This window comes from Aulonocara stuartgranti (genome assembly GCF_965226115.1).
Source record: "Aulonocara stuartgranti genome assembly, chromosome: 12".
Lineage (NCBI taxonomy): Eukaryota > Metazoa > Chordata > Actinopteri > Cichliformes > Cichlidae > Aulonocara > Aulonocara stuartgranti.
This window is the reverse complement of record NC_138948.1, coordinates 12,727,311-12,971,103: the sequence shown is the minus strand read 5'-3', so window position 1 is coordinate 12,971,103 and position 243,793 is coordinate 12,727,311. Positions and strand designations below refer to the sequence as shown.

Sequence of the window (243,793 nt, the reverse complement as noted above, 5' to 3'; positions counted from 1 at the left end):
AATCCACAATGAGCAATAACCCTCAGAGCAGCAGCACCAACACATGTCAGCTGATCACAGCCTGTACACAAAGAATATCTACTTTCACTCAAAAATATGAATTAATGTGACATTTTTCTATTTTATTTGTTTCCTCCCATATTGCACTACAAGACCCATCTGCCACATTAAACCCTGACTGTATTCAGTTTTCTGTTCAGGTGTGGAGGTAAAGTGACTTTACTTTTTCACTTTTATTTAGAAACTATATTTTGTGCTTACTTGTGTCATCTGTGTCTAATGTTTAAGTGCATTTGATCATCTGAAACATTTAAGTGTGACAAACACTTAAATGGAAATCAGTTTGTCACACCTCTGAATGCAAAACATAGTTTTTTTGGCCTTGTTGTAAATTTCTCAGCTGTAACTGTTACTGACTCTGAAGTGGAAATCAAGCAAAACAGTGCTTGACAGCAACCTTCTAAAAAAGGTTGCATAGCTGACACAGACTGGTCCCAGTACAGCAATTTCCAAGTTAAAAGGTGGTAAAAGTTGCACAACCTAAATGCGTGAAGACACTTTTGCGCGGCGTATAACTGTATACCTTAAGCCGTGGAAGCAGTGTGTAAGTTTAAAAAAAAGTGTGTGTGACAGGCAGTAAAGGGGAGAGGAAGTGGCATAAAAACAACTGTTAACAAGTGAAGAGTGAAAAAACAAATAAAAGCAACTGAAAGTGCAAAGTTTAAAAGGAAATAATGAGTTTAATGAAGAACTATCAGACCTGCTTTTCAAACTATCGCATGGATGTATCATTGAAGTCCAACCTCAGAGGTGAGTGTAAAGTTCAGGTGTTTAACTGTTTTCATATTTGTCTCAGAGTTGAATGTGTCCACTGGTTTCCAACTCTGCTGTAGATTAAAAAAAATATCTGCACTTCTTGATCCACGCAATTTGAGCTGGGATCATGATACAGCTTTTCTAATGGCTCGAGCTGACAACGTGCCCTTAAATCGCATCAACCCCAGAATGCCTCAGATATGTTACAAAAAGGCTACGGGGGCAGGGTGACATGTCTCAAGGTTGCGGATTACACGAAGAAAGCAGCCCGATCTACATTATTACTAATTTATTTCACATTAGATATCCCTCAGCCCATTTCAGAGCTTGTTGGAAGCCAGAAGGAGTTGAGCTGTGAATCCAAAAGTAACTCAAAGTTTTAATAATTCAGTTCTCACAGATCTTGTGACAGGAAAGAACCTCTTCACTCGAATGCTCGTCATCTCTTAAATAAACAAAACAGTCAAAATAAACGTACCTTATTAAAGAGCTGTCCTTATTTGATAAGCTGTTGTTTTTGCTTCATGTTCTTTACTGGCTCTGAGTTATTGTATTTGCACAGTGGTTGCAGCTTTAGACATTCATGATGTCTTAATAGACAAAGTGATAGATAATGTGCACTGGAAATAAGTAGCTGCAAGGGTTTTAGGAATCACTCAGACTCTAAAGATGCATCAGGAGAAATGCTGTTCCCTGTCATTCGTAGGTGGAATTGCCTATATACTACAGTTGTGTACATTGCCTGTAAATGCTCTCAGTGTGTTATAGCCTTAGGAGAAATTATATTACTTGTCAGTTTTTGCAGGTGTTTCACATTTTGCAGCATCATGCCTTAACACGCCTCAAGAAACACATCAATTCAGAAACGTGTTCGGATATTTTCGTGCCTCAGCGGTAACAAAATCACTTGCACAGTGCATCTGTTCAGTAAACCTGACGGCAGCCAATCAAATTGCTTGAGAAAGACATCACTTGTTCATGGTTGGAGGAGAATAGAACTTCTTTATCTTGCACTAATAAAACCTGAAACTTCTTTAACCCTGTCATATTACTGTTTGACCTTTTAACTAACCAAATATGCCCCAAATAAAGAGTTTTATTGAGTTATATTTGGTTGTAGTGTCATGCATACAGTGCACTTCATTCTGATGTGTTCAGTATTTTACCATAAATGTGGAACATCAGCTGTTAAACAGTCATAATTGTGATGATTTTGTGCTTTTGGGTGTCTGAGAATAAGTTGAGAAAATACTTTAAAACTAAAACCACAGTCTGAATATTTGCAGTAAAATGAGAACTCATTTTAAAAGGTGAATAAATACATCAATCAATCATTAATTCATCAATCTTACACTGGCTTTCCTGAGCCGGCTGAGAGATGCAGCCACAGTAAAGACAAAGTACACTCTCTCAGTACTATAATAAAAACAAATAACTAGTCTTTATCAGGTCTTAAAATACTGGCTCACACTTCTTTACAACTTTGCTTCAGTTCATTTTGGTTTGTGGGCATTTATTTAAGCACAGCTCCCACCACAGCATTTCAATCAGGCTGAGGTTTGGACTTTGACTCAAAAACTGGAATACTTTGATTCTATTGTAGATTTGCTTGTTTGCTCTCTTTTTTCATTGCACTGTCCTGTCACGTGAACAGAGGCTTGTAGACTCCCTCTTAAGTTTTTTGCAGTTTCTCTGAGCATTTCACTGTCTGACCTTGAGGTTAATTTGCTGGGACATCCATTCCTGAGAAGGTTGGCAACTGTCTTGAACGTTTTCCACTTACGAACAATCTTTCTCGCTGTAGAATGATAGATTTCAAATTGTTTGGAAATGGACTTATAACCTTTCCCAGATTGATGGGCAGCAACAATTCCTCCTTGGCATTGTGTTAACACACACCTAAATGCTTCAGACCAGCAAACTGCCCAAATGTCTGCTTTGATAAAGGTGGCCACACTTGGTGATGATCATTTAATAATGAGCACCTGGCTGCTACTTACCCTCTTAATTCCCTTGCTTAGTTTTCCACACACTGCTTCTGCATTTTTGGCTTAGTTTTGTTAAATAAATAATGACACGGTGTAATATGCCATGTGGTGCTGTTCATCAGAGGTTATATTTAACCCTTTAAGACCTACCATAGAACCAAGTCTGCCAGAGCTTATAGTATATTTTTACATGCTGTGGAGCCATTTTTTGGAGCATTTCAAGTTGCTATACATCAATACAACCATTATAGCCCAAATTTTAATAATATGTATGCATTAAGTGCATAGTAATTACATAAATTGCAAAAAAGTGCAATAAACTACAAAAAAAATTGAAAATCGTTTTTGATTTTTTAACATATATTTCTAGTTAGAGAAATTTAAGAGGCTTATCCCTCAAAACTGTAAATACAAAAAAGTTGCACAAACTAGTTTCCCACCAAAGGAAATTTATTTTAAGTGTCTTCATAGTTTTATTTTTGAGATACACCAATTTTCATATACTGCAGGAAAAACGAAAAAATATATTATAGTGCAAATTTGCAAAATAACAGCATATGCATCAAAATAAACTATTTCCAGCAGTGCAATATGAGTCCTCAGCATCCCAGAAACGACACAGAAAGTCATAAAGTCAAACATAACTTTAAACACAAGTATAGGCTCATAAGGCCACGATGGTTAAAAACTACATTTCCGCAAAATGACGTCACTTCCGGTTTCGGTAAGGTCATGCGGTCATGTGATAGTTCACGATGGAGTAGGAAGTGTTACGAACAGCTGATCGGATCGGCAAAGCGTGTTTCTGGAATATTATATTTTTGTTGCTGCTTTTTAATGCAGTTTTTGCAAAGCTATATGTGGAAGAAAACTGTGACCTAGGACAAGCTGATGGCATAAGATGTAAGTACAACTCCTCTGGTTTCATATGCAAAAAAATTTATTGCGCTAGCTTACGTGGTTGCAGTGCTACCGGGATTTAAAAATAGTTACGCAAAATGGAGCGTGTCCGCTCCGACCGGCTTTAAAGGGTTAACTAATTTTAAAACCTGACAAGGACCAGATTATTTTTATTATGTTTTGATAAGTGGGTGTACTTTCCTTTTACCTTGAATATATAATCACTCAGTTTCTAGGCTTGCCCCGGGGCCTCCTGCCAGCTGCATATGCAGGAAACCCTTCAAGGGGAGCTGGATGCCACCATAGCTGTCTCCTATCAGCGTGAAGGAACATTAGCTCTATTCTGACTTCTCTGCTGACGTCTGTGCTCCTCACCTTAGCTTCAAGTCTGAACCCAGCCACAATCTCACTCTCTCCTATTAAGTTGAGGATTGGAAGTTGGGTTGGAAATACTTCAGCGTCCCACTCAGCGGTCTCTTCACCACAACGGTCTGCTTTACACACGCTCCATCAATCCACACATCCATATCTCACACGCTACCTTCCCATTATAGAAGACGATCAGGATCTGGAGCTACTTAAACTCCTTCTCTCGAGGCAACAGCTCTTTCCAAATCAACAGGGACAAATCAGCCATTTTCATCAGAGAACTGTGGCCTCAGATTCAGAGTTACAGGCACTAATTCCAGTCACTTCATACTCAGCTGAAAAGTGCTCCAGTCCATCTTAAAGGTCACATTTTGATAAAACCAACCAAAAAACAAGAACCTGAGTTTGCACTCTCTAAAATAAATATATATTCCTTGAGATTCTGTCTATGGTAATCACAAGAATGATGGCAGACAGGGGGCAACCCTCTCAGAGTCCAACACCCACTGAAAATATATTTGACTACCTGCCAAGGACACAGAATGGCAAAAACAGTTCTGGAAATGTGGGAGGTATAGAGGTAGGTCAAGCTGGTCCTTTTATAACTCCACTTTCTACTGGAAAGAACATTTTAAACGTTTTAACAACCAAGCACACATAAGAGACAATGACATGCAAAAACAAACTGCTCTTGACACGACACAGATTTATTATGACTACCTCTCTCCCCGCCATTGTTCACTTTCTATTAGCTGCTCATGGCGTGCGTGTCCATTGTGAAGGGTTGCTCGTCATAAAAGACTGGTGCTATCTGTGCAACTTAATACTACTGTTGTGACTCTCAGCCGTTGTTCATCTCTTACAAAAGACACTCATGATCTTGTCTCCTTTGTTGTTGGAAAGTAGCAGTTGTCAAGCAGGCCCGAGACAAGCGTAGCTGTAGAGACAGGGATTAGACATGTGAACTTACTGTACACACACACAAGCTCATTGTCCACTGTTTAGACATAACGCCTTTATAAAATATAATAATTATACAGACAAATGCAAACATCTATGCTGAACCAAAAAAGTTACATCTATTTTACTTCATGTACAAATTGAGCTAGACAACATGTTTTTGGCATAATTGGACAAATAATCCATAAGAACCTTTCCTATGAATTAATTTTTTCTGTTAACTGGACTCTTGTACTTCCTCTTGGTCCTCTTTTTAGATTTGAGAAGATCTTGCCTGTGATAGAAGACTCTGACCAATCACAAGGCTAGATCAAGTGAACAGTGAAAAAGTCTGCATATGAAAAAAGATGCAGTTAAGCAAATAAATTGTATCTGGTTACTAGAGCTTCAAATACAAGGTGAACCAAAAAGTTTGCACTGATTTCCTTTTAGAGCTTATAAAGTGTGTGCATATGCTAATCTGATGGGAAGGGCTACAAAAACAGAGGGGAGAGACACATGATGACAGCCTATTCTGAATTTCTGCCTGTAGATTTCCTAGTTAAAAGTCAGTTAAAAAAGTAAAAGCTACCAAAGGTAATTGGATGAGTTATTGAATGCAGAGCACCTAATCTTGAATGCAGTGCATGTATAAGCTAGTTTCTAATGTAACAGTTATTCTGTACCTACAAGTCTTTGTTATTTCTGGCTCTGCATTTCTTTATTTCTACTTTTTGGTTTGCAAGACCTTACTCCATTTACATCTTTAGATATTAGCTTTTGGTCACAGCAGCTTTAAATCAGTACCCTTCAATGAAATTGCCTCAGTTTGCCCAGATCAAGTACATTCATGTGGCACTTTCACATTCCAATGTCAAAAGTTTCAACTTTTCACATGTAAATGTGCAGTGAGGACTGCTCGCCAACTGCTGAGTCTGAAATTGAGAAAGCATCCAATTTTATACAGACGTGTTCTACTGACTAGGAAGCACCATGAGTAGAGTTTTCTCATTTGTAACAATTTGCCTCAAACTAAACTGGCGACATCCAATGACGAACCCTGCACAACCTGCAAGCCACCATTTCAATGAGCTTGGAATGAATTTCACAGGGAGATTTTTTTTTGCAATGACCAGGCACTTTAAAGAGTATGGGTAGGTTGTGTTACTGCTTCTTTTTGTATTTGCTCAGTCTGGGTTTTTCTTGGTGTAACAGCTTGCGTAAACATTGTTGCAACTTACTTTTAAAAAGCTTCCCTATCTGCAACACATAAACCTGTTTTTTTCTACTTTACGTAGAAGGCATGACTGAGTAAAAACGAAGAGGAAAATTGAGTCAGTGTTGTGGGTAGTGGCGCACTACTGAGTTCAATTGTTTGTTGGCTTTTCTGTATCCTAGAAGGGAACTATCAGTGTCTGTCATCTGTGGCTCAGCGCTGTCAGCCCTACAGGACCACAGCCACATATGGAGGTAAGCCCATTTGAGACTTATTAAAGCTAGACAAGTACAGCATCCCCCGACTAGCTGCTTCGTAAAAAAAGTGTGTTCCTCTCTGCGTGGTGTCCAGCCTGACTTAGTTTGCCTCATAACACACACCAGAGCAAGTAAACTGCTTTGACAAGTACACGCAGAGACCCAACTCACCAGACATTAATACACAGGCATAGACACATACTCCTCCTATTCCTCTCATTGGGACTGTGTGTGCTGTATCTTGCTGGATCTCAGTGTGAGTCTCAGTGTGTGAGTGTCTTTTTTCCTCATCTTTTTTTTTTTTTTTCTTTCCAGGCATCCATCTCTGCATCTCGGCCTTGCCATCTGTTCTCCATGCTGTGGAACATGGCGCTCCCTCTGGCTGCAGGCGTTTTCACATGGTGGCAAAAATTGTCAATTGTGGAGTTTTTAAAAAAAGGGAAAAAAAGCTGAGGACAGAAATTGTTTAGGATGTGGTCTAAAATGCCGCAATTCAGACGTGTGTAAGGAGTGTGTGTAAACATGTCTAGTTTTGATCTTGTTTGAAAGGTGTGGATTATTTATATATACGTCTTTGCATATTACTTTGGAAGAAATAGCAGTTTTATCTTTCCTTTTTTTTGCACTATATTTAAATAGTTTAACAGTTGCTACACTAATTGGCAATTACTGGACCTACTGCAAGCAGGGTTCCCATAGTAAAGTTTTTCCATTTTAAAAGCTGGAAGTGGCAGTAATTTTGTTTGGTTGAGTGCGTATTTTTGTTTTTATCATCTGTCTACCTGCTGATTATCCTATTAACAGAGCTTGCCACCTGCTAAAGTTGGACATAATCAGCAGTAGAACCACATGAAAAGTTGCCTTCTGACTGAAGGAGAACTTTTTGAAATGCAAATATAGTTTGAGATTTTTTTTTTTAAACATTTCCAAAGCAAAGACAGGCATGAGAAGTTTCTCCTAACGTCATATTTACGACTCAATTTCTCCACCACTAATCTGGCTTTAGAGCAGCAGCTTGGGGTTAAGAAAAGCAGCTTTCTCCCCAACATCTTTCTGCCAGGAGGAACCAGAGGGGTTCCTCAGCCAGGTGGCATTTATTATCACTCTAGTGTGTTTTGCACACGACTCATGAGATGTCTCAAATGACATATCCAAGAAGCATCCTGATCCGAACCCCAAGCCATCTTAACTGGATCCTTTGAGCTCCTCACCCTCTGGCAAAGGAAAATTCCAGGCATCCAGCAAAGAAAGCTGATGTTTTTCATTTTTGAGTGTTTCTACTGATCTAAAGCCACAGCTTACTAACACCAACACAGCAATACACCACGAATCGCCGGCTGATGTTATCCTGACTCATTAACAAGACTTCTGATGTATTTGCAATAACAACCTGCTCCAAAAACAATCCCAAATAATTTGTCTTCAGAGAGCCACAGACAGAGAAACTAAGTCACAGATGGCTGGAAAGCAGCCTTACTAAATAAATGTTGGAGATCAATGTCTGAGGGCAACACATCAATATCACCAGCAAGAAGCATGAATGCTTTCTTGAAGTTAAAACGCCATCTCTTAGTAAACAAAAGAAGAATCATGACAAGGTACAATCTGTTTCTTGTATGCTCATAAATTGAACTTGTAATTAAGGCCTCAGTCACACAAGGCAAGGGGCTGGTTGTCCTGGCAACCTCTGGTTGCTAGGGAAAAATGTATATTCCCCAACTGGTTGGTGAGTGGTCGCTGTCAGCCCCCGAATGAAATTGGTCACAAAGAGGCCACAGCACCCAAAGCTTCCTTGTCATGGCTTTGGTCATTAACAGACTGGTGCAGCTGCCCATAGCTTGTATAGAAGATGTCACGATGTTTGCAAATACTTGCCAACTACTAGCTGGGCAGAAGGCAATGCTAAACAGTGTGTTGCAGTTTTCACAGTTTTGTGACTGCTCGGTTAGTAGTAAGTGTTTGTGGGCGAGTTGGTGCCTTCCATGGAAGTTTGGGCGACTATGGCAATCTGCTGGTGATTAAAGTTATTACAAGGAGGTCTCCTTTGCCACCAAATCCACCTTGTGACTGCCCGGAATCATTTTCCAATTATTTGAAGAATATACAGGCCACCCTCCCAGCCAGTGATTGGGGTCTCTGAATAGTCTCCAGGCCTGCATCACTGGGGCTTTTACAATCAATCTCACCCTAACTTCAATCTCTAGCAACCACTTGCCAGTCTGTCAGGGAGTACACATTTTTCCCTACCGGTGGTTGCTAGATGTTGACCTACTGTTCCCTCTCTGGTGCCTAACGGACTTAAAATTTCAAAAGCCATGTGACAAACACTACATAGGTAAACAAGTTTGAACATATACACAAATAGGAACTAACACCATATACACGCCACTGACTCTACACTTTACAAATGAAATTCTTCATTTTGCCAGACAAAAAAACCCCCCCAGTCTAACAGATCGAATCACCAGAGAATGCAGAGAAGAGCTATTGGATAGATCTAATAAAGTAAATGGGTTCACTAAAGCTCCAGGGGAAAACAACACCTGGGAATTAGGGAACTTCTCAAGCTTTAGTTCAGTGTGGACGCGAGGAAATTATGCACATACAAGCATACACAAAAGGGCAGACGCACAAACAAGGACACAGTCATACACCCATGTTCTCACAGACACACAATTGTGCACACAGTCTCATACACACAATCACGCTGGAGGTCTGCTGTGCCTCCCAGAACTCCCATCTGTTGAACCAGCAGTCCAGGTTGGTCTTAATGAGAAATAATGAGCCTTCACTAAATAACAACAGCTTGGATGGATTTCACCTCCACTTCAGATTTTATTAGAATGCCATGGAGAGTAGTTCATTCTTCAAGCTACACAATGTATTTGTTGTAGTTCAAAAGACATTTTGACATTTAATTTCCTTTTTTTTTTTTTTTTCTGAGAGTACAAAGGAAACTTGAAGCTAAATGACTGTTGGCACATTTTCATCATCTACATCTTGTTATAAGGAATGTATAAGGAAAGCAAGCATTAATTTACTAGAGGGTGGAGAAAACATTATTAAACAAACTTGTTCAAGTACAACTCATACTGATGAATTTGGGGTAATTTCCCGCTATAAAATCCAGGCTCTGAGTAATGAGTGCAAAAAGGAGTTCAAAAGGGAACTCATTTCTTCAAACTTGACATATTTCTCAAATAAATCAGAGCACAAAATTTAATTGCTAGGCCTCTAACAGCTGCATGGCTGTCAGCAAAAACACCATTAACATATAGTTCGTGTGCTTGAGTGTGTCTGTGTGTGTGTGGCTGTACAAAGTCCAAAAGGCATCATGTCAGGGAATCCAGCTGTCCTTGGACGATTTCGAGCTGAAAGAAAGAGGGGAAATGATGAGTTTTTGGAGCGAATGTGTGCACAAAAGAATGACACAAAGAAGGAGAGGAAGTCTGAAAGAGATATTTAAAAAGATCGAAGTATGAAGGAGTGCAAAATGCAACATGGATACTTGGCACAAAAACACGAAGATGATGTGGCATGAAAGTGGCACGGACACACACACGAAACATAATGAAACAAACCTTGTTGTACAAATCAAGCAGTTGCTGGTGGTTAAACTCCACGAAGACATTTTCCTGAACCTGGAGAGACATAGAGAGAAACGAGGTTAGAGACAAGCAGAGAGGCATGACATTTATGGGAGGAAACAATCGAAAAAGTAAGAAAACTTCAGAAATATACAAAAGCAGCAGCGATGAGGAGAAGCAGCGGCGATGAAAGCACATAGGTAAGAGGCATGACGCAGATTTCTCGAGCTGGCTTCTTGCGCTTTCTATAAAAGCCTTCATCAATTATTACTGGTCTCTGACCAGTATGCACCATCTTTTAAGTCTTATCCATCAGTTGTTTAAAAATACACAGAAGAAAAAAAGCTGTCCACCATCTTGCACAGGGAAAACCCATCACTGTCTCCATTCTGTTGGCTTACTTTAAAACCGTGTCACCAACCGTAGTACAAAACTACACACGACTCAATAATACAGGACACTGCTTCTTCTACACTGTCAAGCATATAAACCATCATCCGCTTTCTATATTAGAATTAAATAAAGCAAATACTCTTTTTTCAGTTTATTCTTTAACAATGTTTTTTTTTCCCATTTCATAAAACAAAAAATATCAAGTAATATAGATTTGAAACACCATGAATGCAATCATGTGATAGTTTAATGAAATTAGTCCTGTTCAAGAAACATTTGCATATGCATGGTGTGACTTTTAGAGCTAAAAACATTTCGATTCATTTGACTACATTTTTGCTTTTACCAGCAGACAGGTGTAGTGTAATGTCACAAACAGCGGGTCACCCAGGGGAAGCTCATACAGCACACTGACGTGAGGTTAGCACACTGCAGACATTCAAGAAAGAAATGTGTGATTTGAGTAATGGGGAGCCTGTGCCACAGTAGATCTTTATGTCTAACAATGCCTCTGGCTCCTGTTATAGACTCAGGAGTGAAGTCATGTTAATGATGGATCACGAAAGTTAGAGGAGCTTTTGTTTTTTTATACATTAAATGATGCATTTTTCATCTGTGAAGCTGGAATATGAAACTAAGATACATGAACAGTCCAAGTTTGCCTTTAGTTTCATAAAGTTTACTACTTTATGTGCTAATTCTTAGGTTAACACTGGAGCCTTTTTTCTCTGCAGACTCTGTAGAAAACTATACAGAACCAAGGGCAACCATCACTGAACTACCATCATCATCATCGTCATCATTATCCCATCAGAAACTCAGACTCAACGATAATCCACCTATGTGAGCGGGCGTAATGGGGAGACACTTTATCAACACCCATCACAGAGAAAATGAGAACAGCAGTTTTGTAGCCAACTAAAGTGCATTTATTGATGTTACCCTAAATGTACCAAACTCTGATCCAAGAAGGATAGCAGACAGGAGGGAAAAGACAGAATGAACGAGATAGACATGAAGGGGAAAAAAAGGAATTAAATAAGTTCATGCTGAAAGGCAGTAAAACTAAATGTGGGTTTTCTGATTGTACACTCCCATCTAAAGCTCCACTCCCAGCAGTTCGGTGCTTGGAGACTAAACGGAGCTTGGGGGCTTGAAGCTAACTGGCTGGCTGGTTGGGTGGGTGGAGGGAGGCCATGTGTCATGGTAAATTAATGACAGAGATATTAATTAGAAGCTACATTAAAAGTCCATAAAAGAGAGAACAGAGGGCTGTTATCTCTTGTCAAAGCTCCCACTCGACAGCAGCTTCACAACACAAGGAAAATGTAGGACAGCCTTGAATTTAGCTACAGCTGAGGGAGCGCTGCAAGGACAGCCCAGCAGGTACTGAAACAACTAAATAAAGTGTTGTTACTGAGCGAGATAAAATGAAAAGAAGATGCACATCAAAGAAGATCTACGAGGTGATAAATCATTTCTCAGAGGAAAGACAGTTGCCGTTAGGAAATGATTTGATTTGAAGGAAAAAATTGTGCATGCAGTGAAATTAGTTGAATGATGAACACGTTTTGCTTCCAGTAGCATTAATCAGCCTCAATTCACGCAACTCCCTCCCATTGATCTCCACTGTGGCAAACACTATTATAATGAGCAGACTCCTGTGCTGCATAATAACTTATCTCGGTTAACAGTCTTTAAGTGTGCTCGGGTCACAGCAGCACCAGGAGACTTGGTGGAAAAGCAGAAATAAACACTTGTCAGCTGGCTGAGCTGCCTATTGTTTTCTGACAGAGGTAAGACAAGGAACAGCCAAAATGACGGTTGTATGTGTGTGACTGTGATCAAAACTAACCTATGAGAAGAAAAAGCGTACAACAAACCGCAGTAACGCTCGGTGTCTTCATGTGAGACTGACACTGTGTTCTGATAAGATTTTCAAAAGACTGCTGTGTGTGTGTGTGTGTGTGTGTGTGTGTGTGTGTGTGTGTGTGTGTGTGTGTGTGTGTTTTATCTTGGAAAACGCATTCCTAAATGTGTATGTGTATGTGAGTGTGTGTTTGGCCCATCAAATTGTTCCTCAGGGTTGAGATTTTGCCAGGCAGTAACCCAACAAGGCTCTGACAGATCTGGGCTAACACTAATGGGGATAGGATGCATCATCCTTGTCATCACAGCCCTGTACAGCCCTAAAGTAGGCGCACGCACGCACACAGATATACATAAACGTTTCATCTGTCGTAGTGCTAAAAAACAGAAAACAGGATAAACCCATTAACATAATCACAGAATCACTTGCATCTGGTGTTCCATATGCACTACATGTTAAACCGTATATAGGCTAGACACTGAGGGAAACCCAAAGCACGAGGGAGAATGAACAAGCAAAGGCGTAAATTAGCAAATAAATGACCTATAAAGTCATAAAATAAATCAACAAAACTCCTTGAAATATATCCTTGAAATGTAGGACAAACTTTTCTTCTCTCAGTGCTAAAAGCTCTCAACAATGTCACTTGTACAATTCTCAAGATGAGTCAACAAAGTCACAGAGGATAAAGACTCTTTGGGGATTACAGCATAACTCACCATGAGGACACCCTGTTAATTCTTTAGTCTCTGGACACTTGAAGCAAAATTACAACATGCACATGATTTCCACAGCTCTGGCCTTCAGTGCTATCAGTAATAACAATGTTATGTCAGTTTCTCCAATCTGGATGTGTTGTTCGATAGCAGAGAAACAAAGACAGTGAGATATTAAATGGATGCACATTATAGGAAATGTTATTTAGAAGGGAAAAAAAGGTACCATTAACGAGGAAACTGACTGTAATGTCAATGTAACATCATTATGTAATAAATGGTTACTGATATTCTGGCTGTGTTCACTTGAACTTTTACTTTTAAATCGTGGTAGACAACCTGTCTAATTGGCAGCTTTAAAAACTGGACCCCAAACATCCACCAGATTCACCAACTTTTTTATTGCACAAAAATTGGGTTAAAATTCTGTTGTGATTATTATTATTTTCGTTATTCCATTTTTTATATATGCCTTTCATCCCCAGGACTGCCTTAATTCTTACAGGTACTGGAAACATTCCTCAGAGATTTTAGTCCATATGGACATGATAGCATCACACAGTTGCTGCAGATTTGTCAGCTTCACATCTATGATGCAAATCTCTCATTCCATCACATCTCACAGGCGCTCTTCTGACATCTGATGACTATGGGGGCTATTTGAATACAGCAAACTCACTGTCATGTACACGAAACCAGTTTAAAATGATTTTGAAGCTTTGTGACATGACACGTTATCCTGCTGGCAGCAGCCATCAGAAAATGGGTACACTGTGGTCATGAAGGGACATGATCAGAAACAGCAGTCAGGTAGGCTGTGGTGTTTAAACGATGCTCGGTTGGTACTAAAGGGCCCAAAGTGTGCCGAGGAAATATCCCCTACATCATTACACTAACACCTGGCCAAACTGCAGGTACAGAGCAGGATGGATGCATGCTTTGGTTGTTGCTGTTTTTGGCAGATTCTGACCCTACCCCAGCAGAAATAAAGGCTCATAAGACCACACACTGTTTTTCCAACCTTCTACTGGTCAGTTTTGGCGAGCCTAGGTGAACTGTATAACAATTTCCATTTCTTAGCTGACAACAATGGCACCCTTGAAGCAAACGAGCTCTAGTTGCTGCTATAGCCCATTTGCTTCAAGGTTCAACTGTTGTATTCAGAGATGCTCTTTCCCCTACTTTGTTTTGCAACAAGTGGTTATCTGAGTTATATCAGCTCGAAGAAGTATAGCCATTTTTCTCTGTTCCTCTTCGGCAATACAACTCTTTCTCTGAGAGATCTGCCACTCACTGAAAATTTTCTCTTTTACCGTTTTCCCCTTCTGATGCTGGATTAGATATAAGCTATTTGTATTAAGGATAAACTGTGGCTGTTGCTCAGGAGGCAGAGCAGGTCATCTACTAATCGGAAGGTCGGTGTTTCGTTCCCTGGCTGCTCCAGTCTGCATGCTAAATATCCTTGGGCATGATACTGTGAATGTGTGCAAATGTTAGACAGAAAGCACTTAAGCACAAAAAGGGCTTATATGAATGCATGAATGGGGTATGTTGTATAAAGAGCTTTGAGTCCTCGAGTAGAAATATATAAGAACCAGTTGCACAAGTGTACCTAATGAAGTGGCTGGTGAGTGTATATAGTTTTCAGAGATGGATTTCTATGAACTTGCCACATACATTTGTTGCACCCAGGTGAGGAAACCTAGTAGCTCCAGTCATCCCCTGACTTTGTATCCAGAGCTGCAAACACCAAATCTTTAAATCTTTCACAAATACACTGAAATATTTCAAAATTAGATGTTGGAATTCATCTCTTTTTCCACCAGCATGACATTTGTGATTCATAGTGCAGGTCTGGATGAACCTTAGATAAACTTCTTAGGGTGACCCGACTTTACTGGTCCATTGACTTTCCATCGAGTGTCACAATCAGGTCAAATAAATATCGGCATATTTGTATGACAGGTGTGTTTTCTTTATGACCTCAGAGAGTCACGAGTGTGAATCTTGTCTTGTTCTCGTACAACCTGTTTACTCTTGGCCTTCTGAGTTTTTTGGGGGTTTTTTTGGCTTGTCATATTTTATTTTACAGATCTTAGTATTTCTGATCTGAGACATTACTCCGAGGAACACAACAAAATTTGACCATGACCTAAAACCTAAACCCAAACTGAAGCATTTTAAACAAGAATTTCCCCTTTAAATAAATATGAAATGGAAAAACACTACTCCTCCTGAAGCTCAGAGGGGCAATCATCTACTGTCATCTAGACGAACAACGGGTAACTGCAGCACTGACGTTGAGAACAGAGCAATTTCGTGTTATTCAGCTTAAAGAGGTTTGTTGTATTCTTGAGTGTGTTCCAATTGATAAAGAAAACGACACTTTCAACAAATGGTGCTTTTATCTCATCAAGTTGTTACTGTGGCCAGTTCTAACAATTTTAAAGAGACTGTGGTGGCTTTTAATTCACACGAGTTCATTGGAATGGGGCTAGGAGGACGCAAAAACGCACTCTTCATAAATTATTTGCTCCAGTACAATAAAGTAAAGCTTGGATTTGAAACACTTGTCAAAGGAGTGATTTTTTTCTTTCCTGAGTGCTACACAAAAACTGGATTTCTTACTTCTGACAAATATAAAACAAAGAAGGGCATGATGGGAATAAGGAACGGGAGAGTGAGTACAACATGAAAAGAAAAATAGAATGACAAAAAAAGAGAGGATGGGAGAAATGAGCAGCATACTGAAAGAGTAGAGGACAAAGTGAAGAGTCTCAAAGACAGAACAGTATCTTAAAGGGCAAAAGAATTGTGATTATCTAAGAGAAGGTTCTTTGTGACAAACAAAAAAACCCTCTTCTATTACTTAAATCCAGAAATTTGCAAACCAGATATAAAAACACAGCTGTGGATAATTTCACGGAGAGCGATAGAGACTCAAAGCGGGTCTGCTGGGTGAAGCAATCTTAAAATATGCATGGCAGGGTCGATACCAGACAGACACGATGTGAAGCAAATCAGACTCAAGTGTTGAATACAAGTGACAATCAATCTTCTGCAGAATAGTTAAATGATATGTGTGGCCGTGTGAAGGGGCATCACAGTGGTGCCGCGGTGAACACTGTCACCTCACAGCAAAACAATTTTCGTGTTTGATTGAGAGCCTTTCTGCGTGGAGTCTGCGTGCCGTCCCTGTGCCCGTACAGATTAATTGACCATAACCTCGAGTGTGAGTGAGAAGGGTTTGTACTCTCGCATTTTTGGAAGATTGTTTGCAAATTTAAAGTTAGGTTCTCAGAACAGCAGTTTTTTTGTGTTTGTGTGTCTATTTTCAAGGCACATTCTGTGAAGTTCAGGGTTGACAGCACTCACAGTCCTCTGTGCAAAAACATGCTCACTGTACAGCTTTGTTTTGCTGCTGCGCTCACGACAGTTTCAGCTGAAAATAGTTGTGAAATACGACTGCGCTCGTCTGTATCGCTTCTCAAGAAGTGGCGGCATTTACAATACAAACACTGTCCTGTCATGTCTGAGGTGAAACTAATCCTAACTGTGACTAACCTAATTATTTTGATCCAGTGCCTGTGAACACAGACCCTTAAATTTTTCTGCAAGATGAATTCACGAGTTATTTTTTTAATTCTGGTGCAGCGATCATCACGTGATTACTTTCTGTAACTTCTCAGCCTGCCTCTGTCTCTGTGTGTGTAGAAGCAACCAGCTGTGCCATAGACATGACACTATCTGGGAAAAAGCATTTCCCCAGATAAGCGTTTTCCCTCTGGGGCACCCAGATACCCATGTGGAAGGTTTTTAACATGAAACTTGGCATATCTTCCAGAAATGATGTCACATTCATGAGAGGTCTTAATTAGCAGAAAGAAAAACATGAAGGTTGTGAAAAATTAAAAGAAAAGACTCATCCTCTTGGTATTTACACAAACTGTAAAGAGTAATAAAATATTTTTAGGCCTTGATATGTCCCACATGTTTATGGCAACTGACATAAATGATTTAAGAAGTTTTGAAGCCACTGATTCTGACAGATTTTGAGAGCATTAAAGTTGAAATATTTAGCACGAAAAAATGTTTTGCAGTTCATCTCAACCAAAACAAATGTGATGCAAAAGTTTTAATGAAAAACTTTGAATAAAAGTGTTATTAACCTGCCTTTCTGGTTCCTTTAATACGACACAAGAAAGAAAGAGTTGCTCTAATTTCACCAGCTGAAGAGCTCTGCAGTAAGAGGATACGGTACAATCTCTATGACTTTGCTGCATTACAAGTTTTCTGTGACTATGAGCTCTTTCAAAGTTTGTTCAATCGGCAGACTCTGTTGACTTTTCCAGACAAAGAAATCTCTATTCTGAAAGACAAATAGATAGATAGAAAGGGAGATGGATTATGCAGGAGGTTAAGCTGTTGGATTTTCCAGGCCCTATTCTCACCACACACACACACACACACACACACACACACACACACTTGTAATTAGTGACCATCTTTTGATGGGAATACACCAGCTGTGACACCAGCTCTTGGACCTCAACTGCTGTGGAAAATATTATATTTTAATATACATAAAATGATTTTAAAATTTTTTAAAAAACTACAGCGGCCTTGAGAGGTCAAACACATTGCAGCGTAAGAAAACACCTGCAAATAGAACAATGTTGGAAAAACCTTGCAATACACAGCGGAAATTAGGGAAGGTAATGATGCTACAGACACTCTGTAAATGGCAGAAACTGAAATATGTGAAAGATTACACTGAGACACACTTAAAAGAAGTGGAGGATTCATCGGTACTGTGAGGGGGAAAATATGCACGTTAATGTGTGTTCTTATTGCTTTATTCAGATAATACTGTAGTTACAGGCAGCTGCTCCAGCTCAGTGTTGACTCCTCTAAATCACTTCTTTTTTTCTGTTAATTTGCTGGTCTTTTCTTCAGTTTCAGTGTGTTTGACCTAAGGTAAGATGACCATGGGATTGTTGCCTGTCCCACAAGGCTGTGAAAAAAAATGTAGGTACTCAATAAAACGAATTGATATTAAAAATTACTATTGGATTAGGTATGCATTGGTAACAGCAATAGTCCCGTCTTCACCTCCTCCAGTTAAACGACTTATAACCAGCATGTTTGCAGACTGGCAGGCACTCGCAGTGGAAGTAGTTCATACCAAGTTAAGCCCCAGTCACCCAGGTTTAGATAGTGACCTAGTAGCAACCCGAAATCCTTGCGATGTCCGGTAATTGCTAAATGACCAAAATAAAAATTTTCATTTGCTAGCTTATTTTCCATTTGCGGTTGGTGTGTTGGAATACACATTTTTCCCTAGCGACCATTGGTTGCCAACCCGTCACTAGGCCTGAGTGCTCGGGGCTTTACTCAGTACTCATATCTCAGACCAGATCCATCTTCAGACTTTAACTTCATTTGAAACCACAGCTGTAAAATTTGGGCTTTGCATAACTGGCGCTGTTATTGTGTTGACAAACTATCTGGACAGACCGACATAAAAACATCTGCCAAAGTGCTCAAAACCCTCTTTGTCCTTCTTTGCCCCTCCAGGGCCAGACTTTGTCGAGATGACACACAGACACACAAGGTGAAAACAATACAAGCTGTGCTTTGGCGGGTGGTTACAAATACACCCTTCCCTTTCCTGGTTGCTATACGGTATTTTAAAATACACATATGTTCTTTGTTTCAGCTTGGCTTCACTGAACATACAGAGCATTAACAAAAAAAACAAAAAGGAGCAACAATGGAATGAGCGTTGGTTTATCTTATTCTTGTGGCTCCAAGTTGTCTTTATGCTTGACTGCCGTCCTATCTCTCTGTAGCCAGTTTACAGTAAGTCCTCTGTACACCCCTGTTTGTCAGTTAGCCTAAAGTGCACGCATCACTGCAAACCTGTCTGCTTCTCTGTGTTCGTGCAAGCCAAATTTCACAAGCTCTACCTGGCGTCTCTGTTTCTTTCTGTCATCTTGCTGAAGGGTGATCAGCAGGAGTTACTGAAAGAGGATACGCTCGTCTTTCACTGTGCATGCAGATAGGTGATAAAACTGTGGCATAAAGACTGAGTGGCGTTTAGGAGAAAACAGCAATTACATCAAATACGCTGGAATCTCATCATTGTTGATGTACTTAATAAAGTTGCATACTAAAACTTCCTTTAATATCCAAATTAACAATCAAAACACATCTGTTGCATCACAGCAAAAAAACAAAGTCAAAATCAAGTGTGAGCCTAGTTTATTTATATATAAGAGTGCTTTTGGTTTGTTTGGTGGCGCATGTGTTTCCATGTAAATGGTTGTAAAGGCGCAAAGCTGTCTGTCACTAACAACTCAAATACTGGCAGGTGTGCTGACAAAACAGTCTTTAAACCTCTCAAACATTTTTGTTGTTTGCAGCACAGCCACAGGTGTGCTACATCCTGTTTCATGCCACGAGTGCTTCTGTCAATGTGTCTATCTCATCAACACTTCTGAAATTTGCCTAGATTGCAGCCACCTGATTCACCTTGTTGGATGAAGAACTCGGGTGGGAAAATCAGAGACAGGTCAAAGTTGCAGCTGAGGAGAAAAACTAATTTGTTTAAGCATTATACTGTGCTGGGGAGCTTTAAACTCATTATGGCACACCAATCAAACAAAATGTAATGTATCATAAATCTAACATGTGCTGTAACTACATTTTCGGAACAAGCACAGGGTGCCATAATAAGACAATTACAAAATGGTGACTACTGACCCTTAAAACTTCCAAAATGTCATGATCTATTAGAGCCAGCATTTCTCAAATTAAGGCATGTTGCTGGGTATTCCCTCAGCCAGTTAGTGGACAGGCACAATACATGGTATTAGTATTCAGAAGGTTTTATGGGGTAAAGCATGATTTGCAAGTAAATTGTCACTACTGATTACAAGACGTAATTAATACAAAGATGTTTCTACTCAAGAACTCCACCCAGTGAACTGAAAACTGCCCACAGGTTACAGATTATAGAATTATCCTATCCTAGCATCCAACATTTGCACTATTTTTGCGTTAACAAAAGTGCTACCTACATAGAACTTCAATAAAGTATGACATCCTATCTCTGCAAAACCACAAGACAATTACCTGCTTTTTTGTTTTGCTATTACTTGCAAAAAGGGCGACAAGGTTAAAGATTGTTTCATCTCCCTGAGCCGTCAGTGTCTGACATTTTTGTCCTCACATACACCACCATTAGGCAAAGATCAGAGTAGTTCAGTGCTCTTCAGTGCTGTGATCTAACTTTCGTTTTAGATATCTGATTGCCAGAAAAGTGAGTCGAAAACACTGAAATACTGGTATTATTTTAACTTTTTTATTTTATATTGTAGTAGTAAAATGCACAAATAATAATAGAAATGTGAAAAGCACATTTTCAGTAACATTAAATCTTTCTTTTAAAAACATACAGTGTAACAGTACACAATAGCTCTTATGTTCAGAAATGTAAAAAAACAGAAATCACCAGCTCAATAATTAACCATGTTTAATCTTCCCATGACCCATTGAGACCATAGCCATTGAGAAAAAGCAGTCTATAGGAGCCACATATGCTCTGTGCATAAATGCTGAAAGAGGGGCAACCATTAACTGGTATCCACTCTACAACACTGCCCTGTAGCCATCACACAGTGACAGACATGGAACCTCAAAACGTCAGCCATTCACCAAAAGCCCGTTGAGTGCAACAAATAAGAGCTGTCAAAGCCAAACACTAGAAACTGTCAATCACCTCTGGTATTTATAACAGAAACGGGCACGAGCAGATATGCGCGTACACGTGCACTCCCCACACAAATACACAGAGAAGAAAAGTTATTTTCCAAAGCTCTGTGAGACTTATGACATACAATAGATGACATGATGGAAAACCCATCCTGCAAACGGTAAGTCAGGGGCCTTCTGAAAACATGTAATGGGGCCAACACGTCACTCAGACTTTCTAATTTCTTTGATTTGGAAAAAAAAAGAAGAAAAAAAAAAGCATCGAGCAATAAACTGGCCCACTGACTTTATCCCTCTTAATATTTTCTTCCTTTTCCAACTGTCCTTTTGATAAAACCCTCATTTTCTCTAAACTCTGAAAACCACGGGGAGTAACTAAAAGCATAGAAGAGTGGAGTGCACGTCAGGGGAGACAGTGGGAACTTTGACGTCAATAAAAAGATAAATAAAGAAGGCAACACAATAAACAAACTGTAGCTCTTGTTTTGGTATGAAGACAAGAGGAAGCAGCAGGTTCTAAGCCCAGCGGGTAGGATTCCTGAAAGCACACCAGGACACACACATCTCTAACTAGCCCCCACGACAACAAACAAAACATAACACATATATTATAGGCTCGTGGGGACATATATACACAAGCATGCATGGGTACAAAAGCTCACCCACCCAATAACACAAACAATAACCATATACATATTTAGGAGGAAGTAACTTAGAAGAGTTGCTTTTATGTTAAAATGCTATAAAAAGCACCGTTTGTTTGCATGTACACTAACACATCAATTACCCTCTGGATGTTATATTAGGCCATTTATTATTTAAAAGCGGTTGCTGCAATGATACAAATAAATAATTAATATTTTCCGTGTTGGTCTGGGTGAATATGTCAGTGGCCATTAATTTCTGATGAAGGACACCTGCTAAGTGGTTAAACTGGACATGAAAAGCAGTCACTCTGGGGCCAAAACTTGAAAGCAAATGACAATCACCTCTGTAGGCAACCTCTTTCAAGTAAGCATCTACTTCAAGTCTTTCTTTTTTATCAAAACTGCTTGTTTAAGCACAAAGACTGTGGTGTTTTAGTAACATGGGAAAAAAATCATCTGCTTTCATGTGATGCCTCATTTTCATCTCTTCTGTCTATCCCCTTACAAATGCACACTCTGTTCTCCATCTATCCATTTTCTTTCGCTTATCAAGGTTTCTGAGAGGCTGGATCTATCCCAGCTGTCATGGGGTGGGGTGCAGCCTGGACTGGTCACCAAAGAGACAGACAACCATTCATGCTCGCATTCACATTTACGGTCCATTTAGAATCACCAGAGATTATTAGGAGAGCATGTAAACTGCACACAGAGTTGGAGCTGGTAGATTTGAACCCAGGACCCCTCTTACTGGGCCATGACAATCCTAACTGCCACACCACTGTTCCACTAATGCGCATATCTTTATACTCAGTCTGCTATGTTGGTTATTATTGTGATTGTTTCTTTTAAACTACTTCAAGTATACAAGAATTGGGATGCAACTAATAAAACAATAAAACTGTGAAATGTGCAGTTAATACACCGAGAGTCCTTCTAGCACATAGAAATGAAGCATCTCCCCTATGAAAAACTGCACTGCCGACACTCTGAATGTGAAACTACAGGAGTTTAAAACTGCTGTGCACTCCAACAAGTCAGATAAAAAGTACAGTGTTACCAACCTACTCTTCTAGTAACCATAGTTTAACTAGATTTAATGTCAAGACTAGAAACAAGGTGTTTAAAGCCAGACAAGTGTGTTACATTATAAGTGGTGAAGAGACCAACCTCCACCCCTCAAACCTCCCTGCATCTCTTTCTATCAGTGCATCCCTCTGCCTGGTTACAAAAATGTTGTTTGACATCCAACTGTTTTTTTGGCTCTGCCTGACAGGATGGGCAAGTGAGCAAACCATCTTTCATCCTCCACAGAGATGGAGTCAGCCTGGTGCACAGTCAACAAACTAAGAATCATAAAAACTAGACTAACGCCCACAAGGAAAACCCAAGAGGCTTTTCTGTTTGAAAAGTCTAATGATCTGCTCAAATCTGATACAATCTTTAAGAAATATCACGTCACGTACACATAATGTCTCTTGATATAAAAAACATGACAGGCTTAGACTAAATATTGTCTCCTCCACCCCTAAACCTATGAAATATCCTTATTATTTAACACCTTAGGCATTTACCCAAACCCCAACATTCAAAGCAATGCTTCGGGTCAGCCCCCTGACACAGGCCCAGAGAGCTATCAGATAATGTCAAGACATTAATGTGAGGGCAGCCTGCAGGCTCACTGGCCCCCATCACTGTGGGTGAGATGAGCACAGAGTCGTGGCTTGTCATATTCCAATGTGCCAACAAGCAGTACCCACCATGGCCAGCTGACAGCTGACTAACAACCTGCTTCATAGGTCACTCAGTTTTCCAGTTTTTAGTCTTACTCAATGCAAGATTATGTTAATTTTGTAAATTATGGTTCCTGTTATTGTCAGAAAGGAGGATGAAGCAACTTTAGGGTTGGTCGACCTGCAGATTGACAAGTTGCTACCACGCGGGCATGCAGTGTCCCTCAGTTTCTTAGTCACCTCTACCACTTACTCGTCATGACTAGTTTCAAAAGCGCTCAGCTAAATGCTTTAAAAAGTTATCTGAATAACAAATGGGTGATGTCACAATTGCCAGGACCTGCCAACACATTTGCATGTTCTAAATATTTACTTAATGTATTTTAACTAGGAATATATTTAATTTAACTACCTAAAATGTACTTTTAGCTGTTATTGTCAGCTAAGTAGTTCTGACGCAGGTTATTATTGTTCCAAATAACTGGCAGCCAAGTTGGTATCAGCTGAGCTTTGAACATCTCCTGTGGTAAACCCAGTTAGAAAGCGTCGCACACACAAATCACAAGTTTGCAGACTCACAGAGATACATCACTGCTAGTACGTGACCTCCTTCCTGTCACACATGCCATGTGGTTTCACAATCACTGCCCTCAGATTGCAGTAGCATGAGGTGAGGTTTTGCTCCGTCTCCTTCTTCCTGTTGAGGTAATTTCTGCCTCCCTGTCCCGCTTTCATCTTTCCCCCATCTCTCACTGGCAAGAAACACTACCCTTTCTTGATGTATGCTTTTTTCTTTATCTCTGTAACTTCGCCTCATCTCCTGTCTTGCCTTGCATTAAGTGACGTCTTGTTATAAACAGCCCATCAGTGAGCTGTCCATCCGTAACCCGCACGTGGACTGACATTTATTAGGAGTCAGCTTTGCCTGCAGTCTCCCTGCCTCGTTCTGCATCCCCACATGAATACAGAGAACCAATTAGAGAAAGAACAGGGCATATGTAACGTCTACATGCTCAGAGAGGTTAAGCCACATACACAAACAGATATCTAAACAGAGACAGCAGACAGATGGAGGAATGGACAGAGAAGAAGAGGAGAAGGGGACAGAGAGCAGATGAAAGAAGATGGGAGTAGATGAGAAAGAAAAGGGTGCAGGGGAGGATTTGAATGAACCTCAATAAATAGAGAAATAGAAATACTACCTACGGTGCTAAATGGCTGCTGCAACAAAGGCAGAGAACGGAAACACACTAGCTAAATAAACACACAGCACCTTTATTCAAGAGATTAAAAACACTGGGAGACTGCAGACAAGTAAATTGTGCAGCAAACTCTCATTCAGCAATGATGAGTTTTGACATTTACCATGAGCAGCAGGAAGCAGCTCCTGGGGCTATACAAATAATGTCCTCAGTGGTGGACTGAATAGAACGAGGGATATTTTGCCTATTGGTTTAGTCCCACATGGATGAGGTCACCTATGTCCTGCCTGTCCAGTTTCGGTGTTTGTGCTTGTTCCTTATTTGTTTGTGTGTGTGTGTGTACAGTCCACCACATCCTGTGTTGTGGCTAGAGACAATGGGACATGACTAGGTTTCCACATCCGCCTCTTGAACCTTCGCATGCTATGCAGCAAAACACAGCGCAACACAAACACAAACACAAGTGACTTATTGATGATGAGCTCCATGTGACGGATTAATTTAGGCATGAATCACACTCGGACGAGGCAGGGAGACACAGAATGAAATAAACTCCAGTTAGGTATGACATCTGGAACAAACATTGTTCTGTCTGCCTTAACCTTACATGAACAGGTCTTCACTTTGAAAAAGTTCCTTCTGAGCCTAAAAGATCAGAAATGCAACACAGAAAGTTTATTGCAGGCACAAGTTGAGAGACTGTTTGCATTCCTTACAGCCATCACATTATCTCCCCCTGAACAAGCAAAGACTTTTCTATTACACATACATTTTCTTCCACATGTGCAACTTTGATCACGTACCTTGCAGAAGTCTAATGCCTTCAGAGTAAATCTCCCACTTTGAAAAGGAATCTGTGATCAGCTTTTTTACCTAAATTATGAGGTTTAAGAATGTAAAATTTTAATCTAGGTTTCCAGTGACAGCCTTTGAAAATATATGGTCATTGAACTTTAAATTAAAATCCCTACATACGCCGTTTACTCGCCAGCGTTTTTCCTTAATACTCCTCTTCTCGGGATGGTATAAGCAAAAGTGCTGACTGATACGTTGTGTTTTCATCATAATCGAGCTACGAAAACACATCACAAAAGACTGCCTGAAATGCAGTGAACTGGAAAAGATATTTTAGTTACCCGTCTCATACAGCGTGCAGGATCATTTAATTTCTTTGCGTTGGGATAGACTGTTTAATGTCTGAGGTTTCTGTAAGCACTATTAAAGCAGAGACACACACAGGAACAATATACCTAATATGGATACTTCTATTTTATTACCAACTATTATCACCACGTTGAAAAATATTATCCCTAATCACAGATTTTTCTCACATCATGCAGGCTGTTATTAGTTTATGTTCACAGCATAGTACCGCACAATTTCATTCTGACTGGAGGATTAATTAGCATGATGATTGAAAACGTGGAGTGTGTGCAGGACAATGCAATGCTTTTCACTCCGCACGTAGTAAACTTTATTAACAGGCAGAGTGGGTATAAACATGTGGAAAATAAATGGTTTATGTACTAATAAGTGCAAGCACACCGGTAAAGGTTTTATTTAGATTCTTAATAGTAAACCTAAATGTCTAAAAACTAAAGAGCGTGAATTACTGCGTAAACAGTAGTAGGTATGTAGGTAAACAATAAATAAACAGTGGAAGCCACTTGATCAGTGAATTCTCTGCTAAAGGCAGTGCCAATCCTAACGCTGTATCTCAAAAGTTTAACGAAAGTGATGCCAACACACACAAAAATTGATTTAGACTTCTGTGGGAAATCTACATCTTCACTCACGTAGTAACCGGACACTTCTTATATGCCTACACTGCAACCTACTACACCATGCAAGTTGTAATGGTATGTGTCGACCCAATGTGTAGTTACATTTCTCTGGAGGTGCACATCAGGTTACGTAGAAGGTTGTTGTGTAGGGTTAAAATGGGCTTCTGGTTATGGCGTAAGTTTTTATGACTTGTTTTGGCTCATTGCACTGACCAGAGGAAAACAGGCAGAATTTACATGGATGCTGAGATAATAGTCTAACCACACAGTCAGTGTAATGCCTGAGGAAAGAGTGTACAGAGGGACACAAAGACAAACAGAAAGAGACAGACAGGCAGCAACAGTGGAGCTGGGTCTGAGAGAGAACAGTGCAGCGCCTGCCAGAGGTCATTTGTCAGGCCATTAGGTTCACCAGTTAATGCAATAAAGGAATAATAACAAATTCCCCTGTAATGTCCAACACAGAGACTGGCTGTTAGTGTGGAGTCCTTTTTCACCCACCACTTCACATCCTACACACATATGAATACATGTACACACACACACACACACACACAAGCACTGTCTTTTCTTTCTGGGTTTCTTTCTTTCTTGCACACATACACACAGAGCTGACAGTCTCTAGGTGGGCAAGGGTGGGATTTTCACACGCCTCACTCCCCAGAGCACATTCAGTACAGTACAGAGCGTGGCAGCAGGACATACACACAAAGGCTGGGATTGTCGGCACCCCATAAGCCACTCACTGAACTAGAATGACAGAAACACACTGAAGCAAGGATGCACACACATACACAGGCTCCTTGGGGGCATGCCTGAACACACACACACACACACACACACACACACACACACACACACACACACACACTTTTCAGAAGTCAGCAGAGCAAAGGCTTTGCCTTTTGGGGCCCCACGACAAGAATGAAGACATCGCCATACAGATTCATTATTTCATCCAAAAAAAAAAAAAGCTAATTATGCAGCGATGCAATCACTCAACAACATTAAACTCACACACTCACTCTTTGGCGAGCTTTGGACTCAGGCATGTTGTTTACAAGCTCAACAAACACAATTTCAAAGAGAACCAATACTCTATATGCAAATAATACCCTTATCAACCTGCAGTCAAGCCTTTAATGCATTTTGACAAAAGTTCAGCTGTTCCACTTTGATGGCCCTCCTGCAGAGTCATACATTTTTTAGGCATTTTTAGCAGTTAATTCATAAATAATGACCAAGGCCACAAAGGACTCTGGAACCTAACTGAAATAAACATCCAAATCTCACTTACTGTTCGCTGAATAAAATATTCTGCTCTCCTTATTTTATCAAGCATGGCAATATGAAAAGCTCCCTGTATCTCTGTCAAACATGGATGGTTTCTTTCAGGACTGGCTGTTGACATGCTGTGCTGAAAGATTAATAGAGAATGGATAAACAGTAGAGAGTGGCATATGCACTAAGAGTGCTAATTGTTAAATTTCCTTTCAAAGTGTGGTTTGTGCAGTTTGTTACAGACAACACTTCAGTTTTGTTTTTTTTACATTTTAAGTACATTCTTATTCTTTTCTTACTTCTTTACTTCATCCCTCAGTAGTTTAGTGTCTTCCCATTAAAGGCATTATTTAACTTTTGATGCTTTTTCTAGAAGCAAAGTGACACACTTAAAACAGCATGCCAAAATATGCTAAAAACAACAAAACTGAAATAACAAAAGTATAGATTAGCTGTCTAATAACTGACATTATCACTTCTCCAAGAAAATAAATAGAAAGATTCTTTCCGCTGCTCCCCTCCTCACAAGGCGTTCGCATACTTGATCTGGCAGATTTTATGCCGAATGCCCTTCCTGACATAACCCCCCAAAGGATTTGTGTCTCCTCCCTGTCTCGAACTGGAGACCTTCCACTTCACAGCCAAATGTGTAAACCGCTAACTATGGACTATGGGCCACTGCAAGAAGGAAAATAAGTCACCCTTGAAAGATCAAATTGAAATGCCTACAGTAATTGATCTACTTCACATGCAATGACTCCACAGGAACACAATTAAGAGGTAATAATCAGCATCCAAGCAGATTATGAGCATCTGAACTTTTAGCCTTTGTCGACCTCGATGAATACTTAAAAAGACACTGTAATTATTAATTACTGTAATGTTAACAAGTCACTTGGGGAATCAAACCCTGGACCTTTGAATCCTCCGAGAAAATTACTCACTCGTATCTCTGGGAGACGTTATTTTTCTCACTACCTACAAGTTGAGGCAACAGTATCAGATGTCCAAAACTATTTACAGTTAAAAATGCTAACAAATGTCAAATGAGTGAAAAAAACACATCTTTCTGCTTGTTTTGAATGGACTGTCAAATACTTTGGTGAGGTTTGATAAAAAATAAATAAAAATGCTGTGCATACGGTACTAATTACAGTGAGGAGGGATTCTGCCAGTGTGTTACAAACCCCAAGAAGCACCAGACTGACCCGTTGGCTTAAGACCCAGGAGATTTAGTACTTTAAGATATTTACGGATATAAACTGCAACTGCTAAGTCAGCTAATGTATCTTATTAGCTAGTCTAACCTGAAAGGATTATTAAAACTCTAAAGAAAAGAAAAAGCAGTTTAAAAAGGAACCAAACAGATGTTATGTCTAATAACTGTGTTGCTAAAGTGGTTCATCAATATAGGCTGCGTTACATTTATATTTATGAAGTGAGAAATGAACTCCCTATTGTATCTCTCACTCAGCTGAGTCGTAAGACCTGCACCTATGCAGCTCTGCATATTTTAGAGCAGATGACCAACAGAGCAAAGATGCAGATGATCCCTGAGTTTTCAAAGTCAAGTCAAAGTCAACTTTATTGTCAATTCTGCCACATGTACAGGACATACAGAGAATAGAAACTACGTTACTCTCAATCCCTAGATAAAATAGCAAATGAACATTTAAATATAAGAGTGATTAAAAAATGCAGGTAAAATAATTAAAAAGTAAAAATTTAAATAAATACAATACAATTTTACATATAACAAGAAAGCTATACAATATACAATATAATGGGTAAATGACATTGGGTGTAAACCAGGCAGAGTAGTGCAAATAGGCAAATTTGTGGGCTGAGTAGCAGCTAGAACCAGGATCTGACACTGCATTTGCATCATATGTGTGCATTGGACATGTGCACAAAACATGATATTAGTATGTGACTTTAAGTAGAATGAAAGGCACAGGTGACCCAAAATCAAAAATTTCAGACTTTTCCTCTGGCCTGTAGTACTAATCCTTCTACCTTGTTTTACCGAGGGTTGCTTATATTTTGAAATACAGGCTGTAGCTCTACCTTCTTCACTGTAGCTAGCCCAACACTAATACTGATTTCTCTGCTCTGCACTGATGACATAACATTCACTTAATTAAAGAAGCAAAATGTCAGTTTGGGCCAGAATGTTAAGAGTTCAAATAGTTGTGTTGATAAAACTCTAACAGATAAAACGAAATTAATCATTTTAAACACCAAAGCTTCCATCTAACACTGGATCTGATGAGAAATCTTATCATGGAAGATAATCCCTATGTCTTCCAGATAACTGTGTCATGACTTCACTGGAAGGCAAAATATCCCCGAATTCACTTAACGTTTCATTAAATGAGCCAAAGCCATAGCCTGCAGGTACAAAAATGCAATGTGGATTTTAAAGCAAGATAAATACAAGCTGACAGATACGTTTGTCTGCTTGTGATGAGACGAAGGGTTTCTAGTGACTTTCATAAATGGGTGAATGTCAAGCCATGATGTTTTGGAATAAATCTGGTTCACATCTTGCAGGGGCGTGCACTCGTGGTGCTTCAGAGGCAGCATCTGTGCTGATCAGTGGCCTCTTTGAGGCTAAATGACAATGACTGGGACTACCGCATCACTTCCACATCCTTTATGCATGTCTGTCACTGCTTAGCAGCTTCAACTTTAATCAAAAACACAAAAACATGCTCGGCCACAAAAAACTTCTGTGGGGTTAAAAGCAATGCAGTAATTTTTGTGGTGCCAGTGACTCTTGTGAACTTCCATGACAAATGTTCCGATTTCTCTCCTCCTTCCGTGAACTCTGTTTCTCCAACTTCACTCAAGTGAGGTGCAGCCAAATTATTATTCATCCACATGGGAATCTCTCTCTTCTTGCTCAAGGGAAATATGACAGTTCCTCAATCCCTCTATCCTACTCCTACTCCTCCCTCCCGACTGTGGTCACTGTTGTATAGAAACAGAGCCTGGTTCTGATCATTCTTCTAGCACGTCTGCAATGCGTCATCTGCCATATGCTGCGGTTGCTGGGTTCTCCATGGCTTCACAGGCTCTAAGCCTAAACCAATATACAAGGAATAAGTGCTTGTGTTATTGATTGGCTGCATTTTCACTGCCTAATGTTAATATGCATCCCCACTGCCTAAAGATTAAACCAGAAATCAATAATTCAAGCTTTCAGTGATGAGAGTTTTTCCTTAAAAAACACCACGATGTTATTTTAGACTGGCTGTGGTGGGTTTTTTCATTCATTCATTTATTAATTTACTTTTTTTGCTTGGTCATTTTCTCTGCCTAATAACTGTCCTTATACCAAGCCTCATGTGTCAGCCAGGTTCGATTATGCTTCCAGGCAGCATCGCCCAAAGCTGAGCCAACGGCAGCAAAAAGGAAACAATACACACCATAGCATCTACAAAACAGCTTTTAAATTTTTAATAACTGAATCTGGGGCACTTTCTTCATTTTTTAGAAGACACTGAAATACTTATTGAGGTTTCATATCAAAAACATCCCATCCATTTTATATATAGTACATTTATTTCTATGCTTTCTGTTGTACTGAGTACATTTTAATTCTGTGCCTGACACACTATACTTTGATATATCAGTAATTCCCCCTTTGAAGCCCAGCGTCTGATGCATGACTGATAACTGCTCACAATAAAAGAAAATACATGCAGAAGGCTTTATTAGACTCTAATTAAACCTCTCCATATGTGGTGCGGGAAGAAGCAGTGAAAGCCATTAAGTTTTTTCTACATCAAACCAGTCCCCCAACCACCTAAGCTTGACAATCTTAATGTGACAAACCAGAGCAGTTCGTGACTATTTCATTGATGTATGAACTTGAAAATTTGTAACAAAAGCCTCCAGAGAGTCTTTAAATCCAAGTGCACCCTTAAAAACTCATCTGAGACAAGGCTCAGGCACCTTTTCATCATCGCAAGAGGAATCCTGAGGTTTCAACCCTGTAGTAAATTTCTGTACTGTGAGATGCACAAAGCAAGAAAAAAATACATTTAGCTCCCACCTACAAACCTCCAACTTGTATTTCACGCTCTTTAAATTCGCCCCTTGTTGTATCTTCCAAAAAACAAGCGCTGTTTAAGCTACTACCAACGTATTTTACTCATTCACTCTGTTGTTCTGCTGTGGAGCTTATGAGTATGGGATTCACAGAAAGAAAGCTGCACTTTGAGAGGAATTTGGTCAAGATGAGAAAGTCAGCTTAATGCCAGCTTAACATAAGTGGAAGCTTGTGTTTAGGCACTATGTTGTGTCTGCAAAAATCTTCTCTGTACCTGACCTCATTTTAAATATTTTCTCAACAAAGTAAATCATGAAATGACAAACTGGAGCATTAAAAGATAGAAGATACTAGGGAAAAAGAGACAAAGAGAGCATGGAAGAGGACGTGGAAATAATCCAAGAGCTGGGACAGCAAACTGATGGAAGAGGACAAAGAGAGAAGCCCAAAGATGAGCAATTTCATTTTGATTGTAAGAGAAAAAAAAGTTAATCCATTTCATAGTCACCCACCACACCACCCATCATATGTGGTCTGTGGGAGTGGCAAGGGCTGGGCTGGCCTAGATACATGCAAAATGAATAAAGCTATATTATCCTTTGATACAAGTCTTTGAAACACGTTCAGCTTCGAGCAGCATCTGTTCCCACTTTTAATCTGGTTAGGGTATTTCTCTAAATACAGCCAAGTATTATCGTCATCAGCAGGCGTTACGGATAGGGGGATGTGACATGATCAATGGAGTGCACTAATTTAGTGGAAAATAATGTCAATAATCCTTGTTAATTCAATTTCTCAGTGTACATTTTTAACTCTGTCAGCGACTGTGAGATCCGTATAGGAGCACCGGAGGAAAAACAAAACCCATATAAACACAATAATGTTGATGAATAATAAAACAGCTAATTTGGGTGTAAATCTGAGAGAAAATAGGTTTGCTATTTGGCTCATACTGTGCTCTATATCTCCAACAATCTCCCCTATGTGGCCTATTTAGCCCAACTAACATCCAGCATCTGAAAAGGACCAGACCTCAAAGTGTGTGAAGCCTCTCCCCGTGCTCGTCATTACCATGTTTGTTTATCTACTGCTCACTCCCTCAAAGGAACACCCAGCCTTGTTAAGGAGGGAGAAGAAAGCTTTAAAAGTGGAAATAAGGCATACATTTGAGTCCGATCCCAGGACGATGCGCAGCGCCGAGCTATTTCCATAATGGTAGCTTAACGGGAGCTAGCCGGCTGAGCGAGGGGCACGTCGCCCTCATTAAGGCACTCGCTCAGGAACAGATTAGCGCTTCATTAACATACAGAGAGAAGCGGGGGAAATTACCACTCTCCATTTCACAGTCTGAAAGGCAGGCAAAGACCAGTTAGAGATAAGTGGTAGGGAAAAGATGGACTCAATTCAGGGGATGATAAAAATCGGTGTACGGTATAAAATTTCCTATTAAAGCATCCTGAATGTCTCTGACCATAAATGTGCATGACAGAGTTTCCTGTTTCTGTCCCCATATTTCTTTCGCTCCTTGTCAATCTCTCTTTTACTCTCTCTTTTTAACAACTTTGGCACTCTTACTGCCCCATTGCTTTTAAAAAGATACCTTCATGGCCATCATTATACATTAGTTTGAAGAGAATGCGAGTAGTTGCCATAGGCTGTATTGCTATATCCTAATACCCTAAGTTTCTGCACAATCAGATGCATCAACAAAGCCAGACTTCCCTCTTCCTAATTAGCCTGATGCTAAACGGGAGGAAGACGAGGCAGGACAGTGTGTTGAATAATGAACCAGCATCTGAGAAGCCAACCTGCCGTTATAGCAAGTCACACTGAACATTATGAATCTTAAATTTTACTTGTAATGAGCTCCTTTAACTATCTCAAATCAACAATGTACATATGAAGGTCGTTTGATGTTCATTTAAGTTGGAAAAAGAATACCGTTGTATCGTGGTGGGTCCCTTCTGTCAAAAGTCGAAGCTCAGGGAGCACGTTTGGCAGAAAAAGATTAATTAGCCCTTTGTGAAGAATTTTAAAAGAAACCAGAGTGGTAAAAAAAAGCCTTTTAGAAAAAATATGATTAGGCTTTCTCCAGCCAATTCTCCAAATGCATATGGACAATGTTCACAACAATTTCCTATTAACCTGCCCTTCACCTTCACAGTCTCATGTCCGATCTTTACAATGATAAATTCCGCTAAAATGTAATTACTGGTTACATTTAATGCGCCTAATTAGTGAAACTACCTGTCAGAAGACGGCAGAAATAGAAATGACCCTTTTGTTAAAAACTAAAACTTAGCTTAAAGAAGTGTCTAATTAGGGAAGCTACCTGCAACAGGACATTTTCACAAAAAGGGAGAATGAACTTTTCTCACCTCTAACTTCATGAAGCGACTTTTACACGTTTCTGCCCTCATGTTAGTGACCCTCACAAAATTCCATATTTTAACCTTTCTAGGATGTTTAATTAGGGAGAGGTCTGTCTTGGCGCTCTGGCCAATTAACATAAGGAAGATGTGAGCATATCCTGGATCCTCTCTGTATATAGGATAAGTATACAGCTATGCTAACTGATCCAAATGCAAACTGTAACAAAAATATTTTGAGCCCTGCTTGGCTCTAATTAGCCTCTGGAATCTAACAAAGACAACTTAGTGCTGAAGTTAACTTACCTATTTTATTCCTTGTCCCCCCCCCGCTGGTATTAAATAATTTACAGTAATTTCCAACCTACTTAGAGAATTTTCCCCTTTGTCAATCTGTTCGCTATTGATAGCTTTCTTTCACTTTAACTCTCAACTGGACTCTTGGAGGGAAGCTTGGAAGGGTTATTATTATCTACACAGTCTGAGCTGACTTTGGCCAGACGGACTCTGACTGAACAATGTGCTCCAAGTTAATAATCTGTGCTTCATTCTATATAGAAAAGAATATATATCAAAGCTCTGTGAACTACACCTCACTGAAGCCATATATTAAACTTTCAGGAGTTGTTTTAAAATCTCTGGTGTCAAAAATTATTTTTTCCATACACATTTTTATTTAACCTAAGCCAGAAGGTGAAGCATGAGATAAAAGCAAAAAAAAAAAAAAAAGTAGTCTGGTGTGACACCACACTATGTCGTATTCTCCAAAATTCAAAGCCTTAACCCATCAAATTTCAAAATAATCAACAACACAGATGATTTTTGCCTTCAGGTTTCCTTTTGTTTTTGCAGCTTATGGTGAATTAAATGACCAGTAAAAAGCTAATCTACTACTACAACATCCCTTTAAGTTAGAGCTGGGCGATAGAACGATAACGATATGTATCGCGATATACCTTTTACTCGATAGAGAAATTAAGCTATCGCGATAGACCTCGCCGCTCTTGTCCTCTTAAAAAAAAAAAAAAAAAAAAGGTCAGCCAATCCAAATTAAGTAGCGCAGAGCCGAACCAATCACAGCCGCAGCGTCACATCGCGTGACTTGTTACGTACAGCACAAGTGCCAAGCCGCACGTGTGTTTGTTTGGGAAGCAGCCAGCGGGTAATGGAGCCAGCGCATAATGGAGGAAATGAGTGTGCCGACTAGAAAAATCAACCGAGCGTGACCGAAGGTTACAGAAGAGAAAACAGATGATGGTTCCAATGCCGGAGAGATTGTCGAACGGAAGAGCCAAAGAAGTTCCGTAGTGTGAAGGTATTTCGGCTATTTCAAGTCTGACAAAAAACAGTAGCGTGCACTGTAAATTGTGCCGAAAGCAAGTCTGGAAATACAATAAACTGGTGCATGCGTCACACTGTGCGCCACGTTATTGTTTCGGTGAAATGAATTTCTACAATACTGTTACTGTTAATTCTACTCTCTGCAGTGTTTAAATGCTTACATATACACACAGTTACTGTCCCTCCACACATACGACTCGGTTCTGCTTCTATGCCCCAGCTTTGTTTACTTTTTCCCACCGAGGCTTCTAGACTTCTGATTGGCCAACATTTCTGCACGGTTAGGAATCTAGCGCCACCTGCTGCTTTGGCATGTTCATAGCAGCGTTTTCCTTCATTGCTGCCTTTATGTGTGGACGGGATTATTTTTTAAAACGAAAACGGAAAATCTCCGTTTTCAAAAATACCCGTGTACGTGTGGACGTAGCCTCAGTCTCTGACTGGAAGCGCTAATTCGTCATTCGGCTTTTGTCAGACTAAAGTAACTGTTAAAAGTGTTTGAAAAGCTCAGCTATACAACAAGGAGAGATTGAGAATTTCCTTTTAGTTCTCAGTTTATTTGATATTGACAAAAGTTAGTCAGTTTTGTCTGTTCTTCTGTAAAACAAACTAAGATTTATTTTTAGAATTAATATTTTATTTCTAAGTGGAATTGACAATTTAGTCTGTTTCGTTTGTTCTATTTTGAAACTTAAACGCTTTAGCGGCTGCCTTTTGTGTAGTTTGCAATATTTGCCTTTATCTATCTGAAAAAGTCTCATGTTCCTTAAGTACATCTACCCTGTCGAACTTATTATGGGAAATAAATATTTAAATAAAAACAAGCTGTTGATTATTTCACATTTTACTTGTGAGCAACGGCACATTTAAATCTTACAAATATAGTTATTTGGCTTATATCGTGATAGATATCGTTATCGCCTGAAATGAAAAAAACATATCGTGATATGAAAAAATCTCATATCGCCCAGCTCTACTTTAAGTTAAAAAATAAAATGTAAGAGCTACCATTCAAATTAACCCCAGCACAACATGACCATGAATCGGATAAGTGAATAAGAAAATAGGTGGGTTGGCAGTAATATGTTTTTAACAATACTGGATATCGATTTTGATTTCGGCTTTAAAAGCTGTCCACAGTCTTGCAGTTTGGTACTTGAAATGATTTCTCGAACACGTAGGAATATTTGCAAAGGTTGTCTGAGTAGTAAGATTTCTGTGCTGCTCTGTAGCTCACATAAAAACAGAGACCTGTTGGACACCAAAACAATATAATTAACATGGAGTTAGTGGTGTAAGATACACTGGACTTTAACTACAGCCTACAGATTGTGATAACTTGCAGTGCAATAATTAAAATTCACATTTTAACCTTCTCAACTCTCACAAAATTAAATGAATTAACTTCAGCTCTCATGCAGTAGTGTTCTCCTCTCCCCGAGGAGTATGTCAGTAAGACTACAGTTGGAATTAAATGATAAATGAACCATACAGGCAGCACCACTGCTGACAGTGAGAACACTGATTTACAACATAATGAGCTCAACCTGTGCAATACGGTTCATTCAAAGTGAGACAATTGCGTCTTGCAGTATATTTTATGTTTCTCAGAGAGCAGCCACAATAGTTTATGGTAAAAGCAAGAAATCGAGTTGACTTATAACCCTTGCTGTGTAATATTAAATAAATATGGGCATTTTGGGAGGTAAGTTCTTTTCAGAAGTTTTTTTCAATACCTCTCAAAGTATAAATAGTCATAACTACTTTTCTATATGGATGCGTATCGTTTAGGTTTTATCCGATACCAGTACCAAACCGCTACTTTTGAAACGGTGCCGGTGCTTAAACGGTGCTCAAACCAGTGCTTAAAGAATGAAGAACACAAACTTTGTCCAAAAACCTCTCATGTTTAGCTGTTTTTTTGTAAAAGGATAACAATGTTAGCCTTTTCTGCAGCTATAGGGGATTTATGGTATCACTCTTGGCTGGAAGCAGTGCTTAATCAATGGAAAAAAAAAACAAAAAAAAACACCAACTTTGTCCAAAAACCTCTCATGTTTAGCTGTTTTCCACTTTTTCTTTGGTCATTTTAGCTTTTTTGGCCAGGGTGGAGGGAGTACCTGCCATCAAACAAGAAGACAGCCGCATGTAACTACCACGGTGTTTGCTAGTTCACCTTACATGCATTAATTTAATAAGTGGTTAGCCAACTCAACGTAAATTACACACGAACAACATTAAGCTACTGTTCCAGAGAAGAACGGCTGCTGCTGCCATCATCACCCGTCATTATTTCTGCTACACTGGCAGGGCTAGGGGCCAGGACTCTCCTCTTCGGGTTCTTGGGGGATGTTGCTAACTCCGGGTCCGATAACAGGCACCACACCCGCAGTAGATGTGCTCAGTGTGACCTCTTGCAGCAAGCTATTAAATACGGTGCTTTTCTCGGCTTTTAAAAAAACGCTATGCGTCGCCAGGTGTTTCATCAGATTTGAGGAGTTACCTCCTTTGCACAGTATCAGCTTAAAGCACTTGTTGCAGGCTGCTAAGTTTGCATCTTTTGCTGAAATAAACCGAAATGCACCGAAATAAAGCACCGAAATGTGCGCTGCTTTTTGGTCTGGTTACTACCGTTTAAGTCAGAACCGGTGCCATCCGGATACTGGTACCCATCCCTACTTTTCTATTTGTTATACAAATGAGATAAAATGTAATAATTAGACAGCCTTAAAGGTGTCTGCTGGCAGTTTTGTTTTAGTTTTTCACTGAGCCAGGATAGCTGTTTTAAACTGCTTCCTACACCAAGCTAAGCTGAGCTAAAATAAACCAAGATAAGATAAGCTGAGTTGCTTTGAGCTCTTGCTTCACATTTAACACATACAGCAAGACGCTATTTCAAAGTTTGGATTTAATCGTCAACTCAAACCAGCTTTTACTCCCATATTATCCTGATTTTATCAGAATTCTCATAAACTTGAGTAGAAATCACATTAAACATCAACTCGATAGACAAAACATTCTCAACACAGGAGCCAGTAAGATAGCAGAGGTGTCCACATTTTCAATCGTATCACATGATCTTCCTTAGCAGATGGAGGTTACACGGTTATGATGCAAGGAAACAAGTTCAATCTCACCTCCAATCTTAAAAAAGGCATCTGCTGAGCATTTACCAACAGTTAATGTTTCCAGTGCTGTAGGTGAACTCATTTTAACTTCAATATTTCATACTGGATGTCATATAGTGATATACAGTGGCAAAACAGTTAAATTATAATAATTATTCATTATTCTATTAAAAAAAAACTATTTGTATCCACTGCATCATACTGAATTATAAGTTTGGTCACGTGCAAGAAAATAATTTTTATGATTTCATTTTAATGGAGAAAGACAGAATATCCAGCTCCTGTGGACTGGCCATGTGCCCATGTGGCACAAAGATTACAATCAACTAATGCACAAGGCTGGAATATCCATCAGCAATAAGCTTGGTGAGAAGGTGACAACGCCTGGTGCGATTATTTGGGAACTTAAATAAATATAAAATGACCGTCAGTCTCACTCGGTCTGGAGCTCTGAACAAGAACCTCCTTCTTTCACCCAGAACATAACAATGACCCAAAACATACCGCCAAGACAACAAAGGCAGAGCTAAAAGAAGAAGCTTATTGAGATCACAGAGTGGCCCAGCCAGTCTCCAGACTTGAATCCTATAGAAAATCTGTGGAGGGAGCTGAAAGCAGCTGCCAAGAAATCAAAAAGATTTAAAAAGTTTCAGTCAAGAGTCATCTTTTGCTTAGAGGTCAAATAGTAGCATGCAAATCAATTTTGCAATCAAGTCTTTCTCCATTAAAATGAAACTACCATAAAACTTAGACACTGTTTATTTCTTTGAATGTGAGCAAACTTGCAAATTCAGCATGGAATCAAACAATTATATTCCCCCCAGTTTACCTAATCAGTATTTTACTAGTTATTTAAATATTGTTGTGAAAAAGATCCCAACCTCCTCACCTAGTCTAAATAGAAGAGTAAACATTCATTCATTCATTATTCAGATTAACTGAATAATTTCACATGCAAAGGGAACATATGTCACAATTTCAGCATGCTTTAAAATGATGCATTCCTGAAATAAAATTCAACCCCATAAAATAACATCACAGACTCAGCTCATCCCAATGCAGTAGCCTAGTTTCTGTTTCTCTCTTTCAACATCTCACAGAGGGGGGAAGAAAGATATGAAAGCTTTGATTGTACTTTATCCTTGAAGTATGAAAAAGTAAACGCACAGAGAGAGAGAACGGGGGAAAAAAAGGTGGGAAAGGAGCTTCAGGTGCCATCCAGATTCCACCGCTATCTTTTAGTCTTTCATGACCAAATCAAAACATATCTAGTGTCTCGTCTTTATTGTCAATCCCTTTAATGTCTTTTCCCCTGCTTCAGCTCCTCCATCCATCCATCAACCCATGTTTTTCTAACCTTAAAGCACACAAAGGCTCATGCACAGACAAATAAACACTAAATAGTATCCCATCCATCTCACACTAACAGCCATAACCACACACTTATTACGCAGAAACAACACATGCCCGTGCGCTTACACATGCACGCCTGCATATGCCACCCATTCGGAGAGACACACACCTCAACCACCTTTAACCATTCCTGTCTCCACACTCAAGTCGTGATGGCTGCTTCCAAGATGTGGGAGACAGTAGACGCGTAGCCTCTGCTGAGCCTCCTGAAATGCAAGAGTTGTTTTTCAGCCAGGCTTTCACGATCTCAGGTCAAATATGCTTGCTGCTGAAGGCATTTCATCATCTCGCAAATTTTAGAAAGGTCTATGAAAGGTTTTCCGATGTTTCGAGTCCAGGTTGCGTGCTGTCTCTTTCAAAAATGGATGACTTCTGTCAACTTAAGTGCCTTGCTGGAAATGCAATTCCAAGCTGAACCATTTACCTGCGTGGGTGTGTTCAGGTGCTATCCAACTTTAAAAGTCTTTGTGGTGTCAGTGTTAATAAGAAACTTTATTCCATGCTGCAGGTACAAAATATGAACTCAACCCTTAGACTAATGTGACAGCCATCCAATTTGAGATAGTCCAGATAACTTTGTAGGTTTAAAAACTGTAAAAGCAAGAGTGAAACATGCCTTCAGATAGAATTAACTAAATATTAAACCAATGGTGACAAAGATGAAGTGTTAAAATGTGGGGTGTATGTTGGGGTAACTGTCTCCCTCTGAGGGTTTCTCCCATCTCTGCTGTGACTAAAAGGATTGCAGAGACTTTTTTTTTTTTTGACGTAATAGCAGAGAGAGGAAACAGCCTTCTTGGAAGCAACTGCCAAAATGATTTTTCCATCCTTGCCACCCCCTTTGCCACCTTCCTCCTCCTCCTCATCTCCTTTCTCCTCCTCCTCCTCCTCACTAACCTATCTCTTCATACTGCTCTTCACACCAATGTGTCTTTTTTAGAGCCTTCAGAGGCTGGGTGTCTTATCGAGGTTTCCCAGGTCTACGGGCAAAGCTGAGGAGAAGCTACTGTCAACTCCTCTCTCTGCTATCAGCCCCGTGGCAGTCACAATGACACTGACATGCATACTCAAGCAAGCACATTACCACACGCACACAAATGCACGCACGCACACACACACACAAGGGAATTTATCAATCCCAAACAAAAGTCTGCTTTAGACTGGAGTCATTTTCCCAGAGGGCTGCAGCAGAAAGAAAAATTGTGCTTAATGGACATTATTGTAAAAGTGCTTTATGAAATCTGTCAAAAGGCTACCAGACCAGTAAATAGAGCAGGGTGAAGCTTACAAGAAGCCGACACCTTATTCAAATAAGATGCTGAACACATCTAAATCCTATCCAGTCGGTGAAAAGCAATGCATAAAAAGCACATTCTTGCCAAAATGATTTCAAGAAACAAAGAACAGTTGCCTCAAAATGATGTAATTGACTATGTTTCTCAGTGTTAATAAGACAAAACAAAAAGATCCTTTACCAACTGTTTTAACTCCATATATCAGCTGTTTGTTTACTTCGTTGCTGTCATTTCACGGCTAACTGTCATGTTTGTCTCTCTTAAAAACAAAGAACAGTCAATGAAGAATCTAGACTGTGTTTATTATTATAACGTGGTTAACTACAAATTTGTGATGAGTCATGTCATAGACAAAAAAAGTACGCTGTGAAATCTTCCTGTTCCTCAAATTTACATAAGATCTCTGATAACAAAAAAAAAAACAGAGAATGGAGAGCCATTCCAAGAATGAGGCAACATGAAAAGACATGCAGACACTTTAGTTCTTGGTCCATTGTTCTCTCACCCTTTGCCAGCGTGTTTATCAGATGAGCAATGTGAACCACTCCCACTGGCTTAATTGGTGACCCATGTATCTCATACAGTAAACAAACACTCTGAAATAACTTATTACGCCCTGTGCCATGTTATTAATGTGTGTGTGTGCGCGCGCGCGCGCGTGTGTGTGTTAAAGGGAGGCTGAGTTGGAAGGAGAAAAGGTGGGTGTGCTGTAGCATGACAGAGAAAAACATTCTCACAAATTAAAATTACTACACTAAAATGGGCTTCGCTTAGCAGAAGGCAGCCAAAGAAATTAACAAGCATGTCAGAAAATTCAGCCAGGATCATCTATCTACATCATCAGAGGTTCCTAACTGAGAGAGTTTGTCATTAATATTGCTTAACATAAAGAGACTTTTAATATATGCATATATTTATATATAAAATGAGTAATATCATAAGAGACACCACAAGCCTCCACACTTTAAGTCTTTAAGTAATGTTAGATATGTTACATGCTCCTTGGGGAAATTTGTCTTCTTCATTTGACCCATCCAATCTAATTAGAGGCAGCAGGCACTCACAGTGCAGCACCCAGTGGCCAGCTCCAGCTCCTTGGTCAAGGGCAACAGCAGGAGTATTCCCAATATCTAACACGGTGTGAGAGAAAAATGGCACACACAGTGAAAGCGAATGCAGAGAGGACAAGTAAAGTTTTTCCTCTCTCTTCTGTTCTGTCTTTATTTAACCTACTTCTCTATATCTAGGAGAAAATTGAAAACAATATCAACTTCATGCAAAGCGAGTTTAATATTGCCTTGGAGAGTTGGGGCATGTGACATTTAGCTCTGGCAACCTTTGCTTTCTGTGGCTTTACTCTCAAAGCTGCAGGCAAAGTTAAATCCCAGCAGTTTTGTTTACACGGCGTCCAGTTTTCCTGACATGCACAACAGGATGTGTGTGTGTGGGGGGGGGGGGATCACTTGCAGGATGCATTTAATCAATAACAACCGCTGCAAGTTGTTTGTGTAAAAAGATGTGCAACACCAACATGTGTATGTTACATGTCCAAGAAAGGTTGCCCGTTTTGCTGTTGTACAGAAACTTAAATATATATATGAAGGGGCCAAAGTCTGTGAAACGTAGAGGAAGAAGACGCCTACATAAACAAGTGGGTTCTGACACTTGTACTAGACTTAGAACAATGAGGATTACTTCTCAACACCCACCAACACTGGCATGTTCTGGCCTATCTGACAAGCTGTCATCTTCTACATTGTTCACTCTGTGCAATTGCACAGTGACAAATGGTATGAACAAAACTGTGTAGGAGAATAGCACAGATTTAAGAGAAAAAAATGTCAAACTACAGTACATAATCTCTGCTACTGGCAATCATTTAAACAGCTAAGCTAGAGCCATGTGCACTGAATCTACCTACACATCAAATATCGAGCTGAACGCCACATCTGCACTGTCAGATATCTTCAATGGTAATCCTTCGCCATTCATATCAACTGTACAATGCTAATGCTAATACTGAAAAACAGTGCCAACAGCTACTGCCCTTCTTTAAACAATAAGTTGGCTGTCTTTCATGCGACAGTGTCAGTTTTATTTGGCTCTCAACAACACATTATACAAACTGAAAATTAATGCAACCTTCAAGCTGTTGAACCATCACCAAGTCACAGCTGGGAGCCACTTGGAAGGCTTTTATAGTTGCTTTAAAACGGGGGATATATTCAGAGCACTAGGGGGAATTACAGCTGAGTGTGTGTGTGTGTGTGTGTGTGTGTGTGTGTGTGTATGCATTACTCATTTAGTGGGGACATAAATCCGTTTATATAGTCACAGTTGAAGGGCTTTCCTTTTTTCTTTTTAAATAAACAAGAAATATGACAATTAAATTAATTAAATAAAATTTTATTTTGTCCAGTCTAATGATGGCCTCCTTCACTTTCATTGACATTTCTTTGGAGAATTCAGTTCAACGCTTGGATCCAACTTCAGATCTTCTATCTGCTTAACTTGTCATGAAATAATGAGGGAACATGCTTCACCTGGACCTCATGACTGCTTAATTGTCCAATTAACTTTTCAGCCCTTGAAACTGTGGGACTGTGTATAAAAATCACTCATTCCTCAACAGTTAATTCAATACTTACATTAAACCCTTCAAGTTAAATGCACTCCAATCACATCTTGATGGTCTAGAGACAAAATCACCAAATATTACCAAAACTTTGTGCTGTCCAAATACTTTAGGACCTCACTGCACCTGTACCTTGTTTGTGTGATGAAAAGCATGTGTGCTAGAAATGTTACAGCTGCAATAAAGAGGTGAAACTGGAGCCTTCTGATGTGTGACCTGTGGCTTTTTTTGCATTCAAAATGTTGACTTGCTTTGAGCCCAATACCTTCCCTGTGTTTTCTTGGTATGGATGTGTGTGTATTTTCTTCTACGTTGCTTATCTGTACCTAAAGCATAAAGTTTAGGGTACGCATCCCGATGAATGTGTCCTCGCAAACACAAAGAAACCAACAAGTGCGGAGTGTGTGCACTGCACATCTGTTTGCACATAATGTTTGAACATGAGAGAGCGTGTGAGTCTATGCATGTGTGTGCACCATCATTAGAGGAAGGTCAGTGTGACACCCTGTATGCTTTATAAATAATGTAAAACAGCACAGGAATTAGACTTTGTAATTATAACTCTTCACAGCACTATGGCTGCTCTTTGCATGTATACATGTGTGCATTATGAGCATCTGTGTCTTTGTGTGTGTGTTTGTCTAATCTCTAATTAGCTCCAAGAGAATACACTGCCTACTAAAGTGTTGCATTACTTATTGCTGGGGATGAGGGAAGTGGTGGAGGGCTAAAAATGCCTCGGTTCATTATCATTTGTCTCGTGTAGTTTATGTGGCTGTTTTAAAGAAATTCACAAAAGGAATACGTGAGAGAAAGAAAATGGGGAGAAAAGAAAGACAACATTTAGAAATATGCAAGCTCACAGGCTTATACTCTATTTGTATGAATGAGCATGAGTGAATGGCTCATGTTTATAAAGTGAGCCTGGCAGTGAGTGTATGTGAGTGTTGCACTTGTAATCATATTCATCCCTGTCAGGTCAGCCACAGTTTACACTGCCACTTTCAATCTAGCGGCTGTGACTTCGCTTTAAACAGCACACACATGGTATTTGGCTGCTATTCTAATGACATTTAACGCTGACCGATAGGGACTGCATGTCACTCTAATTAGAAGCGTTCCCCTGTATGGCTAACTGTTAGACTAACATCGACTCCTCCCTGCAAATTTGGGGATGAATTATTGAAAAGGGCAAAGCTGAGCACCTTGATGAGGATGGCACATTTGGCTGGCTGAACGGTCAAACTGACACAGCTCAGAGAAAGAGAATAAAGGCCATCACTATCACACTAGTTCAGAGTGCAGCTTTGTGTGGAACCTGGACCTTATCATAGAAACTACTGGCAATCCATCCCAAAGATGACCTAAAAGCCAGAAGTTACCAAAGTTCAAATTAACATCAAATTTTGAACAGCTGCCTTCGTGGTCGTATTTATCAGAAACCAGCATTATGGCTCAGCCACACTAGAGTAAAAACAGGATGGCAACTCCCTCGTGATTAGGAATAACTGGTGTTTGCACAGTAATTACAATTAATTTATGTCCACATTCAGCAACAGACTGCTGGCATTTGGGGTGAACAAGTGGTTGTCCAGAGGTTGACTCACAAGACAACTGCATGGCTCACCTGGTCGGACTAAATCTGTCTTCAAACAGTCGCAGTTTGAGAACTGACTGTAATCACCTTCAGACAGACTGACGAAGATTTGCAAATAATCACAGTCTAGTTTATAAATGCAGACACTGTCCTAAACATTCAGTCAGTGTGTGCACCACAATTCATTTATGACGCATCTCTTTTCAATAACGGACTTTGCTGAACTGGTTGTCAACTGGTTGTATGAGTTTCTGGCTGAAGTTACTGCGAAGTCCCGTTTAATGAGAATTTCTATGCATACAGATGCAATACATTTGCAATTTCCACAAAGTTACCGTAATCGCTGTATGATCAGAAACAGTTCTCATATAACTGCCAACTTGACTGGATAGCGGACATATTACTAGTCATATTATTGTTTTATCGTAGTCTTGATAATTGGTCACAGTAACTTTGGTCATGCCACAGTTTCCAACCTCTGTTTTCCCTACTGTGACTAGGGCAGAGCAATTTGGCCAAAAATATTTATCACGATATATATTTGAAAATTTGCAAATACTTTACAACTCCACAACTTTATTAGTGCAAAAAAACCCATCAATATATTTTCACTTAAACAAGCAGCTGTTTTTTATGTGCATTAAAGCTATATAAAAATTTAACAGTGCAAATGCAAATTCCTTGCTGACAGTTTAACCAAAAGGCATTTCCAGTGGAAATTGGCCGACAGGTCCTCATCATAACCATGTATAATATCCACAAAACTTAAAAAGAGGTTATACACACACACACAATACCGTAATATTATGTTGAAGCACAGTACATATCACTCCGCGAGGCTCCTGACTACAGTAGCCGTAATGCTGCGACAATCCATCAAGCGGAGGGGCTTCGTAGCTTAGCAAAGTCGTACTAAAACATTTTTTGACAGATTTTCAAGCGCCGTGTACGACATAAAATGGGTTCGAGGTCAGTAAGCACGACCAGAATTCATACATAAGACACACGGGATTATACGATTTTTCAGAAAATCAAAGGATTGATTTTAAGTGTGCCTTATTTTCTGAAAAACATGGTAATAACGACGGCCCGCTTGCATGCTCTACCAAAAATAGTGCTTTGGTGTGTATCTGACGGATGAAAGCCAAACCAGTTCCACACCACTGAAGTTCATTTTTTCAAACCAGTTCTGGTTCATCTATTTCATTCAACGATCCGCTTTCGCCCTTCTCATTCTCCGTTGCCGCCATGCTTTTTCCGCCATGTGCGAATGAAAACAAAGGCACTGCGCATGCGCGTTTTACCCATATTCTATCGCGATATTTCACTTTCTTATCATTGCCCAACATTATACTGGTATTACCGTGAACGGTATGATATGGCCCAGTCCTAACTGTGACTGTAGCATTAGGTATTAAAATGTTTTGAATGCAAAGGGTGTAGCTTCAGTGCACCTAGCAGCAAGAGCTTAATGGCCCTCATTTACTAATATGTGTGTAGAAATCTTCTTATCCTGTGGAAATAACAAGTGTGTACACAAAATTACCGCCGAATTTATGAAAGGTGCACACTTGTGTATTTGGTTCTTACCACTATTTGCACATTAATAAATCAGAACCAATAGCTTTGTCTATTTTCCATACAATCTGTGTACCATCTAGATATTGCCACGACCTAATTCCTCTAAACTTGTTTGCTTCCTGGTGAAGCAAAGGCAATGTTGTGAGACAAAAATCTACACCCCGCAGGAAAGAAAGCTTGAGTGTGTGTGTGTGAGAGAGAAAGAGTGTTGAGTGTTGTGTGTGTATGTGACTTTGTCACAAAATGTACTTAAAATTGAGGGTGGCACTCCACAAAAATGCACCCCCCCCCCAGGAGCCAGAGGCAGACAGAGATGGATGCAGGAGAACTGGGCCATCCACAAACCCCAAGAGTACCGAAGACCTAAGGCCACACATCTCGGTGATATCTGTGCTCCCATCCTAGTAAGAGAAGGAGCCACGGCCAAGGGGTGGAAGTCCCAGAGGACCAGAGTCGACTGGTGCGAGCAGAGATCAGGCTCCCAGGGCTCCAGGTGCCCAAGAACCGCCCAGAACCCGGTAGAGCAGTTTATTAGTCAGTGTAAATGTTTTTTTGAGGACACTGTAAAAAGAACCAATACATGTGCAAGTACCAGCCTGTTTTTATAAAACCATAATATGTAAGTGAACTGCAATAAGCGATATGGTGTGTTTTTGCTGGATGTCACTTGAATTCTTAAAGGCTGCAGAAAAAAGATCAGACTACCTCAAAGTGTCCGGTGAGGTGTTGATAATCAATTGTACATTCAGACATAATCGAATAAATGTACTTCTTTGTTTTCAGTAGCAGACGCAGGGAAACAAAACAAATTCATTGATATGCCTTCAGCTACCGTGGGGACATTTACTTAAATGACTAAACTGAGATGACTGAAGATTGAAATCTAATTTGTTGCTTTGCTACATTCCAAAAGCTTTCTTACCGATCGCTTTGATGGCTGAATCCAAATTTTGCTACAGAGCAACCCAAATAACTAAAAGATTCAGTGCAGCTGTAGATCCTGAATATGTGTATAAACCTCTTTCATGTGTGAGCGTGAGAGAAATAAAGAGTGTGTTAGCCGTTCCCAAGTGATGATTGACGCCGCTGATGACAGAACGGTGGCATCGGATTCTTTTCCGTCTTGCTCCCAAGGCTCCTGACCCACCTAATTGGTTTTCATTGTTTAAAAGACCAAACCATGAAAGGCACCACTGTCAATGTGACGGCTTTCACTTTCAGATTAGGCTCTCTCTATTATTTATAACTGACAAGAAACTTTCTGATATACTCTCTCAAATATACAGACAACAATCCCAACTTGTCTACATACAGACCACATTTTGGTGATCACATATGCGCACTTATGCTTTCTCTGCGAGCGTGCGCGCACACAGAGTGTAAGTACGTTCAGAGACAGCCAGCACACCCTGACACAGCAAAGAGAATATATGACCAAAGGGACTTTTTCAGTGTGTCTGTGTGTGATTGTTTGTGGATGTGGTATGTTTGAGAGAGGAAAATGAAGATGGACAGTGTGTGTTTGCATATGTATGTATTTCAGAAGGAGACAGACTGATTTTGTGAGTGTGTGTATGTGTGTCTGTGTGTGTTCAAAGCCTTCATATTTTGCCTCTGTACAGACTCTGCAGAACTGCTTGACAGTGCAGAACTACCGACACTTATACAAGTTCTGTGAGAGTTTTTGCTCCAGACAATACAGAAAAGGCTCATTCTAATGATCAAAGCACTAGAATAACCCAAGGAAATGTCACTACATAATCCTGGACATTAAAAATAACCTCATAAATTCTTGTTTAACTTTGCTGAGCACAAAAATAAACACCACGCACAATGGACTCGGAGGCTTAAATGTTAAATTCCAATCAGAGAAATATTTGACATAAAATAAATGTCTCTTCCCTCAAAATGACTTTCCCATCGCCACAAATAGGCTAAACTTCAACAACTCCTCTGACAGCTACACAAACATCCTCCCGTTCAGCCTGTTCCACATCAGCACGTTAGCTAACGGCTGAAAAAATAGTCAAAACCACCACAAACAACATTTTCCTTCCTGCTATGCATCTAATCTGCACCTATCTCCACATCAGGGATACAAATTTAGCACAGATTGAGTCGTACTTTGACAGGAGGCTAGATGCTGTGAAGCTATCTTTCTAGGTTGGTGGAACCCCAGTATGCAGTCTGATAACATCAGATACATCTCAAACCAGGAGAAGGTCCGACTCCACCTACTTCCACCTACACATGTTCAAGGTATTCACTACACAAACACATACACACACCTCTTTTATCCCAAGCTCTGTTCCCTCTTTAAGATGCCAATCAAACATTGATAAGCACTTGCTTTTAGACTTACAGTGACAGCATCCTTCTCTACCTGCCTGTCTATTGTCCTTTCTTCTTTACACAGTTCTGACAATATGAGTTTTGTCAATATTGCATAGCAGCCTCTCTTTCATTCTCCCTCTTTTTTCCTACTGTGATAGTGATCCTAGCGATAAAGCTTGCCTCTATTATTAGCAGAGTAATAGAGGGCTGTGGTTGTGAGGATCTGACAAGGAGATGATAACAGAAGTGCTTACTCCTCTGTTCTCCCCGTTCTCCTCCTATATCATTTAGAAAATAGTTGCAGTGCCGCAGCAGATCATGGCTGGCTAATGGCCTTAGAACATAACTGCTGCCACAGTAAGACACACTTACCATTTCTCAATTTGTACAGACATTAAAAAGAACATCATTAAATGTAAGAATGTATCTGTTATTTCACTACTCAAACATGCTCCAATAAATATTTGTGACCAGGCACAAGGACCAGAAGCCAAATTAAGAGGTGTAATTAAGAAAGAGTGAGACTTGAGCTGTGCAGGCCTAGGGCTGCTTTCAGGATTGAGCTTCCTATTACGAACTCGCAGCTGCTTTGTCTGAATGTGCATACCTCCTGGTTTTGGCAGCTCTCAACCAAAACATGCATCTTTTTCTTTTGAAATTGCCAGTGGGTGCATTTCCAGACATACTTATCTTCTGTTGCAAATTATTTTCTTTGGAGAAGCTCCAGATCTGATACCTGGCGACATCAAGGAGTTAAAATTAGGTCTACAACATTAGGCTTTAGGGGAGTGTGCTCATTCAGTCCCGAAATACAGATCACATTTTGTCTGCCCAGCAATGTAACATCCATGGAATAAAATAAAGACCCTAGTTGAAGAAGGAAACCACTTTATTTGTAGTTGGGTCTAATTTCAATAACAATATGCAAATGTAGACAAGTAAAATACTGAAATCTGAGAAAACAAAGCCAACACCGCATCACAGTAAAAGAGGGAAGGAAACAAAAGCAGTCATTGTTAGAACAGCAAAAGTAACCATCACCAGTCAAAGTTATGGTCACTTTTAACAAACAGACTGGGTAAAACTGTTATAAATGAGTTCATCTTAGTGTATCTGAGGGTTTCTTTACAACTTGTAACATGTCACGCCTTTTGCTGTCAAGTATTTTCAATTTTATTGCTCTTATTTTATTCACTAACCTTTAGTGTAATTAATTTGTATATTTTAATCAATTTTTTGTCTTTTTTCATTAATTTAACAAAGGGTTTCTTTGAAGCTTTTTCTTAACTGCTCATTTTTTTAACACTGTGTGTAATTACCAGTTTGTTCAATCGTCTGTGAAGTACTCTGAAATACACTATCCTTCATAAAAGATCTTATACAGCACAAAGCCTGATTGATGTTCACTTAGTCCGTACAATGCTGTTATTACCAGCATGAATTTTTTGTCCAACAACAACAGAAGACAACACAACATAATGTAGTAGTGTGGCAGTGAAGAAAACGAATGAACAGACATGAATTAAGATTTCAGCAGACACGACGTAAAATGGACCACATCCCAGTTTGAAAATATGTGTGAAAAAGTCCTGTTAAGAACGTGTGTGAAGTTTCTCTATCTGTTAAGCTCAGAAAAAGAACTATAAACCACGAGCTTATTTCCACAGGCTAATGATTATTACACTGCAAGTATTCCTGAGCCTGTTCTGAGAGAAAGGTCAATAAGAGGTGCTTTTTGTATGAGTTTGGCTCTGACAGCATCACTGAAGACAACCAAGACCTGCATAGATTTCTAGGGGGTATTTATTTGAGCGCTGTGGGTGACTATGGAAAGCGTTCAGAATAAAAAAGGAATAGTTCTCCAAGAGACCACCTGCTGTGTGTCTCTACACTATGAGTTTTCTGCTATGCATCTGTTACTTACATACACACAATTTAGGCTCGGTTTGAACACATTCACCTCAAATGGTGTGCTTCTCTGTGTGTTTGTGTGTCTGCATCGAGTCTAGCGCTCTCAAGTGTGTGTTCCACCAAGTCTAAGAAGGTGACATATCGGCGGAGCTTCCTGTATCTATAATTCATAGTGCAGCCTCTAAACAAAGAACTGAGTGCTCGACTCCCATCAGATATGCTACAGGGGAACTGACACGGTTGCAAAAGCTGCAAACAAAATATAGCTGGATAGCTAGGACCTGGAGCTAATAAGAGGTATTACAGACTGTGATAACAGAAAAGAGTACACAGACTGACAAGCAGGCTGACAGCCACATGTGGAATAAGGAATACTATTTTCTTTCTGTCTCTTTTTCTCGCTGCCTTGATGGATTTTCTCTGACCCACATTATCAGGAAACAGACAGGCAGACGTGTAAACAAGTTCAAATATGACTCAGTGTGCTGTCTACACTGAAACAAAGGCTCTTTCAACGCACTGCAATATTTCCTTTGTTGTGATAGACACCTGTAATCACCCCGTGCTCACAATGAGGACAATCATGCAATATTTAGAAACTCAAACTCCAATCATTCTCCGAGGGAAGATGCAACATTTATACCTGTTGTGTGCTGAGGTTTGTCTTCATGCTACACAGGTAGAGGTTTGTCGCATTAGTCAAGCAAACCACTCAACCCTGCCGAAGGAAACATTGTGCACCTTTTTCTTTAAAACACGGGGTGGGGCGGGCACAGATCATTTCAAATAAGAGAACAGCCAGAGTGCAAATATTGAACATAGCACAAAAGTGAATAACTGTAGAGCTGAGAAGATGAAAAGCTTATTTGTGTGAGAAAAATTAATAATCTGCAATTCTTTTTAAATCAACTGAAATGTTTAAGTAATCTTTCATCTGTTTTATATAATTAGCCAGTGAATACATGTGGATTTTACAGAGTTAATATAGATGTTCCCTCTGACCACACTGACAGAGGTATATGCAAACACTTCTAGTCTCAAAATGTGTTCATGGTGTTCTGCTTGTTGGTACTCGCAGTTGCGTGGAAAATGAACAGAGAGTTTAAGAATTTATCTTCTGCCTGCTGTTTGTAGCTGTGCATGTTTGTGAGTTTGGACATGTCTTCAACAAAAAACATGAACCCTTAAATTTATTATTTGCAGAAGTTCAGACAGACCGAAGTTAATCTTAAACAAAGACAATCAACAAATTAATATTCTGTGTTTAAATCTATAAACCTATTTCAAGTTCCGACATTTGCCTTTCCTAGAAAACAAAATTTATTGGTGCAAATAATGAACACTCTAGTCACACACTCTCTGAACACTAAGATGCAATGATGGCAGCATATAGCACCAACCTCACATCTGTTCCTGTGAGTCTGTGTCCTCTTAATTAAATAGCTCCATATTGTTAATAGCAGGTGACAAATGTGATTCTCTCAAACACAAATTGTCATGGGCTTCTGATAACAATGAGATGCTTGCTGCAATTATCGCACAGATGAAGGAGCCAGGCAGAAGGGAATATGTTCATTAAGACGGTACAAGGAAAAATAACCTGTTAGAAGAAGACAAAAAGAGGTGGAAAAAGAAGGATAGGTGATTGCAAAGTTGGTAAGATACATTTAGATTGGTGTAGACGAGACATCGGCAATGATGGAGTGGGAAAAAAGTGGCTTTTTCACCACTGATGGAAGAATCATTCCTCGTCTATTCAGATGTAACTGGCTCATCCTTCAGTACAGCCAAAAATAGCTTCCTCGCCAATTGCACATGGTACATTCCCCATCTCATTCATTCTGTTCAACACAATCAGAGGATGAAGGAAAGTAAAGGATGTTGGGATTATAATTCATATAAATATGTAAACATGTGCAACAGCATAAGACTAGTACAGGACTGTGATATGTTCACTACGGTGCAATAATGTTCCACAAGTGTAAGATTTTTTATAAAATTTGCTGTGATTACTTCTGGTTGTAGAAAACTGTCACATTTGCATGAAATGATTCATTTATTTCTTTAAAAAAAATCTGTTTTTATTAGTTAAATTATCATGATAACTGATAATGATTTATTAAAAATAAATAAAGCAAAACAAGGTTTCGAATTAAAAAAAAAAAGTATTATTAATAAACTCCCAGAAAGGTCTGTACATCAACACTCCCCATCCCAGCCAAGAGTCTGGCTGATTTTGCCAAGAAGAAAAGGAAAAAACCCAAAAGAAAGCTGTGCCAAGCTTGTAGCAAAATTTCCACAAAGACCTGAGTCTGTCAGTGCTGCCAAAGGCAGTACAACCAAGTACTAAGTAAAGGGTCTGAATACTTCATATTTTATATACCCAAATATACTGTTCTGTAAGTTTTACTGTGAGAAAATTAATACAATATAGAGTGGTGTGTTTAAATTAATGTGAAATATATTAAATTAATTAAGGTGCATATTAAATATTACAAAATTGAAAGGGTCTGAAAAAGGGCCAAGTATACAGGTATTCACTGAGTGAACACAAGACTTGATGTATTGTGCATTCAGAGTTACTCCTGCATACTTTGGTTGTAACAAGAGGCTATTTTGGTTACCATTTCCTTCCCACTAGCTTGAAGAAGTCTGGACATTCTCCTCTGACCTCTGACATCAACAAGGTATTTTCGCCCATAGAACTACTATTCACTGGATATTTTCTCTGTTTCAGAAATGCGTCTGTAAACCACTGAAGTGGTTGTACAGGAAAATCTCTGTAGATCAATAGCTTTTTAAACAGTCAGACCAGTTGGTTCGCCACCAACAATGTCAAGTAATTTAAATCACCTTTCTATGTGACTGGCTGATTAGATACATCCATTAAAGACCAGTTGAACAGGTGTACCTAACACCTTCGTAGCCAGTGAGTGTATATAAAGCACAACTTTAAAGTTTTGCAAGTTTGTCAGTACTCCTGATGATGCTTGATATTGGCACCAAAACCAGGGTTTGGGGCAGTTATATAACACTCTTTTTAAAACGACTGGGCCATCAGGACTTATAAACACTGACAAAGGCCAAACTGTAAACAAAGGCAAGAGTAGTTGGAGAAATGTAACTAATGTGCAAGTGGAAACAGATTTAACAGCAAAAAAGCAACAAGTACAGTATATCCTATTAGAATGGCACCTGTCTGGAAGTAGCCTGGTGCTTTCACATTGTTTGTTGACACCGCCCACGTTGCTTAGTTGGAGGGTGACACTGAAAGGACGCAAATCATATTAGGCACCTAAAAATTACTGAGTCCTGAACTGGAATGACTGGAGCTGGCAGCTTATCCGTGGGCAGAGGAAATGCTGCCTGTGTGGACCATTTATCCAGTGCTATTCAGCATCTGATTTTCAGATCAACCCTCGCAATGCTTTCAGCTCATTTAGGCTATGCCCACACCAATGAGATACAATTAAAATGCCTTAAACAGGTGAAGAAGATTTTTTGGAATACTGCCTAAATTATTTTTTTTAAGTTGAGGGCACAAGGGTAGTCTGATATGTTGTTTTTAAGCAGCTTAATTTTTAAGCAGTAAAATCTTCCTTAATTAAAAACTAAATAAATAAATCAGACTTTTTAGAAGTTCGATTGAAATCAGTCAAAGTTTGTCCAATTTTCAACATCACACTTGTCTAAGTTACTCACTGGATTGGGTTTGAGTTAAGAAGTCACAAATCTTGCTCAGTGCTGAAGGCGCTCATCTTCAGCACATATTTTGAGTTCAAACTCTCAGCAGAAGCATTTCAAAATAAAATTTCAAGTACTTCTAGTGAATTACTTTACCTCAAATGCATTCGACAGCTGAAACAGCAGTCGAAGAACAAGCCGTTTATTTCTCATAAACATTAGTATTGATCACATTTATGTATTTATCCAAAAATCTTCAATAAACCAACTTTATTTATGATGTAATGTTAACTTTAAATTAATGTTTACTAATGCAATGAATATTGGAAAAAAAAAAAAGAGTTATAAGAGGCATCTACCCTAAAGTTATTTTCCACAAACTCAAGGCAACTAAATGCTGGCACTGCATTGTGCATCATGTGGAGCTGAAGCAAGTCGTGTGTAACTTGAAGCCACTTTTGAATTTCTCATGAACAATTACTGAATGACTTTATTAAACCATTTAAATGTGTCTGGCAGCACTGCAGACATAAACAATGCTCTTCTGGTGCCTTCCTGACAAAGTAGAAGCTTAATGAGTGTTTGTTCACTGAGCTGCACTCATTGAGCTTATTGTTAATACCAGTAAAACTGCCAAGGAAGACAATTTTGGGAGAATCAGGTCAGGATATTTTTCCACAGCTGTCCTTTCTAACATGCAGAGCACCTGCAGGAAACACACTAATTACTTGTATATACTTCTCATTAACACTTTGTTAGAAGCTCACATCATCAGCTTGTATCGAACAGCTGCAGTTCCTTGCGTTTTCACCCACATGCTGATCTAACACAGTCCGTTATTTCCTCAAATTCTTTTTTTAAACCCACAACACTCATGTTTAAGAGCATCTAAATCAGGAGGCTTGACGCTGCGAGCCAGGGAAAATGGAGACACGATCAGCTCAAGCGCCAAGACAAACAAGCCAAGGAACACGAGCCGCTTGTGAGCCATAACAGGATCATTATGGTGGTGGCAGCTAGGTACCCTCGCCTGATATGCAGAAACAGGGAAGATGCCATGTCATGTACCAGTCTCTGCTGCCAAGCTCATACACTCTGTCTCCTTTCCAACAGGTCTGGGAAATAACGTTCCCACTGATGTGCAGCTACCACGGGAAAGCTGCAAAGACTATATATTGACTGCATGATGTGAACTAATTTAAGAGCTCTAAATTTTGGGCTCCTTTTGCATAAAACCCCCATGTTTGACAAGCCCCAAGTTGTACAAGCAAATTTAAAGTTTCCTCCATCAGACCCGATGCTCACCTCTGAATCTGCTTACTACAACATGATATCGAGACAGCACAGTTAAAAAAAAAAATCTGTGTCAAACCTTAATCATCTAAATGTGTGTGGGGTGAGTTGAGGAAGAAGTGCAGCTAGCCAACATCTTATAGCACGGGCCTTAACTAAGGCTTGGTGTGCCAGATTTGAGCATGAGAGGCACTCAACCCCTTCAGCCAGGGCCTCCATTTTGAAACAGTAGGCATTTTAATGTATTAAGTTGGCACAAGGTTAGAGTGGAGGTCATGGGTAAATGAGCTGGGTCCGTTAAGGAGAGAGAGAGAGAGCTCGCAGAGGACGAGTAACGGCTGCTATTCACCACTGCAGGCCTGCTTCTCTCTGCTATGTGGCAGCCCTAGACGATTACCAAGGCAGCCACCCTGTGCCCCTATGGTATGTAGACACTGTCGCTCTCATACACAAGGAAAGAGAAGGGGGAGTACTGAAATGTGCGTGTGAGAGAGAGACAGAAAAAGAGATATGGGGTGGGGTGGGTTGAGGGGCAGTTTACAGTACAGCTTGCAAGAGACAATAGCCGTGATCCTTCCAATACAGCAAAACATTCCATCTCGACCGAACAACACAAAGCCAGATATAAATATGGTGTCATCAACAAATACTGTAGCTATGAGAAGAGACAATGAAGTGTTCCCACTTCTTTCCTGTTCTATAGTTAATGCCAAAATACAAAATCTATTTATTGAACACGGCTGGTTGGAAACCTAAAAATGTAAGAATCAAAAGGAAGGAGAAAAACAGGTATTCAATGTCAGGTCAAGTGTAGTTTTCACTTAAAACCCCAATTTTGAAAACACGGAGATGTTTTGCAAAATGTAAAAAAACGAACAATAAAAAAAACCCAGAATGCAATGATTTGCAAATCTCATAAACTTTTGTCTTATTTACAATAGAACAAAACAATAACAATAATCTGTCATTTTTAAAACTGATGGTCTGTCTACAAACTGTGCAACAATTTCAGAATAAAGCCCCTAAACATAAAATTGAAAATTCTTTGAATAACTTATCGTCTACAGTATAATATCATCAAAGTATTCAGAGAATCTGGAGAAATCTCTGCGCGCAAAAGACAAAGTTAAACAAAAATAGTGGATCCCCGTCACTTCTGGCTTGCACTGTATTAAAAATCAGGCATGACGGAAAACACTGCACGGACTTGATGATTTCTTAAAAAGATTCCAGAAATCACTAACTGTGTATACAGTTTGCTGTGCGATCCAAAAAATGCTGGTTAAAGTGCTATCAAGCAAAGTTATATAAGAACATGCTGCTGCCTTCTTTGGGCCAGAGCTCATTTTAAATGAACTGAGGAAAAGTGGAAAACTGTTCTGTGGTCAGATTAATCAAAATTTGAAATTATTTTTGGAAAACATCTCGTCCTCCGTGCTAAAAATTACAGAGAGACCATCTGGCTTGTTATCAGTGCTCAGTTCAAAAGGCTGCATCTCTGATCGTATGGGGGTGCATTAATGCCTATGGACCTAGCAGCTTGCACATTTGGAAAGGTGCCATCAGTGCTGAAAGGTATATACAGGTTTTAGAGAAACATATGCTCCCATCCAGACAACATCTCTTTCTTGGAAAGCCTTACATATTTCAGCAAGACAATGATAAACCAAATACTGCCGCTACTACATCACCATGGCTTTGCAGTAGAAGAGGTGGACCTGCAGTCCAGACCTGTCACCAACTAAAATTTCATGCATCATGAAATAAAAAATACAACAAAAAAGACTTGGACATCTTTCCTCTCCCAAAAGTCCAGAAACTGACTTCAGACGTTTACAGGCTGTTAAAAGAAAAGTGGAAGTGACACAATGGTAAATGTGGCCCTTTCCCAATGTTTTGAGACATGCTACTGCCGTCAAAAGTGAAATAACCTTGTTTGTTAAAATGTTCATTTCCTTAGTTTAGACATTTAATATGTTTTTAATGTTCTATTGTAAATAAAATATGAATTTATGAGGTTTGAAAATAAGCACTTTCTGTGATTATTTACCTTTTTACACAGCGTCCCAGCGTTTTTTTGTTTGTTTTCTTGATTGGGGTTATATTTCTTTGTTCTTTAATCACTACACATCCATGCTACAGTAGCGTTTGGCCTCTTGGTGCAGATGACTATGAAATGAAAATGATTCAAAGCTTTTTAGAGAGCTGTAGGTACATATAGGCACAAAAGAGGTCATTTTAGCCTATTACTAAGTGGTTGCTAGGAAACATGATGACATCATGATCTCTGATATGTACCTTCAGCCACCTAAGATGTACTTGCAACACACAGACAGAGATGTCGTGTATTACAGTACAATACTTGTGTGTATTTAAAATGGCCATTTCTTGTACGGCTTCCTGTTTTTAGACACCATTTGAGATGCTTGATTCATTTTTGTTAAATCAGAAAACAGGTTTTATAGAAAATCGTGTTTATTTGTCCATCTCACAAATGCAACGGATCGCATATGCTTCTGATCAGTCAATACAGCTGTCTGCACAGCAGGAGCAACATTTGGTGTTCCACTGGTGCTTTACAGTTGCAGTCAAGAGCCTAATTGAATCCATATACGTCTATACATGTGTACTGTGTATACATCTATACCCATGGTGCAGGTGAAGCAAATAAATTCCACTCTGAACATATAAAGTAATTTCAAAAGTACTGCTTTATCTTCCAACAGTCAAATACCAGTGTATCATCAAAGAGGGTGGGCATTCAATAAGAAACTGGTGACAATTTGTTGATATAGGCAGAGGGAGCAGTCTTTGCCCTATCATATATCAGTGTCAGGCTGCAACCCACTCATTATAATCATTATTTCAAGGCAGGCAAAAAGCCTATAGCTCAGATCCTTTCATTGTGATTACATCTCGTCACAGTGTGATGCAAGCCGACAAAGACAGCTCGGAAAACAAAAGAACACAGCGACAAATACAATAGAAACCAGAAGAATAAACATCCAAACCTGTTCCTGATGCGACGATATGTCTACATTACTATCAATATCTGGCATTTGAATAAAGCAAAAACAGCCTTTTCATTCTGTATGCCTATCAGATAACTTTCACTGGAATGAATGGATGTGATTTGGCTCTATGCTTCTGCAATCAGTGCGTCTTGTTTAAACTCAAATAGTTCAGCCAAGTAGCAGAGCATCTTCTCAAAAATAAATGCCAAAAAAAATGAAACGATGAACAGAAAAAACACACACGCACATCTGAAAATGGCACTCTTAAGCATTTCCACCAGCTTCTACAAAATGGCCAACAGATTAACAGGGGATTAATGATTACTTCACAAACTGGGTGTAAAACAAAACAGGCTGAATAACCAAAGAGAAATAAAAGCTGATCACAGGAGTGGGAGATGTGAGAATAAAAGGGCGACGTTAAATCAATGAGATTTAAGTGGAAGTTGCAGTTGGATTTGCAGGGTTGACGGTTCGCCTATCTGGGTGTCAAGCATGTACCGTGGGTGTGCTAAACAACATCCAAACATACCCAAATCCCCCAGGCGCCTTTTAAGAGGCGAAAGAATTTGGGAAGGGGATTGGCTGAGGAAAACAGGAGTGGAGGTTGGGGAGAGAGCGGGGTGGACAGGAGAGATATAGAGAGTGTGTAATGGGGAGATCGAATCAATGGGTACCCCCGGAGCAAATAGGAGCCATGACATCATCGTATGGCAAGCAGCAAGGAGTGGGGTGGCGAGAAGTTGGGGGGAGAAAGAGAGAGAGAGAGCGAGAGAGCGAAGGCAGAGACGAGAGGACCCACAGTCACCCATTCTGCATCTCGGGGCCCATCCACTAGAATGGATAAGAGCTGAACAATGCACTCTGAATGAATGGGATCCCAAATCCCAGAGGAGAAAAACAAATCACCAGTGGGAAAGTGGAAGGGCGAGGGAGAGATGGAGAACGAGACAGAGAGAGATGGAGAGAGAAAGGGAGACCCTTAAAAAGATGTGCACACAAAGCAACAAAGCATCTTGGGACATGTAGAGCAAGGCAAGTAGAGACTGAGACAAAGCTGCTTTTGTCCTTCCCGGCTGGTGGGTGGCTTGGTGTGAAGGATTTGAACGTGGTACCATTTACATCAAAGCTCTCAAATATATTGATTGGGCCATGTAATCCCTCAAATGGAAAAATGAAAAGGTTGGATCTACACCGGATGAGTTGTTTTTTGGGTCTACATGACGACAGCATGTGGGAGGCAAGAATGAGGCCTTACGTAACTTGTCAGGAGGACTTTGAATTGCGTTCAAAGTTTGCCCAGCATCTTCGTGATGCCGGTTTGACAGAGACACGTGAGGCAAGCAGGGATGTTCAGGGAGGCTCTGATCACAGCACCTCCTCGCAGAAGTCAAAAAGGGATGTTTAATTGCGTGCCTCATCACACAGTGTTAATAAATAAAGTCACAGCCTTCACCGAGAGGGCTCAAAACGTGTGCCGAGTGTGTATTGTTGTGTGCTTTCGAGCACAGAGCTTTCATTCCTCCGTCATTACAGCACCGGTGCTATATGCCAAAACAGAGAAAATAAATTAGAATCACACAACAAAAAAACTCTTTCATGTTGGATGCCTTGATAAGAAAAACAAGCAGGTTTCCACAAACTACATTTAGTTGTCTTATAGTTTGGAGCTAGCTAGGGACAACTTGACACACAAAAAAAAAATAATAATACAAATTTATGAGATTCACTCATAAAAAAATCACAAATAAAAGATAGGAGAGAAAAAAAAGTAGGTCGTGAAATTTATTTGGGGATCGATAAAAAGGAAAAGTGCTGAAAGCGTGGACTGGAGTAAAACTATGCAAATTTGGAAGAATCAGACAGAATAAGACCCAGAAATGTGAATCAGGAATCAGAAATATGCTCTTTCTGAAAAGAAGCACTTGCCTAGGAATGAGCACAATTAACAGCAAGCTTATTTGATGCTTAGAAACACTCTGCCTACGAGAAAGAAGCCGCTCTCCCGAGTCCAAATTTTATTGAGAGCTGTTTAAACTACCACAGCATCATCCACCATCCTTCAGGAACAGTGACGCAAAACAAGCTCAATTGTTCCCTTTCCAGACGCTACAACAAGTGGACTGTTGACTGTTTTACTTTGGTTACAGTTTTGTGTTATACTATAGTGATCTGTTTGTACTCTGTGACATTTAAGAAGCAGGTGAGTACAGTTAAAATGACAGATGCATTTAAACATGATTTATATAGCAAAAAGCTGAGATTGTGAGGTCTAAAGCGAGCCCAGACATTGAAAACAGGACCAGAGGAGACACTTGTTAATAAAAATGTAATCTGTTAGTGGACTGAAATTACCAAGAGTGAAATACTGTATCTCTATGAGATCAGAGGTGCTGACCCTAATCTCTAACCTCTGAACTTCTTTTAATTAAGAAAGTATTTTCTCTAAACTTACTCTAGCTACATTTTTCAATCAATTAATTGATTAGTCTACAAACTGTCAGAAACTGTGATAAATCCTTGTTTTCTGAAGCCCACAGTAAAATTATCAAATTGCTCCTTTTATCAAACTAAACATCTGTTAAAGTTAAACGATAAAAAACAGCAAACATTTACATTTGAGAAGCCAGATATAGCAAATATTTGCCATTTTCAATTTATAATTACAAATTACAAAACCCCCCAAAACAAATTCCTATTATCTCAGGTGACAGACACTTAGAGAAGATCCTCCTCTAGTTTGAGCTTCTCCTCTTCTCTCCTTCATGTGTATATATTCCCTCTTATTTATAATGGGGAGGACATCGCTAGGTTTGTTAAAACTGTTTGAGTTTAAAGAAACATTTTATTTTTATCGTTAAAAGTTTTTTAGAGTGAGGAGGCTCTAAGGCCAGCAGGGTGTTGTATCAACCAGTCACTTGAGCCCCATAGTGAAATGAAAAACAACAAGACTGAATGAAACAAGTACTTGGGCGGCGTCCAGTGGAAACTCCAGCTCTAGGGGAAAAGCTATTCCCGCTTACAAGTTTTTGATTGAATAGGCCATAGGAAGAACATAAGAAAAATCTGTTGGGAAAAGTCTGGGATTTGTCTCAAAGCTGCATTTAGTACATTTTTTCCCCTTTGAGGCTTAAAAACTCAGAAGAGCTTTGCTTTATCAATTCTCATCAAGTCTGTCTGAAGCTATCAAGCAAAGATATCCTTTGAAGTCAGAGCCAGCATGTAGAGGGTACATTAGCTCACTAGCTCTTACCCCGTGCTTTTGCAGCCTAGCATGTGCACAATAAATATTAAAATCGACAGCAGGGCAGTGGCTCATCCTAACGCCAAAAGATAGAGACAGACACCAAGAGCGGTAAAAGATTTTAATTTTAAGACATCAGAATTTCCGTTTTATGAATCTATGTTTAGAAAACAAAGTTAAGCATCCAAAGGTTTTTTAAAATGAATCAGTCTATCTTAAGGTGGTCGCAAGTAGCACCGCTAAAAGGGGTCAAAAGGCTGATTTGTAATATTGTTTTACAAGCTAACAAAAATTTTAAACAAATGCAGGCTGTGCCCACTTGAGTATAGCCACTTGTACTTTCCTCCATGGAATATCTGTCTTTTCATCGAATTATTTATCCGAGCCTTTCAAAACAGAAAAAGATCCAGTGTGCTCCTTTAAATGAGTGAGTGGATATTACATCCTTAGCAGTGCTTAAAGCCTCCTCAAAAAGCCTCCATCAGAAGTGGGTTTTCTCTCTGTCCTATTCCCAAAGCGTTGTGCCGCACAAATTAATAGTGCAACTGATTGACGTGTTTACACTAAGCTGCTTATTCTGTGGCCAAATATTTTGAGTATGACTAATGGCCCTGCAAATGCTTACCTTACATCATATGCTTAAAAGGATCGTTTGATACTGTGTCTTTATTTCTTTTTTTGTCTCATACATATACTTTAGAAATGATGGCTGCCAATACAAAACATGCCCAAAATTTCAAATAATGAAGTTGGAATATGTACAAATAATTCTTGTGCTCTAAAAACTCAGGCTTCACTCTGGTCTAAACACTGAGATTCAGACAATCTTTCTTCTATACGATGTCAAACACAGTTCCTAAATATGATCACAGTCATGGCACAATGAAGGTACACTATCTGTCAATTTAAATGTTTTATACAGGGCATAAGTTTTAAAAAAATCTACTCGTATTGGTCTAAAAATTAATTCAGTGCCAGGTCAGATCAACAACATATGGCACATAACATCACATAAAGCCATTATTTATTTAGTGTGATTAAACAAACCCCGAGATTAAACAAAACCAGCTTCAGCAGAAATAACCTGAATTGTTTGCTGTGTAACTTTATTAGTCGTTCAATCATTGTGAAGGAATTTTGGCGCGCTCTTTTTTACAGCTTCAGTTTATTGAGGTCATTTGTTTCCCCACAGCTCTCTTAAGGTCCTGGCACAGCACTTAAGTCAGGATGAGGTCTTGACTTTGACCGGACAACTGCAACACCTTGACTATTTCGTTTTTCAGCCATTCTGTTGCCGGTATGCTTGGCATGATTGTCCTGTACCAAAACAAAATATTGCCTAGCTTCAGCTGTCGGACAGATGGCCTCACATTAGACAGAGGAGTTCATGGTCGACTCAGTGACTATGAGGTTGCTGTGGCTGCAGAACAAACCAAAATCGTCACACCTCCAACACCATGCTTGACAACTACTTGATTTAATAAACAGTACATGGCTGCTACTTACCCTCATAACTCCTGTGAAAGCATTAACTTTACTTAGTTTTTCACACTGTCTGGTTTGCGTTCAAATCCTTTGCTTTTGAGAGGCAGCCAGTGTTTCCGCACCTCAGAGATAAATAAGATAAATAAAGATGTGAATAATGCAGAGTTCCTGCAGTTTAGTTCAAGAATAATTCACTTTAATGTTTTACTTTCAGCGCCCTTTTTATCTTTGCCTTTCTTTTATCTATTATTGAAATATTCTCCTCTTGCATGTTTGCTTTCTGTGAGCTGTGTCTTTTTACAAATTCAATAATCACAGAAAAATAATGATATCTTGTTAAATACTTTGTGGCCCAGTCATGGTGTGATCATGAAAACATATGGCTAAAAAAAGATCTCACTTCCTCAAGTTTTCAACACTTACGTTTTTGTCTCTGCTGCTGTACAAAATTGTGCCATCTGGTTTGTTGGCATGTTGGTTTGTTGTACTAGAGATGCAAATACATAAATTTATGAAACTAAGAATCTTGTTTTTTTTGTCAATTTCTTTCATTCATAACCTACCGGCATATTTGAAGATTTTCAAAAAGTTTTGCACTGAAGGATAAAGTCAGTAACTTGGAGAATGAAAGGGAGATGTCCATTTGGTTCTACAAACTCAAGCAGTCCAGTATGCATACAGCAGATGCTGGGTAGAAAGCCAGTATCTGTTTTACACATCATTATTTCTCTAAAGGCAAAAGTCTCACAAACAACACACCTCTGACATAAAATGGAAAAAACTATGCATTTATATCTCAAGGTCTATGCAGCTGGAAATGTTTAATCGGGTTATCTGCAGTCTAGCTAGCATGCCAACAAAAACCTTCTCGAAATACAGATAAAAGCAGACATTCCTGTTTCTCAGAAGCTCAGAAACACTTCCTGTTGGAAAGTCGCATGCCATACACACGACTATTAAGAGGACTTCACATAGCCTAATGCAAACTGCATAAAAAATTTCAGCAAATTCTCACTCTCATCTTTCAGTTGCCGTTCTCGAGTTTTCTTTGTAGTCTTTTCTCTATTGTTTGTCCTTGCTATCACCTTCTGCTGCATCCTGATCTTCTCCCTTCCATCATCTGCTCGCATCAAGTTTTCCCCCAAACTTTTCTTTCCTTTTGACAGCAGATCAATCAAGTCATTTTTCTGTCTCAGCCCCCTCCCCACTGGGATAACAATGCAACAGGTCTTGCGTCATACCTTCACTGAACGAGGCCAATCTCACCGGTCCTTATGAGGGTAAACTAGAGCTCTCACTCCTGAAATATTAAGGAGTGCATGAGAAGACATTTATGCCTTGTGCCGATGTACTGCAGTGCTTCCTCGGTTTTCATATCTGAAACAGCAACTTTTCACCAAACCCGATACAAATTCAGTTATGAGGAAAATATCATCTCACATGGGTGAGGTCACACAATTATTGAAACAGAAACTATAATCCATAAATTCCGTGTTGGTCCACACACTTTAGAGACAGAGGGTGTTATGAAGATCTTCCCCTGATATTATATACTTCAATAAAACACAGAAACAAATATAAAAATCCACTCCACTCACTTTTAATTTCAAGTATGCCATCTAACATCTTATCCACTCTACTGCAGATACACTGTACGTCACATATAGTTTGGAGAATGAGATGTGAAGCCCCCTGGCAGTCCTCCTCCTCAGGAAGAGTGCTAATGAAGTAGGAGGCCAGTCGGATGAGAGAGTCTTACTCTCCACTTAGGTTCCAAGCAATCAATAAAACACAAAGTGCCACTGTTGCCATCCCCTTACACATCTTTTGCTTTCTGTTCTTGATCCCAATTTTCTTCAGTATTTCTATCCTCTTTAATTGTTTTACTTGTTTTCACTCCCTCTCTCACCTTTATATTTCAATATTTCTGTCCTTGTCACCTCTTAATTCTCTGCTTTCTTCCATTTGCTGTTTTCCCTTCCCCTCGCCATTAGACAGCCAGCAGTGACGGTGCTATAAATCTGTGCTGTAATTAGTATGACACTTGCAGCAGAATTTCATTTCTATTCACAACTAATTTACTTCTCTGTCATTGCAGTGTTTTGACATCTCAAAAGTTTTACTGAGGGATTCTCAGAGTTTGGAAGCAAACAAACTTACTGTCAAGAAACTCTAATCAGAAAGCACCAATGGAAATTTAAAAGAAAAGTGCACGCTCAAAGTACCTTAATACAAACTTAAACGAGGAATCTTATCCATCTCAGACACTTCACTGCCCCTGAGGGCTGCTTACCAAACTGTGAGGCAACAGTGCCCCCTGTAGGTCAACGGTGAACGTGCACCTCAATGATGTTCAGTGAAGTTAACACTTTTAACCAGCCTTGTTTTAGCCCCCCAGCTATCTCCTCCCACAAGGGAAATTGTGCAAGTGGATTTAAATAAATTAATACCTCTTCTGCAAAGCCTAGGGAGAACACAGAAGAAAACCACAAAAAAATAAAATAACGTACCGCTGTTGCATTCACAAAGATAAAGCAAAACACATATTTTTTTCTGGCTAACGCCTATAGGGCCGCATTTAAGATGACAGCAATTTGAATATGTCATGCCTAATTCTACGTTCAGACTGAGCCGACATTCTCTAGGGTCTGAATACAAAGCAGTGTGCGAGAAAGACACTTGACTAGTCAGCTGGAACACCACTATCCAGGCTGTGGGGATAATCAGTCTCACCATTCTGAGACAAAAACTGCTTTACAAGAAACCGTTCAAGTGCCCAAAGACCAAAAATCTATTTTTAGTATCTGTGCCAACAAACAAAAGTCGTGTGCACCACTCATAGTCGGCAGAATACATTTCAAGTATTTCTCAAAAATAAATAAATAAAATAAAATCAACAACATTTCACTAAGTATGTGTTCATGTTTGAGGCTGAGCTTGTTAGGAGAATTAAATCATTAAGACTCAAGAAAATGTTTCAATTAAATCTCAAACTTCAAAGGTTGAAAATCATTTAATGTTAAAAAGACACTGTCTTTTGAGTTCTGATTGCTTCCACTACAGCTACAGAGCTCTACCTCTCCCAGTGGAAAAAGAATAAATGAGTGAGGGAGGCTCATGAGGTCTCAGTTATCAGAGTAAGTACATGGTTTTAGCTAATTGGGATCCAAACAAACTCTGAATAAAAATAAATAGAAACAGGAAAATGCTTTGATAGAAAACAAAAGGTCAAAACAATATGTAGCTCATGCTTCTTGGAGTTTTCCTTTAGAAGAGAAAATATTTAAGGTTAATTAGATTTCTGCTTAATTATTTGTCCTACTATTTGTGGGTAAAACTTGCCTATTAAGAATCTTAATGAAGAAACTCACTAGTGACCTGAATAAGGCAGGCGCCGAGACTAAATCATATTCCACCAGAGCTTAGATGCTGGGCATTCAAACAATTCAGTGCTGGTAACAAAACAATGCCCCAACACACTGACCAATTTCAACCACACAATAAGTCTCTCAAGAGAACAAAAGGACCCACGAGGTTTCTGATAACAAGCTCCCTGATCTCTGATCCATACACTACAGTTACCCTGGAGCTAGATGCAAGTCTACCTCTGGGTCAAGACAGAGACCAGAGGGATTAGCAAAAGAACAGAGAAAGACTGATGGTGCCTCTTAATTGACATTTACAAAGAACAGCTCTGTGATCAAAGTGCACAATAAGTCTTGGAGCAAATAGGATGTTTACAATAGATAAGTAAAGCTATAAGAAAAGCAGACTGTCTGTATGTGTCCATACCTCAGAGTCTTCACCCTGGAGCCCCAGCTGGAGGACAGCACTGGGAGACTTCAGTCTGGCATGGCTGGACTGAGCCATCTGCAGGTTCAACTGCCAGCCAACATACTCCAGCTGAAACACACAAACAGAGTTTTAGAATTAACATAACCGTAAAAATAAAGCCTCACACTTCAGTTTAATAACTGCCTCAGGCAGCTTTTCAAAGACTTAAAAAAGTGTTTTTCCCATAAAATAATTGCTATTTTATTATTACTTCTGCCTCATCCTCATTATCTTGGTACTTTTGACCTGATTTTTTTATTATCCTTCATTTCCTTCTCATTGTTTTTCCCTCTTTTTTTTTTTTACTGTTTTATGTTTCCAAAGCACTTATTAGTCAAATTAATCAGCATTGCACTAGACTTTTCAATATTTCATCTGTTCGTGTTAACATTTTGCCATATTGCTTTGTTACAAGGACAAAGGAAAACTGCTATTTGCTGCATGGCCACATTTGTGTAGACTTTTACTTTATCCCTTCATCCAAACTTTTCTCCAACAAAAGTGAAAAAAAAGACGGTCTGCGTGATGTGATGTGAACTTGTAAAACTTGCAGCGTCTCCTTATACCAACCTCACCAATTCCCCCACCTGCTTGGCTGATTTAATGACAGACACTTCACCAGTCAGCTGAAGCAGTGTGATAGATTAGCAGCGGTGAGTCAAGGCGGGGCAGTTAAGTGTTTTATGATGCAGGGAGAGGCCATAATAATAAACCATGTGTGACTTATTGGTTGTGGATGCATCACAGCACAGGTGTGAGGTGGGGAAGGACTGAAATACGTTTATTTATACTGCAGAAACATTCAAATTAGCAGGAATAAACATTACAACTCTGCGGTCGTTGGTCTTTAAGTTTCTTTACATGTAAAGGAATAAATCTGAATACATTTAATAAACACCTGCATATTTTATTATCTTGCATAAGATCGGTCAAAATAAATGAGCATTCTAATAGTACATTACATAGGCATTGCTTTCTAACACATTTCTGCTTTTACTGCTTGATCGTCGGTCAGTTTGCTCATTTTTAGATAAAAAAACAGGGAATGAAAGGAACTGTCCCGACAACCTCACATGAAGGAAAAATTCTTAATTCTTAATTAAAACAGCAAATAGCCCATTCAATCACACAACAGCCAGTAGCAAGCATAGAGATTAACTTGAGGTCCTGTTCCCACATGTGTGACATTTATATTATTTTGGTATTTAGTTCTCACAACTATTTAGATCGCTGGGGTGATGCGGTCTGTGATTATTTGTAAGACCGTTGCTCGTTTCTGCTGTGCATTCAAAAAACTATTTACTTAATTTGTCAATCATGACACACACACGTATATTTGACACGAGCACTGAGCTTACAGCTACATCTCGCAGTTATTTTCCTTATTGATTCATCTGCTGATTGTTTTGTCGTTTGCTCTGTAAAATGCCAGAACACAGTGGAAAATGTCATTTATAATTGCCCAAGGTGGGATCTTCAAATGTCAGCTTTTTGTCCAACCAACCAAAGATATTGCATTTACAATTGTGATATTATCAGTGAAGAAAAAAAAGAACCAAGTCCTGATATTCCAGAGGCTGAACTCTACAAATTCTTTGATACGCGCAATTAATTGCTTAATCAAAAGCGATGCCAGTTAACGTTCAGTTGGTTGACTAATACTTGCAGCTTTATTTTTCACACCCAGTTTTGATATTGAGCAAGAAATAAGAAATTTATGGCTTTATGTTCAATGAGCATGTGGCAGAAATGACAAGATGCCTGCTGAATAGAAATGGTGTGTATGAATATGAGACTCAATTTAATCTCAAATGTGCATGTGAGACAAAACATATTAATTTAATTATTACAGTATTAGTATAATTACGACTCTATTCTCAAGGATCAATAGCTGTCACATCCTTCCATGTATAAATTCATTAGGGAGCGAGGGGAAGATTTGCCAGACACGAGCAGGTGAGACATATAAATGTCTGACAACAGCAACGGCCCCAGCATAATGTGACTGATGTGTACATGCTGAGTATTTATTCCGCGTTTGATCTTAATTCCCTCGTCTCTGAAAGGAATGCTGTTTGAAGTGTCGCTCTTTAATCAAGTTATAGAGCGAAACAAGTTTAGAAATTAATGAAACAACTTGTGTGAGCTTTGAAAGAAGTCTTTGTAATCCATATGGCTGGAAAGAATTCACACAAAAGCAGGTCAGTCTTAATGTGGACAGTCTGATGCTTATTTTCAATTCAGTATCACATTATGAATTCAATAGAACTCGGCTCGCGATGAAAATAAAATAGAACGGGCGGCTTTGGGTTTTAAAGATGTTATAGCAGGTGTAGTCAAAGTTCAGGTATATCAACACTAATAATGTTCCCAAAAGAATATTACACTGTGTACAGTGTTGCTTGCTTTTACTGTTCCTCCACAGACTTACTGCAACTGAAATTTCTCATTTACACCAGCACAGGCACAACTAGTGCATGAATGACAAGAATAACTGGTTTACAAGCACTGTAAACAAGCAATGTAGTTTCTGCATCAGTGGTAAAACTCTTGTTTGGATATATTGTTTGTAAAACATAAATAACAAACTGTAAAGGGTTTGCTGTGTATATTCTGCTAAATAAAAATAAGCAGTCTGATGCTAACGAGGACAAAAAAAAAACTTAGACTGTACCTTCTTCGGGGCAAACAAATTACATTTCAGTTTCTCCACCAGTTCGGGTCCAGTAGTTGCCCAGGTCTGAGAGAACACCTCAGCCTTCTCTGGGGTTAGATGGACCATCTCCAGCTGTTGTTGCAAAGAGGCTGGCTTTACATTATGATACACTGCCTAGTAAAGGTGATGAGAGAAGAGGACAGGATGTGTTAATCAGCATCAAATGTATTCATTTATATCGGGTTATTGTGCAGTTACAGTTATAAAAGAACAATCCATTTAATCTAATACCAAACACAACATTGGAAATACAACTACTCGCAACACAACAGTGACCCCAGGTGGAGAAATAGGCTCACTGTGTGATTCAAAAGCTACAGTACACACTCCATGCCAATCTCCTCATATTAAGATATTTAGAAAATATGCAAAATGTGCATCATTTGAGTCACTTTTTATGTGCACTGCAGGAAAAACAATGTGACCACTCACTTGCTCTAATATAAAGGCAGAAGTTTCCAAGACTAGGTTGAGAGCATTTTTATCCAATGAGAGAGCAGCCTGGAGTTTTTCCTCCTCTTCCTCACTGAACGTCCGCTCTCCCTGTGTAGAAAAAAATCCAATGCAATGTAAAAGCATCCTGAAATAATAACTAAATATATGAATGAAAAGACACTGTCTGCTTGACAATCAAAACATTTTCAGAATAAGCTTTAAAACACAGTATGTGGGTGTCAGTGTTAATCTGACAAGTCTGACAACAACAAAGGTTTTCCTTGAAAGGAGCTTATATTCATAAGCAACATACAGTATTAATCTCATGTTACTCACACTAATGTTTTGCTGCGCGCAGCTCCTCTGCTGCCACTCGTGAGTGACAGTCAGTTCAGTCAACAAACAGATTTTTATTATAGTTTTATTTTGGATATTTTTAAAGCAAAATGTGGAACATTGCAGTATCACAATTACCAAAGTTAAGTCCTTGTCACTCTGCTTTCTTCAACTTATCCAATTCAGGGTCATATAGCAGCTAAAGCCAATGTCCTATCTCAGTAGTCATAGGGTAAGAAAGGAGGTACATCCTGGATAGGTTGCCAGTTTATCAGGGCTAACATTGAGAGACAGAGAGAAAACCATTCACACCAACGGCCAATTTAGAATTGCCAGCTAACCTAACATGAACATGGCTTTTGGAGTACCTGGACATAACCCACAAAGCAAGAACGTCACAGGTTTGAATGCTTCTGAGTTTGCAAGTTCTCTCTGGGCCTGTGAGCCAATGGTGCTAACTACTGTACCACTGTGCCACCAGTTAAGTAAATAAAGCCCCTAATCTTTATTTAATGTGGATGGTAGGTCATGGATAGACTGAGGCTTGTAGCAATTGAAATCAGACATGCAAAAGGTTGAAAAACTGCTACTGTATGAATAAAAAACAAAGCATAAACTAACAAGGAGTTAAAATATTCATTCTAATTTCATAAATATCAACAAAACAATTCATCCGCTAGGCTGAATTGCAGCATAAGAACATTAAATAATATGATCGCCTGTTGATACATGTCAAAATATCTATTTCATTAAATATTATTATTTTAAAAAGTTGCACTGCCTCCTATTAGCACTTCAAAAAAAATAAAGAAACCACGCAAAGAGTCCCTTGAATAAAACATTTAGTTTGACGAGTCAATCTTGTGACAAACCAGAAAGATTTGCAGATCCAGGTCTGCATGTGCATTAATTAGAGTCAAGTGTGAGCGATGCTCCAGTAAGTCTTTATGCATGCACGACAGCTGTGCTGCGAAGCCTCTCATCTTTGGCACAGATAACATTGTGCAGTCTCCATACCTTCAGATGAAGCTTCTGTATGATGCGGGAGATCAGTCTGGAGAACTTGTTCACATCAATTGCATTGATGAAAGTCACTGCTTCTTTTATGCTGTTTAAGAAAAAAATAAGAGTCACACGTGTTAATGACAATGATGTAGGACAGGAGGTAAAAAAAGAACATCAGCTGTAGTGTGAAGAGTGCATAGCAGCGTAAAATGAGGCTGTGTACTACAGAGTGAATGTAAAATTCTGGGACAATACTAATAATAATGTGTTTTGATTTTATTGTAATTTATTTCATGTTTTTAAGCCAGACAGATGCATGAATGATTCTTGTAAAAACTGAAATTTAAAGGTCTTTCATTTCTTCATCACTACATTTGAGCATCTAGCTCAAAATTAAAATTACGCACCTACTTCGGTTTACTAGCAACATATCAGTAAAATCACTGGGTACAAAAACAGCATCTTAGAGAGACAGAGACTATCAGAGGTAAAGATTGGCAGAAGTTCACCAATCTCCACAAAGAGAATCTGGAGAAATCTCTGTGCACGAGGGACAATTAAAAACAGGCGTGATTCTGTCATAGAAATCACTGCATGGGCTCAAGAATACGTCTGTGAATGCAGTTCCCATGCCATCCACAAATGCAGATTAAAGCTCTAGCATATAAGAAGAATTCACATGTGAAGATGATCCCGAAATGCTGCTATCTTCTCTGCGCCAAAGCTTAATTCAAATCGACTGAGACAAAATGGAAAACTGCTCTAATGAATCCAGGTTTGAAATTCTTTTTGGAAAAACATGGACGCCACATCATCTGGGCTAAGAAGAAAAGGATCAATGAGCTTGTTATCAGCACTAAGGTCAAATGCCTGCTTCCCTGATGGTATGTGTGTGCATATGTGCACCGGCAACTTGCACATCTGGAATGTCTAAACCCATATATACCTTTCAGTGCTGAAGGGTATATGCTTCCATCCAGATGATGACTTTTTCAAGGAAGGCCTTCTCATATTTCAACATGACAATGGAAAACTGAATACTGCACTTAATACAACAGCACGGCTTTGTAGTAAAAGAGAACTTTCACCAACTGAAAACATCTGGAGCATCATGATTTAGAAAATACGGCAAAAAAGTCTCAGGACTGTTGAGCAGCTAAAATCCCAAAGGTCAAACAACTTGTCTCCTCAGTTGCCAGATGTTTATGTACTGTTGTTATAAGAGACAATACCATGAAATTAACTTTCATGAAATAATGAAAAGTCTTAGTTTACAAATTTGATTTTTTTTTTTCTGTTATATTATTCCCAGATCATTTCCCATTGTTTTATTTAATACTGCACAATATCCCAGATAGACAGACATCTGTGCATCTATCTATGGTTGAGTGCACTGGCTCCTGGAAGAGATCTATCCTCTTGGGCTACATGGGCTAAAGGTTATCACAGAGTAAAGCCTGATGGAAACGGGAATATTAAGACTGTTACAAATACAGATAATCAATTATTTAAAAATCCAACATGCTGAAATACTGGCTGATATTTTTTTTCATTCAGACCCACTAAACATAAACATATTTCCCTAATTTTTATAGTATGTAGTTATTTATGTACTCGTTTACACTCAGTTTGGCTCATTTGTAGTATTTGTATTTCTTTCCAAAAGGGAAGTTGCAGAGTGCCCTCGGGTGGACCAGTTATGCAACATCAACACTCATAATATGGTTGAAGGGTGTTTCAGCAGTCTCTTCTTTACTCTTTCAATGTTAATTTATTAGTCGTTATAAACTGCGATACTAATAGACAGGCTGCAGATAAACCAGCCAGGCTATGTCCGTTAGAACCATTTTCTCAGCGATCCTGCTTCACAACCAGATTCAAAACCTGCAAGAAAAATACCCCAAACAGCATAGTAGTGACACCACATCCCCTTATTGCAGGATTCAGGGGTTCAGGCCTTTTTGTTTTGTTTAGGGTTTGTTTTTTTAAATCTATCTTGATCGTAAACTGGCCTTTTCTTTCATCAAAAAGTTTAAAAAATATATTTAAATCTCTTGCAGCTATACTACATATAGTAACAGAAAGTCTAAATGGGTAAAAGTTTTTTTATTCAAATCGATTACATGATATGATTTCAACTGTCTTATTAAGTGGTTTAAAGGCGGCCAATACTTCTGCCCAGTTTCAAGTTATAGTAGTTTTGTTTTTTAAGCATAAGTAACTTTAAGTAACTTGTACAGACTTAACTCTAAATATATCCTTGTGGGATTTTACTTAACCCGGCACCCCAGTAGTATTTTTATTCTACAAAGACACTGCTTAAGTGTCATTAAGTCATTGTGCGCATAAGTTCGACCACTGTACCAAAGTATGACTCGTTTACTCCAGCCCACCAACATACTTGCTAATGTTACCATACCAGACTGAGCAAACGTGTAAGGCTAAAATGGAAGAAGGCGCATTTGTGCAATTCAATCTCACCAAAATGTAAAAAAGATAAATATAGATACCCTTTGCTAACATGTATTAATGCAACAAATTACAATATCGACTTTCGGCATGCCTTCGTATGCTACAGGTAGCTCAGGCTTTGCTACAAGATAAAATGTCGTTACACGTAATTTTTTTTTTTTTACATGGGGGGTCCCACCTTTGTGTTTCTTTTATAATGGAAGTCATTGTAGTCTGCGTCCTTAAAAATAGTGTTTGAAGAATTGAAAAGCGTCAAAGCCACAGCAGCATCCTCACACTGTTGACATTCCGGCTTCCTGTTGTCACAAGACAAGTCATGTGACCGTCAAAGCTGCGCGGAGATGCGCAGTCACGGCAGAGAGTGGATCCGCGCTGGCTGCTGTTAGCCTGCTGGATGGAGGGAAATCATTTACTTGCATTAAAAAAAAAAAAAAACGAAAACTTACTGCTGACATTTGTCATCATGTCACTTTCTGCAAAATAAAGTTTCTGTGAGATTTTGTTTTGCGTAAAAACTGCGCACAGTGAATCTCTAGTCACTACGGAATCAGCATTGGACAAATCAGTGCCTGTCCTGCAAGAAAAGCGCTAAGAAAAGAAAAAAAAAAAAAAAAACCGGCAAAAGCACATAAAATGTATTTTATGCTTTATCTGACATTTACCAGAACAAATTTAGGGCTCTGCTGGGGGTTTTTTTTAAACCTCCCCCTTGCAAATGGACTGTTGTTCTGATAAAAGCCCAAATACAATCATGATAATACGTCATTTTAGTTTACTGGTTTTAGTTTTCTGTTTAACTTGTTTTTAGGCAATAAAGGCGCGACATACTGGATAAGAAGGTTTTTGGGTGAGTTTTGTATGTTTTTGTCCCAAATTTATTTTAAATTGTCCATTGCACTGTTCTTTTTCTCCACCTCCGTGGTTTAAAGTTAAGATTTGATAACCCAAAAATGTTTTATGAGTTGACTTGACAAAAGTAAAGTACAGTGGATCTGAGAATTTGTAATAAATGTTAGGCAGCATATTTATTTTAAACATTTAGTTAAATGTAATGTACCACATACATATTTAGCCAAGTATCAGGGGTGATTTGTAGCAGGAGGAACAAGTGTGAAAGGGAAGGTCTAGATGATAGTGAGACTTCTTGTGATAGATGGTTTGGAGACAGTGGCACTGGCAAAAAGACAGGAGGCTGAGCCAGGAGAAACCGGGATAGGGTGAGACGGAGGCAGATAATCCACCATGGTGACTCCCAACAGGAGCAGCTGACATAAGATCTTTATAAAAATGAAGTAAGCCAAGCACACAGGTTTCGTTTTGACGTTTATTATGTTGAAAAAAGAAGAGAAAATAAGTCATATACACACAAAAATTAAGAGCATCATTTGGTAAGACATGGTGAATCTTTGAAAAATACTTTGCATACAAATAAAAGAAAAATCATTTCATATATATTTTTCTGTCACACAGCATATCTTCAACATAATAATCTTCTGTACCCTAAATCTCTCAATACTGTACTAAACTGGTTCCAATTTTGGATTCGAAATATTTTTGCTTTCACTTCTACTTGACTGATTCTCTTAGTCTGGAAAAAAACAAACTCGTAAGACTGCCCCAAAAGGTCACTTCCTGCCACGCAATTCTCTTTCAAGTAAACACTTTAGCCGATTCCAGTGAGCTGAAAGTCATGAGCCAACCTTCAGTGAGGCGTAAGGAATGTACCATTCATAAATAAATACTTACTTTTACTTCAAACTGAGAAAAATAACACAAGAAGAAAGAGAAAGCACACGTACAAGGAGTGTCAGATCACACAGTACCTTGAAGAGTTATAGTTTTGATAAAAGTTGGTGAATTGAGGTTGTGGTAAACAGATTGCATCACTGTAAACATTGGCTGACATCTGCAGGTTCGGGATCTCGCTGCCACTATTTGAAGGAGGGTAAATTTGGCACTTTTATGCTGATGTCACCAATGTTGATGTTTCTGGGCATTTCCGGGAGGTTCATGTTCTTTACAGCTGATACGGCACGAGCGGGCGCTCCTGCAATACCGGCCTATACACACACACGCACAAAAAACACACACAAGGAGGGTTGATAAGACAAACCAGTGAAGCAGAAAACATGCCATTACAGGACGAGACACTGAAAAGTGAACACTCGACACACACAGTGCTAAACAAAGTACTAGACAATCAACTGCTGACAAAATGCAAAAGCACTGACAGCTCCTGAGACAGACAACATGTGCAAATGTACATTCAGATGCCTTCATAGCTTCATACGCACATGCATTATTTTTCTTATTTTCTCGAGAATGATTGGATCACAACCAGAGCCAATTATGCGTCAACGGTGAGGACATACTGTACTACACCATTCACTGATTTTGAGCACTACTTCACATTCATCAAATGGACAAAAGGCAGCATTGCTTGGAAAGTGAACCCACCGGACTCTTGAGGACCGATAAGGTTAAAATGGAAGGAGAGAATTGGGTAAAGCAGAAGAATGGATTTTGATATGAAGACGGTAATGATGTTCGGATAGATAGGTGGGTAGATTTCAGAAAATGTACAATGTTTGCTTTAGGAGTAATAGTACAGGTGATACTATACCTCTAGTGAGTTGAATTACCTCTGGGAGCCTACACATGACAGTAGCTAACATTTTTCTGTCTAAATACATATGAAAAAAAAAAAAAAAAAATAGTGTGTCATTTGCATGTGTGCTGTGTTAACTACTGATGATAGGAAAAGGCTGTAAGCCTACTAGCACTAAACTACAATGGGAGATCTGTTTTCAGTTACAGAGGAGGCACTTCACTCTAACACAATGAATCTCAATGTGAAATTATATAAGAGAAATTGAGCGTTTTTAAAGGGAAGAAACCAGCCAAGTATAGTTTTTATGATCAATAACACAGATCTGAATACTGAATGATTTGATGTTTTTGTCTCAAGTACGAGCAGACATTTGAGAATCAGTGCGGTTAGAGAACCCCCAGCTGAATCTTTGGAAGACAGACCCAAAAATGACCAAAAGGATAGAAAACTGCATGATCGCTGCCTCGCTAGAAATGAACACCCTTGTAAATAATTTCAGAGCCTGACACGCAAGGTACGCTTGGAATGGAGATTAATCCACTTCATGTTTCATAAGGTTATTTCAATAGGCTGTTTGTCTTAGGGGGTGTCCCTCCCTCTGCCAGGAGTCAAGGAGACTTGTGTTAGACGGAAAGATAACCGTGTCGTTAATCGAAAGGAATGCTGAGCCAGCAAATTGGCTCGGCATTAACAGTGAAGGATACTTTGTTGCTTTGCAGCAGGTCACCTGAAGGCCTGCTGTGCAAATCCATTAGAGTGGGTTTTTAATAAAGTACTGCGTGACGAACACACACAGAAATAGCAACGCCAGCTTCGTGTCACATAACTGCAGTTTGATTCTGTGCTTCATGCAAACAAATGAGCCTTTTGAAAAACTCACCCTGGGCTCAGTCTCGTTTATAAATGATATCAGTGTTAACCTGTAATTTAGCATGTAGATTGAAAACCCCGGGAAACAAATGAGTTACTTTTGTCTTCTGGCTCTGGTAAAACATGTGAAAAATCACCTTCCAGCTCCTCCAAAGCTCGCTGTGCATGTGTAAAAACAATGTTTCACTGTTTAAAAAGGGACATTTTTGCTAGAAATGTTCTTGGCTTGGACTTCTATTATTATATTGTTTCTGCTGCGCAACACACAATCCTACAGTAAAGTCTCGAGCCACCCCTCATTTCTTTATATTTTGCTTCCAAGCAAAAATTGGTGTTTAACAATAGTTCTCCGTGCTGCACCTAGATCCCATTTTCCAAATAAAAATAGAACTCAAGACTTTTTAGCGAATAGCCCAGTATACAATCCCAGACAAACTGCACTTTGGTGACCTTTAGAGATACTAGTTGGTTTTACATAGACAAGGTAAAACATTTCTTTGTTTCTATCTATGCAAAGCTAAGTTATCCACCTGCTACATAAAAACCACTCACACATAAAACTTGTATCTTTTTATTTTGTTTTTTTATTAGAAAGACAGCATGCTACTACATCTCTAGACTGCAATTTCAACGACCGCGACCGTTTTTGTTCCTGATTAAGGAGGGAAACATTTTTGGGTCTGCCACGAAAGATTCCTACTGTATGTTAGTGACGTCACTTTACTTCAACATGGAGGGCCATATGAAGAGACTCAAGAGGGTGGGGGGTGGGGTGGGGGGTGGTAAACTGCAGTTAAGGTTACAGTACTTGGTTGTAAATTTAGCAGTACCTGTGTCTACCTGTCCTGCCTGGTAGACTGAAAGATAAACGTCTGTAAAGAGAGAGAGAGAAAGAGAAGAATGGAAAGAACTGGACAGGGTCAGGAAAAAGAGGAATGAGGAATGTTAAAGCAGATTAAAGTAATTACAGTTTATCTCCACAGAAAAAAAGTGATAGGACCTATCATACACCACAACTGTAAACTGTATACTACAATTATGTATAGCTGCGAAATATAGAGATATTACGTGACAAGAACGTGCGCTTTGAAATGCGATTAATATCATAATCGTTCCTTGCCAGTCGTGGAGAAGAACGGCTCGTTCCTCGGTCTCCAGAGACTGACCTATAATAGAACGGTGCCACTTTCAATTAGCATCAGTGTGATAAACGAACTCTGTGGTCTACGATAGGTCCAAGAGGGAAGAGACAGAGCAGCTCAGATGATCGTAGAACAGTAAAAGATCTGCTTACAGAAGGTCAATCGAAAAGGAAGAGTCTGTCTGCTTAAAATCACACAATGCAGCTCAGATTATTAAAAAATATATACACTTTTTTAAAAAAAAGAAAAAAAGGAAATCTACTGTTAGAGCACACAATTAATCAGCCAGTTAAAAACCTGAACATGAAACCCTTCAGTTTGTCAAGGAAGCAAACAAAGTAGAAACAAATTTGTATGACTTTGTGACTTTCGCTGTAAGAGTAAAACAGGATTTCACCAAAACTCTGACTCAATGCTGATACATTACTGCAGCGTGCTGCAAGTACTTTGGAAACAAAGGGCCAAATCATTAGTGCAGTTCGATTTTAGGACTATCAGATGCTACAATCCACATTATTTTGCAAATAAGTGATTTCATAAAATTGTCTCTGGCTGTCTGTCAAATTAAACTTTTCAATTCGTAAAATGAATGTTTCTCTGCTAGCAAAAGCTGTGTGCAAAGCAAAGCAATGTCCTTGCATAGAGCAGTTATCTAAGCAAGGACACTGGCTTGTAGATGCAAGAAAACAAGTCTGAAAAGCATTTACTACAACACGGACAGCGCAGAAACTTCACATTCTCTTCTAAAATAAAGAGCATATAAAGACACAGCCTGGAACCAGCATATTTTCACTACTGTATTTCAAATATAGATGATATGGCTGATTTTATGGTCACTGAATCTGGAGGTGCTTTGGAAAATGGTACAGTTAAGTCTTCATAGAAATGGTAGAAGTGATGACTATGGCTGTATAGTATACTGAGAGATACAGGAGAGAATATGTTGAGTCTTGATCTGAGTTGAGAGCAGTGCAGCAGCAGGAAAAGAGACCAAAAAAAAAAAAAAAAAGAGCACAAACACTCAAGAGTGGGTAGGGAGCATCCACAAGGTCACTGGAGAATAGCATGCAGGGTGCAGCATACACACATGCCTGCATACTGTATACACCACCTCAGAGTTTGGCGGTAGCATCAAGACATACAGTTGAACTGTCAGGGTCACGCTTACCTCAGACTTCTCCATCTTGTTCTGGGCATCCACCTGCGTGATGATTTCATTCATGTTGGTCTCCAGGACCATCCCACCCATTACCATCTCGGCCAGAATGTTGTGGACCTGAGAGGAATTACCGGTAGACGTGAATCTAATCGTCACGCAAAACTTTTTCCTCATACTGCAGCATTACAGTGCTGTGAGAAAGTCTTGAGACACCCCTTATTCTGTGTATTGTTCTGTATCAACATGACATGTCTCGGCATGGTGTGTGGGCCTGGATAAAGAAATGGGAAAAATCCAACAAAGACCTGACTGATACATCTGGCCCTTCGCCTGATCCATCTACTGTTTGCCAAAGCCTCATCGGAAACAGTCTGAATGCAAGGGTGGCTGCCATGAAGCCATTCATAAGGAAGGAAAATGTGGAGAAAAGACTGACGTATGCCAAACTGCACAAGAACTGGACTAAAAATCAGTGGCAACAGTTCTGATGGAGTGATAAATCCAAATGTGACATTTCTGATTCAATTCTCATCAATATGCACAGAGGTGCAACAGTGAGTGTCAAAAGCCATCTTTAAAACACAGAGGAGGCTCTGTGACGGCTTTGGATCTTGACAAAATTGATGGAATTTTGGACGTAAAAAATCACCATCAAATTTTGAACCACCATGCAAAATCATCTGGAAAGCATTCAAATAAAAGCTTTGGTTGTCCCCCAAGAAGCCTGGAGAATTATTGCTGAAGATTCCTTAAAGAAATTCAAAGAAAGCTTGTCTAAGAGAGTTCAGGTTGTACCAAATATCAATTTTCAAAGCTGTTATTGCCTCACATACTTCATTTCCAAGTTTGCACCCATTTCCCATTTTCTTTGCTAAATATAAAAGTAAAGTATGTGACCTTTCTAAGTGTTTTATTCTTAAAATAACAATGCAGGGATTCTTCTGGTTTTTGTGGCTCCCCCTTAACCAAGTTTAACCAGAACCAAAGCAGGATTGCCTGAATTATCAAACAAAACAATGAGGGTGAATAGACAACATTTGTAGCCAAACTACAGTTCAATCTCAATCGGTCCCCTAAACACTGAATTAACTATATAAGAACAAAAATGCCGCTACACAACATGTTATGGAACAAGGCAGGTTATCAAATTTTGTACCATAACATGAGTCACTAATGGCTACAACTGATTTCTGATTTCATAGGAGGTCGAGGTTGTTCCGAGGCTCAAACAAATGGTATTATAAACATGTTACATCACAAAGAGACAAATGAATTTATTACCTTGTCGACATGGAAAATTAAGTCAAGCTCACAGACGTTCTCAAAGCACTTGTCCAGCGTTTCCACAAATACCTGCAAACAAAATAGAAGAAAGGGCTTGTAGACCTAAAGGAACACAGTCTGCAAGAAAGATCCTGAAAGCACACCGACAACTATGGTGAAAGAGACTGTGGCATTATTGTTTTTCCCAGGCTTTTACCTGGATTAAGTCTAAAATTCCTAGTTCGCTCTCTGAGGAGTCGACACAAAAGACAAAGTACAATGTGGCGTAGTGTCTGTAGATCAGCTTGTAGTCTGATCCTCCAATCAACCTGAAAAACAAGAGGCAAGAAAACATTAGAGAAATTGCTCCTCATGAAATATATAATGAGGCCTGTCAGGCATGCCATAGAAACTACGCTCTACTATACACTTAGATAAGGGAATCTTAATGTATGCTAATCTTTTGAACGTACGCACAAGGTTCACGGGGAGTTTAACACTCAGAGAGAACTCTGAACCCTGAGAATGACCTGATTTAACTAGTATGAAGTAAACACAGATAAAGACGTGAAGAAAAATAGCAAGATCTTTTCAGTTATTATGAGTCAGTGTAACGGTAGTACACAACATATACAAGCGTGAAAAGATAGAAACTGGTAGTGGTTATTCAGCCTCTTGCTGGGTTTGATAGGAAATCACAGTTTCTGTTAACAACAGGAAATGTAGGAACTCTCCCTCGGTATTATGCAATTATTAAATAAAATGAGTAAATGAAATTAGTTTTGGGTTGTGGGCTTTTTTATGCGTTTGTTGTGCTCTCCATTCAGTGACTTGATTCTTATTAGGTTTTTTTGCTACGTATATTTTTTCATTACCCTTCAATTTTGCAAAGTGTAATGAGACAAAAAAAAAATATGCAAGAGCAACTGCGAGCAGTGGTGTTTCACAGCTCCACGCCTAGTTCCTCATTCGTGAATGTTAAATGAAGATCAAACGAAGACCGTTGCTATTGATTGCCATTCATACAGCCCTCTGAGCTTTCCTTTGGAGAGTGAAATTAAGTCCTGTAATGTTGCGTCAAAGTCAATTATCTTCTGGAGTAGATTACTTCCACTAAAGCCTGCTTCTTTAGCATTTAGACACAGTCGCGTATGCACAAACAGGCTCAACCGAGCAACCTCATAACTTACATTCCTCCTTCGAGGAAATTGCAGACATTCTCATCTCTTTTTGAGACCAAGTGGAAGGTTTCCCTGATGATCTGTTGCTCTGTGTCTTCATTCTGGAGGACGAATTAGGAAACAACAGGCTGTTAAACACAGCGACAGTAAACAACGTGATGTTTGCCCACTTAATTGCTTCCAGTGAGCCAGTTCATTACTATTAGCCAGAAGACTGGTCTGACAGGATATTAATGGTTCCTCTCACCTCTCCCTTTTTGTTTTTTTTATTAAATACGTGTATTCCTAAGTAGCTAAAAATAAAAGATTTATATAACAAACACATTTTTCAAAATCAAATATACAATACCCAGAGGTCACAGAGGCTCTTACTAAACCATGTCAGGGAGGCTTATCTCTGCAAAGAGATGAGATTATGTTCAAAGCATCCAATATCCTTAGGCATGTTTGAATGAATAAGGGAACAAAATCTTCTTCATCAGATTGTTCTGTCTTTTAAATCATATTGAGGGCTCACAGAAAGGATCTAAAAAGACAGTCTCTGCGCTGTCAATACAAGCTCAACAACCTTGCTAAAAATCTGCTTTACTGCAACTCTAACAATGACACAGTCTCACCAAAAGGTGCTAACGTCCTCTCTGGATCTTTAACAGTTCAGTGAGTAAAGGGAGAGCAGAGGGTGACCAGTATGCAGCTGGCTAAAAATCAGTCATGTGATGTGCAGCATGGGACTTAATGATACAGTCACAAAGCAGAGCAGAGCAGTGAGCCTATTGCAGAAACAGCAGCAGCTTTTAAACATGTCAGAGTTTGAGAGTTTCCCCATCTGGTTACATGAACCTGCAAATCTATTTGAAATTCTGGAGGTTCACAAGCAGCAACACAGTATAAGTTACATTTAAGGACCAACAGGAGGCTAAATAAATAACACGATAATATATGTTAGCATATTTCATGTGGTAGCCAAACATACCAGAAACCCTAAGATTATAGAAGGAGATTTTTAATTACTAGTATTCAAATTTTAAACCGTTAAAAATATTACCAGGTGAAGCGATTTTCCCGTTACGATACCGAGAAAATCGTTATCAATAAGGGTCACCAGAAAATATCTGCGCCCTACTCACCTTTTTCAATCCCCCTCCACCTGAGGACTAACCAGTTATGGTGAAACCACACCCACTGTAACAATTGTTGGAAATTGATATCACCATGGTGACAAATGCAAGTCAAAACAATGATCAAAACTACATATGATGGTCCCTATACAGCATTTTCCATTATGCAGTAGTTAGTATGCCAACGGGGGGCCAAAGAAGGTCAGCCAATGAGCCTGTGACACAGGACATGGCTGCCTAAGGCTCACTGATGTACAAAGAGTGCAAAAAAGATCTACTACAGCACAAGATGCTGACAACCCTAATGCTGCCTGTCATAGAAAGTTGAACCTTTATTTGTATGGGGCCTGTGTAGCCACAGACCACCACAGAAACCACCAGCAATGAGATCAGAACAGAACAGTGTAAAAAGGAGAACTGGTCTGAACATTTACACCACATGTGCCATCAGGTCTGTGTTGCATTATTTACCTGTGGAAAGAAGGCAGCCAGTTGCACTATAGGAACTGGCTTGCCAGCATAGCCATTGTGTTATACTCTGTGCAACATCCAACTGGGAAACGGTGGCTGGCAGTTATGTTTATGCTACATTAACAGATAGCGTATATCCTTTCACTGCAACAGTTTTCACTGATGCAGATGTGTTATTCAGCAGAATAATGTGCTCAGCAACACTGCAAAAAATAACTCTGGAATGGGAATATGACAGAGGTCAGCGTCACTGTGCTTGATAGCACAGGACACCTTCAGAGCTGTTTTGGAGGTCAGAGCTGTTTTGACAGCCTGGACGAAGGGGAGCTACAAAATATTAGGCAGGTGGTTTTAATGGTGCCGCTTTCACAGTGCATGTTCATCCACCAGCCTCCACTCATGGGTCTGCACATCTCTCCTAAAGCATGTTTTAGCACATTGTTACTTTAACACGAGAACCACGACGTCCTCATCAAAAAAAAATAAATCATAAAATAAGCAAAGCAACTTTTTTGTAAAAGCAGTAGCACAAAAAAAAAGTCTATACTGCTACGTAAAAGTTATGGCTTACATTACTTACTGATGATGAATGAATTATATATAGGGAGAATTTTTATGTGCACATATTTCTCCCTCCTCTCAGACTGGACACATGCTTTGGGTTTATGTCTGAGCCAGCAGGCTGGCTTTAACAACCAGAACAACGCCTCTTCAGCTCTGCCACTCAACGCAGACACACACACACACACATATAAGGCACAGCCACACTAAGACAAACAACATACCGAGGCTTAACAATAAACTCTTATCAATTAACCGAGTCCTAAAGATAGTTTTCACAGTCAGTCGGATGTGTGAAATTGTATATGCAGCCAGCCTGTAAGCCGACACCTCAACTGGTAACATAACAGATGGCATCTACATGGACTACTTCTAATCCAATCAATTTGTGTTTACCCTCCTGAAATACAAACGCATTAATGTCCATCTCAATAAATAATTATGCAACATGGAAAATGAATCTGAACAAATATTTATAAGGTTAAATTCATTTGCTGCTTTCTATTTTGAAACCCCTTTTAGAGATTCTGCTTTTTCTGATTTCTGATTCTAAAAATGATGCATACTGCCAGACTGACTAATCAATCAAATTACCACTTGGTATATACTTATGTTTTTAAATACAGACTGCTGGGTGATGCCCATCATCTGTTTTCTTAAATCGAATCTTTTCGGGATGTTGTTCTACCCTAAAATCATTCAGTTATCTAGACTGAGATCAAATCGGAAATCTGCATTTATGAGTTCCAGCTGAATCCATCTCCAGTGCTTCTAAATCCACTATTGAACAGCGCAACGAAACTCACATGTGAAAAGCAGGTGCTTGGAAAGTGTGCAGAATTTTTAAGCAGGTTCAACTTTTTTCTAGCAATTCATCTGTTAATCAACTTTTGTTTGTGTGTGTCCCCAATTTGTCCCCAAGAGTTCATTCAGGGAGCTGGACCAACGCATGTGCAACCTTGTTATTGTGATACCTACATAAAAAGAAGGCGGCCGTCTTGAGGTATAAATCCAATTATAAGACCAAGCCAGCACAGCTCACACAGCAAATGACATTACATAACCTGGCATTTGTTCCCTGTAGCTTTTTAAACAGAGCAGGTAGCCTGCTTTAGTGATGCCAACTTACAGGCAATAATCTCATGGCATCAGTGATGGGATGGACTGAGCACGAGTCACTCACAAGGGCCACAGCTATTACAGTCATGTGACACAAACAGTAAACCTGCTTCGGGCTGTGCATCACACAGACTGTATATAGGCTGCATGAGATTAGATTTAATAAGCTAAGTGAATAAAACGGAGCTCACTCCTGTTCACGCAGCCTCAGTGGGAATGTGATAGCCTCGCTTCGGCTTGCACACGTTTAATTATTCATATTTTTAAAGGCCAGCGTGGATCAGAGTGGCATCTTATAGCCTACATCAGTTTGAAACAACTGCACATTATTGAAGTACCCACAGCTTCCCATTCAAACAGTGTGCAGCACAGTGTCATTAATGCTGACAGTGATTGAATTTTTTTAAAAGTGTCCTCAGCACAGCTGTACAGCTTGTGATATTTTTTTTTTTTTAAATTAACCGTTTCCACGTTGACCCGTGAATCTTACATATGTGCAGCAAATAAATGAAAAATATTAAGAAGAAATTTTCACTCACATAATGTTCGTAGAATTTAGAAAGCCTTGGTTTGCCGTGGTTGTTGAATATTAAAATGGCTTTTATCATGATTGTAGCGGATCAGAATGAGGCGGGGAAGAGAAAGGGATCAGTCTGCGAAAGACTGGTGTCCGTCAGCTCCGGTGAACCCAGATCTGAGCGGGATTCACGGCTAAAGCCCGTCTCGATTTAAGGTTAGTAAACGGGATAGCTTCGAGCTACACTCTGCTACTCCTTCATCGTCTCTTTACGGAAATATTCCACGTCAAGGACCAGTCATGCTCTCCTCCTCCTGCTACAGCAGCCGAGATGGCTCAAACTTTGCTGTGGGTAAATGCAAATCACGGGGTTAAAAAAAGAAGAAGAAGAAGAAAGAGCGTTTATTGATTTGTTCCTCATTCTAAGAGTGATTCTCTCCACATCCACTGGGGTCAGCCCAAGCATTTTCTTAATCACTGAACTTATTTTACTGTGATCACCATTTTTAATATTAAGTTGATGTTTCTTCATCTTCTTCATCTTAGTGGAACTTAGATTACCCCTAAAAAGTCCTGAAAACTTATTAGAGTAACTTTAAAGGTAGGATAATATTCATGACAGTGACATCTTTGGCCAGTTAACCTAAAGCACATATCTCTGGACAATGAGATGCAGGTGGTCAACGGCGTCACCAAGGGGGGCGTGGCCACTGGCCAGCCACCAAGATTATCCTATGTTGCTAATAATGTTAATAAACGTGATTACAAGAGAGCAGAAGGCACCCAACAATCAATCGATCACTTAAAAAAGATTATTATGGATTTCAAATCTTTTATCTTATTTTCATCTTATTTGGTTAAATGTTGGTCACTATTTTCAGTGATATCAGCTTTAATAGCAGGAAATTAAGTAGGTATATAATAAGCTATATTTGACAACAGCATAATAAAACTAGAAATTTTGTTTTTAGTGTGCCACACCAATATTTTTAGTGGCCCCCAACTAGCCACCCCAATGAAAAAATTCTGGAGGTGCACCTGGGTGAAGTAACTAGAGGAAATCCACCCAAGCACCCGGGAGAGCATGTAAACTCTACACAGTTTCAAACTAACCGTCTTGCCATGAAAACACAGGACTAACCCTGAAACACTGAATGCCAAATGAAAATTTTATCCAAAGTTCGCAAGGTTGATTATCTGGGAATATTTTATATATTGTTAGTGCATTCTCCAAAAAATTGCATTTGGGTCTGGTGACATTAGAGGAAACGTGATGAGGTCACAAACACTGACCAGGTTAACAAAGGACCAAGAATTCAATCATCAAATTTCATGACGATATAAAAATATGAGATATAGCCATGCTCAAGAAGACAACAGTAAAATGTGCTGTAGTCTTGTTTATGTTCTTAGTTAAACTTTTAACTTTGAAGGAACATTATTTGAAATTATAAACATAAGAATTTTTAACATTTGTCAGTGTTTGGAAATGTTGCCTCACAACTTGGCACACATTTAGCCTTTGTGTCTTTATACAAGCTTTTAATGTTTCATTTAATTTAAACATGTTTTTAATCGTTTTTTGGTCCATCCATCCATTCTCTTCCATTTATCCACATTTTGCAAAGGGGGCTGGAGCTTATCTCATCTGTCATAGGGCAAGAGAGGCCAGGTAGACCCTGTAAAGATCACCAGTCTATTGCATGGTCAACACATTTGTGCTTAATTTTATGACACAAACCTTTTTGATTTTGTGTTAGAAAAAACTGGTTTAAAAGTAACTTAACTCTAAGGCAACTTGTTTTTTAAGTTAGAAATTCCACATTTTTCACAGGATCACATCATTGATCCTGGCCGATTTCAGTAATATTTATTATAGTAAACGTTAGAAAATCTGGTCCTCTAATGGTTTTTATATGGTTTAATGTAAACATCTGCACGAAAAATGCTATGCAGTCTAAAGTCCTCTTGCACTAAAAACACAAACTTGAACAATGATTTAGGCAGCCAGCAACTGTTTTTTGTTGTCACCATACAGCATACAAAAAGAAGGCTGTCTTTTAAAAAGATGAATTTACAAAGAAAACTCAGCATTGTAAAAAAAGACAAACAAATGCAGTCATATGAAAAGTTTACACCAGATGCTGTGCAGTCCCATGAAAAACTGCGTTCACCCTTATATTATAAATGAGTAAATAGTTGCCAAGTGCTGCTAATCAAATGCAATTCACTGACTGATAACCAATAAGTGTGACAACCTCTATAAAACCAGAAGTTCTGGCACTTTGCTCCTCTGGAACATACAGGTTGTGTGAACACTGAATGTTAAAGTTCATAGTAGAAGAATTAATAAGAGACTGAAACCTGATTGAAAGAGGTCAACACCAGAAAGCTTCTTCTTTCTATAAAAAACATGGCAGCACAGCTTATGTTTGCAAAGCTGTCTCTGAACTTCTGAAGGACGTGACCGAAGTGCTGATGTCTGTCATATTTCACAGGACCACATTTGGCAAAAAACAAGCACAGCTTATCAATGCAAACACTTCATACCACGTCAAGTACAGTGGTGGAGGGGTGATGATTGGGTATGTTTTGCAGTCATGAGACCTGGGAACCTTGCAGTCATTGATTTGACCATGAACTCCTCTTTATAAATATCTCTATAAATATACATATGAGGCCATCTGTCCAAAAGTTAAGGCATGGATGAAACTGGGTCGTGCTACAGGACAATAATAGCAGCAGCAAATCTAAACCAGAATGACTGAAAAAGAAAAATCAAGGTGTTGCAACAGACCACTGAAGGTACAGACCTCAACTTGGCTGAAATGCTGTGACAGGAGAGCTGTGCATAAGCAAGTGTCTGCAAACCTCAATGAACTGAAGCAACATTGTAAAGAAGCTTGGCCAAAATTCCTCTACAACAATGTGGGAGACTGACAGTCATACAGAAAACAATTCCTTCAAGTTATTGCTGCCAAAGGAGCTTCTCGAAGCTACTGAATTCTGGAGTGTTTTTGGGGTTTTTTGCAGGGTTTTGGGGGGGCTTTTTCCTCAATGTGGGCAGCTCCACCTTGGTAATCAAGATTCAAAGTTTCAGCCACAAGGTGGAGCAAAACTTCATTTTACAATGCTGATGTGGCAGCTCAGAGGAAAACTTGGCACATTGTGATGCAAAGAAAGTTCTCCACTCTTGGTTCTAGTAAACACGAACATGATGCTTCTTCAGACAGGTTGGATTTTCCTCTAAAGTACAGATATGTGTTGAATGACAGAAAACAAATGCAGAGTATTCCTGCTGGAAAAACCTGAGCTCAGCCATGGATTTAGACTCTAATCTGAAGTCAAAGTAAATAAATAAAACAAATGATAACAATTAAGTTTTGTGATAAAATTTAAAAAAACAACAACAACAATTACATAGATTTATGTAAGTTATGTATGAAAAATGTAAAAACTGTCTTTTTCATCTCCATTTGAGCATGACATGGTGACCAAACTTAGCTCTCTAGTATCTTTTTATCTTTTATATTTTAATCAGTCACTGCACTGTACAAACTATTTATTCATTTATTTATTTCCCGTATTGACACACACTTTTGTCACACTTTATTTTTGAGACAAGCATGTGGAGGACTGGAAAAGAATCACCTGTGTGGAATGTGTTACGTGTCTTAAGAAAAATGTGCATTAAGGTGGGACTCACTGATAAACAGCTGCTAGAACACAGTGTGAAGATGTTGGCAATCTCATCCAAAATATTTCTCTGACTGGTTCTCTTTGTCTCTATTTGAAAGGAAAAATTTCACAGACAAGAAAATGAAAGCATTTAATCTTTTTGATCTCCAGATTATGTCACATTTTATGATCACAAAGGTGCATAGATTTGAATCAACCTTTATTTCCACTTATGCTGACAATCAGCTGGTTATGTTTGTTTATGAGTCTCCCATCATAACATATCCTGCTCTGGTACTTTTCCACCAGTGATAACCTACACCCAGGAAAGAAAAACCCCCAGTCCGTGCTCATTGCACAATCTGTAATTAAGTATTCACCCTTTTTTTTTTTCAAATAGATAACAGCTACTTAAGTTGCCTTCTTGAATTAATTATTTTATTTTATTTTTATTTTTATTACTGGATTGCATTTATTAAAGGATTTTCTTTTTCTTCTTCTCTTTGCATAGTTTATAATTTACATATATAAAAACTTGTTGTAGCTTTTTTATTTTTAAAAAAGCAAGCATTTTTTCAGTACACCTCTACAGTATTAATCTAATGACTTCGTGAAACTAAATCACTTCATGCAACTAAATCAAAGCTAAGCTAAAGACAAACACTATTAAAATATACAGTAATATATGCAGACACACATTTTATGTCTCCCATAACATGACTGCTGCCAATCAAACGTTTTTCCCACGTTTTCTCCTCCATCCTGATTCAGTTCTGCAACAAATGGATCAATTCAGAGGAGAGCGCCCACAAAAAGAGGGGAGAAAGGCCATTACTAGAGGAATGTCTCGGTGGGAGAAGAAAAGGAGACAGAAAGACACAAGAGGTGTCTGTGTTTTGACAACGTGGTGGAGCCGGCCTCAGAGAGGATTAGTCCAAGTTGTTAAAGTGTGAGATTAACGGATATCTTAGTCAGAACATACAAAAACATAAAATTCACCTCTATAAAGTAAGTGTGGTGAAAATACAACCCCGTGTTTCTGTAACTTTCCAGCGAGAGAATATTCAAAATTTCAATTGGATTGTTAGATGTGGGCGTTCACCATTTTCCGTAATGGTACAGTCCGTCTCCAGCTCCCCCCCCCAAAAAATTTGCGGCGCCGGCCTATAAAAACTAAAGGACTGTGCAAACTAGAAAGTCTTCACCACCTGAAGTTTTAACTGAAGCGACATACCTGAGAGAGAAAAAAAAACTCTCCTCTTCAGCACAGCGATGGAGCAAACCGAGGTGGTCAAACCAGAAACCCTGGACGACTTGATAAAAATCCTGCACAGCATTTTCGAGAGTGACTGCATCAATGTTGAGGAGGTTCAGAATTTAATGGAGTCATATGAGAGCAATCCTCAGGAGTGGATGAAGTATGCAAAATTTGACCAATACAGGTAAAATATTCGTGTTTCTGTTTGTTTTGGGGGTTTTCAACACCTACCCACCCAGATATTCCTCATCTATGCTGTTGTCCTTTGGACTTTTGCACCTTGACCTAGTGTCGTGTTGCTTTATCGATATTCAAAATTATATTTACTCTATCATGTTTTTGTTTACCCTAAACATGTGTCATGAGTCCCTTTTCTTTCCTTTTTTAAATTGAAAAGGTACTCTTGAAAAAAAATGCTGTGGCAAACTTCTGCATGCATTTGCTCAGTAGCTAAAAGCATTATTTTTTTTTTGAATGAAAGTGGCTGATTTATTTATTTATTTTCATTTAGGTGACAAAACTGCTGCTCTAAGGTTTTACTTTGAAAAGAAAATTGCTTGGCCTATATTAGTGTGCTTTATTTTGAAAGGTCGTGTTACAATGAGGAGATATGCAAACCAGTTCATTCCTCAGTTCTCTGTTCTATTCAAAACTTTAAAGAGCCCCCCCGTCCCAGTCTTTTGATTAGTGAGGGTTCAATGGAAGGCGGGTGTGTGCCATCCAATCAACACCGAGAACTGATACACACCCGCTGATTTTTGGCAAATGGGACAAGTTTGGTCTCTGCCGGGCAGACTTTCTTTTTCCAGCCTGGTTAAAATTGTTGAGCAATAAACTTCAAACAAAAAGTATAATATTTCATTAAATCTAGTTCAGGAAACAAATTAGTTTTATTGCCTGAACCCTAACCAAAGTGTGACTGAAAATTTTGAATAGTCATTAAAAGAGCGTTTTTGTTTTGTTTTTTGTTTGTTTGTTTGTTAGAAAGTCCTGAAAGCCACTAGTTTCCCAATCTCACAACTGCATCTGCTTGCTAATGTTTGCACACGTTGCAATTGCACAGTCCAGAAAATACAGGCCTAGTAAGAACACAGACACAAAAGTGGAGGGTATGAGGTTTTCTGTATGAGGGCTATTGGACAATGATTAAAACTCTTCTGTTTCTTTGTGGGTTCCAGCTGGATGACGTGAAAGCTTCTTGGATTTCCAAAATAAAATTGATTTGTATTAATGTAATGTACAGCTTATTGTGAAAAGTTATTTCAAGTCATTCATCAGTTTTCTGCATTTAAGAAAAAAGAGAAAAAAAAAAGGAATTTAATCACTTGAAAATCAAATATTATATTTTGACAAGACATTTAAATCAAAAAAGCTCCAAACTGCTTGTAAATTCAGCCCTTCACTCCTCTGTAACTGTATAGTTGTGACATAATGCATCATATTTTTCCATGTACATTTGACATATTTCTCATTCCTGCAGATACACAAGGAACTTGGTTGATAAGGGTAATGGGAAGTTCAATCTCATGGTTCTCTGCTGGGGTGAAGGCCACGGCAGGTAAGATATTTGTATCTTTAAAAATAAATAACATCATTATAATTCATATAAAATAATCTGATCAGAAAACTGAATTTGTTTAAACCTTTAATAATAAGATTTCTGTTTCGGGGTTTCAGTCATGTTACAAGCCTATACTCTTAGATACTGTAGGCCACATGGCCATGTTTCTCACTGGCAATTATTGCATTAGTTAATAAAGATAACAAAGTCCAATGTTCTACACACTGACAGATTATGTAAATAGACATTGTTTGATATCTTATGTCCCACTTTGTCAGCAAATGTCACCTGATAATTCCTGGATGTGTTGCAAATCTTTTTATATGATTACGTATTAAAAGATGCAGATCAGCAGCTGTCTTTTTTTCACACAAGAAAAGACTGTTTTATCACATGGCTGTACCAGTACTAGTGTTTTAAAACAGGGACTTGTTAAGTAAGACTATTCTGGGAATTTCTTGTTTTGTTCTCTTGAACATACAGTATTGGTGATATGATATGGGGCATGACTTCTAAACATAGCTGTTCAAAGTATGTTTAGCTCTTGCCGTGAAAACTTAAGATTTGCCTCGTCTTCCCAATTTTTATTTTTATTTTTTAACATCCTCATCATCTTGTCTAATTTTTATGAAGAGAGCAGTGTTGTCATATTCTGACAGTGTTCTTTAACGCTTTGCAGTAGTATCCATGACCACACAGAGTCCCACTGCTTCATGAAGCTCCTGCAGGGTCAGCTGAAGGAGACTCTGTTCGAGTGGCCAGAGAGCAAATCACACGGCGATATGGTCCAAAAGTCACAAAGAATTCTTCAGGAAAACAAGGTTGCTTACATAAATGGTGAGACACCAAACTGTCTGACTATCTTTTTCTTTTTTTTTTTTTTCTTTTTTTTTTTTTAAACCAGAGCTTGTTCTCCAACAGAATTTAGATCTGTGCTGATATCTTGATATCTTTCTATGGAGTCATTTTAACTGGTGCTTCATTTTACTCACATCTTTATTATGCCTATGCAGTGTTCAATACAATAGACCAAACGAACGTATGTGATCATTCGAGATATGCTAATGTGAAATTTCCTTGAAACTTAGGCAAGGCTGTTAAATGTGTGGCTTCTCTGTCAGCGTGCAGTAAAACCCAAGTTTCCAACCTCTGCAGTTACATAATGTCTAATTGGTCTCACAGGCAGCTGTAAATTTACAATGAACTTTTTTCTTTTTTTTTTTTTTTTTTTTCTCCCTTCAAATCCCTGCCTGGCGTGTATGTCCGTGAGGCAAATAGAGCTCTGGTGTCATGTTTCTGCCTTTAACTGTTGTTGAGCCATGTTTTACAGCATTCCAATGTTACAGGTATGCTGTTTGTTCATACATGTGTACGTGTGTGTGTTTTAGACTCCATTGGTCTGCATCGTGTGGAAAATGTCAGCCACACTGAGTGTGCAGTAAGCTTGCACTTGTACAGTCCCCCTTTCGAGACCTGCCAGACATTTGACCAGCGGACAGGACACAAGAACTCTGTCAAGATGACCTTCTGGAGCAAATATGGAGAAAGGACTCCATTTGTAAGCAGTTTTTTTTTTTTTTTTTTTTTTTTTTTTTTTTTATAAATTACTTTAATACACATAGATTGAGTGAAACCTTCCGATTCATGCTTTGACCCCCCCAGAAAGGCTTGAGTACTGAAACTTAAAACTCACAAAGATGCATTTGTCAGGTGCATAAAATCAAATCTAGTCAGCGTGCATTACAAATTACAATGTAGCTCTGTTACTGTACAGTGGGCACACTGCTTACTCCATTCCCCGCTTCCCCATGTCTCACCCAGCAAAAATACCTTCTAAGCAGGAAATGGGAAGAGCTAATACTTTCTTGCTTTTTTCATTAAGCAGAGCCCATAAAGAATGAAGGCAGCACTCCTTTAAGATTCAAGAATTAGTAGAAAGTTTCCATTTCCTTTCCTTCCTTTACTTTATTGTGCTTCCAAATGCTTCAGCTTTAACAAAAAGTTGCTTGAGTGAACAGAAGAGTTAGGTATTGAACATATAAGAGTGTTAAAGTTCAGACAGACAGAGGGAGAGAATAATCAATAAAGGTCAATTTATTATAAACTAGAATCAGCTCGTCAAGGTCTTCAATAAATTAGTTATTAATAATTACACAAAGGGGGAAAAACAAGACCAATTACACTGTCGGACCTCCGCCTGTTTTGGCCGCCCTGCCAAAGAGCATCAGCCTTATCTTAAATCTACAAGTTGTATAAGCATACCTTGGTCATAACACTGTTAATTAAGTTCATTTGATTGCAACACCAAACATGCAAGATAAGATAAGTATATCTGTGTGAGCACACAGTGAACCTAGCGCGGCATACGTCCATAGTTCTCAACAACTGTTCGAGGCTATTTTACAGACATTACATGTCTCCGTTTAGACCATGACTGTAAACATTCCTGTTTTAGCTTTGCTCAGGACTTGACATAAAGGAAAATGTGACCTTATCTTAGTCTAAAATTGTCTTTCTTCCCAACCCTTTCTTAGGAAACCACAGTTTCGCAAGAGAACAACTAAAGGGCACCAAAAGAGACTCCAGATGATGAAGACATTTGAAGTGACAATGTTATGATATTGAGTCAACGGGAAACTGCTGGTGAAGCGAAAATGTGGACCTATGACTAAGCAACCTATTTAAAAATCAGGAGTTGGCTAGTTCAAAAGGACAACCCAGTAATTAGAATGGCTTTATCACTGCCCAGTGTGAGCTTGGCAAATACTGATGAGCACAGGACGAATGCATGAATAGGCTTGGACATGGATTGAATCTGCCTTTTGTTTGCTGGGCCTGAGGAGACCCTTTTCCAATAACAACATTCCTGTCTATCCATGACCTGTGTAACCACACTGTGACGTTATGGCCAATAGTCAAAGACTAGCCCTTTAGATTTTCCTAAATTTTATGTATTTCCAGATTTTTTTTTTTGGGGGGGGAGGAGGAGGATCTTAAATCTGGTTTGATCTCAATGATGTACTTTTATAGTTGTATTTACTGTTGATTTACGCCACTGACAATTGTCTTAACACCTGTTGAAAATTGTAATGAAATGTAACATTGTTTGTACAGTCTAACAAGTTGGGTTTTTTTTTTTTTTTTTTTTTGTTTTGTTTTTTTTGTTGTTTTTTTTTGCATTTGGAAAATTAGTTGTAAAGCTTTAGTGCTGCGTTGTTTTTAAAGTGTCACGCTTGTAATTTATTTGCAGGATCTTACGTACACTGAAAGAGTGTTTAAATCTGCTCTTAAATGTGTTCATATTAAAGGTTTGACCAGGCGAAGTGAAGCGACTACTTTTATTGGCAGAAAATATATTTAGGTTACTTTCTCTCGGGATTTTAGCGTATTGTGATTGTAACTGCATTTGTTTAGCGTTTAACTTCACAGCAAACCACTTATTATAGTGCTGTCAACATGCTAGTTTTCTGATGCAGTAATTGATACATCTGGCCATAACTGAAGTCCATTAAACACCATTATTGTTTGCAGAAAGTTTCAATCTGTTTTGTCTTTATTTTTCATGTTCTGAATTTTCTTCAATGCTTATTGTTATTCATAGAATTTTTTTTTTTTTTTTTTTTTAAGCTTAAATTTCGTTGGATAAACCTTTACAATCACTTAAATCGCATCTTTCTAACCAGGTACAGTATTAGTAATGAAACCTGTGGGTCGATAACATTTGGCGCGTTGGCTGGTAATTATAAGCTGCCTGTATGGAAATCTACATTTGGCCAAAGTATATTTGGGGTATTTGTTGCCTTACAAAATTAAAGGTGGGTCTAACTGGGATCTTTTAAAAATCAAACAGAAACCATTTTTAAATATTAACCAATCATGTAACCATGAATAACTTGCTGTCTTGTTAGGGTATTTCAGTCCGTCCTATCATTTGTTGTGTTTGATTTTTGTGTTTTAGGATGCCTTTTGATTTTCTTCTGTTTTAAAGATCCATTTGGGGACGGGCATTGCAGACTAGATTAGGCAATAAATGCTGTGGTGTGTTCCCTGATTCATGTTACATACTTGTCCTTATGTAAAAATGAACAAAACTAAGACAAACTCAGTCACTATACTCACATACAAATTCTGCCTAGAATTCCACATAGTGTATTTGAGAGACATTATCAAAAGTTTCAGCGTTACAACACCAAAGCAACACAGTGAAGTTTGAATTTCTAACCTTTAATATCTCCTGCTGATGTATTATACACTCACAGGCACTTTATTTGACACATTTTGTCAATACCATGTCAGAGTCCCTATTCTTCATGGTATTAAGTTGAAAAGGTTCCTTGGAGATTGTATTTCATATTCAAATGATCGCATCACACAATTTCTGCAAAATAATCAGCTGCACATAGCAAACCTCCCATTCCACTACATCCTAAAGGTGCACTGTTGGATTAATATTGGTTGTATATGGAGGTCATTTGAGTACAATGAAATCACTGTCATGTTCAAGACACTTGAGATAATCTGACTTTGTGACATATCCTACCGGAAGCAGGCATCAGACAATGGGTACAATGGGTGGTCATGAAGTGATGGCCGTAGTCAGCAACAATACTTTGATTAAACATTAAACCCTCACCACAGGCAACGTGGTGGCATGGTGGTTAGCACTGTTATCTCACAGCAAGAAGGTCCTGAGTTCAATAATACCATCAGGCTGGGATCTTTCTGTGTGGAGTTTGGATGTTCTCCCTGTGTTTTTGTGTGGGCTCTATCCAGGTACTCCGGCTTCCTCCCACATTCCAAAGACATGGAGTTAGTGGGGTTAGGTTAATTGGAAACTCTTAATTGCCCATGAGTGTGAATGGTTGTCTGTCTCTATGTGTTAGCCGTGTGACAGACTGGCGACCTGTCCAGAGTGTACCCTACCTCTTGCCCTAAGACAGCTGGGATAGGCTCCAGCAGCTGCAGCTCACAGAATATTTTCTTTTTTCCCGACCATTCTCTCTAAATCCTTGAGATGGTTGTGCAGGAACAGAGTAGAACTTAGCAGACCGGCAGATTCTGAAATAAAGTTCAAAGTCACTTAAACCACCTTTTTCCCCATGTCTACATGACTTGAGTTGTTGGCATGCCATTGGCTGAGTAGACATCTGAAACAAGCAGTTGGATGGATATAGATAATTTGGTGGCTCTATATACAGAGCGATGCAACACCCGTGCCAACTCACTGATTATATCTTCATAGTCACATAAAAGTACTCCAGCATTATATTTGCAGGTGACAATAGCATGGTACCAGCATGCAAAGAAAGCAAACAGCTGCATTGATGTACACGTTTCTATGTGTACTTTGGTTAGAGGGAAATATTGATTGGCCATTAACTTGACTAGCAAAAACATTTTGGTAAAAGTGCGCTGATAACAATATTAAGGAACCAGAGATCAAGGTCTGCCGCATTTTACTGGCAAGCCAACAAGTGTATTAAGTGTACCACTTGTGAATCAGAAAGATAACATGCTACTGAAAAGTAAAGCGTACGTGCACAGAAACAGCAGGCTTCATCATGTTCCCTGTGTCAGTTTCACATGCCCAGTTAGACTACTGCAGACTATTGCAGTCAATGACCAGATAACACAGTAGGTAATAGTGCACGAGGTAAGTGCACTTTAATCTGTTCCTCTATGTTGCATTTTGGGTGTTCTTTGCACAAACATATGGCTTCTTAGTCTCTGTCCTTTTATTCATTTTTGTACATTGTATAATGTTATTTGTATATAAAAAGATGACAATGAACAGTGTAGTTTCCACAAGATAGGAAAATGAGTCAGTTTACGCAAAGAGGAACAAATGAAATGTTTTCATACTCATATAAAAGTGACAATTTTGGCCAGAAGGTTACATATCCTCATCATGTGCATGAATATCATGGTCATTTTGGGCTTTTAATTATTTCATTGAGCTGTTCTTTTTCCAGGGTACAGCACACATCTTTAACCCTCTGGGGTCCAGGGTATAATTGGCCGTTTTTGACTACTTTTGATTTTACCTCTATATTTCACCTTTAAAATATGTTTTTCTTGCCTTGTTTGCTATCATTATTTTCGGCACAACCTCAAATATCTGAAATTTGAGTTGTTTTTTCATTTTGGTATACTATATTAGCACAGTTGATCTAAATTCAGACAAAAAATTCAAAATCCGAGTAGAAAAAAGTTATATTTTTTTACTGTAAAACCTACAAACATGTTTAACGAATCATTTTCATGACTTGAAATGCAAATAGAAATTGTACATTTCTAAAAATTATGCACAAGTTTTGCAAACAACAAAGTTATACGGTACTATTTACCTAAAAATGCAGCCAAGGCCTCAGGCGTTTTTTATATAACTATTTAAATCTATTTACAGAACAATCAGGTGTGCTGTATCAAATAAGAAGGCACACAAATTATTTGTGCCAGTCCAAAAAATGTAGTTTGTGTTCAGTATAAGACAGAGGAGAACACCAAAGGCCCAAACCCTGCAGGTCTGACAGCAGTTGCATGAGTCCAGTTTTCCGTGTGGGAACAGCGTTTACACTGGAATCTGCCTTTGACGGCTTTTTTAGAGCAAATATGAAATTCAGCAGTATAACTGACACACAATACAAGACAATAACTAAACAACAAACTAACTACAGCCTCCAAACACGCTAAACGTCACTAATGTCTCACATATGAAAACTTGCTCTCTCTCTCTCTGTCTTCTGCTCGCCCGCTTTCCGTCGCGGGTGTCACTCCTAAAAACTTCCCCTTCTCCCTAAACAACAAAATGTCACATGTTGCCTTATCCTTTTTTTCGTTTGGCTGACATGGTAAACTCTAACACCAATAGGGAAGGGGTGTTTTTTTCTTTTTTCACTCGTAAGCTTAGAGTGTTTGCTAGCGCTGTCTGTAGAAAACGCCGTTTTTACCGTCCTTCCCGCTGTAAACACCACTGTTTTGTTCAGAAAAAAAAACATCGGGTGTATTTTTTTTATCATAACTCTGGTTTTACGTGGCCCATCGACACAATTCAAAAACTGGTATATATTTTTAAGTCCGCACTTTCGACCCAAGTTGAAATGGAGACTGTCGTGCTGCACCTTGTAGCTGTGTCGTCTTAAATTTGTCATGTGATGTTGACGCGCCGGCGTGTCCGGCGACCTCAGAGGGTTAATGACTTAAAAAAAAAAAAAGAACTATGTTCAAAAGTTTGAACTCACAATCCACAAGAGTCTAAAGTATACATCCCAGTAAACACCAGTATGTGGGCCCCACATGGGCTATGGGGGTTCCAAGTGGGGATGGGCTTACAATGGGCATCCAATCTGGGACCCACCTGGGTTAGCCAGGTAGGACCCACCTGAGCCAGCCCAGATGGGCTATGTTCTATGGGCACCATATGGGTAACATATGGGAAGTTGCATGAACAGGCAACTGAGTTTAATGACCTTAGTTAAGTATAATTATTAGTCATGTGTAAGTATAAACATGAATTAAGATGAAATAACTGATAATAAATTATGCCACAGGCAGCATATGTATATTTAATTAATAACAAAATATACATATAAAATATATTAATATAAGTGAAACACAAAGAACAGATATGACTTAAAATTGTAAGACGCTTAATAAAATAAAATAAATGGTTTTACATTTGAGTGGGAAAAAAATTTCACTCCATGTAGGAGGGTTAGGGTTAACCCTTTTTGAAATCTCGCGTTATTTCATGAAATATCACGAGGTTTTCTTGAACCCGGCCCCCCCCCATTCTGGAACATTCTTCATTTCCCGCCCTTGGACAAAGCTGACAGTTAAGCTGACAATTTTTGGATTAAGTGCATCTTTGAGCTACGAACTTATCTGCAGTAAGGGTAAGAACTTTTTTGACTTAATTTGAATCCCTAAGTATAAATGAAATGTTTACAAAGTTATGATGCTGCAAAGTAATGAATGGCACAAGTGCTGGCAAACTTTTTCCTAGCACTCAAGCAATGCTAAGCTAGTTGAAATTTTTACGTAATGTTGGATTTAGCCAATTTTCACAGTTTGAAAGCATTTTCTGGTGTCCTGTATACTGCTTAACTAGCACCAAAATTAATTACTGCGTGTACTTAACATCAAGTTGTACTTAAACGTTATCTTGGTTTTCTCTATGATTAGTATTAATAAAGGACTGTATTAGACCAATTTAACGAAGTTCTAATTTTTTAAGAGGAATATGGGAGGGTATTTTCACTATCAGAGCAACCAAAATTGCTTTGGTGTTGTCTTTATCAGCTTCATTCCTCACCGCTAAGTGATGAGGGTAGGCCATGGCCATGAGCAACTAGTCCCCAGCTTTTGCCCCTGTGTCAGGAGCATGCACAGCAGTCAGAGAGGCAGATCAGTGAGCACTCTATTTCTGTAGAAGACATCATCATTTTTCTTGCCATTGTTTTCATTTTTCCAGAAAAAGCAAATAAAATATAGGTGTTCTTGATTTGTTTGGGTTTTTTTTTTCATACACATTTCATACACATTCATGCAACTTTATGTGTGTAGTTGTTTTAGTGAGAACTTAATCAGAAATAGTGTACTGACTCTAGAATCTGCCTCTCACTGTTGTGCAAGCTCTGTACATGAGGGAAACTGATTATTTAAGCAGAACTGATCGGTCTTGTTAGGGCCACAGTGCCAACTCCTTTTACTATGATTGCTGTGGCCCTCCTTTTTTCCTTTTGTAATGTATATTTGGCTAGAATCTACACATTTATTTATTTATAAAAAAAAAAAGCAATTGCTCTTTGGATGTGGTTCTAAAGATCTGTGATCTTTAAGTGTTTGTCTGGTGCCTGATTTGTGCATGTGCACTGTTATTTTAATTTGTTTCATTATGGCTTAAATTTGTTTGAATTTTGTGCATGCTCCTTTATCAACCTTCCTTCATGGACAGCTTGTGTGATTATTGGCCAGGAGGGTTTGCAATGATCTCAAAACTTGAGATGTTTGTTGTTTTGATTATGACTTGGCTGACTATGGCTACTTATAAATTGCATAGTCACACTATTACATTAATATGTTATTAATATCTGTATATTGGTTTGATTTTGCTGTTGGACAGTGGAGTGAATAGTAGCAAGGGTTATGTGTGGTTTATCTCTTTCTTTATTTTTACAGACTTTGACATAAGAAGCAGTGTATATTTCAAAATTCATTTATATTCAAAATTTGATTCATGCCAGAAATATACTAGTAGGAATCTTTTTTTGAGTTTGTAACAATTAGAATTGTTACTTTATAAAGCGATGTCAGGGTCTTTTATTGTAATACAACAGCTTTTAAGGCTGGTGTAAGCATCACAGCAGATGTCTTTATGCCAAAGTAACTGAGGATAAAACACAGAAAAACATGAAGGAGATTTTCCTGGAGTGGCTTTTTAAATCAGATAACCTTAGAAATATTCTGCAGTTGAACAAAAACTGAAGAAAACCATGAATCAATATATGAACATTACCTGATGCTGCTGAAGTAAAGCAGAGCAAAGTTACAGAGGTTTTATTAGAGGTTTTATTAGAGGTTTTATTAGAGAACAAGCTGAGTTTTTTGCAATTTGGCATAATTTGGCACAAAAAAACAACTGACAACAGCGCTAAGCACAACCGTACACTGATGTATAATAAGCAAGGGAATAATGTGGAAAACAGATTTCAGATGGGGAAACTTTTCTCGAAGTACACTACGAGAGAGCTGTGCAGGAAGTGTGATTTTTCTTTTTTTTTTCTTTTTTTTTTTTAAATTGTGGTGAAAACAAGACAGCAAGAGGGAATTAATGACAGTATTTATCAAATATGAAGCGTAGTTTGGATCTTCTTTTGCTGCTGGTTCAGTTAATTTTGGTTGGAGAGTGATGAAACCTGCATCATCAGAATTAGTGAGCTGTCGGCTTTCAGCCCTGACGGAGTGTCAGTGTACCTGCCCTCGGCGAAAAAGCTGACATCTCACACATTTTGATGCATCGGTTCCGCGCTTTGTGTTTACATCTTTGTTCCTATATTTCTAATACACAAGTGACAGCCAAATGCTAAAGTGAATGAAATTTAAGAAAATGGCTTTATTAACCACGATTAATAACATGTAAATGTGCTTTGGATAGTTGTCAGGCCCCAATAATATTTCTGAGTAAGGACCTGTTGATGTAGTTAGTGTAACCTATCCAAGCTGTTACCCAGGTGACTGAAAAATACTACATTTTATCATTTTTATACATTTTATCTTTCAGAAAGCAATGGAGCAATCTGAGAGGACAAAGAGAAGAAAAATAGCTGCGAAAGTTGTTGAACATTTACGTCTCGTTTCACAGCAGAATGAGTTAGATCATCATCAGGACTTAATTTTTTTCTCAGATTCTTTTGAGAATAAACCCCTTGTGGAAGAGTACCATGATTGCGATGAACATGCTGGAGTCAGTTCACAAAATGAACAATCTGCAGACATTTTTTATGATGCTTTGGACTTTGACGTGTTTCCTGAAGACTCTGAAAGTGGGGTGTCTGAGTTTAATGAATTTGATCTGGACGATGACTGTTTCGATTCTGATGCTTTTTCAGACACACCAGATGATACAAAAGGACTTGCAGAGTGGGCTGCAGAATACAATGTGTCACATAATGCTTTGTCTGCCCTTCTTAAAATTCTTAGACAGAAAGGTCTTAATGTACCACTAGATGCTCGAACATTGATGTCAACTGCCCGCAAATGTAATGTGATAAATGTGGCTGGGGGATCATACTACCATTTTGGTTTAAAGAATTCAATTGTTGCAGCATTGGAGCTTTTAGATTTTGATTTAAAGAAACTAACAAACAATCTAACACTTAGAATTAATGTTGATGGTCTACCTTTATTCCGCAGCAACAATGTTAGTCTGTGGCCTATTCTGGGTAGAATCAAGGAGATCCCAAATTGTGATGTTTTTGTGATCGGGTTATACTCAGGTACAACCAAACCTTCTAATGTACAGGAGTACTTGAATGACTTTGTACAAGATGTAAGGGCAATTATACAAGATGGAGTTCAGTATAATGGTGTCCATTTCAGTGTTGCTGCTCCAGATGCATTCATTTGTGATGCACCTGCTCGTGCTTTTCTTAAATGTGTGAAGGGACACACTGGCTATTATGCGTGTGAGCGGTGCACTCAAAAGGGCATGTATGTGAATAGGAGATTCTGTTTTCCTGAAATTTCTGCTGAGAAAAGGACTGATGAGACTTTTCGTGCTATGGCCTACAAAGAGCATCAGGTTGGGGTGTCACCTCTGAATGAGTTGGGTGTGGGACTAGTCTCAGGTTTTGTGCTGGACTATATGCACCTTGTGTGTCTGGGGGTAATGCGAAAACTTATTTATCTTTGGTTAAAAGGTCCCCGAAAATGCAGACAGTCTATGCAAATTCTAACCGTGATTTCAGCATTCATGGTTTCTGTCAGGCAACATTTGCCTAAAAGTTTTGCAAGGAAACCAAGATCTCTCCTTGAAATTAGCATGTGGAAAGCAACTGAATTGAGACAATTTTTGCTTTACACAGGCCCAGTTGTTTTATTTAATAATATACCAAGCCAAATGTATAGACACTTTATACTTTTATCTGTATCTATAAGAATTCTTCTTAGTCCTGATTTGTGTATTGAGAACTGTGATTATGCAGAGGATGTTTTAAAGCAGTTTGTGAAAGATTTTGGTTCGATTTATGGTCTTGAATTTGTTGGTTATAATGTACATAATTTAATACACCTAGCTGAAGATGCGAAAAAGTTTGGACCTTTGGACAGTATTTCCTGCTTCCCATTTGAAACCTTCCTGGGTAAACTGAAAAAGATTGTGCGGAGGCCTCATAAACCTGTGGAACAAATTGTCAAGCGCGTCTATGAGACGCAAAGTATTCAGAAGAAAAGAAAAGAGAGGATGTCTGTTCCCTCTCCTCTTAAACAGCCTCATAACTCTGGACCAATAACAAGTGATCTTGGAACTTTTAAGCAGTACAGAAAATACACTGATGGACAGACATATGTTTCTTGCTCCATGGGAGATAACTGTTTCAATGTAGGGGGAAAAATTCTTATTGTGGCAAACATTTTACAGGATTGCCAAGTTGTCAAAGCACTGTGTCAGGTCTTTGAAAACTGTAATGCCTTTTTCAGCTATCCATTGGACTCAACATGCCTTGGAATTTACTTTGTTTCAAATCTGTCTAAACAAATGAATCTTGTATTACTTGATGAACTAAAACAGAAAATGGTGCTTTTGCCACTGAAGTCTGGATATGTGGCATTGCCACTGCTGTACTAGTTGGCTTCTTTTTGCTTTCTCACCAGCATGCATCCATTTGCAGTTGTTGATTTTCTGGATGGTGGAGGTGTATCCATAATTCCTTGCAAGTGGTTTACAGGACCAGCGGAAGATTCTTGGCCACCAGGGAGAGTCAATATCAATAAGGCTGTAAAGGATGGAGTTACTCCAGATGCAAACTGGTCACAGTACAGAGTTCGCATCTTGGGGAAAGCTGGTAAGAAGCATTTTTGTTTATTGCTACCAAATATTCTGTCATTAAAGACAGAACAAAAAATTTCCCTGTAATTTCACTAACAACATTTTGTTGATGTATGTCAAAAATTTACAGAAAACTATGAAAATGCCAGGGTGAAACTGCGGAGGTCTGAAGCAACCTCTGATCTGCAGACTGAGTCAGATTCTGGAAGCAGATTGGGAAAAGGGAAGCGGAAAAGGAGGTAATTATGTTTCTTTAAAACGCCTTAAAAGCAACAATTTATTGTGGTGATTATAAGAAAAACAAAAACAAGCTGACAGTATCTTTAGCAGACCATTACTGCTCACCAGATTTAGATATGATCTTAAAATAGCACTTTGTAACTTTTTGACTTTTAAAAATCAGTTTTAGACTCCTTTTGATGCCGGACTATACATTAATGTTTTTAGTTTGTAGGACTAACCAGTAACTAAATTGTTTGTGGGTTTTTTAAAATATTTTTTTAAATTCATTTTAAGGCCAGTGATCCAGTCAAGCTCGGATGAGGATTGGGACAACGCTGCGGAACAGCCAGAGACCTCATCAACATCAGCAATGGAGAATAGACATTCAAGTGAAACTCCCCACCAGAACGTCACTCATCCATTTGTTCAGCTACCACCACCCTCAACTCCTTCACCTGTGGTTTCACAACCAGTTCCAAGACAACTTGTACAAGCCACCAATACCAGCATGTTTGTACGTGTTCTAACCCTCCTGGAAGACATTAAGGAGACTCAGAGGATCCACAGTCGAATGCTACAGTCTCTCCTCAAACAACGTGATGGACCAGTTGCTGCAGTATTACCCGAGGGTGCTGTTTTTCCTCTCCGGACAGTCGCAGACGTGGAAGCACTGGAACAAAAACTGATAGACCCTGTCTTCCTGAAAGAAGTGGTAAATAATAATGATGTAATGACAATAATTGATTAATGCCTCAATCTGCGTTTTATGCTAGCAGTTATGATTAAGGAAAGTTGGTGTTTGTTCAAACATGGTCAGTGCAATGAAGTGGCGGAAGGTGAGCTCCACAAAAGTTGCTGTTTTTGAAAATAAAATAAGTTGTACTTTACAAGTTGTGCCACGCCAAACCTTAAGAAATTACTTTTGGTGGATCAGTCATTTAGCTCTTTGCATTTACATCAGACAGTGTTTGACTTTGATACTTAACTCTTTCTCAATCAAATAGCATCAAAATTATTAAGCCTAATTACTGTGTAGCTGTGCAGGTTTTCTTTTAGGTGTGACTGATGGTACTACTGTCGGTAAAATTATTGTCCTTGTGTGTCCTAAGGTTGCTGTTGTGGCAGAGATCGGAGGGAGCACTGTTGATGAAGCCACCAGAAGAATGATGGCCTTCATTATGGACAATGCTCTTTCCAGGCAATATAACTTCGTTGGGCGCCATGGAAAGCGGGAATTTCGAGGGCTTAAGATTTTTGAAGTGCTATATGGTAAGCTCATTAGTTGTAAGATATTTTGTTGATGTTTGAATAACAGATGCTCATTTCAGCTGTAGTCAGTCTTCCAATCAATTTATCAGAATCAGAATACTTTATTGATCCCTGGGGGAAATTATTTTTTGTTACAGTGCTCCATTTGAAACCAACATTAAGACAAGACAGACAATACGCTAACTAAGAATAGTACAATATATACATATATATATATACATACATACATACATACATACATAAGTCACTTATAAATAAATATTTGGAAAAGAAACATGTGTAGCTGTAGCAGCAAACAGTGTGTTAAGTGGATGCGTTGTACAGGGAGATGGCCACAGGCAGGAATGATTTCCTGTGTCGTTCAGTGGTGCTTTTCGGTAATCTCAGTCTCTCACTGAACGAGCTCACTGATTTAAGGTTTTAATACTTTGGTTCTACATTTATGTGAGATCTTATGCCGTGTCACAGTATAAATATAAGTATGTAACAAAAAAAGAGAATTACAGCTGTGTCTTTAGATTCAGTAATATAGTCTCACTTTCTTGTGGTCAATATCTGTGCTTTACAGGCAGCTTGAAAAAAAATGCTCTTACAAGCCAGATTACCAGAAAAGAGGCAGAAAAGGCAGCATCCAAGTGGTTTATTGGTGCAAGAGATAGAGGAGGAAATCGCATGGCAAGGGCACAGTGTCGCGTGCAGGAGAGGTATACCTTAGTGACTCGGTTTAGATAGACTGTGGAGATTAAATTAATTACAAATACTGTATTATTGAGGGAAATTATGTTTGGGTTTTTTATGGGGGGGGGGGGGGCATCAGCTCATGTTGTTCTGGAGGGTGATGGCTGCTGCCAGGAATGACCACATATTTCTCTCTGGTTTGCAGCATACTTGAAGACAGCTCTCACGAAACCGTTTTTTGGTTCCTCACTGTGTTACGGTATGTGAACAATTTCCAGTTATGTTTAGCAGTTTGTGCAATATTCTTCTTTGCACAATCAGCTCCAGGAACTCCAGCCAGTCAAACAACTTGATCAGCACAACTTTCAAAACAACTCCAGTAGTATTGCAAATCTGATGTTAGTTGTGAAAAAATGCACTTTTTTTTTTTCAGGACCAATGGATCACTGAATGAGTGAGAAGCTGTGTTTCAGTGCATTTCTTTTTCGTTTAAACTGTATAACATTGATTTGTTATTGTTTTGTGTATACTGGGGACCTTTTTTGTCAACATGTTCTCTAAACAAAAAAAATATTTGTATAGTATATAAAAAATTACTGTTATACTGCATACTGTTTTAAAATGTCATATTAATCAGTATTAATAAAAAAGATAAACTGACTTTGTTGTACAGGTGATTTAAATTTTAGCTTACTGTAGTATCCAAAATCCCATCTGGGCAAGCACACTTGGGGCCACCATGGAAACTGAGGACAAAAGTAGCTGGGTCCCAGGTGGGTAACCCAGGTGGGCCCCAAATATCAGACCCGCTTCTACCCATCTTGGTCCCACACTTGTTTATTGGCTGGGCCTGATTTGGGGCCCATCCAGAGCCCGTCATTAACCCATCTGGGCAAACACACTTGGGGCCACCATGAAAACTGAGGACAAAAGTAGCTGGGTCCCAGGTGGGTAACCCAAGTGGGCCCCAACTATCAGACCCACTTCTACCCATCTGGGTCCCACACTTGTTTATTGGCTGGGCCTGATTTGGGGCCCATCCAGGGCCCGTCATTAGCCCATCTGGGCAAACACACTTGGGGCCACCATGAAAACTGAGGACAAAAGTAGCTGGGTCCCAGGTGGGTAACCCAAGTGGGCCCCAACTATCAGACCCACTTCTACCCATCTGGGTCCCACACTTGTTTATTGGCTGGGCCTGATTTGGGGCCCATCCAGGGTCCGTCATTAACCTATGTGGGCAAACACATTTGGGGCCACCATGGAAACTGAGGACAAAATTAGCTGGACCCCAGTTGGGTTTCCCAAGTGGGCCCCAAATATTAGCCCTGATGCTCCCTATTTGGGCCCCACGTATGTGTGTTGACTGGGATATGCAGACATGCACTTACTTAAATCCTTTAATAACTGGTGCTAAAAGTTGTACAACACATATTAACTCCACTTTGAATTGACCTCTCATTAATGATCATGACTGGCTACAACTGGTAGTTTCTCTCTTTTCGCATAAAAGCCTTCAAGCTCCACGGAAATTTGCAGCTGACCACATGGACAAGCTAAATATCTTCTGGAGAAAAGTGTAATTGACAAATGAGAGAGATTGGGCTATTTGGCCACAGTGACAATAGGTTTGGATGAGTAAAGTTGAGGTTTTCAAGCCAAATAAGTCTCCGGGCCAGTCTTGGTAGCCGGGGATCAGTCCACCAGGGCATCCGCTCCTGGCTGCCGCCCGGCTCACAATGCACCCAACCCCTACGGTGCCTCCTGCTGGTGGTGGGCCTGCAGGAAGATGGGCCCATGTCCCTTTTTCGGGCTGGGCCCAGTTGGGCCCTATGAACTAAGGCCTGGCCACCATATGCTCGCCCTCGGGCACCCTCCCTGGGCCTGGCTCCAGGGCTGGGCCCCGGTAAACCTATCCCGGGCAGGGTAAACTGTTCCTCCGGTGATATTCTCACAAGGGTCTTCTGAATCGCTCTTTGTCTGGTCCCTCACCCAGGACCAATTTGGCATGGGAGACCCTACAAGGGGGCAAAAGCCCCCAGACAACATGGCTCCTGAGATCCCTGAAACACACAAACCTTTCCACCACGATGTGGTAGCGATTTGCAGAGGGGACAGTGACCAGAGGTGGTGTATGTTTACCAACTGTCAAGCATGGTGGTGGTAGCATAATGCTCTGGTGTTGTTTGGCTGTCAGTGGTACTGATTAATTGCTGAAGGTGGATGGAACAACGAGGAAGGATGTCTACCTCCAGATTCTTAATCTCAAACCAACAGCTAGACAGTTGAAACATGGAGGCAACTGGGTGTCCCAACAGGACCCAAACAGACATAAAAACTGGCTAACATTAAAATTCTGGTATAGCCTTCCCAAAGCCCAGACTTCAATGTCATTGAAAATGTGTGGTCTATACTTAAAAACTGGGTCTGTGCCAGGAAACCAACCAATTCAGAATTCTAATAACTGTGCCAAGAAGTGTGGTCAAATATGAAACTAGAATCATGCCAGAAGCTTGCTGATGGCTGTCAAAAGCATGTGGTTGAGGTGAAGCTTTCTAAGGGACATTTAACCAAATGCACATGGGGGTTTATCTGTATATTTGAGCCTGTATGGATACTTTTGATCGTGTGTAGAGCAAGGCAAGGCAAGGCAAGGCAAATTTATTTGTATAGCACAATTCAACAACAAGGTGATTCGAGCAGAGAAAATCCAAGATAAATTCAAAGTTGTGCATCCAATTCTTCTGTTTTTAAGTCATTAAGGATGTATGCTGTACAGTCATTCCACACTGGAAAAAGAACAGACTTTTGACCATTGCTGTATACGCTTTTGAAACGTATTTCGTTGACTTTGCTCTCCTCTCTCCAAACAAACGTCATTAGTTGCATTTCTTCACTATTTACCTTTGGAGAGGTAAATCACAGTGTTCTCACAGGAATGTGAGTTTGTTCCAAATAAATGTTCCCAGATTTTCCTATAACAAGTCAACAATGGCCTACAGCCAGTGTTGCATAACAATGAAGCAATCGCTTTGATTATCCCGGCAAGACTCCAGTTTTATATGAGGGCACGATTAGCATGAGTGAGAGTAAAGAAATTGCTCCTATCAAACAAGAACATTGTGAACACAACTTATCTGTTAATATTAGACTATGACACAAATGCTTCATGGACTTAAAAAAACTCTTTATCATTCACATGTTCATGAGAAGACTTGATGTGTCAGCAATTAAGACAACTGGTGCATTTGATACTCGCACAGCATTTATTTATATTCATTTATTTATTTAGATACACTGTTCTACATATTTGTTATGTACCATATTTCAACTGATGATGTGGTGAGTCCCTTTCCTTTCCATTTTGTGGATTTAAACATTTCTGGAAAAAGTGCTGAAAGATAATATCATGTAATTTCCTCAGTGTACATGTTGATCTTGGATGATATTTTTGGCCCAGACAGAAGACAGTTTGGCACCTTGTAGTAAAAATGTTCTGCAGAAATATTTGGAAGTGTGTCAGTTCTTGTTGTGGTGTTTTTTTTTGTTAGGTAAGTTTTGATACAGAGTCTCCACCTTGGATTGTTCTCTGTGTTCCCACATTCTCACCACTTAAATATTGCAGTGTTGGAGCAGCTGTAGTTGTGGGGAAGCCATAAACCTTAAAGACAGGTTTCACATTGTTTTTTGTTTTTTTTAACCAACTACTAGCGCTGAGATTGAAAATGCAGAGAATAGGAGTGTGTCCTATGATAATAACAGCGATAACAATAAGCCAGGCTTCTAAAACTTTCTAGCACACCAGAAGAAACTGAAAAGCTAATTTACTTATCGAAGCGGCCTCTGTACATTGATAGTGAAACACTCATTCACAAATATGTTGCACTGTACACTTGGCAGCCCAGTTTTTATTACAGAGTCATAAAATATGTTTTCTCTGCATTGTCAGGCCTTTTAGGTCATCACTTTATGTAAATATTAAAGTCCACATTTGGTCGTTTATATTTTTCTTTCATGTTCTAGGCTTTACTGTATAAAGTCATGTATCTTGATGCCAGAAAGATGTTTCATATTTATTTGGTGAAAGTGAAATTTCTTGCTAAAAACTGACTGCTCAATATTTTGTGTGCCTATGTGTAAACATGTTGCCTGCATTGTAATTAAACCAAGACTGGCCTTCAATTGAAGAAACTTGTATCTTGTATCCACTAGCTACTTTATCTGTCTATACACAGTACTGTGTCTTGACTCACTCCTTATTTCTTTGTATTTTTGTAGGAAAATGGGAAAAAAGGTGCAGCAATTATTTTTAAACATATGCAAATATAGAATAAAGCACATAAGGCAAAAACAGTTAACAATACTAATAAACTTGAAAGTCCACCTTTCTTCGGCAACACAGCCTGAGCTCTCTTAGGCCAGCTTTCTTGTCATTTCTTTAAGTAGTCTTCCGGAAAAGTTCTCCAGACTTCTTGAAGGACATTCAAAGTTCTTCTTTGGATGTTGGCTGCTTTTTGTTCCATTGTCCATCAACATGGTTCCACACTGCTTCATTGATGTTGAGGTCCGGCTTCATCCCGACGTTTTGTCACGTCCCGCGGCATTCCTGAGGAACACGAAAGGTGACCTTCCTCGTTCTAATGGTATGCGCCGGGTTATGGATGAAATCCAGTGGAATAACGCTCCTGCAGTAGTAGACATTGCAGCCACGTATTCCAGCCCTAAACCTAACCTTCTCCCTAACCCTAACCTTATTCCTAACCTTAACCAGCAGTTTAATGATGTGAAATAGTGTTTTCGGAAGAGTTTTTAAAAAAAAAAATGAACGAGCATGTGTAGATTGAGTCCAAAGGGTTGTCATATTTCCTAATTTTTCCGATGTCGTCATTTAGTAATGTGTTGGGTGGCCGAAAATGTAATATGTTGACAATTTGTCACCTAGCATAGAATGTTAGGCTTTGGGATGAGAATGTGTTGGCACGGCCAATCCATGTGTTTTTCTAGGTATGGTTTGACAGCATTGAGAGTATGTTGTGGACCACTGCCATACTGAAAAGAAAAACAAAACAAAACAATGTCATTCGGATGCTTTTCAGATTGAATGGTGGAACAAAATCTAACCATACTTTTCTGAGTTAACGATTCCACAAAGTTTGACAAGATCCCTAACATCACTGGCTGAAATATAGCCTCAAACTATGACAAACCCACCACCATATTTTACACATGGCTGTAGTCGCTGAATCTGATAGCATTGTGTTGGTGTTGCTCCTGGAGCAAAAAAAACTAATCACATTGTAGTGTTGTCATAGTTTTGCAATATTTGAGTCACACCATACACCAAACCGTAACCCTAACCACAATCACATCTTAATCCCCAACCTAGCACGTTTTTCCCGGACTCGACATTAGCAAGTTGTTTTTTTCTTTCTGGAAAGTATGACATAACAGTGTGATTGGTCAGTTGCAATGTTGACCTTGGACAAACATTGGCTGTATCCCAATTCAGGGTCTGCAGCCTTAAAGGCTGCATTTTTTACATCACAGCGACCCTACGAAGGCTGTCCCAATTCAAAGGCTGCTCGAAATGCAGCCCTCAAATGTGTCCTTCATTTCCCTGAATTTTAAGGCTGTGACGGTGAACGAATCGTTCAGTACTCGAGAATCTCTTTACTGACTCGTGAATCATGATTCACAAGCGCATCTGACTCACTGACTCAAACTAGCAAACTAATTTCATTAGTAGAAATATATGTAGCTTATAATTAAAATTGTAGGGAAAAAAACCCAACAGCCAGTTTATTACCAAAACCATTCCTGCTCTGAACTGGAAGAAAAAACCCTGAGTAGAAGCTCACATCAAGACAATAGCTCCTCGGTTCACAGTAGCATCGCTCTGCTAACATGCTAACAGCACATTTGAGGTACTCACCCCCTCCCTCCTGTGCTGAATCATAGCATAAGCCAGGGCTCGGCAACCTGCGTCTCCGGAACCGCATGCGGCTCTTTAGTCCTTATAGTGCGGCTCCGAGTGGTTTGGGAAAATAAATTAGAAGTATTTAGCTGAATTGTATTTTATTTATGTTAGTTCTTTTTTAACTCGTAGTTCTAAATTGGAAGATTATTGTGATATTGAAATACAAAACTATAATTATATTCTATTATTTCTTCATCACTCAAAATAAGCGTCACACTCGCGGAAGCCGGTATACCCGCCGAAACACCGTGCATTTACCGAGACTTTCAACCCCAGGTGGGTCAATTATGAATCTTTGGATCCACATTATGTCAACAGCTATTCTCCACCGTGAACTACGTTAAAACAAACACCGCTCACACCTCACAGATGACAGCTTACAGTCCTGCATAAAGATGAAAGTGACTTCGTACAGCCCCGATTTGCAGACGCTGTGCGCAGAGGTTCAGGAGCAGAACTCCCATTGTAAACATACCACGGCCAACCCGACGATGTTTCCATGAACACGCTGTACAGCTTCTCTTTATTGACCACTTTTCACACATGGTTGCTGTACGCATACAGCCGGCAGTAGCTTTTCAGCTCACAGCCCGACACACACCAACACAACATAGATAGCACAGATGTTAAATCGGCAAGGTGTGATTGCTGGTGCCGCTCAGGTGCGTCCGCCTCCCCTGCAGTGGCGCAGCAGACCACGCCTTGCCACACACATTAACCAGGTGAAATACATATTTAGGCAGAATTTTGTAAATATTTATTTATTTATTTATTTATTTAGTTAGTTAGTTTTTTAGCAGCGGTTCGCAGCCGAGTGTGAAGCAGCGGGAATGAGGATCAGCACCTCCAAATCTGAGGCCATGGTTCTCAGCCGGAAAAGGGTGGAGTGCTCACTCCGGGTCGGGGATGAGTTCCTGCCCCAAGTGGAGGAGTTCAAGTATCTCGGGGTCTTGTTCTCGAGTGATGGGAGAAGGGAGCCGGAGATCGACAGACGGATTGGGGCTGCAGCTGCAGTAATGCGGACGTTGCACCGGTCCGTCGTGGTGAAGAGGGAGCTGAGTGTAAAAGCGAAGCTCTCAATTTACCGGTCGATCTACGCCCCTACCCTCACCTATGGCCACGAGCTGTGGGTAGTGACCGAAAGAACGAGATCGCGGATACAAGCGGCAGAAATGAGCTTCCTCCGAAGGGTGGCTGGCCTCTCCCTTAGAGATAGGGTGAGAAGTTCGGCCATCCGGGAGGGGCTCAGAGTAGAGCAGCTGCTGCTCCACATCGAAAGGAGCCAGCTGAGGTGGTTCGGGCATCTGACAAGGATGCCCCCTGGGCGCCTCCTGGGTGAGGTGTTCCAGGCATGTCCCACCGGGAGGAGGCCCCGGGGCAGACCCAGGACACGCTGGAGAGATTATATCTCTCGGCTGGCCTGGGAACGCCTTGGTATTCCCCCGGACAAGCTGGAGGAGGTGGCTGGGGAGAGGGAGGTCTGGGCCTCTTTGCTTAGGCTGCTGCCCCCGCGACCCGACCGGACAAAGCGGATGAAGATGGATGGATGGATGGAGTTCAAAATGTGTTAATTACATAAATAAAATGTAATTTTCTTTGCAGCACTTCATGGATTTCATAAGCAACACACCTTAGTTGTTCACACAAAGCATAAAGTTAAAAAACAATATATACAGTGTTATCTTCATTTTAGATGTCAAAAGGTATTTGCGGCACCCAGTGTTTTCTTTTGCGTGGAAACTGGGTCCAAATGGCTCTTTTGCTGTTAAAGGTTGCTGACCTCTGGCATAAGCGAATAACTCAGGACTCACTCACCCCCTTCCTCCTGGCTCACAGCTTCTTTTCTTCTTCTTGGTTGGCAACCAATGTTAAGGCACTTTACCGCCCCCTGGCTCACAGCTCAGTGGACATTTAGATGAGAAAATATATATTTGACACTTTTAAGGAAAATACCAATAAACTAAAATAAAAATAAATAAATATTCCCTTTAGAGTTTTTTTTGCCCTTTTTTGCTCTAAAGAAAATAGTTGTTTTCGTTTACGATCATTCATCTTAGCAGTAGGATTTACATTAAAAGAGAAACAAATTAAGTTTGAGTGAAAATATACATTTTTGCCCTCTCTGGTCAATTGACTCAGTGACTCAAATGACTCAAGAAACCCAATTCACTTTGGTGAGTGACTCATTAAAACTCGATTCAGTAAAAAGAATCGAATTTACCATCACTAGTGTAGACTTCGTGGCCCAACATATCCCACAATTCATAGCGCTGCAGTCGGTGTGGATAATTTTGCCGCAGATGGCAGAAGCAGAGAGGCTGAAGAGTAAACTGTTAAAAGTAAGTACTGAATATTATGTCACTCATTTATGTGAAAATGTTTAATAATGAGGAACATTAAAACATTACTTTGGTCACATGTCGGCAAAGTCGCCATTAGCGATGTTTGTACTTTCAGCGTTTACTTGGTTTTAAAGCCTTTAAAATATAATAATACAATAGCTGACCTTAATCTTACAGAGAATCTGATGATTTTATGGATAATTAAAGTTATGGAAGAACCAGGGTACAGTACAGAGTACGAAGTGCATCTTTATCAAGGAATTGTTTCACTTTGTTCAAAACTGCGAGGCTTCTGGAAATTTTGGTTTTTATGTGTCTGACGTGGGGTTTCCATGAAATTTTATTATCAATTACGACTCCCAAAAATTTGTTTTCACTCACATTATCAATTGGTACACCTTCAATGATAATTGGTAATTCTATATTATATTTTAAATTACCAAAAAACATTGCTTTAGTTTTATTTATATTTAATGATAATTTATTTATGTCCATCCATTTTTTTAAATTAATTTTAGCTCCCTGTTTACGGTCATTACAAGATCAGTATAATCATCGCTACTGAAAAATATGTTGGTGTCATCTGCGAACAGTATGAGTTTAAGTACTTGAGAAACATCAAAAATATCATTTATGTATACATTGAAAAGTTTTGGTCCCAACACTGACCCTTGGGGAACACCACATTTAATACCAAGTTTCTCTGAGTGGTAATGCCCTATGCTAACATATTGTTCCCGACTCGTTAGGTAACTTTTTAACCAGTTACCAGCTTTCCCTCGAATACCATATCTTTCCAATTTATCCAATAAAATTGAGTGATTGATTGTGTCGAAGGCCTTTTTGAGATCAACAAAAATACCAACTGCATATTTATTTTTATCCAGTGTATCAGTAATTTCTTCTACTGCCTCAATTATCGCCATTGAAGTGGTTCTTTGCGTTCTGAAACCATACTGACCAACATTTATTATTTGATGTTTTTCCAAGGAATTTTTCTAATCTTGAATTAAAAAGTTTTTCTAGAATTTTTGAGAATTGAGGCAGTAGAGAAATAGGCCTATAATTGGTAAAACTGTGTTTGTCATTACTTTTATATAGTGGTATTACTTTCGCAATTTTCATTTTTTTTTGGAAAACAACCAGACTGAAATGATAAATTACAGATATATGTTAAGGGACTAGCAATATTCAGAATAACCTGTTTAACTACAGACATATTTATTTGATGATAATCCATTGAAGACTTACTTTTACATTTGAATGTGATATTTATTACTTCTTGCTCATTTGTAGCTGAGAGGAACAGTGAAAAGGGATTTGATTTTATATTACTGATATTTTCATTTTTATGACACGGGATGTCCGCTGCTAGTTCAGGGCCAACATTTATGAAGAATTTATTGAACCCAAGTTTAATATTCAGAAACCTAAAGTATGTATCAGCAGCAGAATGGACCTAAAAATAAATGTTTGTTTCAGTTCTATGAAGCTTTGAGTATTTTGGATTAGTAGTACTGCTGTGTTTGTTGCATCATATTGCTGTAATTGTTTATATGCTTTATATATTCTGGGGTAAGTTGATCTATAGTGTTACATCATATTTTATAAGGATGTTATGTGTTTGTAGACTTTCTGCCCAGTTTGACCCATTTAGCAGAGGTCAGCCTGTTTAAGGCTCTGATATCTATTCTGTATGACTTAAAGCAGTTATGACGTGGTCTGATTTTCTCACCCAATGAAGGAATATTTTATATATCGGTCTACTCTTCATTCTATCAGAAACAGTTATCACAGCTCGTACATTTGCTTTTTACACATAAATGTAAGCATTGAGCCAAATGTAGTAATGCTAACATACTGAAGGAACAACATTTGTCTCTTATATATAATACATCTATATATACACTGTCAAAGATACTCGTCTTTGAGTGAAGATTTAAGGTGATAGGAACGATAAATAAATGCAACTTGAATCTTTACTGAAGCTCAGTATTTGACACGGAGTTCAAACTCCCTGCTGTAATGACTAATAATGATTAATATAATAACTATAATATTGCCCATATTATATTTACATTACCAAAGTGAGATGACTTTAATCTCATGAACAACATTAGCTAATTGTTATTTACTAGCTAATCTTAAAATGACTGTTCAGTACAGAAATGAAGCCCAACAATCATGTTTTTACAGTCCCATGGTCTCAGCCTCAGATACTTATCAAATCACACAAAGCTCATGTAGAAACAATTGAACTAAATGTGTTCTCCTTCATTTCTGTCAAACAAAGCTGTATGACACGTTTCCAGCTGTTAGTATCATAATAATAATAATAATAATGGATTGGATTTATATAGCGCTTTTCAAGGCACCCAAAGCGCTTTACAATGCCACTATTCATTCACTCTCGCATTCACACACTGATGGAGGCAAGCTATGGTTGTAGCCACAGCTGCCCTGGGGCAGACTGACAGAAGCGAGGCTGCCATATCGCGCCATCGGCCCCTCCGGCCAACACCAGTAGGCAGTAGGGTAGTGTCTTTCCCAAGGACACAACGACCAGGACAGAGAGCCCGGGGATCGAACCAGATACAGCCATTATGTTGATCTAGGAACAACACCAACACAGGAGTATCAGATAGACCACTGTAAACACTCACTGTTGTACCTTGCTCCCGACTTTCTCCTGTATACTAACCTTGGTTTTTCCCCCCTTTGTTTCCCTTCCCTGAATCAACTGATGAATCAACTGAAAGGTCAGCCACAACTCCCAGTGTCTGTTTCAGGTCTTTGCTGTATTTTTTATATTTTTTATCAATATGATTTTCAGATACTGTTCATCTGTTAGAGACAGTTTTTGTGTTAGGCCATTCCACTTTTGTCCTATCATAAGCTACCTAGTCCCACAAGGGGAAATTTCCTTCATGTACTCAGTTTCCTTAATTTTTTAAATGATACTTTGATGACCATGCCAAGACATATTCCAAGAGATCAGCTAATAGCTCTGTGGGAAACACCTCGATGGTGCAAAAACATGTATTTTATGTGTCAAACATTGTTAGGTTTTGCATTTGTTATAGGTTAAAAATAAAAACAATTTCCTGAAAATGGTCAAGTACAAAGACTGGACTGGAAACAAATGAAAAAAAGCTAACGTCCAAAGAGCTATTTTGAAGAACCCCAGAAAGCCCGAAGAATTAGACATGAGTCGTGCCGCACAAGTTTAGATAAAATAAAGACCTTAATTCACTGAAATCTCAGCCAAAATAAGAGATACCACAACCAAAATTTACCATAGAAAATAGTTTGCTCCAGTTTCTCCACTTCCAGAAATTCTGCTGGACCCTGCAGTGGACTTGAACACTGCAATGCTCATCAGGATACAGCTCTGACTGTAACTAGAGATCCACATTAGAGAAAAGACAATGGAAACAAACATTAAACTTTAGAAGCACAAGAGCATCCCCAAATGAGCTTGCATTGGTTGTAGGTAACATGATAGGACATAGTGGCAGGAGATTCATATCTGACATATTGTAAAGTCTAGCTCCTTGAACACTAAATATCAAGAAATGAAGAATGGGTCACAATTTTGCACAGTACTGTAAATAAACAAAAAGATGAGTTAACAATACTTGTTATAAAGTGATATCTAAAATATTGGAAATCTAGTAATCACCATAGCCAAAGCAGCAAATCTCTTTAGTGTTTGTAGATAAATTCAACTTTTAAACTAAAATTTACTCATCTCACTGAGTCAAACTCATTCTCACAAAGAAGAGGTGGATAGACTGACAATTCTGCTGAAATGAGCAGAAGCTGCAGGGAATTGTGCTGATAAGAGGTCAACAGGCTGAAAATTCTGCAAAAAAGAGGTGAATCATCAGAATTTCTGCTGAAAAGAGATGAATCAGCAGAATTTCTGCTCAAAAGTTTTTTCTGAAAACAGCTGAGATTTGTGCTGATAAGAGGTGAAAAGGCTGAAAATTTTGCAGAAGAGGTGAATAAGCAGAATTTGGGCTGAAAAGAGGTGAAAATTCTGAAAATTTTGCTGAAAAAAGGTGAATGAGCAGAATTTCTGCTGAAAATAGTTTTTTTTCTGAAAACAGCAGAAAAAACTAAAAATTTAAGGGGTGAAAAAGTTGAAATCTGTGTTGAAAAGTTTAACTGTTAACTGAAAGAAATGTTGCCATAAGCGGGATTTGAACCCAGGCCTCCCAGTCTGAGAATGGCTGCTCATCTCACTGAGCTAAAACACAGCTCAGCCCGGCCCGGCAAGGAAAATCAGTGACCACACTGATAATGTGGAAGAAATGGGCAAAAAAATATTGCATAAAAAATTCAATATCTCAAAAAGTATAGAAGATACACAAGATATCCGTGTATCTTCTTCAAGATATTTATTAGATATTTATAAAGAGATCCGAGGAGCTGCAGTGTTTTGCAGAAATGGCGCATCCCCGTGAGCAGTTATACTAGCAGCATAACACAAGGTAGGCTGAATTTGTAGCCAATCAGCCGAAACATACAGTCACAGAAAGATATCTGGAGCAACAAGAATAACAGGGATTTCAGAAATATGAGCAAGGTCTGGGATTTGCTGGAAAGTTGCAAAAAGAGAGATATCACTCAATTTCATGTCTCAGACGTCATAAACAGAAAAACAAAGTCAACATGTACACTTACTGATCACAACTACTAGCAGATATAGCTACCTTCCCCCCCCCCCCCAAAAAAACATAAAAAGTTACAAAATTAATGTAATTAATCAACCTATTTTACATATATTTCTGTATTCCAATTAATTCTGTGTCAAAATATCTGGAAACATATAAAAATTGAAACTGAAATTGGAAGCATTACGCACAATCTGTCACCTCTCCAGAGATCCGTTCTGTTTTCGGTTGACGTTTGGTGCTTACGTGTTAGGATAATGTGTCAGAACTCTGTGTGCGGGCGTGCGGAGGTGAGGATCCAAATGCAGGACTCGAGAAGACTGAATTGCAACTGAACTACAGCTTTATTGCTGGCGATGAACAAAACATGAACTGAACAATGAATGCTGAGAACGGAAACACACAGGCACAATCTGAGAGTACGACGGGACGCTGAACACTGCAGGACAAGTACACAGGCAGGAACACGAGGGAGCGAGGAACAGGTGGGAACATCCCGGAGAAATTAGACTTAACGAGACAGAGGATGCGAAACTAGAAACACTGATATAAGATCTGAACCTTCAAAATAAAACAGGAAATCCACAGACAGAATACAGATAACTCTGACAGGGAACAGAAGGAACACAGTACAGAGGCCAGGGTGACATCAGGGGCAAACGAATACACAAGCTAAGAAATACAGACCCACAAAAGTCGCGCTTTGCTCACAGTGAGTCAGGACTCCAAAAAAAACAAAAACAAAAACTGGAGTTTAAATATTCACACAAAAAATATTTCAAAAGTACTTTAGTTGTTTTCCCAGCAGGGATTTGTTTAATTTTCTTACCCTTGTGACACTTTAAGTTGGATTTTGAAAAATAACCTATCAAAAAGATGGTTCCTGACAATGAGAATAAAAGTTATGTTAAGGTTGCATTACTCAGTAGGCAGCTGTTCTTGTGGTTCATATCAGATAGAAGATCACACTAACTCTAAGTCATTAAATATTAATATTAGTTTTCTGTATTGCACATGATGAACAAACAGTTTATGTATGAGCACATGTTGACAATGTTAAATGTCAAGTTTAGAATAAAGATAAGAACACTTTATTAGGTGTAAAATTGCAAAATAGTTTATTATAAACTAAATTTAAAGCAAAATAACAGGAACATTAAATTGTGCCATTATATATCATAGAGCCTTAAAAAGAACCCCTCTAAATATAAAAAATCTGTCATTTAAAAAAATTACTTTAATGTCCAAAGCTACAAATAAGTAAGAGCACATGTGAAACAAGGAATGACACTTTGCTTTAAGCTCCCATGCAATGTCTTGAAATTGTAAACTTTCTAGTATTTGATTGATTGCTACAAGAATCAGGATTATACTCGAAGAAACAGAGTTACAGATTTGAGAATGTCGCACTGAATTAAACTGCAGATTCCCTGCACTTTATGAAAAACTTCAATAAGACTGTAAATGTAAATCTAAAATGTAAAAACAATAATATAAGGCTAATTTTTTAAATCACTTATTTATTTGGGTTTAAATGCAAAAAACATTTTGTTTCCCTAAACTGAAATGATTTGGACTGAAAATGCAAAAAAAAGAAAAAGAAAAAAAGAACAAAACATTTATAAAGGTGACAAAAAAAAAAATCTACAATTTAAACGCAGCGAATATCTAAACATAGAAGAAAAGGCACTGACACACAGGGAGAAAGTTTATGGTCGCCTAGTTAGGATTCATTATCTGACTGAACCCCCAGATTCTCCAGAGATCTGACCTGCTCTAGAGCGCCTCTCGTAGAAGGGGCTTTCCTCTCTGACCCTTCTGATCCTGACTGACCTACTGTCACCAGCCTTCCATTTCCCCTGTTCCTTGACCCTACTGATCCTACAGACTCTTTGTCGCTTAAAATGTCACTAACACTTGCAGACGAACCACCTCGAGATCCATTGCTATGAGAAGCACGGTTGTAAGTGTAGCTGTTGCTGAAGCTGTATCCATGGGAACTGTTGTTTCTGTGAGAGTTGCTGTTGCTCGTGGGGTGGCTTGGCCGAGTCTGGGAAGTTTTACCAAAGGAAATATTATCAAAGGACTTTTGGCTATAAAAACTGTGTTCAGAGCCTGAGTCGTGCTGGGTGTCAGGCTTTGAAAAATGATTTGCTTCCTCTTCTACATCCACTACACCACTTGCTGCTGGTGCAGAAGCCTGAGTGAAAGTTACATCAAGTGACCTTTCTTTATGAAGGGCTGCTCTAGTAGGGGATGGAGACTTGTGCAATCTGGTGTCAGACAATCCAACGGGGTAGGCAGATGGGGCACCTCCTACCTAAAAACCAGAAATTACATTTGATGAGACAATGTGAAAAACGATTCTATTCTAACTATTCTAATCAAAACTAAAACTGAAGTAACATTAATAATGTCTCATTAACAGATACTCCTCTCATCCTGAGCTGCAAAAGAGAATGTGAATGCATTAAACTATAATTCTTGAACCTAACAATCTGTAGTCAAAGTTAATCTACATTTCTGCTTGATGTGCTTACAAATCTAATGTCCACCATTATCACAGAGGGCAAGTCTACAGTGCTGTGAAGCAATGATTTATTTATCCACAATTTGCGTACAGATTTGTGCGCAAATTGGCTTATGCAAACTTTAAAATATTCACCCCACCTGCCAACAGAACATGCTTCCAAAGTTTGCTCTGCATATTCTTACCAAAGACAGAGCATCGATCCTGTAACGCCCTCCAGGCGGTGATGTCGCACCATGCAAAAGTGGTTCTATTGTGGAGGAAAGCTGAGGTTTTCCCAGAGGGTGGAAATCTGACTTGTCAATTCCAGCCATTGAAGCTAGCTGACCTAAGCTACAAGAAATTAAAAAAAAGACATGCAATCAATTAAAAATGAACTTCCAGAGTAGATAACCAGCTAATACCAGCCTACCTTTTTCCTACAACAAATGCAAATAAAAAAATGATTATGGTAAGATGTGACTAAGATAATAAGATATTGGGTACACTGGTGGTGTAACGGTGTGAGGGGATATTTTCTTTGAAGCCCTTTATAACTGCACCACAGCTAATCTGACTACTCTCACTGATCCCTTTATGATCCCAGTGTACTCACCTTCTGATGGCTGCTTTCAGCATGATAACGTCATATTAGTCTTTGAACATGACAATGAGTTCACTGTACTCAAAGAGCCTCCACAGTCACCAGATCTTAATCCAGCAGAGCATATGTTTGCTTAATCTATTCTATTAATAATTAAGGTAGTTCTGAAAGCAAAAATGGGTTCAACCTTGTGCAAGAAGATGCACCTAACTAAGTGGCTAGTGGGCGCATTTTAGATTTAAAAAGATTCCAGAATGATACCCTGACTGAGTGAGTAACTGACTCAAAGATGACTGCGAAATTATACCTAACCCATGGGCTTTGGTTTCCACGTATTAATCCAAGAAATGACAATGACAAACCTAGAGTTTCGTTTTGAATGAAACCCATCCTGTCAGAATTAAACTGCAGAATCAATATCAAATTGGCCAATATTAAAATTAACTTCAGATATTTCCGAAAGAAACTGAAATCTAAGATGCACACCTTTTTTAAATATCACTAGTCTAATATTTTAGAAAATACACCTGTTTGACATCCTATCCCAAGTCAAATACGAGCCATTAACTACACAACCTGTGGTTTTGCCAAACATAACAATTTAATGATACATCACTAACAGAAGTGTGTAATCTGAGTATATGCTCTTTCTATACCACTTGAATGTACTTACTCTTGCAGACCACATTGTTACACTATAAATGATAAGAGCTACAATAATAAGCTGCTTCATCGTGCAGCTGAAATATTAAAGCTACACAAAAGTTTACTCACAGGGTGCCAGACTGTAATACTCTACAAAAATCAAGCAAACACTTTTCTGCAATGTTTTGTACGATGCACAAAGATAACTTTATAAAAAATAAAATATAATAAATAACTGTAGGTATCGTCCTAAAACACACATTAAATGTAACAAGGGGAAGAAAGACAGTTAAATATAAGCCACTTAAAATGGGGATCCATTCAAAACAAAACTAAAAGCCAACTTCTGGCTCAAGAAGTGGAAAAAAGCACACCCACACATAATGAAACTGAAAGATTTTTAAAGAACGGATTTTCAGTAAACCACGTAAGTCCTGTGACAACAGTGGCATTTTGTAATTGCTGCCATTAAAAATACCCACCCAGCATCTTTGAGCAAATCCAGGAAAGCGTGAAACTTAGTGAATGATGTCTCAATGCTCTCCAGAATTGCCTCATCTTCAAGAGCACTGGAAGCCGGTGGTGCTAATGCAGAGCCACTGGCAGCAAGTGCCTCTGACAGGGAGTGATTGGCATCTCGAAGACGAGCATTCTCCAGCTCATACTGAACAGAAATTACATAAAGAATAAAGGCACAGTCTTATTTATTCATTAAAAAAAACAACCAAAAAACACGACTGTTCAATAAAACTGACTCTTCAATAAAGGACGAGCTGTTGCATTACTTCATGAAAAATCAATAAGTACCTCCCACCTGACTCACAAAGAATCACACTATTTTCTATAAACAACTTTGAGAATCAAATAACATGGGAAATAACACAGTTTCAATAGCAAAAGTACACCAATTAAACCAACATGCTGTTTTCTGTTAATTCCCTGGAGTAAATTTAAAACAACTTTAGATTTGCAGCCACTAGAATGCATCTCTCTTGCACTTATGAGGGCTCAAAATTGCTGGTCAAAAATAACAGATAAAAAAAAAAAATGTAAAAATGTTGACCCATTTTTGTGTATTTCAAGGGTCTATGATTTGGAACATGTTGGTCAAATTAATTTTCAAAGATTTTAAGAAATCAGCTGATTGTGAGAGGGTTGATTTTCTATGGATTTTCTATGATTAAAACTTGCAATAAAAGGAAAACATTAAAAATAAATAACAGGCATAAATTTATCTGTATGTATTACAGATTTTATTTACCTCCATGAGCCTGGACTCAGCCTTCAGTCTGGCCCTCCGCTCTTCTCCGAGCCTCATACGGCACTCGTTTAGCTCCATCTACAGGGCATGGATCAGAAGAGCAGTGTGTGAGGTGGTTTTGTTTAATGAACTCTTCACATACCACATCTTTGACTTTAGAAGCAGCAAAAACACATTACAAAAATGACTAACCTGTATTTGTTCAAACCTCCGCGAAATGAATCTGTCCTGACGATTAAGAGAAGATGGTCTCGGTTCCACTTCCACCACTTCCTCTTCATCATCCTCCTCTGCCTCTGAATCAGACTCCATGGTAACTTTCACTGTGGCTGCACCCTAATAAGATATTAACATTAATGCTGCTGTTTAGGGCTCTTTATTCATTACGCTGCATTACACACAGACACAAGACAGCTTACCTGAAAGCTATGGTCTGTTACAGTAATTCCAGGAGGCAAACCTCTGCAGAAGCAAAAACATAGTATTAGTCTCTACATGACTATAATAAACAGTGAATGCTTTTTAAACATATAATTACATTCCCTACAGGTTTCCATATGCAGAAAAAATAAACTTCCAGACCCCCAAAACACACACACAATCCAAACTATCTTCCAAACTTATTAATGGAACATAGTTTTTGTTGTTTGCTTGTTGTTTCTTCTGAACATATCTTCACCTTTGGCGTCCAGCTCGTGCAGCAGCACGCCAAGGCACAGGGGGGGTGCGTGATGGCTTAGGTTTCAGAGCAGCAGCTGAACTCCGTCCACCAGGAGATGGTCCTTTATGAGTGGCTGCAAAGAGAAGACATGTCCATGAATTCTGAGAAATCTTCACCTCTAAGAAGGGCGCAGCGTTGATGATGCAAAGTCCTCATAGTATTATGAACTGTACTTTATCACCATTTATTAAAAGTGCCTTGAGGTGTCTGTTGTGATTCGGCACTATATAAATGAATAATAATCAATCCATCCATCGTCTTTTGCCATCCAATTCAGGGACGTGGGGGGTCTGGAGTCTATCCTAGGAGTCTCAGGGCGAGAGGCAAGGTACACCCTGGACAGGCCGCCAGTCTGCCACAGGGCTAACACACAGAGACAGACAACCATTCACACTCGCATCCACACATATGGGCAATTAACCATCATCAATTAACCTAACCTCGCTAACTGCATGTCTTTGGACTGCAGGAGGAAGCCGTAGGAACCCACACAAACATGGGGAGAACATGCAAACACCACACAGAAAGACCCTGGCCTGAGAGAGGACTTGAACTCAGGGCCTTGCTGTGAGGCAACAGTGCTAATCACTGCATCACTAGGCATTAATGTGCATTAATAATATTTAATTAAACTGAACAATGATAAATGACAAACTGATAAATCTTTGCTCACAGAAAATTGTTAGGTCCCTCCCAATAATAACACAAGATATGCGCAAAATAGTGGAAGTGATTATAATGGCCAGCAGAACATGTGTGTGGGCTTTCCATGAATTAATCAATGCAAAAATGATAAGAACTACATGCTTTGTGAAACTAGCAGATATTACTTGCTTCTAACAAGCAGGGTATAAACATCACACGCAAATAGATGAAAGACTAATTAATCTAGGTGAGTATCTACTGAAATCATCCTATAAATAAGGGCAAAGTCAACTAAACCATAATCAAACACATCACAAATTCAAGATTATTTTTGCACCTATCAGCAGGAGAAACAAAATAAAATCACAATGAATTCAGTTCTTACCATGTCTCCAGATGACTTAAAAATTTAATTTGAGAAGTTGAAAAGACACAGAGAATAAGCAATACTATCTCAAACAGACTGAAAGAAATCCTCCAGTGAATTTACACTGCACACATACATGCACAAAAACCCCCAACATAAAACAGAGAAATGTGCCTATGCTCATAAAAATAAATTAATAAATATCTGTTTTTAATAGGCTGATTTTAGGTGTACAACCAGAAATACTGAATTTACTGTGTTTTGTCTGACTAGGGAGACAATAACATGGAGTTACATGCAGTCTGTCTGTGTTTATCTGGAACATGGAACAAGAAAAATGTATGTATACATAAATACCTATTCTAAATGCAGCTTTCCCTCTGACTGTACTGGGTAATGCTCTCCTCCTTGGACCAGAAGCTCTCTGTGGTTCTGACGCTGCAGGCTTGATCCAGCAATACTGCAGGACAACATAAGGAAGACACATGCATACAAATACACCACCTAGAGCAATGGTTCCACCCCCCCGGAATATTTCTCCCAAAAACTTACCTCTGGTGACTGTCCATGACCATTCATTAGTACTTTCTCTATTATAGTTTTAATTAGGAGTTTATCTGAAAGGAAAACTCAAAATCAGTGAAGATTAAGTACCAGAAACATTTCTAGAAATTTATGTTTCGTTGGTTTAGAGATGAACTACTACATGACTGATGTAATTACAGTATTACTCAAATGATCTTTCTACAATTGGAAAGTGCCACGCACACACAGAATTTGGTTTGCATTAATATGTCAAATGGAAACGTAAAAACAAACCAGCTCAAGCAGTGGAACGAACAATATTTTATCAGATTGGGAAAAGTGCTATTAAGTCTGGAAAAAAACAAGAAAATGCTATTGCCTTGACTTAGGTAGCAACTTACCAACTAACGGGTTACCACGGATATCCAGCACACACAAAGAAGAATTCGTTTTCAAGGCTTCTAGCAAACGACGAGCGCCTTCGTTGGAAAGACCACATCTTTGCAGGTCCACAGCTGTTTTACAAGCCAAAAATCAGAAACAGAAATCCTATCAAAAATTTGTACAATAAGGAAAACAACAAACACCACAAACTCACAAATCTACTAACCTTTAACCCAGAGGTCTTCAGCAAGTTCACTCGCAAGAGCCGCAGCACCCCGGTCCCCAATTAAAGTGTTACAGTTAAGTGTGACACGGCGAAGACCTCCCATACCCTCAAACTGCGGCTGTCGATACCTCAGAGACTCCGCCCACGCCGTACCATGTCTTTGCATACCCTGATGCTTTAAGATAAATAAAAGGATTCTTACAAAAGTTGTGATGAAAAATTTTAAGACTCTTCCACTTCTATTACTGAACGAAAAGGCCCACATTGTCTTATTCTATCTTTTATTACATAATGTTCTGACTAACTGATAACTTCTCTCTCTAAATCTTCTAGGTTTAAGCTGCATATACACTGGAAGCGATTCAAGGCCACGTTTTGACTAGAGACCATAGAAAGTGAACAAGTAAAATCGCTTCCAGTGTGTATACAGCTTTACAATCCCTCTGTCAAAAAACATGCTGCTGTAATCTGCACTGTGCACCTCAATTTTTTCCCTAACAAACTTTTTTAACAATTATTATCTGGATAGTTTACAATTATTAAATAATCATCTCTCAATAAAAAATAAAATAGACTGCCAGATGACACTGAAAATCAAATACTATACCTTGATAATATTGGCCATGTGCTCTGCCCCCCTCCAGGTAAGACTGCATCCACTAAAATCCACTGCCCTGATGTTAGCAGAATACTTAACGCTTTGGCAAATGACTAAAACATATAGAAACATAGAGAACACACAGTTACACAGGTAACATACAATACAAACTCCTTTCCTGAACAAAATTAGGAGACAGTAATATAATTGCACATACCCTCTAAGCCCTCATCACTGATTGGACAGTTAATCAGAGATAGGTTTTCCAAGGAAGTGCTTTTTGCCAAACCCTAGATTAGGATCATTTCAACAAAGAACTTGTTTTAATAAATGTCCATTCTAAGAGTGAACAAAAAAGCAAAAACCACAGAAAAAGTTCTGAATAACATTTTTAAAAATTAAACAGTTACAATGCTTTGCTTTTAAAATGCTCTGCTTTCACCTTTGTTAGGGTGATGAGGTCCCTTTCTCTCAGTGGAAGTCCATTGAGCTGCAGCGTCTTGAGGTTGGGAGAGACAGTGAGGCACTCTCTGAGGGCCTTGCACAGCTTTAATGTCATATCCTTGGAGCGAATAGCTGGAATCTTCCTCCTGAAGCTAGATTTAAGATATCTTCTATCTGAAACCAATGGTGACATTGTTGTTTTAAGTAAAATCTGAAAATCAACAAGTTTCTAACATAGACAATTAAAATCGTATAAACTGTTTCAATAACGTACCTGCCTCTCCAGAAGCCAAACTAGCTTGGTATGTGCTACTTATTGCTATGTGGTGCAGGTGTTTATTAATGGATATAGAGCTGAGAACGGGTGGCCAGTCTGTTAGCTTCAGCTTGTCTCCATCAAAGTCCAGCATCCCTTTGTTGAGGTTCATTTTAACTGCAGGAAGGGGGACAGATTCCTGCCTGGCACAGGCAAACTCATAGTAAGCCATAAAGTCCTGAGCACCCTGCCGCCGAATCTGAGCACTGTCCGGGGCCATCTTTGATCTAGGAATAAAAATATTCAAAGTAAGACAAAGAGAACTATTTAAATTGGTAGGAGTACTTCAAGATCACAGTAATGGAAAAACAGCACACATCACGGCAACTTTACTTTCACACCATATCGTATTTTTCATACGATTGCTTCAATTTAAGTAGAAAATTCTCCTATTTCTGTGTATATGATTACATCTTTGTCTTCTTCCTGAAGCTGGTCCTTTCAAGGGTCGACACAGAGGATCACGTGCCTCCATCTCACCCCATCTCTAGCATCCCGTTCTGTCACACCAACCCTCTGCATGTCCTCCTTTACTACACCAAGAACCTCCTCTGAAGTCTTCCTCTTTCCCTCCTGCCTGGCAGCTTCATATTCAACATCTTTTATCCAATATTGTCCAAACTACTCTTTAATTTCACCTCCAAAACACTTAACCTGAGCCGTCTTTCTGATATACTTTTCTGATCTTGTCTATCCTGTCCACCACCTTAGAAACCTTTGCTTTCACTGCTGTTATCCTTCTGTCACAAATCAACACCTGACACTCGTCTCCAACCACTCCACCCTACCTGCACTCGCTTCTTCACCTCTCTCGTGCACTGTCCTTTGCCCTCGATTGTTGACTGCAGGTATTTAAATATATATATAATTAGACATCTGCTGAAAAAGTTCTCATTCTTAAACAAGTGCTTGTTCAAAGGGGTTCTCTGATTCTTTCAATTTTCTTTATATTATTGCTATAAAAATGACACTGAATTGAAATTGAACTGAATTAATTTACAAAACTTGTTCAACTTTATTCACGTATTGCTATATCATAACATTTACAGACACAGCAACAAGTATGTGGGGTGGCCATATGCGAGCCACTAAAAATATTGAGGTGGCACACCAGAAACAGAATTTACAGTTGGGTATGAAAGTACATTATATTATTTTATTTTGATTAAATCCAGTTGTGTAATGCATGAAGTCACAATTAAAAACAGCAGCTCTAGACCCTGATGCTGACATTCACTGCTAGCATAGACAGTCTTTGGTTGCTAGGAGCCGAGCTGAGCTAACGCCACTGGTTTAACCTTAGCTCTAGGTTACTTGAAAATATGACAAAATAATTAATCTAAAAGAATGATATTCCTACTTAATTTCCTGCTAATAAAGTTTATATCATGTCTATGAAGGTATTAAAGTTTATATCACTGAAAATAGGTAAATATGAAAACCAAATGAGATTTTGAAATCTATATTAATCAGTTTTAACTGATCGACTGATCAATTAATTGAGTGGAAGTCCCAGGATGGCTTCACTGATTCTCAGCAGAGCTGACTAGAAGCAGCTTAAGATTCACTCTCCCAGACTGGAGTTCACTTTAACAGCAAACTTGTTCATGAAATACAAATACATATTAGATCATTAGATTTCCATGTTGGCCCTGAGATGCACAGTGATCTGTCCAGGGACTGGCACCAGCTTTTCTGCACCCTTATTACATTATTCCCAACATAGGGCAGTCAGGGGGAGCCAGCAAATTTTGGGGCTTAGCCAGTGCCTCCTCTGGGCCCGCAGAACAAATAAGCTATCAAAATATTTCGATAGCTTTGTTATGTAACTGGCCAGTTATCACTATTAAGCCAAGCCATAACCAGCCCTTCATCTGAAGACCATACACAGATCACAAGTTTTCGTTAACATTTCAATGTTAACCTTACAATAAAGCTAATCGTTGACTTTCACTGATTTTGAATCTTCACCAATTATCTATGCACAGTGTAACCGCTTTCTCTCATTAAGTGCAGAGCGCTAAGGTTAAACCAGTGGCGTTAGCTCAGCTCGGCTCCTAGCAACCAAAGACTGTCTATGCTAACAGTCAATGTCAGCATCAGGGTCTAGAGCTGCTGTTTTTAATTGTGACTTCATGCATTACACAACTGGATTTAATCAAAATAAAATAATATAATGTACTTTCATACCCAACTAAAGACTATACCGTCGCGGGACTGATGTATGACTTTTCCTCGACGTTGCTTGACAACTTCAGCGGTCTGTTATTGTTGACAACATAAACGACCGCTCAAAAGTGGCGCTGTAGTGCCAGCAAACCCACGCCCACTTCTTCTTCAGTGTACCATTTGCAGCTCTAGCCAGAGATCTGCTGCCATCTATCAAAGCGGAGCGGTAAAACATATCACAGGGAGTCACAGCCAATGACTGTACGGTCATAACCTATTTAGAGAAGCTTGAGTACATAATAAACTATCCAGTTGTAAAACAGATGGCACATAAGTTAAAACAGAAGTTAATCTGCATTCCCCACTGGGCCTAAATTTTAGGAAATAAATGTGTACAATAACCGTTTTGGCTAAGCAAATTTGTGCAAAAATGGATTTGGATTTAAATGCACTGATATAGATATCCCTATTCTGGTGAATCAACCACTCCTAGTTGAATGAATGTGATGTTAAAAGTTTCTTTCTGCCATTTAGAAATCAGAAATCAGAAAGGGTTTTATTGCCAAATGTTGAGCAGGTTTACAACATTAGGAAATTGCTGCGGTACTTAGTGCAGCACTGCGGTACTTAGTGCGTTATAGTTAAACTGTGGATGCTCCAATTCTACTTAAAGGAACACACAGCCACTCTCCATATCCTGTTTGGGAGGAACAGCCACAACCTTCAATTACGTCATTCTAAGAAGTGAATTCAGTGAAACAGTCTTCTATGTAATCATTTCCTTTTTGGTCATTTTGTTGACTGCTTTAGCACTACCTTTATGCGATTTTGAAGCAGATACAATATTCACATCATTTATGACTTGAAAAAGATAATAATACTAGAAATTAATGTTGTATTTTTACGTTTTGTATAATGTATTTAAACAATTCCAATACAGTAAAAATTAGGGCATTTGACAGCTCTAAAATGCACTAAACTATTTTTTAAAGACTCTCTCATATTCACATTACACAGTCAACTTTCTTGAAAGTTGTCCAGGATGAGACAATGAACTTTCTTTCTTGGGGCCATCAGTCAGGTGGCACGTCTCACATGTAAGAAAGCATTGTCTTTGTTTGGCAGACTGCAGGGAAAGGCTGCATTGAGCAGTTGTGTTTGTTGAATGTAAGATAAACAGATTTGTGAAATATTTTCATATCTAATCTTGGTTAATGTCTAAACGACCGCTCAAAAGTGGCGCTAACCGTAGACAGAGTGCACTAACCGTAGACAGAGTGCACTAACCGTAGACAGAGTGTCAGAGTGGGTAAGAACACCTCTTCCACCCTTGTGGTCAACACCGGTGCCCCTCAGGGGTGTGTTCTGAGCCCTCTGCTATACACTCTCTTCACCCATGACTGTATTTCCTCCTGCGCGTCCAATCTCATTGTTAAGTTTGCAGATGACACTACAGTGCTCGGACTTATATCCAACAATGATGAGACAAACTATAGGACAGAGGTGCAACAACTAGAGTCATGGTGCCACGACAATAACTTGGTCTTAAACACCAAAAAGACCAAGGAGATCATTGTAGATTTCCGGAAGAGGGGTCATAACAACCATCTGCCTCTCTTCATTGGCAGTGAGGCGGTGGAGAGGGTGAGCAGTTTTAAATTCTTGGGGGTAACTGTGACCGAGGACCTGTCCTGGGGCAACCATATCACCTCAGTTGTACGGAAGGCCCAACAGCGCCTCTACTACCTGAGGAGACTGCGGAGCGCACACATTCCCAGATCTCTGATGTTGAACTTCTACAACTGTGCCATCAGCAGCGTTCTGACGTATGGATTTCTAGTGTGGTTCCCCAGCTGCACCAAGGCCGATCAGCAAGCACTCCAGCGGGTGGTGAAAGAAGCTGGCAGAATTATTGGAACAAGTCTGCCAGAGATCAGTAATATCTTCCCCACTCGCTGTCTGAGGAGGGTGCACAGTATCCTGCGGGACCAACATCACCCTGCGCGCCACCTTTTCCATCTGCTGCCCTCAGGGAGAAGGTACAGGTCTATACAGGCCAGAACATCCAGACTGGCCAACAGCCTGTATCCACAGGCTGTGAGGCTCCTGAACTCTCTGCCCCCCTCTCACGGACAATAACCATATCCAACTTCTCAATAGCAATGAACTGGTCTGCATTGGTGCATCATATCTTTATTCTCTTCCCCCTCCTGCCCCCCCCCCCCCTCTTTCTTAAATAGATAACTATCATATCTGATATCATATCTCACAGTACAATAATATTGAATGGGTTGCATTGTTGTATTTTGTCATGTTTCTCAGGTCTTTGTCTGAATTTCTACGAACATTATTGCTAAGGATTGTCTTATTGCATTGGAGTCACACTGGGTTAAATATGTACACTTGGGTTTTAAGGGGTATTTATTATTTTCTTCTTTTTTTGGGGTTGTATGGAAGCCCCAAACGCAATTTCATTGTTCTTGACAATGACAATAAATAAATAAATACTAAATACTAAATACTAATGGGTTGGCATGGCAGAGTTTCTTTACTCAGGAGGATTTGTGAAGTAGCTGGTCTGTTGGTGGTAATCAAATATTGTGGGGTGTGCCGAGTTCCTGTTGATGCTCACTCTAGATTATTTCAGAGCTTTTTCTTTCAAATATTTCAATTAATAATATCTTTTAATATTTAGGCTACTCATGTCTTGAATATGATTAAGATTTTACTGGTCCTCATCCCCAGATCAAACCCTTACCCACTTATTTTAAGTGTGATCCTCATGACTTTACCTCAGCTGAGTGCCAGTGGACTGACACACTTGTATGGTATGACATGAGGAACTCACAACTATGTGAACAAGAGTTACAAACTCTCACTCACAAACATCACCGACTGCATAACCAGTGGGCCGTAGAACTCATTCACAAAACAATGCTACCCTTCCAAAAAAAAACACAGAATAGGACATGCATATCTGCATTTTTCACATAGTACCACTAATTCTGTTTTCTTTCTGCTCTGAGTGTGAGGGTGCTAAAGGTTTCCAGCACTATCTTTCCATCTTTCTTTTTCATCCCACATTCACCATATATTTTTATATATATATATATATATATATATATATATATATACACACACACACACATATATACATACATACATACATGAATTCCCTTCTCGGCCCTGCGGGCAGTCTTTTATTCAAGCCAGGGTCCCGACATCTTTGTCCAGATGTTGTTCCTGGAATATGTTGGAGCCAATCCCCTAGCTTAGGAATCACCACACCTAGTGCTCCGATTACCGTTGGGACCACTGTTACCTTCACCCTCCACATCTTCTCCAGCTCTTCTCTGAGCCCTTGGTACTTCTCGAGTTTCTAGTGTTCCTTCTTTCTGATGTTGCTGTCATTTAGAACCCCTACATCTATCACTACGGCTCTCTTCTTCCACTTGTCTACCACCAGTATATCTGGTTGCTTTGCCATCACCATTTTGCCGGCCACTTAGTTATGCCGTTCTGTGTATGCCCTGCCTGCTAGCATCTTGCGCCCTGCTGTTATGTGCTGAATTGTCTCAGGGGCATTTTTACACAGCCTTCATATGGGCTCTTGCCTGGTGTGATGTCCTTTATTCCAGCTTCGTCCAGCCATTGGCAGGATTTCTGGATGTCAGCCACCTCCTCTATCTGCCGGTGGTACATACCGTGCAGGAGGTTGTCCTTCCATGATGGTTTCTCCTCTTCCTCCTCTTTCTTGGGTTTCTGCTGCCTGAGGTATTCACTGAGCACGCGGTTAGTTGGGGTAATCTTCCTGATGTATTCGTGGATGTTCGCTGCATCATCATGGACTGTGGTACTGACACTCACTTGTCCCCAGCCTCCTTCTTTCCACTTAGCATGTAGGGGTGGCTGTAGCTCAGGTGGTAGAGCAGCTCAGCCATTAACCAGAAGGTCGGTGGTTTGATTCCAGTCTGCATGCCAAATATCCTTGGGCAAGATACTAACCCCATGTTTCTCTGCAATGCATCCATCAGAGTGTGAATGTGTATGATTGTTAGATAGAGCACTTAAGAGTTTAGAAGAAGTGCTTGTGTGAATGGGTGTGATTGGGTGAATGAATTAGCTGTATAAAGCGCTTTGAGTGCTCAGACAGAGCAGAAAAGCGCTATATAAGAACCAGTCCGTATACCATGTATGTACGACTACACGCCTCTGGAGAGGGCGTCGCAAGTTCGATTCCCATCTGGGGGTGTCTGTATCCAGTAAGGGTCCTAGACTAGACCCGCCCATGCTAACCAGGCCTACCTACCTACCGCAGACATGAGCGAGAGACAGAAATATGAAGTCATATCAGCTCGGATGTTGCCCGGATCAACAAGGTCTGTGTCAGATGTCGAGGAACCAGGGCAACCGGATCAGAATTGGGCTACTGGGGGCATTGGTGGGCAAGAGATCAAATATATATAATCACCACAGCATAATGTACATTATTTATGAATAAAGTGAAAATAACATTAAACATGAGACTTAAGTTTGGCTGCTTTGACAGTTACAGTCTGCACTTTGAGTTGTTGTTTTTTGTGTTTTTTGTTTTGTTTGTAGAAACTGTTCTGTGGTCAACCCACAGAAGGGACACAAAGAGGAACCTGTATTTTAGACCAGTGTACACCGGTAGCTGTGAATCCTCTTGGTCTTGGCAGCCTCAGTGACTCTGCTGAATTCAGTCACAAACGTCTCACCAACACTGCACATATTGTGATGGTAAAAAATAAATATAGAACTTAAATATATAAAAAAATACTTTTGTTTTAAGATGTTGTCAAAACACCCTTTCCCCTTAGCGTGTCCAGTGGTGCCAGTTAAGTTGAACACTGTTGCTAATGCCTGGAATGCCACTGTGGTATCACAGAGTAAGTATGAGAGCTATTCCTTCTTGCTTGCCAAGTAGACCTTACCAACCATTAAAAAAATATATATCAGTAATTTGTGCACATTTAACTTAACGCAACATAAATGTATTTATAAAAAACACTGAAAAACAACTCACATTGACAAAAGAAGGTTGATTTAAAATGTATTTAGTGAAAGTAATGATTTTATCTTTCTAAACTTTAGGTTGAATGCTTGCAACTGAGTTAAGTGTATTGTTTGGAAGTCTATAGGCAACCTTCTGTAAGCATGAAAGGTCCTCTAATGATGAAAGAGACTTGTTGAAATATAGTTTCCCATATATATTCTGTTTTAAAAATAGATGCAATTTTGTATACTTGTTACTTATAGTTTAAACAATTTTAACAAACACACAACACAGAGAATTTTTAAGCATAAGATGAAGCTAAATGTGGACACACAACAGAGAAAAATAGCTGTGTGCCTTGGTATTACCAGGTTGAACCATCAGGGGAAGTAAGGAGTGAAAGGCAAGAAAGGCAGAGCCACAGTGGCTCAAAGTGGCCTCCAGAAAATGCAGTCACCAAGAGGTGGAGTGGCTCAGAGGCAGAGGTCAGCCAGGTCAAAAAATTTAACAGGACGGTCAGATGAACTAGTCTTATTGATTAACGTAGTAGATCCTTTAATCTGCTGTCATGGTGGCATTGAAAACAAGTATATGAACTTGCAGCAATGGAAGGCAATACCATGGCAACCCACTGACACACCTGAAACTACCACTGAAATCAGACAAAGGGAAAGAGCGAGTGAGGGACGGAAAGAACGCCTACTTAGAGGGGAGAGGCTGAATACTTAAGCATTTAAAATGGTGTGGCATTTTTCCAAACAACATCCATTTGTGGTTTCCTAACTGGTGAAAGCAGATAAAGCTAAGTTGTAAATGAATTAGAAGTGCCAGTGATTCATCATCCACAGAAGCTGGAGAAACAGGAGATGGGGAAGAACTTACAGTAAACACTCTATATTCACATTAAAAGCAGTAAACAGAATAAACACTTGCTAAATGTATTTTCAAACTCCAGACTTGGAATTTCGAGAACCACACCCAAGGTTGCCAAACCAATAACCAGGAGATAAACATTTTCCTGCTGTTTCCATAAACCAGCCTGTTCTGTTTAGAACCTTTTGGCAAATTTAACTCCCTGTTACGGCCCTAGCTGGGCCTCCTGATACTGCCCTTGTGTGGGCGTGGTGTTTTTCTCCGCCTCCTCCTCTTCTGCTCCACCCCTCTGTCTCTCTCTTGCTCTTCTCTCTCCCCAGGACACAGCTGCTGCTCATTGGACTCATTTACCACCTGGGCCCAGTCAGCAATCACCTCTCTGAGGTCATATAAGCTGGGGATGAGCTGTGAGCAGGGGGTGGGGTGTCTCTGCTTGGTGTGTTGCCTGCCTGCCTGCCTGCCTGCCTGCCTGCCTGCCTGCCTGCCTGCCTGCCTGCCTGCCTGCCTGCCTGCCTGCCTGCCTGCCTGCCTGCCTGCCTGCCTGCCTGCCTGCCTGCCTGCCTGCCTGCCTGCCTGCCTGCCTGCCTGCCTGCCTGCCTGCCTGCCTGCCTGCCTGCTTGCTTTACGTGAGTAGTGTGGGCCTTGGCAGCAGTAAAGCCAGCTGCTGTTAGTGACAGGGTGAGCTTGTGGGCCCCTGGAAGTGCCTCCTCGTGGAGTTTTTGTTTGGTTGTTGTGTTCTTTGTTGTTGCAACCTTTTTTTGGCATGTTATTGTAATACGGCGTTGCCGGCTCCTTATGTTATGATTATCTACAATAAAGACTGTTATTTACTAAGAACACCTGTCTGTTTTCCTTTCATTCTGTTCTGGACTCATTTGTTACTGGTTCCCTCACTCGCATGCCTAGACCCCTTCGGGGGGGACGTAACACTCCCTTATACAGTAATGTACACATATCAACATCATTAAACATCTGGTAGTCATACTGACTTTGGCAGCAGAGGTTTCCCTGAACTTCATCGACTGTGAGAAGACTGCAAAAGAAAAACCCCCAGAAGTGTCGTGCCACCCACAGCGCCAAGATCTTGACATTATTTTCCAGGTTTTTGTAGAGAACAGACTGAAGAGAGTTTTTCTACATTCTTAATAATTCATAATAATTCTATACCACTGCCTTAAAATACACATTTATTATTACACTTTGCGTGATGATAAATTGATAAAATCAGCATTTCTGTCCATCAGTCTGCACAGAACAATAGATTTTCTTTTTTTCCTTTTTTGTATTGAAAATTAAAACTACTTTACAATAGTCTTCAGTCTCTCACTTTAGAACTTTCTAGAATGCATTTGGATTTCGTTACAGTTTTGCTTTTGAATCGTTTGAATGGGATTTATGATTTTCTTTTGTCGGTGGGTCATGCAGGGCGAATCTGAGACTTTTGCCAGCACTAATTCCATGTTGTATGCTTTCGGGTTACCTTTGTCAAGTTTAACAATCACAAAAATCAAAGGTCATTTGTTTTCTGGCGGAAAGACTTTCTTTAAGGATTGCGTCTGGCTTCCTATTTTTTAACCAGTCTCTGGTGCTGAGAAGCATGCCCATGCCATGATTCTACCATCACTATCCCTGAAAGGATTCTCATTCTTTATCCATCCCTTATGCTTCTGAGAGCTCTGTCACAGTTGTCTACAGAGAGCTCCTGGGCTTCATACCTTGTCCTGACATCCAGTGTGAATTGTTTGACCTTGCAGGTCTAAAGGTCTCCTTTTTCTAAACTATGTTCAATCAGTCTATTTGGACTAAGCTCTGGTCCAATCTAACAGCTAACTAAAGCAAAGAGAATGAAACAATAAGTGGAAGAATTTTGTTTTAGTACAACATTTAGCTTATTATTTCAAATGACTGAAATTTGTGGAAAAATAAAAGAAATGCTTAAAAAATGTACACTTTAAAAAGAAAAACTCAGTTTTTTGGGGGGTTATATTTCTTTTGTTTAGTCTGGTTTTATATGCTTTTTCTCTCTATTCTTCATTTTTTTACTTAAAAAATATAAAACACCCAAAAGGGTTGGGCTTTTGATTTTGTATTAAAAAACAACAACAAAAACATTTTCATCAGTTTAAACAAAATGTTTAAAAAGTGTTATATGGATGTCTTTGGAACCGCATGACACACGCACAAATTGAAAATAAATAAACAATAAATCAATTCAATTTGCTGTAAGTTGAAAAAACAGGGATTTCACATAACATCACATCTAAACATCGAAGCTGATTTGTTTTTTTTTTTGTTTGTTTGTTTTTTTGGTGTTTTTTGTACTATCATAGAGTAATTGTTTTCTCAGGTTTGTCCTGCGTGTCCTGAACGCGGCACGACAACGCCCTCTCCCTGTGTGAACTGCAGGTTACAAGAATCCTATTGGCTAGTCCAGACGTCTACTCGCGGTTCGCTGTATTCCAGTAATCCCAACCCACTCGGGAGTCACTGGGCACGGTCCAACAGCACGGCAGGGACAGGGGCTGGATCGAGAAGATATCGTGGCTCTTTAATTATTTATCACGTCATTAAGGAGCAGGATTAATTGAATATATATCCGAAACATCAACGAAAACCAGTTCTCGTCACATCAGAGGTAATTTCGCTGTTATTTGTGTTCGGACGTCCTGCTAGCGATAGTTCGTTTAGGGCAGCTACTCCAGCTAACAGTGTTTTCCAAATATCGGTGGCCTGTCTGCGTGTGTGTGGTGGGTGGCTTCTAAGTGACTTTACAATGACTGTCGGCTGACTTTATCCCCTGTTATTATCATTAAAACTATTGTTAAGAAGTCAAGGGAAATGAAAAACAGTTCATATTTAGTTACCGTGTAGTTTAATATAATTACAGTGTGTGCGTTTTTAAAGATGCGTTTGCTGTTGCGGTATTCCCCATGCTTCTCACTTGCTAATGCTAATGATGCAAACTGTCCGTCCTGTGATGGTGCAGTTGGGCTGGTCTGTTAAACTGAATCAGCCACAAATTCACATAATAGTTTAAAAACGAATAAATGGATGACGGTTACAGCTTTTGATTGTTTTGCTGTGTATTTGGGACCCACAAATTTGAACTGTGTATGGTGATAATGTATATTTTGTAATTATGGGATTATGGTTTACAGATTGAGAGGTCAGTTTCTTAATCAGGTAGTCAGTGTGTTGCAGTATGGATTGGGCATTTGCCGCCTCTATCTTGTGTCTCTTGGTATAAAACAGGTCCATGTTCATTTTGAAACTAAACTGTGAACAGATAAAAAAAACATGCACAGACAGGTAAAGAGATCCCCTATCTGGGAACATACAGCATGTTCTTACAAAACCCTGGGTGGGTATTTTATCATACTCTATCATACCCTACCCAGTAGCTGCTTAATATTACAGGCAACAGTTCCTACCATTTGTAACACCTAAAAGCAGGGATACAGGCAGCGCACAGTTAAGGTGCCAGTGAATCAGCAGGCGATCCTTCTTAAGTGTTAAAGTATCTGCACATGACAAGTGAGGCAAATGATCCCTTGTTGCATCTTATTTATTTATATCTATTTGTTCAAACCTAACAGAAAGCTGTCACCCTGTTATTTTTAACTTCTTCATCTTTTCAGTAGTAGTAATAAGAGTTATCTTCTGTATCCTCTTCGTACATTACTTTTATTAAATTCTGATGGATTTAATAAAAATAGATACATTATTGCATCATGTAGTCTAGTAGTTTTATGACTCAACATGGGACATACAAGCAGCAGACACCATAACAATCTGGAAAAATATGTTTCACCTACCCCTAACTGGGAGGACAATAGGTCCCCTGTTGGTATGTTTGCTTTGCAAATGGTCACTTGGTTGTTTCCGCTAGAAGCTAACCTACTGCTAGTTTGCATAGTTCTCTTTTTGGCTTGCTTGATTTAAGCTGTAGACAGTGTGTGTTTATTTGGCTTAAGTCAGAAGCTAGGAAGCAAAAATGTAAAAACAAATTATATGAAGTGAGCTGTACTCACTTCCAGTTGTTTTTTTTAGATTAGCATTTTCATCCATAAAGAACTACAGGGAATAAGGAAGGAAGGAAATGCCTTGTGGTTGACATCCAAAAGCTACACACACACACACACACACATACACACACACAGAGGACTCAATGTCTTCTTTCCACTGAGGTCAGAGCACCGACAGTTCACACGGACATTCATTTGGTAACTTTCCCTGTTTTCACTTATTCTCCAACAAGCATCCGGTCTTCCCCTCTTCCCATTTAAATGTCGAACATAAGTAGCTGAAGCTTTAGCTCGTGTTTCAAAATGTCACCTCAGCTACATAGAGCCACTCAGTGCTTACTTCTTTGGTCACAGTGGTCACTGTATGACAGAGTAATGGCAGCTTTGCTGAGCGTAGGCTGAGAACAGGCAGACAACTGTTTCCCTGGATTTGGCAAAGGAAAATCTTATCAAAGGTTTTGATTGCCTTTTGTTCAAATAGTATGCATCTGTATGTACATATGAGCAGACATAAAAATGATAAGCTCATGCAATATAGTCCGCTACCTGGGGCAAAATGCTTACTGACAAAACATTGCAGCATATAAAAGGTTTATCAAACAAAGTTACATCTATTTAGGTAGGTGTGGTATTTTTCTAAGCTTTTTGTAATGTTTTGCTTGAGTAGTTGCTTTTTAGCTTAAAGCAGTGGTGGTTTGGTGTAATTTTGGCTTTGGCTCTCATTCATTTTTATTTTCGTCCTGGTCTCAGTTCTAGTGGGAACAACGATCCCTTTATATGATCTTTAAACGTCAGGATGTCTTTTGGTACATTTACAGGAGACAGATTAATAACTGTTACTCTTACTGTGAAAAGCATTTCTCATGTTCTGTTGGTGTGGGGAAAAATATTGTTGGAATCTGGAAACTTGTAACTATAATAGTCTTATTATTACTTTGTGTCATATGAAATAAAAACAAGGTTTAATTATTAACTTCCCTGGGCAAAGGACAAGTGCACTAGCCAAGACACATACAAACAAACCCTTGGGAGAAAACAAGCACCTAACTTTGTGTCTGTCAGTAACTGTTTGTATTATTTGTGACTTGTGAACTCCCTGAAGCACTAGACATGGGAAATGGGTGTTTGAATATTAATTGACATTTTAACAATTTGATGTATGATATGTTGGAGAAATAGTTGCATCACATCAGCAGCCAGTCCTGCATGGTGTATGGAAGTACACTTGGATATTTTCCATGGCTTTCCCCTAAACATGGCTTTACACAGCTGCACAGTGTGGTGGTGTGGATAGAGGCGCAGGCTCAAATACAATGGCTTGTGTTTCACTGATTGTTCATTTCTTTGGTCCCGCTGTATTAAAAAGCAATGACAGCTCTGCTGACTGCAGGCTGGAACAGATGCAAAGATTGCCTCCACATTTGGCTAAAGATAATACTATCAGTCACAGGGCCTCATTGCTCTTTCCAGTCTGTATTTGTAAGGTCATTTGTGCAAATGAACAAGGGCAGAAATCACACAACCACAAAGTATCTCCCATTGCCTGAGGCAGATTAAAGTGTAATTCATCATAATATTTATGTATATAGACAATAAGAATTTTGTAATATTTTGAGGTGTTTCTGTCCAAGCACAGGTAATTCTGTCTCTGTCTTCTTTTTCAGTTTAGTTTTCAGTTTTTGTTCAGTTTTATTTTGTCTCCTGGCCTTGATTGTAGCATCAATAAGAATCACATAGCAATAACAGTTTATCTTCATACTTTTCTCAGTTCTTGTGTTTTAGTTTGACACTAGAGTTAAAAGAGTCAGTTATGGTGGCCCTGAAAGATCAAACACACTGCAACTTAGAAAAACACCAGCAAATAGAAAATTGCTGCAAAATACACAAAAAAAAGAATGGAAATTAGCCCAAAACATACTAATTCTGCTGTGAGGGAGAAAATGATGCAAGTTAATTTGTGTTTTATTTGCATGGTTTGCTATGACTGTTAGCTTATCTCCCCAAAAACACTTCCTTTGTGTTTTGTGAGGCTTTTTATGAGCTTTTCTATGTTTTTTCTCTTTCTGTTGTGTTTTAATCAGCTCTGTTTTGCTTGCTTTTGCAGCACTTTTCTTTTTTTGTGTGTTTTGCTACGTTGCAGTGCTTTTGACCTATCAAGGCCACTACAGTTAGTAGTATCAGTTAGTAATCGCCAAGTTCTAATAGGTCTCTGTGGACAAACATTTGTCATTTACTATAATCACAGATCACTTACAATCTACAGCTCGTCAGACGCCGCATGTAAATTCCCAGATGGGCTCTCATGTATACATAGATGTACTGATTCTTGCCATGGACATGCCAGTAACTGTGTTTATGGCGCAGTCCCTAAAGTACCAGTAACTGGAGTACATCTCTCCTGTACTTTGGATTCTTAGAAATGGTAGCTTCATTTGACAGTCAGTCCTGCCTGTGGTGTTTTGCGTGGGAGTATACCTGGACAATCTTCATGGCTTTTCAGAGCCTCTTTACGCAGCTGCATATACAGCCGGGAGCAAACTGTGGTGTGGAAAGAGGTGGCAAGCTTGAAGTCACGGTGTTGTCTTTGAGGTGAGTCTGCGCTTTCCTAAAATAGGGTTACTGCAGGCATACAGATGAGGTTTAGGCTTAGTTTTTAAGTAACAACATCCTTGTGGTTTTTGTTGTTTGTGGTCACATTCATCACTGCTCCAAAGACAAGAGCCAGAGCTCAGCAGAGAGGTATTGATTTGTGTGCTGATGTGCATTTTTAGCTATCAGTTTCTTGGATGAGATTTCCCAGAATGTACAGACACCCCCCCCCCCCCATGCCCTCACTTCCCATCAGTGCAGCCTGTTTAAAAAGAGAAATTGCTGTTGTTTTTGTCTTGTACCATGAGGCTCAAAGAATTGTGTTGGGGCTTGTAAAACATTTCAACGTGGTGTGAAAATTTGGAAAAATAATCCTCAAAGAAAGGAGAATGCCCTCTCACGTGGGAAACCACAAAACATGGAATAAAACTGTTGTTTTGGTGCAAGCACAAAAATGTGTAATAGACTGACTCCACTCAGCTGTATTTATATTGAACAGTTCCTCTGAATTTCATGTGAAGTGCACTTTAATGGCAGGAAAAAAACAGAAGATTTTTGAACTGCTATAGCCAGCTCTGCAGAAAGTCCCATTAAATAAATCACATTAATACTGCTGGGTTTAGTGTGCTTTTTGAATGCAGAAGAAGCAGCTGCTTAGAAAGGAAAATGCAATTGCTATGCATGCAGAAAGAGCTAGATCGATGACCGCGAGGTTTATTTATTCACGTGTCATGTCTAAATCACAGCCAACAAACAAACATGAAGATATCTGTAACTACTTTAGGAGTCAAAAGAAAAAAACTGATCTTTAAATCCACTGACTGCTGGTCTACTGTGTAGATTGATGTTTCAGTTAATGACTGCCATAGCCTATAGCTTTAACAAAGAACTGTAGTGTTAAGAAACAAACACAAGGCTTTCAAGATTTGAAGCAGATTATAAATTTGTTCTAATTTATTCCCTCTGCCAGGATAAATAGAATCTTTTTCTTATCTTATGTTGAATCTGTCCTTGACACAAAAGAGTTATGAAATCCAGTAGCTCTCGTACTCTTGTGGTATTTGCAAAGTTTGCAGTGGGCCACGTCATGAATTAATGAAACAGCCATCTAAAAATATATCCGCATGATGCTGCATGGTCATACTCAATGTCACTATGGAGTACTGATAGGATCACTTATTTGGCAACGAGGCTTAAGGTTTTGGCAGGAATTGTTTGCTCATCTATTTGAAACATGTCACATTATTGCTGCAAAGGGCTTGGTTGTTTTTCAGAGGCGTGTTTTTGTCAAGCTAAAGAGACGTTTGAGGCCTGCCCCAGCCTGTCTCGAGGGAAACCAGATGAACTGCAAATGTCAGTGATGGTTCAAAACACAAGAACTGAGATTTATATGCGTACACAACCACATGCAGGTTCATCGGGGTTAAGACTCGATTATTCCGTCCCTGTGCACTGCGACACATTTTGTGTTAAATTATCTAACTTTAGAAGAAAATCAGGCACCCAATGTACACCATACATGAGTCACGACTTAAAGTTTATGTTTGCAAGTATTTTTATGTATTTAATCATATTTTAAAGAGGGTGCAAAAAATATTTTTGTTCTCACATGTTGTGAAATGATAAATGCCTGTCTCATTCTTCTTAAGCTGCTTCTGCCAGACAAACTGGCAGTTTTATCTAGCAGAATGAATAAGCTGTTTGCTGTAGAGCTATCTAGAATACCAATTTATGTACTTGCATATTTGATAGCAATCTACAATAAGCTTTGGTCAGTGGGTGGAAAGATTCATGTCTGATTAGCTGAGAAAAAGAAAATCGTCACTCAAAGACAAATTTAGAAGCAGCAGAATGTGTCGTACTCTGCAGCGCAGGCCTGTGTCTGCTCTGAGCCTGGTAGAGTGCAATGGGGATGTGAACATCACTCTTGATGACAGCACCGCTGTCAATTTTTCAATAGGGACTAGGAACGCTTGCCAGATCTATTAACAAAGCTGCTAAGTTGGCAACAGTGAAGTCCTGTAAGTTACAGGGAGGTCAGGGGTCAAACTGAAATGTAATGTATTACACAATTTAACAAAAAAATTAAAAAGTAGAATTCAAAATCCCAAAAAGTTGCAGAGTATTTGAGTGCAGCTGTGGTTTACCATAACAGCTGTGAACGATTTGTGTGGTTTTAGAGGGCAGCCAAACAGACGGTGAGCAGGCCGAGGTGGTACAGATTTTTGACTGGCAGTACCTGTGGAAGGAGTTTTGTTGACATTAGAATTGAATACACTCTGACATTCCATTTAGTGAAAATAAATGGTTGGCTTGATATTTCCCTGGAAAAGATAGCTCTGCGTTGTTGTACAAGTTATCTTCAGCTCGATCTACACTGCTGCCAGCTGCCTTTACATGCAAGTGTGTCTACTCAGCTTACATTACTTTCAATTAACCCAAAGTCCTGGTAGGAATAGTTAAATGTGCTCATCTATCATAGACTATATATAAAAGTTGGACATAGGTTGGAGGTCTGTCTGTTTGTATAGAGATGAATGGAAAAATGACCCGTTGGCTCATTTTATCCATGATCTCAGTAAATACCTCCCCAGTGGTTTTATAGTCTCAGCCCGTAGTTTAAAGTTTTATTTAATACAACCTAAAGATCATTTATTAAATTGTTAGAATAAAAAAGGGGATAAAGTAGGGCGTACTTTAGGGTGGACCTGCTTTCTGATTCATAACTCACTTTGTGTGAGCACACATTGGCCCACAGTGGCTAAGTCGTAATGCCCACAAAGCTCAGCTCAAAGCCTCAAGACAGGACTAACTGGTAATGTTGCCATAGCTACATCAATCTTTTATATTGCACAATGATTTTAGTCAGTGGCTTTAATCTGTAGGGTCAAGCAATGCAAGATTATATGTAGAGCACCTGTTAAATGCACAAAAAGTTCCAGCTGCATGGCATACATGTTCTTGTCTTGTCTGACCCACAGCTGTGGGGCTGTATGGTGCTGTGGATAACGTGTGCAAAAGATCCTCATTTCGAAACCGGGAGGAGACACAGAGTCAGCCTTGGGGCGTTCAAAGCTAGTGTACTGGTAGTGCCGGTTCCAAGCCTGGGTAAGTGGGAGGTTTGTGTCAGGAAGGGCGTCAGGCATAAAGTCTGTGCCAAATCAAACATGCAGATACGTCCGGCAGCCAAAAGAAACTGCAATGCTGGTGCCACAGTTGTCTTTGTATCCAGTTTGTCTGTATCTTTCTGATTGTTCATAAGTCCGGTTGATAGGAGCAGTGTTAAATCAAAACCCTCCAAAACGGCTTAGAAAAAATAAAAAACTAGGACCTTTAAGAGGAGGACAAGTACAGGATAATCCAAATACCAGGAACAGGAGGATTTTCATAACCAGTGTGTGTGATGTGTGTGCTTAAACAGCTGCCACGGCGAAGTTTTTGGGTTTTTTTTTTTTTCTTTTTTTTCTCCTTACGGTTGACTTTTCTTGGCAGTTGTACATCTGGCTTTGGCAAGAAGTAACATAAGAATGGCAGCTTGCAGTGAGGTATTGCAAAAATTGAAGTCAGTTCAACACATTGGTCCCCAGGGAACCCAGCAGTGTCAGAAACAAACCTAAAGAACATTTCTTAAAAACACTGCGTGCCAGAATATTTTCATGGAAAAAACATTATGTTTACATGACTTCAACCCGGACAGCTTCACAGTGTCCCCAAGTAACTCTCGGTCATTAGCATTATTTTTTTTCACAGCCAGGCTGTTATTTTCTTTTTTTAATAATATCTATGTAACATGATACATGATACATTTATCGTTGTTTTGAACTCTGTCCTTCTGGGTTTTTCCACAGGCCTTCCTCTGTATAGGTTTTGCCTCTCAGGATGTTTTAACACGGTAGTGTAGTGAAGAGGACCATCACTTCATCAGGATCTGTAAGCGGACGCTTGGCCAGTAGATAAAAATGGCTCACTTAAGTCTCACTCCCACCTCAAAGCTTATTAGCAGTGGCTTTGTCTGGCTCCTGTGGATTGTCCTGGGGTTTTCGACTTCACACACTCATGCAGATACTGGTAAGAACTGAAACACGTGAAGGAAACCTTAACTTTAATAAATCGGATATTCTGCTCTGCTGAACTCATCTAATGTTGAAGGTTTCTTTAATTCTAAGAAGCCATTTAGAGTTAAACTGTGTGTCCTATAATCACTAAACCCTGATGGGATTTTTTTCCCCCCCAGGCCTTACAGTACCTCAGCGGGTGACGCTGTCTCCTAACTGGTACACACAGGAACTCTCCATATCCTGGTTGGGAGGAGGCGCGACGACCTTTGACCTCATCATTCTAAGAACTGAATTCAATGAAACTGTCTTCTATGTAAGAGCACTTCATTTTCTACGAACTTGTTTTGTCATGGAATTTTAAAGCAATTGTAGTAATTATGAGTGTAGGAAGATTTGCTGTACTGGTAACATTGTTTTGAAAATCATCTTTGGTATTTGTATAGTATTTTTTTTTTTTCAAAAGGGAATCGTCATCTTGTGCTGCATATTTTCCTGTAGTGATTGCTTTGATTTTACGTGAACTTTAGGTTTTGTGTGCACTAAGTAGGTGATTTCTTCTCTATGACGGTCGCAATATTTCACCAGTTACTTGTTTGAACTGTGCATTCTGTGTATGTTCTGTAGGAGACAGTCTCTCCGACAGTGAATAAGGTGAGTGGTCTGCACCAGTGGACGTGGACTTCAGTTAACCCCCTGGAGTGTACCTCCCTGTCAGTCAAAATCCGCTCAAGCGATGGGCACACTACAAGTGAATGGAGTCAGACTGAGACACTTCAAGGTCAGTGGCACGGATGTATATTATAGACCATCAGTAATTAGTTAAAACCTAAGTAATATTAATAATAATAATAATAATACATTTTATTTAAATAGCGCCTTTCAAAGCACCCAAGGACACTGTACAACAGATAAAAACTGGAAATATACACAATGATAAAAATAGAAGATAAAAGTTAAAACATACAGAAATTTAAGAATAGGCAATTTTAAACAGATGAGTTTTGAGGGTGGACTTAAAAAGAGAGAATGAACTAATATTTCTGAGGTCCGGGGGTAGGGAATTCCAAAGTCGAGGGGCAGAGCAGCTAAAGTCCCTCCCTCCCATTGTGATCAGACGAGCAGAGGGAACAGAGAGAGAAAGAGAAGATGAAGATCTAAGTACCCAGTTAGTATCCTGTTGGCATGTTCTCATTAAGGCCTCATTCTTTTAAAATGTATACCTCCTAAAATATTTGCCTTGTGCATATCAGTGTCTTTTTACACCTTACTACTCTCTTAACTCAATTTTTTTTTTATTCTTTCTCGATCTGTTTTCTATTTCAGGAAATGATCACCCCAATAGTGAGCAGAGAGTTAAGGTATTTCCCCAGGACAAAGTTTTACCTGTGGGGGCCAACATCACCTTCTGTTGCATTTTGGATGAAGGGCTGGTCTTAGATAAGCTAAAGTACGACGGGAACACCACGAGCGTGACACGACTGAGCAGGCGGACCTATTCCACTACAGTGTTTAATCTGGTGGCCTCTCGCCAGTCAGGGAGCAACATGCTTTGTTTGCCAGAAGACAAGGAAAAACTGTATGGAGCCGTTGTGTTTGTTGGATGTAAGATAAACACGTTTGAAATATGTTTAGATCTAATCTGGGTTAATGTTTTGGGCATGGCAGAAAAATACATTCATTTATATCTTTTAATATTTACGACTCTAAAAATGTGACTGAGATTTTTTTTTTTTTTTTTTTTTTGCCCACATCCCCAGATCCACCACTGCCCATTGATTTTAAATGTGAGACTCATGACTTAAGATCAGCTGTGTGCCAGTGGGGTAAAGGACGAGACACTCACTTGTATGGCAGTCAACGAGGAACTCGCTACTTTGTGAACAACAGGTACGCAGTCTCACTCACAAAAGGGAACAGTAGAACTGTACAATCACTCATTCACAGAAAACATCTGCAGGTTCTAGAATACATGGACATTACAGGGAACCTTTACCTGTATTTTTCAAACAATCCTACATCCGTCCAAACCTGTCCAAACCGCATGTTGGATGTTTCTTTTTTGCCACCTAAAGCTTTTTATCCAGTGTGAGCACAAAAATGATTTGTCCAGTAGGTCACAGAAGCAAAAGGGTCCAACTGCAGTGCCTTAAACCTCTCTCCTCAGGCAAGAATAACATATATAAAATGTACACGTGTGCTGCTCATCAACTGGCATTACCTGCATGATTATAGGCAGAACTTTTTCAGTGAAGAGCTGCGATGATGCTCTCCACAGTACCGTGCCAGCAGTTTTCTTCCAGATAAAAATGCTATGAACCCAGGATGGAAAGAAAACAGAAGATTGTTTTACAAAATTAGATGTGAAAGCCCTTTCAGCTTTTATGTCCAAGACTTTGCTTTTAGCCATCATCGGGTCACACTTAGTTTGTATTTGAACAATGTGTTTATATTATTTATGACAGTTCCTCTGCCTTTCTCTAAAAATCCTTTTTTTTTTGTACGGGAAAAAAAAAACTACTGGGAGAGGAAGACGAGAAATATAAAACACTTAGGCAAAGAGACCACTTGCCTCTGTGAGTCCATGTGATAGCAGATTGGCACACTTCCAAGCCTTTTACAGGAATAGCTTGAACGCTGGCCAAAATGTTTTTCATTCTGTGCCTTTTCTATATGTTAGAAAGACAATTTGAAGTGATTACATTTTATTGTGAATTGCTATACTTACAGCAAATCTAATTTTTTGTGCCTTTTTTTTTTTTTTTTTTTTTTTTTTTTTTTTTTTAGGGACTGCAGTGAGGTCAACCAAGATGTGGGACAGAAAGAAGCAACCTGTACTTTAGACACATGGGAGGGTAACTGGACACTGGTAGCTAAGAATCTTCTCGGTCAGTACAGCCTCACGGACACTGCTGAACTCAGTCACAGAGGTAGGTGGCTCAACTTTAGCTTCTCTCCATCACTGCACATACTCTTCTGGTAAAACAGACATATAGAAATCAAAAATATATAAAAAATACTTTTTTCCTTTTCTGATGTTGTTGAATCTTTCTTCCTCCTCAGTGTGTCCAGTGGCGCCAGATCTGCTGAGCGTCGTTGCCGATGCCTGGAATGCCTCTTTGTCGTGGCATTGGAAGTACGACAGTTATTCTTCCTTGGCACTTGTCTGCCAGGTTGAGATCACCACAACAGAGGACGAAAAACTAATAAAGGTGAGAAGTCTGCGCTTGTGTATGTTGTGCAATATGTCAGACATCATCACTTTGATTCTTCTAGGACTGCATCCTACCACATTGCCCTCAAGAAATGCGAGGTCATGTAGGATGTTCTCTCATTCGTGCTTATAAAATCGAATGTCTGTTTCCAGCGTGTTTTCTCTGGTGTGGGTCTGAGGTCTGTGTTTCTGTCGGGCCTGTATCCTGATGAGCACTACAGTGTTAAAGTCCGCTGCGGTGCCCAGCAGAATTTCTGGAAGTGGGGAAACTGGAGCAAACTGTCTTCCTTCAAAACTAAAACCTATGGTAAATTATTTATTTGTGGTGTTGCTTATTTTGGCAGAATTAGGGATGCAAGTGTTTATTATTTCCTAATTTTATCAATCAGTAATTTTTTAGTGATTAATTGTTGGGTGTCTGCCTGAATTAATTCAACTTTAAGGAAATCTAGGAAGTAAATTTGTTGCTAAATACTGGATATTTGAAGTCCTCATTTCTACAGGACTAGAGTCTCTGAAATGTAACATAACGTTTGTATGTTTTTGACTTTTCTCAGTTCCCGATACCCCAGATGCTTGGATATGGTTGAACACAGATAACACCGGGAAGGTTATTTGGAAGGTAATGTGTCTTTTTTTTTTTTTTTTTTTTTTCATCTTTGACTTGAGCTGTTTTAGATTTACATGGTCATTTTAGACAATTTGCTTTATGCATGTATAATTGGAAAGAGCACAGATTCATCATGTTGACTACAGCTATAATGCACAGACAAGTAACATGTGCATTTTCATTCGTTATCCTGTTTCTTTGACACAGGTCACTGTTTAACGTACCATGAAATGTACCCCAATAAGAAGAAAGCGATTTAATATAATTTCTTTCCTGATCTCCTTTAGCCTCTAACACGAAGACAGAGCCACGGTAAACTGACACAATATGAAGTTTTCCTTTGGAGTCCTGAAGAAAATCGAGCACTTGCGCCGGCTGTAACCTTGCCACCGAATAATTGGTCCATGCCAGTCAACCTCACAGAAATCGCTTTCTTCAGCAATAACGGCAGCGTCGTAGCAAAAGTAACTGCAAGGAATGATGCGGGATCTTCTCCACCTGCAAGAGTACATTTGACAAGTATGTGAAAGTGGAGGGAGAGTGTGTGTGAGATGTTTATCTTATATTTCAACAGCACACTTGACCTAATGTGACATTGCTGGCAGCTTCTAAGGAGAACTTTCTGGTGTTTTAGCGTCTGCTTTCACTCGTATAACATGCGTCGTTGTTGAAACCCTAAAGTAGCACTCTGTTGTGTAGAAACAGTGAATAGATGTGGCTTCTACATTGCTAAGCTTGTTTTCATCCTTCCAGGTGTGGAACCCCTTGCTGCGCCCAGGATAGTTTATACAGACCAAGGTTTTCCCCTGTTCTGGGAAAACAATGCCAATGCCACCTGTGGATATGTGGTAGAGTGGCTTGATGCCTTCTGCCCACAAGACTGCCCTGTAGAGTGGATTAAGTTGCCTGCTGGAACCACTAATGTTTCCATTGAGTCAGGTATGCAACAACTGTCAGCCTGTGAAAACGGAGCATTGATTTCAGTGGATTTTAGCACTGTGCTGTATGTGTTTTGATTGTTGGTACAAACTTTGTTGTCTTTCTGTTAGTATTATTCTTGACTGTGTATAGTAATTTCAGGTCTTTTCAGACACGGAATAGATAATATTGCTGTTTTCTAGTTTTCAGAGATGAGCCATTTTTATACTAACGTTCCTCATAGCTCCATTCAAAACAGCCAACAGCATTGATAGGAGGCAAAATTACTGACAGTATTACTACAGTGTTACTACAGTATTATGTGTTGTATTATTATGTGTTGGCAATTATTAAAATCTAACTGTATGTAATTGCTCACCTGATTGAAGTGAATTACACATCAAGTGTTTGCTTGCAATCAATCTCGTCTCCGTGTCTCTTGCAGGATAATTTGTTAAACTTACTGCTCTTGTGCTAGATACACAACTCTCAAACTTTGTTACTGATGGATTCAGGAAGCTGCAACTATGTGATGAATTGTTAACTTGCTAATCTGACCTGTCACTGGTACTGTGACTGAAAGCATGTATCTCGTGGCAAAGGTTTGTTTAGGCATTCTCCAAAACACTGATATGTTTTAATGAGCTGGGAAACTCAAGATGTTGGAAGGACACCCGTGCAGTTGCAGTCTTGTGACTGCAAGTAGTCACTCTTGTGCTAAAAATGTTTGCGTAAAATGTGCTTGGCTCGAGGTTTATGGAAAAGTGGTCAGAGCGTGCATTCTGATATGGAGAGGTCACATTCAGATTAACAGGAGAGAGTACGCGTCAGAAAGAGGTTTAAGATATTAAGATGATTTTCAGCTTACAACAACCTCAGTGACCTCAAATAACTCCACTGAAAAGGGCTGTCGAATTTTAAATTGTGTTGCATAACGCACAATAATCTGTTTCTCTGTCATCAGCTACGTTCCAGCCAGGTGTGAGATACAACTTGTCCTTGTACAGCTGCTCCTCAGATGCCAGGGAACTGTTGAAGCGCTGGCAGGGATACACGCAGGAGCTGGGTAGGGATACCGCTGCACACTGAAAGCTTATCTTTAAAAAACAAACAAACAAGCAAATAAACAAAAAAAATGGCGCTGTGTGTTTTAATCGCGGACAACTTTTCTCCTTCTCGCCATGCTCCTCCAACCTTTTCCCACCTTTTGTGGTTTCCACAGTCCCTTCTGTTGCTTTGACTCTGTCAGCCAGTCAGCAGAACGCTGATATTCTTCTCACCTGGAAAGAGATTCCACTGGTGAACAGAAGAGGCTTCCTCCTGGGCTACAATATTTACAACAGCACTGGTTACCAGTTCAAACTACTAGGTATATTTATGATTCTCCTCCTGTTTAACCAATAAAACTGTTACAGTACGATACTTTAAAAGGACAAAGATCATGAATAATTATGATTTTGCAGTTCATCACAATGTGTGGATTTTGCTTCTGGTTAATACTTTTCTTCTTCTTTTCTCTCCTTACTCGTTCATTACCCTTTGAACAGAGAATGTGTCTGATCCAGAAACGATGAGCTACACAGCAAAGGATTTCGCAAAGGGTTTCATTAAGGGGACCTTCAAATTTACTGTCAAGGCCTACACTGCAGCAGGGGAGAACACAGGCACCACTGCCACTGTAACAATAGAGCCCTACAGTACGTAAATATCTAGTTTTATTTATTATGTCAGTCTGTCAGCATTATTAAAGATTCTCATGTATGATGCATGCATCTATGTGTGTATGTATATATGTATCGATAGCGTAATTTGTACTTAGATGTAGGTAAATTGGTAGTGTAGCATTTCTAATACTCTTTGTCCTATCCTGACAGCTGATTGGCTCATCTTGGAGATCTTGACTTCTTTGGGGCTTGTAACTTTATTACTGGCCATCGTCACTTTCACTTGCTACAAGAAAAGGAAGTGGTAAGACTGTTGTGCTGCTATTTTTGCTAGTCTTTCTCTCTTGTTTGCATGTATGCAAGAGATGATTTTATAATTCAAGGCAGCAATGCAGAGCATCTTTTTTTTTTTTTTTTTTTTATTATTATTATTCAGGCACTTGATATTCTAAATGTTAAAATTAAAATTCTGCTCCTACCAGGGTAAAGAAGGCATTCTATCCAGATATTCCAGAGCCCAAGCTTCCCAGTGATTGGCCCAGGACACGGGTACAGTATTAGCTTAATCCAGTATGATCCTTAGAAACTTCCTTGTGCTTCCTTTGTGATTACAAAAGCTCATTCCCTGTTTTTTATGTGTTATTTTTTTATGCTGTCTTGTGAAACTATATTTAACTGACTCTGTCTCTTTCAGGGTCCATTGGACGTGAAGCCATCTCCCCACAGCATGGTGTGTGTTGTAGAAACACCTGAGTATGATTGTATTAAAGATATGCTTGTTGCCATTCCTGAGGAAGATGAAGATGATGCAGGGCAGGGAATAGGAGATGAGTCAGTTGACACAGATGAACCAACGTCATTACGCTACTATAACCAAATGGTAGATGAGCGTCCCATAAGGCCACGTTTCCCAGACTCGTCTGCTTCTTCTATATCGTCTATGAGTTCAGCTCACACCGATGTGACATACACAGGGATCCAGACCTCAGGGTCTTCTTTGGTCCTCCAGCTGGATCCACAGGGTTCTTCCGAGTGCCACCAACCCCAGCTTGATCGGTTGGTCAGCTATGGAGGAGGAGGCTATCGACCTCAGATGCAACCTAGAGCCCCAAGTGATGACCTGGATCTGCCTTCACCCGAGTCTTTCCTAGAGCCACAGGCTGCCTGTTCTGGCGGCTACAAGCCCCAGGGCTCCTGGCAGTTGGACTCCCCCGTGGATGCTGCAGAAATGGGCAGCCTGGCACCTTCACTGGGATCCCCTACCTCTGTTGCTTCCACTCAATTCCTTCTCCCAGATGGAGAGGAGAATACAGGGGAGAAACGACAGCTGTCGTCTTCAGCAGCATCCTGGCTCACAAACCTGCTGTCATCAACAAAACCATGAGATCATCTCTCTCTCAGTACTAGTCGCCAGGTCAGGGGGTTTAATGTGAAACTATTTTCATCATTACTGTTACCAGTGTCATGTATCGCAAGGCTAAGCCACATAGTCTAGCTAAGTATCCCTTCTGATGTAGCACTACATGATTGTTGCATTTCGACAGCAGCAGTTAATAAGTCATTTTCTGACGTTTATGCCAAACACGTAGAAATGTGTCTTGTTATTTTCTCGTCCTTGGATTATGAATATAAATCTGTATATTTATAAATCAAAACATTTCTATCATGGCAGCAAAATTCCTCAAATGATTTGTTCATACCTCTCCTCTTTCTACCATACTATATATGCACCCTCTGGAGACCCGGTGTCTGATCTGTGACTTTGTGTGATGGGCATTTCCAAATGGCATTTCCTGTGTTTAGTGTGCTTACCTTTCTTTCTTCCTTTCTTTCTTTTGGTGATGTAAGCTTTACTCACTTCTCGCTACAGAGAAAAACTGAATGCAGCACAGCTTCAAACTTTATAATGGCACCTGAAAATACTTTATAAGTACCTTTTAGGAAAGGAGCAGTTTTAATTGTTCATGTCTTCTGCTGTTCCACCATTGGTTTAATCTTACCTGCTTTGAGACAGCTACAGGACTGAAGCTCAAGTCCTCTCACATGTGATTTACAGTTCACAAATAACTGTTGAAACAGGGAGATATCAGTGGAACTATGCACTTATTGATGAGAATCATCTTTAGTTTACACAGATGTGGGTGTGGTGCTTTGTATTATGGTCTGGAAATATATGGGTGATAAACCCATCGGATATACACTGTTATAAGCTAAAAACATGAATACAAAGTGATGTATTATAATGAACAAACACACGAATATGTAATGTTTTCTTGCCTTCTGTTTTGCCTTCATTACTAGTAGAGTTTTGTTTTTTTTTTTTGTTTTTTTTTTGTTTTTTTTGTTTTTTTTGGGGGGGGGTTTGCCGCGAAACGGATTTCACGGTCAGGCTGATACTTGTATTATCCTCCGAGATGATGATTGATATTATACATTTTCAACTGATGCGAGTTAGTTGGGTGGGTAATCAACGTTTTCAAAATTCAACGCTTCCAATGCTTTGCACCATCAAATTTCACACATTGCCTTATTACTCATAAATGTTGCTGTTAACAATGTCTTACGCTAGTGTGATTCAGAATTGACTGAAAGTGCACTGTATTTCAGTATGTGGATCCCACCCACACTTTAGTTTAATGTACAGGAGATGTCATTTGTCATCAGTTTTAGTGAGTGCTATGGCTTCTCGGTGTGTCGGTGTGGATTGCGAAGATTTCTTTGGTTTCTTTAGAGAGTTCTGCACAAGAACTTAATATCATTTTGGTAGGCTGTGTTTATGTGTTTACTGTCTTTTGGTCTGCAGTACATTTAAACAAATGTTTTATAATAATATATATATATATGCCGCCTTTTAAATTCTATGGTTAGATAAAGGGACCAAAGGAGAGAAATGATAGATAATGACTAGAAATGCTCATTGAATACAAATGAGTATAGAAAGCTTATAATTTGACACAATAAGCAAGATGTATTGTTTTCTTTTCTTCTTTTAGAGTCAGGCCAGGGCTTGCCCGCACGGCAGATGTGGTCTGTTGTTTCTCAGTGCCTCCAGCCAACAAGCTTTAAGCAAACCTACTGTGACGTGAATCATGACGTAAACGAACTTTAACTCTGTCTTCACAGACGAACTGATAACAGGCAGGCAGTCAGTCCTCTTTGACTACTGAGGAAATTGTATCCCCCCTTTCTTTCTCTCAGAAAACTGCTCTGAATTTTGATTTATGAGGCGACAGCTTGCATCAGTACTGAATAAGCCACTTTCAGTATAGGAGATCATAATCTTCCAAGATTATTTTAAAGAGGGGATGTAACTGAGTATTTAAACATGGCTGCATATTCTGTTCCTTCGAAGCTTGCTTTTTTTTTTTTTTTTTTTTTTTTAAACAAGCAGCGCTTCGAAGGTTATAAGTTACAGTGTGTTACAGGATTTATGTTGATTTTGATCAACAGACTGGCACCTTTTTATTGTCCTGGAAATCTTATTATTAATGCAACAAACTGTACATAAGTGTGATTTTCTGTTTTCCCCTTACTTTCTTGCAATACAAAATCTCCTGATGTTTTATATAAAATGGCATTATATTCCCTCTACTATTTAGTTAATGAGAGGAAAATTCAGAGTCAGATTTGAAATATATATTTGTTGTATATAAAGTGAATAAGAATTGTGATCCTGTTTTTTGTTGTTTTTTTTTTTTTTGTTGTTTTTTTTAGCTTACTCCGCTTTGCATTGCTATCTTTCCATAGGAGATTCGCTTTGCCAGACAAAGTGTATGTAAGGCTAGAGATCTCTTCATTGCAGCTGCAGACGAGCAATTTTTCTTTAAAGTTTCCGCTGTTTTCTGAGGTTCATCTTCATTTTTAATGAGTGTTTACACTGTAGAATTTTTGAATATGTGCTTTGTATACCAGTGTAAACTTGCTGCTTTACACATCTTCCTCGTTGGCCTCGGATGTCTTTGTGAAATTGATGCATGCTATCTAAAATATCACAACAAAACAGTGGCTTGTAAACTTCTCGTTTATGTTGCCATATGGCTTGGAAACTAACACTTAGTGTTCTGCATGACAACAGGACTGAAAGTATTGTGCATTTAAAAAAAAAAAGTACCTTATTTCAGGAAATTGTTCTTAAATTCGTGATATCTAGCAGATTATTTTATCCGTTCATTTTATTGAATGAAAACACTACATTTTGTCCGAGTGGAAAAAATAAATGTTAACACTACTAACACAAAATGGTATACTATTTGTTTCAATGCAATAAAATGACTTGTCTGGCTGTTAGTTTGTCGGCGTGGTTCTTTTTTTCCATATTTTTTTTAATAAACATTTTAACCATAATCAACGTGCCCAGTGTGCTATTATTAAGTCCCCATTACAAATTATTATTTTACTTTAATGTCTGATGATGGTTGTGTAGCTAAAAATACTTTTGTCCCTTTAGTATTAAGTAGCACAGGTTCTGGATCGGTTAGCAGTTATTAATTCTAGTTTTTAATTACACTTGTTTGTGAAATAAAAACTGATCCAGGGTAAGCTATACTGAGGCATTCTAATAACGCCAGCGGTAATGTTGATAGGGCGCCATGGCAACGGTGTACCAGTGGGATATGCTCCGCTGTTTTTTTCTGACGTTATCCTGGGGCTAAAATGTCATAGTCTTAGTAGCGTTAGGTGGTGTGTTGTCTGAGTATAAATGTAAGAGCTGAAAAAGTACGATGTCGGATATATTGTGCCGGTGGCTGAACCAGGAGCTCCAGCTGTCAAAGGCTGTAGGTAAGTTTGTCCAACGAACTAGCTGCTAGCTTAATGAAGCTAAAGTTCGGTATAGATGTTGTTATTAGCTCCTGGACGCTAAAAAGACAAAGGGCTAGTCCATCTATAAAGTCAACAATCCAAGGGATATTATTTCAAAGTTAATACACAATACTCATCAACACGTTAACTCATTAAGCCAATAGTTTGTCTGGACTGCTCAAAATATATTATACCAGTCTTTGTTTGGGTAAACGACTAAATGTTCATCTCTACAGAGCCAAAGACCATTGCCAAAGATTTCGCCAGTGGTTACCTAATGGGGGAAGTTTTGCATAAATATCAGCTGCAAAACGATTTCAATATGTTTATGAAGAAAGAGTAAGTTGCCCCTTTTTCTGTCTCTTAGCTACAGGTGCTTAATTCTGCAGTTCATTTAAGGTGTTCATAATAAGTGTAAATCACACCTTTCGTTTTAGCACCTCTGTCTCCAAACTGAATAATTTTACCCGCCTTGAGCCTACTCTCCAATTACTTGGGATCTCCTTCGACATAAACACAGCCCAAGACCTAATTCAGGAGAAGCAGGGGGCTGCCACACGCCTCCTATACCAACTCTATGTCTCACTTGAGAAGAACAGGAAAGCAGAAATTAGTGGGACAATGATGGAAATTATGCAGCCAGCAGGATGTGCAAGCCTGCACAAAAAGGAGCATCAGATCTATTCTGACGTAAGAGGGCTGTTTGTTGAGTTTTGTATGTGCTTATTAGAGGCTTTTTTCCTTTTGAAGCAGGTTTGTTTTGATCGGTAAGAAACATATTTAGAGTTTAAAAATGTTTTGCTTTTTACGAATAATGAAAAATGAAATCATGATTTGGGCCCTTAGGTGTATTTTCAAGTGTTTTTTCCTTTCACATAGCGACTGCGTCAGGTGGTGAAACGTGATACAGAATTGAAACTTCAGAAAATTTCCCAGCACTATGAGGAGAAATTCCAGCAGTTTGTGGTGACCCCTCCGATCGAGCAGAAGAGACAAGTCAAAGTCCAGGATGAGAAAAGACTGAAGAATATTGACAAGGTGCTGGAAGATTAAATAGAATATTAGCTTACTTAAATTGGTCTATAACTAAAACCCCTTTCCTTTCTTACATTATCTTATATTATGCTATTGCAATAAATAAAGTTTGAGATACTTACTACTCTGAACTGTGTATGTTGCAGTTGCAGGCATTTCATCAGAAGCACAAAGGCATGACTTTTAACCAGACCACTTATATGCAGGTGCCTAAGCCACCTCCATACATTTCACAACTCAGCCTAAAGAAGAGACAGCAGCAGCAGAAGCGCAAAGAACGGCAAGCACAGGTGTGATAGAGCTAAAAATGCTGTAATAATTTCCTAACCCATAGAGGAAATTTCATTTTTGGTCTGTTGTCTCTTGGGTGTTATTGTGTTTTGTTCACATAGATAGTCCAGACTGAAATAGTCCAGTTTGAGACAAACAGGAAGATGGTAATTACTGCTGGGTTATCATCAAGGTAAGAGAAAAGGAAAATATTTTATTTATGAACTAAGCATATTTTTAAATGTCTGTTTTAATGGACATTTGTTCCACTCTTAAATCTTTGCTACCATATAACTTTTTACATATGTTTTTTTCTTTCTTTCTATTTTTAGTGGTCAGTCCCCCATAGATTTTTCCCTTGGTAGCAGCAGTCAGGGCCGTGATTTGCTTGGACGTGGAAATAAGGTGATGTTACAGTCCAGCAACAGATACATACAAGAAATCCGAAAGAGGCTGGAGGAAAATGCTATAGCTTGCAAGGAGAGAGAGAAAAGACAAGACAGATTCCTGGTGGAGCAGCTCAAGGTCCATGAAGCTCAGGAGGTGAAACATCTCGCTTAGAAATATTAATAGCCTTTGTTAGATATACTTAAAAAATCCAGTGGTTCTCAAATGTTTTTCCATCCCTCCTATTTTCTTTGACCTCAAATAGTCTGTTATTTGACTGTCATTTGTCATTTTAACCCCCAAATCAGCTAATTAGCCTCCTCTTCCTCACCCTTCAGGAGGCACGACGAGAGGAGCAACTGGTGAAGCGACTGACACGTCAGACTCAGCAGGAGCAGCGTTTGGCAACCCAGCTACTTCAGATACGTATGCAGAAGGAGGTCATCCGAGAGAACCGCCTGTTCAGAGAACAGCAGTACCAGCAGCGGAGAGAGAGAGACTTCCAGGAAGCTCTGGACAGGGAGGCGGTGAGATAGGATGATATATGAGGAGGGATGTCTCACTGCTGTTGTTTTGTATTAGGCTTGGTCAGTAATAGTATTAATTGTCGAGTAGGGATAAAAATAAAAGGCCAGATTTACACAGGTTGTATTGCATCAATAGAATTTGTTATCTTGAAGAGAAACAGATGGACTTGAGAGGTATAGATAAAGGATATACTAAGAGTGTATGAATCATGTCCATTCAGTGGTCACAGATACACTACAGATGACAGATTTAGTGGAAAACAAATTAGTGATGTTCATGGTTCACTATGGTTTCAGTGTGAAAATATAGCTTTTTTATTAGCGTATAATTATTAGCAGTGGTATAGATTTACAGGTTAACTGTTATCACTTTATAACATTATAAGTTTAATTGTCAACAAATCCCAATAAAAGACAAAAAGCAGATATGATGAAACAGTATGGGGGTGGAGTACTGTGGCACAGACGAATAAACGATGAATACACAACAATGCTAAATACTTTAATTACTGGTTTTTTTAAATAGTTTTTATGGGATTTGATGACAGTGGCACGAACATAGAGTCACTTAACTAAATGTCAAATATTTTGTATGTTGTCACCATTTTGTGCTGGTTTTATCACTAATTTAATTTCTCAGGCAACATCAGAGGAGAATTTTGTGAAAACATTTTTCAAATTCAGCTGTTATTTACAGAAGAAATGTATAAAATCATATAATTAAATGTACACAGAATCTCTTATAGGGTCTTTTTGTGCCTTTTTGTGCACTAGGCAGTAGTAGTGATAAATTCTCCTTTTTGTTATTTTTTGTCTTTGTCTTCAGAACTCTTTGTGAATAAAACTTAGTACTAAATTTTATGCAGTAAATGATGAAATGTAATATTTAGCATCTTCCCTAATTTCTTAAAAACACTGGTGATTAGCAGGAACCTTTATACCATCTCCATTGATTCCCTCTTTCTGACTGGGGTCTCATATAGGCTCTGGCTCAGCAGGCTAAGTTGGATCGTGCAGAAGAGATCAAAAAGGAGCTTGAATTCTGTAACAGGATTGCTGTTGAGAGAACTCAAAGGAAATATAAGAAGCATTTTGAGAACTGCAGGGGCATTTTGGAGCAGATAATGGACTTGGCCACAAAGGTTGGAGAATATCGACTGCTCAATGGAAAGTACGTAACATAGTTGCTTTGTAAAGATGAAGTATAAATGCAGCAAATGGTGTTTGGTTTCAAAACAGACCTCTTGGTCATTTGATAAATGTGTGAAAATTCAAAAATGTGTTATGTATGTTTTCAGAGGGTACCACTAATAAGTTGCAGAAATATTTTTACATTGGCAACTTCATGATGTGAATAATTGGACTAAGGGTGAAAAGAGCACGTACTCTGCTCTATATACAGATTTAATTTGTTTAAATTAGAACACATTTTTTTCTGAAAAAGTAACTGAAATAATTTGGGCACTTTTTAAAATATAGATTATATTTTATTTTAGTTTCTTTTTACTCAAAAACAAAATAGAAAATATTTTAGGAAAGTACTGACAAACTGAAATCTAACTGAAAGTTGTTTTTAATGTTAATGCTAAAGCACTGCACAGTATGGTGCAAATGCTGATGTGAGTTCAAACCTGTGAAAAAATACCAATATTGGAAACTGTCATTGTACAACTGACCAGTGGTCAAATAAAATCGGGCCATGTAAATGTCCAGACTGTCTTTTCTCATGCTCATCATGCCCCATATTTGCTTTTTTTGATCTATCCGTCTATCTGCAATGCTGTATGTATGTTATACTAGGTTTTACATGTCTCATGTCTTGTGTCAGCGCTCCTACTCATGACCAGATTAAGCATCCCTGCAGAGTTTATTTACAGCATTTTCCACCTCAGTGAACATTGATTGAATAAATGAATACATTTAGACAACATTAAGAAACGTATTACGGTTGAATTAAGAGACTGGAGATTGTTCAGATTTATAGTCCATATCCAACCTCAGAATTCAAGCTTTGCCTCCTGTCATTTTCTGCTATGATGTCCAGTCGGATTCCAGAGAAGCTGATGAGAGAGTGGAAGGAATTGCTGTTCAGTGGTCTTCCACTTTATGAGCCAGTAAAGGACCGCCAGCCAGGGTTTGGGTTCCGTGAACCACTAGACACTATAGAGCTTCAGAAGCAGGAGATACTCAACAACCAGGACTATGATGAATACACTGTGAGTTTGAAATATGAATGCAGTGTTTCAAACATATTTTGTATGCACATTTGCCTGCCCTTAGCTAACTTTTGTTGACGAGGTAACTTTATTTAGAATAAAAAGTGGCATTGATTGAGCGATTGAGCTACATTTTTGACATTGAAGAAGTGTGTATCTAAATTCAAGTACCCGATGCTGTCTGAATGCCTAAGGTCCTCTTTGTCTTTGACATACGTTTGTCAGAATATGATGGGTGAGTGGGGATGGCCAGAGGAAGCTGTGGAAGTGAAATTACCCGTGACCAACAATGATATTCTTGGGTACATTGTCCAACGACTGAGGAACGTTGTTGATCCACCCATCACTGAACCATCATCATCCCTATTTCCACACTTTATCCTTAAGGCCTGTGTCCTTGGAAAGTTTTGCTCTGGCAAGACCACCTGCCTGTCCAAGATTGCTGAAGGCATGATATAAGAAATGCATATACAAACACAAAGTTAATCTCCACTTAAATCTTTACTTATATTATACTTGTATTATAAATGGATATTGGATATAATTGCATGGTTAGTTGTCACTGTATGTATTGTTTCTGCTTCAGCACATGGCATCTACGTCTTATCGACTGATACTTTGATTGAAGAGGCACTGAATGCTCACAAGAACGGAGAGAAGGTTAGTTAGAGACAGTAAAATGAGTACTGTAACTTTAGTAGCATCCATTGTTATTATAAATAGACTTTAAAAGATTTTTCACGGCAAACATTTCAGTTATTTCTGCTGTCATTTCAAACAATTATTTTGGACAAAATTAACAGGGCACAGCGCAGCAGCGTGAGGAAGACAATGAGCAACCTCTCGCAAACACATCAGTGAAATCTGGTGGGTTACTGAAGGTCTAATGATTTTATTCTACTCTGTTTTGTATTATACACAATGGTGTGTTTCTTTGCTTAGTACACAAAGCTGTTATCATCACTTCTTTTTTCATCTTTTTCCAGATCTTGAAAACCAAGAAGAAAATAGAGCTGGTAATGCAACAGTAAGTGCTGTTTGTGTACTGTATGTGTTGTATTTATCATCTTTGAATTTACTTATCATTTTTCTATTTACTTATACTACGTAACAGCCTGTATCCATTTTATAACACCAATCTGCCTGAGGGAAATTGTTTTTGATCTTTGTTGTTAAAAAAAAAACAAATATATATTTGGAAAATCGAATGATTTGGAATTTGGGTAAAAGCTTTTCTTACTTTTCCAGCTTTCGAAGCGAGCCATACAAGGAGCTGCTGTGGAAAAAGAGCTGAGGAAAGGGAACACTATCCCTAATGAGCTGTTAGTGGACATTATAGTAGAGGCGATCAGGTGAGAAATGTTGAGGCCATTGTCTTAATTTTACCAGTAAATGTCATGTTGGTAATAGAAATCCAAATATTCATATACTAAATGAACAACAAATCATGCTCTACATAGTGAAATAATTATTGTGTCTGCATTAGTCAGCTTCCATCTCAGTCAGGTTGGATTCTGGATGGATTCCCATTTGACATCGCTCAGGCACATCTTCTAGAGAAAGCCCTTGGTGGAGATGTATCCTTAGAAAAGGAAGTTGTAAATAGCAGCAAGAACCTTGCTAAAGATCCCAATCCACCAAAACCTCCACCACCCCCTGCACCTGTGCTGGACCTGGTTTTGCTCCTGGATATCCCTGATGAGCATGCAATCAGTCGTGGATACACTAAAATGGGTTTGATAAACTCTTAGGAGCTTAAAAATGTATATTAAGATTCACCCAAATATTAACTGTTAGGCTGTGTTTACATGAAACAAGTTAAATCTTAGTGTAATGTTTATGTTGTGCAGATCTGGACGATGCTCCTAGAACCTCCCAGCATGCAGACAAGAATGTGTATCTGGCACAGATTGGACACAGGTACAAAAGAAGAAAATAGGGAGCTTAATTTGAAGGAATAACCTTTGTTCTGTGTCTGTTAATATCCAACATGATTTCTTCCCTTCAGGATAACAGCTTTTCAGGATACCTTGCCAAAACTGGAGAAATGGTTTGGCGAAAAGCAAAACATTTTGGTCCGTGTTGATGCAGATGTAGACGTTCAGGAGCTTTACAGTAGGGTGGAGTCTATCCTGCATCAAGCTATGTTGAAAACACAGGGAGGTGAGTGGTTGGAGTTTTGTAATTCAGCTCAATTTAGTGAACTTGGATTGTCATCGTCCTTGCCTATGCTTCCAGGATTAGCTACAGTACTTTTATTTATATAGTAAACTAAGTGTTGTAGATCACTTCTTCATAGCATTTACTTTCAAAATTATGACATATTCTCTTATCAGCTTTTTCCAGTCCTCCTGTTGAAAATGCCGTACTAGACAGTGCAAAAGCTCCCAAGTTGTCCTCTTCAAGTGTACCTTCAGGTGTAGACCAGCCTACAGCTCTCACTGAAGAAACTATTGAGCCCACAGAGTCCTGCTCCAGCCTTAAAGAGGAAGAGGTCCAAAGTCTCAGAGGTGACTTGCTCAGTATTCTGCTAATTTAAACAATTATGTGTGTCTTTTCACTGACTTGTTTTAGGTCATTTGATATTTTTGACAAATAAGTATATTAGGGTGGTTTGGCACTAATTTGTGATTATTTACATATTTTTTCTTGCTTTCTCAAAAGGGCCCAGTAGGAGTGCATCACTATCCTCAGTGTGCAGTGTTAGCTGTCAAGGAGCCCCCAAAAACTCACCTAAGTCTAAGTCTTTCTGCCCCCGATCATCTGTCCAGCTCTATGTGGATGAGCCACTTCCTCCAGTATGATACGACCCTGTATACATTTGTTGTCTTCCCTGAAAGATTTAGTTTTGTTAGTTAGCGGATATGACTCCCTGGAGGTAACTATAGGGAGGCTTTATTACACAATTTAGTCCATGAGCAGTTTCAGAGTTAATGAGATTTATTAGATGAAATTCGTTGCTATATATCTTCTGCTGCATTAAAGAGTATTTTGTTTGGTTTTGTCTTTTTTTACTCTGTCCTCTCATACTTCCATTTGATCCTGTCTAGGAGATCCCAGAGTACCTGTGCTCATACTGGGACACATTGTGCGATTCTTATGTAGACGGTGTAAAGACGGTGATGCAAGAGCTGCGCTTGCAACGCTCTGTTATCAACCATCACCTGTTTAATATCAGGTATTCTGCCAAGCCTTTGTTTAAACCTATAGGTCAGAAATGTTTTACAAATAAAAGATGAATTTTCATTGAAAACAATCATTTATGAAAACGGGTGCTATATTAATTTATTAATGTGCATTCTTTGGTTTTTGGTGTCTGCAGAGAGCATTACAAACATTATTTGGGGCGCCCAGACTTAAAGCAGGAGTTAGTGTCTCAATGGCAGAAGAACTTCAACAGCATACCCGATGATATGAAAGAAGATGAGGATACCAAAGAAGAGCTACATCTGAGATTGGATGTAAGACTTTACAATACAAAACAAAACAAATATTCCTAAAATCATGAAATTTGTATTAAAAACCAATGAAATAAACTTAAAATAAAAAAAACATATATTTATGATTTAATGATTTGCGGGCATACAGGAGCTACGTGAACGTTTGTGGGACATTACTGACAAGCGTAAGGAGCAGGATGAGCAAGAGAGGGCTTCTCTCATGAGTGATGGTTGGTTGGAGGAGCACATTGTTGTTCTCGTCAACCACCACTCTATACTTACGCAGGTAACATTGTAGTTTTTGTTTTGGCTATGTCTCTTACATAAAATGTTTCTTAAATATCACCATAATCTTTGATTGTTAATGCTGTGTAGGTGGAGTTGAACCGCTTCCAGGAGACGCTCTGTATTCTCAGGGTCTACTATTTAAGCATGTGTGGACAGATGCTTCCCAAACCACTCTCAACTTTTTTTTATGTTCCTTTAATGGAAAACACAGAAAATAAGGATCAGGATGAGAGGCAAGACGGATATTATTATTAGCCGCTCAGACATATTAATACATATTAATTAGTGAAATGATAGGATGCTAAATATTTACACATAATGAGCACAGAAAGTTTTTGTTTCATCAGTAGTGAACCACCAGGATCAAGTTTGTGCAATCTGGATGAAGGAGAGGACAAGAAGAAGTTACATTTGTAAGGGAGAAGCACACTTGCACTGGTTTTCATTGTTTGTTGTTCAGTCATAGAAACACTTCCCTGTTTTGTTTTGTTTTTTTCTTTAGTACTCCACTCACCAGACATCCTGGAGCCTCTGGAAGGGTCTCCAAGACAAAAGGCCAAGATCAGCCAGAACCTGTTCAAGTCAGATTTCCTGTCTCTCTTTATGTGCCCTTTATTTTTCAGCGTACACACACACACACACACACACACACACATAGACACATCTTGCTAATGTTAATGGATTTTAGATGCGGTTTGTGAATTTGTACCTTAACTTACATAAAAATGTTGATGTTATTGACCATTTCACTTTTAAAAATTTTTTTTTAAAATATAATAGCCACCACACGAAAAACTGATATCTGGCTATGAGGAAGCACTCACAGCTATCAGCAATCTGGTAATGGTCTATGTATATTCCTAAAAAAAATTCATGGAGGTATTTTTATGGAAGTATATACTTGATTTCTGAATGGAATGGATTATATATTTCTATAGGTGTCAGGAGAAACAGACCGGTCGGAGATAAAAGAGCAGGACGAGAAACTACCAGAGAAAGAAAAGGAGAAAGCCTCCACAAGTGAAAATAAAACCAACAAACAAAAGGAGTCATCCAAAAAAGGCATGTCTCATGTAGATTATTAATAAAGTCATAGTGGTGCCCACACAACTTTCACTGTTCATTTTGTTGCTCCAGATCAGTCATCCCTACCACAGACACCCAGCCAGGCAACAGCCGAGGAGAGAAACTCAGAGAAGTCTTATAATCCTAAAGTTAGAGAAAAATTGCACGGAGAATATTCAGCTGCAGTAACTCATGAGGGTATACACACACACACATACACAGACACACACACACACACACTAAGTGGTTTCTCTCTCTGCCTCTTATATCCATCTATTTATGCATTTTGAGTTGTGCACATACATGCAGATGTGTTGATGTATATATGGTTGTTTGTGTGCATGTGCCTACTTTCTAGAGGATGCGGTAAAGGCCCGCATTGCACTGGTGAAAGCTCATGGTCTGGTGATGGTACAGTCTCTGCAAAGCACAGTAGAAGAGATTTTTGGCAACATGGAGAAGTGGCTACACGAACGCTATCTTGCAGAAATGAAGAGGTATGGTACAGTGTGAGCATCAGCTTGAAAGTCTTCAGATCTAGTAACCTATCAGTGTAATTGCATTATCTAAGCCTCACAATTTGCAAAGGGTATCACCACACGTTTGCCCCTTGATGTAATTTTTATTTATTGTGCGACAAATGATTTTAGTATGTCATTGTTACCATAATGCTATACATGTATGTCAATAGGTGCTTTTGCCACTAAGATAAATGTTATACTAATGGTCAACTTTTTATACACTATTTTTGAATCAGAGAAATTTTCTGTCATAAATGGCATAAAAGAAATTCTTCATATTTTATGAGTCTTTCTTCTTTTCTTTAGCATTGACCAATTAACAGAAGTGGTTCACCACCATATAGAGACTGGTGCTAAGTTGAAGAATGAGCTGGTGTTGGTAAGTAATGACTTCTTTCTTGTATATATATATATATATATATATATATATATATATATATCACATTTTAATAAATTATTCCAGAAGAATCTGACACTTCCATCATTTTCCATATTCTATTCATCAGGAGTGTTCTGACTTCTATCTGAATGGAGACTGCCGTGTGGTTGCTAGCCCACTTCCCCCTCCCCGTCCACCTCCTTTGGAGAAACCCATGAGGTCCACCCCAACCATAGCTCAGCTAGAGTTACTGTACCAGCAGCTATACAGCATTTCTCCATCAGGTGCAAATTGGAGAGACAAGCTCTGGTGTGGAGCAATTAATTCTACAGTAATGTCTGTCAGTTAATCCATTATTTACTTCTCCTCCCTGCTGACTTTAAGGCTTCATGTCTACGTCTGGGTTCTTCAGTTTGCTCAAAGATATCATAACTACTAACATGGGCAAAGACACCTTGCCTGAGCCCTGGATGGACAAAAGTGAATCGCAGGTACAGAAACTTTTAGAGTTGAGTAATAATATGTGACAGTGTGGTTTAAAGACTGCAAAACATTTCTGCCTCATGTTGTTCTGTCATATTATGCAGATTTTGCAAACAGTGTTATTGTCTGTTCTGTTCCCAGTTGATGGAGATTGTGTCTTCATTGACGGACAGCTATGAGCTGGTAGACTGGCGTCGGTTTCTGCTCAGTGCTGCTCTTCCTTGGCCATTTCCTTTGTTAAGTCAGCTGCTGGATGTGCTACAACAGTTCAAGGCAGCAGATACTGGTGACACAGGCTATATAAATGAGGAGAACTACTTGAGAGTAAGTCCATTTGTTGCTTTGTTAACTGTAACATTTTAACAGATTTTTTAAAAATCACATTAAATCATTCTACTCTAGATAAAGCTACCCTCACACTTTCTATGACCCTTCTTGTTCCGTGATCAGGCCTTGGTTTGAGTTATAATATCACATTTAGACTGTATTATGTATTTGGTAGAGTATAAAATGAAATACATACCTCCCTAAAAGGAAGTGATTAAGTAGCTTTCCTGCCTCTTTGTCATCAGACAGAGTTGTGGTTCTCCACTGAAAGTGTCCAGACTGTTCCCGAGGACCCCTCTGAGCCTGTACCTTATGTGCGTCTGGCCAACCTTCGCAAGGTGACTTCCTATCAAGCCTAAAAACTTGGTTGGGTTGTTTCACTGCCACAGTGGTAAATTTAGATGGGCGTAGTGCACAATCAACATAAATGAAAAAAAAAGACAAAAAAACCCCACAAAGTGTAAAAACATCAAAGGTGCTATAGAGCATTTTCCAGCTTTTGAAATGTTACAATAAAAAATGCCATTTTGTTCATTTCCATATTGTAAAAATCATTAACCTACAACACAAAAGGGAGTGGATCCAGTCATTCTGATCATTTTCTAATTCTCCATCATCTTTTTTCAGGTTAAATGAGCTGCAGTTAATAAATGAATTAACTGTAAAATGTGGTCTTTTTTCTTTCCTCAGTTCTTTTTCCACATGTTTGCAGACCACTCCTTCTCGCCCTCTCGATTGGATTATGTGTCCATGCTGAAGTACTTTGCTGCAGACCCCAACCCCACACAGGGCTTCATCCGAGCACTTAGCGTGGTCCTTGGTCAAAAACTCACGCATTTCTCACTGAGCCATCTTGTCAAAGTGAGTATGTAAAAGGAAAAGTATCATGCAAAATCACTGCATTGCATTTCACATTATCATTGTGGGTTGTGTATTCAGTCTATGCCCATCATAGAAGAGAATGCAGACCTCTCCTCCTCTGAACTTGACTACAAGGAAGAAGGGGCTCTCAGTGCATCAAGCATTTTGGAGGATGAGCAGGAAGTGTCGATCCCTGCTCTCCTTTCTGTCATCTGCCACAAAATCACTAAGATGGAAGACAAAAGCCACGTTCCCTCCGGCAGCCCGAATCAGAAGGAGCACACTGCGGTATGGATGCCTATGAGAGCTAAAACTGAGCATTTAGTAAATTTAATAAATAAAAATTACAACTAAAATAAATGAAGGATTAGATTAATTTGGAAAATGAATAAATGTAGAAAAATAGGTGAGGTCTTATCTCAGCAAGGCTTTGTAATTTTTGTAAGTCTTACAAGATCACACACTTGTTACCTTCCAGGCACTATGTTTAGTCTTTTAATGGTACTATGATTGAGGTGCTGTCAAAATAAGATGGACCCCTGAAGAAAATCTCCAGTATAACAAACTGTTAGTTGTTGTATGTGTGTAATAGCAGAACTGAAGAACAGATGCATTTCCAAGGACAGGATTAGGAGCCATTAGGAGCAATGATAACAAAGCGTATCATGACCATGAGCATAAATATTAACCATAACACTAAGCACTTCTCTAATGATAATACTATTACTGTCTGCTGGCCTGCAGAACCTGGTGGAAGTATTCAGAGAGCTGGGATATGATCCTGAGGACCATGTCCCTTTTTCCATTCTCTCTCAGCATCCTTCTGTTCTGTCGCTGATGGAGAGTTGTACACACCACCAGCTTGTGGTAAGTTTCTACTTACTGACTTACCAGTATTGATCATAGTTTGTTTTTTTACTCTGACCCATGGCTTCAGTGAGAGTCCAACATTGCATAACCTTTGTCCTCTCCTACACTGAGTCATGTGTAGAAGTCATGCCTACTTTTCCTATTTTTCGCTTAGCAAGTTGCACCTTGACCAAATGACCAAATGCTTTTGATTACCATCAACAAGCTTCTGACATAATTCTGGCTGGATATTTGACAACTTTTCTTGGCAGAAACGTCATCTGCCCTGGAAAAAGAACACTTTAAAGAAATCATTAAATGCCCAAAATGATGATGGCTGTAAACTCAACTGTATATTTAACATAATGTGCAAATGTATTCTCACTGAGTATTCTCTCACTGTCCTTCAGAACATCCATGGAGTGTTACTGGACAGTCAGCATGGAGGAGAGACTAACAGCTCAACACTTTCATAAAGGATAAGATAAAGACATAATTCTGGCCGCACTGTGAAGAACTCTAACTTGGGAAATGCACATGTGGATGCTTTTGAAGTGTTCTAATTACTTTAATGTTTAAAATGCTATGTTAATAGGTGTGCATCCATACACTGGTGTTGTACTACATATTTGAGATGGGAACAATAACATATGGTGGTGGATTGAACTTTCATGACTGAGGTGCTTCTTTTTTAATGAACTCTGTGCATTGTCCAGGATAATTCAGATGTCAAGCCTGACTTGTCCGTCACTTCCTACTGTGGCACCAACAACCCTATCATAGTTCATTCAGGATGTATATGTTATGGTAGCAGCTTTTCACTTTTTTCATAAACGGAGAAGTATGAATAAATGATATTTCAACAAATAATGTAGATTGTTAGACAATTTGTTTTACTAAAGGCAAAAAAACATGTTATTATACCAATACTATGTTCTAATAATAGGACCTCTCTTTGTAAAAGGATGATTTTGCCAAGCATGAGGCATTTCTTGGTTTTATGGTGATAATCCATTTTGTTCTGCTGATATCTTCTGGAAATTTGTCCACTTGTCTTGATCATTACTCAGTTTAATAAGCTGCCTGGCTCATTAAATTGAACTTTTCCATAAGAAACTGTTTTAGCAGGAAGGTTTTTATTATCTGTTTCTAATGAAGGAGAATAATTTTGTTACCACATAATACAAACAGCACGGGTAATGTATTTTGGACTTTTTTGCTTCTGGCTATCTCAGTCCTTTAGTCTGCCAAGATCCTGTTTGTCTGATTGGTGAGTAATGGCGTGTCCATCCATCCCTTTTCTTCCACAAATCCAATTCAGGCTGAAGCTTTTCCCAGCTGCCACAGAGCAAGGCTTTTGGTACACCCTGTACAGGTCATCAGTCTGTTGCAGGGCTAACACATAGAGACATATTCACACCTACAGGCAATTTAAAATTACCAATTAATCTGACTCCATGCATGTCTTTGGACTGTGAGAGGAAGACAGAGTGCTTACACAGAGACAGGGAGAACATACACACTCCATACAGAAAGGCTTCAGGCTGGATTTAAACCCAGGACCTTCTTGCTGTAAGGTTAACTACCGTGCCACCAGAGTACACACACCAATATTTTGTTAAAAAATTGCATTAGAGTATATTATATATAAGTTCATACACGATTAGGTAAACCTTACGTTGATATAAAAACAGTGAAAGCACTGTTTTTTCCAAACAACAAACAAGATTTTTACTGAGCAGGTATTACACAAATTTTAGACGACTTGTTTACATATACAAAAATGACAGAAGACACTGCTGATAAAGTCTCAGGGATCTTAAAAATAAAACAAAAATGTATGCCCATTTAGTCTCTGTTAGACTTTCTTTGAGCATTCTTGAGTTAATGGTACTGTAAAAAATAGAAAGTCATTATAGCTTCCCCTCTCTTTGTCTCAGGGACAACTTTAATGACCTCTCAAACTTCAGGAGGTTCCTGTCCATCCGGTATGAAAGGCTGCTGGAGAGAGCAGGAGATAATAACTTTTCTTCAAGAGGAACACTGTGATATTACTGACCTTGATGCTTGTAACCCCTGTTCCTTCATCCGGGAACACAAACCCAGTACATCAGGGTTATTGTCATCCATTCAACCTTTACATTACCTCAGTAATATATCATAACAGTATATAGGTACTCTCCCAATAGCTCAATATAAATAAATCAGAGGCTCAAAAGGTTTTGTGACTTTTTATATGGTTTCTTGATTCTCTCCAGGTGTCCATTATATAACTTTCTATCCTGGCACTCTGAAGGGTCAGGATCCATCCAGTATCCTACATTCCAGTGATCAGTTCCCAACTTTCTGACCACTCAAACATCTGGGCTCAGGCAATGAACCTTTTTTATTCTTTACTGACTTCTACAATAAAGGTAATATCTGCACATCATCCCTGAACACTTAGTTGTCAGTAGCACTTTAGAAATACTAATATTATAATATCTAAGCATCTGATTTCAATTATACTTACTCTGTAGTAGTACTTTTAACTTACCTCAATTATCTCTTGATTGACTGAGATTTCTTTGTTATCTAAGATCAAAAACTGTTTCCATTAGCAGACAGTCTAAATACTGTGCTGGTGGGAGGTCTTTTTCGTCCTTTCACTAATAACCAATTAGGACAGCTTTTAGTGTCCTTTCAGTGCTTTGTTGCCTTTTCTCTTTGTTGTCTAGCAGTTAGTTAAATTGCATTCATTTAAACAAGGAATATATAAGAAAATTAGAAAGCTGCTTAAGATTGTAGATGAACAAAGCAGAATCCTGGAATTTCAAAGTGCAGAGAAGAAAAACAAAATATAATAGTGATCAGAGTACATGGAACAAACATTAGTAATATATGTCCAAAATAATGTAATAAAAAAACCCTTCTACGTTATCTTAAATTGTATGTTTTTCATTGCTGATTTAAGATGGAATTTCTGTATTTTGTACATTTTTACAGCAATTATTATGAAACCAAGCCAAATTTACTACAGGTCACCTGCAGTGATAAAGAAACCAGCAAACATATAATGATTTTTAAACAGTAAAATTGTACAACAGAGGGAGTGGAAGTTAAACAATGATTAAAACATTGGAGAAGTTTAATCTCTGAAATCTAAATGTATGTATTTATTTTTCTTTAACTTATTAGAGGTCAAAAGATTAAGCTAGTTTGGACCTTTCTGCCGGCTCATGGTCTGTGAGAGAAAGGAAGGACAGCGAGGCAGAAAACAGCAGTCTCTGTGCATGAATCTGTTGTTGACTTTTAAGCAATCGTGAAGTTCAAATCTGGGATGTTTTTGTGTTAGAGCCCCACCTAGTGACGTGAGGTGAAGACTGCACTGAGAGTGAGCCACCGCTAGCAACTCATTAACAGAAATCTTATAACCACGTGTTGTTAAAATTATGTCTTTTAGGAGGTTTCTGCCATATCATTATTAACGTTATTGCTGTTAGGAATACCTGTAACATTTTTCGTTCTCTGTTAATAATCATGAAGTTTCTTTTACGTCATAAGGATTATTTTGCTACTTTGTTTTTACTCTGGTATATTTCAGAGAGATATTATTATTGGCGTTATGAACAATTGGCCATGGCTTGGATACTTATCAGTAAAGAATAGAAGTTTCGTCCTCCAGGGTAAAGGCATCCAAAGTGTAGAACAGCACAAAAAATATAAAGAGCTTTATTAAATTTGCAGCGTTTGATTTGGTGTTGATTAGTTATTTATTTATTAAGCTGCATTACACATTGTTTTTTATTTTGTGTTTGTTGAAAAAAATGGTAAAAAATAAAGGTAAAAATGAAGCAACACCCACTGGACACTTCATTAATTACACTTTGCTAGTACTAGATTGGACCCCCTTTTGAGACGACTTTAGCTTTGTGGCATGGTGCATTAACCTGCTGGAAGAAGTCATTATAAGGTGGGTGCACTTTAGGCATAAAAGGATAGACGTGGTAAGCAACAATACTCAGATAGGCTGTGGTGCTTGGATGATGCTTAATTTGTTTTAAGGGGCCCAAAGTGTACCAAGAAAATATCCCCCACACTGTGACACAACCAGTACCAGCCTGAACTGATGATACAAGTCAGACTGGAACCATGCTTTCATGCTGTTCATACCAAATTCTGACACTACCATCTGAATGCCATTAAGAAATAAAGGTTCATCAGACCAGGCAACGTATTTTAAACCACTTTTCATCCAATTTTGGAGGGCCTGGGTGAATTTCAGCCTCAGTTTCCTGCTGTTACCTGAGAGCAGTGGCAGCTGCAGTGGTCCTCAGATGCTGTGGCCCATTTGCTTCAAGGTTCAGTATGTTACCTTGGTTTTAATGAGTGATTATATAAAATGAAAAATAGGACCATTGTGCACAATGGATACTCCTTTAAAGTATTTTAATTGTGGTGCTCTATTTTCTCCCATAGTGAGTTTGGTTTGGACTTTTTTTAATTTTTATTTAATGCCATGTTTTGTCCATCAGCCGCCACGGGGGCGCAATTAAATTTTTAGAAGGCACTATTCTTATAATCGACGAATCCAATTGGCTCAACTTTTACAGTTTGATTGGTCAGTCTTGACAGCGTGGGCGTGGTTAGGTGTCAATGTTTTTGTGGCTCGCTCCGTGTATGTAACCGCACCAAGGACTCTGCAATGTGATTTCCTGACATTGATTTGTTTTCGTATCATTTAACACGCCGTCTTCACCGCATGATGTACCAGCTTTCGACGTGGGGGATCACTAGAAGGTGAAAGACGGAAGTAACCGAGGAAAAAGCCGGAATGGCAGGCGCCTTTGGCTTTAAAGGCTGCCAGAAAATTCGAGGACCTCAGATTAGAAATCTGCTTGAGGCGAAGGACTTCTTTCTCTTCGACTGCGACGGGGTCATATGGCACGGAGAGAACGCGATAACGGGCGCCGCGAAGGTGGTGAGCTCGCTGATCCGGCGCGGCAAAAACGTGGTGTTCGTCACCAACAATTGCACCAGGCCGCGGGAGAATTATGTGCACAAGTTCTACCGGCTGGGCTTTACCGACGTGATGCTGGAGCAGATCTTTAGCTCGTCGTACTGCTCGGCTCTCTACTTGAGAGACGTCGTCAAGGTCCCTGGCCAGGTGTTTGTCATCGGCTGCGACGGACTGCGCAGAGAGCTGCAAGAGGCAGGCATCCCCTGCGTGGAGGAGGCGGATGATCCGGACGCCACCATCTACGACTGCGCCCTGGCTCCGGACGTCAAGGCAGTGCTGGTTGGACATGATGACAAACTGACTTTTCTGAAACTGGCCAAAGCCTCCTGCTACCTGAAGGACCCGGAGTGTCTGTTCCTGGCCACCGACAACGACCCCTGGCACCCTCTGTCAGGTGGAAGGATACTACCAGGTATAATGGGGATGAGGTTTAATTACCACATAGTGTTGCTCATTCACGTCACGTTAAGATATTCGTTTTTCTGCCAGACATGGATAGATTGCTAAAATGGCTTAGCGGTCAAGGGACCAGGATGTCAAGAGGTCAGAGGGCCCTAAAATTACTTATTCTGCAAAAATAGCTGGGCTTGTGCATCACAGGTTTCTTTTCACATGTTCATTAGCATGAATACGCAGTGTCAGGACAGGTCTGCAGAGAACAAATGGCTAAAACAACAAGAGCTCCGGCTTGTTGCGTTATTTAAACTTTTTTTGTTCACTGCACCACTCTTCAGGGGCCCACCACTGCACAGATACACACAGAATGCACCTGGAAGCTTCACTGCAGTATAACTAACCCACAACCTGAGGCACAGCTACCTCCTGGCCTCAGGCTTGTATCAGTTCATCATAACTAGTTTGCAGAGTTTTAAGATAAGGTAGTAATTGAGTTACCCAGAGACCATAGGGTAAAAGATGCTGGTTCAACTCAAGCTCAGGGCTCTGGTGCATGTCATCAGTCCTCTCTGCCCTCATTTCCTCCTGATATGTTTAAGATTTAAAAAAAAAAAAAAAAAAGCCCCAAAAAACATGTGAGAGCAGTTGTCAGTTTAGCTCACTCAGTAATCCATTTTAGATTCCACAAATCTGAAGGGTGATTTTTTTTTTCTTTCTCCAAAACAAGTGGCCCTCTGGAAAATATTTATGGCTTGTACCTACTGACTGAGCAGCTTATATGAGATTCGCAGAACTATTAATAGCATGCAGCTGGAAATGAAAGTGGTTGGTGGTGATTCAGTCATCTTTACTCCGCCTCTCCCCCTGCAGGTTCTGGCTCCCTCACAGCAGCCTTGGAGGTGGCCTCAGGACGCAAGGCCACTGTGATCGGAAAGCCCAGCCGCTTCATGTTCGAATGCATCTCCAGTCAGTTCAGAGGGGTGGATCCCGCCCAGTGCCTGATGGTCGGGGACCGCCTCGAGACGGACATGCTGTTCGGGTCCAACTGCGGCCTCGACACCATGCTCACTCTCACTGGTGTGTCTCAGATTGAGGAGGCCCAGGAGTACAGGAATAGTGACCAAACCACCAACCACAGCTTGGTGCCCGACTACGTGGTGGACACCATTGCTGATTTCTTACCGGCTTTTGAGGAACTGGACGAACAGAGCAACTGAAGAGTCTGTCTCCTGTACAGAGCACAGATTGCTTCAAGTGCAATGTTGAGTCTTTAGTTTCTTAATAAATAAGAAGGCGCTGTTTATGTTGTGACCAAGACTGATTTAGGGCAAATCATTTCCATAATCACAGTAATCCAGTGCATACCTCAGTGTTTCTTCAAGTGTTGTGCTCATTTTGTGACTTGACAGTTTCTGTAGCTTTACGTGTTTATAATAATCTATGAATATACTGCAGTTTTGTGTTCACACAGATCATACCGTGTTTGATATTGAGTTTTAAACATCCAGAGGTATTTTTGTAAAGCCATGAATTGTTCTGAATTCATGTGTTTAGAAGCTGGCTGTTTAAAGTTTGTTGCCAAACAGGAGACATGTACTTACTAATGCTGAATTATCTTCAAGTGTGCTTGCCTAGGTGTCACTTCTAATTATAATCACAAGAAGATAAAAAAAAACTAACAGTGTGAGCTTTTCTCAGCTCTGGTAGAGACTAAGCTGACAATCTGCCAGGCAGACAGGTAAAGTGTTCATTCACTTCCGGCCTTTCTGTCATTTCTGTGCTACTTGTGCCAATATTCATCGGAGTAAACGGCTGAAACTCATAGCTAGAAAGCCAATAATGGTTGCCTATCATACTGCACTGTTGTGAACTTTCAGTGTTATTAATGTTTACTATATAGAGCATGCCAGCAATGGTAACAATAAATACCTTAAATTAATTTTTTCTTGAAAAGAGTGGTGGCCTGTTACTAGAATTCCCTTTATGTCTGCTTGTTTAGAATCTGCACAATCAAATTCCAACAATAAAATAATCCAACATTATTTTAATCATTTAAATGCAGCCGTTCACATGAACTCAATGTACTTTCATGCAGCATGGTTGCCTCAACTACCTCACCAGCCTTTTAGCTCCAAAAACCATCAGTTCAAGTGCAGCGAGAGACATGGAAAGTCCAACTTCCTTCTGTATACTAGAGCCTCCTGCTTGGATTTTAGTCAGCATGTAAAATTAGATAAATTGGACGAATAAAAAAGATGAGTTGATGATTTTGTTTTTAAACTAAAATTGATTAAAAACAAATCTTTGAGAAAAATATGCAATGCCAGGTGAATAAAGACAAACCAAGGAGCTAGTGTGCCTTTGCAGCGTGTTTTACAGTGAACATCTGTTTGTATGGAGTTCATATACACTTAAACAACTAATAATCAACATATACACATTTTAACAGGATCCATGTAATATTTTATTCTACATGTGGCATCGGGTTCTCTTGTGCTGAGGAACAGGATTAAAGACATACTGATCTTCAACATATAAGGACTTTGGCTGCAGTGATGGCGTCACTTCATGTCACTCTGGTCCACCGCGCTGTGGCAAAGAAATGATATAGAATACAAATAAACACAAATACCAGCCAAAATATATACTTAAATACTCAAAACTTTCAGATTCTACTTGCAGTTTCTATAGCTAGTTATGCACCAGCAACAAGTTACAGTAAGTTTTCCTAAGTTCTCAATCAGTCCATACACTTAACCTTTGTACTTTTGAATCCTACTGCTATGAGTTTATGATCAGTCAAAGGTGGGTCATATACTGTTGCCAACTTTGCTTGACATTTGACATTTTTCCGTCTCTTTTGTTATTCCACTCTGCTCAATTTTAAAGAACCAAGTAGTTCTGTGTAAAAACTCTGGGTACAGTTAAGATAGCCTCACCTGGATGTAATCCATCTCATCTGCTGTTAACGGTCTCCTGCGGTACCTTGCAGGAAGTAGCTGAATAGAGGCCAGTGTGTCTGGCGTGCCTGGGATTGGTGTTAAAGGTGCATGCGGTCTTGATAACTGAGGCGATGCTGCAGCTGAAGTGGGAGCATTATGTTGAGGAAGGTTTAGTGCTAATGTTTTCAATGCCTCCTGGGCTTGAGGACGAAAAGAAAAAGAGTAACGTAATGAAATAATCACCAGGGAAGGCATTGTTAACGATTATATTTCTGATAAATGTGAACCTAAAAGAACACGTTCTTTCAGCTGGGAAAAACAAAGGCTCACCATTAGGTCTGGGCAGGCCTTGTCTGTTGGGGAATTTGATCAGGGGAGTATGAGGCCGTATTGCCTGAGAAAACAAAATCAAACAGCAGTCAGTTAAAGGGTAGGCATCCTGACATGACAACAAATTGACAGTTTTTTTTGTCTCCCACACGTGCTAAAACAGAGTGAATGAGCTTTAAAACAAACACAGCTGCTAGAAAAATATGATGAACAACACTAGGGTGAATTAAATTTTTTATTTATGTATGGTATGACTTGTGACAGTATTTTTGTAAAATCAGGCGCTCAACGTTAAGTTAATGTAGCCTTCTAACAGCAGTTGATAGGAATATACCACAAAACATACAACAGAGCAAACATTATACAAAATACAAGTGCATCTAACACAGTGGTTCCCAAAGTGTTTTTTTGCTGGGCCCCCCTTTGTTTTACAAGAAAAATGTTTGCGCCCCCCCCCCCACAAACATATCCTCCAACCATACACACCCATATTTTGTTTTCAAACTCCATTGCGGTTTATTTCACACCTCAATCAATTAGTAAACAAATAGGCAAATACAAGTAATCTGCAATAAATTACAGGTAGTAATAAAATAATCTCCAAACTCTTACGCTACGTCCACACCTACACTGGTATTTTTGAAAATGCAGCTGTTTCTATGCGTTTGGACCTATTCGTCCACACGTAAACGGTGCTTCGAATCACCGAAAATCTCTGTTTTCAGTGATTCGAAAATCTCCGCCTCTGCCTATGGTGTGATTATTTTACGTGTGGTTGTTTTTTTCCTGTGTAATAATATTCAACATTGCTATCAATACATTTCTCAAAAAATTCCTCTCTGTGCAAAATGGGTTCAAAAACATAAACAACTTTGAGATACTGTTAGTCTGTGATTTGAACCAGGGAAACAAATCGTGGCAGGATCGCTCTAACTTTACTGTATAAAGAGTTAATATCTCCAAAATGTCAGGAGTAGTTATTTATTACAAGAAGTGTTTGTGAACTAAAAATCAAGAATGTGGGATACTGTTTGTCCGTGATTTGAAGAGCCCAGCACGTGCTCCCAACGCAAGGGAAACTAATTCTGTCGCAGAGACCTACCTCGGCACTTGTGCAGGTGAAGCCAAAGGCAGGGCTCTTGGAATGAAGTTGGAATGAAGTTGGTTTGGAAACATATTTGGCGATGCTTCATCTCCTGCTTTGCATTTGTGTTGGAGCCCCATCAAAAACCTGTCAATTATGCTAGCAGTGTCCAAGCGTTCTTTTTTTCTTTTCATACCGCGCCCCCCCCTGCAATGGCTCAGCGCCCCCCTCAGGAGGCAGGCCCCACACTTTGGGAACCTCTGATCTAACAGATCAACCCATTAAAGTAGTGTAGTGTATCAGTATGCCCATCTTTTAAGTGCTTTTTGGTACAAACAACAGTCTATAGTGACAGAGTCTCAGTTGTTTGTTATAATCAGACAAATTAGCATTACAGTAACAATGACAATAATAATAACAATAAATGGATATATTATAAATGTAAATAATATAATAATCAAATACTTTGTTAAGATACCTTCACAGGAAATCATTATGGATTCTGCCTATAGTTTTGTCTTCAACAAGTCAAATATAACTAAACTGTGTTGAGGTCAAATGACTGACTTGTCCACAGCAGTTTATTTTGCGACATGGTTTGGTTATCTGTGCACTCGTACTGTGAACTGCTGTCCAGTCAACAACAGCATAAAGCTGATTTTCTGCCTCATGGCACTGGATTTCATGATTGAGTGCCACTGAGTCTCAGTACCTGTGTTTCATGTGTCTCTTCTCTTTAGTGTTATCTGGCCTTTCTGTTCTCCACAGTGGCAAATGATTTGGACTTTGGAGTGAACCCTCTGTACAGGCTCTAGATGTTGGATGTTGTGAAGAGGTTTTTCCTCACCGTTAACAAATCATCCACCTCGTCCATACAAGTCAAGACCTTACTCATATTGCTAACAGTTTATTGTGCCGAATCATTGACTTAGTCTGGATTTGTTTTGTTTCTGCAGATGGTAAGGGTGGCCTGCTTCCCTTGCACTGAGAGCTCCTTTGACAGCAAGTTGCAGGTTCACAACAACAACTTTGAAACTTTTTAAGTTTCACACATGAACTCAACTCTGAACTTTTTAAATTTATGAATAAATTAAAAAGGTATAGTCCACACTTGTCCAAGAAACAGCTTTTGAATGAACTGCGCAGTTACTTATGATTGTTATATATGTTATATAACTATAACTCCAATCTGTGAAAGATATTTCCTGACATCGGGAGTTAGGCATTTTAGCGGCCTAACTGCAGCTAAAATGCAGTAATTCTGATCCGCATTAGTTATGAAAGAACAGACAAGCAGTCATCACAAACGTACTGTTACAAACATTTATTCGGTACAAAGAGCATAAATTTAGTGGCTAAATGCAAATTAAAAATTTGTAGAGACTATTTCTGTTTTCCTGACATCACAGATCGCTCATATCCTCCAGTAATTGAAAAACGATTAAAATTAGTCTATTAGTAGGAAATAAGCACTGCTGGTACAGTTCCTTAATACTCTGCTGGGCTACTGTGGTACAAAGATCTGTCTTTAACCGACATATAGGCCTCCCCGTGAACCGTTTTATGCTATACTCAGCCATAGCAAGACTGACAACTAAAACAACTAATATTACACCTACCTTAAGTTTTAATTAATTGATTAAAAGGCCGCTCTCACAACGTGACTAAACGATATTGATGTGTCCTGTGCGGTTTATGAACAAGGGCACTAACAAGGGTATGACGGGTCTTTGCCACCTCAAGAGGCCGCACGATATAAAGTAGTTTACTGTTCGGAACAGCGGGAAAAGCAGCGTTTTACTTTATAAGCTCTAAATCAGGAGGCAACACAAACAAACCCGGAGAAATTAACATTTAAGTAGTTAACGTTACCTGAACAACTCGAGCGACGGGAGCTGCCATTTTGGAGCTGACTTTACTCCCCATGACGACCTCTCGGGTTTACTTCCGGTTTGAAGCTGCAGAAAGAAAGAAAAACACGCAAAAACACCACATGATGGCGCTATCGACGGCGAGCCCGTAAGACAGAAAGGGTTCAGCGAATGACATTATAACAACGGTGCAGGAGGTAATGTGAAAGTCATAGTAGACAAATAGCAATACATGTTTGTGGGAAGAGTGTTTAATTTTTAGGTAAGATTTGGTCGTTAACATACATTTTGAGTGGAAGGTTGAAGTGCATTAGCGATAAATGCACTGTTATCATGCTACACCTTACCTCTAGCTGTGTCTTTAACCCTCTGTCTATGATAGCAGGTGGCCGGTAGATGTGTTGTCAGCGACTGTCCTGTTAGGTCAGGCCACGTTACAGTCTTCGTTAGCCGTCTCCTGTAAAAAAAACATGAAAAACTGTATCACTAAAAACCTCCAGCCCGCTCTAAAGTAAAATTATCCGATTTCTGATAAGGCCCAGAACACCATTACTGTTGTCAAAGCGACAAAATTGATTGAATATTGTCGTATGATAAGGGAAATGTCAACACAAGGCTCCTGTTAGGTAACGGCAAAAATATCTATCTTTAATTTCACACTCCCTTGAAGAAAACGGATAACCTCGTCACGTGGGCTGTGCTCGCTCAATCACAAGCGAGATAAGGAACAGAGCTCTTTTATTTGTGAAAATATGTCACCAGGAGCAATATCGCGTTTTCCTTCGTGCCGCGTTGCACATACTGTAGTATTTGTAGTATAATATCTATATAAAAGCCAGATTACACAGCAATTAGGTTATTAATATTGCTGTTCCTTAATAGTTGGTGCTCATAAGAGAGGAAAACCCAGCACATATTGGGTATCTGACTTTTTTTTCCTCTCTTCTCATAGTTTATATGTCTCAGCAGTTCTCTTAGTAAAACGTATTAACATCTTTCATTACAGGCCTTCTGGAAAACAATGTGCAAATGCTTTTAAAACCACAGGCATCTGGTTTAGAATGCAGACACTGTCAGATCCTATTTTCCAATTAAGCTTTGTCAAATTAATTAATGGGAAAGATGAGAACAGTTTAATGATGGGTAATAAACACCATGTCCAACCATGAGACCAAGAAGTTTCCAGTCCTTTCTGGTATGTTCTAAAGTCATCTTGTGCTTACTGTAGACATATACTCAGGCGTTATGTTGGTAAACATTAACTATGCTTTGAGTAACAGGCCTACAGTTAATCAGAGAGTTCAACTGAGTTCACTGTTTATTCTCATTGCAGGAATAAACCATAGATAGCATAAATCTCACTAATTTTAGCCTTATTATTTAATGACAGGTCTTATAGCATTGAACAATGACTCTGTTATAACACTTTTAACTCTGCTTTGCAGATTATTTGTGGATGCATAGACACAAGTAGTAGACACAGAATATATGTGTACACCGCCCATCATCAGAAAGAAACTGAGAAGAAACAAACGATTTGTATTTTATCTTTTTTATTAGATATTAAACTAAGTGGTCCAGGGTCGGAGAAACCAAACTGGTCACTTTTACTGGGTTTACTGGGTCAGCTCCCACTTTTGAGACGCTGTGGCCCCAGTTTTACAGTCTAAAGATACACATAACAGTGCTAATGTCATGACAACTGACACTATGTTTGTTAGATGAAGCACTGTATATAGATACTATGGACTGCTGCACATCAGTAGCTCTGTACACAGCTGTCGGCTGCTGAGTCTGAAACAGACTGACTCAGTGGGTTTTTGATTTGTCGAACAGCTGTTCGAGTTCTTCTTTAGAGGTTGCCTCTTTCTGCTGCATCAGATCAGCATGGCCCTTGGTAACACCCCAAGAATCAGGGACAGACATGGAGGGACACTGGGGACGACCGGAGGCTGGCTTCAGGTTCTCCCAGTAATCACGTCGGGCTCTAAAAGTCAACAGACATAAAAAAAACAAGAGTGATTACTGGTAGTAAACAGCGAATATGTCATATTTCACAAAGTATTTTTAAGTATTAGAATTAATAGTTGCTTCTGTTCTGACCTGGCTCTAACCCAAGGCTTGGTGTGCATTTCCAGACCAGCACCCCAGGAGCCATGTTTCTCTGATGCACTTGGAAGGAAGCCTCTCTCAGGTGCCAGTTCCTCTGCTATAGCCCTAATGTGATAAGCCTCAAAGCCACAGCAGCCACCGATGAAGCGAATGCCAGCATTGTAAGCTTCTCTGGCATACTTGTGCATGTCCCAGCGAGTCAGAATCCTGGGCTCCAGGCCTGAAAGAGAAAAAAAACATTTTTTTATGCACATTTAAATTACAGTTTTGTAGTTTGTGGTGAAAGTTTGCTGTTCTGTGTTGGCTGGCTGAACTTTCTGCAATGCAGTGTAGCATATTCACCAGCAGAGGGCATATATAAGGACAGTGCGTATCCAGAACAGTTGGAATGGCAGATTTATAATACAAGACAGTATCTCGTTACCGAAGGGGAACTCTGGCAGGTCGATAAATCCCTGGCAGTTGCAGTCAGGAGTGTGGTATGCCAGCGGCTGAACCATGTAGTGAGCCTTCAGACCAGCCTTCTCCACTCCCTCCTTCATCTGCTTCACGGTCTCCACACAGGTCATGGGGTCAAAGTGACAGTTGACTCCCACAATCTGGGCACCTGTAGAACAAAATACACCACATGCAGTAACATGAACTGTGTGTGAGAGTGTAAGAAAATACATGGCTGACACCTAATCAACTGTGGTTTGCAGTTGTGGGTATAAGGTCTTTGAATGTATTTGTGTTTAGTGGGAACATTTTTGTGCATGTTACTGAATAAAATAACTATTGGCCACTGTTTTGGCCTGTACAGGCTCATCCCAGAAAAAAAAGGAAATCCTAACAGAAGAAAACCAATTACAGGTATCATATGCCATTTTTATTCCTTATAAATTAGTTACACTATGGTGGCACAGATGCTGAAGTTTTGTTCATTTTTACTGTCCAATAAATTGCTGTCGGACCAATAGTCACTCACTCTTGTAGTAGAAATACACCAAGTGACCTCACATGAATGTAAAGGTATATAAACCTCAGTTGATAAGAAGTCTTGAACTTTTTAGTGTCTGATAAGGCTCACAGGGAGACAGTCTGTAATTCTTTTCTGCTGAAACAACATAAAAATTGACAAAGATAACTGTACTCACCGGCTTTGACCAGCCTGACTGCACACTCTCCAGGTGAGACACCGTGCATGTCCCCCTTTGGTCCAATACACAGAGAAGCAGCCACAGGCTTCCCTGTCTCCTTCATCACCTCCACAGCCCACACGGCCTCTTCAACATGCTCAAAGTACTAAAGGACAAAAGCATTAAGCTCAAACAAAACTTCTCTCAGCAAGTAAGAAACACTCAAAACTGGTTCAATGGCAGTTTTACACCTTTGGAATCCTCCAGAAAAAGTTTTTAAAAAATGCCAAAGTGTTCGGTGTAGCTACCTCAGCAATCAGGAAGTCCACATTTTTCTTGATGAACACATCCAACTGTTTTCTGAAGATGGCCTTCACATCTGCCTTGCTCTTGCAGCTCAGGTAAGATGGAGTTTGGGACACTCCTCCAGCAACAAGAGCATCACCCTCATTGGCAACCTCACGGGCTAAATCACAGGCAGCCTCATTGATCTGAGCTCCCTGTAGAATGAAGCAAAAAAAAAAACAAAAACCCAACTAATAATCAAAGAGACTCTTCAAATACACATTTAAAATATTTTTGTTTTGATAAAGAATGAAACTTGCTGTAATTTCCCTTTTAACTTACAGTCAGTTTGAGGTTGTTGCCTCTGTTCTCAAGTTTGTCATCACTGGCGTAGAATGTAAAGGTCTGCATAACGTTGGACCCGGCTCTCAGGAACTCTCTGTGCAGCTGTCGCACTGAAAATCATCAAGTGGTTGCATCATAGGACAAACGCTGTGCCAAAGCAATCTAAAATGTACCATACACTGCCAGGTATTTACAGGCAGACCCAGCAATGGATAATGGAAATCCCATTTTAAGATGTAACGGAGTGGCAGTTTTGGTACAGCAGTATGTTCTTACCTGCATCAGGGTACTGTACAGAAGCTTCAGGCGTCCATGGTCCGGCCTTTACGTACCCCCTCTTCTCCAGAGCAAACACAAATCCTCCATCACCAATCACCACCTCACCAGCATTGAGACGTTCAAGGATGCCCTGTGGAAACAGAGGGATCCACGGAGAAGCTTAACCTGTGCTCAGTGGATCATTTTGCAAATATTACTGTGGAGCCAGTAAAGCCAAAGAAATTGCAAACTGTATATTTTAAAGAAACTTGTAATCGATATCAGCTTATACACAGTTAAATCAATTGTCTGGCCTTGTGGATTGCAGATTCCTACATCCTGTACCACATCTGTCTTCCCACGCTGAAAGTTTGTTTTTAAAGGTTTGTTCCTTTAAAAAGCTCAAAAAAATCCTGTAAGAGTTGCAAAAATCAAAATCAAATAATATTTTGAAGTAAGTCTTGTTATTTTTAATCTACAGGAAAAAGTCAAAACCTAGGATAATATCAAAGGAGACTGCAAGTGAACTGAGCAAACACATTGAGTGTTCCTAATATAAGATGAATGCTTAATGAAGAAAATGTTTTTTTATAATCCACATTTTATGAAATCTTATTTTTAAATGGCAAAAAATCCAAACTATCTCATTAACTATGTGCTACTTTGCATAAATCCCTGCTACAGATTGAATAAACACCTAACTGTGTGTTTTGCACACATCTTTAGTCTAGCAATAGAAGCAAAATCGGCTAAAATATTAAAACTGACCAGTGGATAATATAAATATAAACATGCTTGCAGTGTGACACTCTAAGATTTTTTTAAGCTACCATTATTCCGTATACAAATTAAAAATGGAATAAATAAAATGAGCTTCATTGGTCTTTCTGTATGCCTAATAGCATCAAGAAGGTTCAGTGGTCTGAGAAATGACCTGATGTTCTACACAGAATACACACCACTCAAAAAGACTACCATAAACATGCAGTATGATACCCCAGCCTCACAACCTTTCACCCACATTTAACTTACAGCGTGAGATGGGAGCAGAAATCTCAGACAGAAATACTAACCCCACCGTGGATCATTATGATTGCTATAATAATTTCACAAAACTAACTTTTCACAGCATAACCCTACCTCTGGACAAAAAAGTCTGCACATACCTTTTTTGCTGGTGCCATAATTTCACAGCTGTGTGGACCCCTGACTGCTCAGACCTCGAGATGCTGAAGTGACAGTAGAGTGGGGCAGAGGGCCAGATTAAATCTCTCTGAAGAAGGGGAGTGTTCTAAGTAAGAGCTGCTCTGATTGGCAAGGGAAAGGTTATGCAACTCTTTGAATGAGAGTATTGTGAATGTGCGATACTAGTTTGGTCCGGATTAGATGGTTCTTGGTGTTGTTGTTGGATTCCCTCCCAGTTTTTGGCCTTTTGTTTTCAACCTGATAGCAGGCAGGCATTAAAAGAAAAACAAAAAAAACAGTCAAACACTAGATCACTTCACATATGTCTGCATGGGTGAAATTTGTAACAGACATTTTTGAGTAGTTTGATTTGTTGCAGCAGTCCAAGCACATGCTTCACAAAAACAACACGAAGCCATAAAGTGAAGTAAAAAACTCAGGCCTATTGTTTTGGGGGTTTTACAGTTTAACACTCTACAGTCGGAGCACTGCTGTTACAAGTGCTTTTCATCATCTAACTGAACTGACTGGAGGGAAAGGTGCATTGATTTTCTTTATAATCTCATCCTCATACTGTGGACTTGGACTTCTGCACCTCCAGCACATGCCTCATTTCCTTGCTGGTGGTGGCCTCTTTGTGCTGAAGCAGTTCAGCATCACCCTTGGTCACACCCCAGCCTTCTGGTGTGGACATGGATGCGGATTTGGGGCAACCGGATGCAGGCAAGATCTTCTCCCAGTATTCACGACAGGACCTAGAAAAAAAGGGCAGGTTAGGAGACAGACACTAAAGAATTTTATTGCTACAATTGTATGAATCTGTCTAATCGTTTAAAATCCTTTACCTGGCTCTGACCCAAGGCTTGGTGTGCATCTCCAGACCACTACCCCACATTCCATGTTTCTCTGATCCAGCGGGTATTATGCCTCTTTCAGGGGCCAGTTCCTGTGCCAAAGCCCTGATGTGATAGGGCTCAAAACCACAGCAGCCACCAATGAATCGGATGCCAGCCTTGTATGCCTCCCTGGCATACTTATGCATGTCCCAGCGGGTTAGGATTCTGGGTTCTAGGGCTGAGAGGATAGGGGATAAGAGGATATGAAATGATGGCCACTGCAAGATAGCCTGCTTTTTTCTTTTTTAAATATGCACAAAAAATATTTTACCGAAGGGGAACTCTGGCAGATCAATGAATCCCTGGCAGTTGCAGTCAGGAGTGTGGAATGCCAGCGGCTGAACCATGTAGTGAGCCTTCAGACCAGCCTTCTCCACTCCCTCTTTCATCAACTTCACGGTCTCCAATCAGAATCAGAATCAGAATCAGAAACTTTATTGTCATTGTCATGAGAACAACGAAATTAAGAATGGTCCCCGATCATTGCATCATCCCTAGCAATATCAAAATATAAATAAAACAATAAAATTCAATAAATAAAATAGATAGAATACTTAAAATACTAATAAGATATAACAGTAAAACATTCACATACATTCCCACACACATGCTTCAGACCGTGCATAGATTAACACAAGAGTGGCGTGATGGACATTTTTTTGTAGTATTCAGATGTGTTATTGCAGTTGGATAACAGCTGTGTTTGAGTCTATTAGTCCTTGCTCTGATTGCTCTGTACCGTCTGCCTGAGGGCAACAGTTCGAACAGGGAGTGGCCAGGATGTGAGGTGTCTTTTATGATGTTTTGGGCCTTTTTAAAACAGTGGGCGTTGTGTAGAACTTCCAGTGTGGGGAGAGGGCAGCCAGTGATCTTTTGGGCGGTGTTAATGATCCCTTGGAGTGCTTTCCTCTGAGCCCCTGTGCAGCTAGTGTACCAGATGAAATCTAATTTGTCTGAGTAGAAGAGAACAGAGTGTGCTGGAGTTTTCTGCCCCATTTCAGCAGGAGCAGATAAACAGGGAGCCAAGGTCGTAGCTTAGGCGCTGTGTGAGAGAAAGCATGTGAATGTTTAGGCTTTGTATGATAAGGTGGAGGCACCAGAGGCTATAAAAGTTTGAGCAATGCTCCACCATTTTGAGATTTTGAGGCTGTCTGCATCAGTGTCCATCTCCCACGCGTGTGTTCATTAAAATCATCGTTTGACTCAACCCGGTCGGACCAGTGTTGTTGTTGTGGTTTTTTCTCTTGTCTCCATCCCCAATATTTTGAACCTTAACAGCCATGACCTCCACGCAGGTCATGGGGTCAAAGTGGCAGTTGACTCCCACAATCTGGGCACCTGCAAAACAAGGGGGGGATTTGATTATTTTTGCCTTTAAGTAAAAGGAAGAAAAAGAAAACATATGACTATAAATTTGCGTACCAGCCTTCACCAGCCTGACTGCACACTCTCCAGGTAAGACACCATGCATGTCTCCCTTTGGTCCAATGCACAGAGAAGCAGCTACAGGCTTTCATTTTTCAGGCTACATTTTTAAAAATAATGACAAAGAACACACAAAGATGGTTCCATATATAATGTACTGTGGTTGAGAAATTAGTTATCTCTGTGTGCAATGACAATTTTATGAATCTGTAAGTATTGCTGTTTAAGTACAAAGGTGTAAAGATAAAAAGCAATTTTTAGCTTGAGATTCTCCAGCACTGAGTGCTCCAGTCTGGATATTTCACAGACCACATGCTCACACATGCATGAAACATGCACTGGCAACATTTCCTTTACAGCACCACAGTCCACTAACCAGCTCTGCATATTGCACTTGGTGTGTAAAACAACACACAGTGGAGCATAGTGTGCAGAGGGTTTATTTTACCTTCTTCACAGGTGCCATGTTCCCCGTTCTAGCTGCAGCACAAAGCACTTTGTAACAGCGAACCCCTCTTTAGGCCTGAAGAGTGCCTGAGATCCCTGCGTCGCTCTTTTTATACTGTTGCAGGTCCAGGACGACTTTAAGTTTGAACCAAATTCATGCCAAATTGCCCCATGTTTGTTTGGAAATTGCATAACAAAGTCAACAATTAACTGGGTTGAGTAAAACAGGGAAAGAGAATGAAAGGGAAATCTGCCTGTGTAATGATTGTAGCAGCAGGCTAAACCTTCACATTAACTCACTCCCGTTTGTCCCAAGCATTTTTTTTTGTTCATGTTTTTATTTTTCTATTTTTTTGCTTTTATTTTCCGCAGACCGCAGAGATTGCCTTATCACGTAAGCTCGAGAGCATATGCCTATACTTCTGCTTTTGACATTTTTCTCAGGGTTTACCTTGAGCATGCAAATGCATTTACGTGTTTGCAACCTCATGTGTTTGTGTGAGTGTGCACATGTTTGTAACAGCATGCATTTGTGTCCTCAAAGACCTAGCTTTGGGATGTCACAAATTTAGTCTGTCCTGGTTTTTGGAAGCTTCACACATTTGAACATTTGTTAGTGCCGAGACTCACAAAATATAGTACTGTAAATGTTTGCAGCTCAAGCCCCAGTGCAGTGCTCATGTAGGCATGCATGCATGCATGTATAGAACTAGAACAACTAGTTTATGAAACAGTTTATTTCCACACAGTGAGTGGGGAAATATTTTGATAATCATTGTCTAGAGATTCGATGACTTCTGGCACTTTAACAATAATAATGTAGTTATTTTTTCTGTTTTAGATCATGCAGCTAAATAGGGAAATAACAGATTAATTGTATTTCGAATGATAATAGATTAGGTTGCTTTGATCGTGCTGTCTGGAATGGAAAAAAGCTGATATATATATACAGAAAATTTTTAGAGGTAATACAATTTTTTCCAAATAATACATTTTGCTGGATTTGGGGGGTAATGTGTACTAAATGATGCACAAAGTTGTATTGAGCCTGTGGGCATATTTTGGTAGAAGCTGCAAATAAATGTATGCATACCTCCCTGTTAATCATCAGACTGAAGCTCATTTCTTCTCTAAGTCATCTTATTTTGGGGGTTTAAAATGGCTATATTTAGAAAAAGCTTACCACAAGATGTAGAAGTTTGACTTGCAAACATGACACCTAAATGAACCCTCTGAACTACTTCTCTCAGACACAAGACTTTAGGTACACTTTTATTGAACCTTAGTTCAGTTCACGTGTTTGTATATTTGTGTCTAAGGGCAAAAATAATTTCAGTGCACTGCTGAGATACCGATTCAGGCAGCAGGTCTCCCAGGTGAAACCTTTAAATTTCTAGCTACACGTGCACCAGAGAAAGTGCTGCTTACCGTGCCCACTGACTATGTAGCGTAATATTTCAAGGACACATGAAGCTTGGAATAATTACACAATGTTTTGCATTCATCTGATTTTTTACATCTTATTTTTCTTTTCACCTCCTCCTTATTAATTAAGGGGCTCCTGCTCTCCTCTCTTTGTTCATTTTTGATCCCATCCAAGAACAACAGCTACATCAAGCTTTACTAGTGATCTAAATTTGTAATGAATATCTATGATATCCAATTTCTTCTGAATTATTCCAGCTATCCCAGTCGGAGTATTGAACACTGACCAGCAGGTGAACAGACTAACATTGTCCTCTCGTAAACACAACTAGTTCTTTCAGGCTGAGGCTGAAACTGAGGCCATTCATGGAGTTTCTGTAACAGAAAGCTGATGGTGAAAGAGGGACCAGGGACTGATTGGTGAGTAGAGGGGAGGAACTCTTGACAGTTGGCTTGAGCTGGATGGGTTCAGAGGTGAGGAGTGGAGGTGAGTCTGAAGTGAGGCAAAAAAGTTCATATTTGATGTATGAGAGCTGACGAAGCGATCGAACGGGCTTGGCTCATACTGATAAAACTGTGGTTAACTATTGACTCCTGACAAACTGATAACGTCTTGAATTTGTCACATGCTACTTTGGTCAGGTGGCCACACAAATATAAAAGAGAAAAGCTGACACAACACGGGAAAATGTTACTCTTGAGATGAGCGTTTGTTTTTGGAATGGTAACTGCAATATTGTAAGTTATGTTATTGATTATTATTGATAATCTTGTTCTCCTTTTTTTGGTCTACAAGTCATAGCACATTGATTATTTTCCTGCCAGTATTATCTGTGTTGTTTCACTATCTTGTAACTGGTTATTGAGGGACACCCTGCCTGTGCTGCTGTAACCCCCTGTTTACCTCCTCCCCTTCCTCTGGTCCAATCACAATTCAAGCTGAAGAAGACATTCAGCTGAAATTGTATTGAGGCAGTCAACGCAAAAGAGGGAGTGCATTGTGTGACCGAATAATCTCACTCATGTATTTGTAGTTTTTTTTCTTCTTATTTTGTAATTATGTTTAATAAATTTGTAAGAGATTGCATTGTGTTTAGTCATTAATGATTCTCATTCTACATTGTAACTCCACTTTTAGACACAAGAGGGCAGAAGGGTGCTCTTTTCTTGGTAACAGCGATTGCCCAGTACTATATAAGAGGTTCTGATACAAGACACAAGAGGTCACTCAGTGTTTGCTCCATTTTAGAAAGATGTGAATGTTATATTTTCCAGCTGAAAACTCTCAGGACAATTTGGACTTAAATGACAGTGTTTGTAAAACAGGAATTTTAAGGAATCCTGAAACTCTACATGTCACGTCTGTGTGTATTTCTTATGGGAAAATGGTGACAGAATTCAAGGGACACCTTGACACTCAAGACAACTGTCTATTTTCCCACCTGCTGATTATTAAAGGACCATGGGGAAGACTAAATTCATGATCCCTCCTATGCATAAGTCATACGATTATAATGTCACCTGAGGTGCCATTTCTGCCAGTGTGGCAAACAGGTGCTGTCCCACATGCAGGTTTCGTAATACTGCATTGAATGTTCAGGCTATTTTGCTGCAAAAAGCAAAGTATGAGATCTAAATGGTAATGCATGTTGATAATTACGACGCTGTTATGAGGAGCTGTTTACTTTTCTTCTTTTTTTTCTTTTTTTTTTAAATCAAAACCAATATTTAATGGTTGTAATGGTTTTACATGGTTAATTAAATTCCAACAGCTTCAGAATGACGTCTCCATTTTAATTTTCACTACAGTAAATTTAAGTCATCATACAATTTATGTTTTCATGTTAAAACACACTAAAATATTATTAAAACACAATTTCTGGAGAAAAACATCAGTTATCACACAAAAGTCATCTCTATCTATCTATCTATCTATCTATCTATCTATCTATCTATCTATCTATCTATCTATCTATCTATCTATCTATCTATCTATCTATCTATCTATCTATCTATCTATCTATCTATCTATCTACAGGGTGGGCCATTTATATGGATACACCGTAATAAAATGGGAATGGTTGGTGATATTAAAGTCTGTGGCACATTAGTATATGTGAGGGGGCAAACTCCTCAAAATGGGTGGTGACCATGGTGGCCATTTAGAAGTCGGCCATCTTGGATGCAACTTTTGTTTTTTCAATAGGAAGAGGGCCATGTGACACATCAAACTTATTGGTAATGTCACAAGAAAAACAATGGTGTGCTTGGTTTCAACGTAACTTTATTCTTTCATGAGTTATTTACAAGTTTCTCTTTGTTCACAGCCATTGACATGTCAAAGAGGTTAACACGTGAGGAGCGGATCGAAATTGTGTTGAAATCTGGTGAACGCAGTAACCGGGTCATTGCAGCAGATTTAAATGCAAGACACCTAGGCGGACAGTCCTGATCCTGAAGGACACCCAGAAGAGACTGGTCCCATCCAACGACCGACAATAACCCGCCTCAGTACCACCTGTCAGGCATCATAGCGGCTTAGATGAACAGGCATATGACACAATAAATGAGTGGTGCACAGAAAGGGATTGGGAAGAATACCAGAGGCGGAAAACACCAGCTACTGGTAAACTGAGCAGTCAGCCGAGACTGCAAGACTAGGCTGACCAACCTGTGCACTGCCTGGATTGACTACAAGAAGGCCTATGACTCAATGCCCCACACCTGGAATGCCTAGAACTATACAAGATCAAAAGGACCCTAAGACCCTTCATCAGGAACTCAATGGGAATGTGGCGTACAACACTAGAGGCCAACTTCAAGCCCATAGCACAAGTCAGTATCAAATGCGGGATCTACCAAGGAGATGCTCTGTCCACACTGCTGTTCTGCATAGGCCTGAACCCCCTCAGTGAGATCATTAACAAGACTGGAGTCTAGGATGAGGCAGCGACCATCCAGGAATACATAGGAAGATGGTCCCAACCGACAGCGTGCTCAGTGAATACCTCAGGCAGCAGAAACCCAAGACATCCGTAGTGATCGATGTAGCGGTTCCAAATGACAGCAACATCAGGAAGAAGGAACACGAGAAGCTTGAGGAATACCAAGGACTCAGAAAAGAGCTGGAGAAGATGTGGAGGGTGAAGGTAACAGTGGTCCCAGTGGTAACTGGACACTCGGTGCGGTGACTCCCAAACTAGGCAACATCTGTGATCTCTGTCCAGAAGAGCGCAGTCCTAGAAACAGCTAAGATACTGCACAGGACCCTCAAGCTCCCAGGTCTCTGGTAGAGGACTCGAGCTTGAAGGATAGACTGCCTGCAGGGCCGAGAGGGATATATGTTGTTTGTATTTATTTTATTTGTTAAGGATTAATTATCATTTCTTAACTGTTAAATGTGTCATTCAAAATTCTGTATAAACACTTAACAGGGAATTCTTGGCCCTGTGATTTCATGAAGTATGAACTGCCTGTATGGGTTAAAGTAAAGACAGAGTGAGCGTACAGTTCACTGTAATATAGCTGTTGCAGGGCTTTTCATTATCTTCTTCTTTTTATTACCCCTTAGTGTGTACTCTCTCTGTGTCTCTAGGTTTACGGTAACTTATCTTTGCCATAGTGCCATAGAATGACAGCAGGAATCGCTCAAAAATAATGAGCACTGGGAAATATGTCATAAAATTATTAGCTGAGAAAAACAATAAATTCTGGCTTAGTATAGCTTGAATATTATTGTCTGTATGGATTTTAGTATGGAAGAAACAGTTAAAGGATAATGAAAAACAATGCAAACGATTAGCCCTGTTTGTGCATTTCTCATTTGTTTTCTAGCAACCGCAGATGTGGTGTTCAAACACAATTCATGAAGTCACTTGCATCCAGGAGCTGTATTTATTTTGGCAAAGCAGACAGCAGAGTGCAGCACTGTTAGGTTTGAATGCTCAATGGGATTTTGCGACTGGAGATACTGCAATGTTTCACTTCTGTCCTTGTGACTGTGGGACGTTTGGTTTGCTGAGATGAGTAAAACTTGGATAAGCAGCAAGTCAAAAATTTGAAAAAGAAAAATCTCCTCAAAATGACCAAATAAGATGATTTAGTTTATGCACTGGTGTTCAAATGTATGAGTCAGACACAGATTGAATGTCTGTTTTTGTTTTTAGATAAAATGAGAATGTAATTATCCATCAGGGTAAAATGAGTCTTTGGCCGCAGCGGGGACATGAGAGCGTTTTCTTCTCTGCAAAGTCGTCATCACTTCTTTTCTGTTTTTACATGAGCCAAAATCTTGTGTCACCTCTATGTCATATTTTATTTATGTCTTTGTCTCTGACCTCATTTCCAACATCAAACTGTATGCTGCTGGGAAACACCGCTAAACAAAACTGAATGATGTGTTCTCCTTTTTTCTAAATGCCAGGTCGTTGACCACACTGTCGCCTGCTGTATGTTTATGTTTACCTCACCAAACCTTCAATTAACTGGATTTTTTCCTAAAGGACTGGCTGGATGAAAAAAACCCCAAAAACGTTAGTCTTTTTGCTACAGTTACATTTTTGTTTACAGTATTTAAGATCTCATTGTTACTATGAAAGTAAAGCTTCACTTGTAAGATCAGCTGATCAAGGGGAAATGAGTGTTAACATGTTGTTCCCTTAGTCTGTAAGTCTGACATGTTACAGCCTGAAAATATATCGCATCATCTCTTGAAGCCCCAGAGAGTCCTACGGGGTAAGTTATTCCCCTCTAAAGTCTGAAGATATATGCAACATGCCATGTAAAAAGTAACGTTGTCATATGACTATAAAAGCAGAAGTTTGGGGAGTTTGCTGCACTGAAAAATTAAGTCTTGTTTTAATGCAATGCCACAATTTTCCCAGGAGTGCATGACCCTGTAAATTCACCCTAATGTCAGACCATGCAGTGCTCTGAGAAACGGCTAAACATCAAATACCTGCATCTCAGACTCTACGGGCCTCAGTTATCATGTTAATTATTACATTTTACGACTTTTCAAAGTTGCAGTCCTTGCAGTTATTGAGTCAGCCATAAACTCCTCTGCACACCAAAGTATTCTATAGTCAAATGTAAAGCCATCTGTCTGACAGCTGGACTGAAAGTGGATCATGCAACAAGACAGTGATTGCAAACACAGGAGCAAATCAACAACAGAATCATTGAACAAAAAAAGAAAAAGAATCAAGGTGTTGCAATCACAAAGGGCAGACTTCAACCTGATTGAAGTGCTGTGGCATAAACTTAAGAGAGCTGCGCATCAACGAATGCCCGGAGACCTCAATGAACTGAAACAACGTTGCAAAGAAGAGTGGGGGAACATTCCTCGACAGTAATGCAAGAGGCAGATAAAATCATTGAGAAATGTTTTGCATGTTCTGCAGTCCTGTGACTGCAGACAGTCCTGTGAAAGCTTTCTTTTTCATATGACTGTATTCACAATTTAATGACAGATAATGTAATACATTCAGTACCAATGTGCATGAGGATTTACTACAAATGCTCGCTTGTATTTGGTATATTTACTGGTATATTTGCGAATAATTATAATTAACATGCATAATTAACTTATAAAGGAATCCTAGGAATTTGTTTTTACAAAACCTTTCAAGTCGTTTCCACTATAACACAATATAAATCATGAAGTTGTGGATTAATAGATAAAAATTTAGTAGTTTTGTGCCATTTTACAACCTTAAATGAGATGAGAAATTGTCAGATTTAGGATGAAGGATAGACAAACATTGTCCTCAGTGGGGTAAACAAATAAAACATGTGCAAAGCAGGTTATACTTATGCAATTTCATAATAACCAGCTACTGTGGTGGTCCTGGATTTTTGACTCAGTTTTGTGTAATTTCCAGTTGATTCCTATTGTTTGTTAGTATCTTCTGTTTATCTTCTGTTTGTTTCGTGTCTTTAAGATTCTTGGTCTTCATTTTTTGTTACGCTGTATTCTGTTTGGTGTTTTCACTTGTGATTTATCTTGGATTCCTTTCTCCTCCTCCTTTACTTAAGTCTAGCATCCCTCATATTCCCTAATATTGTGTTGTAAGAGTCTTTGTCTCTGTTGTTGTGAGTTGAGGTGTTCCTCTGTAATGTTGCTTTCTGTTTTGATTTGATAGGCATTTGTCTCTTGTTTTAACTTTCCCAGGTCTGTGTGTAGTTTCCCGGATGTCTCCACTTTGCCCCAATTACCCTTTGTCTTTTGTCAGATTTGAGCCAGTTTACCCTTGCGTTGTGTGTTTTGCTGTTGGCCCCGTGCCATTTTGGACCGTCCTGAATTCAACCTCAGTAAAAGTTGATTTTTTTTTGTTACCTCCGTCTGTTTCCAGCAATTGGGTCCAGCTTCCTGCTACACATCATGGCAGCAACATGAACAAAACCTGTATCCACATAAAGTCAGCTTCTTATAAGAAACTTAAAAACCACCAGTTATGTCTAGATTTTTCAGATTCTAGCAAGATTTACGCATTGATAGTTTTAGAAAGTGTGCAGCTATATATTAAAAGCCCTACTGCAATTAACACAAATATACCAGGCAGCCGTGATTTTCACACACACCCACATACAAATCTGTAAACACATGCACCAGGAATGGCATCATCATAACTTCCTCCCCACAGTCACTAACCATCAAACCCACTCATCTTTCCCAGTGTCTCCCAAGTCCTGTCTGCATTTCCCATGGAGTTACCCAGCAGCTAAGAACGTCTTCCTATGTCATGACCACACGTCTCTATTTACAGACTTATCTGCCTCCCACAGTGTTCTCACCAAGATGAGACACACAAACAGCACTGGTGTGGAAAGAGGAAGTTCTGAAGGCAGGGCAACCCAAATGATACAGTGGCTCGGCTGCAGCGCAGAACTGTGGCACTGTGTGAGTGAGGAGACAAACTGTAAAGTGTGAGTCTGTGAAGAGTGCCACGAGGGCGGCAGCTCTTAAAAAAAAAAGAAAAAGCTCCCACTGCATCACTCCAGAGACTAAATGAAAGCTGGAGTTAGCAGGCCTGGAAGAGGAGTTTCTTGGCTTTATTTTTTTATTAGGTTTTGTGTATGGCTTGTTCAAAATGTATGCAACAGGAATGCAGCGGAAAACAGTGTGGTCGTCACAAACACCCAAAATATAGAAAGAAAACCCAAACAGTATATATCATAGTGACACATGTAATACTAGAACATACAAACTGGACTGTGTCAAGACTGTATGTCGTCTTTTCTTACTAAAATGAGAAGCTTTAGAGCTTTTGTCTTATACTGAATAAGAAGGGTGTATGACAAATAAGACAAAAAACGCAATCCCGTGAAATTAAAAAAGATTTAAGTTGAACTCAGTGTTATCAAACAGTGTAAAGTGGCTTGAAGCTTGAGACTACAGCAGTCACCTTAAGGCGCTTCCTATCATAAGTTGAACTTAACAACACTGGGGAGGAATAGCTCCTCTGTAACAGACAGCAAATTCAAGCAAAACTACTCTGAAGGAGAGGCAGCAATCTGCTGTAACCAGCTTGCAGCTGGGGGGAAAGAAAAGGCAGAAAAGAGGAGAACAACGAGCCCGCTGAATGCATAAACTACAGGAGAGAGCAGGCAAAACTTAATAAAGATCAGTGATGGTATTTAAACTACATGTGCAGTGCACTGTGGGAGGTCACACGCTGTAAAAAAAAACCCTAACAACAACCCAACAAACAAACCAAAAAAATCCAACAGGAACAAAAGAAAAGAAAATGTTCTGGTAATTTTCTGTTACTATGTGCAACTTTCCTTAAATGTTTCCTTAAATGGTAAATGATAACATTCATTGTATAAAACATACAGAGAAATTAAAACTGAAACTACATTTTCTTTCTCTTTTCTCTTTCGTTTATTTATTTTTATTTTAATTGTGATTTTAATTGTGCCTGTTGCAGCAGTGGTTCAGTGTTCACAGCTATACAGTATGTAGGCCATAATAATGATGATGATGATGATGATGCGCCTTTCTGATGAGCAACAGACTTACAGTCAAACATGCATATGTATTTTAAACATCATTAGACACACCAGAAATCAGTACAGGGATCTGAGAAAAATTGGCTATGACAGCATGAGGCTGTTTTTACAAACACACTTATAAAGGAATTTAACTTTCAGTACACAACACTATCGGTGCACAACACACAGTCCTTTAAAAACACCCTGCAGTGCATTTGTTCCTTTTATAATTTTCACAGAGTGAAGGTCTTCCTCAAGTTTTAGCAGTTTGATTATACCTCACTGTCATAACATGTTTAAGAGTGGCTCGTGGCTCTAGGTCAAACTACTCTCAACATGCAGAGGGAAGCTTTTAAGGCTGTTCTGGTGCCTTAAATGTCTGGTAGTCAAGGCTATCTTAAGTTATACGTTGATGCCAACCTGATCCAATCAATGCAAAACCATTCACAAGCATCATCTGTTGAAGTTCTCAGTCTTCCAGTTCAGTCATGTTAAGTCTAAAGTACTCAAATCAAAGGCAACTAAACTTCTTTCAGGTTGTTGAAGATGTTTAGTCTCTTATCTGAACGGCATCTTCAACTCAGAAAAAGCTTGAAGAAAACATATACAAGAACCTAAAAGGAGTCCAGCTGCCATCAGCTCAAGCGCTTTAAACCATTTATAAACATTCAAATCACAAACCCTTACTCCTTAAAGATTTTGGTAACAATGTTATGCATTTAAAGAAATATTTGATAAAATGATTAAAACAGTTATCGTGGTCTCATAAAAGCCAGTTTAAAACCTTTTGTTTTTCTGTTTTTTTGTTTACACAGTGTTTTATTAAACTAAACCAACAGCTCCTGGTTTTAGCTCCATATTTGGCAAACTGGTTTCAGGATGATATCTTGTTGCTGAACTGTTGCGTTAAAGTCAAAATCCAAATCACAAGTCATCACAAGCAAAATGTTTATCTGTTGTCAGCTTTTTAAGGAGAACTTCTTATTCTCATGTACAGCTCCATATAGTTTCCCTTTTTAATAATTCCTTATTTTTTTTCACACTCAGCCTCAGTGCTGCCACCCAGCTTATCCTCTCATCATGTCTTAAACCACTTTAGCAGCTCTCTTTCTTTCTTCTTATTGGCCCCTCCTCATAAACAAAAGCTTTGAACAGCTGCTGCTGTAATCACAGCCAGAGCTGTGTGTCTGCGAGGCCAATATTAGGTATATCGCTCTGTTTTTGTAACATCATACAGAGGCAACACCAAAAAAAGGCGTTTGGCTCACATGGATAACTCAAACGTATGTTGACCTCAACATAAAAAGCATGAAAGGCGCACTTTTTCATAATGATAATATTTATCCAGGACTATTTCATTGGTCAGACTGAACATAAATAATCAAATATCCCAGTAAAATAACATTATGTAAAATGATATCTCACCTAAATATACGCACTTATGTGTTTTTAGCAGTACCCATTAAGATTTAAAAAACTGAATTTCATTGCACAGACAAAAAAGGAGTTCGTAGATCGTTCTCGACGCGTTTAATTGAAGAGCTGAGAATAAGAACATCCAGGAAATAGTCATTTTTTTTCTAATCATCGCTACAACTTTTCGTCTACTTTCTCTGTGGCACACGGCGGGGGTGGGGGATGGGAGCGAGAGGGGGAGGCGAGAGAGGGGCGTAAACTGGGGGGGAGAAAGGATGGCGTCAGATGGAAGCGGGGCGGGTTTGTGGGAGGGAGAAGGAGAGAGTCCCGAAGAAAGGAGTGAATGAGTGCTTGGAAAGCTGGGCTGCCCCGGGAAACGAAGCAGTGTTTCAAAACTTCTCCGCTTTTCGACTTCGGTAAGTAGAAGAGTTTGTAGCAATGACACAGCTTTTGGCCGGCAGATGTGAATCTCACTGCTGAAAATACCATTAAAGCACAGCTGTAAATCAATCGCTGCTCAGCCTAACGTTCATGTGTCAGCTGATTTCTTTCGTCGGAAAGCTTTTCATTGATTATTCGCAGCTGTACGTTTTTGGAGTTCGCATGCTTCGCTGAGTTGTAATACACAGGCATGTTGCTACTTTAAGACTTCTTGGAGGATTGTGCGTTAAGACCGCATTTATTCACAGAGTGAGCTATCTGCACTTGCAGCTGGCTCCGTGTTCTGATGCAGCATGTGGCAGCGGTTGAAAACGTCAATATTTTAATGGTTTTCACCTCTTTATCTGTATTTCGCACATGTCCGCACAGCAGCCCTTTGTCCCCTTCCCTTTCCACCACAACCCCGTGTCCTTGAAGTGCGGTGCAGGGTGGAGGTCCATCTTTGGAAAGCCACCCAGGGAGTAATATTCTCTCTGCCTGACACACTGTTGCACTGTGAGGGGAAGTGGTGCTACATCATAAACCAAACAAATCAAGAAACATCTGCAGTGTTTACTCAAGCTGACATCAAGAACAAACTTTAGCAATAATAATGACAAAAGGGAGTTATGACTAACTTTCAGTGAGGACTTCTCATTGTGACTCATCCAATGATCAGTACTGCATTTTTTGCACTTACACGTGCAATGTTCAACAAATTCCAGTGACCTTTTAAAAGATTATGTAGTTCTGCCGTAATTTCCTTCAGTGTGATTGCTCTAGCCTGCCCTCTTTTCCTATGAGTGAGTTTTGACAAGCGCAAACTTGTTAGGTGTCATTGAATGGAGCAATGTGCTGATGATAGCCAAGGGAGATGTCTTTTTCTTTGCTTTTTTTTTCCCGGTGAAAATACAAGCTGTGCTTCTAGTGAATGCAGGAAATATCGTAAGTCATATTTATTTATTGAGGTTTTTATCAGGCTGTGATAAAACTAGTTTTTAACATAAGCATACGTGTTGAGTCAGGGTCACGATTGACAGACTTCTAATTATTGTAGATAAAACCATTATTATATCCAGTTACGCCACACAGTTCTTCACATTGTTGCTGTCCTTTAGATTTTGCTTCCTTCTTGGAGACTCCTGTTCTCTACTGAGTGTGATTGTAAACTGTCCTTCATGCATTCTTTGATATGTAAACCTTTAGAGGCAGCCACAGCTGGATACTCAAGTTATTTATGGAACTCTTTTCATAGACTAACATAGTTGTGTTGTGTGGCCTTTTTTGTTTTTACCTCCTTGTAATTATTGTTTTCGTCCGTGTGTTTTGATACATTTCTCATTGCTAACTGAATGTAAATCTCAGAGTGTGAATGCAGTGAGAGGAAATGTCACATACATATACAAACAAGGATTTGAAGGGATTTTAGTATTTAAATCCTTTCCAAATGGATATATTAGTGTTTATAGTAGTTTTATAGAATACAAATCTAATTAACATGCCAAAGCTCTTATGATCTTTTAAGGAAAGGAAAAAATAGAAAAGAAAGGAATAGATTGTGTGTACGTCAATCATCCTTTCAGAAACAAACTGGAGAGCGGGACGGCTGAAGGGGTAGAGCTAGCCCGCGTCATGCATGTCTTTGTGTAAGTGAAATGTGAGGGTCACTTACTGACTTTGTGCATCACAAACTGTGAGGCTACAACAGAGTTTGCATGGGGAGTGAGAGGCCGGGGTGTTGCACAGATTGAATAGGTTAGGGGCCATGGCGACCTGTTTTTGAGAGTGAAGAAGTGCATTCTGGGCCAACGGTGGCATGTCTTGGAGAGGTAGAGTGAGTAAGGGGGGGGAATGGTGTCGGCATGGCTTTGTGTTGCCTTTGTTGAGTTGAAGTCTACCAGATGAAGACTGCTGATTTTTCTTCTGTTTTTTTGGCACATCCACACACACACATTCGCACAAATGAGCCTGGCTGATACTTTTCTGTGGGGAAGTCATGTGTTTTTTTTGATGCGATTATAGCCAGGTTGAGTGAGCACAGGCTGGGACCGTTTATGATTGTGTATTTGTGTTTGTTTGTCAGTGAAGTGGGATCTATTGTTATGGCATGATGTTGGAGGGCTTCTCGCTGTTGACTTATTGTTTACATTTTTGGGCCCCTCTATTGTCATCGAAACCTTAGGTCCAGTGGTTGTATATGAAAGTTAGAACTGCTGGCGTTTGTTCATCAGCAGTAATAGTCTTCTGCAGCTTGAAATGTTTTATTGTGTTTAATCTGGGCCTGCAAAATAAATCTAACTCACTCTGGAGCGCTAAACATGCATTTGATGGTGGCCATCACTCAGTGGCAGACGTTATGAGACACAAATTGTGGTAAATGCCTATCCATGGGAAACATTTTCTCCTCCTGCAGCTCTTTCATTCCGCTCTTTATGGAGGGCAGCAAAAGCAGCAGCTCACATGGTTATGGTTAGCAAGAGAGAATTCTTGATGAGAACAGCTCTTGTTTCATAATATCTGGGACAATTGAGCAAGTAAACCAAAGAAATCAAACTTATCTTGCACTTATTGTCTTTTATGCTTGGTATGCCTTGTGTGACTCACTCTTGGGTGCTCTCAGCTCTCTTGTTGAAGCACTCACTGCAGTAAGGTGGATGGTTAATCCCCTGAGGCTATAAGTTTAGGTGTGGCAATCAAAGGACTAGGTAAAACGTATTAATTCTGTTTGCAACATCTCCTCTTATTTTTCATTCTTAATTTTTTGTTTAAACAGCTGACATTTGCGATGGTAAACATGGTCTTGGTTTCACAAGTTTGTTGGAGGTGAAGAGAGCGTGGCGTTGATGTGTTTTTGTTCAGCAGATAAAAATGAGCACTGATAAAAGTTTACAAGTCTACACTGAAGGCCACAAGTGATGATGAGTCTTGATGAAGCACCAAGAAGCTTTTATTAATAATGTACTGGAATTAATTGGAAAATAAAGACATGCGGTTAATATATTTTTTCCGGCGTGGGTGGTGGATGCGTTGCTCCATTCTCACTTGCGTCATATGGAGCTCAGCTGCTTGCATTCTTTTATGGTAGAAGGACACGTTTGATCCCGCCCAACTCTGACTGGCATCAAACTGCTTTAGTATCATATTTATTTTTCATTTTCCTAATTTGTGATGATGCAGACAGAAAGTTTTATCATTTGAGTGTGCTTGCTGTTCACATATTGTATGAGCCCTTGTGTTGCCCTAAAGATAGTGAGTCAGCCTTTTATGAGGCCCTTACTTCCAGAGGAGCAGCGCAGAGCAGAGCTCGACTTAGGGCTTATGGTTTAGGTTATGAAAAATTTGCTACTGGGGGATCTCTATCCAAATTAACGGGGGGGTCATCTGCTATGGGCGGCTGATCTACCAGCTCAAACATGCTTTTCTAAACAGGCTCATCACAGAAAAACAATAGCATTTTCATTGTCTCTCACATCTTCAATGAATGGACTTTGTTTCCCATTTTAATGGCTGTGTCTATCCTCCCTTTACCAAATAATCTGGGTCAGCATGCTTTAGATCTCTTAACCACCCACCTTCAGTCCTCATTCACTTTTCACCCTTCAGAACAGACTACAGTGGCCTGCACTCATTACCTCAGCACCTTGGCATGATACCAGCACTGTTGCTGATATCTCAGACCAATTAACTCCTCAGCGGCTTCCTCTAACGGCTAGCTGACTGACCCACATATGTATCTGCTGCTTTATCTGGGGCTTGGAGTCAAACGGACATTTCGTTTCATTAGTAGAAACTTTACTGGGCATACAAACTGCTTGAACAACAGGTTTCATGTCTAACCTGTGGTCCACATGGCTGGCTGTTGGCCCACAGACTGCATTTTTTGTAAATTCCATGAGAGAAAGTTTGTCTCGTAGCAGCAAGGAGACTGTTCATGTTGGCTTGTTGAATGAAGTATTAGAAGGCTGTGTGTAAGTTGGCTCGGGGCCCTCTCTACATGCTTGTAATGCTGTGCAGCAGGCTTGGTTTGTGTCAGGACAGGAGAGCAGCGTGGGATAAAGCAGGTCGAGATCAGATCCAGAACCACATTACCGCTGAACATCTTTCATCCTGTTGCATATCTACCGTAACATCAAACTCTGCATCAGGGAGGATTCATGAAAGAGTCTCCACGGTCTGTCGGTGTTGGGGATGATGCATATGAGAGCGACTCCACAAGCACAGAGAGAACTGCAGTAACAAAGATCTGCCTGTTTCAAGATATGTATCTATCAAAAGCAACAGGGAAGCAAAGGCCTCTCACCCACAGCGCCTTGATCACCGGGTTATGAATAAGTCATATTTCTGAGTGTCTGATGTGCCGTTAAGTGTAAAATACTCCTCCCCAGTGCTCATATAAACACACAGAAAATCTTGACCTTGCTGAGGAAGTGCTGTTCAAGCGCTTTCCCAGAACAACCACCAAACAAGCGGAAAGTATTCATCAATTTCAGGATGTAGTGACCTTTATGCTCTCTCAACAATACTGCAGTAAGCACTCTTATGCACAGAATGTGCATATATATACATGCATACATCCACAGACTCAGGCAAATGCCTATCAACAAGTTGGTACTAATAATAATAATAATAATAATAATAATAATAATAGTGGATTGCATTTATATAGCGGTTGTATTAGTATTGATCAGCCAAGCTTGGTAACCCCGGAAAGAAATGGGCTTTTTGTAGATGTTTTTTGTTTTTCTTTGACTTTGTCAGACAAATTAATCTGCAAGTAATGAGTTACTTGCAGATTAATTTGTATGCTCTCTACAATTTTGAGTTAAATACAAGCATAGATAATACTTCAAAATACTTGGGCCTAATAAAAGTGTAACATTAACTTTTTAAGGCTTAATTCTGACAGCACTCTTTGAGACTAGAGAGCGGAAGACGAGCTGTGAGTGAAGAGGTTTCCTGTAGTAGCTGAGAGAGATCACACGGTGCCTGCTGACTGCCTCGACGAGGTATGTTTTGTAGGCTCCATCTCTGTACAGAGCTGCTAATTTGTGGGCATTGTAGTCTTAACAGAGAGCACCATGCTCAGGCTGGATGGGTTATAATCAGCTGCAAACAGACGGCTCAAACTCCAGAGGAACTAAAAGTGTAGACTGTGTAGCCAAAAACAAAAGCTCATGCAAACAAATGTACGCACATGATTATGTGCGCTTGAAAGAGCCACATTAACACGCATTGATTTTCTCACAATGCACACGCACTTAAAAACACCATTTCTGTATTGTAATGATTTCTATAAATAGAGCTAAAAAGTTGCCTGTGCGGTGAGTGCTGTTGTGTGATATGACTGCCAAATGGTAACGGTGATAACAATAAGGAGCCATTGTGTGTGTGAAGAGGCCTGGAACAATCTCAAGGACTGTAATAGAATAGGGCACTCCCTAAACCATCCTCAAACACATAAACACACTTCAAATACCTGCTTATATTGTTCTCGGTCTTTTCTTTACAGCTACAATTCCCTGAAATTCGGATTCACAGCTCATTCAGACACACTGTGTTTAGATGGGTAGTTTGACAGGTCATCCTCACAATGCATGAGTGAATCTCTAAAACGTTTGCACAGACACTGATGCTTCCTGTTTGCTTCCTGTTTATTTCTGCCATTTCCTTATGGGGCTGAAAACGACCAGTGATGTTGGCGGATCTTCTTCATCTCTACTCAGCCCAGTTGTAATTGAAATGCACTCCCTCTGTTTAACCTCCCTCTGGGTAATTATTTGTAGACAGTGTACTTTAGCTGGAATTTTGTGTGATCTCTAATTAGTGTGTGAGATAGTAGTAAGAGAATAAAGTTCAAGTGTCCTGAAGCACTAAAATTCTGCTCAAGCGCAAGCAGACGAGATGAGATTTAACTAGGAATCTTTAAGACGGCTTCACCGTCCAAGTAAAATCAAAGCAGACTTGTGCACAAACTACAAACACATCCTGCCATGACTTTCAAACACAACAGGGGACTGCAGACATGACTGAATCCCCCTGAACTGAATCACGGCTTAACCGTTCCAAATCTCATACCTGCTACTCAAATGTCGTCATGCTTCGACTTTGTTGTTATGATCTGGTTAATCCTGACTTCACGTGATTCGGTGTAGGGGTAACAGATAATACTTGGTCTGGAAATTCCTGAAGTGTTTTGCCTTGAAATGACTTGGATCGTGACAGATGTGGTGTAATGATTTATCGCCTTTAATTGAGGCTGGAGGGTTGATTATGTGATTCCTGGTGCTGTACTTGGAGTATTCCTGGCAGGTCACCAGAGTGACTTATAGCTCTTAATTAATTTTTTTTGTGCTGAACTTTTCATCACTGGCAAAATGACACATTCAGCAAGAATTAGAGCAATAACATTGACTCTTATTAGTTAAACAAGCCTCTCCTCCCTTCTATGTGAAAGTTATGGCTCTATAAAGTGCTTGACTAATGGTTTCTCATAACTGATACAGACGGGAGAACCCCTTCTGTCTTAACTCCAGTGGTGCCAAGCTGTGCCAAAAATATTCGTTTGGTTTTATGGTTCCAGATTTTGAGATCTCTGAAATATCTCCCACTCCCTTTGTACAAAAGACATGAATTTTTTTTAGTTCTTTGCTTTTGCAGAACTAGAAAATGAATGAAGGTTTAGTTAGTTTAGTTTATTTTTTACAAAATCTTTAAATATTGTCTGGGGGAATGCACAGACACAGGTTTCCCTTGGATCTACCAGTGAGATCTGCCAAGATAGTGAAGGTAACACATCCTGCATATTTTTCTGTATGTATCATGCAGCTGGTTCATGACATCAGAGGGTTTCCAAGAAACTTCATTGCTCCCCTAAGACCAAGGATGCGTCGAGGCCAATCTGGTCACAGCAAGTAAATCATAATGCAGCAACAGTGCCATTGATTGTTGGGACTTCTGGCCATTGCACTAATACAGATTTTATTTCTGTTGAATAAAGAACAAAGAAATGCATTTTGCTTTGCTAAGCTTAATGAAAGCCAGTAACTAATGCTGATGTACATTCATTTATTCAGGCTGTAATTTAAGCAGTGAACTGAAGGATCCCATTGATGTTGTGTCTGCCTGTGACAGCGGCGAGGATATGGCACATTATATTGTGTGATTCTATCAGTGGTTCCATAGTGTAGTGGTTTACACATTTCCCAAGTGAAAGATTAATGGTTTGATTCCAGGAGGAGACACAAATTCCTTGGGGGTTGCATCAGGAAAGGCATCCGGCCAAAAATAAAATCTACCAAATCAAAAATGTGGAGCCACCCACTTTAGTGAATACTGAAAGTGGCTTTTGTTTGATTCTGTCAAATGTGGCATGCTGTAACAGAGTTTTGTACTGCTCTGCGCTAACACCTGCTTAGTGGCAAAACACACAGTTTCTATCCCATTGCAGATAAAATCAACCAGCCAGATGTCTACCATGAGTAAAACGAGGACAGAATAAACTCTGCATTGTGATTCATCATGACTGTTCTAGCACACACTGGGAAGTTTGCCTTATTACACACTCATAACAAGCTGTTTTTGACTTTAAAGTAGCGCTTTGGGAGTAGGTTTTTGGTAAGGATGAATGTTTGATGACAGAGGGTACAAATTGGACACTGTTTGTCATCTGGAAAGCCTAAGGAGGAGCGTGATGATTCATAGTTGCTGGAGAATCATTTGTAGATGTTTCTTACACCCTGTCCTTGTTGTGTTGCTGACTTCAGTGTGTCTCTGTTCATTTAGGCTTGCTGTTCAGGCGGTATCATGACTAAAGGAAGCTGATTTGGTGCGTTGTTGCCATTTGGGATGTCTGAAGCCAAACATTACCTCAAAGAGGAAGAAGGCAAAGAAGAGGTGAGAGAAGGGACAACATCTGCTCTGAGAGGATAAGATCAGCAGCCCATCTGGATCTGCGCAGGGAACCTAACAGACCTTTCTCTTTCTAAGGAAGGGAACTGAAACTCTCCAATAGCTTAAAGGGCTTCAAGAATTTTTATTAAGTTTTTCATCATTGTTTTTTACCTTCTCTGAGCTAAAGCCATGTGCCATGTTATTGTAACATGCCGTTCCATGCTGTGGACCCTACTCAGCATTGTAGTGGCCTTTGCTGAGCTCATTGCATTCATGAGCCCGGATTGGTTGCTGGGATCGCCTCGGAATGACACCAGCGGGACCAGGGCAGGAGTGGACTCAGAGTACCGGCCATCTCTCGGCCTTTACAACCGCTGCCTTCGTATTGGGACCTCGCAGGTGAACTGTGGGCCCTATGCCACGACATTTGGAGAAGTGGCCAGCGGCTTCTGGCAGGCTGCCATGTTGTTTCTGGCAGCGGGGACATTAGTGCTTGGGTGTGTGGCCTTTATCTCCATCTTCAGCCTGTGTTTTCAGAGCATCCTGAAGAAGAGCATATTCAACATCTGTGGACTGCTTCAGGCTGTTGCAGGTAAATTGTTAATCTGTATGTATGTGTTAAGTATCTTTGTTACAGAAAGTAATCATGTGCCCCCTCCCACCTTCATATATATGTAAACTATGCTCTGAGGACAGCTTCCACTAAATTGAAATGTTTTTTATTTTATGACATAAATAAATTATAGTATGAAAGGGCATATATAATAAAGTTGCTGGAGTAAAACCAGTTACCAGTCAGATTAAGGGGTCACCCCAGAGTATACTAGTATGTAGTCTACTGTTTACAAAATATCAATGAAAACTGATTTCAGAAATTACATATCTAAGTTTTTTTAGGTTTTTATCTCATAGTATACAAAATTGAAAATAAATAAATAAATATATATTTATTTTTATTTATTTATTTATTTAAAAAGACACAAACTTCGTTATGATTTATACAAATATGACACAAATAGATGGTAAATGGTCTGTGTTTGTATAGCGCTTTACTCAGTCCCTATGGATCCCAAAGCACTTTACACAGTCAGTCATCCACACATTCACACACTGGTGATGACAAGCTACATTATAGCCACAGCTGCCCTGGGGGGCCCCAGAGGCGAGGCTGCTGGACACTGGCACCACCAGGCCCTCTGACCGCTGGAGCTCGAACCGGCAACCTTCCGATTACAAGGCAAACTGCCAACTCTTGAGCAACGACCGCCCGTGAAAGATGAAGATGAAGAATAGTTGTTGGATAGGTGGCAGAAATCATACCTCAATCCAGCAAATGGCAATAAAAATAAACAATTAATATACTATAACACAGTCAGGTGTCAAATAAAGTAGTAAAATAGAAACATTATAAACAGAAGGATTTATTAAAAAGACCAGTCTCAATCAAGACAGATTCATTTTTGAGTCCAGACACAAAGTTTCTGAGTTTCCATATATTTACTCTTAGAAAAATAACAAGCCTGCAAACCAACCCTCCATAATTGTTTATTGAATTTAGGGTTGCAGTGGGCTTGAACTTATTATAGCTGACTTGCCATGAGGCTACAAACATACAACAAATACATGAATATAAGTTTTTTTTTTCTTCTTTTTTCATTGCCATGAATCTACTGGGTTCATTCACCATTAATACTAGATGTTGTATGTTACAGGAACTGATTTCAAGAATAGCAGTGCTGAATCATGGTCAAATTCAAGAAACTGAGGAGCTGCATATCACTTGCTCCAGAGCTATTGCTAATATGCCAGTATAGCGTCTATCACATCAAGTCTGTGCAAGCAAGGCTGTTCGAGCTCAGTTTTGAAATCATGCCATAGTCTGTAAGGAATGTCAGTACTGCTTTTGTGTTGGCAAGTTACAACATCTGACGTTACAACATCTGATGTTCATCATACTTTCCCAAGTTTATTAATCTTACCACTGTATATTTTGCAATGAATCACACAGGCGGGTTTGACTGCCCAGCTTTATTGAGTAGGTAGTCTGTAATTACGTGATATCACCACTGAGGATGAGGGTCAAAGTTCTCTCCACCCATTACAAATCAGCTCGTCAGCTGAAAAATTGGTGTTGTCTTTAGCAAAGTTGACTCACTATTCTCCCACCTGCACTGCGATTTGTTCAAACCTTCAGCTCTGACATGACTAAACCCCTCATATCATCACCTGCTCTTCCTCCAGGCCTGTTACTGATGGTCGGCCTCATGCTGTACCCTGCTGGTTGGGGTTCAGAGAAGGTGAAGTTCTACTGTGGCTCCGATGCGTTGCCGTTTCGACCATTTAATTGTTCACTTGGCTGGGCGTTCTACACAGCGATAGGAGGAACGCTAGCAACCTTCCTGTGTGCCGTTCTGTCTGCACAGGCCGAGATCGCTACTTCCAGCGATAAAGTTCAGGAGGAGATTGAGGATGGGAAAAGTCTGATCTGCCTGCTCTGAGCCTTTAGAAAACCTGGGAAGCTGCAGAAGATCACCCACGGTGTAATTTCTCTGATGTGGACTACAACTTCGTGGAGGGAGGACAGATGTTTCTCAGTGGGGATTTTCTTCCCCCCTCGTGATAGTCTGGATAAAATCAGCTGATTGTTGTAAACGGCCTTAATAACACCCCCCCCCCCCCCCCCCCCCCCCCCGACTTTAAAAAAAAAAACAATTACTCTCTCGTGATGGAGACTACCTGATGAGCAGTTGAAAAGGGAATAAAATGCTTCCCCCCTTTTAGAACTTCAGTTTAAAAATCTCTGGTAAAGCTGGAGAAGGAGGAAAACTTATATACTTATACTTTTTTTTTTTTTTTTTTTTTTGCTGGAATAGCAGGAGGTTAGTGAAATAAATTGGATTGGCAGTGGATAGGTTTTTAGATTTAACATGTTAAACACGGCCAGAAAGGCAGTTTATTTGTTTTAACCATCATTATGTTCATTCATAGGGTTCGATCACTAACCACTACCAGATTCAACAACTCAAACACCCAGCAACATTCTTGTACAAATATTTTATTAATAATAATGCTTGAGTAAAGAAAATCTGTACTTTTGCCACTTCTGGTGATAGACATTAACTTGAGGTTTCTTAAATGCCTATGTGCTCTGATTCTGTGGTAGCAGGACATTGAGACTCTTTTTAAACGCTTTAAGTTGAAAATCACCACAGAAGGGATTTTTAGTTTCAAAGGGAGCTCCTCCTGTTTAACTGATTGTGTAGCTTAATAACAGTTTGTGTGTGCGTATGCAGAAACAAACAAAAGAAAACAGAGCTCTGCCAGATGTTTCATTGTGTGTGGCTTCGTGATGGGCTAAAGCAGCAAGATGAAGCAGGTGGTTTATCATGAAATACCGTATGACATGCAGAAAGCCATAAACACAAGTCTGCCTTTGTGAAGGTGCCCAAAAGGAAAAGATAAGGATTGAAAAAACCTCCCACTGGGTCATTACACTTCATACCCACTCGTGAGTGATTTGGACACTTTTGCAAAGCTGATTAAAGTGAACCTCCATTGCAGTTTGATGGTTTTCCAATTGGAGCTTATTTTATTTTGCACTCTGCCTTTAAATCATTTCACATTGCTGCATATTGTATTAATTTCTAATTCATCCATTTAAATGTTTCTGTATATGTTAGGATTCATGTGATGCAGTGCTTTTATTCATTGTAGATGTGCAATAATTCCATTAGTGTTGTTTTCTGAGAGCAAGTAGGCAGAATGAAAGTGAACTTGTGATATGGATTTACATCCAAACACATAGTATGACTGTGATTAAATATATACTGTCTGCTATTTTTGTTACATTAACAAAAGAGTATAAGTGGAACACTGTATGAGGCTTCGTGTATGAGAAGGTGATATATCTGAGGACAGAGAACCCGTGCTTAAATAAAGCAGGACTTCTTTACTCTGTGTTAGAAATGTGTAAACTCTGTTTCTACTGTGCCAAGACTTCCTGATGAAACACTGACCCCTGGAGACGGACGGTGGACATTAGCTCATAACAGTGTTAAAAGAGGCTTGTGAGGTAAATCTGAAGTGATATGAGATGATTAACAAGTTTGTTTTTTTTTTTGTTTTTTTACTGGCAATTTAAATTTTATATTAAATCCATTTGTTTAACTTTTGAAAATCTCGTGAATCTTTTCATCTCTAAGCATGTATGTATGATACCCTGCAAACTGTGTCACGGGCTTCGGAGTCTAAGTGGTTCTTAAACTTTCTTTTAGTATGCCACCAAAAAATAGTAATTTGTATTCAAACATGACCAGTAAAATAAATAAATGAATGGATGTATGAATAAAAAAAAAAAAAAAAAAAAAAAATTGTCATGAGAATGAGCCTACCATCTTGCAAATGGTAGAGCAAGTTTTAGTTAGCTGAGTGACATCTGTAGCACATCTGCTTCAAGGTTTAATTGTATGCTCAGAGATTATCTTCTGCATACTTTGGTTCATTATAACAAGCAGTTACAACCAAGATGTGAGAGTTACTGTTGCCTTTGGTCACACTGCTTCAAGCTGAATAATTCTCCACTGACCTCTGCATGCATCAGCACAATCTTTGCCTAGAGAACTACGGCTCACCGATTTTTCTCTTTCAGTTCATCCTCTGTAAACCTTAGATTGTTGTGTGGAAAATTCCCAGTAAAACGGCAGTTTCTGAAATTCCGAGACCACCTTTCCTTCCTCATTTTGACACAGTTTGAATTTGAGCAGATACCCTTCTCCATGGTCATTCTTAATGTTTTTTTTGTTTTGTTTTGTTTTTAAATCACGGAAAGAGGATAAATTTGTAATTATATAACAAATCCACAATCATTTCTTTGAAATTTTATTTCATGTTAATACCATAAATATACAAAACTCAAACTATTTCACATGCGACAAAGGCCAGACAAGAGTGCATTACTTCTTTTTACACGTGATTTGATAATGGGGATCGATTTTTCAACTTTACAAAATATACAAGTGTCCCTTTCTGGATGAGTTTTTTTTTTCTTTTTCTCTGATTCAGTGAAATAACATAGTCACAGGTCCGAAACACAGTTTTGTGTTGGCAAACTTCAAACACATTGTTCTGTACTGCTGACCAGCTCATCAAATACATCAAGAAATTACCCACTGCAGCATGGCTTTGTAAAACAACTGTTTGAAACTATAGATAGATGGGACTCATGTGGGTGTATGTAAGGAAAAAGAATACCTCAAAGTAAAACATGGAAAGGAATCACACCACAAACTGAGATTTGAAAACAAATCTGTATGGACATTTGGTAGATTTCTCACAGCTTTTCAGGACATAGAATAACACTTGAGGGAGCTTATTTTATTTCTTTTCCTCTTTCATACCGACCATAAACACACATCCTCGTACGACAAGCACACCTCTTGCAAGGTCAAGTTGCAAAGTCATTAAACACTTAAAAAAAACCTTTAAATCTAGCTGATGCTATGACAGTGTCATTAAAAAAACCCCCACACAAACCAAAAAGGAAACAAAATGCAAACAGTTTAAATTACACCATAAATAAAAACATTTTTCTCTTGCGCTACGTTCAACATAAAACAAGAAATGTGCAATGAATTTTGATGAAATTACGTCCAAATCAAAAGAATACTGCGAGAGATCTAGGCTTATTCTTTCAGGACAAATTACCGAGCCTCAGCTAGCTAACACTGACAGCATTTCGTCCACGATAAAGTTCAGGCTATACATTTTTAATAACAGTAGTGCCAGTTATCACCCGTCTTCTGCCATGCACATCTTCACACACTCACCAACATCATGAGAGGTGCTAAAGCACAAAGAAAAAAAATGAAGAAACCCACATCCATATTTCACATCAGTGACAGTAGTCTGTACAACTTGGTGCTGGATAACACTGTTATTATTGTAGATAAATTAGTGTATCATAGTGACGGCACCCCAAGTCCAATCTTCTGTTATATTAATGCTTATTTTGGCTATAAAACTTCAAATGCCAGTAATTCACTACTGACCGAGGAAAACAAAAATGGAGTGTTAGCCTATGTAGTGTACATATACACGATGTCAATGTTTTTTTTACAAGTTTATGTATGCAGGTTAATCTCAGGAAAAATGATAGCTTTATCACTTTATCCAGAACTGTGGACAGTGATTCTTCTGTGAGAAAAGGCAGGTCTGATCCCTATGAATGGTACGCATCCTTTTCAATAGGAAACACGACAGTGGGAGGCCACGACTGAGCGCCTCTGAGATTCATAGCAGCGTTAGTTTTCGAGTATGAGCTACAAAAACAACCGAGGGCCACACAGTTTTTGCGTTAATACACACATAAGGGGAAAAAAAAAGCTAATATTCAATTTTCATTCCCCTTTTCCCTCCAATTTTCTTCTCTTAACCGTCATCTTCTGTCAGGCAGCCACCGAGACATGCAAACAGCCCTCACAGCAAAACCGAGGGAGGATAAGTAGGCAGACATTCACCGAAAACCAGCTCCTTGTAGCTGGGACCAAAAGGAAGTGGGAAGAATGACTTTGCCAAAGACTTAGCTACCTTGGGTGTGCTAAACATGCATGCCGCTATCATGCTGTCAAATCTAGAGATGCTGACCCAGCCCACGTTGTCAAAGTAGCACACAGAGCAGGAAAAAAATGGCTCACCTGGCAGGTGTTGTTGGGGGGGGCAGGTCCTTATATAAGAACATACAGACATTTTCCTATTCTTGTGATTTTTTTTTTTTGTTTGTTTTGTCTTTTACTATAACAAGAATGGTACTTGTCTCACAACAAAAGCACAGATATAGGACAAGGTACCATTTACCTTTCAGAGCTTAATGACGGAGCACTGGATTATATTAAAAAAAAAAAAAAGAAGAAAGAAAGAAAGAAAGAAATCAGAGCCACAATTTTCTTGGAGTGAAGCAGACATTCGCACAGAGGCCCAGCCACTTTCAGTATACGGGCAAGAAAACCAAACTATGTGCAAAACACCACGGTCAGATCACTTTTCATTTATCAGACAGGAAACTGTTTCGGGGTCATCACCCTCACAGAAATAAGGTATGGTCGAGCTGCGACCTTTACCTGACCTAGGATCACCTCGAGGGGACAGACGAACAAGGAGAGTAAAGGAGTGCGCAAGCGTGTGCGATGAAATCTCACACAGTCGGAGCACACCTTGAGTCACTTGCTGGATGTTTTGTGGGATGTGAGCAGATAGTCACCTGACTGAAAAGCTGACCAGGTGGATGCAGGAGAGCTGATATATGATTTAAAGTGAAGATGGACAACTCCGATCGTTTTTTCCGTTATTTTGCTTCACACTTTTTAAGCAAAGTGTGTCGGTGCAGGGCAAACATTCACAAATATTATCAATTTGATCCGAGGACCAGCAGGGCCAGAGTTGTGCATCTCCATTTTTTCTGTGTGTGTGTGTTTAAGTATATGCGTGTGTGTTTAAATGAGCACTGAGCACGTGTACCACATCTGTTTATGGATGAGCTTTGAAGGCCCCGCGAGCAGCGTTGGATGCAGCATTGGCTGCAGCGTTGGCAGCTGCAGTCTGAACGGTCTTGTTAGACATGACCCCGGTCGCAAACTCTTGCTGGGCTTTCTCAAAACTAGCACCGGTGGTGCGATAGAGCGCGTGCACCTGTGGAAAGAAGACAAGGAATTAGTTGCAATCAATTTATTTGGTTTAAATTTACCAAAAGAACTGCAGCACAGCACGATAGGAAAGATGTTTCTCTTCCTGTCCAGTCATAGCACTGATTCTTCTTGGCATACAGCACTATTCTTATTTCTAACACACTACAAGATGATGTAGACCAGGGGTGTCAAACATAAGGGGCCAGAATGGGCTGGGAAAAAAAATACAATCTGGTCCACCGGACAGCTCTGGAGAATGTGGAGAGTGGCATTAATTTCAGATTTTTTTTAAAAACACCAGCAAAGTAAAAACTCTCTGATCTTTCACTATAAACTAAAAAAAGATTTTAAAGAGTCTTTTCTGCAAATTGATAAAAACCTTTGAAATTTTGTTGATTTAACAGTCAAAAAAGCAGTTTTGTAACAGATTTGTTTCATTTACTACAAGAACATTTTTTTATCAAATAGAAAAACTGAGTCACACTGTGGAGACTGCACTTCTTTTTCTTTGTTCTAAGCCATCACAAGGATTAAATTTATAGTGAGAGAAAGGAGGAGATACACTACTAAAAGGCCAACTTAGGATCATAGTGGGCTGTAGTTTTAGATCCCTAGTTTAGATGTTTCCCTCTTCTCTGTCCACTTAAGTCTTCTTTATTGGCAGCCATCCTGGCAACATTTGCGGGCACTTATTCCAAGCTAATAAAACCAAAGCCCCAATTAAAATGAATGGAGAACGAGCCATAACTTTAATTTCGGAGGTCAACTTCACATAAAAACTGAATTGATTGAATCTTCATTTACATTTGATTTGGTGACTTTGCCCAAAATGCGAAATACAGAACATCATGACCTCATTTAGGTTGCAATCCAGAGAGCAGATATTATAGAGTACACTACCCTAACTCTTTACTACAGTTACAAGTAGATCTGTCTGCCACTGCCCAACTGGCTCTCATATTTCCCGCTTCAGCTGTCGATTTGCTCGGCACTCCTGCCATCTTTGGCATTCCAAAATTCTCCCACTGATTCCTCAGAGTGCCACATCTCACTTTTACAGCGTCTCTATTGTCACAGCAAAACCTTTTACTAATAATATCCTTTGTCACTGTAAGGATGCCGTCTTTGTGTTGTGTTACCTTTTTAAACATAATGAGGGAGCCCACAGACAGAGCAGTAAAGAGGGCTGCGATGAGTAACATGATGATTCCTACAGGGATACTGGTGTTCAGGCCAGTTAGAGCTGCGATCCAACCACTGGCAAGACAAAGAAAAAAACCAAGATGACAATGTGATCTTCAGTGCACACTGATCTACGGTGCCTGGATCAGCTCAAGTACAAAATACTCACCATGTTCCCCAACCAGTAATGCCAATGGTTTGTAGAACGTGAACTCCAAACTGACAGATGTAGACGAAGAAGAAGACAAAGAAGCGGAACGAACTGTCGCTCCTACGGTGGAAAAAAAAAGAAACGGTAAGAGAGCAATGTGGAGGGAATAAAGTCAAACTGTGCCACTAGTTCATCCTCCATTAAACATTAATTACTTAATCCTTCCCTCATTCTCTCAAAGCCTTTATGCGTGAAATAGTCGAGTGCACGGTAAGAACATGGCAAAGTCAGCTGCCCAACTCTTTTTACCAGTTTCATATTTGGAACACTATTAACTTTATCTTAAGTTAATTTACGTGTGTTAAAAGGAAGGTGCACATCTGTTCAGTTTTTATAGAAGCTGAGAGTTTGTGATGTTTGAGAAATGCTGTGTGAGCTTGTTCTTCTGGGCACACAGAAGGGGGACTTTAAATCCCTGAGCTGCTCCTTTAAGAAGAAGACAGGCAGTAAGTGTTTTTATTTAAGATAGCCTTGATCGGCCACAGACACAGGAGATAAAGCAGAAATGATTTTGGAGAACATACCTGTAGGTCTGTGTTCACCTAGACCTACTCTCCTAATCTCTTTTTTTTGGTGTCTTTTTCCAACCTTCCTGTGTATACAATTTATTGTATTTCAACTATAAAAACTGAACCCACATATTTATAGAGACTTAGACCCCAAATATCAGTGGAAAGGCAGTGTTCTTCTTTTTGGTTTTTCATGTTTCAGCTTACCTGAAAGCCCCGTAAAGCGGTCTGTACCAGCAGACGAAAGAACATGGGGTAAAAAGCAGAAACCAGAGCATAGCCAGGCCAAAATCTACGCCACGAGTTGGATCCACACAGAACCAGGCCAAACAGCCAAACATGTTCACAAAGAGCGTGCCTGCATGGACTGATAAACAAAGATGACAAAGAACCTCAGATTAAACCTAAACTTATACTAAGCAACATTTTCTATACAGATTCTTGTGAATGACCAAACGGTTGATGTTTCTTAGGTAACTTGCATCATTAACCACTTGATGTGGTTAATTTAGAAAGAAATTGATGAGGTGTGCTAAATAGTACACTTACACATCCAAAGGTTGTACATAATCTTTACAGTCTTCTGGAACTCTACAGGGATGTCCACTGCAATGTCGTGGTAAAAACATGGACCAACAGGGAACTTCTCCGGTAGTGGAGGCCAGTTGTTCTTCCGCCCTGCGTGGAGAAACGAAGCAGTGGTTGGATGTTGAGCTTTTTCATCTAAAGCTAAAATATTATTAAATATACTAACAGATTTGTTTGCAAGAATCTTAACAAGGCAGAAAAAAATACGTTACAAGTTATTATCACCACGGACATTATCCTACAATTAGTAAATGTGAATAAAGTATGAGTGATTGACATGAAATGTTTCTTTCATTCAGTCTATTCAATTCTACTTCAATTAGATTTGTCCTATGTACATTTAAACATGAACATGCACTACAACATTATGCCTTCTTAATTCAAATACAGAGAAATACTTTCTTTTACGTTATAAAACTGTGTTTGTCAATCACCATTTATTTATTTTATGCAACTTGTATTAAATTTCCAATTTTGTAAATCAGACATTCACTAAGATATATAGCTTGTGTGTCGCTTTCACTCCCATCCTGCACCACACGCACATACACATGCACTCACACACAGCAACACACTTTGGTCCATTTGATCAACTGGACATTTTTTGGCACAGTGCAAAACTTAAACTGGAACATTTCCTGTTCCATACTTGTGTAAAACTGTACCTGCACAGAATTAAAATGCTCTTCACAAATTGTGCGCCACGCCCGATATGTTAGTGTCAAGGTAAGAAGTCAACTTTTAGATCAGCGCTGTTGCTAGTCCAGCTCTGAGTGGGACCCAGAATTCAGACTTTGAGGTTGAAGCGTGCGAGTGATTCAAATGGGTAACTGATGGACTGACTGACCTCCGACGGCTCCGTGGGACTGTAACTCTCTCTCTCGACGATCGAGCTCTGCTGCTTTCTTCTCCAGCTCTTCCTGCCTTCTCAACAACTCAGCCTGAGCACGCGCTTGGTCCTGAGACAAACACAGATGTGATCTTAAAGCTCACAATCCAACATCTGACAGAGGTCAGGTATGACATGAAGTACAATGATGTAAGTAAAGGTTTTGTCACTCAGGGAAAGCTCAGACATGTTAGTTTAACAAGGGAAAATACGGGCTCTGATTTTAAAACGTATCAACAACTGCAGTTCACTCACTTGCCTCTAACAGCTAGTTCTATACAACTCTAAAGTGATGCTACAGGTGGAAAAGGGTCATTAAATGGATCCACACTATTCAAGACAGTGACATAAAAGGGTGCAGGAAACGTTAAATGAAAAGGCAGTACCTCATTACGCCGCTGATAGGCCATCAGAAATCAGATAAGTATATGAAGACCAAGAGGAAAGGACAGAGTGTTGTAGTGTTGCAAGTATGGGGACAGTTGCACATTTTTGGTTCTTTTTCAATTTTGATCACCTTTAACACATAGAGCCCAAAGTCTAGGTTCTCTGGGACTCGCTAGCCACCTTTAACTCTTCTTTTTTGTACACAGGGATCTACAGAGCTAGCTAAAAAAGGATATTTGAACACTGCTGCTTTTGCTAGTCTGCAACAGAAATGCTGGTTAACTAAAGCGACCCACCATAGAAAGCAGTGCCTCTCTCTTTCTCTGATGGGAAATTGTAAACAAGCAGGTGGGAAATGAGACAGACAGCTGCGCAAACTAGTGTGAGTTTGCAGCCCACTCGTATCTAGGCTGTGTCGAGAGTGCAGTAGCTTATAACCACTTGATTGGAAAAATGTACAACTACATTCTGCACAGACATGTAAGGAAAGACGTCTGCTGTTGGAGAGACTGCTAACATTAGCCCATGTTTTCAAACGTATCCAGCACTGTGTGTAAGATGTGCAAAGTACCACTTATTCAGCAAGATTAAAAATACTAGCTTATTTTCAAAGAATGTGATTAACTGTTTAAAGTAGCTCTTAAAAACATAAGCAGTATTTCTATTAATAATGTTTAAGTTCTACAGTCCTAGTTGACTCCCTTGAGTTTTTTCTCAGACCAGTAAATTAATCTTTCTGAAAAGTCTTTAGTCTGTGGAAACTTCAACATCTTCCCTCTAAAGTGCATTTTAGCTGCTTTGACTGTAAATTCAGGTTCATCCCGTTGCTTCTGTCAGCAATAAAATCAAAGATTAATGTCAGAGTTAGAGTTCCCTTGGGAGCCGTATAAACCCCAATAACAAAACCTCCACCATTCTTCACAGGTAAAATTTGAGACTGAAAAAACAACGCCATCAAGCCAAAATTTTCTTTGATTTTTTTGCGTCCTTCTGGACCTTCTGTTAATGAGTATCCTCAGCGATGCAATGATCTACACATTTGTGCTTCTTGGCCTAACAGGTTACATTTCCATTTTTCTTGTATAGGCCTGCTTTTACAGAATAAATCCAGCTGTTGATGTCCACCTCTGTCTGACAGATTTTTCTCTCTTATCTACCTCACTTGCACTCTGACCCTCTTTACTTGTCATACTTACAAAAAACTCCATCTCTTCATCAACTCCAAGCTAGACATTAACTGATGTTAACACACTGCTTCCCAAGAAATGTTTCACAGCCATGTTTTCAATTACTTTTCAGCACTTGCACATTGGGCACTGTGTGTTTAATGGCTATAACACACTCACGGCTCTTTTTATATTATTAACTTAGTAGAAAGATGAGAAAAAACATAGTGCGACTAACCAAATATGTTTAGTTTGAATTGCAAATGACAAAAACATGTTGACAACCTAACTGAAACAAAAAAATGAGAAGAAAACTGGATGTGAAACATGTATATAAATGCTCCTGTGTGTTTTACCTGAGTCTGTTGCTGTGAGTAAGCTGGCGGCTCTTCTGTGGGCTTCATGATGGCAGGCTGTGTGTTCTGGGAAGGTGCTGGAGTAGATTTGGGGGTGTTTCTTGGGGCTGCCTGTAATCCAGCAGAGATTCTCTATGTTAATATTTGTGCAAGCATTAAGAAAAAGTGTAATTAGGCCACAGTCATATTTTGTCACTGAAATCCTCTGTGACTGAGAGGAGGAGGAGAGAAAGAGGATGAGGGTAAGGGATAAAAACGAGGTCACTGACTAAGAAGCACTTAAACGCATGCATGCACACTACTCATCAATGAAGTTGCCCGTAAAGCTGACCGTTCTGGCGTCTGTGAAGGGGTTATACTCCTCCAGACCACCAGGAGGGGCAGATCGTGTCACCTGGGTCACCGAAGGATCCTACAGGGCAGAGAGGTCCACATAGGAATTTAGGGAGTTAAAACTAAAACTGCAAGACCAAAAGCTTCATTCACAAGATGCCGTTAGACGGTCTTTAGTTTCTGAAAATCAGCGGTGAGAAGTTTACATAAACAACATGTAAATATCTCACTTTAATGATGGTATTCTACTAATATTAAGGCTTTCCACCATGTTTTGTGAAAAGCTAAAAACGCGCAAGTTTAAACACCCTGATAAACACAGCTTCAAGTAAAGGGGACTCAACAGTTGCTTGAAATTAAAGCCTTAAGATTTCTGGAAGCGTGTGGTTTATAAAAGGTGGAATAAAATACAAGCTGTAGCAGAAATTAATAGCTTGTTCCCTTGCTTAACATCGAAAACAGATGTACGTGTCTGTGTTTCCAAAATATTAGTCTACATGACTGCAAAGGCAGCCAAATGTTTGCTGGATACTGTGAAAGTACATAACACTGTGATATGAGCACAAAAATGCACCTGTCCTAAGCTAGCCACCCGGTAAACTGTCCATCAAGCTAGCAGTGGCCAGCGAGTGTTTACAGACGGTGGGCAGAGCTAATGCTATCCAGCTAGCTAACGTTGACATAATGTGTCTTTGTTCTCAAATGACATAATTCCTTTAAATTCGTTTACAATAGATATCCCCAGCAACAGTGAATTGTGACCATGTAATTATTCGGCACTCCCTCTACAAAACTATCGAGGAATAAAATTTGATGATTAGCTCATTCTGCAAGCAGGGATGCTAAAGTGAGTTTGGCCTCAGTGGGTTTTCAAGCGTATACTAGCTTGCTTGCTTGCTAGCTAGCCGTGTCAGCTACCTGAAAAGGATTGCTGAAATCCGGGTCTGCGAACGGGTTGCTGTCGAAATCGGACATTGTGTAGCCTTTCTAACAAGAGTTTCCTGTGTGCGGGAACTCCCCGATTCTCCAGGGAAGACTCAGGTCCTTTGATTTGACTGCTTCTCTCTGCCGCCTGCAGTCTTCTCCGCCTCCTGCTGATGGAGACCCCTTGATTAGCAAGTTAGCCAGTAGCACAAAAATGGCAGGAGAAGAGAGGATGCGTGATTAACAGAACGGTCTACGTCACTGTTTCAGCACCGCGGACAGCATGATGCCCGGGCAGGTGCGCTACCTCTGTACACAAATGTGCAGAGCACTGCACGACACACCTCTGGTGTATTGTATTGTTATGTACTGTATTTGTGTGTTGGACTGTGTGTGAGTATTTGAGACTTAAACATGGAAGATTACAAGTTCACATGTTGCATTCAGTCTCCGTATTTCCAGAGTACAATGTGCAAAACATACTACATGAGAGTTTACTGATCACAAAGTTCATCCAGTCCTCAAACTATACGCAAAAGCTACTGCCTGCCTTTATGGCAATTTGTTGTATTTGTGTGATGTTATGTAAGTATACAGATGTTTACTTACTGTCTGCAGAACACAGGATCCATCTGCATCATGCTGAACTGATACAAATTCTCTGACTAATAATATAAGGAAAATCTCACTCTTACATTGTAGACTCCATATCATGGATTACTGTACTTAACCCATTGGAGCACCTATTTGAATCGGATGATGATAGTTTAATTATATGTTTCTTTCCGTGTGTGCGTACTCTCCTACGTTTTGCACATATGCATTAAAATGGATGCTCCATCCATCCATCCATCCATATTTATCATTTTCTGGGTTGTGGTGAGGCTGGAGCCTATCCTGGTTGTCATGGAGCTGAGAGGTGGGATACAAAATTTGCCCTGGACAGTTAGTCTGTCACAGACTCAGGCCCAAGCCAGGCAGTGGATTTAAACCCAAGACCTTTTTGGTGTGAGGCAACAATGCTAACCGCCTCATCACATGCAACAAGTCTTTTTCACTTGTTAAAAAAATTATAAAACTTTGACCCACTACAACATTGGTGTTTATCTTATTACCTGTAAATAATTAATAACTAAGAATGATCCAAAGAAACCGACCTTTTGCTTTTATTTCAAGTGCACCTTACTTTTCTAATTTCTTCCACACTGAATGACATTTTCAGTAATGCTATGTTGCTTTCAATGCAGTACTTTGAAATTAGTTATTACTTTTAAGCTCTCAAGATTATTTTCATAGCGTGCCCATACCCACATAGCCATACAATAAGTTGTTTCTATAAATTATTTCTATACAATTAGTTTTTTTAATTATTTTTCTTCAGTTGCCAAACAAAGAAGTCAACCTAAACTTGTGGGGCTGCTTTTACTTGCGTTTTACAATTTCCACCTTTGTAAGATGTAATGGCCAAATCTTTAATTCGGTGTACTGATGAGAATGTCTTCCCAAATTAAAACTTCACCGCCTCAGCGCAAAAGTGGAACTAAAAGGCAAAACCTGCACACACGGGCTAATGTGAGACAAGAAAAGATTTTCTTTCTTACATCATCCTTGTGATCATTCAGTAAACTACAATATTTGAGCTCCTGTAGGTCAAATACCAACGCAATCTCCTCCACTTGATGATTATGATGATTACGTTAATGATGATAATGATGATGAGGATGGTGATATATGGAAGTGTCTGCTGCTCACTTGGTCGCTTGTGCCTGTGTGAAAGAAGTAGAGAGGAAAACCTAGACTGCCTTTTTCATGATAAGTAACAGTGACCTCTTTATCTGGAGCAATCCCAGACAATTTACTGGAAATCATTTTATCTCTCTTGTCCACATATAAGAAGTATCAGCCCCCCTGAGAGCTCCTGTGGTGTGTGTTCGTGTGTGATTTTCTTCACTGGCTTCAAGATTCAGTTATATGTCAAAAATGCCCACTTGGGGGAGCTACGATCCAAAAGGTCTCTTCAACCCCGTTTCGCAGAATCCTTTCTCATTTTCCATCAATTTATTTTCATTCAAACCAAGGGTGACCATGTGAAGAACATCAGATCAGTTGACAGCCTGTAAATGTGATTTAAACATTTAAGCACCATTTACCCAGATTAAGTTTCAATTGAAGAACAAATGCTATTAGGTTGAAATCTTACAGTATGTTGTAAATGATGGTGGTTAAAATATTCCCTTTTCACTGTTTGAATTCAGCTGCTCATTTTTAAACAAAGGCAGCGCGTTTCTTTAGTTTTATGGCTGCTTATCATACAACCGTTAAATGAAACTAATGGGTTTTTGTTAATAAGCAGCTAAACATTTTCATGGCAAGTTAATGTGCTTTTTTGCTTTATATACTGTACCTATATAATGTTTGTGTGGATGAACTCTAGATAAACACAAAGTGAGAATTCATTACAATTCAACTTCAGTACACACACGCGCACACACATAAATGAGCATCGGTTCCTCCCCTAATCTTGTATTAATGGACCCAATCACAGAGTCTATGAATAATCAATGGCCAGTGGTCTGCAACCGCAGTGCTGAGACCTTGAGTGAAACTGAATTTTCCTAATAAGACACACACACACACCCACACACACACATACAATCACACCTTGTGGACCTAATAAGCTCTAATGCTCTGTGGGTTGAAAATACGTCACATGGTTTGTTTGCTGTAGAATGTGAAAGATAAACATGCTGTGCCAGGATGTGCAAACTGTGTGCATGGACGTACTCTATATGTGTGTACAGGGGAGGAAAAAGGTGTGAAAAGAGGGATCTGTCTGTCCTTGTCCACTTGTCCACTGGCCCTCTAATGCTGCTTTCCATAGATGACTCTGTGAGGAAACAACCACTTTGGCTAATAGCTGCTACATTAGTCTCTTAACCAGCTGGTCATGGCCATTTAGAAATGTTCATTAGGTCGCAGACCAGAGTGGATAGGTGAGATAGTTCACTTCACACTGTTGACTGTAGAAAGACAGGAAAGGAGACAGAGAAAGAGGAGAGAGAGAGAGCGAGGAGAAGGGCAGACAAACAGACGGTGAGGGAGAAACAGAAGCAATTTACTGGCCAACATGACGACCAAGTGTAAAAAGCCACAGATGCAATTATCGTCATATTGCTCTGAATAAGAACCTTGTGCATAATTAGATCTCATTAAGGTCTATGAGTGTTATTTTAGGGCTCTGAAAGGTTGGATAAGCAGCACTTGATATTATGGCTTATTAATGCTGCAACATCTGGTGCCATTCTGGCAATGGCCTGACAATGTCTAAAGGGGCTGAAAAAATTCAGTATTCAACTGATGTTGTGACTAGATGGTAAAATACAATGCACGATCTGTTATGCTTATCCAAATATAGGGCTGGAGATATACTGTATATAGATATAGGGTATTATGGCTTTATGTATGCTGTGTGTATGCATGCGAGTTTGTTTGTGCTGATGACCAGTCAGAACACATTACACACCGCAGAGGGAAACAGCCCTCTGTCGCCGGAAAAGCGATTGATTCTCCATTTCCATATTAATGAGCAGATTTGTTAAGAGCCTGCAGGAGTGGGAGAAAATAACAGGGTCTTCATAGGGCACGACATTTATAAATAAAGCTGATGCAGAGAAAAATGGAAATTAAACCTTTTAGTTTAATAAATTTGAGGCGTCCGCAGCAAAGCGAGCGATTTGCATTTCCATTTGTGGCCAAATAATGAGAGTGCGGGTCCATGATGAGGCTGCTAGTGCTTCTTTTGGGTCTCAGGCAGTGAGACAATCACTCCAGCGTGCAGCCCTCCACATCAATGTCATTAGCTCAGGCCTGTTAACTCTGCTACTTGGCTTTCTAAGATTATTTGGTGAACTAGAGATTCCTATTGTCGCTTCGAGTGAGGAATAGAAATGGCGTCAAAGTAAAATTCATTCACTTCTGTATCTACAGCATTCCCCACCTTGGACGTGTCTATATATTCTCTTAAATATTCAACTGTGTCTATACATGCAGACATAACTTTAAAGTGATATTTTGTTGTTCTAAAACAACCTTGTCAGAAATTGTAGCTTTCCTTTGCTCTGCCATTCTCATAAACACTCGCACCTAGATGCACACCCACATGTGTCTGCACACACACGCACACACACACACACACAAAGCATCACTGATTGAATTTATTGGGGAATGGATGTTGACTAGACCACTCCAAGTAGGCTAGATTGTTGTTGTTCCCAGATTGACAGACAGACCCAGAGCGGCTGATTGAAAGTGCCTTTTAGCTTGCTCTCACTGTATATTTGATTTGGCAAAATGGAAGGGGAGTCCAGTCTTTTCCCAGGATGCAAACACAAGTCCCTGTGTTTGTGTGAGAGTATGTGTGTGTGTTTGTGTATTTATGTGCGCTCTGCGTACGTTGACTAGTGGATGCTTTTGTAAATGCTGCATAAAATGTACCCTTTCAGGTATTAATTGAATAATGCAAGCACTCCCCTTGTCAGCCATCAAGTGAGCCACTTTCTCGGTGGCCTGTGCCGTTCTCTTTGCCTGTGAATTGACTAGATTTATCTGTGTTGTTCCAGTCAATGGATGCCATTTGTTCCAAATATTTGACATAAACATGCAAAGAGCAGAGGCGTGCACTCATAAAATAAGCTTCTAGACTGTTGTTTTACAGCCCAAAGAGACAGAGGGCTCTCGGCCTATCGAATCATGTGGAGCTCTTGCTGAGCCAACAGCGTGTTAAAGTTCTTTTTCAACCAATGATGTGATGAAAAGGAACAATTGCTGCCATAAAAAAGAGGAGAAAGGAGAACGGGAAGAAGGAGAAAAAGAACATGACGAGAGAGACTGAGTTCTTTGGTGGTGCCAGTGCGCAGCTGGAAGAGAGCTGTGCAGTGTCCTGCTAAATATGCATAGTTATTTTCCATGCCTTTAATGGGACACATCTCATTGAGTGCCTTATGTCTGCTTCCAAACTGTAAAAGATATTTAGCTTCACACCTGCAGGAAATTCCCCGTAATAAAGACAATATTGGCAGAGTCTTTGCTGAATCTGCTCGATGCTTCCTAATGGCAGTCAGACAACTTCTGTGTTAATGCAGCTTGTAAGAAATGAAAATTTAAGTTGCATTTAACTTGTATCTTTGCATGAAAATGATGTGGAATTGATTGTGATTAATCAGGGTAGCCATTTATTTTTATACAGCATTTTTGTTTTCAAAAATAGAAATTCCCCTTAGATTTTGTCTGTATTGCTTTTATGGATTGGACGTGTGTGTGTGTGTGTGTTGCCAAACAGTGAGGTTCGATTTGCTGATTTAGCACCTCTCTAATTTTCTGCACGGTAATATTTGCCTTAACCTACCTGCCATTTGTTTTTATTATCCAGGTGAATATGTTTGTCTAAGGATATCAATAATCATAAACAAAGCAATGACTCTTTCACCTCTCCCCGTATAGTCCTCACAGTACCTCTGTCTGCCTCTCACACGAGGCTGCTCTCGCTTCATGATCTGCCTCCATGCAGTCTACATATTTCAGTGTGTAATTGGTGAAAATCAAACATTTTCAATCCCAGTTTCAGTCAGTCAGTCAGTCACACACATACAGTACATAACTGCACACACATGAATTCACATACACTGTGCCCGTGGCTCTCATGCCTTGACAGAGTGTGTGCTCTCCTATTACAGACAGTAATTACCGTCAGTCACCCTGTGTGTCCATAACAAGCCAGCATAATGCCCTAATCAGGCCTGGATTAATCTAACCCTCTCTCTAATCACTCTAAAAGTGATTTATATTGTTTTTCCTGTTCGGAACAAATGAAATCTGTAGCCTAAATTAATACTGGCTTTTCATCACTGGGAAGCTAAAAAGCCAGTAACCGTCACATTCTTGTCATTAAGACTGCATCTGTGGAGAGATGTACACACACACATACACACATACACACACATACACATACTCACAGTCATGCATGCATATTTAGGTTGGAAAGAAAAAATATATAATACAATATTTCATTAACTAAGCATACTAATAACATTAGCGTTTTGTAGAAAGGCTCTCAGGCGCACTAAATGGGGTCATCAGAACAACAACAAAACGTTTTATTGCTGCTGTTTCAGATTACACGTTCTTCTTTGATTTAATAATTTCTATTAGAAAATGGCTGCTGATGAATTACACTTAGACTGGAGAGATGCATCGGGCTTTTTTAGCATTAACTTTCTGAGACGTGAACTACGCGCACAGAGTTTATTGGTCAGCCTAATGTATGTCGGCACAGGTATAATTTTGCACTGTAGTACACGTAAAATGTGTTTTTATCCATCTTCCAATTACTCTGATGAAAAATGCTCTATATCATTCTGTACAAGCTGTTTGTTAAATTGTATCAACCACAATCTTGCAATTTCTTGGTCTCTAGCTTTCATTTTAGATAGCATGCCTCTTGTTTTGGTCCATGCCTCCTACTTTGTTTCATTTCCATTGTTTAAACAAATCAATTCCAACCCTGACTCACTTCCCACTGTTTTTCATTATGAAGAACGAAGGCCGGACACGAATCGTAACAGAACCCTGAAATGTCCTGCTCACCATTCAGTTTGTGCTCAGAATACAAACCAACTCACAAGATGCACATTTAACAAATGCAAATTGTGAGCCAATCTAGTTGAGCTATCTGGGCTCCTGCTTCCATATTCATTTCCTACACCCCACTGTTCACAAACTCAAGAAACAGTCCTGGGGTTAACTTGAAAGGGATCGGAAATGAAGATCTGACAGTGTCCACTATCTCGCTCTTTTTTTTTCGTCTCCTTTATCTCTTTCTTTTCCACACCGTCTCTCACCTTTGCTCCTCTCTCCTTCCTCCCCTCTCCCCCTCTCCTTCCCTCTGTCCCCGCTCCCCTGTTCTCTTCATGCTGTGTAATTCTCATCTTACACACTCTGTTGCTCTGGACTATGAATAATGCATGGTGTGTGAGAAATCCTCAATCTCATGCTTGGCTCCCAGCGAGCATTACGGAGCTTGCATCTCTATTACGGAGATGAATAGGAGAGAAGGGAATATCACATAGGATACGGTCTAACTTCATTGTTTGTTTTCAGCATTATAGCCCCAATCTGGGATTTCTTTTAAGTACATATGAATTATGTATATGAGTGTACAAGGGTAGCTTGTTGATGAAAATTAATATTGTCAAAACCTTCATAAATCACTGTATTGTCCCTGCACTCTTCTCCAGTGTCACAATACAAATAAATATATACAAGAAGAAATGTTTGCAGCTTCTCAGCAGATTTAAAATTCATGTGTGTGCATGCTGCCAGCTATTGAAAAAAAATCATTTATTTGTCCTAATGAAATTTTATAGAGAACTGCTTTAAAATCCATCCAGCAAAGCTATAAAAAGCAACACCATAACAATTTCGCAGTGTGTGTTTTAGTTCTGTTGGGTCTTTGCTTTCGCTCCCTCTCTTTTTGATTTGATTTTATGGAAATGATAAGATGGCAGGGAACAGAAGCGAAAATGCATTTCTAAATACAAGAGCTTTGTTGGATGCGTGTCCACAAGGATCCCTCTCTGTCTCTCCATTGCAATTTGTTTACAGCCGAAATACGGCAAATGCTGATAACAAAAACGAGATCCGGTTACCGCTGTCAGAGAAGAAAAAGGGCTCAACACTTTAACAATGGGTCAGCTTAAAATTCTTTTATGTTGCCATATGGTGTCATCGCGCTAGGAGCAAATGACTGCTTGAACCTTTCCATGGATTTTATGGGAAGTATAAACCTAGTGAAGTGGTAGTGTTATGCCACCCGTGATGTGAACTTTCAACATTTCCAGCAGTTTTACAAGCTTTTTTTCACGTCCTTCTGCAGTCTTTTTCAATAATTTACTTTTCGCAATGATGACAACACGGAGAGGATGCTTATACACTAAATTGTTCAATAAAAAAACAAATGAAAAACATTTGGTTCAGTCCGACAACCTTCCTGCTTCTGAGATAGGCTTATGTATACGTTATATGTGCTTCGGTGTGTGTGTGTGTGTGTGTGTGTGAGCTATGCTGCGACACAAACCTATGTTTTATGGGGTGTGTACATGTGATAAAAGCACTCAAGAGTTAAAGTGCTTTTCTACCATGCTCAAAGCCATGTGTCAGCACTAGACCACTAAATCCACACCATTCCCTTGAACAGTTTCCCTTCCTCTGATAGTCTATCATTCCTTTGTTTCAGGTGGCTGGCCACTGTGGCTGACAGGGCCAAGTCCTTGAGGAGATCATGTGTCTGTGGAAAGTACAGGACAAGCACTGATGTTTGAGCTTTCAAACCAGTGTCCCCGGTGTTGCCTATTTCCCTCTGCCTTCACTGCGTCTCACATACAATGTCTCTATGACAGAGCGCCGTGGCTTGGCAAGTATTTGTGATTCGCGATTTTGCATCGTTTGAGTCCTCTGAGGCGTTGTACACGGTGCAGGAGATAATATACCATCTGTGTCATCCATTCTTTCTCTGTGTACATTTCACCCATCTTTTTAGCTTCCATCTTTATGTTCTGCATTATCTAGTATTATACATCATTTGTAGGGATAAAAACCTCCCTATTATTCCATAGAGCTGAAATCTTACAGAAATATGCCTCCCATTTTGGTAGACATGGCTTACTCTTTCGTCTTTTTCATACCCATTTTGGATGAACCCCTGATGAATCACGCTAATGACCTAGGCCCTGTGCTGCAGCACTGCTCTGAAATTAATATAGTAGAAATGGAGATATAGGGCAAATAGATGAGAATAGGAACCCGATATTCACTCTTGGGTACTACGTGCTCGGGCAGAGACACACACATACATGCACTCGCATATACAGCACACAGAGCCTGACAGGCAGGCTATTATCCCCCAGCCTGCGCTGCTGTAATTGGCTATCGCTTTTTACAAATGTGGCTCCGTCTGACTCGCATATCAGCTCGCGTCTCATCAACTGTGTAGGGGTCACCATGTCCGTGCTTGTGTGTGGCGGTGCATGTGTCTGTATATGTGCGAGTATATATGTAGGGGTCACTGGTGTGCCAATCCCTCTCATGTCTTCATTTCACACACTCATTTATGTCCATGCTAAACGAGCCAACGGATGCTAAGTGTGTCTGTGGCGGGCTCCTCTTTAGCAGTGCCGGAGTATTTAGCCATTAGGGCTGCTAATAGCATCAAGATCATTCTCACACTGGCTAGGTGATGATGAAATATTAGCTTAGCTCAGGGTGCCATTAGTTAGTCTGGGATTGCCTTGGAGGTCAGATTCCTCTTATTTCACACACGCGCATAGATCAAACCCAGTTATTAACTGAATGCGCAGATTAATTTCTTAATTTTATCACATTGTGAAAAAGCATGTTTCAAAGCCTACTGCAGCTTTAATACAAAGCTTTCCTTTCGTTTGCTCTTCGACCAAACTGTTGAATTATTAAATGTGTCCTTTTATCTGCTCAAATTGCCCTGATGTACTTTTTATGGAGTTTTTATCCTTTATTTGATAGTTGACAAAGTGGAGGGAGAAACTATAGCTGGAATTATACAGAGGACATTAATTAGTGAGGACGTTTGTACACATTTTAAAACTGTATGTTCCCATTTTCAATTTACCTTTAGTCCAGCTGTGTCTGTAATGTTATTTTTTTAGAGGTAAAAACACAAACATTAGTCATCACGCTTTACACCACAAGTATTGTAAATGCAAATATACAGCTAAGATTAAATTCATGTGTCCTGATAGAACTAATGAAAAAGTTTTCTTTGGACTTTTTTTGCATTTCTTAGAGTTTTCATGCACAAAATCTTCAGTAAAATTATAGTTTAAACATTACATTTACATTTCCCGAATATAATGCAATTAAAGTGTGAATTGTTTCTTGATTTTAGATCTATGTTTGAATATTTCCAGAGGCAAATTGGGACTCAGACATAGAAACAAGTATCATATGTCTGTCTATGTACAGTAAGATTACCTTTATGATATTTACATCTCTAAAGTTTTTCTGTATTATGACATAATTTATATATTCATTGTACACTGGGAGACTATCCCAGCTGTCATAGGTCACCAAGCTGTCACAGGGCTAACACACAAAACCATTCACGCTCACATTCACACCAACAACAAAGTATCATCAGTTAATCTAACCCCCCACATGCCTTTGTAGTGTGAGAGGAAGCTGGAGTACACAGAGAGATCCCATGCAATTAGATGCATGTTTGAACTCAGGTAAATTCACTACCTGGGCCCATGTCCTCATTTTAGGTTTGACAGCATTTTAGTAGGTAAAGGTGAATGCTTGGACATGAATTGAGCTGCGTTTTGGGGGAGGCCTCGAAGGGGACTGGCGACAGCTCCGGGGCCTGGCAGATCCCCATGTACTTAATAGAAGTGAAGAAGTTAAAGAATTGAAAAGGGGCAGGGAGGTTGGGGCACGTAAACGAGAATGAACAGTTTTCAGAACTGGGGGAACCTAAATAGATGAGAACCAGAAGGAGAACCAGAAGGAGCGTGCTTGGAGGCGTGGTCCCGCTCCTGAAATTCCGATACATAATGTCCAATTAAATAAGCATGTAATAGTTCTAATAACTGAGTGTGCTTACATGCTGTAAATACATTTGCATGTATTTACAGCACATTGTTTTTTTTTGTGCTATCACACACCTACCTGTTTATGTGACTGATAAATATTCATAACATTATGTGCTTTGTTTATGTTTAACTGTATGGATAAAGCAAATTAAATCACATAATCCTGAGTGAGGCTGACTGTAAATATTGTTTGAGTGTACATTGTCAATTATAAACGCTGCAGCGTTTCAAAATATTCAGCTGAATAAAAACAACAGGATCACAGAATCTCATCATGTGTATAACCTTTCACTTAGTCTGGTATCCCCTGTCATGTGACAGACCCAGTAAAAGCAACAACTATATAATATATATAATATAAAGTATTCAGTGACATGTTGCTGTTGATGTGTTTGCCCCTTGTGTGTGGCACATACAGCATAGACTCTATTTTATGCATAGATTAATGGACACAAAACACAATTTACGCTGGGTTAAATGGCTTTCACACAGACTTAATTGTACAGTGTGAGATGTTTTATGGTGTATGAAAAGGGAAGATTAGAGAAGGAGACAATGGAAATGACTGACTTGTGTTTGAACTCTCGGCACCAGCGCACCACAGGTTTGGAGTCGTACTTTAAGAAGAGTCCCTAAAGCCACACCATAATTACTTTCCCACTAGGCAGGGCTCTGGAGCTGAAATTACATCACACATAATGGGGCTGATTTAAACCTATATTCGAGAAGCCAACTGCTTGCCTATCATATTCTTGCACCTTGTTAATCCTTAACCAATGAATTAACCCTCATTACCAGCAATGGAATATAGATGAACACTCTCTCTTCCCCCGTCTTGCTCTGAATCGTCTTCCTTCTATCCCATTCTTAGCCTCCATCTAGTTTCCTGTGATGGGGGACGTCTGGGGTCAGTGATTCGGTCCCGTGTCGCCCCTGATAGTTCTTCCTGCATTCAGATTATTCTGACCTTAGATCAGCCCTATCGGCTGACCGTTAAAGCACTTTAAACCCCAACCTATCCAAAGGCCAGCTGCTCCCCTCAGAGTCAAGATTGCCTCATATCTCTCAGCTTGTTTGTCTATCTGTGTCTGTCTCATATGAACAGAGTGAACAGTGCGACTAAAAGAAGGAGCCCATGAGCAAATGCTCTTCACAATGCTTCAATTTCACATGACAAAGTAGAGACAGAGGGCTGAGCGCTAGTGTGAGATGAGCTTTATGCTCAGGTGTCATTTAAACCTGGCCTCCTCTAGACTGTAAATAACATGCCTCAGCTCCACTTTGCACGCAGGAGCTGAGTTCTTTGAGCAGAGGCCGGTGTTCATGCACGTATGTGACTGTGTGGTTTTTACCCACCTTCAGGTATTTGTTTTTTCATAAAGCACACAAATCAATCCAGCTCCAAGAATTTGATCTTATCATGAATAGCTGAGCTTGACTTTGTTGTCTCAAAATCCAATATTCTTTTGGGTAAGAATCTATTGGATCAATGATTTATTACCCACGGTGTAACAGAGCTGTTCTCTAATGACTGTGCTTGATTGACACCTGACACTCACTCACTGTTCACTGCAACCAGTCTTTCAGATCACAGACAAGAAGCTTCAGATCACTAGAACAAGCACGTGGACGACATTTCATTACCATATTTACAGAAGAGATCATATATAAAATTTAAAAGCTCTGAATTTGTGAGTTCTGTTTTTCTTCACATAGTTGTGTTGCAATTCAATTCAATTTTATTTATATAGCGCCAAATCACAACAAAAGTCGCCTCAAGGCGCTTTATATTGTACAGTAGATCGCACAATAATAGATACAGTATTTACTCTATTTTCTTTTTTCTTTCTTTCTTTTTTTGTATTTATTTTACCCATGCATCCTGTGAGAGGCAGTATGCCTGTGCTTGTGCATTCAGATGAACATCCGGTCTTATTGTGTGTGACCTCCGTCTCTCAGGCTGTTTGCTGTCTCGGATAACATTTTGACATTCCAGTCTCCTCTCTCAGACACTGCGATACCTCGGACCGAGGGTGGATGGGGGGCCCAGTGATAAGGCTTCACTCACAATTAGCAGGCAGGAGCAGGGAGGCGAGAGGGGGAAATTGAACTGTCAGGAGAGAGAAGAGGAGAGAGGAGGAGTGGAAGAGAGAAGAGGCCGAGATAGAGGGGAGGGGAGAAGGGGAGGGTGACCCCATCCTGCAAAATGGAGCCCGTCATAATTTGTTCATTTGGTGCCCATCAGGCTCTACCTTCCTTCTCTAACACTGCTCTGCTGACCTCCCTCCCTGTGTTTCGCCCTCTCCCACCTCTTCTCTCTTCATGCTCTCATCTTCTGTATCACCTTCCTGCTTACCTTCGCTTGTCGTGGCATTTGCTTCTTGTTGGTACTATTGTGCTCACTTTTGCCATCCTCGCACTGCTATTAGCAACATTATTCTTATTAAATGCATCAACTGGCTATTTAAGGAAAAATTACCCAGAAGAGAAAAAGAGCTAAGAAGACCAAGGCCTGTGCCTGCCCTGTCTCTCCGGAGGACGCGGTGGATGGTAATGCTAATGTTAAATAAGCAGAGAGGCTTTTAGCAGCTCTGTATTTAAATGTCAAATGCTGATGGGCCCTAATGAGGTAATACTGCTGAGTGCAATTAGCCTGCTAGCTGCAGAAGACTATTCACATCAACACAAGTAGACTCACACATGTAGCAGCATGTATACTCATATACACACTGTGTGCTGAGTGGAGAAAACAACTGCCACTTTAAGTGGAAATAAAGGTTGCTTTTAAAACGTGATCATTGTTGATGTATGTTAATGTAAAGGATATTTTTAGGCACTGATTAAATATGAAAGCATAAAACTTATTAAAACTGAATTCCCACACATGTAATCTTGCTTTTGTTTCTTAGCTTGTTGTACTAAAATGTTTCTTTATAGCTTCTTTCTTCTACAAGTTATTTGTTTAGGCTAAAGGTTTAACTGAGAATTCAGCAAAGATTTTCATCTCTTAAAATTTGATCTCTCACTCTGTACACAGGACAATATGTGTGAATTGGTATGTGTCAGCTAAAGTGTGGTCGGTGCGTGTGTGTGTGTGTGTGTGACAGAGAGGATACAGGTGTTGTTAGCAAGCTCTGAAGGTGACTGCTGGTCTCATCCATCAAACAGGCTTTCCTCGGGCTGATCCCTAATGGATTCCCTCAATCAGAGCCGCTCACTGTCACTCGCAGTGCAACAAAATGAGAAATCAGGCAACTGGTCGCACAGCCAAGGTTGGGAGTCATATAAAGGGGACAAAGTGATAAAGACCAGCTCGTGTCCAGCCTGTTGATTAGTATTGAGTGATCTCAGCCTTCCAGTCGGTCATGACGGAAGCAGGACATCAATCTGGACAAAGCTAGTTCTTTAACAACTATAATTCAGCTGTGCATTCACTATATCCAAACCTGCAAACAAGACTTCATTGTGAAGTAATTTGTTGACTATGCATTAGTGGATTTGTATTAGTCTGTACCTTTAAAAAAAAAATCCACTTTAGTCCTTCAAATGAGCTTATTTTAATAAATCAGTGTAATGTGATAACAGGCTACAGGCTGAATATGCCAGTTGTTTTGATTTTATCTAGTCCAAAGTACAGCTACTGGTTTAAAAGAAATGATAAATGGGCTAAATCCTCTCTGTATGTTGAAGAATAGTATCAGGCTAATGTAGTTAAAAGTTTCAACACACTTCACTTTGCTGTAGGCCATTAAAATCTACATAGGGAGGACAGATTCAAAAAAACTTTATTCTTCTGTGTCCAAGCTTCCTCTTATATTAAATGCTGGTTCTGTCTTCTCTTCATGGTGATTTGATTTGAGAAGCTAATATCCTGAAAGCCCCTTCTTACTGTATGCCTCCAAGTACTCATTCTCCCAACTTTAAAAGCACCAAACCTTTATTATTGAAAAGGCCTGTATTTGGTTTTAGGGTCTAACAAAATTGTGTACCACATTTTCCTCCTTGAACACAGAATGAAAAGGGTTTGAGTGCTATCCGAGCGAAATAGATTTATTACACAGCATATCTGTGTTTGACTACTAAATAGACAAGAAGGAAAGAAGATGTTTCATAGAAATATGAATGTACAGTGAAGTAATCCCACTAAAAGCTCTCAAAACTGCCCACGTTTAGTCCCAGTAGACTTGTAGTCTCTACAAACCATATAGGACTTTCAGACCCTGTAAACTGCCTGCAAACTGTTTGTTCAGACGCTCAAGGCTGGATAAACAGCTAGTCAAAGCTGAGAAATGCCTCAGGTTCACTTTGTCTCTTGGAGTCAGTAAATTGTGTTTTTAAATTAAAGCACAAATATTTAATTACCCACAAATTAACAGATATTCTGGTAAGAACAACTGGTTATTTACTGCATTCTTAGGTGGAATATATTGATACTATGTCTAACCTGTGTATAGCTAATGCAGCTGACTGACCCTATATAAGGAGCAGGAAAAATAGGCTGCCATTAGGGACTGTTTCAGTGTAATTAACCAAGTTAGTCTATATGCTTATTGTGTACACCTTTAATTCTAAACTGTAAGGCTCCTTTAAAAAAATCCAATTCACTGGTCATTATTTGCACGCACAATTTCAAGCTTGTGAGACAAACACGAGCAGGTAATTCAAAGTGTCATAAAAAACGACCTGTGGTGTCTGTTTTTGAAGAACACCACAGGAGAGAGAGAAAATGCTTCCCGTTTTATTTGTTTTTATGTTTTGAAATAACTAATAGTGGTAGTAAGTCATATCCATTCCATTCATTCTTATTGCAGACAGATACTCGCCGGTCGACATGCACACGGATATTAATTTTGGTAGCAATATTGATCTGGAGGCCTGCACACAGTCATACATACAGCTGTCCGGTGGTGGGCTTACCAATCACCATAAGTCAGTGTCAAGCTGGGAACACCAGGGGTGGTGTGGGCACCCTTCAAAAATTAATCAGAGAGATTTAATGCAGCCCTTGTCTCTGCTATTTCTGGACTTCACACAGTCCTCACATGTATACAGTCTTGATATTGTATCATATAGTCCGACTAGAAAAAGGGCTCCTCTTTTGAAGAAAAATCTAATGGGAATTAAGTTTTATAGTGGGATTACATTTGGCCAAAAACTGATTTCTGAAAGCATAAAAGGTTCTGCACCAGCAATGACAGATTTATTAAGAGGACAGCTGCTTTACATCTGTTTGAAGTTTTTCTACTTGCTTGCTGCTTCTTTGTTTTACCCTCTATGTTCTCTTTCTGTCTCTTAAGCTGGGGAAAGCTCTTTGACTACATTCCATGATTATCATACAGATAGGATCATATCCCATTGATTTTATGCAGATGATCACCTTTCTGTGTATGCAGGGCTGACGGTGGTAGTAATTTACAGAAGAAAATCAATTACCCTTTTCGTCTGCAGGAGTAATTGTTTATTATTTTCCTATTAGAGAAACTGTGTTGATCAATGTTATGGAAGGATTGCCCATGAATATTATCAACATAAATAGATTTGCCTTCGACATTAGTACTAGTCTTCCTTTAATGACCTGTACAATGACAAACCAATGCCACAGGCTGAGATTTAGCTGCAAACTATGTGATGGATTCGTGTGTGTGTTCAGTGTGTGCTCACGTTCTCTGTTTCTTGGTCTAAGTAATTCTCAGATTTTAAAAAGGACTGTTAACCATTCTGAAACTATTTGTAGGCCTTAAATTGACCTCTTTGTTCAGGGATATATCGTGAAACAACTGTATTCAAAATACTAAGCACAGGATCCTGTTGTTTCACAAATCTGGTGTTGATGTGAATAGTCATTGGTTCCCTTGGCTCTGTCCACAGGCTCTCTGCCTGCATATGTGTGGATTGATCTAGACACAAACTAATCACTATTACTCACTGTCGTAATTGGCCCAGCCCGGATCACAGAGTAGCAACCGATCGACTGGTCCAGGGATCAATTCTTTGATCAGAGGAGGTGGCAGCAGAAAGAAGGGAAGCAGAGGCAGGAGGAGGAATGTTTTCTAATGTGGCAGATCAATCTGGCTGAACGGCACAGTTTCTGGGTGTGTTCTAGTCCACCTATCACATTCAAAATGGTAACCATGTTAACTTTGCAGCTTAACTGCATTTCATCAGCTGCAGTGTGCAGCATGCAGAATTCAGAGGTCAGAATCACAAGTCTATCCGAGATTGCATGGTGACATCTTCTGCAACCAACAATCTACTTCTCAGGTTGAACACAAATGTCACAGATTAAGGAAAATAAAAATGCAAACTGTCTTAAAGTTAAACCAATATCTTGGAAGTCGAAGATAGACCTATGTATCAAACAGATAATCAGAAGCAGGCAACAGAGACCGAGCTCATTGGTGTTTCACCATATCTGCTTCCAAATGTTGTACAATTTACCTGGACTCCCTTATGAAAATCCACATTTCCAAGATGTTTGCAGGCAGCCCAATAATTTACTTTAAAATTCAAATTCAAGAGTATTAATTTTCTTAATAAATTATTAGTTGATGTTGACATATTTTGCTTTTTTATCTTTATAAAAACAAAATAAAAGTGCATTAATCAAGAATAACAATTAGAAACAAGATAATCATTAGGTTCACTGACTGTATATACAACATAATGTTTGCAGTGCTGTTCAAAGGCATGCCTCTATCAGCTTTAGTAAGAGTCACTTTCATTTTTAAATGTAAGATGATATATGGATTTCAAAGATAAAGCCCATTATTACTACAGTATAAAGTGAAAACAAACAAACATGCAGAGACCAGGAGAGAAATGTGGTTCCTTAACTGCAATTGCTGGCGACCGAGCAACTCTGATAACACAAAAAAGCACCGGGATAACACTCCTAACATTTGGCCTCAGTCGCTGCATTCCCCTGATCCGCCTATTTCATGGGCAGAGCAGGTGGTCCTAATATTTCATGCGTTCAATGTGTTTGCAACCCTTATCCCCCCCACTCTGGCCTCTTGTTTATTCCTCATCCCACGAGAGCCCATTTCTCTTTCATTCGTGCTGGTCCTGCTTTTAGGAGGTTCCTGCTCGGCCAGACAGAACGCTGAGCACAGTTCCGGAGCGCTGGCCTCTTCTCACCATTCTCATCTCAGCGTCTCCCCTCGACGCTGCTCCTGTGTCGCTTTCTCCTCAACTCCATCTCCTTCTACCGCCCTTCTCCCCCCTTTCTTCTTTCCTCTTTCTTATCCTTCTCCTGTCCCTTTTCTCCTTCCCTCTTTCTTTCCCTCTCACTGTGGTTGTTGATTGGGTGTCTGAGTGCTTGTGGCAGCTGTGTGTTGTGTGTAATAGAGCA

The 243,793-nt window shown here is 39.5% G+C and overlaps 13 protein-coding genes and 1 long non-coding RNA gene across 30 annotated transcripts; 7 read left to right on the top strand and 7 right to left on the bottom strand.

Moving 5' to 3' along the window:
• Positions 1-3,533: 3,533 nt before the first annotated feature.
• On the top strand, positions 3,534-7,141 carry LOC309719811. Its single transcript, XR_014280325.1, has 3 exons — positions 3,534-3,707; positions 6,411-6,482; positions 6,801-7,141. It is a non-coding gene; the product is annotated as an uncharacterized lncRNA (long non-coding RNA).
• A 2,144-nt stretch (positions 7,142-9,285) lies between these two features.
• Positions 9,286-74,963, bottom strand: commd10 (COMM domain containing 10). The gene is made up of 7 exons (XM_082553579.1): positions 74,829-74,963; positions 72,191-72,281; positions 70,835-70,945; positions 70,361-70,516; positions 67,645-67,755; positions 10,067-10,126; positions 9,286-9,856 (listed from the first exon to the last, which is right to left on the bottom strand). Exons 1-7 carry the CDS (start codon positions 74,855-74,857, stop codon positions 9,818-9,820), a joined length of 597 nt encoding a protein of 198 aa, XP_082409705.1. The 5' UTR covers positions 74,858-74,963; the 3' UTR covers positions 9,286-9,817.
• Positions 74,964-75,960: 997 nt separating this feature from the next.
• On the bottom strand, positions 75,961-87,007 carry ap3s1 (adaptor related protein complex 3 subunit sigma 1). Of its 2 annotated transcripts, none has more exons than XM_082556123.1 (6): positions 86,685-87,002; positions 82,886-82,977; positions 81,913-82,024; positions 81,714-81,785; positions 80,442-80,549; positions 75,961-76,710 (listed from the first exon to the last, which is right to left on the bottom strand). In XM_082556123.1, the coding sequence occupies exons 1-6, from the start codon at positions 86,751-86,753 to the stop codon at positions 76,582-76,584; spliced, it is 582 nt and encodes a 193-aa protein (XP_082412249.1). In that variant the 5' UTR covers positions 86,754-87,002; the 3' UTR covers positions 75,961-76,581. The 2 variants fall into 2 exon arrangements, with proteins under 2 accessions (XP_082412249.1, XP_082412250.1); XM_082556124.1 differs by lacking the exon at positions 75,961-76,710 and adding an exon at positions 78,933-79,003 and having other exon boundaries at positions 86,685-87,007.
• A 4,477-nt stretch (positions 87,008-91,484) lies between these two features.
• Positions 91,485-96,693, top strand: cdo1 (cysteine dioxygenase, type I). The gene is made up of 5 exons (XM_082555098.1): positions 91,485-91,782; positions 93,079-93,156; positions 93,839-93,996; positions 94,548-94,717; positions 95,694-96,693. Exons 1-5 carry the CDS (start codon positions 91,613-91,615, stop codon positions 95,721-95,723), a joined length of 606 nt encoding a protein of 201 aa, XP_082411224.1. The 5' UTR covers positions 91,485-91,612; the 3' UTR covers positions 95,724-96,693.
• Positions 96,694-100,948: 4,255 nt separating this feature from the next.
• Positions 100,949-109,241, top strand: LOC309718665 (uncharacterized protein). 3 transcript variants are annotated; one of them, XM_082554131.1, is made up of 8 exons: positions 100,949-101,054; positions 105,532-105,722; positions 105,837-105,945; positions 106,223-106,640; positions 107,038-107,197; positions 107,766-107,901; positions 108,081-108,134; positions 108,309-109,241. In XM_082554131.1, exons 2-8 carry the CDS (start codon positions 105,533-105,535, stop codon positions 108,331-108,333), a joined length of 1,092 nt encoding a protein of 363 aa, XP_082410257.1. In that variant the 5' UTR covers positions 100,949-101,054; position 105,532; the 3' UTR covers positions 108,334-109,241. The 3 variants fall into 3 exon arrangements, with proteins under 3 accessions (XP_082410257.1, XP_082410258.1, XP_082410256.1); XM_082554132.1 differs by lacking the exon at positions 107,766-107,901; XM_082554130.1 differs by having other exon boundaries at positions 108,081-109,241.
• A 6,907-nt stretch (positions 109,242-116,148) lies between these two features.
• lifra (LIF receptor subunit alpha a) lies at positions 116,149-159,539 on the top strand. Of its 2 annotated transcripts, none has more exons than XM_082555097.1 (18): positions 116,149-116,191; positions 148,640-148,859; positions 149,026-149,162; positions 149,474-149,627; positions 150,173-150,451; positions 150,607-150,736; positions 151,634-151,776; positions 151,910-152,058; positions 152,214-152,367; positions 152,618-152,682; positions 152,958-153,189; positions 153,424-153,609; positions 154,553-154,654; positions 154,811-154,957; positions 155,136-155,285; positions 155,463-155,556; positions 155,735-155,801; positions 155,947-159,539. In XM_082555097.1, exons 2-18 carry the CDS (start codon positions 148,751-148,753, stop codon positions 156,634-156,636), a joined length of 2,988 nt encoding a protein of 995 aa, XP_082411223.1. In that variant the 5' UTR covers positions 116,149-116,191; positions 148,640-148,750; the 3' UTR covers positions 156,637-159,539. The 2 variants fall into 2 exon arrangements, with proteins under 2 accessions (XP_082411223.1, XP_082411222.1); XM_082555096.1 differs by lacking the exon at positions 116,149-116,191 and adding an exon at positions 140,635-140,812.
• cep78 (centrosomal protein 78) lies at positions 121,199-132,943 on the bottom strand. Of its 5 annotated transcripts, none has more exons than XM_082553782.1 (17): positions 132,309-132,943; positions 130,530-130,960; positions 130,077-130,345; positions 129,801-129,976; positions 129,576-129,648; positions 129,368-129,471; positions 128,761-128,935; positions 128,552-128,665; positions 128,178-128,242; positions 127,983-128,085; positions 126,572-126,686; positions 126,312-126,354; positions 126,085-126,228; positions 125,893-125,970; positions 125,114-125,295; positions 123,589-123,736; positions 121,199-123,193 (listed from the first exon to the last, which is right to left on the bottom strand). In XM_082553782.1, the coding sequence occupies exons 3-17, from the start codon at positions 130,336-130,338 to the stop codon at positions 122,597-122,599; spliced, it is 2,379 nt and encodes a 792-aa protein (XP_082409908.1). In that variant the 5' UTR covers positions 130,339-130,345; positions 130,530-130,960; positions 132,309-132,943; the 3' UTR covers positions 121,199-122,596. The 5 variants fall into 5 exon arrangements, with proteins under 5 accessions (XP_082409908.1, XP_082409906.1, XP_082409907.1 ...); XM_082553780.1 differs by having other exon boundaries at positions 130,907-130,960; XM_082553781.1 differs by having other exon boundaries at positions 130,907-130,960; positions 132,326-132,943.
• A 284-nt stretch (positions 159,540-159,823) lies between the features above and the next one.
• spef2 (sperm flagellar 2) lies at positions 159,824-173,787 on the top strand. 3 transcript variants are annotated; one of them, XM_082553434.1, is made up of 39 exons: positions 159,824-160,031; positions 160,289-160,391; positions 160,490-160,742; positions 160,932-161,090; positions 161,234-161,377; positions 161,480-161,550; positions 161,690-161,900; positions 162,083-162,271; positions 163,255-163,442; positions 164,316-164,487; positions 164,713-164,935; positions 165,074-165,147; positions 165,291-165,354; positions 165,474-165,514; positions 165,736-165,839; positions 165,974-166,221; positions 166,338-166,407; positions 166,496-166,650; positions 166,824-166,997; positions 167,152-167,285; positions 167,538-167,665; positions 167,810-167,948; positions 168,076-168,213; positions 168,303-168,448; positions 168,566-168,628; positions 168,718-168,796; positions 168,996-169,055; positions 169,154-169,277; positions 169,353-169,478; positions 169,639-169,777; positions 170,108-170,180; positions 170,308-170,464; positions 170,565-170,671; positions 170,805-170,987; positions 171,236-171,328; positions 171,681-171,851; positions 171,930-172,139; positions 172,596-172,718; positions 173,111-173,787. In XM_082553434.1, exons 1-39 carry the CDS (start codon positions 159,974-159,976, stop codon positions 173,174-173,176), a joined length of 5,160 nt encoding a protein of 1,719 aa, XP_082409560.1. In that variant the 5' UTR covers positions 159,824-159,973; the 3' UTR covers positions 173,177-173,787. The 3 variants fall into 3 exon arrangements, with proteins under 3 accessions (XP_082409560.1, XP_082409559.1, XP_082409561.1); XM_082553433.1 differs by having other exon boundaries at positions 168,563-168,628; XM_082553435.1 differs by lacking the exon at positions 168,996-169,055 and having other exon boundaries at positions 168,563-168,628.
• A 3,513-nt stretch (positions 173,788-177,300) lies between these two features.
• pdxp (pyridoxal (pyridoxine, vitamin B6) phosphatase) lies at positions 177,301-180,034 on the top strand. Its single transcript, XM_082554558.1, has 2 exons — positions 177,301-178,111; positions 178,966-180,034. The coding sequence occupies exons 1-2, from the start codon at positions 177,514-177,516 to the stop codon at positions 179,310-179,312; spliced, it is 945 nt and encodes a 314-aa protein (XP_082410684.1). The 5' UTR covers positions 177,301-177,513; the 3' UTR covers positions 179,313-180,034.
• A 412-nt stretch (positions 180,035-180,446) lies between these two features.
• Positions 180,447-184,987, bottom strand: kgd4 (alpha-ketoglutarate dehydrogenase subunit 4). 2 transcript variants are annotated; one of them, XM_082554564.1, is made up of 6 exons: positions 184,876-184,986; positions 184,670-184,779; positions 184,324-184,409; positions 181,368-181,431; positions 181,035-181,237; positions 180,447-180,684 (listed from the first exon to the last, which is right to left on the bottom strand). In XM_082554564.1, the coding sequence occupies exons 3-6, from the start codon at positions 184,375-184,377 to the stop codon at positions 180,667-180,669; spliced, it is 339 nt and encodes a 112-aa protein (XP_082410690.1). In that variant the 5' UTR covers positions 184,378-184,409; positions 184,670-184,779; positions 184,876-184,986; the 3' UTR covers positions 180,447-180,666. The 2 variants fall into 2 exon arrangements, with proteins under 2 accessions (XP_082410690.1, XP_082410689.1); XM_082554563.1 differs by having other exon boundaries at positions 184,670-184,987.
• Positions 184,988-185,858: 871 nt separating this feature from the next.
• Positions 185,859-189,715, bottom strand: LOC309718913 (betaine--homocysteine S-methyltransferase 1-like). The gene is made up of 8 exons (XM_082554557.1): positions 189,607-189,715; positions 188,459-188,591; positions 188,180-188,292; positions 187,861-188,052; positions 187,571-187,718; positions 186,859-187,041; positions 186,426-186,654; positions 185,859-186,309 (listed from the first exon to the last, which is right to left on the bottom strand). The coding sequence occupies exons 1-8, from the start codon at positions 189,622-189,624 to the stop codon at positions 186,132-186,134; spliced, it is 1,194 nt and encodes a 397-aa protein (XP_082410683.1). The 5' UTR covers positions 189,625-189,715; the 3' UTR covers positions 185,859-186,131.
• A 49-nt stretch (positions 189,716-189,764) lies between these two features.
• Positions 189,765-192,459, bottom strand: LOC309718915 (betaine--homocysteine S-methyltransferase 1-like). Of its 4 annotated transcripts, none has more exons than XM_082554559.1 (6): positions 192,395-192,459; positions 191,807-192,046; positions 190,793-190,922; positions 190,471-190,699; positions 190,200-190,380; positions 189,765-189,883 (listed from the first exon to the last, which is right to left on the bottom strand). In XM_082554559.1, exons 2-6 carry the CDS (start codon positions 191,990-191,992, stop codon positions 189,767-189,769), a joined length of 843 nt encoding a protein of 280 aa, XP_082410685.1. In that variant the 5' UTR covers positions 191,993-192,046; positions 192,395-192,459; the 3' UTR covers positions 189,765-189,766. The 4 variants fall into 4 exon arrangements, with proteins under 4 accessions (XP_082410685.1, XP_082410687.1, XP_082410686.1 ...); XM_082554561.1 differs by having other exon boundaries at positions 190,234-190,380; XM_082554560.1 differs by lacking the exon at positions 192,395-192,459 and having other exon boundaries at positions 191,807-192,291.
• An 11,053-nt stretch (positions 192,460-203,512) lies between these two features.
• LOC309718664 (LHFPL tetraspan subfamily member 2a protein-like) lies at positions 203,513-214,223 on the top strand. The gene is made up of 3 exons (XM_082554129.1): positions 203,513-203,645; positions 211,432-212,131; positions 213,781-214,223. The coding sequence occupies exons 2-3, from the start codon at positions 211,729-211,731 to the stop codon at positions 214,035-214,037; spliced, it is 660 nt and encodes a 219-aa protein (XP_082410255.1). The 5' UTR covers positions 203,513-203,645; positions 211,432-211,728; the 3' UTR covers positions 214,038-214,223.
• A 2,178-nt stretch (positions 214,224-216,401) lies between these two features.
• On the bottom strand, positions 216,402-226,060 carry LOC309718219 (secretory carrier-associated membrane protein 1-like). Of its 3 annotated transcripts, XM_082553242.1 has the most exons (10): positions 225,758-226,060; positions 224,838-224,918; positions 224,507-224,617; positions 222,984-222,995; positions 222,556-222,667; positions 221,670-221,798; positions 221,328-221,487; positions 220,570-220,671; positions 220,358-220,475; positions 216,402-219,222 (listed from the first exon to the last, which is right to left on the bottom strand). In XM_082553242.1, exons 1-10 carry the CDS (start codon positions 225,812-225,814, stop codon positions 219,061-219,063), a joined length of 1,044 nt encoding a protein of 347 aa, XP_082409368.1. In that variant the 5' UTR covers positions 225,815-226,060; the 3' UTR covers positions 216,402-219,060. The 3 variants fall into 3 exon arrangements, with proteins under 3 accessions (XP_082409368.1, XP_082409370.1, XP_082409369.1); XM_082553244.1 differs by lacking the exon at positions 224,838-224,918; XM_082553243.1 differs by lacking the exon at positions 222,984-222,995 and having other exon boundaries at positions 225,758-226,057.
• Between the last annotated feature and the right edge of the window lie 17,733 nt (positions 226,061-243,793).

Coding starts and splice junctions, on each gene's coding strand:
- ap3s1 (XM_082556123.1), bottom strand. CDS start 86,753: ATGATAAAAGCCATTTTAATATTCAACAACCACGGCAAACCAAGGCTT. Junction 82,025..82,885: donor AATTTCCTCGAAGGAGGAAT/GTAAGTTATGAG, acceptor CTTGTTTTTCAG/GTTGATTGGAGGATCAGACT. Junction 80,550..81,713: donor TAATTTTCCATGTCGACAAG/GTAATAAATTCA, acceptor AATTCCTCTCAG/GTCCACAACATTCTGGCCGA.
- pdxp (XM_082554558.1), top strand. CDS start 177,514: ATGGCAGGCGCCTTTGGCTTTAAAGGCTGCCAGAAAATTCGAGGACCT. Junction 178,112..178,965: donor AGGTGGAAGGATACTACCAG/GTATAATGGGGA, acceptor CTCCCCCTGCAG/GTTCTGGCTCCCTCACAGCA.
- spef2 (XM_082553433.1), top strand. CDS start 159,974: ATGTCGGATATATTGTGCCGGTGGCTGAACCAGGAGCTCCAGCTGTCA. Junction 163,443..164,315: donor TATCGACTGCTCAATGGAAA/GTACGTAACATA, acceptor TATGATGTCCAG/TCGGATTCCAGAGAAGCTGA. Junction 167,666..167,809: donor CATCACCTGTTTAATATCAG/GTATTCTGCCAA, acceptor TGGTGTCTGCAG/AGAGCATTACAAACATTATT.
- LOC309718665 (XM_082554130.1), top strand. CDS start 105,533: ATGCATCCATTTGCAGTTGTTGATTTTCTGGATGGTGGAGGTGTATCC. Junction 105,723..105,836: donor TCGCATCTTGGGGAAAGCTG/GTAAGAAGCATT, acceptor AAAAATTTACAG/AAAACTATGAAAATGCCAGG. Junction 105,946..106,222: donor AAAGGGAAGCGGAAAAGGAG/GTAATTATGTTT, acceptor ATTCATTTTAAG/GCCAGTGATCCAGTCAAGCT.
- kgd4 (XM_082554563.1), bottom strand. CDS start 184,377: ATGGGGAGTAAAGTCAGCTCCAAAATGGCAGCTCCCGTCGCTCGAGTT. Junction 181,432..184,323: donor CCGTCGCTCGAGTTGTTCAG/GTAACGTTAACT, acceptor TTGTTTTCTCAG/GCAATACGGCCTCATACTCC. Junction 181,238..181,367: donor AGGCCTGCCCAGACCTAATG/GTGAGCCTTTGT, acceptor TTCGTCCTCAAG/CCCAGGAGGCATTGAAAACA.
- LOC309718219 (XM_082553242.1), bottom strand. CDS start 225,814: ATGTCCGATTTCGACAGCAACCCGTTCGCAGACCCGGATTTCAGCAAT. Junction 221,799..222,555: donor GTCCCACGGAGCCGTCGGAG/GTCAGTCAGTCC, acceptor TTCTCCACGCAG/GGCGGAAGAACAACTGGCCT. Junction 219,223..220,357: donor CCCTCATTATGTTTAAAAAG/GTAACACAACAC, acceptor TTCTTTCCACAG/GTGCACGCGCTCTATCGCAC.
- LOC309718913 (XM_082554557.1), bottom strand. Junction 187,719..187,860: donor TGGACTTCCTGATTGCTGAG/GTAGCTACACCG, acceptor TTTGTCCTTTAG/TACTTTGAGCATGTTGAAGA. Junction 186,310..186,425: donor AAGCCTTGGGTTAGAGCCAG/GTCAGAACAGAA, acceptor GTTGACTTTTAG/AGCCCGACGTGATTACTGGG.
- lifra (XM_082555097.1), top strand. CDS start 148,751: ATGGCTCACTTAAGTCTCACTCCCACCTCAAAGCTTATTAGCAGTGGC. Junction 152,059..152,213: donor AGGACGAAAAACTAATAAAG/GTGAGAAGTCTG, acceptor GTCTGTTTCCAG/CGTGTTTTCTCTGGTGTGGG. Junction 155,802..155,946: donor GTGATTGGCCCAGGACACGG/GTACAGTATTAG, acceptor TGTCTCTTTCAG/GGTCCATTGGACGTGAAGCC.
- commd10 (XM_082553579.1), bottom strand. CDS start 74,857: ATGACTTCCATTATAAAAGAAACACAAAG. Junction 70,517..70,834: donor CTGCCTTTATATTAGAGCAA/GTGAGTGGTCAC, acceptor CACCTTTACTAG/GCAGTGTATCATAATGTAAA. Junction 10,127..67,644: donor TCCAGGGTGAAGACTCTGAG/GTATGGACACAT, acceptor ATGTCTCTCCAG/GTTCAGGAAAATGTCTTCGT.
- LOC309718915 (XM_082554559.1), bottom strand. CDS start 191,992: ATGCATGGTGTCTTACCTGGAGAGTGTGCAGTCAGGCTGGTGAAGGCT. Junction 190,923..191,806: donor ACCCCATGACCTGCGTGGAG/GTCATGGCTGTT, acceptor TTCTGATTGGAG/ACCGTGAAGTTGATGAAAGA. Junction 189,884..190,199: donor TGCAGAAGTCCAAGTCCACA/GTATGAGGATGA, acceptor GCCTGCTATCAG/GTTGAAAACAAAAGGCCAAA.
- cep78 (XM_082553782.1), bottom strand. CDS start 130,338: ATGGCCCCGGACAGTGCTCAGATTCGGCGGCAGGGTGCTCAGGACTTT. Junction 126,229..126,311: donor TAACAGACCATAGCTTTCAG/GTAAGCTGTCTT, acceptor ATATCTTATTAG/GGTGCAGCCACAGTGAAAGT. Junction 125,971..126,084: donor GGAGGTTTGAACAAATACAG/GTTAGTCATTTT, acceptor CATGCCCTGTAG/ATGGAGCTAAACGAGTGCCG.
- LOC309718664 (XM_082554129.1), top strand. CDS start 211,729: ATGTGCCATGTTATTGTAACATGCCGTTCCATGCTGTGGACCCTACTC. Junction 212,132..213,780: donor ACTGCTTCAGGCTGTTGCAG/GTAAATTGTTAA, acceptor CTCTTCCTCCAG/GCCTGTTACTGATGGTCGGC.
- cdo1 (XM_082555098.1), top strand. CDS start 91,613: ATGGAGCAAACCGAGGTGGTCAAACCAGAAACCCTGGACGACTTGATA. Junction 91,783..93,078: donor GCAAAATTTGACCAATACAG/GTAAAATATTCG, acceptor TCATTCCTGCAG/ATACACAAGGAACTTGGTTG. Junction 93,157..93,838: donor TGGGGTGAAGGCCACGGCAG/GTAAGATATTTG, acceptor AACGCTTTGCAG/TAGTATCCATGACCACACAG.